Source organism: Platalea leucorodia, assembly GCF_965183815.1.
Source record: "Platalea leucorodia genome assembly, chromosome: W".
NCBI lineage: Eukaryota > Metazoa > Chordata > Aves > Pelecaniformes > Threskiornithidae > Platalea > Platalea leucorodia.
In genome coordinates this window covers 10886501-11169213 of record NC_138859.1, presented here as the reverse complement: position 1 = coordinate 11169213, position 282713 = coordinate 10886501, and the positions used below count along the sequence as shown (strand labels likewise).

The window sequence follows — 282713 nt, the reverse complement described above, 5'->3', positions numbered from 1 at the left end:
GATGTGCAGCTAAACCCACGCCGAGCAACCGCCACCGCGAGGAGGCTGCCGGAGGTGCACAGCGGCAGTACCCGCCGTATTTGGGCTCCCCGCACAGAAGGATCGAGGAAGCGGCCGCCGCCGTGCCCCACTCCTCGCCGAGAGGCCCAACCAGACGGGCAGCAAGGGGCCCCGCTGGCTCAGGCGGGCCCCCACAGGTCACGATCCACCCGCCACCCCACCCCCACCCCCCCGACGTCCACCTCCCGGTCCCGCGGCAGGCCCGGGCGCGGGGCCTCTCGCTCAGGCCCAGAGAGCAGGTCTGCCCCGCCGCCCGCGGGACCTCTCGGCACCGCGAGGACAGCGGTCGCGCCGCCCGGCCCCTCCCGCCGCCTCGGGCCCAGCGAGCACCCGGACGGGGCCCGATCTGCCCCGCCATCCCCGAGCTCCGGGGACGAGGGGCTCCGGGGAGAAGACGCGCAACCTCCCCACGCCCGCAGAGCGGGGCGAGGCTCCCTACAGAGACAGGACATCGCCCTTACCGTGCGAGATGCAACAAACCCCGCGACAAACACCGTCCCAGTCCCTGTCAGCGCCGCTGACAGAGAGGAGAGAAAAGGGGCGCGAGAGCGAGCGCGCGCGCCGCCACAGCAGGAGGAAGAAAGCGGGAGGGGGGAGGGCACGTGCAGTGGCTGCGCGTGCTCGCAGCGGGCACGCGCTCGATCGGTAGCAGCGGGAAGAGCGTGAGGAGGCGGATACGCGGGTCGGTGGGCTATGCCCACAGCAGCTGGAATGAATCTGCTCCTTTCTCCTCCGACCCCGCCTCCCTTCGCGTCGTCCTCCTTATGTTGGCCCTGTGCGCAGGTGCAGCTTGCAGGTAGGCGTAGAAGGGAAGGAGGTGCCTCATGGTTGGCCGCGGTGGGTGGTCTCTGGTGCGGGAGCTGTTTGTCTGGAAGGTGTGAGAGTCTTGAGCCGCCCGCGGCTGACAGGGAGATCTTAGTCCCTTAGGGAGATGGGTCTGGACTGTGGCCAGGTGTCCTGGCGCGGCGGTGGGGTCTGGTTGACCCTTGTGCGGCCGGGCTGAGGGGGGAGCTTTCGAACGGTTCTGAGGAAAGAAATGCCCGCTTGCCGGAGGGACAGGCCGGGCCGGGCGGTGGGCTGCAGGTGTGCGGGGAGTGCTCCGAGCGGCCAGGCAAACAATAGGGCAGGAAACTTTACATTTTGTGGGGTTTATTTCCTTAGCTCTTGGCATGTTTCCCGCAATACGCCTTCCCTGAAATAACCACCGTTATGTACAGCTTCCAGGTGGACAGTGCTGGTGAGGCGAGGTCTCTGCCTTACAATTCTTGCACCGAGTATCAGACGTACCGCAGGAGAAATGGGTGGGAAAGCAATAGAGTGAGGCTAAGGCTATAGCAGTGGGGCTTTTCAGCAAGGTATGCGTGAAGCAAGATGGGGCCATGTGTTTTTAATAGCCTTATAAAAAGATGTGTCACTATTTAACATTATATGAGGTGTGAGATGAGTACAAATATATTATTGGTTTTAAGGTGGTAATTGTTTTCTCTGTAATGAATACTAGGTCTAAATGGACCCAGAAAACCAGTGTGGAAGAAGGCTTGTAGGCAGCACTAGATGAACTAGACAAATGAGAACCTGAAATTAGCATCACTGGAGAAACTGAGAGGACAGAAGAACATAAGCAAAGGACCAGATTTAATAGAGAATATGGAAATAATTGAAAGGTCACAATGTAAATACATTGTGGTGATGAGAATGGAGCTGAATTTGAGTGTAAAATGAAGATGGATACCTCTTGTGGACTTTTGAGAAATTACAGTTTGTGGAGAACTGCTAGTGCAAAACAACAAGATGTCTCAAACAGCCTGGGTGCTTAAACCACAATGCAGAGCGACGGTCGCTAGGACCCAGGACCGGACAGTACCCTGGAGTGAGGGTGAGGGAGGGAGCCCTGTGGAGACAGGGCGGCCTTGCCTCGGCCCCATCCCCCGCGGTCTGTGAAGCGTCTTATTCCCCCCTCCCCACTCCTACTGCCTGGGGGACAGTCCTGGTATCACTCCTCTTGGTTTGACTGGTCGCTGATGTAATTTTCCAATTAGCAAAACTACTAACCACTTGTGCCTTGGGAAAGGAATTTGGGAGAGAGCTAAAAGACAACAAACTGTGGAAAACTAACGGCTCTAACCTTGAAGAAGAGCTAACAAGCCGATAAAAAAGTGAACATCTTGGCACCAAAGACTGGACGGTGGCCAGAGAAGATAAAACTGCAGAATCTAGGTGAAAGGTAAATGCGGTGAGGGGAGATCACGACCACCGACTCAATTCAGGACCGAAGAGACTTGCGCCCCCCCCCACCCAAGGAGCATGCGTGCTAATTTACATAGCAAGCGAGGCTAATTTTAATACAGTAAACCAGTAGTGTATGCAATGTTAATCACTAACCAATAAGTGTAGATTTAGGTGGGTTTATACTAATCATGTAGCCTGATAAATGTGCTGTAGTTTGTATGACGGTGCTCGTGCGTGCATGATTTGTGGAATTATTATCACTGAGCACCCTGCGCAGAATCAACATCTCTATAAGAACCTTCACTTCTCCTCACTCTTCTCCTTTTTTTCCTCACTAAATACCCCTGTTGGCAGGACCAACGCTGGATCCAGGACTGGTGATTCTCTTTTCCTTCCCTCTCTCTCTTTCACTTTTCCTAAGGTGATTAAGTTGTTAAAGTTGTTAAATTGTAGTCAAGTACTGTATGGCCTACCTTGACTTTCCATAAAACAGCATAGCTGGGGTGGATATAACCGTGAGAGGGTTGGTGGGTATCGAATATTTGTACTCAATATTTGTCTCTATAGAAGCTTTCTATTAAAGCTGGTGTTTGTGTACGGACCTTGAGTGTTGGCCCACCTTAATCCCCACTGAGAGGATTTGTGAATCTTAGTCACTCTTCCCCCTTCCTCCCCAGGTGGGATGTGACACAGTTATGTGCTTACTGCATAAAACATACTATTTTTGTCTCATTTCACAGTCTTTGTTCAGGTCGAATTAGGATTGAAGGGTACTAGCAGTTAGAAAATAAGATTCAGAATCTTTTCTTTTCGTAAAGCTTCTGCTGTTGTAAATGAACTGATCAATTTACTGTTGTCAAATAAAGTGCACAACTATTTTTTTTTCTTCCCAATATACATTTACATTCTTTTTCTATAGTAATTTTCACTGTTTTTCATGTTTTATGTTGACTGTCCTTGTTTGTCCTACAGATTTTTCAAACCAAAAAAGGAAAGGAAGTGTTTGAAGGATGGAAGGCTTTTTCTTTAGGGAAAAAAAAAAATTAAAAGGTCTATCTTTGTTTGCAATTTGCATTTGGAAACTAAAGATAACTCCTTCTTAAGTAATAATAAAGTATCGGGTATTGGTTTAAATATTTTATTTTTTCATAGCTTGTTTTAAGTACATCTGGAAATGATCACTGCAGTTTGTTAATTCTGATATTTTTTTTGTCAGTCATCATTTGAGTGTGCCCAAATAATTATTTCACAAAAGAAAGTGATCTTGAATGCCAAATAGTGACCTCTAACTTTAAAAAGTGCTATAGTGAGATCTGTCTGTGCCAAACGCAGTCCTGACACAGAGCCAAGTACTTTTCAAAGGAAAATGGCCCAAGAATTCAAGGCATGTATTCGCTGTTCCAGACACTGTCAAGAGCCAAACGGGTGAAAGGACTGAGAAGCGAAGTGTAACGAGGACTTCAAATGTGTTTGTCCAGCAGGAAAAAGTGATGACTTGTATTTTGGGGCTGTGGTCTCATTCCTTTAGCTCAATTGAAATAGCATTGCCCTGTGATTAACTTTGAACTATGTAACTATACTTTGTTCTGTTTTGGACCTCTCTCTCTCTCTCTTTTTTTTTTTTTTTTTTTTTTTTTTTTTTTTTGGAACTTATTCTTGGTTTTGTCTTGGGTTACTCAGTCCTCTGCTTACTTTGCATGATTTTTGTCCTTGCTTTACTACAAAATACACAATTACTTCTTGTCTGAAACTGTGAGTCAAAACTGAAACAATATGGAGATACATTTAAAATTCAAGCAAGAATTAAGGTTATCTAAATAGTACAAAGATTGTAGCCTATTAAATTTCTGTGTTAAAATCCATCCTGAGAACACAGACCCACTGCAGTATATCTTACGTTATATTAGATGCTGCTGAATACTCACTGTGGTTTGTTTCTGAAATGCTTTTTAACTTCTTCATTTAAAGAAAAAAAAAAATCTTATGTTCCACTGAATATGAGGCTTGGCTGTTACAAAGCTTTACTTAAACCATGCCTGCCTGCTATCATTTATACATGTTTGGTAGCATTTGAGTCTTACTTTCAGGGAAATGCCAACATATGGCATATTATTCAAGTGTTAGATAATTTGTCCTGAGGGAAACTGTCAATTTTTATATTGCCTTAATGGGAAGTGTCTTTTTTTTTTTTTTTTTAACAAGGCCGCTAGGTGGAGTCTAAGTGTTGAGGCCTTGTGAATGTTGATTGCAGTTACCTGATGAATATGGTCTTCACATACACAATGCTGGCTTCCAGCATGCAGCAGGTTCTCCTGCAGCCTGTAAGACTAGGAAGTGTTGTTTAACTAAGATCTACTATTTCAAAAGATAGACAAAAATTATCTTGCTGCTCTTATTTTTCAATTAGCAGCTTTTACAAAGCTTCATACAGGAAATTACTGCTTAAAAAAATAAGTTCATTGTGTTTGTGATTTGCAAATCTGCTCTTATTTATTTCCATAGGAATGCCCCCCAAAGTGTACATAAGGTGTAGCAAGAAAAGCATCTTTGTATTTATTTGCCCTTAGAGTATTTAAAAACTAGAAGATGACTAAGTCATCTGAATGTGGCTCTCTCTCCCTCCCTTTTAAAATCTTCTGTCTTGGCTCCCACTTTACCCCTGAAGCTGTTATCCCAGACCTCTTGTCAGCAGAGAATATAGTTTTCCATCCTACATGAAGCTGATATACTCTGAATTTTGTGTGGCTACGTGGAACTGTCAGATCTATGGGCAAGTACAATGAACCTATGTGTATATATATTTCCCAGAAATACATTTGTAAATACATTTTATTATTCTGTAAAATTGTACTTGTCATTGTAACTAATGCTGTTTAGGGGAAGGCTAATTTGAAAACTAAAAATACCATTAAAAAGTCTTGGATGGAATCATAGCTATCCATATGTAATCAGAATTAAATGAGATAGCAGACTTAAATCTTGACCGTATTAGAAAGTGATTATCATTATTGTAGGAGCTAATGTGGACAAGCTTGCAGGTTTTTGTGTTTGTATTTTTTAAAGTTGGTACTACCCTTTGCTGCTTCTGCTTCATAGATTGTGGCTTTTTTGTTTTATTTTAATAGTGTGCTATTACAAAGGGCTGCTTGGCATGTTCTAGTCATGGAAAATGTTTTTAAACAAAACCAGACTTACATAAATGTTTAATATGTTTAAAATATTTACTGCACAAGTTAAAAACCAGTCTATAAATTCAGTTGCTTTCTTTGTCTTTGCAGCAGTTATGTTGGCCACTGTATTGCTGTAAGAGTATTATAAAGGTCCTTCTCATTTGTAAAATCAAATTTATATTTTCCAGAAGCAGCAAGTAATCAAATTATAGATTTGTTGGTAAAATAAATTACCTGGCATTCTAGCAAAAATAGCAATGATTGCAGTCTATAACTTAAAGCTTTGATTTCTTCTTAAAAATCCTCTTGTAGAAGTAGCTACTAAGCTTTTAAATTATTATTCAACTTACACTGCTTTTGGTAGGAAATTAGCATTGTTACTGCTTTTGGGATTGGCAGATTAATACCATAATTTGTGAAAACAGCTGCTTCTGTAATAGTCTTTGTTGTAGCTGAAAGTCCAAACCTTCTGTGCCATTCCTTCTGAACTTCTCATAGATGGATGAAGCAGTACACAAATGCATAATATTCTACTGATGTTATTAGATGCCATAGGCCTCACCAAAAAAAAAGGCCAGTGCAAGTTGCTAGCAGAGGCCAGTTATTCACAGTAAAAATACAAGGTAAATAAAGGTGCTTTAATTTTGAAGGACCTCATAGGAACATAGGGACTGGAAGGGACAGTTGGGGTGGTCAAGTCTAGTCCTGTGCTACCTTAGGTAACCAAGTAATATGATCCATTTTGTAAACTGGTCAAGCTTCATGTTAAAAAATAAATTGAGGTGGTTTTACTTCCATAATCCTTATGGGGCAGCTGTTTCAGAATCTCACTACCCTGATAGTTACAAATGTCTCTTAAATTTCTAGCTTACATGTTTTCCTGACCAATTTATTCTAATTTGTTCTTATGTCAGTATTGCCTCTTAGCATCAATATCTATTTTCACTTTGGGGCATTTAACTGGTATGCTTAATGACAGCAATCATCTTGAGACTCTTTTGCTAGACTAAACCCATGCATTTAATATGTATTTTCTAGCAGTAGTGCAGGCTTAGGTGGCTATTGGCACTCTTTTGATCCTTCGTTTATGCCAGTACAACTGTTTTGAAGTCACATCAAATAGATGATGGAACTGATAAGCTGAAAAAAAAGTTGCCCCCCTCCTCCATTTTTTTTTTTGTCTGCTTCATTTTTTTCACCTGTATGCTGCCCTGACTCTTTTCAAAGTATGACCCTACCAGTAGTTATGCTGCTGTCATTGATGGAATGGTGTACAGGGACAGAAATGAGCAGCAGAGGGAGGAACAAGAAAGAAGAGGAATATCTTAAGGCAATACTGCTGCTGAACGTGGACCTTATCCTTAATCCAGGCTTGTTTAGATAAGTCTACCATTCTACACTGCCCTGCAGAAAATTGAGTGTAATATCTGAAACAGTTTGAACTAGTCAGTTCAGGCATTAGCAACAGCCTACCCATGGCCACATGCGATAATTGCAGTATATATGTAACCTTACTTACAGACTTACATTTGTTTATCCTTCTGTCTAATTTAAACTGAATCAACTTCTGATTGCTCAGTCCAAGCAATGATTGGCGCTTTTATAATGTTGCTGCCGTTTACCAAAAGCAAGCCTAAAATAATAATTGCATCATGTTGGTTCAGTTGCTCTTTGAAGAATGCTGTTTGCTATTGTATCTGGTTCCTACCATTATTAATAGAATTTATTTTCCAGTTTATATCTGGGAAGTTAAAGTTTCCCTCAGTGATATAATTCACTGTAATATTTTCTTTCTAATAACATGACATGTGTAGTTGCAGAGCATTTTTGAAATAGTCATACTATTTTAGCTATGCTCTCCTTTCTTGTTTCTTTATAGTCTATTTAATCTTTAATTTTACATTTGGCATTGTTGCCTTAATGAGCAAATAAAACAAAGTTAGTAAATTATCAATTTTATTGCAGTATGATACATGACATTTGGGGAATTTATTTGTTTACAGTTTTATGTAGACAAAGAATATGAAATACCAAGCCATGAAAGAAAAGGTCAAGATTTCATCTGTGCATATATTTTTACTTGCATGTTGTTTTTCATTAATCTACTTGATTTACATTGGCCCCAAGTACAATCTGATTGACTGGTAGTAAGGCAACAACAGTAAGGCAGAGCTCAAAGGGTTGTAGTGAATGGGGCTGCATCTGGCTGGTGACCAGTCACCAGCGGTGTTCCTCAGGGCTCAATTCTAGGGCCAGTTCTATTTAATGTTTTTTTATCAATGATCTGGATGCCGGAGATGAATGCACCGTTAGCAAGTTTGCTGATGATACCAAACTGGGAGGTTGACAGCAGGCTCAATATGAGTCAGCAGTGTGCCCTGGCAGCCAAGAGGGCAAACTGCATCCTGGGGTGCATCAAACACAGTATAACCAGCCAGTCAAGAGAGGTGATTATCCCACTGTATTCAGTGTTGGTGCAGCCTCACCTTGAGTACTGTGTGCAGTTCTGGGCCCCACAATTTAAGAAGGATGTGAAGGTCCTTGAATGCATCCAGAGGAGGGCAACAAAGCTGGTGAAAGGGCTGGAAGGCATGTCCTATGAGGAGTGGCTAAGGACTCTGGGCTTGTCTAGTTTGGAGAAAAGGAGGCTGAGGGGCAACCTCATTGCTCTCTGCAGCTTCCTGAGGAGGGGAAGTGGAGAGGGAGGTGCTGAGCTCTTCTGCCTGGTATCCAGTGATAGGACGCGTGGGAATGGTTCAAAGCTGCACCAGGGGAGGTTTAGACTGGACATGAGGAAGCATTTCTTTCCCGAGAGGGTGGTCAAACACTGGAACAGGCTTCCTCCTAGAGAGGTAGTCGATGCCCCAAGCCTGTCAGTGTTTGAGAGGCATTTGAACAATGCCCTTAACAACATGCTTTAACTTTTGGTCAGGCAGTTGGACTAGATGATCATTGTAGGTCCTTTCCAACTGAAATATTCTATTCTATTTATTAATCTACATAAATGCTTCCTTGTATCAGCAGGAGACAACAAGGTATCAGCATTTCAAAACTAGCCAGTTTCTGTTCTGTGTTTTCCTGTCTCTAACAGATACAGGCAACCACTTTTTGGCATTTATGGCAATCCTTTGTAAAGCTGTCAAATTTGTATGTGTATTCCTTAATGTAACTAGCCAACATACTAAGAAAATCAGGTGGCCTAATCTTTTTTTAGTATTTAAAAGTAGTGCTCTGTAGCAATCAGGGTCCCTGTATTCAAGTTCATTAAATCAGTCCAACTTTATTAAACTTGTTGGACAGGCTGAAATTAATATAATCTGCTGGTGCTGTGACTATTTTAGTGTTTGTTTCTGATAATATGTAGCTGGTCAGTGACAACTGTGTTTTCTACATGTCTAGGTGAAGGTAATGAATTGCAGAAAGCTGTAGGTTCCCATTAAAAAAGAATGTTTCATATCTTGCACTTTAGCATAGTTGACAGCTTTTATGTTTTTCAGGTTGTTTTCCTTTGATTCTATTTCATTTCTGTTTTGACCTTAATTTGGCACATTTCGTATTCTTTCTGATATTCTTGGGGGGGGGGGGGGGGGGGTAGAGTTCAGAGCCTTGAACCTGCTTTTGAGGAGGTTCCTCTTAAGCTCCCATGAGGTTGTAAGAGAACTGCACTAGCAATGTGTGAAAGATTAGACATAGCACAGTCCAGTGGGAAGCTGTTCGTGACTTAATGAAGTACTGTTCTTTAATGGATTTGTAGATTCAGGGTAGAATTCAGTAGGTCTTTGGGATGGGAAACTAATGCATTCTGAGAATGCTAATGCTTATCCTTTTGCTTTCATGACAGCAGCTTCATTTATCATGAACTTTTAAATGATATTCAAAGTTTCAGTAGTCCAGTGGAGTCCAGCTATTAATGTCAGATTTGAGTTAGTATCAGAGAAATAGAACAGAGGTGGAAGGAATATTCTTTATTCAGGCTTCATTTTCAGAGTTAAATTGTCAATAGGCTGGACACTGATGTTTCTGTATGCCAGTAGAAGGGAAAAGTAAACATCTTGTCTACACTGGTATGGGAGGATTTGAAGAAACTGTGGTAACAAGGAAAAGAATTCTCAAGATGAAGTGTAGATAGGAATGTTGTCCTTCAATTTTGTCTTTCATAAAAATAATTTTGACTAGGCTATTTCTAGAGGATTCCTCTTATAGACCAGTGAGACTTTTATTAGAAGTCTTGCCTTCAGACAGAAGCCCTGCATGTGTCTCTTCTCAGATTGTTGGCATTTCACTCTTCTGCTTTGTTTTTCCTTTAGGCTAAAATTGCTTATCCTTTTTTTGTTGCTCCCTGCATTGTATGCCAAAACCTATCTGAGCACTTATGCACATACCAGACTGGTTTTGCAAAAAAATTAATACAGGTACAGTGGCTAATGTTAACAGAAAAAGGTATTTAATATAAAATGCTGTTAAGTAAACATCCCTTTTAGAGTAGCGAGCTCTCTGTGCGTGTTCTTATATTTCTTTAGTTATGGTTGAAAATTGTAAGTTGTCATTATTACCATAACAATGTTGTGTTGTTTTTTTTTTTTTTAAAATTATGCGACTGAAATGGGGAGGCAGATAGTAAGTCTGCCAGCCAGAGATCCTCCTATGATACTAAACACTGCAGCAAGTTTTACTCCTTGAATGCAAGCTGTCTTTTAATTACTATCAAACTATCATCTCCCTCAGCAACTACTTCATATATAACTGAGCTATTACTGTATTCTCCATATGGACATTTTTTTGACTATGTGGGTTTCTATTAGCCCCACTTCAGTCAGTTGCCTGAGTCTGTATCCTCCTCCTTCATACAACCAAGTTGAGCGTTGGTTTGTTGGGGTGGGAGGGTAGAAGCCTGTATTTCTGAAACCAGTGTCGTATTAACTTGGAGCCATGAATCCAAATATAAGTTACTTTTTTTAATATTGTCAAAAAGATTAGTGAAAAGGCAGCTGTTGCTTGCACAGCACAACTAAGATCAGTTATATATGTGAACTTTTCTGCTAAATAAAGCTGAAATATAGTTGATTTATATAATCAGGATTAATAGTACATAAATTACAGTAAACTTATGTACCTCTTCTGGCAATAGAGTGAAACTGTCTATAAAATCTACAACAATTAAAAGGAGTAAATTTTCAAGTAACAACTAGAAGTTTTCCTCCCATAGCTGATTATGTGGCAGACATCCTGCATAAATATAAAATTGTTATAATGAACATGACCAAATGAATTTTTATGTGTGCATCTTTGCAGTTCTTGGTCTTCATAATCTACAAATCACTACGTGGGTTTTATTCCTTATTTAAAAAATGCAAATACTGTCTGTTTATGTAGCACTTCAGTAACTGTAATTCTGTTTTTCTTAGAAGATTGGTAACTTAATCTGTCTATTTTTGTCAGTACCAAAGGTTTTAGCTCTGTCCGCAAATATATTAGATGGCACCTGGCCATCCTCTAGATGGAAAAGGTAGAAGACTGACATCTGATTTATTTAAAATTAGACTTAATTGATAAGGGTAACAGCTGTGTATGGTCCTGCTGGACAAGCTATGGCTCTAAAAAGGACTTTGTTCTTGCTTCTAAAAATAGTCTGTAATTATTAGAGGTCTGACTTTTTTTTTAAATGTTAACTATAAACTACCTATTGAACTAGAATCTTGTTATGCAAAGATCATTTTTATATTTTCAGGTCCGTTGGGCCACTACTTGTGTTGAGAATGACATTAGGAGCAGAAATTGCTAGCCAGCTCAAGACTTCTTCATACATAGCATCAGGCCAAAACCTTTTGAGATGGGACCTGTCACCAGAGCAAATTAGAACAAGAATAGAAGAACTAATCAGGAAGACAAAGCATGTATATGACAGTGTTGGGATGCTTGATATTGGAGGAGTAACACATGAAAATACTGTATGGGCCTTGGCAGCTATAGAAGTGGAATATGCAGGTTAGTGTATGTTTTCTGTGATTCTTTCTATAGGGCATTCCATCTGCACATGAAGAAACACTGAGGAAAGATAGTTGTTGCTTACAGTTCTGATCCATGCTATTCTTGTATAGAATGTGTAGAGGTCCTCTGGTCATAGCAATTTTTCAGGATCTCTCAGCAATATGTAACGTCTGCTGCTTTATTCTAGAGACAAAAATCAGGATTAGCCAAACTGCTGTCAATCTTTTTGACACATGCAGAGAACTGCAGTGGTCACCTGTTTTCTTTTTGCATGTGATGCTCTACAGTTACATTTTCTTTTCCAACTGTGTACAACCACTAGGGGACAATGTGCAACAGTATAGACTACAGTGTCTGTGGTATGCATATTGCATTCAAGCCTGATAAGCAGCACCTTTCTTCAGACACTGTAGAATCTGACTGAGGCAAGCAAGTCAAATGGAACAATGGAGAGGTTGATATGCTCTTAGTAGAGAAAAGGTGATGGTTGAGAATGGGGGAGTTTTTGAATGCTTTTTTGAAAGAGGACTACTTGCTCAGTTTTATTATTATGGCCTGCAAGGCCTTGAAGAATCCAAGGAGAGGTGTTGGTCATGCAGTCACATCTAGATTGTTCTGAATGAATTATCAAGGTATGCCTATATATGGATGGAGTATAATGGTCAAACACGGGTCATTCGGTTAATTTGTTAATAATTATCAGTCAGAGGAGATGGGAACAATAAAAATGTGTCTGTAGTGGCTTTGTTTTGGAAAACCTATCACATGGTAGCTGTGTGACTCTCAAAGTAGTCGGTGTAATAAAATATCAGGTTCTCTTAAATCCTCTAAAAAAACCTGCAGTAGCATCAGAAGTGCTGAATACAGCCACCTTGGCTTGGAGCAAAATCTTCACCTAGCAAAAGAGAGCAGGCTGCAGCTCAAATGATTGTACTGTAATATTAGTCTCTTTCACATTACTTAAAATTACAGTTTGGGCACGTCCAATGAATTGACTGGAATTGATGCTGGCAGAAAGACTGAGTCATCTTCATCTGAACAGCTTCCTGTCAGATTCAGTTTTAATTGTACCAATGTATTTGGTACAATTATCGTAAGCTTTTTCACCAAGGCATAAACTCTCTGCTTTAAGTTAAATTAGAAGGAAAATCTAGGTTTGATTCAGAAAATAGCGGCCATTAGCTTCTCTCAGCATAGCCACCAAAACTTGCATCTTCCAAGATGTACTTTTTTCTCTACATGCCATTGCAATAGCAGGTCATATTTAATCTTTTAATGCTAATCTTCAAAGCTGTATGTGAAATTACCATGACTTACCTGTGGAAACAGCCCATGGCATATGATAAGGTTGTATTACCACAGCAAGACTTCCATTAGAACCTTGGATTTGTAAGTCCTGTGTGTCCCTTTTACGTGTATATGAAAGAGCTACCCCAGTAACTGGAATTCATTATCTGAAAAGACACAGATGACAACAAGCCTTACGTTTCACTTGGAAGCTGCCAAAACTCACTTCATCATTTTGAACTATCTTGGCATGAGGGGGGGAAAAAGTTTGCTATGGGCTTCAAGAAGAACCATATGCCCATGTTTGCATTCCAAAGATTTCTAAAGGGCTGAGAATACTTCAGGGTTTGATAAAACAACTTCAATTACATAAAATTACAAAGCTTTAAATCATCTGAAGATATTGTTACTCTAAAATGCCCTTTTGGGAAGGGGAGTAAAATTATAATTGGTTTTAAATTAATTCAGCTGGTCATAATGACTAATTTCTATTTTAGCACTTCTATTCAATGTCATTATAACAATGCAATATTCCTTTAAGAACTAAGGATTTACTTAATCTCAAAAATATATTCTAAAAAAGTAATATTACTCAGCTTCTGATCTCTAGAAGTTCAGAATACATAGACAGCATCTTTTGTGGTTGCCTTATTGTTTCTCCTTAAACACAGAAGAGAAGATGGGGGTTTGACACTGTTCTCTCATACCAATGTAGAAATAACTTCAGGACAGATGGGCCTGTTTGAAAGATTCAGAGCTTTTCAGTTTAAATACTAACATGGAAGCATCTGTGCCAGCTATGAAACAATGTCAGTCTTCACTTACAAATGGTTCATCTTTCAGAAATCATATATCATATTTATACACCTTTCAGTTGACTTTGTAGAAGTATGAAGGTGAGATAATTAGGCTTGGGTAATGGATATTTTTTGTAAAATGTCTATTTGTTATAATGGTATGCAGTTTTGTCCCTTCACCCATTCATTTTTACATTATCTGTAATCACTTTATTTGTTTCATGCCTGATCTGAAGTGTCAGGTTGCTTTGGGCACTTGTTTCTTATGTCTTCTATAAATATCAGAAGCGAGGGGGAAGGTTTCTTATCCTTAAAGTGTTTCTAGCCTTCTGTGTAAGTGTTCATTGCCTTTTATTTAAACAGTGGAAAGAAGCATGTTGGATTTTCCCCAGCATGTCTCACCTGACAAAGAATTACGCTTAGCAAGTACAGAAGCCAACAAAAAGCTTTCTAATTTTGATGTGGAGATGAGCATGAGAAAAGATGTGTTTCAGAAGATTGTTTATTTGCAGGCAAATCACAATATCTGCATAACTTGTGGAAATGTAGATAAAATTCCAGCAGCCAAAAACTTTTATCTAAAGAAGCTAGTATGCACAGTGCTTTTCAAGATCCCCATCACTGTGTTTTTCTCCTGTGTCTGTACCAGTCAAATCTTTCCAGTGACACACAGCTATACAAACTGAGACTATGGTTCCACAGAAACTTAAGCAATGTAACTTGGTGCTCCTACTCTTTGCCTCTTGTGTCTAGGTGTGTTTCCTTCTCTCTCCATTGCAATAGCTTTGACACTTGTCTAATTTTCCAATGAATTGGTACAAGGAAGCTAAACCAGCAGAAGGAAATCCATCAGGAAAAATAAAATTAATTGTTTTCTGCTGCCGAAGCTCCCTGAACTGGTTTGTCCAGAGCATCATCAAGTGGGGAGGAAGAAAAGAGGCAATATAACAATGTATTTAGGTTGGCTTATACTGCATTTGAATTTGTGTCCAAAGTTGTGCTTTATTGAAGTTGTTGAGAATTTTAAATTTTAAAGCTGAGTTTTAAGTTATAAAAGTTATTGAGAACATATAACTGGGAGTGACCTCCAAAATTATCTCTTGATCTGTCAATTATAGACAGCTACATTGTATGCTCCTCCTCATATGTTGCTTAAGCCTCAAAATAAAACTAAGTCAAAAGATACATTTGCTGTTGAACTAGTTTCTGTCCCTTTGTGTTTCTGTTTAGCTTCCCTTCTAATTGAGCACCTACAGGTATCTTGCATTCTTCATTTGTACTGTTTATTTTGTAGCTCAAACAGGAAGAACGTTTGTTTTTTCTTCAAATGCATCTAGTGACATTTAGTAATTTTCCAGAAGTATAATTGAAAGATAATACAAGGAAGCCATCTAATGTGAACAATTAAAATGTATACATTTGTCCATGCTCTGAATGTGAATCTTCCCTTTCAACCCTACTGATTTTTAACCTTCTTGTGATGCTGATAATACATTGGAGCCCTATTTCTTGGAGACATTGTGCTTTTTGCAGTGTTGGTCAGGAACCAGAATAATATTTGCAGCACCTTATTAAAGTGCCTTCCAATACCATTGTCTTCTATTGCTGTGTTTTCTAGGCACATTTTCAGGTGTTTTCCTCTAGCTGGGTATTGTTGTTTACATATTTGTGTAGCTATTTAATAGCCCCGTTTTGAGGACCTTCTGTTGTGTGTTGGCAGATAGTGTCTTATGTTGATTCCCCCCCCCCCCCGCTCTGTTGCTATTAATTAAATGGTTTGATGTGTATTTTTTATTTGCTGTGATTTTTCCCATCCCCCAGTATAATATACACAGATACACTTAGGGCTAATCTACCATATCTGTATATCTATCGATTTTTAATTTACAGGAATTTCTAATAGTAGCTAGTGAAAACTGATTGCTGTTATTTGCTAGTATCACTTTCTTTTAATCTTCTTAAAATCTTTTTCATTTGATGCTTTCCTACTTCATTTTCCTTTGCAGCAATATTTGGCTTTCATAACAGTTAAAATTGTTGCTTAAATCTCCATTTAATTTTAGAGATTTTTCTTGGCTTAACTGTACCATGCAAGCATGTTTTAGTATTAGTTTTCCACAGATGCGACCTGCGCCAAGATCTGAGCATATTTCAACTTCATGATAACTATGACAGTAGTGGCACTTTTTGCTGTAGAACAGATGTGAAATTGCCAATAGTGCCAGACTGATAGTCTTGCTATTTTCAGATCACAGAGTTCTTGTTAGAAATTTAGCAAAAAATAACACCTTTTCCTGTTAGAAACTTAGTTGAAAAGTTAGGTGCCAAGAGCACATAAAAAAAAAAAAAAATTTCCACAAACAAATGTTTTGCTGAAATCATTAGTTTAAACAAGCCAGTAAAACATTTTGATTAAATTGGGTTTTTCATGGCCTCACTGAGGATTTGATAGTCTAGATATATGAATTCAGTTTCATGATCCTATACAAGGGCCAGGTTAAAATGCAGTGAGGAGAATGAGGCCCCTCACACTCCCATGTTATTTATAATACAGTCAATCCAGTAAAAGATGACTGAATCTGCTTGATCTCAGTGACATCCTGAATGTTTTTGCTCCCTTTAATGAGGGCTAAACTTCTATAAATTAACAACTGTTTAGGATTCTTCCTAAATTATGCTTTATTTAAGAACTGTTGATGGTGAAAGATGTGTGAGGTTTCTGTATTAAATTTTTTTTTAAAAAATTGAAAATAATCGAGTCTCTTTTCCCCACACATTAGGGGAACAAGTTTCTGCATAGGTTTATGTTGTTGAATATGCTTCAGAAGAAAACTTCTTATTTTGGGGTCTGAAACTTGGAATAAAGGTGGATTTGATAGTGGAACTATAATTTTAAATTTTATTACTCCTAATATCTGCACATGTTGGCTAGCAGAGGCATGTTTAAGAATGTTGCCAATCTTCTCCACCCACATGCCCTCAGGAAACTCAGCCTGATGTAAACAGCTGCTGCAGTTTTTGTTCACGATATTCTAAGCAGGTTTTGTTTTTTATTCTGCCTGAAGATTTCTTCATGGAATAGGGTAGTCTGGTGGTCCAAAACAAGTATAGGTATATAAAATAATCAACCATGCCCATTCTAAAACTTCTGGAAAGTTCCAAAATTTCATGTGTATAGTATATTCAAAATTAGCACCCCTGTTGTGGAAGTTGTTTGTCAGAGAAACACAGGATGATATAGAGCATTCTGATGAGACCGAACTTCAGAGATGACCACAGAGCACCCTTGATGCCTGTGAGGGTTTATACAGTTGCTTATCCTTAAAGACCTGACAGGTCTTTTTGAATGTGGAGTGTCCTTGATATAATGTCCTGGTTTCAGCTTGGGATAGAGTTAATTTTCTTCCTAGTAGCTGGTATAGTGCTGTGTTTTGGGTTTAGGATGAGAATAACCTTGATAATACACTGATGTTTCGGTTGTTGCTAAGTAGTGCTTACACTAAGTCAAGGACTTTTCAGCTTCCCATGCTCTGCCAGGTGCACAAGAAGCTGGGAGGGGGCACAGCCAGGACAGCTGACCCAGACTGGCCAAAGGACTATTCCATACCATATGATATCATGCTCAGTATATAAGCTGGGGGAAGAAGAAGGAAAGGGGGGGACGTTCGGCATGATGGCATTTGTCTTCCCAAGTAACCGTTACGCGTGATGGAGCCCTGCTTTCCTGAGGATGGCTGAACACCTGCCTGCCGATGGGAAGTAGTGAATGAATTCTTTGCTTTGCTTGTGCGCGCGGCTTTTGCTTTACCTATTAAACTGTCTTTATCTCAACCCATGAGTTTTCTCACTTTTACTCTTCTGATTCTCTCCCCATCCCACCGTGGGGGGAGTGAGCGAGCGGCTGTGTGGTGCTTAGTTGCTGGCTGGGGTTAAACCACGACAAAAGGTAAAAGAGAGACTGAGGGAGAGTGAAGTATGACTCTACCTACAGTGTATTACTTGCTCAATGCTGATATTCACTGTAGGCTAGTAGAGAGCCTAGCTGGAAAAAGTGAAATACTATTCATGTGGAGGCTAGTAATTGACAAGTTTGATTTTTTTTTTTTTTTTTGTGTCTTTCTTTTAGTGAAGGGCCCAAAACTGAACACAGTATTTTAGGTGCAGCCTCACCAGTGCCAAGTACAGGGGCACTATCACCTCCCTGGTCCTGCTGGCTACACTATTCCTGATACAAGCCAGGATGCCATTGGCCCTCTTGGCTACCTGAGAAGACTGATTTTGCTAGGTTTAGTGGAACTAATGTGGAAACAGACTTTGTAGAGGTACCTTCACAAATGTTTACGAACTGGGTGTGGGAAAAAGAACCACTACAACAAATGTCAAGACATTATAAAGATGAGAGCCATGTTGCAGACACTCTTCTTGAGAAACTTGCTGCCTCTAGACTCACTAATACAGGTATCTCTCTCCCCTTCCCCCCCAGTATACATATACAAATATATCATTTAAAAAATTGGTGGGAAACATTAAAAACAGTATCCTCTGTAAAACATAACAAGCCCATTATAATTCTTCTGTATCACTATCAGTGCCATCAAGAATTAAGTGAGAGCTTAAAAAGGTTAAGTTCATTGGATTAATAATTCCTGGATTTATTTGCATGGGTACCGCCATTATTAAAGGCTAGGATGACAGATACCACTATTTGTAGGAGCAGTAGCAGCTCTGGTTTTCCAGGCTGCCAACAGGACTAAAATACCTTTACATTTCTTTCCATGTGACTTTTTTACCCATCAACTTTGCTCATTTAAGATTGGGGGGTGGGGGAAGGTCCTTGGTTTTCTGGTTTTTTGGTTGTTTGTGGTTTTTTTGTTGTTGTTGTTTTTTGTTTTTGTTTGTTTTTTTTTTTTTTTTTCTGGTAGCCCAAGGCAGGCACTGTGCATGAATACAGTATCGGATTTCCTGCATGTATTGTCTATATTTGATTTGCACATAACACTTTGACAGACGTGAAATCTGTTGGCAAATTTACTGAACATGCATAACATATCCCAGACAGAAGTGTTGTAGCCCTGCATTGCTCAAACAGTCTCTTAACTTCTTAATCCAGAACTCTCAGTCCATGTTCTCCACCTTCCCAGCAGATACACTGCCTTCCCAAATTAAGGTCCCGATTCTCTTCTGTTTCCACATCTTGTACCACCTTACATGCATCTCCAAAACAAGACTGTAATCTTATGTCATTCGCTATCATCTCATTGTTATTATGTTACTCTCACCCCTCTGTCCCTGTAATCAGGTCTCCCCCAACATCGTGCTCTTAACCATTTATGGTACGATTTGTCATTAATCCACTGCTGTTTATTTCATACTGCTTCCCTATCCTGAACAAGAAGTGCCTATCCTTCTGGCTTGTACAGGCACTGTAGCTGCATGAGCATTTTGTCTGAGTAAAGGTTCATATCTTGTAGCTTCTTCAAAAAAGCAGAGCCTAAAGCAGCAGCAGCAGCAATTCTTGCTGTTCTTTAAAGTGTCTTAGAGTTGATATACCTACCATCATCTGTGCAAGCCCTGAATGAACTGGTATACTGGAAGTGAAGATCTGTGAGGAAAATAACATTTGAAAAAGATGGAGCTTATGATGGCAATTCCTTTATTAAAAACATGCCTCAATTTTTTGGAACTGAAAATTCAGATGGAAATAACATAACTCCAAGTTTTTTCCATATTTAAAATTCTAATAATTTAGGATGCATCTTGAGATCTTTGAATGAAAAGTACTGAAGAAACTCTATCTACTTTGATGCTAGTTATTTGAATATTCTTATCCAATTAGGCCTTTTAACCCTCCATCAGATTGTTTTGAGCAAGGTTGACCAGGTACTCCATGCAAAGCCATCTGTTGACCCAGCAGATGAATATGCCAAATACTGTATGGAATTCTAGGAATTCCTGTGACCCCATGTATATCAGTATGAAACTTTTCTACAGCGTGTCCAAATGCTTTGGTTAAACATGCCTTTTTTCCCAATAATGCTTGGCAAAAAAAAAAGAGTTGTTGTTTGTAAAATAATCTACTTTATGAAGCTGAAATAATTACTTTGAAACTTAGGGTGATCTTAATGATCTCTTCTGAAGGAAGATTAAGGTAAATATAAAACTTAACCTTTTGGAGGTTATATTTTAGAGTGACTAGATGTGAATACCACATTAGATGTTCTGTCACATCGGTGTTGGATGTGCAACTAGCCTAAAATGGGAAATTGAGTTTCCTTTGTAGTCAACAGAATATGGCCGATACTTTGAGAGGCATACTCAGACCCTTTATGTTAGAAGTTTCAAAGTAGTTGATACAAATTCCTTATTAATTTCTTCTTAAAGTTGAAGTACTGTATACATCAAAGAAATAACTGCATTTGATTTAAATAAATTAATGTAAATCTACTTTAAGGAACAAACATGCCAGCTACTTTTGGACATCTGGCAGTTGGTTATGATGGTCAGTACTATGGATACCTGTGGAGTGAAAGTGTTTTCCATGGACATTTTTTTTATAGCTGCTTTAAGCAAGAAAGAATAATGAATCCAAAGGTAGGTGATGAATACTTCTTACTAAAGACTTTTGTTGCACTTTGTCACTGAAACCATTATAGTCATGATCCATAGGTGTAACATCTCAAGTACTTTTACTGTACCTGTCAAGTTCAGATCAACAACAACAAAAAAAAAGGTGTATAAATAACTTAATTACTTCAGAAAATCATCTTAAAATTGCCAAGAGCACTTGGATTTTAATACAGTTCTTACATAGGGTCATATATAGTTGGCGAGGCACGCGGCAGCAGCAACGGTAAGTCCTGCGACTGGGCGCTAGATTGGGGTGGAAAAGGGGGTTTCCTGTGCCAGGGAACCCGATAAAGAGCCTGGTGGGGCCCTCGTGCCAAAGAAAAACTGGCTGCTCTTGCGAGCGAGGCAGACGGGGCTTGGGCGTTGCTGGGGCAACCGCGGGAGATTTAAACAGGCCCCTAGGGAGTGCGAGTAACCAGGAGTGCGGCGAACAGGGCGTGGCGCAGCACATGGAGCAGGCAGCTGGTGCAGGCAGCTGGCGAGCTCTCCTTGTGGTCTACGCCCTCCCGGAAGAGACTTAGCCATGGTTTCCACTCGGACAAGAACCATCGCCAGAAGGGATGTGGTGATGCAGGTGGAGCTCCCACTCAAACATGCAGCCACCCAGGTCTCTGGCTGCAGGGAGTGCCAGGGCCTTGCTCTGGTGACGGAGGGCTCCTGAGACAACACCTGCATGAGGTGCGAACAGATGGAGGATCTGCTCAGCATGGTGGCAGAGCTGAAAGAAGAAGTAGCAAGACTGAGGAGTATCAGGGAGTGTGAGAGGGAGATAGACTGGTGGAGCCACTCCCTACCATCCCTGAGACAAGCATGCCAGATGGAAACATCAAGAGGAGGAGAGGCTCCCCTACCTTCTCACCACCAGGCAGAAGGAGGGGACCTAAGAGACAGAGGGGGATGGAAACAGATCCCTGCTCGTCGCAGCAGGCAAATCCTCTCCCAGCCGACCTCGCCCCCCCAGGTGCCCTTACACAATAGGTATGAGGCTCTGGAACTTGAGGGCCAGGAGGATGATGATGCAGACAGTGATCCATCCAGGGGGTTGACTAGGGGGAGCCAGTCAGCCCCACGCATTACAACAGCCACTGGTAAGAAAAAAAGAAGGGTATTTGTCATAGGCGACTCCCTTCTGAGGGGAACAGAGGGCCCAATACGCCGACTGGACCCATCCCATAGGGAAGTCTGCTGCCTCCCTGGGGCCAGGGTCAGAGACATTACTAGGAAGCTCCCTAGGCTGGTACAACCGTCTGATTATTACCCGCTATTGGTTGTTCAGGTTGGCAGCGATGAGGTAGCCGAGAGAAGTACAAAGACGATCAAAAGGGACTTTAGAGAACTGGGGTGAACTTGAAGGATCAGGAGCGCAGGTAGTGTTTTCCTCCATCCCTTCAGTAGCTGGGAGGAATATGGGAAGGAACAGGAAGACCCACGTCATTAACACGTGGCTCAGAGGCTGGTGCCAGTGGTGGAATTTTGGTATTTTTGATCATGGGGCAGTTTACATGGCACCAGGCCTGCTGGAGACAGATGGGGTTCACCTGTCGCAAAGGGGGAAAAGGATTATGGCTCAGGAGCTAGCAGGCCTCATTGAGAGAGCTTTAAACTAGATGCGAAGGGGGAAGGGGATAAAACCAGGCTTGCTAGGGACGAGCCTAGGGGTGGCATGCCTGTGTTGGAGACGAGATCAATAGCCCAACTGAAGTGCATTTACACCAATGCACGCAGCATGGGCAATAAACAGGAGGAGCTGGAAGCCATTGCGCAGCAGGAAAACTATGACATGGTCGCCATCATGGAAACATGGTGGGATGACTTGCACAACTGGAGTGCTGCAATGGGTGGCTACAAGCTCTTCAGAAGGGATAGGCAAGGAAGGAGAGGTGGTAGGGTAGCCTTGTACATTAGAGGGTGTTTTGACTGTCTAGAGCTCAACGACGGTAATGATAAGGTCGAGTGCTTATGGGTAAAGGTCAGGGGGAAGGCCAACAAGGCAGATATCCTGGTGGGAGTCTGTTATAGACCACCCAACCAGGATGAGGAAACAGATGAAGTATTCTACAAGTGATTGGCTGAAGTCTCACAATCTCTAGCCCTTGTTCTTGTGGGAGACTTCAACTTACCAGATCTCTGCTGGAAATACAATACAGCAGAGAGAAAGCAGTCTCAGAGGTTCCTGGAGTGTGTGGGAGATAATTTCCTGACGCAGCTGGTAAGCGAGCCAACCAGGGGAGGTGCCCCGCTGTACCTGCTGTTTACGAACAGAGAAGGCCTGGTGGGCGATGTGGTGGTTGGAGGCTGTCTTGGGCTCAGCGACCATGAAATGACAGAGTTTTCGATTTTTGGAGAAGTAAGGAGGGGGGTCAGCAAGACCGCTACCCTGAACTTTAGAAGTGAAGACTTTGGCTTGTTTAGGAGCCTGGTTAACAGAGTCCCTTAGGAGGCAGTCCTGAAGAGCAAAGGAGTCCAGGAAGGCTGGATGTTATTCAAGAGAGAAGTCTTAAAGGCGCAGGAGCAGGCCGTCCCCATGTGTCGTAAGTCGAGCAGGCGGGGGAGAAGACTGGCCTGGCTGAACAGAGAGCTTTGGCTGGGACTCAGGAAAAAAAGGAGAGTTTATGACCTTTGGAAGAAGGGGCAGGTGACTCAGGAGGACTACAAGGATGACGTGAGGTTATGCAGGGAGAAGATTAGAAAGGCGAAGGCCCAGCTGGAACTTAAACTGGCCACCGCCGTTAAAGATAACAAAAAATGTTTTTACAAATATATCAGTGACAAAAGGGGGGCCAGGGAGAATCTCCCTCCTTTGTTGGATGCAGAGGGAAACATCGCCACAAAGGATGAGGAGAAGGCTGAGGTACTTAATGCCTTCTTTGCCTCAGTCTTTAACAGTCAGACTGGTCATCCTCAGGGTTTTCAGGCCCCTGAGCTGGGAGATGGAGATAGGATGCAGAGTGAAGCCCCAGTTGTCGAAGAGGTAACAGTCAGCGACCTGTTCCTCTACCTGAATGCCCACAAGTCCATGGGGCCAGATGGGATCCACCCGAGGATACTGAGGGAGCTGGCAGAGGAGCTTGCCAAGCCACTCTCCATCATTTATCAGCAGTCCTGGTCAACCAGGGAGGTCCCAGATGACTGGAAGTTAGCAAATGTGATGCCCCTCTACAAGAAGGGTTGGAAGGAGGATCTGGGGAACTACAGGCCTGTCAGCCTGACCTCGGTGCCGGGGAAGGTCATGGAGCAGATCATCTTGACTGCCATTACGCGGCATGTGCAGGACAATCGGGGGATCAGGCTCAGCCAGCATGGGTTTATGAAAGGCAGGTCCTGCTTGGCTAACCTGGTCTCCTTCTATGACAAGGTGACCCGCTTAGTGGATGAGGAGAAGGCTGTGGATGTTGTCTACCTGGACTTTAGTAAAGCCTTTGACACCGTCTCCCACAGCATTCTCCTGGAGAAGCTGGCTGCTCACAGCTTGGATAAGTGCACTCTCCGCTGGGTAAAACACTGGCTAAATGGCCAAGCCCAGAGAGTGGTGGTGAATGGAGTCAAGTCCAGTTGGCGGCCGGTCACGAGTGGTGTTCCCCAGGGCTCAGTGTTGGGGCGGGTGCTGTTCAATATATTTATTGATGATCTGGATGAGGGGATCGAGTGCACCCTCAGTAAGTTTGCAGATGACACCAAGTTGGGCGGGAGTGTTGATCTGCTGGAGGGTAGGAAGGCCCTACAGAGGGATCTGGACAGGCTGGATTGTTGGGCCGGGGCCAACTGTATGAGATTCAACAAGGCTAAGGGCCAGGTCCTGCACTTGGGTCACAACAACCCCATGCAACGCTACAGGCTGGGGGAGGAGTGGCTGGAGAGCTGCCTGGCGGAAAAGGACCTGGGGGTGTTGGTTGACAGCCACCTGAATGTGAGCCAGCAGCATGCTCAGGTGCCCCAGAGGGCCAATGGCATCCTGGCCTGTATCAAGAATAGTGTGGCCAGCAGGACGAGGGAAGTGATGGTCCCCTTGTACTCAGCACTGGTGAGGCCGTACCTCGAGTACTGTGTTTAGTTTTGGGCCCCTCACTACAAGAAAGACATTGAGGTGCTGGAGCGTGTCCAAAGAAGGGCAATGATGAAGCTGGTGAAGGGTCTAGAGAACAGGTCCTATGAGGAGCAGCTGAGGGAACTGGGGTTGTTTAGTCTGGAGAAGAGGAGGCTGAGGGGAGACCTTATTGCTCTCTACAACTACCTGAAAGGAGGTTGTAGCGAGGTGGGGGTCAGTCTCTTCTCCCTAGTAACAAGCGATAGGATGAGAGGAAACGGCCTCAAGCTGCGCCAGGGGAAGTTTAGGTTGGATATTAGGAAAAACTTCTTCACCGAAAGGGTAGTCAGGCATTGGAACAGGCTGCCCAGGGAAGTGGTTGAGTCCCCATCCCTGGAGGTATTTAAAAGAAAGGTAGACATGGTGCTCGAGGACATGGTTTAGTGGTGGACGTGGCAGTGATAGGTTAACGGTTGGACTCGATGATCTTAAGGGTCTTTTCCAACCTTAACGATTCTATGGTTCTATATTTAATATTATTTTATGACACTTAAGACATTGTGTCACATTGACTAATTTTAGACTGAAAAACCATACTCCTCCATTGTAAGAGCAGATGCATATTCTTCTGCTGTGAAAGCTGTATGATAATAGTGCGCTGTTTCCATTAATAGTACCTCAAGTGTGTGGTATTTTTATGTAGTTGTTATTTAGAAAACTGAATTTATTTTGAGCTTCCTCTTTTACAGCACAGCATAACTCACAATTTTTTTTCCTATTTAGTTTTTTTCCCAAGTGCCTTTTGAAGTTCAAATCATTAACAGGTTCTAGATTTCCTGGGCTTTTTTCTCTTGTGTAATTCTTCGGCCTCTTCTGCATCCAGCAAAATTTGTGTATGAGAGGCTTTGAGAATTATTTAATTATGCTAGGAGCAAGTAGATATTTGCTGGTTTTTGGCTAAAAGGCAACTAGTGCCTCTTTTAATGTGAACCTTGCTATCCAAGCTAAGAAGTGAGGAAGAGAAGTGATTATTCATGTGTGTGTCTCACTCGCACTCTTGCACATGTGTGCGGATACACACTTTGCTTGCATGCTGATATAACTCCAGGGGTAACTCTGTGGAGATTTGCCCTTCCTCCTCAGAGCAATGCTATCTTCTCAAATGGGTTCTCTTTCAACTTGTTTTTCTTATTTGCATTCCATGTAAGTGTAATGGAATTCCACAAGATGGGACAAACAGTCTTTTATAAACAAATACTAGACACCAGTATGAATTTTGTAGTTACTCATATTTCATTATATCTAGATTTAGACTAGTGTTCAGAACAGCAGGAAAGGAAAATGGTTATGCTATCATGACTAGGGCTTTTAGAAATTTGGCTTACCTCTTCCTGTTAGAATAAAACCTTTCTTCCTGTTTTGGGCAACAGTTATAGAAACTAGTTTCAGAGACTGTATCTAGAAAAATTCTTCATTAAACACTTTAACTCTGTTAGTTGTCACGCTCCTCAATTCTTGCCCGTTATCTGAAATTATCTCTGGTCTCCCTAGAACTGATCAATGTACTGACTCTGAACAGACATTAGCAAAGACTCAAGTCTACTGAAATAACACTTTTAAACTAAAAGGAACAATATTTTCATTTGCTGCTAATATTCAGGAAACTGACACAAATAGAGAAATATAAGCAATGCTTCAGTGATTTTTTTTTTTTCTTTTTCCTTTTTAGTTTTTTCCAGCTGTTAATTCAGACAATGCAATTGGTAATGCAATTAAGTCATGGAAGTCCATCAGCTAAAAAGACCTTTGCTTGTTTTTGCAGTACAGCTATCAGGAAGTGATGTAGTTCTGTAATCTCATAGCTTTGACGTGTGGGGGAAGTATATATGTGTATATACAGTGACTAAAAGGAAGAACATCATTGTTTTCTTCAATATCAAAAGTGCATGCAAAATAGTCATGATAGTCATGTCTCAGTGGCCCAAAATTCTCCAGATATGTTCTTTAAAATATGACCTCTTGTTAAGAAAGTCCTTATTACTTACTATTGTCTCAGAAGTTTGGTTCATTCTTTTTAAAGGAATCCATTTCTTCTAAAGTAATAATGTTTCTTCCTGAAAACAAAGCCTGAATTAAGTCTCCATTACCTTAAGATACTTTAACAGGGGAGTTACATGTGTTTGTATATATTATATATACACTACTATGCATATTTATATGTGCCATGTTATTCCTCAGTGCTATATCTATCTCTGAACTATCATCTCTGTTTGGAGAACAGAGATTAAAGAAAGAGAAATCATCAATTAAGAGCGAATGGATGTTAGGTTCCCTTTTCCTGCCAGTTAGTCGTGGGGGTAATCCATCACTGAAGACTGTGTGGAGATTGTGTGTTTGTTATGCCTTATAGAATGTCTTCCAGACAAGTTGTGATCGTAACTTCCAAAACAGTGTAAAACCACAAGAAAAAGGATTTCTTAGAAAATAGGTTAAACTTTTGCTGTCTTGAGTTCTTCCAGCAGATCTAAATTATACTTGTGGTATATTCTGATTTGGTATTAAGAAAATCTGGAAGGAGAGATGATGTTTAATCATGTGTAGATTTTTTAAATACACATCAAATACAGAAAAGAGGCAGTTTGCAAGATAAGAAATACTAACATTCTGCTTTATCTTTTATCAGGCTGGGGTGGACTACAGAAATCTCATTTTGAAACCTGGAGGATCTTTGGATGGGATGGATATGCTTCAGAATTTCTTGGAGCATAAACCAAGCCAGAGAGCATTCCTATTGAGTAAGGGATTATGTGTTCAGTAAGATTATAGTTCCTTTGTAATGACATATAAGTATGGAATGAGCTGGAAATGTCAGTGTATTTCGCATCTTAACTATGTATCATTCTAGGGAAATTGGGTCAATTTTTGATGATTTTTTTTAAATTGCATAAGTAAAAATGTGATTTTTTTTTTTTTAAATTGCATAGGACTACAACATTGAACACAAGAAAAAAAACTATGAGGGGTGCAGAAGCTGAGAAATTTGTATGGTAATTTCTTTGAAGTTTTATGAAATAATGCTAATCAGTATGGGGAGTTGATGCCTTGTTTCTCTTTTAATAGATGCACTTAAACTATGTCTTGTGAACGAATTTTAAAACTGGAGGGGAAAAAAAGGACAGTACCAGCAATAAAAGAAACAGATTTTTTTTTTTTTATTATTATTATTATTCTGTATTCTTCTATTGTACTGATGGCTCACAAATGTTTTTGACGGAGAGGAAGCGTGTTTGATTTAATCATGGTTTGGGTCCAGTCTAGCTTCCTGACAAATTTCAAGACTGAGAATCTGCCCCAGACTGCTTTACAGCAGAGATACTTGTGTGATACTTTTAGATTTCATTCCGATGCATGTTAAATTCTTGTATCATTTAGAAACTTATATAGTATAACTAAAAAGAAAAAAACCCTACCATTTGAGCTACCATTTTCTTCCTTTCATTGAGGAGAAACAGCCAAAATCTATGACCTTGGCAGTTCTCCCACCACTTTTTTTTTGTTGATGTTCACAAGTCAGGTCTTTGTTTTTTTCAAATTATATCAACACTGGCACTAAAAAGTTATACTTGAGCAATTATAATGGTTTCAGTTGGTTTTTGAAGTATTTTGAGATACATATAAGGAAGGAAGGGAAGATGTCCCCGGTGGGAATGGTAAAAGTCAATACAAGATTTTCCTGTTCCTTTCCAGTGTGGCATGCAGAATTGCTACAAAAAAGCTTCATAGATTTAATGATTTCAGCTGTGGGAGTGTGAAAGTAATCAAGGAATTATTTTGCAGTTTTTCTGCAAAATCAGGAAAAATTAGTCTCACAAGCCAATTCTACACCACCCAAATAAAACTGCTAATCCAAGTGCACTTTTCATGTCTTCAGATATCATACCTTACTTTGGTTTTGGCATTACAACATGTATATGAAAAAATTTAATTTTGGTTACTAGCTAATATATTTTAGACATTTGAACCATAGCTGTAAACATGGTTGGTATTTTTGTTTGTTCAACTGCAAAGTAAGAAAATGTTCCTGGTCAACTCAGAAGACTTATTCCTCTTTTTCTAGCAAAAGAAAACTGAAATCATTCACTTTGGTTCAAATCTATGTGTTTCAGAGGAAAAAAAAAACCAAACAATTGTGAATGTTCAGTTGAAACTACATGATTTTTCTTTTAAAGCATTTAAACTGGAGGAAAAAAAAAAAGGAACTTGATTGATTTCTCAAATGGAAAATTTGACGGGACTTATTTTTGAACCATGCTAGTTATGGATGTGAGGAAACATAAAAGTTTGTAGCCAAAACATATTAACTGTGTAGTCTTACCAGAGCACATAATTAAGTAAATCCTAATTCTCATAGTCAGTTACAATTTTAGACCCCAGTTCTGCTGGGACATGAGAATGTGATACATGAAAATTGCATATAAGAGAACCTCTTGAATGGTATTCAAAATAGCTATAAAGGAAAGCTAAGGAAACTGATGGATGCAAGATTATCATAAAACCTGTGAGTTTTGTTTAGATGAATTTCCATTACATTCTGACTGGATTTGGATATATTTTGCTTTCTTTTTAAATGTGTTTAAATTTTTGTGATCCTATCTTATCAAAGGTTTTTCCCTTTCACACTTTAATGAGAGCTCTGATGAACTAAAATGTTGTGTGTGAAAAAAAAAAAAAATATGTACTAAGTGATACTTTCCAAAAATGAATCTGCAAATCTAAGCAATGGAAGCCTTATTAAGAAGCAAAATGCAGTATTTCTTTTTACAGCTGCTAGGCAGATTTCCACATGAGGATGGCCTTTCTCTGCATAAACCAGCAGTCTCAGATCAAGGTAGATAATTGCAAATGCAATAATTATAAACAAAAATATATGGTGATAACATTTAAAAGTTAGATTTAGGACAGTACTGATGCTAATGATGATAATTTAATTGTTTATTTTCCTGTTCTTTAGAGAGCGTGTGTTATACAGTATATAGTAACTAAGATACTGACGTATTTAGGATTAATTTTTTTCCTCTGTCAGAAATTCAAATTGGACTTTGGGTGTCTTCACAACAAAAGCTTCAAATAAAAGGGAAAGGGTAAAGTAGGAGACTCAGGAGAGGGTGGTTGTTCTGGTTTCGACTGGGATAGAGTTAATTTTCTTCCTAGTAGCTGGTAGAGTGCTGTGTTTTGGGTTTAGGATGAGAATAATGTCGATAACACACTGATGGTTTAGTTGTTGCTAAGTAGGGCTTACACTAAGTCAAGGACTTTTCAGCTTCCCATGCTCTGCCAGGTGCACAAGAAGCTGGGAGGGGGCACAGCCAGGACAGCTGACCCAGACTGGCCAAAGGGCTATGCCATACCATATGACGTCATGCTCAGTATATAAACTGGGGGAAGAAGAAGGAAAGGGGGGGGACGTTCGGAGTCATGGCGTTTGTCTTTCCAAGTAACCGTTATGCATAATGGAGCCCTGCTTTCCTGGGGATGGCTGAACACCTGCCTGCCAATGGGAAGTAGTGAATGAATTCCTTGCTTTGCTTTGCTTGTGCGCGCGGCTTTTGCTTTACCTATTAAACTGTCTTTATCTCAACCCATGAGTTTTCTCACTTTTACTCTTCTGATTCTCTCCCCCATCCCATTGGGAGGGAGGGAGCGAGCGAGCGGCTGTGTGGTGCTTAGTTGCTGGCTGGGGTTAAACCACGACAGGAAGTGGTTAACAGGTAATGGTTTCCTTATTCTGCTGCTTCACTGCAAAAGATAGAATGGGTTGGCCATGCAACTGGGTCACAAGATGGCTAGGTAATGGCCTCAGCAGCCCCTGCTGCTAGTTGTCTGATATAGGTCCAGCATGTAGGTTGTCTCTGGATTGCTTGCAAACCATGTGGTCAAACCTGAATGGTAAAAGCAGTCTGAAGAAAAAATTTAAATTCTCTCTGAGCTGTGGTGGCTATCAGTTATTATGCTGACTTAATAAAGAGAGAATTAAGACTTAGGGAGTCCATGTTTGTAGAGATCAGGTGAGTGGAGTATTGACTCTGTCACTTGAGCTTCTAATACTACTACAGTTGGTTTTCCTATACAAATAGCTCTCTATTGTATGTTATTAATATAACAACATTGCAGAAAAAAAACTTCATCATTTTAATCAGTAATCAGGTTCAGTCAACTGCTGATCTTGTTTAACAATTTTGTTAAACCCTGTTTTAACAGATGATCAGGCAGCAACTAATTCTAATGGCTGTAGTTATTTGGTATGGGAGAAGTAAAATTACTGCAACAAGAAGTGAATTGCAAGGTCAAGATCTCAGCTTCCCCTCTGAAAAATGAAACAATTTACAAATACCTTCAGTACCTTCCAGGTAGTGGGGGGTAGTTGAGTTAAATGGAGACTCCTGAAGGGGTTTTCCAGAAGCATAGAGCTGGTTGCATAGCGAGTGGTAAGGACAGAGCTGGCAGCTGGGGATGTGCTGAGTGGGAGTTACATGTCTGGGGGTATTGAGGACTGAAACAGTTACTGGGAGGGATTAGAGAGGCTAGACATCAGGAGGTTATGTGGTAGCACATGCCAAAGGGAAAGGAAGAAAAGCAGTAGGTGGAAGGATGAAGTTGGAGCAGGGCGTTTTGACAATAGTTGTAGAAGGGCTGGGATGAATGTCAGAGGAAGATAGCAGGAAAAAGACAGTAGCTTAATGCATACTGAATTATGAAAGGCTACTGTGAATGCTTTTCATTGTTTTATGAATTAGAAACAAGACATGTTTGTCTCTGAATAGATTACTTATCTTTTTATCTGCATGCCAAAGAACATGAGATTATGCACCAGCTTGTTGCTTGAATACTTGTGCTTCTTCCTGACATCTGGAGATTTTTTGTTTCACTGTTATTTTCTTCATGAATATATTTTAAATAATAGTTTCCCATGGTGGAAGGAAAAAGTAAGATGTTATGGGGGAAGTTCAGTTTGTGGGGCCTATGCTGGAAATCCTGTATAGCTAAGTTGATGATACAAATCAGATTGGTGATATACAAATAATGGTGATATACAAATCAGATTGATTTCATGGCCCTTTTTCCCTTTAAAACTATGATTCCATAAATCTTATCTTAGCAAAAAAGTTTGTTGCATGTTTATGCAGGGCAGAGGTGTAAAACTACCCAATGTAACTCACTGCTGAGGAGTTCTAGCCTTCGAAGTCACTTATAGAAAGCAAAAGCAAATAGACAGCGTACTTTTAAATTAAGAAAAAAAATTTAACCTGAAATGGTTTCATTTAAATGAATAATTGTGAGATTTACAAGCTTTTATAATAAAACTGAGCAGACAAATGTTGTTCCCCATGACAGAGGATAACGTTACCCTTTGATTTCTGGATGAAAGCAGCAGTATTTTATTCTGTAGAAAGTAGAAACTGAGTAATATTCCCAAGTTATTGTTACAAACAGGTTTTTTAACTAGCCAAAGTTAGTTGCTTCATTGAGTTGTCCCCTTGGATTTCCATATTTCAGTTAGGCTTTAACAGGTTATTTCTTTTTGCGGAGCTAATACTTTCTGATTGGGCTCACTATCAGGCCAAAAACTAATCCTTTCCCCCTCCCTCTCCTCTCCGTTAAAGTGTTGCTCTCTTCAGAAATTTAGGCAACACATTGTATTGGGTCTGGCTGGGATGGAGTTAACTTTCCCCGTAGCAGCCCTCATAGTGCTGTGCTTTGTATTGGTAGCTAGAAAGGTGCTGATAACACACCAGTGTTTTGGCTACTGCTGAGCAGTGCTCCCACAGCATCAAGGCTGCCTCTCCAACATTCCCCCCCCCCCCCTCACCCCCGAAGGCCAGTAGGCTGGGGGTGGGCAAGATCTTGGGAGGGGACATAGCCAGGACAGCTGACCCAAACTTAAGCTTATCACATGGGCCAAAGACATCTGGGCCAAAGAGCATGACATTGAGTGGGTATATCACATCCCCTATCATGCACCAGCCTCCGGGAAAATCAAACGATACAACGGACTGTTAAAGACTACGCTGAAAGCAATGGGTGGTGGGACATTCAAACACTGGGATACACATTTAGCAAAGGCCACCTGGTTAGTCAACACTAGGGGATCTGCCAATCGAGCTGGCCCTGCCCAATCAAGACTTTTACGTACTGTAGAGGGGGATAAAGTCCCCATAGCGCACATAAAAAAATATGCTGGGGAAGACAGTCTGGGTTACTCCCACCTCGGGCAAAGCAAACCCATTCATGGGATTGCTTTTGGTCAAGGACCTGGGTGCACTTGGTGGGTGATGTGGGAGGATGGGGAAGCCTGATGTGTACCTCAAGGGGATTTGATTTTGGGTTAGTATAGCCGATGATTTGAATTGTATGATGTTAATGGCTGTACAGTCACTTTTATGGTGGCTGTATGCCATATCAACAGTATTACAGTAAGAATCACCCAAATTAATGAAGAATGAACTTTGATGAAACCAAGCAAAGTGCAGAGGTGATGGAACCAGAACTGGCTTCAGCATGCAACAGTCCAACACCACACACCATCTCTCCTGCCCTGGAGGACTGTTATGACAGATGGAGGCCAAAGTGATGGACTAAATGAACTCAATGTACATTTTAGAGGGATGGTCTGTGGACTAAGGGCATGATATCTGTGTGTGTATATCAAAAGACAGGGAAAGTGATGGTGATTAACTGGAATGTATTGGAAAGGGTAGGACCTGGACACAATGTAGATGGTATGGAATAAGGGGTGGGTATTGTCCTGGTTTCGGCTGGGATAGAGTTAATTTTCTTCCTAGCAGCTGGTAGAGTGCTGTGTTTTGGATTTAGGATGAGAATAATGTTGATAACACACTGATGTTTTAGTTGTTGCTAAGCAGTGCTTACACTAAATCAAGGACTTTTCAGCTTCCCCTGCTCTGCCAGGTGCACAAGAAGCTGGGAGGGGGCACAGCCAAGACAGCTGATCCAAACTGGCCAAAGGGCTATTCCATACCATATGATGTCATGCTCAGTATATAAACTGGGGGGAGTTGGCCGGGGGGCAGCAATTGCTGCTCGGGGACGGGCTGGGCATCGATCGGCAGGTGGTGAGCAATTGCATTGTGCATCACTTGTTTTGTATATTCTCTTCTTCCTCTTCTTCTTTTCTTCTTCCTCTTCTCCTCTTCTCCTCCTTCTTTTCTTCTTCTTTTCTTGTTGTTGTTGTTGTTTTACTTTATTTTATTTCAATTATTAAATTGTTCTTATCTCAACCCATGAGTTTTCTCACTTTTACTCTTCTGATTCTTTCCCCCTTTCCACCAGGTGAGTGAGCGGCTGTGTGGTGCTTAGTTGCTGCCTATGGTTAAACCACGACAATATGTACACTTTAACACCGTTCTGTAAATACTCTCTGATTCATTATGAGAAAAACACTTAACTGAGTAATTTTGGTTGTTATTTTTTTAAATTTGACATGGAGGCCCCAGGTAGAAAAATCTGAGAATGAACAAACAAAAAGAAATGTTACAGACAACAGTATTTACAATGGGAATTGTTGGCTGCTAGTGATCAAGGTGCCACCAGGTACTTCATAACATAAAACCATTTTCTGTTTGACAGATTGTGAACGTTTTCCATTGTGTTTTCTAGGGTCATTTAAGTTGAACTGGTGTTACAATTCGTTTTAAACAGCTTCTTTTTCAACCTTATATGTGCTTTAATATTGATCAATAGTGCCTTTTTGTTCAGAGCTTTCTCTGAGTAATTAACACTATTATGTTTATATGGAGAAGGAATGATTCTTTCTAGGGTTTGGTTGTTGTTTGTTTTGGATTTTTTTTTGTGAACCTCGCAATAATTATTTGATTTTTACTGGAATGCCACTTGAAATTTCCTGGAATGAACAGAAAGACTTTGTTTATCAGAAGGAGATAGAAAACATCGGAATTTAGGGAAATGCATAAGAAGTTCACTGAAGCAAAATATCTGGGGAGGACACACACACCAACAAACACCTACATTAAAATTTTGACTTTTTTGCCTGACTAGAGAGAGAGAGAGTTATGATTATTTGTAAGATTTTAACATTATGGCTGTTATGCAAAAATCTCTATGAAGAATACTTTTTAACCTTGAATTCTTCAGGGCTAAAAACTTTGTTCACAACTTGGAACTTTAGGGGTCTCTCAAGATGCTGTACATTTATATGTAAACAAAAGAAAATTTTCCTTGTGTAAAGGAAAATAAATGTCTTCAGCAAGATAATTTAAATTTGTTTCCTTACAAGTATAATAGAAGATTATTTCTGAGTTATATCAATGTATATCCATTTCATATTTGAATGTGTTACCTGTAGGGGCTTTATGCACAAAATTCAAGCACTTAAAAACCAACATTTCATTATCACCTTTTACATCATCAAATTGTTCTCTCCTGCTGATTTAATCTTATGTGATTAAAATGTTGGGGGTTTTGTGTGCGGTATGGTTTTTGGGGGGTTGTTTGTTGTTGTTTGTTTGGGTTTTTTTTAAATTTCTTGTAGCAGTTGCATTTTCAAGAAGGAAGTGAGGGCTAGTAGTAGTTTGTTGCTTAAGCTAATCAGATGAATAGTTCTCTATTATTTCATTTATTTTTAGAGAAGCCCTCAGCAGCTTTTGTTTGCTGCAAAACACTGAAGGACTTGTAAATATTACATGCTTCTTGCTCCCTCTTGAAAGCAAGGGCAGACCACTTCAGGATACAAGATGGATGTAATATTATTTTAAAGACCTAGATCTACTCAGTGCACTGGATTTGTCTGGTTTCGTAAGAGGCCAGTGCTTAGGTGGAAAAGTATTTGTTATCAGTCTGAGAAAACTGCTCAGTAGCAAAGCAGTAAAGTGTGCAAATAAGAAGCAGCTAGCATATACCATGAATTGTGAGGTTTTAGCTGAGTTGATTCTATCATATATTCCATTATGCATCTGTTCTGCTTAAGATGAAAAAGAAAAATAATAATTTAGTAAAGATCCTAGCACTTAGGAACAGTTTATGCTGAAGTTGTCTGAGAAACCAATTGTCAATCTCTCTTTTTTTTTCATTTTATTCAGGTTCTTAAACCACTTGATGTGAAAAACAAATTCTGCAATGCTGAGGTGAGAGCTATGTGTATTTGGGTTTGTTTTGGTGTGCTGGGTTTTTATTACTTCACATTAGGTGGTTAGATTAAATTCAAAGAGCTTCTTAAGTACACAGTTTCTTAGAAAGATGATCTGTTCCAAAGGGAAAAATTAGGTGTGGATTTATATCAGTTAGTTTAAAAATATATCTATTTTTGATGAAGGGGAAAAGAGATGGTATCTAAGGCGGACACATCAGGACCTTAATGTAATTGACTGAAAATTTTGCATATTTTCCACTCAAATACTTGCAGTTATTGCTTGTATATTTAGGCTGATAAAGTACTTACTGTAAGGGAGATTAATTGTTTGGAAAGCAGATAATAATTTACCAGACTGGGGAAAATTAAATTTATTTTTCTCCAGTGTAAATATGACCCCTCTGTTAAATTTTTAGGTTTGTGGCAGTTATACACAGTACTTCAATACTAAATGACCTTATATATGCATTAAATATTTTTTTTGGCGTACTCAGGCATCTGTCTTCAGCTATTTACAGGAAGAATTTTAATTGAAGGTGACTCAGATAGTGGAAACTCTTACAAATTACATAGAGCATTCTTTTTATTTGTAGACATTCCCTGCGGATATATGTATTGTATGGGTCTGTTGTAGGGTATAAACTTCCACAATATCTCATTAGGAGTAGTTCATAACATAGGAAGTTAGGACATTTGTTTCCATCATTATCACTTACTTGCTTTGTGATAGTGAGCATGTTCTGTATTGGTTGTACGAAGTTCAGAATGATACTTGCAAAGTACTTTGAGAGCTTCCATTATGAGTATTAAACTTGTTCCATAACCCCTGAAATATGAGCAACTATTACACTGCTATTCATTTGGTTGAAAACCTTCATTAGTATTCTGAAATAGTTTTACTGAAATAGTTTAAAAGATAGAGTGAAGTTGCAGGTGCTTTATGCTGCAGTGAATAGTAGACAGGAGAAAAAAGACCAAAGTGTCAGGGAGAGAGGAGAAGAAAATATTTGGAATTTTGGCAATTTGAAAAATAACTTGTGTTAAGCTAGGTAGAAAATATTTTGCTATCCTCTTCATTTTTAACTAAGCAGATACATGTTCTATGAATCTGCATGTAGAAAAGCAGAGAGTCTCCAAATCTGTTGTTCTAACTATTTATCTCCATCATAGTCACACCTATGGTTCATCATGCAAGCTTATGGCTATAGAGGTACAAAAGGTATATTTCTTTCCCTTCCTGACAGTATCAACAGAGAAAACAGAAGGGAGAAATAATGGATAATAACTTCTGGTCTACAAATGAGGATTCCAGATGCAAAGATCTGTCTTGTTCAGAGTTGTACAGAGAATTTTCCATAAAGATTTTTTTTTCTCTGCTGTGAATGAATGGCATGTAAATTATGAGACATATAATATATATCATAGAATCATAGAATACCAGGTTGGAAGGGACCTCAAGGATCATCTGGTCCAACCTTTTTAGGCAAGAGCACAGTCTAGACAAGATGGCCCAGCACCCTGTCCAGCTGAGTCTTAAAAGTGTCCGGTGTAGTGGAGTCAACCACTTCCCTGGGGAGATTATTCCAATGATTGACTGTTCTCATTGTGAAAAATTTACCTCTCGTGTCCAATCGGAATCTCCCTGGGAGTAACTTGTACCCGTTACCCCTTGTCCTCACCATGTGACTCCTTGTAAAAAGGGAGTCTCCATCTTCTTTGTAGCTCCCCTTTAAGTACTGGTACATGGTGATGAGATCACCTCTAAGCCTCCTTTTCTCAAGGCTGAACAAGCCCAGCTCTCTCAGCCTATCCTCATATGGCAGGCTTCCCAGACCCTTGATCATCTTGGTGGCCCTTCTCTGGACCCCCTCCAGCCTGTCCACATCTTTTTTGTATAGTGGGGACCAGAATTGTGCACAGTATTCCAGGTGTGGCCTGACAAGCACCAAGTAGAGAGGGATAATGACTTCTTTATCTCTGCTGGTGATGCCCTTTTTGATGCAACCCAGCATCCTATTGGCCTTCTTGGCCGCAGCAGCACACTGTTCACTCATGTTGAGCTTCCTGTCTACCAGGACCCCCAGGTCCCTCTCCACAGAGCTACTCTCCAGCCAGGTGGATCCCAGTCTGAGCTGCACTCCTGGATTATGTTTTCCCAGGTGCAAGACCTTACACTTGTCCTTGTTAAACTCCATAAGGTTCTTGTTAGCCCACTCTTCCAGCCTATCCAGATCTTCCTGCAGGGTGGCTCTCCCTTCCAGAGTGTCTACTTCCCCACTCAGTTTGGCATCATCAGCAAACTTCATCAGGCTACACTTGATCTCGTTATCCAGATCACTTATGAAGATATTGAATAACGTTGGGCCCAATATTGATCCCTGGTGGACCCCACTTGTGATGGGTTGCCAGTTTGAAAAAGAGCTATTTACCACCACCCTTTGGGTGCGGCCTGCCAGCCAATTCCTCACCCACCGCACAGACCACTTGTCTAGGCCATAACGCATCAGTTTCTCCAGGAGGAGGCCATGGGGAACCATATCGAAAGCCTTGGAGAAGTCCAGGTAGGCAACGTCGACTGCTCGCCCCATGTCAACCGAGCAGGTCACTTTATCATAGAAGGCCACCAGATTTGTCAGGCACGATCTGCCCTTAGTGAAGCCATGTTGGCTTTTCCCAATCACGTGCTTCATTTGACTCGTGGTGGCCCCCAGGAGGATCTGTTCCATAACTTTCCCAGGGATTGAAGTAAGACTGATGGGCCTATAATTACCCGGATCCTCCCTTGAGCCCTTCTTGTAGATAGGGGTAACATTTGCCTTCCTCCAGTCCTCTGGGACATCCCCCGATCTCCACGACTTCTCGAAGATTATGGAGAGTGGCCCTGCAATGACATCAGCCAGCTCTCTCAACACCCTTGGGTGGATGGCGTCAGGGCCCATCGATTTGTAGGGGTCAAGCTCCTGTAATAATTCACGTACTAACTCCTCCTTCACTGATGGTGGGTCTATGTTTGGATTAACCTGGATTTTCGTTCCCAGCGCCTGGGACCCAACTGTGTTGGTAGAGGTGAAGAAAGTGTTGAGAACCTCTGCCTTTTCAGCATTGTTGGTGACTGAGTCACCTCTCCTGTTTAACAGTGGGCCTACCTTTTCCTTCTGTTTCCGCTTGCAATTTACATACCTGAAGAACCCTTTCTTGTTATTTTTGACATCTCTGGCCAGTTCCAATTCAAGCTGAGCTTTTGCTTTTCTAACTGCATCTCTGCACACTCTGGCAATGCCCTTGTAGTTCTCAATGGATAATCTTCCACTTCTCCATCTCTGGTATGCATCTCTCTTGGTTTTAAGCAGACCCAGGAGCTCGTGGTTGAGCCAAGGGGGCCTCTTGCTCCGCTTCCTTCCCTTTCTTTTATAGGGGATGAACTGGTTTTGTGCTTCCAAGAGAGCATTCTTGAAGAACTCCCAGCACTCGCTGGCTCCTTTATCCTCCATGGAAGCTTCCCATGGAATCCCTCCCAACTGAGCTCTGAGTGAGCTGAAGTTTGCTCTTCTAAAATCTAGAACCCTTGTCTTGGTGCTAATCTTCAGCATGCTCAGCCGGATCCCAAACTCCACAATATTGTGGAGTAATATAGTGTGTAATTTATTTAGAAGGAGGATAAATCAAGGCATAGGCCATAAGGGATTTAAATATCATAGTACAGAGGAAAAAAGAGAAAAAACATTTTCCTAAAAATATCTTGGTACATGTATCTAGGCCACAGGCTTCAATCCTTAGGTTGACTAGGCATGAGATACCCGAGTAGGGTCAAAATGTTAGCACATACCACTAGTCGAGTGCTTTATAGAACTGGTGTTATCTGTAAATAGGATTGTCTGGAAATGTCTTCTGCTGTGACTTAAGAACAAAAATAATCCTAAGAGACTAGGTAATTCCTCTGGGAACAAAATAAACCTCCATTTTGTACATGGATTATATTATTGTTTCAGATAGATAGAAAATATGTGGTAAAGAGGAACAGATATCTTAAAGTAAATGTTGCTGTCCCTATACTTTAGGTATAAGTTTTGTTTTGTGCTGAAACACTTCATAACAAATGGAAATAAAAACCTTTTAAGGTAAATTTTGGGCAAAATTTGACATAGGTCAAAAGTATTCTTTTCTTACAAAATTGTTTTACTGACTGGCCTTGATAAAGGACTGAATAAAATATCTTCATTCCTCAATTAGCCACCAATTCCTCATGATAAAGATCTATGAGAAGTTTTGGTGTCTGAGCTAGTATTTGTGGGGTTTTCTTTTTTTTTGCTTTTTTTTCCCACCCCATAAAGGTTTTAAAAGGCTGCTTTGATGCCTTTTGTTCTTTCCGTCCAGGAATTTATGTGACTTCCATTACCATAGTATTCATATGATTGAAATTTTTTTTTTTTTTAAAAGATTGTGGATGATATTAACCAAGGGATTTTCATTTGCCTAGCAAACTGGTATAGTACCATTCAGATTTCATTTCTGAAAGTATATAAAGTGTTGCTATGTGTTGTGACCACAGAAGTCAAATAAAATTAAAAAAACAAAACCAAAACTAGAAATAAGTCTTTGGTTAGATGTTGTATGTGATACTACTTGCTCAAAAACTAACTCTTCTTTTCGGTCAATTTGTTCTACCATACCTTATCTGTGACATGTGTGCTTTAGGCTCTACTTTGGATTGGTTCTGAAGCAAAGCTAGTAAACCATGTAAGAATACTAGCTATAACTTATTAGAAATGTAGTGGTAATCTTTGTTTGCATCCAGTTTTATTTACATTTCTGTCTTACTAATGTTATCTTGTTTAGATGGTGCAAAAAAATGTTAAACCACAACAGTTTGAAAGTTAGCCTGTTTTCTTTAACATTTAACCCTAATTTCTCTAATGTGCTCTTTTTTTTTTTTAATTTTCCCATTAGAGTGACCTCAGTTTTGTGGTAATTTTTATTTATTGTTTTATAAATATGTATGCTTTTTTAATTGCCTATCTGTCTCTGTGCTTGTTGTTGACATTGTGATACAAAAATTCACGGATGCTTCTCCTCACAGTCTGAATCTCCCCAAGGGATGAAAAGGGGCTTTAGAGCATAACTACGCTTATCTAACTATTGTGCAAGATGATTAAAGCGAGGAGCCTGGTAGTCTCACAACAGAGGACAGTCCCTGATAAGAACAGAAACTTGTCTCAAGAACCAGCTGAAACCGACCCTGCGATTTGGACAAGAGCCAAGGAGCAACTGAGTCTGCGCAAGAACAAGGGGTTACTAGCGGTGACGAAGAGGAGTCATCAGCCTTCATCCCCACCACCCCCGCGACCCCCACCAGGAAGCACTGCGCAAGCGCAGTTGGGAGGAGTTTATGGAAACGACCTCTTGGGGCTAATTTTAATACGAAGCGGGGACAGGTCATGCGTATGTATAGGCGTATTGGGAAACCTTATGTATGTGTAACACTTTGTCGTATAAATCCAGGACGAGCTACCACGTGGGCGCGCACGACTTTGGCGGGATGACCCTCCCGTGCTGCCCAGCGCTGAATAAACATACCTACTTTACAACCTTACGGGTTGTGCAGTCTGTTTCCGCACGTCAGTTTTGGCGAGCCAGCCAGGAGTCTCTGCTCGACCGCGGGATCGACTGCGGAGCGGACGCTCCTAGGCGCGCCCGGAGCACCTTCCTCGGAGGAGCCTCCGCTGCCAGCCGCTCCCCGCGGGAGCAGACAACAACCTCCTGAAGCCGCGGATTAAACGGTATGTTTAACAAGAAGGGCCAGTAAGTCGTACGCTTGGCCGGGGCTGCTGGTAAACCGCACAGAGACGTCTGGCGTGCAGCATAGTCCCCGTAGGGGAGGAGGGTACCCTGGCCGATAGAGCGGCCAAAGAGGTTTGCTGGCCGATAGAGCGGCCGCTAGCGATCTTGGGGGTAGATCGAGCAAATCTGAGGTCACCGCTGCATCCCGGTGTCGGGAGCCAGGACGGACCTGCTAATGACTGTATAAGAAGCAGGAGAAGGGTAAGCGGACCTCTCACAAGAATTATTTAAATCTTTGCAGCTGCTGAAGGGATATCAACTGGAGTGATAATTATCTGTTTCATTTACCCGGGTATTGTATGTATTGTATGTTGAAAACTTGTGTGTATGTGTGTTTGAGACACAGCATCGCTGTGAAGTGAGTGGGAGTCCTGATTTGCGGTTCCGTGACTCCGCGAGAAGCACGGCCAGAGACGGACAAAGCGCCTGGAACGTTTATAAAATTGGAAAATCTTTTGGTGTGTAAATTGGGCTGCCGAGGTGCTTAGCCAAAAATTTGTAAATTTTTTGGTGTGTAAATTGGGCTGCCGTGGTGCTTAGCCATTCTCCTAAGTATCGGGGAACTGGCTAATCACCAAAGTGGCAGAACGAAGAGAGTCACTCCTTCGGTGGTTTGGGCTTGAACCTTGGGAATATTTAAACGAGGGAGGAGATTGGATAAGACAGGGAAACGAACGCTTTTACTTGAAGGGGGCATATTTAACTCCCGTGGGACAGAAAGTGGCTCTGGATTGGGAACAGCCTATTCCGGACGCTTTCTCAAATCCCCACATCGGCGGGCAAGTAGGGTTAATTCCTTGCTTTGCGTGTGGACTTACCACTAGACTGCATGGCAATTGGCATCCGACTTGGGTACTGCTAAAATGTAAATCTTGTGGGAAAAGGTGGTATTGTTTATCGAGCAGGCGGAGGGCAGAGTGCCTCAAGTGCCTTCCCCAAACCCCACGGTTTTATGATTGGGAAAGAGCCCATCAAAATTCTGAAATAGTGAAGTTTGTGTGTGGAAAGAAACATCTAATCCCGGAAATTTGGGACGTGTGGGAGGGAGACTGGGAGAAAACTATAGAGATCTGCAAGAAAAGACTTGCGTGGAAGCTGAAACAAAGAACTAGGGTTAACAAGAAGTAATATAAAAGACAGGTAGAAAAAGTTAGAGAAATGGGTAACGCTCAGGGCGGCATTTTAAAGAAGAGTCCCCTGGGTTGTATATTGGCTCATTGGAAGAACATTGTTGGAACCGGAGGTACAGAGAGCAAGAAAACTCTCATTAAATATTGCAATCAATGGTGGCCGATCTATAAATTGGAAGATGGGGCTAAGTGGCCACTTAATGGGTCAATTGATTATAATACCCTCCTACAATTAATGTTGTTTTTAAGGAGAGAAGGAAAGTGGGATGAAGTATCATATGCAGATATGTTTTTCACCCTCCGAGACCATCCGGAGTGGCAAAGGGACTGTGGAATGGTGTTGCCACAGGACCCTTTGGTACTCGCCCTTGAGCGGGAAAATAACAAAGAACTTAAAGGTAAACTGAGATGGTGTTGCTCGGCGTGTAGTATTGGACAAAGGTGTACGAGAATGAATAAAGTCCATCAAGCACCAGAACAAGATCTAGCTGATTTACTTAAGCCTCCCCCTCGATCACAGGAGCAGAATGCGGACTCGGACGGGACCTCCGCTCCCTCGGATAGTCCTGTATCCTCCCGTACCAGAAAGAAATCTACCCTAACAGCTTTACAAGCACGTCTTCGAGAGGCGGTAGGGCCTGATGGCGGGACGATGCTAATTAAGGTACCTTTTTTCCACTACTGATTTAGAAGCATGGAAAAGGGTTGCAAAGGATTACAGGAATGATCCGGTAAGTGTAACTAAACATTTTCAGTTTATTATAAAACAACACAACCCCGATTGGAATGATATACAATTATTATTAGAATTCATGACCGAGACAGAGAAGCAATTGATTTTAAAAACGGCAGGAAATTTGGCTGAAGATCATTATAAGACTACAGGAGGGGATGTAAAGGAGTATTTCCCTCTCCAAGATCCAAAGTGGGATGCGAATAGAACTGTGCATATGGAAAGATTGCAGGCGTATCAGGAGTGGATTTCGAAGGGGATGGAGAGGGCCATCCCCAAAACCATAAATTGGTCAGCATTATATGCAATTAAACAAGGTCCTTCCGAGTCCCCATCTGAATTCCTGGATCGACTGAGGGATGTAATGCGCCGCAGCACACCGCTGGATCCTGGGTCAGAGGTAGGGATGCAACAACTAGTTTCCCTGGTTTTGGGCCAGTCCACAGGGGATATTAGGCGCAAACCCCAGAAACTGTGCCCCACAGAAAGCAGAAACTTGGAAGTGTTACTGGATGAAGCATGGAGAGTGTTTAGTAATAGAGCGGAAAGATACAAGAATGGAGAAGAACGGTGGCTGTTGTTAGGGAAGAGGAAGGAAGGAGACCTAAGCGAGAACCGCCCCGATTAGGCAGGGATCAATGTGCGCTGTGCAAGAAACTTGGTCATTGGAAAAAGGAATGTCCAAGGAACAAGGAGCAGGGACGAACCCACCAGACAGGAAGAGTAGTGGCCCATATGAAGGAAAATTGACGGGGACCTGGGGAATCCACCCTAGTGGATCCACTGGTTATAATGAAGCTAGGGAAGGAACAACAACAGGAAGTAGAATTTCTGGTTGACACAGGGGCGACGTACTTGGTTTTGAATCAAGCCTTGATGCCCCTGGGGGATGATTATGTCATGGTAAAAGGAGCGACTGGCCAAAGTGAAAAGGCATATTTTTGTAAGCCTCTGAGATATAAATTAGGAAAACAATGGGGCATCCACAAATTTTTGTATATGCCCAATTCCCCAAAGGCACTTTTGGGAAGAGATTTGTTGGAACAATTGGGTGCAAAAATCACATTTGAAAAGGGAGAAATTACTCTGGAGGTAAAAGACCAACAGTACATCCAAATACTGAGTCTATCCTTAACTAGTCTTCCTGCAGAAGGAAAAATTAACAAGGAGATTCTAAACCAGGTATATCCTGGAGTATGGGCCACCGATGTACCCGGAAGGGCGAAGAATGCTTCACCTGTTGAAGTTAAACTTAGAGGGCCGACAACTGGTAAGAATTAAACAGTATCCCCTGAAGAAGGAGGATAGGGAAGGAATCCGGCCAGTGATAGAAAAATTTTTACAATTAGGATTATTAAAAGAATGTGAATCTGATTTTAACACCCCTATATTGCCTGTCCGCAAACCTGACAGATCGTACCGGGTGGTTCAGGATCTACGAGCTATAAATAAGATAACTGAAGACCTTTATCCGGTAGTGGTGAATCCATATACCTTGTTGACTGTATTGACACCTGAACTAACCTGGTTCACTGTTCTAGACCTGAAGGATGCCTTCTTTTGCCTCCCTCTCCATGAAGCCAGCCAGAAAATATTTGCATTCGAATGGGAAAATCCTAAAAGTGGACGTAAGACTCGGCTCACTTGGATGGTGTTGCCACAAGGATTTAAGAACAGCCCTACTATTTTTGGCAGTCAACTTGCAAAAGACTTGGAATCTTGGGAAGCCCCGTCTAAGGAAGGAAAACTGTTACAATATGTGGATGATATCCTGATTGCCACTAAAACAGAGGACGATTGTATGGCCTGGACGGTGAGTCTACTAAATTTCTTGGGGCTCCAAGGGTACCGGGTATCTGAGAAGAAGGCCCAAGTAATACAGCGCCAGGTGATTTATCTGGGCTATGAAGTCAGTGCTGGACAAAGGACTTTGGGACAAGCCCGCAAAGAGGCAATATGCCAAACTCGGAGACCGCAAACAGTGAAAGAATTACGGACCTTTCTGGGAATGACTGGGTGGTGCCGACTGTGGATCTATAATTATGGACTGCTCGTTAAACCACTATACGCGCTAGCAACCACTGAACAGAAACGCCTTGAATGGAACAGAGAGACCACACAGGCCTTTGAACTCTTAAAAAAGGCCTTAATGTCGGCCCCAGCCTTAGGACTCCCAGATGTGAGTAAGCCGTTTCTTCTTTTCTCCCACGAGAAGCAGGGGATTGCCCTAGGAATATTAGCACAAGATCTGGGCCCATATCGATGAGCAGTTGCCTATTTTTCCAAGCAATTGGATGCAACTGCAAAGGGTTGGCCTGGATGCTTGCGAGCGGTCGCGGCCGTAGTACTAAACATACAGGAAGCCCGAAAATTCACCCTGGGCCAGAAAATGACTGTATTGGTGTCCCATACAATATCAGCAGTATTGGAAGCGAAGGGTGGACACTGGCTCTCTCCACAAAGATTCCTGAGATATCGGGCTATACTGGTAGAACAAGATGATGTGGAGATCATAGTTACTAACATTGTCAACCCAGCCTCTTTCCTCAGTGGAAACACAGGAGAACCAGTGCACCATGACTGTCTGGAGACTATCGAAGCAACATATGCAAGCCGTCTGGACTTGAGAGACAGTCCTATGGAAAACGGGGAAAACTGGTTCACGGATGGAAGTAGCTATGTCTTAAGTGGTAAGAGACATGCGGGATATGCCATTACCACCAGTCAAGAAGTAATAGAGTCAGGACCTCTACCCATGAATACCTCTGCACAGAAGGCAGAAATAATTGCTCTGACCCGCGCCTTGGAATTGGCCCAAGGCAAAACTGTGAATATCTATACAGACTCGAAATACGCCTTTGGGGTCGTACACGCGCATGGAGCAATCTGGAAGGAGAGAGGACTACTGAATTCTCAGGGCAAAAATATCAAGCATGCAGAGGAAATCTTGAAACTGCTGGAGGCAGTCCAACTCCCTGAAAAAGTGGCGATTATGCACATTAAGGCACACCAGAAGGTGAGCTCAGAATTGGAAAGAGGAAATGAGCTGGCGGACAGAGAGGCAAAACAGGTAGCCAAAGCGAAGGCAAAAATAGAAGGGGCTTTGGTCCCGGACGGGCGAATTTCTCTAGAAGGTAAGCCAGAATATACCATGGAAGATCAGAAGCTTATCGCAGATCTAGAAGGGTCATATAACAAAGAAGGGTGGGCTTCCACCCTACAAGGGAAACTAATCATTCCCTCTTGTCTAACATGGCATCTGGTAAGAGAAGAACATAGGAAAAGGCATTGGGGAACAGAGGCTCTATATAAACATTTAATTAGAGAAATTGTGGCTAGAAATCTATATACCACTGTGAGACAGGTGACGCAACAATGCGATCTTTGCCTCCAGACTAATCCCAAAAATACCCCCAGACCCGAAATGGGTCAATCTGGGAAAGGCAATGGGCCTGGGCAACAATGGCAGATTGATTTTACAGAACTCCCGAGAAAAGGGGGGTATCGATATTTATTGGTACTAACTGACACCTTTTCAGGTTGGCCAGAAGCATTCCCTACCAGAACAGCCACGGCTCAGGAGGTAACTAGAATATTAATGCAAGAGATAATACCATGTTTTGGGGTTCCAGCAACCATATCCTCTGACAGAGGACCACATTTTATCTCAAAGGTAGTACAACAAATTAGCCACCATTTGGGTATAGATTGGCAGCTTCACACCCCATATCGCCCTCAGTCGAGTGGCCAAGTAGAAAAAATGAACCGCTTAATCAAAGAGCAGATTGTGAAATTGGGACAGGAGACTAACTTGGCCTGGCCTCAGTCTCTCCCTTTGGCTCTCTTGCGCATATGAACTAGGCCAAGAGCAAAAGAAGGACTGAGCCCTTTTGAAATCTTATATGGACAACCCTATGGAATACAGAAAGGGATGTCCACACAGTCTGGGGATGAAATTATAACCTCTTACGTGGTAGCATTAAGCAAACAACTCAACAAAATTGAGAAACATGTGGTCGGGACTCGAAGTAGAGGTTTAGATGGACCCGTACATAACATCCAACCTGGAGATTATGTCTATATAAGGTCTCTTGCAGAAAGAACCCTGGAGCCACAGTGGGAAGGACCTTTCCAGGTACTCCTTACCTCCTTCACTGCAATCAAGATCAAGGAACAGACACCCTGGATCCACCACTCTAGAGTAAAGAAAGCACCAAGAAAAGTCTGGACTTCAGAAGCCCAGGGACCTTTGAAACTTAAACTGCAGAGGCAGAATGGGGACTAAGTCCTTTGTATAGCAGCCCGGTGTGCCTTATGGTGTTTCCAGAGTACGGGGGATTCCTACAGCGAATGGAAGAAGAACCAACTTCAACGAAAACTTGAATCTAACAAATATTTGGAGATGATGTTAGACAGAGAAACATTATATTAGAATAGGGTGTGGTAAAAGAACTTACTAACTTTGTAGAAAAGGGGGGACTGAAAAGAGGCTTTAGAGTGTAAATATGCTTATCTAACTATTGAGCATATCTAACTATATGTAGGATTTTACAGTATATAATCTCTGAAAGTCTACCAAATCGGTGGAGCACTTATGGTGGAGAATCCCCAGTGCTGCCCAGCGCTGCAATAAAGGATACCTGCTTAATAGTAACTTTGTTGCTATTGGGTTTCATTTCAGGGACTCTCTGAATACTCCGTTTCTCCCTTGGGGGGGATTCAGACTGTGAGGAGAAGCATCCGTGAATTTTTGTATCAGTGTGCATTGTATTAAAATAAACTGTATTCTTGTGAAGTACTAAAGGATTTTTTTTTTTTTTAAACCATGTGATATTAAAACAATTTAGGAATAACACACACATTTATTTTAATTTTTTTATACAGCTTGATTCACTAGTATTCTGGCATGGCATGGCATTAATGTGCACTGCAATTCCTTACCATTTATTCTATTTTTTTAATTTTTTTAATAATTTGGATTAAAAATTGAGTTGCAGTTGAGTTGATGAAAGTCTTGGGACGTGGTGATCTCAAGTGTTATGAATAAGCAATAGCTAGAACATAGCAAAATTATTCCCCATCCACTGTGTGGCAAGATATCTGTTGACTAACACTTTTGCTCCTATTGTTACTGGGATTAAGGGTTTTTTCTTGCATTAATTAATTTGATTTGCAGGCATGAACTAAACACGTGACTTTTTTTTTTTTAACAATAGGACTGTCTGCTCTTTTTAATAACACTAATCACATTTTCATGAACTTGCAATTTTGTTTTTCCAGATAGATGAAGTGTTTCTGGAAGCTCAGATTCAGAATATCACTACCTCTCCAATGTTTATTGAGAAGGTTTCTTTAGAGCCATCTATTATGTACAACATTGCAGAACTGAACACAGTTGACGTAGCAAGGGAAAGGTATGTTCAGATTCAGGATATTTGACTTTGAAACTCTTTGTATTATGATTTAATGAGATATAAGCATTGCAGTTAGTGAGTTGTCTGTAACTGTAGGATTGTACTTCTCTGCTTGATTAAAAAGATCAAATTCCTGTTATGCATTCAGCTGGAGAAGTTGTTACAGTTTTCTTTTTATAGAAACTCTTCTTAAAACTTCAGAAATCTACCTAGTAGAGAAATCCCCAACTTAATCCTCAAATAATTGATAACATGGATTTATTGAAAACATACTACTCTCTCAGTATTTCCTATATAAAATTTAGCCCACTCTTCTGACTTGATCTGTTTATACATATTTAGCCTTACAGGACCCATCTAACTTGTCCTTGCTTTCTTCTAGTAGACTGGTACCCATTTTCAACTGTTCTAATTAAGATCTAGCAAGCCAGCAGTCAAGGTAAATCAGTGGAATGCCCTTACAGGATATTAGAATGTAAAAATTTGTCATGCTGTTGTGGTTTAACCCCAGCCAGCAACTAAGCACCACACAGCCGCTCGCTCACTCCCCCCCGGTGGGATGGGGGAGAGAATTGAAAGAGTAAAAGTGAGAAAACTCGTGGGTTGAGATAAAGACAGTTTAATAGGTAAAGCAAAAGCCGCATGCACAAGCAAAGCAAGGAATTCATTCACTACTTCCCATTGGCAGGCAGGTGTTCAGCCATCCCCAGGAAAGCAGGGCTCCATCACGCATAACGGTTACTTGGGAAGACAAACGCCATCACGCCCAATGTCCCTCCCCTTCCTTCTTCTTCCCCCAGCTTATATACTGAGCATGATGTCATATGGTATGGCATAGCCCTTTGGCCAGTCTGGGTCAGCTGTCCTGGCTGTGCCCCCTCCCAGCTTCTTGTGCCCCCGGCAGAGCAGGAGAAGCTGAGAAGTCCTTGACTGGTGTAAACTCTGCTGGCAAGAACAAAAACATCAGTGTATTGTCAAGGTTATTCTCATCCTAAATCCAAAACACAGCACTCTACCAGCTACTAAGAAGAAAATTAACTCTATCCCACCTGAAACCAGGACACATGCTGAAATAAATGAAATGTCATTTAGTGTCAATTAGTAAAATGCCAAATAACAGAATTGTCTACTGTGTTCAGTAAACTGTTGTGGATACAAAAGCTTGTGATATCTGGGTAGAGGTTAACTTTGGCTGTTTGTGCTTTGCAGTTGCTTGGGTTTTTGGAGGAGGTGTAGTTTGGGTGCTTCTGTAATGGGGGCTGAAGTGAAAATTCTGTCTTTTCCTTGTCTGTTGAAGGGTTCAGCTGCAGCGATGTGGAGCATTGTTCTTACAAAGTGTTTGCATCTGCTGTAATGGTTCTTGTCCTGAATGGGAATCGTGGGCTAGTGAGACAGAGAGAGAGAGAGAGAGAGAGAGAGTCAGTCTCAGAGACTTACTGGGAGGGAACCAAATAGCAGTTTGCATAGCAGAAGTATTTAGAAAGATTTAGAATTAATTGGTTTTGCATATTGAGACTTAATGAATGCACTGTATGAGATGTGGTTCTGCACCTGTGCATCAAATTCCACTTGGTAATCACTGCCACAGTATGGCATCTAAGCAATTAAGAAAACTTTATCAAGACTAGCAAGAATGGTGTAGACGAGGTTGAAGAACAGTTTGGGGTGAGGCAAAACAAAGGGTTGCTAAAGATACAGAGACTGTAAGTCTTGAAGGCAAAAACTTAAAGGTCTGTTGGAAAAACTATAGTGATTACAGAAAATTGTATTGTGGTAAGTTCTTGTCAGAAGTAGTTTGAGATAGTTGGGCATTAAAGTCCAATTTAAGTTCTATAGCTCCTGGCAGTCATAATGATGTAGTTCTTCACTTCTCAGCATGAGAAGTATTGGGTCTGGCTGGGATGGAGTTAACTTTCCCCGTAGCAGCCCTCATAGTGCTGTGCTTTGTATTGGTAGCTAGAAAGGTGCTGATAACACACCAGTGTTTTGGCTACTGCTGAGCAGTGCTCCCACAGCATCAAGGCTGCCTCTCCAACATTTCCCCCCCCTCACCCCCGAAGGCCAGTAGGCTGGGGGTGGGCAAGATCTTGGGAGGGGACATAGCCAGGACAGCTGACCCAAACTGACCAAAGGGATATTCCATACTATACGACAGCAATAAAAGCTAAGAGAAAGGAGGAGGAAGAGGGGGCATTTGTTATCACGACATTTGTCTTCTGGAGCAACTGCTATGTGTACTGAAGCCCTACTTCCCAGAAAGTGGCTGGACATCGCCTGCTGATGGGAAGCAGAGAATAATTTCTTTTTGTTTTCCTTTGCTTCCGCATGCGGCCTTTGCTTTTCTTTATTAAACTGCCTTCATCTCAGCCCATGAGTTTTTCATCTTATTTTCTCCCCCCTTTCCTGCCAAGGAGGGGGAGTGATCGAGTGGCTTGGTTGGGTACCTGGCATTCAGCCAAGGTCAACCCACCACACACCTTAGCTGAGATTTATGCTTTAAACCTAGGAGAAGCACTTGACAAAGAATTGATCAGGTTTTTTTTCCTTATTCTTGTATTAAACTCTTTATTTGTTAAGAACCAGTCATGGTTCAACATCCAAAATAAGTTGCAACCAAAATCTGTTAGATTTATACAACCATATACTGTATAAAATGCTATGAATATAGTCAATAATAGAAGGTTTTTACAAGGGCTAATTGATTCTATACTCTAAACATGAAAGAGTTTTGGCCTGAAATATTAATGAGAAATGTCGCAAAGCACACATATATGGCACGTTGTGCTTTGAGAGGAAGTACTGAGAGGAATGTAGTTTAGTCACCTTGATAATTTTTAAAAATTATATTTTTATATTTAAAGACTAGTCAAGAAGTAAGAGAATTTTATCCTGTTGAAAATTCAGAATCAAGACCCATAAGATTACAGGGTTTAAATCAGCTATGTGTAAAGTATTTATGAATATAATGCAATTAAACTTAATAACATTAATAGCATTTGCCCCTTAGAATAAATTTTTATTTTTATACAAATAAGTTCACATTCTCTACAGGAAAGGAAAATCATCAGAAGTTGAAAGGTGTTGTAGATATGTTGTCTGTATACATATTCACATTATGAATGTGCTTATGCCCAAGTATGCTTATGCCTTATCTCTTCCTACAGGGACATGCTTATTCTCTTTCCTGTCAGGCATGGTAAGCCCAGCCATAGGCCCCTCCACCATTTCTTATGGAACTTAGTGAGCAAGGGAAAGATTGAGCAAGCGTGAATCTGCATATAGACAAAAAACACACCTGAAGGTCTTCTGATTTACTGGTAAATCGCCATCTTCTTTTTCTTCAGGTTGTCGTATGCACTTTTTGCACTGTATGCACGTTTACTCTGCTGGAGACTTCAGGCAGTACCCCTTAACCTGAAGGAGTTACCCTTAACCTGAAGGAGAACCACGTTTTTTCAGTGGCATAGTACTTGGTAGAAGCATGGATGAAGCTTAAGGTGGCTGATTTTCATCTCTCTCATTCCCTAGAGTTGACACTGGGTTTGCTTGAGTTCTGATAGAAATTGCGTAATTCACAAATTGGTTTAATTTTAGCACTCGTGTTGTACCACCTGCTATCCAGTGTGTTAAGTTTTCAGTAGAGCTGTACCTAGGAACTTGTCTGCCATGAAGACAAAAAGGGAAGAGGTCTTCCTAAATGGTCTGTTCAGTCTGAATAGAAAGATAACATGATGTCCGGGTTGCAATGCAGTGGGTCAGTTGTTTTTTTAGGGGAAAACTTAAGGGAGATGATACTCTTGCTTAGGTAAAACATAAATTTGGTGTACAAGGGTAAGCTTGTTAAGTGAGCTGTCTAGTCAGCTTGCATTAACAGAATAAATGAACTGTGAGGATCATCAAATATTTAAATATCTGCTAAGGTAACTTTGTGGTTAACTTTTTAAAGAGAAAATACTGTGTTTTGTGTAAGGGCTAGATTTACTTTAGCCATCATATTATTTAATTGATATATATTAGTGCTACCTCTAGGCTCTCAATTAGACCTGAAATCTCGCACTGTGGAAAGAGCTGTAAAACAAAAGCCTGAAAGACACATAGATACTCTTTCTCAGCTAAGGAAACTATCAAGGCAGTTATTTCAGACAACTGTATGCTCAAAGATTGAATGAAGAAGTTAGAACTATCTCCCAGAAGAGAACCCACAACACATCAAAGCCAGGGTTGACAGTTATTGGTGAGAACAACTATTGACAAGGCTGCTGCAGCAGGAAAAATGTGCTAGATATCCATGTGACTTCTCCTCTATGTGTAACACTTGCAGATGTGAATAAAAGGATGTCAGGCTGACAGATGCAAATGTAGATGTCGCATGCTAAGAAAGGAGCATTGTATTTAATGCCAAGGGCAGGAAAGCAACTTGCCAAATGACAACAATGTGTACTTCACTGCAAGACATGTTGAAACTAAAAGCAGGATGACACTTTAGTGAGGTAGTAATTATAGGAGTAAACAGGAAGATGACTGTAATCTTCAACTTCAGAGTTAATCCTTCCTTGATAGTGAAATCTGACACCACCATGTTTAATTTTTAAAAGTGGAAACATGAAAAGATATCACCAGGAATATGGACTAGAGTAAATGAGATATTAGTAAGAAAATTTAAGGTTGTGCATGTTTATAAATAGGATATAAATAAGAGATTGAAGTTAAAAATATTTATTGCTGTGGGAGGGTAGAGGAAGGGAATACAACTTTATTTGAAACACTTGGTTTTTTTCCAGATATATAATAAGATCTTTAATCTTATTTATCCTGGTGTAATGTAATATATCAGATAACCTTCTCCAGTTGTTCCAGGGGCACTGAGTCATAACAGATCTGGGTTGTCCAGTGTGAAGATAGAAATAGTTCTGTTCCTGCTGCCAAAACTCTTGCTAAGTTTTTATTCATGGAATTTGTGGTGCTGAACAAGAATGCCATGCCAAGTGGTCTGCTGCAGGAAGGTAAGTACATTCAGTGAATTATTTTATAGAATGGTGTAGAGTGCGAGAAGACCTTGTCACGGTAACCCAGGATAGTTCGCTTCCCCCCCCCATCTGCACATACCCTTGCATGGGTGCCAATGTGGTGGCCAGCTGCAGATCTCGGAATTCGGACAACAGCACCTGCATTACATCAGCGAGTTCGCTAATGAGCAAAACAAGACATTGCATATATATGATATGTTAATCAGTGCAAGTTTTATTATCCACCCCTGCGGTACTTTCCCTTAAGCTTCACCCCTGAGCAGGGCTCTGCTGCGTCAGGTCCCCATTTTGACTAGCGTCAGCATCCCGGGGCTCCCACTGTGGTAACGCTATGCTTTCAATAAAGCCAAAGCTTTCATTTGCTGAGTGTTGTGCCTCATCCCTGAGGGATCCACACCTGCTTTTTGCCCGTAACAAATGGGTTTCCCAAGTTTGTCACAGCAAATTAAAAATAAATTAATTCTGAAACCTGTGGTCTCTTATTGTTTGGACTCCCTTAGTAAGTCTGTACCCCTTTTGCGCATACAGCATATTTGTCTGATAGATGCATATTTCTAATTTCTTTTTCAATTCTTCCTATTTCTGAAGTTAGATAGTTATACTGCTAAGTAAACCAAAGTAAGGTCTTTACATGCATTGGGTGAAGCATACGATCTTTTCGAATTTTAAAGTACACATATTATAGACCAAGCTCCATGATTTAGTTGTCTAGTTTTACATGATAAAGAGATATATAGTTTAATGGTATCTTTTTAAAAATCAGATTTAGGTTAGCCTGTCATTTGGGACTGTGTTTTAGTACCACCAATGTAATTGCTATATAGATTATTTAGCTATTCATAATCTTAGGCTGTCTGTCTGAAATGAATGTAATTTTCTGTATTGTCATTGTGTTAGTTATTTCAAAAGTATCACTGAAACTACGATTCTACCATGCTTCAAAAATATAGAGGTGTTAATAAGCAGCAATTATGAAAGATTGCTACTAGCTGCTCACAATGTAAATATTTCTTCATGATGCTGACATGTGAGTGTCTGTAAAAGATGAGTGCTCCGTTCTGCTCTTCAGCTTGCATGCAAAGATTTGCCAGGTATATCTGAAAAACCAGCTCACTTTTTCAGTGTAAGCAATAGTAATAGTCTTTCAGTCTATCATGCTATGTGCATACATTTGTGCTATGAATTGAGAAATGACTCTTGCAGAGAGAATATTTTTGTTTGTTTGTTTTCCTTTGCTTCTGCGTGTGGCCTTTGCCTTTGCTTTATTAAACTGCCTTTATTGTGACCCACGAGTTCTTTTTCATCTTATTTTCTCCCCCCTGCCCCCATCCTGCTGAGGAGGGGAGTGATCGAGTGGCTTGGCGGGCACCTGGCGGCCAGTCAAGGTCAACCCACCACAGTCCTTTTTGGCGCCCAACGTGGGACAGGAGACAATGGCAGTTTTGTATTAAGCGTGCTATAGCTATAGTAGTTATTAAGCGGCAAGCTCCTGTGTGGGTCATGGAGTTTGCTGGCTGCCCTGCTTATCTCTTTATTCTCCTGAGCTTGGGAACATGTTAGTACAAACAATGGCTGCGTGCTTTGCCCTGGCATTGATGCCCTCACCGTGCTGGGGGAGCTACCTTGTGGATAGGATGAGGGAACACATCTCCCTCTTCCTACCCAGGATTGACGTGGGTGGTTTTATTATGCAGGCTCCCGAGGTCCTTGTTCACCGTTACGTGAGCTGTTTAATATTACTAATTAACACAGTTGGCATACTGTGGGGTTTGTGGAATCTGGTCTCGTCCTGGTGTAAGAGGAGACAACTTTGGGGTGAGGCGATACTGAAACGTGCCCTGAGGCAGCTGGTCTCTGGGTGGCAAGGTGTGTGGAAGGATTTGGGCAGATTCCTAGGATGGTTATCACCTCCCATAGCCTGGGTTTTTACACCTGAACAGGCAAGTAACCCTGGCAAACCACCTGGCGATACCTGATAGAAGGGTACCTTGCCTACCCCAAGGAAAACCAGCAGCTTCTAGCACAGTACTGGGGCTTGGCCTGTGCCTACCGAGCCACAGTTCAGTACTATCAGAGGACTGTGGTTAAGGCAGGGACCCAAACCACCTCTGAGAATGCCATGACCGAGACCGGGGTGCAAACTACATCTGAGGATGTGATAGTAGAGATAGGGACCCAAAGTACATCTAAGAACATGATCGTTGAGATGGGGACCCAAACTGCATCTGAGGACACCACGGTTGAAATAGGGACCCAGACAACCACTACAGTAATTGCCCCAGTAGTGAAAAAGAAACAGTGGACAAGGAGGTCAAGGGGTCCCTATCATCAATTAGTAAGGGAGGGGGGAAAAAGAGGAAGGGTTTGATCAAGAAGCCAGTCCTTCAGCAGAGAAACGGGAGGAAGGAGTGAGAGAAATCAGACAAGAGGCAGAAACTACCCAGTCCCTGACCTTGTCAGAACTTCAAGACATGCAGAAAGATTACAGCCGCCAGCCAGGCGAGCAGATTGCTGCCTGGCCGATCTGATGCTGGCATAGCGGGGCCGACAGTCGGCAATTGGAAGGTAAGGAAGCCCGACAGCTGGGATCCCTTGCTAGAAACCGGGGAATTGAGAGAGGAATTGGAAAAGAGGCAGCAATTTGCAGTCTCTGGAGACGGCTCCTCTCAAGCGTGAGGGCAAGAAATCCGTTCAAGGAAGATCTTGTGAACTCCCCAGGAAAGTGGACTACCGCAGATGAAGGCATCCAGTACCTGAGAGAATTAGCAGTGCTGGAAGTCATCTACAGTGATCTAGACAATGATGAGGTCTCCAAAGATCCAGAGGATGTCCTGTGCACACGGGCCATGTGGAGGAAGGGGGGTCCAAAACGCCCCAGCGTCGCATTCTAACAGCTTGGCAACAATGTATTGCCCAGATATGGATACACCAACTGTGGAGAGAGTGTCTTCTTGGCTCCAAAACTTTGAAGAAAATCTCTGTCCCTCCTCATCCCTACGGGCCAGCGCCTTGGCTGTCAGGGGCACCCCACAGAGTCAGTCCCCTCCTGCCCCGGTCAGAGGGAAAGGGAGCCCCAGGCACACGCTGCGTGGCGCACTCTGGTTCTTCCTGCGTGACCAGGGGGAGGACATGAGGAAGTGGGATGGTGAACCCACCTTTAAGCTGGAAGCCCGTGTACGCGAAATGAGAGGGAGGAGAGCTGTTAAGAAGGGGCCACCCAAGAAGGCTGTCAGCTTAGTTGCTGTAGAGACACAAGGCGGCAATCAGCGATCTCCCAGACACAGAAGGACTGAGATCACCTCCCTTGATCCTGGTGAGGGGACTTCTGGTCTGAAACTGCAAGGGTCAGACAGTCAGACACTCCGACCAGGAACAGGAATAGAGGGCCCCTGCCTCCAGCCAGGTGGAGGAAAGGGACAACCAGGTTTACTGGACTGTGTGGATTCGATGGCCTGGCACATCAGACCCACAGAAGTATAAGGCTTTGGTAGACACTGGTGCACAGTGTACGCTGATGCCATCGGGGTATAGGGGCACAGAACCCATCTGGATCTCGGGAGTGACAGGGGGATGCCAAGAATTGTCTGTACTGGAGGCTGAGGTGAGCTTAACAGGGGACGAGTGGCAAAAGCACCCCATTGTGACCGGCCCAGAGGCCCCTTGTATCCTTGGCGTAGACTACCTCAGGGGAGGGTACTTCAAGGACCCAAAGGGGTACCGATGGGCTTTTGGTGTAGCCACTGTGAACACAGAGAAGATCAAACAGCTATCTATCTGTTTGATATAGCTATATATTTGTGCTATGAATTGATAAATGACTCTTGCAGAGTTTTTTTTGTTGGTTTGGATTAACTGAACAATGCTTTGTTGGGAGAAAGGGGGATAGCAGGTACCAGATGCATGATCCTGCTCCCATTTTAGTCAATAAGAATTTTACCACAGGAATAGAGGTTGGATAAGGCCTTTTGTGTGGAAGAAGTTCAGTCCTGATAAGTAGCTTCTTATCCTATAGTTAAGAAATCATCTCATAAAGATGTTGCATATCAGCAGAGATTTATAAATACAGGCTTTAATAATATGCAAACCAGACATGCAGATCTGTAAATTTTTGCAAATCTGCATGAGAACATTTTAAGTTGTGAGTTCAGACTTCTCATGCCTCAGACATTTCTGTCTTGAGCCTAACTTCATGTGACGGCTGATTGTCCTGGACACAGTGTAATGCAGATGCTACTGCACTTCCCAGTGTCCTAAACAGTGTGTTTAATGGCAACTTGGGCAATTCTGCAGCACTGTGCCATGGAGATGGTCCTGACACAGCTGAAGATCCCATAGGGAAAAGAAGAAAGGAGGTGGTCATGTAATTGAAGACTATATCATAAAACACAGTCACCAGTGGGTGTAATTATGGTTGAATGTAATTATGCACCTCCTAACCTTATGTACCTTAATTATAGCACCTCCTAACTCTTTGAGTGCTTGCCCTGGAATTCAGTCTGGTGTAGCTTTGGTGGCCTACAAAACACACCATGGCTGTATCAGCTGTGACCCTCTTATTGCTAAACACGGTTACTTGGTTAATGCAAACATCAGTGGGTTTTCTGTATGTGTTTAACTTTTTTAAGCTAGTTAGTGAAGAAATTTGGCATTAGGCTTTGAAGAAAGTAAAGCTGTTACCAAGAGCTTTGGCTGTCTTGTTTTTCTGGGGAATGAGAGCTATTCAGGAGGGCTCAGGGTAGCAGCTAGGGAGCCCAGGAATCTTGGAAGCTTCTCAGAGCATTTGGAGCAGATAACGTCATTGTCCAAACTGAGTGTTGGAGCAAAACACAGTCCCTGGCAGCCACAGTACTTCCTGCCGCAGTCACGTGACATGACAGTTCCTTCCAGCACTCTCTGCCTGGATGATCTTCACCACTCTTGCCCCTACCTACCTTTCTTTGTGGGGAAAAAAACTCGGTCTTCTTTGAAATGAGCCATGATAAAATGTGCGTCTCGTGTGCATATATCTCAAGGGCTCTCTATTGGAAGGAAGCTGTCCAGCCAGTTAGGTCTATGTCATCATGGTGAAAGCAGAGAAGTATTCCACTCACAGCGATGTTTTGCCCTTAATGGAAGAACTTAGCCTAATCCTCACATTCACTTGAAAACACTTAACAGTGGTAGGCAGGGAGACAGACTATGACAAATGCATCTGAATGATATAATCTTTTGTCTCAACAGTATTTCTATGAAGAATAACAACAACTTTGATTTCAGTGTCTTTAAGAAAAATTCCTGCACTGAATAAGTAAGAGAAAAGTACTTGTCATCTTAAAGGATCCTGAAAATCCAGATGTATGAGAAACAGCTGTACAACAATACATAGCTTAACGCAAAAACCAGTATTTAGCTAACAAAGTGAAAGACCACCTAGTGCTGTTGAATCTTGCTACCTTTTGTTGGAGGCAGGAGGTACAAAGAATCTTTATTTGCTCTGCTGTGCAGTGACTAGGCTGTATGACAACACTTAAGTAACAAGACACTCCAAAGGGAACAGGTGAGGGGAGATGGATGCACTAGCAAGTAGGACTTGCACAAAAGACATCCCTAGGGACACAGCATCATTTTGGATGGCTCTGCCTGGAGCTCGGCTCTGTTGCCCAGCCCTGCCCATAGGCAGCCCACAGTCTCATGAGACTGAAAGAATAGTATGAAATGAACAAAGGAAATTAGTATCAATTTTTTTTAAATTACACTATGTGTTTAGAGATTGTAAAAATCCACTAGTAAAGCAAGAAGTCTGCTACAAAAGTATGCCTAATATCTTGCCCTAACTTTCTTCAGAACATTAATCAGTTTCTTCTGAAAGCACATCTTCTTTCTGCTAAATAACCATAGCAAAAACATTTCAGGCTGTATCCAGCCAAATGTTAATGTTGTTAGAAGCAGTAATAATTATGCAAACAGTCACTTCACTGGTCACTGAAGGTAACTGCTGCATCCAACCTAAATACAAGCAGGCTATTGTGTTTTTAGCGAAGCAGCATGAAATGTCAAAGGCCTTTAGTAAGGCCTTTGACACTGTCTCCCACAGCATTCTCCTGGAGAAGCTGGCTGCATATGGCTTGGATGGGTGCATTCTACGCTGGGTTAAAAACTGGCTGGACGGCTGAGCCCAGAGAGTGGTGGTGAATGGAGTCAAATCCAGTTGGCGGCCGGTCACGAGTGGTGTTCCCCAGGGCTCAGTATTGGGGCCGGTCCTGTTTAATATCTTTATCAATGATCTGGACGAGGGGATCAAGTGCACCCTCAGTAAGTTTGCAGATGATACCAAGTTGGGTGGAAGTGTTGATGTGCTGGAGGGTAGGAAGGCCCTACAGAGGGACCTGGACAGGCTGGACCGATGGGCCGGGGCCAACTGCATGAGATTCAACAAGGCTAAGTGCCAGGTCCTGCACTTGGGTCACAACAACCCCATGCAGCACTACAGGCTTGGGGAGGAGTGGCTGGAGAGCTGCCTGGCGGAAAAGGACCTGGGGGTGTTGGTTGACAGCTGCCTGAACATGAGCCAGCAGTGTGCTCAGGTGGCCAAGAGGGCCAATGGCATCCTGGCCTGTATCAGGAATAGTGTGGCCAGCAGGACCAGGGAGGTGATGGTCCCTTTGTACTCGGCACTGGTGAGGCTGCACCTCGAGTGCTGTGTTTAGTTTTGGGCCCCTCACTACAGGAAGGACATCGAGGTGCTGGAGCATGTCCAAAGAAGGGCAACGAAGCTGGTGAAGGCTCTGGAGCACGAGTCTTATGAGGAGCAGCTGAGGGAACTGGGGGTGTTTAGCCTGGAGAAGAGGAGGCTGAGGGGAGACCTTATTGCTCTCTACAACTACCTGAAAGGAGGTTGTAGGGAGGTGGGGGTCGGTCTCTTCTCCCTAGTAACGAGTGATAGGACGAGAGGAAACGGCCTCAAGCTGCGCCAGGGGAAGTTTAGGTTGGATATTAGGAAAAACTTCACCGAGAGGGTGGTCAAGCATTGGAACAGGCTGCCCAGGGAAGTGGTTGAGTCTCCATCCCTGGAGGTATTTAAAGAACGGATAGATACGGTGCTTGAAGACATGGTATAGATGGACTTGGCAGTGATAGGTTGACGGTTGGACTCGATGATCTTAAGGGTCTTTTCCAACCTTGACGATTCTATGATTCTATGAAATTATATATCAGAAACTAAAATTCCCTTCTGACTTCTCTGTAGGTAAAAGGGATGTTGCTGGGAAGGGCAAGAGACCTTTGATGGCTTTTGAAATGTTGTAGAAACTGATGTAGATCACAATGTACTAACAACTGATGCACTTCCTGCCTGGATGAAAGATTGGTGGTGTGTGTAATGGCTGGGTAGTGCTGCTCTGATGAGCATTTCATTGTCTGATACGTTTCATTCAGACAATTGCAGTGTAATAAGAAAACCACCGGTACTTAGATGTCCCAGTATGGCTGCTGTACAGCATGTCTGTTGAGGTTTCTTCCTCTCTATTATCTCAAGATTTGTTGCTATAATGAATTCTTTCCCCTCCCCCTCTTCAGTTCCCTCTGCAAACTTTATTGAGCCATCATCTGGGAGCTTCTCTTCACGTTAGTGCCCTTTCTCTTGACTCTGAATTAATTAAGGGTGAAACTGGAACAGTGACTCATAGCAAAGGAGAACAGTGTCTTATTAGTAATAAGCAAAAGTCGTCACAGGAATCTACTGTTTCCCAGCTCCAACAATGCCTTCCTTTCTTGTGTCATTCCCACACTGATCATGTTAACTGATGCCTCTTTAGACACTAATTGCTGTATTGATGAGTCTGAATTGGACGGTTTCACTATTTGGGGGTTTTGGGGGGAGCCAATCTCCAAAAAGGTGAAAGTGCTGATTATATTGGTAATTACTTTAAAGCTCTTATCCTATTTTTGCCAATGTCCATTTCCATGGTAACAGGAACAGGTACAGCAGCATTCAGCCAAGCGGCTCAGAGTTCTTGGCTACGTCAGCGGTGGCTGAGTTTGGAAAGATATTATACAAATTGCGCATACAGATTTTCCAAGACTCCAGAGATTTCTTTGCCACAGATCTAACTTAAAATATCAAAAAGATATCCTAATAATGAGATTCCTTCTTTGCAAGCTGTATAGGCTTTTTTAAAGCTTTGATTTTACCCTTAGGTGAACTGGCAGGTCTTCTAAAGGCTGGGCTGCAGCCAGAGTCCTCAGGGGAAATTCTGTCTGACTCAGCAACTATTTTTTTTCTGCAGCCTCCTGGGCTGAGAACAGCAGCTCTGCCACTTCCTGACTCTTGGGCCTTGTCTGCTAGGCAAATTTTGAAAAAGAAATTCCCACCAGTGCTTCAAGTGTGTCTGAAATTGTAAACAGACTATATTTGGCGTGGTTTATGTCATTGACCTACAGTCAGTGTTAAACTTACTTAGGCTGCCATCAGCTGCAGCAACTTCTTAGATATTTAAGCTTTTAGCACATAACTGTTTTTTCCCCATGTGTTGTAAACATGAATTGTTCACGTTTTCTTTATGAAGCAGAAAAGATTCCAGACTGTTGTGGCTGGTTATTCACATGCTCAGCAAAGCCAAGTGTGACATTGCCATGCTCTGGAGTGAAAGTTCTGAAGTAAGTGATCTTAGTGGAGTCGTGAGCAAGAGAAAATCATAAGGTATCCTATTTTCTGCCTGGGTGAGCTTCAGAGCTCAAAACAAGCTCCAACAAAAGCACTCCAACGGGGAGAGCAAAATGTTTGGCTTTACAGACAGGTCCCTCTATAGGGCATATTAAAAATATGAAATCATAATGAAATAAGGATCATAAGGATTATGTAGCATTGATTCCTTTCCTATGCTTCTAGAAATATTAACATCTAGAAATATTAATTTTTTTCTGTGATTAGCACTGATATATTTTAAAAAGAAAATTTTTTGCTAATACATTTCTTTTTGTTTAATTAAAGTTTATTCAATTCTGCAATTGATATTAAATTTCACTCTTGAGCAAGTCTGGTATCTACAGTGAGATTATACCTATCCTGTTTATTTAAAAGAAATAAATAAGAACAATAGATAAATCATAGCTAAATAATATATGATGTCTTAGAATTTAAGGAGGAACTGGATAATCATCAATTTTGAAGATCAGGGCACTTACTTTAATTACTTATGTCAGTATGTAGGACCTTAAATATTTGCATTTGTTTTATTTATTTCCTTTTAATCCTGGCATTGCTTTTATGACACAGGATCAGTTTTCTAATTCTACATATCTGAAATAAGTGACAGTTAATACTTGGGCATGCTTTATCTTCCCTAATTTCAAGCAAAGAAAGATCAGTTTAAGTTCATAGGGCTTTTCCATACTAAGAGATACCTCACAACTAAGCTATACTGTCCTCTACCCAGCAAAACCCTTAATATACTAGCAAGGGATAAAACTCAAAGTGATGGGCCTACCTTTTCTAGAAAAGAAAGCAAAAAGAGGTTTTGGTGGCTAGCAAACTTGGGGGCAGGGGAAGGAGAAAGAATTGTTGATAATAACCTTCATACAGTGCTCCTGTTATTTTACTGACAAGTTACATGGTTAACCACAACTAGTCCCTGTATTGGAAAAGGGAAAGATGTACTCTGTTCTTGGGATGTTTATGCTGTAGAGCCTGCCTGCTTTCCTTGGATCCTTCCACTTACTGAAACAAACCATGTTATTGAGCATCAAACTTTGATAGTGTGTGTACATGGAGACAATGGTATGAGGCTAAGACATCTTGTGCCATCCTCGTGTCCTCATTCAGTTTCTTATTATTTTACTAATGTCCTTATACCTGGGATTAAAGGGCCATCGTGTTACTCCTGTTTCTGTGTGGTTGCACATTAGCTACAGATTGCTTTGTCAGGTGGGACACGTCTGTCTGACAAATGTTCTAAAGCAGAGGAGGTGTCTCGCTTGTCTTGGTCATAATGCTTTAAAGAAGTCTTCTGGGAAGAGAAACATGGGAAAACTGATTATTTATAAATCTTCACAGCTGCAAAGACAAAAAGGCTCCTCTGCATCCGAGCAGACCAGCTATAGAGCCTGATGTCCCATCTCCTGAAAACTCAGAGAGTTCTCTGCAGTTGGAAAACAAGTAGGCTAAATGAGAGCATATGATGTTATTTACATCCTGGCAGAGAGATGGCTGTTATCCAATTTTCCCTCACAGAGAAATTCAGCAGAACTTTTGGACCCAGTGTCTAGGGTAAACCAGGGATAGTGTACTTACAAATGTCTATGTAAAGAAATAGCAGAGTTAAGGATGTTTACCCTAATTGGGTTACACAGAGAAAATTATGATCTGAAACTGCAAAACTGAAAAGAAAAGCTGTTCTGAATATACAATAATATACTGTGCTAATCTTCAGTTGTATCCTGCAAAGTGGGCAAACAACTACCATCTGGAGATGGGGAATCTAACAAAACAAGCGTGCAGACTGTTGGGTCAGAGAAATGGATGGTTGATCTGGTTCACCTGACACTTAAATTTATGTGCAGAATATTTAATAATTTGACTGACTTAATTCTAAGTCTCTGTATTTGAAAGCAGAAGTAGAGGAGACTGAAGGTTGATAGTGGTAAAGCAGGAGGGAGTGGAGAGAGAATCATGTGAAAACCAAATATGGATCTGCTTTAGTGAAGAGGAAAAGCTTACAGGGCACGGGGATGGGAGAAGGTAGGACCTATTCTTAGCACGATGCAAATGCCTCAGATTGGCACTTCAGAGAACCATTTCCTTATATTGGCACTCATGTTTAAGTCCACTTTGCAGAAACAAACCAATAAATGCTATTAAGACTGATCACAAATGAAAGAGATCTCACTCTGCCCACGCTGCAGCTTGCATCCCACTGAAATGTGGTTCCCATGTTTGGATTTGCCTTCATTTGTACGTTCAGTAATGAGGCCCTGGAGCTGTATTGTGCTGATGACAAAACCATTCACCTGAGCTGCTTCTGTCCTTGAGTTTGTCCCCGCAGAATTTTATTTATTCCCTTCTTGCCCCCTTGGCTGTGTGGCTTTTTGTACCTTTTAGAGGAAGCTGTGCAACCACCTGTTCTTATTGGCAGGCTAAATTGGCAAAATATTTGTTTCTCATAGGCCTGAGACTGGCTTACAGGGAAGAAAACAGCAAAACACAACCATATTGTGCCCTTCACCACCCCTGAGCAATGAAGTGCAGCATTACAAGCTTTTGTAAGGCAGGTGGCATGCCAAAGTCCACAAAAGGGCTGTGCCAGCCCTGAGAGTTCTGAATGGCTAAAGAAAACATATGATAATTTTTTTACTGTTCTGCCAGTAAGCTATTATCATCATGGTTAGATGCCATGAGCCTGCAAGTGTGGAAACTTATCCAGTTTATCAAGCTGAACTGCCTTTTTGTTTGATTTATCTCTTCTTGTTTCCCTGCTAGGTGTAAGCAGTTTGTGGTTTGCCTGCAGCCTTCAGCAGCAAGGAGGGGAGCAGCACAGCAGCTCTGGTGTCGGCTAGCAGTTCTGGAGGACTCGTTCATCAGATCCAAGAAGCTGAAGGTATGGCTATTTCTGTCCCCCGAGGCCAGTCACACTCTGCTAGTCACATGACAGCGGCCACCAGACAGCCCCACTGACAAGCAGTGGCTGGACTTGGCTTGCTGCTGCGGCCTAACCCCATGCTAGGTAACCAAGCTGCTTCTGTCAGTCACGTTTCCTGCAGTGTTTCAGCAGATATTGGCACATGACCAAGAAGAGTTCAACAACTTTGATAGGTTCCTCTCATACTACAGTATCTATTATTTGTATTACAGTGGTGTACCAAGTGCTGCCATGCTGCAAATACTAAATAAGGGAGGTTCCCTGTCCCAGATTGCATATGATCCAAAGCTAGAGGGATTACGGTGTTCCTGCTACGAATGGTCTGTGGCAGACTGGGATGCAGAGTTCAGAGCTTCAAAATCCTAGATCAGCGAATTAACAAGATTATCCTTTCTCTCTGAAAACAAGATTGAGAGAGATTTTGATAACAGCAGGCCACCCAAAAACTAAGTTACATTAAATTGCCTAGAACTGTAAAACATTTAGATGTTATACTGTATGTATACTTAATATAAAAACCACAACTCTAATGGTAAAGTGTAAAAGTGCCTCTGTTTGGAAATGCTACCTTGATCATACAGATACAGTCACATGTCAGTTGTGAGGCTGTTTGAAAGTTATACTACTGACATGTCTTTTATTTTTAATGGCTCCCATGACATTATGAATACTTTCCTAATTAAAATAACTTGTTCCATGAAAGAGCAGATGTCCCGGTGCTTAAATACACAGTGCTGCCACGCTGAAGTCTTCTGCTTAATGGCATTAGAAGCAGTAGTTTGTCCTGATCAACAGCTCTGCTGACGTCCTAGATGCCACTGAGAGCCAGAACAGGCGGATCTTCCATAAACAAGAGTTTTAATGGGCCAGGTTTCTTAAAAAGGGCTGGGTGCACACAGCGCCGCAGAGCATTTCCTGGCATTGGGCACTTAGATTGGTCTCAGAATTTCTATTATAAACTCTTTCCTGATGTTTATGACCTGTCTATATGAAGGATTGCTTTACGCACAAGCAGTACTAGATGAAAGTGGGCCAAAATAATGAATTGTCTCAGGGAAATAAAAAGTCACAGACAAACCTTATGTTTAAAATATATCTTTGGCAAAGAAATCCAGAACCCAATGGAGACTTTAGCTGATCTCCCACAAAAATCCAGCCACAAACTTTCCCTAGCTTCTCTTGCAGCAGAGGTATTCCTCCCCTATTCCTTCTCCTTCACCACCTTTCCCAACAGACCCATTTCTTTCTTCCTTACAATATTGCCACCTGCAGTCTCTGTATTTTTTAGGGTCTGCTGAGGATGGAGCAACAGAGTGGCCCCTCAGAGATCAGGTTCTTGCTGGTGTAATGAAGTAAGTCGCAGCACGTGCATGTGTTTGAGTGGTGTGGGGATGTCTGTAGGATCTGGCCTTCGTCCAGCTCTTTCCCATACACTTTGCTCAAACCACAGCAGCACTTCAGTGCGGTGATATAGTTGTCAGGGTGAGCAAGTGCTTAGACTGCTCCCCTCCTCGCCCCAGAACATGGTGGATGGGTATCTGTTAACATGATACGACAGTGTAACCTCCTGGTTGCCTGGCATGCGTGTGTGGGGAGATATATCCTGCCATGTGACTACTTTGTGTACCCTTTGTGGGTCCAAAAGCAACTGTCCCCTGTCATGTGGCTGGATGTGCACTCAGCATGTGGTGGAGACTATGAAAGGTTCAGTCACATCAGATTTAAATTCAGTATGTTCCATGGAAGGAGTTTTGTCTGTGTGTCCCTCCAGTGTCTCCTTAAAAGGCTCTGTTGGCCTGACCTGGGCTCAGAGTGCTTCATCTCAGCTCTAGCCACTGATTCCTGAGTATAAGGGTGGCTGTGCCCAGGAGCTGCCAGGACTACATAGCACGGCCTTGAGGAGGGAGGTGAGGAAAAAATGACCTAATTGTAGATGGATTTGCTTGAAACTTATATGTTAAGAATATGAGCTGTGGAAAAACTATCTTGAATATGTTTGTAGGACTGCATCTGTACTCCCATCACCATTTATCATAGAATTATAGAATCATTTACATTGAAAAAGACTCTTAAGATCATCAAGTCCAACCATTAACCTAACACTGCCAAGTCCACCACTAAACCATGTCCCTAAGCACCACATCTACCCGTCTTTTAAATACCTCCAGGGATGGGGACTCAACCACTTCCCTGGGAAGCCTGTTCCAGTGCCTGACTACCCTTTCAGTCAAGAAATTTTTCCTAATATCCAATTTAAACCTCCCCTGGTGCAACTTGAGGCCATTTCCTCTTGTCCTATCACTTGGTACTTGGGAAAAGAGACTGATACCCATCTCCCTACAACCTCCTTTCAGGTAGTTGTAGAGAGCAATAAGGTCTCCCCTCAGCCTCCTCTTCTCCAGGCTAAACACCCCCAGTTCCCTCAGCTGCTCCTCATAAGACTTGTGCTCTAGACCCTTCACCAACTTCGTTGCCCTTCTTTGGACATGCTCCAGCACCTCGATGTCCTTCTTGTAGTGAGGGGCCCAAAACTAAACACAGTACTCGAGGTGCAGCCTCACCAGTGCTGAGTACAGGGGGACGATCACTTCCTTAGTCCTGCTGGCCACACTATTCCTGATGCAAGCCAGGATGCCATTGGCCCTCTTGGCCACCTGAGCACACTGCCAGCTCATATTCAGCCGGCTGTCAACCAACACCCCCAGGTCCTTTTCCACCAGGCAGCTCTCCAGCCACTCCTCCCCAAGCCTGTAGTGCTGCATGGGGTTGTTGTGACCCAAGTGCGGGACCCGGCACTTAGCCTTGTTGAACCTCATACAACTGGCCTTGGCCCATCAATCCAGCCTGTCCAGGTCCCTCTGTAGGGCCTTCCTACCCTCCAGCAGATCAACACTCTCACCCAACTTGGTGTCATCTGCAAACTTACTGAGGGTGCACTCAATCCCCTCATCCAGATCATCAATGAAGATACTGAACAGGACTGGCCCCAATACTGAGCCCTGGGGAACACCACTTGTGACCAGCTGCCAACTGGATTTGACTCCATTCACCACCACACTTTGGGCCCAGCCATCCAGCCAGTTTTTTACCCAGTATGTCTGTCCAAGCCATGAGCAGCCACTTTCTCCAGGAGAATGCTGTGGGAGACGGTGTCAAAGGCTTTACTAAAGTCCAGGTAGACAACATCCACAGCCTTTTCCTCATCCACTAAGCGGGTCACCTTGTCATAGAAGGAGATCAGGTTAGTCAAGCAGGACCTCCCTTTCATAAACCCATGCAGACTGGGCCTGATCACCTGGTTGTCCTGCACATGTCATGTGATGGCACTCAAGATGCTCTGCTCCATGACCTTCCCTGGCACCGAGGTCAGGCTGACAGGCCTGTCTTCCAGCTCAGGGGGCTGGGTACCCCAACAATAACTGGTCTGACTGTTAAAGACCGAGGCAAAGAAAGTATTAAGTACCTCAGCCTTTTCCTCATCCTCTGTCACTATGTTTTTCCATGCATCCAATAAAGGATGGAGATTCTCCTTAGCTCTCCTTTTGTTGCTAATGTATTTGTAGAAACAGTTTTTGTTGTCTTTTACAGCAGTAGACAGATTAAGTTCCATTTGGGCTTTGGCCCTTCTAATTTTCTCCCTGCATAACCTCACGACATCCTTGTAGTCCTCCTGAGTTGCCTGCCCCTTCTTCCAGAGGTCATAAACTCTCTTTTTTCTTGTGAGTTCCAGCCAAAGCTCTCTGTTCAGCCAGGCCAGTCTTCTCCCCTGCCAGCTCATCTTTCGGCACACAGGGACGGCCTGCTCCTGCACCTTTAAGATTTCCTTCTTGAAGAATGTCCAGCCTTCCTGGACTCCTTTGCCCTTCAGGACTGCCTCCCAAGGGACTCTGTCAACTAGGCTCCTGAACAGGCCCAAGTCTGCCCTCCGGAAGTCCAAGGTAGCAGTTCTGCTGACCCCCCCTCCTTACTTCTCCAAGAATCGAAAACTCTATCATTTCATGATCACTATGCCCAAGACAGCCTCCAACCATCACATCACCCACCAGGCCTTCTCTGTTCACAAACAAGAGATCCAGCGGGGCACCTCCCCTAGTTGGCTCCCTCACCAGCTGTGTCAGGAAGTTATCATCTTCCACACCCTCCAGGAACCTCCTAGACTGTTTCCTCTCTGCTGTATTGTATTTCCAGCAGACATCTGGTAAGTTGAAGTCTCCCATGAGAACAAGGGCTAGCGATCGTGAGACTTCTCCCAGCTGCTAATAGAATACTTCATCTGCCTCTTCATCCTGGTTGGGTGGTCTATAACAGACTCCCACCAGGATATCTGCCTTATTGGCCTTTCCCCTGATTCTTACCCATAAACCCTATCATCACCATCATCAAGCTCTAGACAGTGAAAACACTCCCTAACATACAGGGCTACCCCATTGCAGCACTCCAGTTGTGTGAGTCATCCCACCAGTCCCATAAATAGGAGACAGAATGCAGCACTGCACTCCAGGTGATTTCCTTCTTCATGCAATCATTATAGGAAGAAAGAATTCATAGGAAAAGAATGGTTTGCATGTTGGCAGTGGGGGGCGTTGTGGCAGAAAGGGTGGTAAGAAGACTTAGACGAAAGAAAAGGAGAAGGAAGGATGATGAAAGAAAAGGTGATGAAGTTAAGAGCATTTCATGTAAAAAGTGAGAAAAATAAAAATCATGGAGCAGTGCACAAAATAAAACCTCAGTCTTTGTTTCAGGTTAATCTCTTCATTCTTACTGTCCATATACTGTCCACATTCCTGTACATTTGGTAATTGTTTAGCAGGCCTAATCAATTGCTTTCTGAAACTAGTATGTCTAACAGTCTTCCATCCTTAAAATACCTCAACTGTCTTTTTACTAATTTTTTATAGCATCATGTTGATGATTGTAATCCATCAAAGGTAAAATGCTTTCCATATTGAATAGTGAGTGACAATGAGGATGTTTCCTGTACATGGTGGAACAGAAGCAGTCTAATCTCCTCTGGAAATGTAATCACATATGGCTGGGAAGGCATAGCTTTCCATGTTGGGATGAGGGACAAGACAGCTTTAAAATAATAGTTTTGGCATTTTAAATTAAATTTTTATTCCCTAAACAAATGCTCCAGTTTTCCAGTGAAGCTTGGTTATTCAAAATTTGAGTAGCTAACAGTGGTTCGTGCCTCTTTTATTATTGCTGACAGGTGATGGCACGCAGCTTTGACTTGTTTGCTGCAAATACTGAGATTTTCAGGAGTTCTCCCTTCTAAGCTCAAGCAGTTGAGGGGGAGGTGAGAAAAGAGAAAATGCATGTGGTGGGGGGGGAGAGCAAGGGAAAGAAAGGAGTATTTTCCACTGGACATCTGAGAGTGAGTATACTATTTGCTGAGATATCATTTTTAACTAGCTCTTGAAATTTCTGGCATGGTCACTGCCTGGAATGTACAAATGGAGGCAACTGAAATGAGCAGTTAGGGAAATAAGAGAGATTTGCAGGGGTGCAGCTGGTTGTTAGGAGCAGAGAAATTTAAAATGCCTACAGCAACATTGCAAATCATACTCCTTCACCTGAGAACCAGAAGAAAGCTACATCTTGTGCAACTTTTCACATTAAGGGCATATTAACCAGGCAAAACAAGGAGATTTACTGGCTGATGGTCCTTTTTCAAGCTTGCCAGCCTGAGTAGTCCATAAGATGGGCAAATTGAATACCTGTCCTGGTACCCTTGGATGTATGCAGCCAACGCTCAGGCTCTTGATTAGGCACTCAGGCAAAGTGGTCCTGGCTTTCATATGAGCCTTCTCCACAACAGTGTGTGTCAGCTTCAGTCCTCACTGTGTACACTAGCGTCAACACTGTCTACAGCAAACTGACTTTGATATGTCTTTCCATGACAAAATCCAGTCAAGCTTTTCCTAACATATACAGGTGAAAGGAGAATTGCTGGATATCTACTTTTTTTGTTTTCCTGCAGTGGATTATGGCATTTTATTTGGCATGGCAATAGAGCAGCAGGACAAGTATGTCGAATTGTCTATGGCAGCCAGAGATAGATGTGTTCCTCATTTCAACAAGGTCTGAGCTCCTTCCACGTTGCACTGTATGAGGGGAGTGTTTGTCACGAGGGTGCAGATGGTTCATAAGTGCTCTCTGAAGCTCTGTATCTGATTTCTGTGGGACAAGGAGATGAAAAGAGCTTGCAGTGCTGTGCCATGAGTCTCCAATGTTGTAATGAGGAAGCAGAATTCAGCAGCAAATAGGGGCTTTCTTACCTTCCTAACCCCTCCAGGATATTCTCAGCTGGGAAGGGCAGGAAGGCAGTAGCTTAGTAAAACATTACATGTATCTCATTTCATAATCTTCAAATAGTTATATAGGCTTTACATTATCTCAACAGCTAGTACATACTAAAACTGTATCACATGAAATTAAGTTGTTTCAATGTATGTAGATTTAGTGTACTTTTCTGATGCCATGTAAAGAAGCCCTTAGGTCACAGATCTAGTCAGGTGTACAACTCTTTCTATTAACAATCCCAGTGAAGGTAACAAGCTTACTCATGTGAAAAATAATACCTCTGCATTTGAAAAAGCAGATCCTTATATTTTAAATCTCTGTGGCAGCAGCATGCATGTTCAATTACCTAACTTTCTGGGACATCATTCATTTTTTTCCAAAGTTACATGTGATTCACATAGCTTTCATGTCCATACATTTTTATTGACAATTATTTGCCTTAAATTTAAAGAGTAATTAAACTTATGCTATAGGGGTTTTACACTATAAAGATGAATGCTCATCACTTAAATATTTGTGCATATATATATGCCACATTGTCATATATGATTTATATACATATATGTATCATGTATCATATATCATATTTCAGATTTAGGCTTTAGCAGATTGATGTTTGTATATATATCCAGAACTCTATTTATTAATAGTTGTATTGAAACATAAATACACAGTTGAACTGCAGGCAAATTAGCTCATATAGTAAATATAGATATGCCATGGAAAAGAATGCAACCATACCCTGGCAATTTCCTGTTTCTTCAGAGTTAGCATGAGAAAATGTCTATGCAGATTTAAAATGCTGAACAGCCTGACAAGGACAGTGTCATTCAACATGTGAATTCATGTATATTCGCATCTTTGAAGATTTCTCTCCCAAAGGCCTCTTGGTTGTACAGTGGATTAATTCAAGATGGTTTTTGTTGAAGGTAGAGAAAGAAGTGAAAAAGAGTACAATTGTTTCTCTCCTTTAGTAAAATGCTGATACACCTAAATCAGTGGTTTTCAGATGGAGGTGGCTGCTACTCATAAAGAATTGTGCAAATCAGTAGGATGGGGCAACCAATGTCTGAAAATGTTTTAAAATTTCTCCCTCATACCAGTATGCCAGCCTGTTCATGAACTACTCATTAGAAGGTGTTTGAGAGAACTGTGCCACCAAACCTACTCTGTATCTAAAAGATGTGTATCTTTATCACCTGAACTTCTCCACTGATTTCCATTGCTAATTCAATATTTACTGCCTTTCCCATACTAGAATATGAACATCATCTTTCTAGATAACATGGCTGACAAAAAGTGACAATACAAATTACCCTGTATAGGAAACCACAAATCAACACACTCTTCACAAAATCAGCCACCATGCAAAACACGCTAGAAAAAAGTGTCTTTGGAACTGCCCTGCAAGAATCAGGCTGTGTATTTGAATTAGATACCTGAATACCATGTATGAATCTGACAACGCAGAAAGGAAACCCTCACTGACAGTATGTTCATGTCTATTACATACTAGTCAATGCTGGTATGTAGACAGAAAATTGTTAAATAATTACAGCATCTACTAAAACACATCCTTGAAGAGTTCTTCCCTGAGCTCTTTTCAAACAACGCTTCCAGTATTAAACTCACAATCCAAAAGCAAATTTCCCCTGTACTAACAAACACCCATCAGAAACAAACCTTGCTGGCACAGAAAATGCAAAATTAATGAATACCAATGTATTTGACATAATTGATGTCAGTGCCCCAAAGAACTATTAATTTCCATGGGTCTTCTTAATACACTTTTTAAAATGCGATACATTGTACTAAACACATCACATACATACCCCCATGAGAACTGTGTGCATGAAACTAATCAACCATTATTCATGAACTCATGCAGGTTATTCTCCCCCTCTACTCTGCCCTGGTGAGGCCACATCTGGAGTACTGTGTCCAGTTCTGGGTTCCCCAGTTCAAGAAAGACAAGGAACTACTGGAGAGAGTCCAGCGGAGGGCTACGAAGATGATTAGGGGACTGGAGCATCTCTCTTATGAGGAAAGGCTGAGAGAGCTGGGTCTGTTTAGCCTGGAGAAGAGGAGACTGAGAGGGAATCTTATCAACGCTTACAGGAGGATGAGGGCCAGACTCTTTTCAGTGGTGCCCAGTGACAGGATAAGGAGCAACGGGCACAAACTGAAACACAGAAAGTTCCATCTGAATATGAGGAAAAACTTTACTTTGAGGGTGACAGAGCACTGGAACAGGCTGCCCAGAGAGGTTGTAGAGTCTCCTTCTCTGGAGATATTCACAACCTGCCTGGACACGATCCTATGCAACCTGCTCTAGGTGAACCTGCTTTAGCAGGGGGGTTGGACTAGATGATCTCCAGAGGTCCCTTCCAACCCCAACCATTCTATGATTCTGTGATAACTGATCAAGGACAAAACACAGAAAAGGATAGGAGAATATTTTTGTCATAAAGAAAATATTCTCTCTTGCACAGTCCAGATCCTCACAGGGGACCTACGATTCATATTTAAAAAATAATCCTGGGAACTAAATTCTTAACGGTGGATAAACAAATTGTGGACTCATTAGCAACATTGTTTTTAAAGCTTACAGTTTTCTTGCTGATTCATCCCTGTACATTCATGTTAGCAACTGTTTTCTCTCCAGTGGTTTAATTGATTAAAATAATTTTATTATACTAAGAATAATCACGTCCCACTTGTATTTAGTTTGGATTTTGCTACTTGTCAGATCTGATTAATGGCTGTCAGTCAAGTCCAAAAGTTTGTTTTTTCCAGTTCTATCAGTTGGTCTAATTAAAGATAGCACCTCTTCTACAAACCTTGTCGCACTTGTATCACACAGTATAATAGCCACAGCATCATAACTGCACTCTCAAAATGCACAGAAGTGAGATAAACTTTTAATTGAAACACACCTCTCCTACTTTTACAGCAAATGAAATGGGTATAGGAGAAAGAAGGGAAATAATACAATAAATTTTAACTTAAGATAAAGACAGACCACTATACAAAGGTTGGAAAGCAGTGCCCTAAGGGCTTCATAACAGCAACTGTATTTTACACTGAACATTCTTCCATTATGTCCTGGTTTCAGGTGGGATAGAGTTAATTTTCTTCTTAGTAGCTGGTATAGTGCTGTTTTGGATTTAGGATGAGAATAATGTTGAGAACACACTGATGGTTTAGTTGTTGCTAAGTAGTGCTCACACCAGTCAAGGACTTTTCAGCTTCCCATGCTCTGCCAGGTGCACAAGAAGCTGGGAGGGGGCACAGCCAGGACAGCTGACCCAGACTGGCCAAAGGGCTATTCCATACCATATGATGTCATGCTCAGTATATAAACTGGGGAGAGCTGGCCGGGGGGGAAGGCGATCGCTGCTCGGGAACGGGCTGGGCATCGTCGGTGGGTGGTGAGCAATTGTGTCGTGTATCACTTGCTTTATATTATTATTATTGTATTATATTATTATTATTACTACTACTATTCTATTTCATTTTACTTCAATTATTAAACTGTTCTTATCTCAACCCATGAGTTTTTCTGACTTTCACCCTACCAATTTTCTCCCCTACCCCACCGGGGGGGGGAGTGAGCGAGCGGCTGTGTGGTGCATAGTTGCTGGCTGGGGTTAAACCACGACACATTAATTGATAGGTTTCTGTACCACCTGCATTTAGATTTAAGTGGATTTGTCTCACCAACAGTAAAGAACAAGGCTATTTTTTTTCTTGCTTAAATCTTTTCTGTGCAAATTCAAAGGGTGGCTTTTTCGCCAAAGTTGTGTGTCTGTTTAATCTGAATGTACACTGTCTAATCACAACAAATCATTTTGAAATATGTTCATGAAAAATGTGTTGAGTTGATGCTGTCATGATGCTCAGTTGTAAACTCTGCTATGTTGCTAATAGCATGCTTAATCAGAATCTATGCATTTTCTCAACCTTAGTTTAACAAAGTAAATTATTTAAAATAGTTTATTTATAAAAATAATAATAAAGAGTAATTACAGCTCTAGACTAAAGCACTCTTCTCAGAAGCACTTGGTAAAGCCACTTTCTCTGTTGAGAGCTTTTGCTTGTGTGCAGGCATGGAAATAAGTTAATACATATCCTTTTCACCTTTGTAGCCTGGAAAGTCAATATTTCCTTACTGATTTAGCATATTACTCATATCTGCCATGTAAGGCTTGTATTAAAATATCCTTTTGATGGAGGAAACTAGTAGATGAAACCTGTGAATTAAAACATTAAAAATATACTTTAGTTTCATTGTTTGCAACTCTCATGTCTTAGGACAGATATAACTGAAAATGTCTATTTTAGATTTTAAAAAGCCACTCTGAAACCATTCTTCCCACAGGAAAATGAAAAATGTCTATAATGGTTTTCAGTTCCACTAGTCATACAAGGGCAATCTTTTATATTTTGTTTGTTCAAAGGAGAAGGGATAAAATACTAAAAAAAGGAGAACATTTCTTAACACTTAGAACTATGTCATTTATATTTCTCAGGTGGGGAGAAGAAAGGGAAAACATAACTGAAGAAAGTGAACTGAAGACTTCATAAAGAGGAGAAACAGGGAAGACAAACTGATTCTCCTTTAATTACACTTAAAATTAAAAATCTTATATGATGAAAAAAATCTACAACTGTTTTAACAGATTCCGAAAAAAAGTCATTATTTTCCCCAAACTAAAGTTATCTTTTATCGTGAATCCTATTGTACAGATGGAGGACAATCAAAAGGATTGTTTTTTGAACTCTCCTAAAAATGTTTCATGGCAGCTTTTCTACAAATCAAAAACTCTTTACTTAAAGTACAATCTATTAGTCTAACGGGCCCAGAGACAGGATAGTTCATCTCACTGGACTGTCTGGATCTCCTTGCTTCAAAGGGATTTAACCTGTGGTTCCAAACATGGCAGTCCATAAGAAATTAAACCTTAAATATCGAGTCAACACTGAAGCCAGGAATTCGCATATTGTTAGTCCTTTTTTTTACATGACTGAGATTATTCACAGAAAATAAGATGACAAGGAAAAAGTAAGGAATTTGTTAAGTTTGCACATATATACAACAGTGTTGCTAAAAACTACTGAGAGATTTGGATTGTCGGCATTAGCCCCTTGTAAGAAAAATTAATGGTCGGAATAGAGATGAGGAAGCCATAAAATGTAAAATAAATGCAATTCATCCTACAGTTAGAGAAATCTGGATTTATGTAATGGTTAGCATGATGGGTATCATTATCATAAATGTGCCTATATAGAATAATTCTGGAATGATATTTGTGATAACTTTTACAGTGTCTATTTATGCATTCACCAACTTGTTACTCCAGAACTCATTCTCATGGGTTTTCATCAGCTTAAAAAAATCCACCATAATTAATTTTAAACAAACTTGCCACAGAAATTCTTCTTTCCTACTAGTGGAGAGAGAGTTTTCCTACAGGATGCAGCACTAATTACTGACCTTGTGTTGCAGGAGAATTATTGAGATGAGTCCTCGTCGTGGGGTTAACCAAAAGGTTTTATTAAACAATGATTAAATGGCGGTCAAGCACTCTACTACTTACTACACATTTAATAATTAAGCTATAGTTTGATGCGTAAAAAACGTCTCTTACCTCATTGTAGAAATCAGATGCTGGGTAAGGGATCCCTCAACCTTGAGGAGTAACCTTGAGAGAGCGTCCCTATTCAAGGGGAGATCACCACCATGCAGCCTGCTGCTGTGCAGAACTCAACAGACCCTGGTGGCTGCAGATATTTATAAAGTGGTTGGCTCGTAGTACAAGTTTTCTGCTGTGTTCATGCAGTTTCTGACGCTTATCAGCCCAGTCTCCAGCCCAAACTGTTTTTGTGGTTTGGTGCTGGGTTCTTGCTGATGTGGCATAGCCTTGCACAACAGGGTTAACTTCAGCTAGGCCTACTCTTTGAGCAACTGCCTGAACCAGAGTATAGTTAGTTCAAACAGGAGGAGTGCACCTGTCACACCTTGGAAGAGCAATATAACCAGTATAGAGCTACTATAGAGCTAGTGTAACTGATTTCCTATAGAAAAGCTATTCCAGGTCTGATTAGAAGTTGGTACAGTATTTTATAGGATTGCTTTTTGGACACAAATATTCTTAGCAGCATTAATTGTTACCCTTTTTAGATCCAAGAACCTTACCAAAGGCAGTTCAAAACCATCATGAGTGCATAGGCAAAATACTGAACAAATAGCTTATTTTAGGCAACTTCATAGTTGGCTTTTTCTGACAACTTCACATTTAACTCTTTGTCTGTAGTGTGGCCAGAAGCAGCTCTGCAGGAGCTTGTGAGCAAAGGACTGATGGTTATGAGCCGCAGATGTCCATGTCCTCACACGGTATGGCTGCAGTTTTCATTCCTTTCCATTTGTTTTGACCAGTGCAAGATTTATGTGGGGGCATCGGCTGTCAAAACAGACTCTTAGGCTAAGAGGCTGCAGCATAGCTTAAAGTCAGTGTTAAGAAGACTGTCCAGGAGCAAAGCAGTCCAAATCAGGGAAGAGTAAAGGTGCCTTAACATCACCTTTTTGTCTTTTCTCCTCCATGTGAAACACTGTGCCAAATGTTCCTCCGTCAGAATTCAGGAGCTCACCCATGGTAACCAAGTTAGAGAAATACAAACAAAAAGTCACAATAAAATGTTTAAAAATAGCTCTAAAACATTCCTAACCATTTCTGGAACACAGCATATACAAAATAGGTTGTGGTGTTACGAAGGTTTTCTATTAGTATTTGCATAATACTCCAAAACTTAGTCACACAATACATTTATGTTTATTGCTCTATTTGATTTCACTATTTGAAAAATAATGCAACCAAATATAGAGAAAACCTCTTTGTATGGCGTAATGCAATATTTAATCAGGGTAAATTTGGGATTGTATCAAAGTTAAATTGAACAGAGGTTATTTACTTAGCTTCTCTTTAAATATAGTAGATAGGGATTATGCATTTAGGAAGTCATAACAATATACTTCTAGGCCTTAATTGCCACTAAATTATACCATTTTTTTGTTGATTTCACCATCATAAATGTGGTTTAATCCAGTTATGAGTCAGATCAATTCAGAAAATGTTACAATAAGACATTTTGAATGGACCATGGGCAAATTTAAATTCTGGAGTATCCAAAATAAACAAACAAACTTCAATATATACTTGTTAGAGAAAAGATTACTTATTGTCTCATTATGTCTTTCAGGTAGTTATTACTTCCAGAAATTATTATTTAATATTTATATTGCAATGATGTCCAGAAGTCCCAATTCAAATCATCTTAAAATCCACTGTTCAAGTCACTACCTGAGCACTTAATGAGAAGAAGCCTGGAGGCCTTTCAGTCTAGCTCTTGGAAAAGTGGAAACACATGAACATAACGAACAATGGTAGTAAGAATAGGGAAAAGCAGCAATAAAACCTTGTTACTCTGAAAAACTATGTATACGTTGTTCAGACCATTGAACTCTTGAAAGGGACAAACATAGAGGTGGCTGTCTCACCAATTGTTCTTTCAGTTTAAGCTGCATGTTATTGCAGTATTTACTAATGTTGCTGTTCAAATGTAAAAATAGAGATTTGAATGAGAGAAGTTTGGGCTTGGTTTCTATTTTGAAATCGTTCGTAAAGAATTTGTTTAAACTTTCAGTGGGATCACTTGCATAGTCTCACTTGAAAGACTCATTATGTAACTATATTTTGTACTTTGTGCACTTAATCTGTAATTATATGGTAACTGGGATACCAACTCTGGGAATTAATGTTGCTGGGGACTCTGTTGAAGCTGTAATCTAAATACTGTCTTTATATTTATAGCACTTTTAAATCCCTGGGATAACTCCTGGTACTTTCTTAATTTGCATAGATATTTGTATCTTGTCTATGTAAAATGTCTTCAGGAGCTGTGGTCTAGCTAGCTATAGTTTCAGCAGACTTTGGATAGGCTTTTATTTTTGATGGCTAAAACCGTAAGTGAAATAGTATCTTACACTGAAACTAATGTTACAACTATGGTAGATTCACCATGGGAGCAACAGTTGCTATAAATTTCCCACACCCATCTATTTCCCCGCTGCATTAATAAATCTATTGAGCTATTTGCAGTAAACATTTTTACATTAAAAAATTTATGATAATTCATGCATAAAACAGGTGCCTTGAAGAGTTCATGATGGAGGACATCAGTTACAGAGAGGCATTCATATTAATTATGATAAAGATACATTGTTGGGTATTAGACAGGAATGATCAATTGTTCTCATGAGATAAAATATTAGTAATTTTATTATAGCACTGGTGTAGTGCACTATAGTGAGAAATTCTAAATTTGTTGTCAGTGCTTTTAACTTGAGGGGCTGAAGTTCTTATACTTGGCCTTAGTCCAAAGATGAGTCATTTGAAGAAAATGGCTTATCTGAACAAGAAAAAATGGAGGTGATTTAATGTTTTGGGAAATATATATATATACATATATATAAAATTTTATTTTTTACAAACTCTGATGGTTATATTTAATTTAGTTTAATTATTTAAATTTAGGCATAGATGTAGTCCCCAAAGAGGACTGTATGCTCTGTAAAGATGGAGAGAGGATTCGTAGAAAAGTAAAGAAACAATAAGCGATTATTATTACCCTAGTAGAAATGCATGCTTATTTTCTATATCTGGATACAAATTGGATACTCGAACATACAATGCCCATACACAGACAAGAAGTTTTAAATAAATAACAGTATTGTTAAACATAGTGGACTTTTATAAATGTGATGAACTGTATATTTTCTTGTTAAAGATTAAACCATCTTCATCCAAAGCCTCTTAAGAAACTGAACAAAGCAAGTAATGATCCTGAACAGGAAATATCAATTGGAGTTACTTTCAGGGACTGGTGAGGGCTTAAAGGACTTTTCACTTCTAGTTGTATGCTAAAATCAGGGGCAGGTCGATACTAACCTGACATACCATTTTCTGTTGCTGTTCAGTGGCTCATGTAAAATGGCATTTTTTAGCATTTTGTCCATTTCTCAGTAAACAGATTATCATAATAAAACACGATCCCAGCTTAGTTGGTGGCAGTCCCAGTAGAGAAGCCAGGGATTAAATGGGTGTGAAAACAAAACTACCTCTGTCCTTAGACGTGGTCTCTGCAGAACACAATTAAGGAGCATAAGGTGAGCAGCATGTGCAAATCCACCCTGCTGTCAGCTTTGTGCGCTGTTTTGTGGCTGAGCAGAACTTCAGGCTCCAGGACTGTTAAAATGGCATATTGCATACACAATAGGTTATCAAATACTTATTTCAAACAAACAAGGAAATTAAACAGAAAAACATTTCCATCAACGTACTGTTGAGATCTAACACATAAATATTGAAGTCATGTGACCTACAATAAACCCATTGGCTGCTTTTCAAACATATTTGTACATTACTATGTTACAGTTAACAGCATTTTCAATAACATAATGTTGTACTGAGGGGTTGAAATATTTGAAAAAAAATACAACTGTATTCTGGGGTTTATGTGAAACAGTGTGAGTATATATGTGGTATTACTTTAATTGTTGTTTGCATCAAAGTTTACTATACCATATTCAAACATTGTGTTTGGGTGGAGGTTGTTAGTCTTTTTCCCCAGATGTCTTTGTTCTCCTAATTCCTGGTAACTGAAAGTTAGGGAGCGTAAGGCACAATGGAGTGGCAGCTGCTGGGACAGCCATGAAAGTAAGACATCAAATGCCTGATACGTGATCAATTATTTCAGCGATTTGGATATAATATATGCAGTTATTAAAATAGGAAGCTGAGCTGCTTATGCCCGAGGAAACATTTATCATTTGGGATTGAATTTGTCTGGGCAACTGACGTGCCCCTGCAGAAGACAAACTATGCCAAAAACGCGGGGGGAAACCAACGACACCTGTACCCTAGAGCAGGAGTCCCTCAGTCCCGTGTGGTTACCGGGCCAGGAAGGGCTCCCGCAGGCACTCGCCGCGGCCTGGCCCGGCCCGCGGACAGGCCCCATCCCAGTCCCCGGCCCGACTCGGGCCGCACGTCGGGCAGAGGCGGGAGGGCCCGTTACGCGGCCCCGGGACACGTCCCCTCCGCAGCGCACCACTCCCACTTCTCCCTGTCAGCTCTCCCGGGCCCCCCCCCGCCCTCACAACCGCGCCCCCGCCCCGTTCCCACCCTTTGCCCCCCGGCCCCTGACCCCTGCGCCAACGCCCCCAACCCCCACCTCGCCCCATTCCTCCACAGCGCGCTCCCGCCCCCCGCTGAGCGCCATTGGCTGCGGCGGCCCGTCCCTCACGACGCCTCTGGCTCGGGATTGCCTACGCTGCGGCTCAGCTCCACACCAGTGCGGGGGGAGGGGAGGCCAGTGGGGCCTGGTGGTGGCAGCATCCGCTCGTCCCCTCTCTCCTTCCATCGCGATCAGTGGGGGCGCGAGCGCTGCGCCTGCTCGCTCCCGCGGCTCCCGCTCCGCCCCCCCCCCCCCGGCCGCTGCGGTACCTCCCCTAGCCTGGGCGGCGGTGCGCGGCGTCTTCTTACTGTCCCCATTCCTTACCCCCCTAGGGCATTCTTCTACTCCATAGCTCTGCTGCCTCCCCGGGTTCCCGCTGAGGCCGGGAGGCTGAATCGGAGGGAGAAGGGGGAAGTGTGCGAAAGGAGGCGGGGAGAGAGGGCGGCAGCAGGCAGGCAGGCGAGGCAGGCGGCTGTCCCGCTCCCCTCGTGCCCGCGGCGGCAGTGCGGAGGCCGTTGATCTCGGGTAGTGCGGCTCGGGGTGAGGAGTTGGGGGCGGAGTGGCGGCGCTGAGCGCGCCAGGGAGGCAGGTGGGCGAGGGGTGGTGGCGGGGGGCACTGCGGTCTCGCCGCTGGGCAACGTTTCTGTCGGGCGGTCGCGGGGCAGACCCCGGCATCGCCGCCGGGAGGAGCCCGGCTCCGCTGACGTCCTCCCCCCAGTGCACACGTAAGTTGCACGCTCCGCTCCGCAGACGCCTCCGTCTTCGTCGAAAGCTGTTGCATTCCCCCTTCTCCTCTCCCCCCTTCCCCCTTAACGAGAAGAAAACTCGATTGGATTTAATAGATTTCCTTGGAGTCGGAAGAAACTCCTGCCTGCTGGATCTGGTTTAGGCGCCCGACAGACAAGGTAAATTAAATGGTAAAGGCTTGGGGAGCAGCAGCAGTAACACAAAAATCCTTCCTCTGCTGAAGGGGATGGGGGAAAAAGGAAGGAGTTCACGCTTCATTTTGATATCCTGTTTTGGGCCTTTATTTTTCTGTGTTTTCTGCCTTGCGTAGTTTAGCTGTCCTTTGTGTTTCTCCCCCTCTTGCCGAAATGCTGTTTGTATGGACGTAATCATGGAGGTTGAAGAAAGAATCTGGGGAGATCGAAAGTTTTTAAGCTCCTCAGACACAGAAGTCTCTTTGTTTGTATTGAACTGAAACTGCTCGACTCCGTGACTGTGCTTTTTCAGCTCCTTTCCTTCCAAAACGATTGCTAACCCTGCAAGTATAATTAAGTTCTCAGGAAATAAGAAAGTTCTAAAGGAGGTAATCTCTTTTATTTAATCAAAAGATCTTGAGACTTGGCGCTCCCTGTATCTGTCGTTTCTTGTTTGTCTTTCACCTTGTTTTCTGGAATATCGGTCAGTATCTAGCCGGTCGTCTTCAAGATAGCCGTTAAATTTCTTTATAAAAATGTGCCCTTGTAGTCCTCTGTAAATGTTGCAGTTTTTCCCCTCGACTGCTGCCACCACCTCTCTTCCTCCCCTCTGCCCCCTCTCTGTCCTCAAGACGACGAGTTGGACTGCATATTTTTCAGCTTGTATAGGAGAGGTCTGTATTGCATTTTGATCCTTGCACAAGTTTATCTTAAGAATCTCAATTTAAAAAAAAAAAAGCAGCTAGCTAGTGGTCTGACTTATTAAAAGTAGGTGTAGTTGAACCTTTGAGTTAACGTAGCCTTGTTTGGTTTTGGTGACCACTTTCTCCTTTATCATTTATTAAAGGAGTTCTGTTTGAAGCCATTGGAGGGGAAACTGAATGTGAAGTTTTGGTGTAAGGTTTTGTACTGCTGGTGCTTGTTATGTTACACCAACTAACTAGTTGCATGTAGTGAAAGCAGTATTGCTCGCTACAGATTCATTTCACATGCCTTTAAGAGGCAATTATTGGTTAGTTCTTTCGTGAAGGCAAGGAATTTCTCATACTGTGAACATTGAAAATGAGCCAGAAGCCATAGTTCTGTGCTAGCTTATTTAAATTTTTGTTCTTGTTTGACAAACTCAAAAGCAGCATGTTGGTCAGATAGGATGTGCGTGCTTCAGCCTCTCAAGTGTCTGAGATGTGTTGGTATTTATGAGACTTGGACAAAGTCATTTCTATGCGAAAAATTTTAACACTCCTACATATGTAGTTCTTTAACAGCATCAAGTAATGCAGTGTATGAGGAAAAAGTTATTAATCTAGCTCCACCTGTTTGATATAGTGTGAGGAAAAATGTTAACATTTAACTGACCTAAAGTGGCTTCTGTGGCTGATAACAAGTAAATGATTTAGCTTGCAATTTATAGACTTACCTTTCCAGGCAGCAATAAAGGTTATTCTTAGTAGGCATCTGAAAGGGCTGAACAAAATAAATGGCAGTGAACTTCAGTTTCCTTATATGGCTGATGCTTGGCAGAAAAGCAATGAAGTCTAAATAGAGTGATCCTTTTACAAAGAACGATCACTTTCCAAAACAGTGTTTCAGTCCCAACAATGACTTGAGATTCTTAGGGGGGGGAATTGTAGCAATGCATGACAAATTTAGTTGTAAACCACTATGTTCTTAATGGATGCAATTTTGTTTCTTTTCAGTTCTTCGGTGTTTCTCATGATGCACTTGATATTTTTCAATGTCATGTAGAAGAATAGATCCTTGTAGTGGAGCCACAACTTTTTACATCAGTGTTTTGTCACCATGGTAGCTATGGATAGGACCATTTTTAATGATGAAAGTGTAATTCAGTACTGCTTTTACAGCTAATAGTTATATCGTAGAATGCCATTCATGTCATTAACATAGTTTAGGAGTTATGAAGGAGTATATTCTTTCTCGAGATCAACTATCTCAACTAAAAATCAGGCTGACATTGATATTCATATTATGAATAAAATGATTTAAGTATACACAAGGTAGCTCATGTTTGAAACAACACTTTCATAGGTACATGTCGATTGCTTGGGGAAACATTCTTTTGACCTGGCTGTTCCTTGCTCATGAATTAAATTAAACTCATTTAAACATCGGTAATTTTAAGCAGGTGTGCTTGCAATCAAAGAGCTAGAAGTTACAGCATATGGCATACTATGGAATATGATTATCATATTAGTAAAAATATGAATAGATCTGTCTTATGAATAAGCTGCTCAGTAGATAATGTTTGGTATAAATGTAGTGCTCAATAGGGTATCTGTTTGCACATCATATTCATATAGAATTGATTGGGGACTCCATGGAGAAAGCATTGATTGAAAGTTGCCTGGTGTATTAAGCTGGTTGTGTAAGAAAACAGTGTTATGATTTGTCCTCAGTGGAATTCGTTTAGAGCCTGTAGTCCTAGGCATAGAGCGCCATGCTTGGAACATTAAAGCTAAGGGAAGGCTTGCGCATATGTAACATACGTTAAAGGTAGCATGTTAGTGTAGGTTCTAGAAATAGAAGGGGATAGAAGCATATTCCTCAACTCGGCTTTCCTGCAGGAGTGTAATGAATCATTGGCTGTCTGCTTTGTTTTCTTGTTTTGTTTTTGTCCTTCTTTCTCCCAAGCAAAAAGGAAAATCTTCTAGGGAAAATGTTATGTAAAGATCAAATGTTTGATGTGTCATCTTTTCAGTAGATTCTCCCTATGGAATAACCTGATCTGCTAAAGGAGGGTCTGACATTTACTCCACACAGAGGAATTACAAATCTAAGCTTTTCCGAATGAGTAACTAGTTGAGTTGACAGAAAAGCTACTCTTATGGATATGAAAGTAGTAGGTTGTATCCCTATGTGAGCATGCAGATGTTGATGGTGACAGTTGATATAGGTAGTTAAATGTGAATTATCTGGAAATTGAAGATTTATAAACATCACTATTTTACCTTTGACAACTTTTACGTTAAACAATATCAGACAACACTTTTCACATCAGAATGAAAACATTAAAGGTAACATATTTATCAGTTTATGTAGTAAATAGTCCATAAATAACTTATTTTTTATTTTTTTTCACATTTAAAAAGTGCAATATTTGTGGTAACCTATTAAATTGTTAGCTTAGTGTCTTTGGAACTTAGTGTTAGGAACTTTAGTGTTGTGGGTAACTTGTGAACAGTTCTGTGGCTACTCACATGGCAGACTCTGGTCCAGTTCTGGACAAGAAATACTTTTTTTGACAGGGTGGGAGCTTGTCAAAGCTTCAAACATGGATTTCCTGTAATCCTTATAGTTCTTTTCATCTCTTGGGGAGCAGCTGCAGTGTGCCACTGCAGCTTCCAACTGTGAAGGTGGCATGCAGAGCCTGCTGTGTCAGCACAGCTGGCACACTATCTCCTGCTGAGTAAATATCAGTAAAAATTAGTGGGCCTAAATAACACTGCCTAGGATACTTCAATAATAATTAATTGTTAAGTAATTCTACTGAGTTTAAGATTATAAGGGGATAGGTGATACAGAGAGAAACTTGACTGCTCTAATGACAAGATGGGTGTGGGGTTTTTTGAAGGACTTTTTGTTGTAAAAAAGATTACTTTATTGAAATACAGCTTTCATTTCTAATTAAGAATACAGTGTTCGTGTATTGTGAGTAAAACCTTATAAATGTTAAGTTTTGAGAGCGAGGATGCTGATTTAGGAGAGATTTATAAATCTCATCTTCTGCCTGTGTAAGAAAAATGGAAAAAGTGAATATTGTTATACTGGAATTGGTAGTATTTTTATTATATAGTAATTGGGATAATTTTGCTTTTTCTGCTGCTCTTCCTCATTAGTTACCAGTTCTTTTTAAGATACTTGTTTCTATGATGCTTTAATTTCAATATGGCCATTTGGCTTATTACTCTTTGTTTAGTTTCACCTGTACTTCCCCGAAGGTGTTACAGGAGCATGATGTTTCAACTCTAAATTGCACCTTCCACCTTTAAAAATACATTGTGACTTTGCATGATTGAGAAATAATGCTAAACAAACCTCTTCATTTGGTCTAAATGAAACCAAACTGAAGTGTTGGAGAAGATCAGCATTATGACTAGCTTCCCTAGGGTAGTTTAAGTTGAAAAGTAGATTAGTTCTTTCTGTATCCGGAACTAATTTGTAGATACTTGATATTAAGCAATCCTTATACATAGGAACAAGGAGTGGTGATTAAGCAGAGTCTAAGGACAGTATGAACTGTCTTGGCTGCTGTGGCTGTCCTGGAAGTTGTAATAATGTCAGAAGGTAACCAAGCCTCTGGAGCTTCTTGCGTTCGAAGGCTGAATCTTGTTAGATAAGATAGTGTGTACTCTCCTCCCCTCTTTATCCACTTCAGTAGATAATGAATGGGATGGCCGTATTCTTCTGTCCTACACAAATACTAGAAAAGCAAGGTAGACTTAAAATAGATTTTAATAGACTTGGAAGAGTAAATTATTCTCATCTATTTGTATTTATCTGGGTGAGGTCCTCTATTTTTCAAGGAGCATTTATTTTAATTTGTCTTGCTTTACTGAAGCAAAGCAGAAGTGCTGAGGATCATGGCATTCTTGTGTGCTTTTTGCAATGCTGCTCTTGCTAGAGAAAAGCAGTGGAGCAGGCAAACTTTTCTGTGGGATTTTCCTGTGAGAAATCTGTGGGAGAGGTATTGTCAAGATTTCAAATGTCCTGTAGTCTTTCATGACATTAATGTTACTGAATTGGTTTTGCAGCAGTCTGTGATGCCTCAAGGGAAAGATTATGGCCCTGCTGATGGAGCAGGTTAAAATAAAGCATTATGGGATGGGAGAGAAATAAGTCTTTAATCACTCCTTTTTTTTCTCATCCTCTTTTTTACTACTTTCCTCCCTCTACATAAAACAACTGGTCAAGAATCAACAAGTTGTTCCTTAAACTTTTAAAAATGGTGCTCTCCTCCTTTTGTCTGTCCCAGATGGAGTGAGTCCCTGCCTGTTTCCATTGAATTCAAGTATGTATTTGCTCATTTTAGATTCATAGATCACCCATCATTCCATTTGTGTTAAATCTCGACAAAGTTTTAAATTTCAGCTTCAGAGTATGAAATATCTATAGAGGAATAACTTTCACTCAAAATCAGAATGTTACTCATTTTCCTCAATCATGTATTAACTTGTTTTTAATCTTTTAAAAGTCTGAAGGAAGTACCCACTGGACAATTAAAATTATTTGAAATCACAGTTATGAAATTTTCTGAAATTCCTACATTGTGCTATTCAGTTCACTTTTCCTATTCTGAGAAAGAGGCTGACGTGTTAATAGCAAATCAGTAGGGCGCTGTCCCACATTTTACTTCAATAGTGTCAAAGTAGTATTGTAAGTCTTTTTGTTTTTCTCCTTCTCCCTCCTGCTAAAAAGCACAGGATGTCAGAAGTTAAGTAACACTTTAAGTTATTAAATCAACTCTGAATTCAGTTTTGAGGTTATAATTTGCACTGCGATGGGAAGGAAGAATATTAGTTCTACTTAAACATCCTGTCAGCTGAAAAACTTGTTTTTGACTTTAGACAGTGAATTATAATCTATGTTGATAACAGTGCTTTAAGAGAAACTGTGCTTCAATATAACTGTCTAAATTCCAAGTAATTTTTTTTTTTTAATTGTAAGTAGTAAGCTATTGCTCTTCCCTATCTAAAGAGGAAAAAATACTTTGGAAACCATTCAAGAATATCCTTCTGTTAATTTTGTTGTAATAGTTACTTATCTGATCTCCAAAATGCCTATGTTGGCATAGAGAAACACAACACTAAGTGAAGAGAAAAATAATTTAGTGCAAAAAATATTAGTTTAAATGCTTCATTACTGTGTTGAGAGTGAAAGGAGATATAAGTTGGCAAAAATCAAATGTGCATTGTGAGAGCAAAGCTGAGTAAATAGAGGACAAGAATAATGGTGCTTAGCCACATGAGAGATGTGAATAGTCTTGTAGTTAGAACCACAGTTCAGGTGAAGAAGACTAATTCTTGTGCATCACAATTGTGAACTACTAATTGGGATGGATCTGGAATTATGTATCAGTTGTAAAATGAATGTAGAAGGTAAAACAGACAAAGGTACAGTTCAGGGATTCCTTTATTTGGCCAGGATAGTGACTTAAAACTGCCAAGAAAAATATTGAGCTAATATGTGTCATAATTATTGTATAAAGTAGAGGGAGAAGATGCTTAGAATCTGGAAAATACTGTTTTGTTTTTTTTTTTGAACTTTTGCTCTTTACAAAAATAGTGGCTACTCCTTATTGTAGCAGTGAAAAAGGTGTATTAAAGGAAAACTCTCTTTAAAGCTGCATTGTAAATAAAAGCTTACTGTTTGTAGTACTGCATTTTATACTAAACAAATGCAAAAGCAAAAAACAAACTAGCTTGTCAAGATGGGTAACACTTATAAGACAGAGACAGAAGTGTTCTTTAAGGGGGAAGTATTCTAAAGTAAAATGGAAGTCCAGTTGTGTATGCTGTTTCTGTAAGTAGTAACTTTCATTAGGACTGTACGTACTATTTTAAGTGTCAGGATGCATTTTTACTTGTGTTTTTTTGGTAGGAGATTTTTTTTTTTTTTTTTTTTAATCTAACAATCCCCAAATGGGGAATGAATACACACATCCATGTGCACTCCTCTTTTTTTTTTAAGCTCTGGTCTATGAATGTGTTTCCACTTGTGTTCCTCTCACCACAGACTGAATTGTGTAACCCGTTTGGATTTGGTGCAGCAGTTTTTCTGGGCAGCTTATCCGTTTTGTTATTAGCTAGAAGGTTTTGAGTGTGGTTCCTCCTTTTCTTCCCATGTATCCAATCTCTGCTTGCTTTGTTTCTCAGTTTCATATTGTTTTGGGCCCCCTATATTCTTCTGACCTCTGTTGTTTGATGATCCTAGTTTTAACTAGGAATTCTGGCAATTACTTTTTTGGGGGAGTGCATGTAAAGCAGGGCATCAGGGGCTGTTTTGTTTTAATATATGGACCATGCAATTTAGAAAACAAAATAATTAAGTATCCAGGAATCTTCTGATAAGAAATAGTTTCTTTTTTTTCCCCTTTCTGCTTTAGTTTGTGCTGAACTGTTATGCGTTGCAAATTGCCTGAATTTATCTGCAGGCAATTAGATGGAAAGTCTAGTTAATAGATGATAGCACTCTTCTTGTGTATTGAAATGCTGCATATTTACAGCAGTGCAGCTTGCTTGTTTAAAAACCTTTCGTATCTGCTGCAGATGGCTGCATAGTCTAAGGAGTGGTTTCCTGGCTGCATTGTACATGACACTTTGAGAGCAGTTTTGCTCTGGAATGCCAAAATACATTAAATCCATTCAGAAAACAACATATGTCAAATGAATAAAAATATCACACTCCTACAAAACAGAATGTGGTAGTTATGTTTTTCAAATGTTTTCTTTCCTGAATTAAGGGGTTAAAAAGGACTTCTTATATTCATTATTGAGGATAGTTTTAAATACCAATTGCTGATTTATACTTTCAGCATTTTCACTACTGTTTTTCCCCATACCCTTTTTTTTTTTCTTTTGATTAACATACTAGCCACTATGATGAAAATTAACTCTATCCCAGCCAAAACCAGCACAATGCCATAGACTGAAATTGAAACAAGGAGGCTATCAGTAGGGGTACTGTATAGGAAAAAGAGTATTATGTTTTCCTCCTTGGATATCTAGGCCTGTGCACAGCATACAGGTTTTTAGTGTGGGGGTTGGTTTTGGTTTTTTTTTTGGGGAGGTGGGGGGGTGGTGGTGGTGTGTGGTGTTTTTTTTTTTTTTTTGTTTGGTTGGGGTTTTTTTGGATTTTTTTGGGGTGTGTTGTTTGGTGTGTGTGTTTGTTTGGGTTTGTGGTGTGGGTTTTTTTGTTTGGTTTTTTTTGTTTTTTTTTTTTTTTTTTTCTTTCTTCAGGATTTTATTATGATAAAGAAACAAGCCCGGGGCAGAGCGTGTTTTGTTGCATATGGACCCAAGGGAATGGCAGGAAGATATGCCAGGGGAGGTTTAGGTTGGACATTAGGAAAGGGTTCTTCACCCAGAGGGTGGTGGAGCACTGGAACAGGCTCCCCGGGGAGGTAGTCACGGCGCCAAGCCTGACAACATTCAAGAAGCATTTGGACAACGCCTTCAGACACATGGTGTGAATTGTGGGGCTGTCCTATGCAGGGACAGGAGTTGGACTCGATGATCCTTGTGGGTCCCTTCCAACTCAGGACATTCTATGATTCTATGATATTATTTCCTTGTTTGCAAAGAAGGTGGTAGTCACTTTGATTCCTCCTAGTTGGAAGGCAAAGATATTAAAAATTGCATTGACAGAAGAATACATGTTTCTCTAGAAGCTGTAATTATATCAGATCAGTTTCTAACTAATATTTTGCATAGATTTTTCTTATCTTAAATAATTTGAAAGCCTTGATTTTATAGCTCTCTTAAACCCAGAGGAATGAAGTGTATATGTTTAAAGCAATTTTTCTTGACCTTTCTGATTCTTTTGTTCCTCGTTTGATTTTTTTTTTTTTTAACTGTATGTCTAATCATAGCAATGGAAGAGAAAAAGCAAATTCAGTGAATTATCTTACATAAGGTCCTTAGTGTTGTTCTGTCTCGTGTAAGAAGTGATAGGTCCCTGAAAGAGGAGGGAATGAGGGCAAGTTCTTTTCCTAGCTGTGGAAGACATAGATCTATTTAAACTAACCATTTAATAATAAAGTAGTTTCATCTGAAGCCTGGCTGTAGTAGAGGCCATAACTATCATCATTTCTGCCTTGCAGTAAAAGGACCTGGGGGTGTTGGTTGACAGCTGCCTGAACATGAGCCAGCAGTGTGCTCAGGTGGCCAAGAGGGCCAATGGCATCCTGGCTTGTATCAGGAATAGTGTGGCCAGCAGGACCAGGGAGGTGATGGTCCCTTTGTACTCGGCACTGGTGAGGCTGCACCTCGAGTACTGTGTTCAGTTTTGGGCCCCTCACTACAAGAAGGACATCGAGGTGCTGGAGCATGTCCAAAGAAGGGCAATGAAGTTGGTGAAGGGTCTAGAGAACAAATCCTATGAGGAGTGGCTGAGGGAACTGGGGTTGTTTAGCCTGGAGAAGAGGAGGCTGAGGGGAGACCTTATTGCTCTCTACAACTACCTGAAAGGAGGTTGTAGCAAGGTGGGGGTCGGTCTCTTCTCCCTAGTAACAAGCAATAGGATGAGAGGACACGGCCTCAAGCTGCGCCAGGGGAGGTTTAGGTTAGACATTAGGAAAAACTTCTTCACCGAAAGGGTAGTCAGGCATTGGAACAGGCTGCCCAGGGAAGTGGTTGAGTCTCCATCCCTGGAGGTATTTAAAAGACGGGTAGACGTAGTGCTCGAGGACATGGTTTAGTGGTGGACTTGGCAGTGCTAGGTTAACGGTTGGACTTGATGTTCTTAAGGGTATTTTCCAACCTTAACAATTCTATGATTCTATGCTTTTTTTTTTTTTTTGGTGATATTAAGAGCTCAGATGTGAAGCAGAGTGGAAGCTTGATGTATTCCTGTCTCCTGGATTGAAAGAGGAGATGCTGGTGTTTCTTTTTCTGTTTTAAATTCTATCCTTCCTGCTCCCTGAAATTTTTAGCTGTTCCATGGTAATGATACCGCCAACTAAGGATGTGCTCATCTACTGAGAGATGAGGCATATGGTCCAAAACAACTTCTGGAGTTGCTTGTTTGTGTCTAGGTCTACATCAGTTGGGTTTGCATGTGCTTTCATATTTGTTTTGGCAGTCCACCTGTCTTCCCTAATTGTGGTGTATGTTAGTTTGTCTGGTCTCAGCCTTCTTTGGAATAGTTATGGGAGAATCTATAGAAAACATGTTCAGGAATAAAGGAGCTGTCCTCCTTCTCAGCCTTAATTTTTCTGTGAAGTGTGGCATGTGTCTTCATTCTAGTCACCAAATTTTGTGTTTCGTGAACAAGTAGCAGTCCTGCTAGCTGAACGGAGGCCTGACCTGCTCAAGCATGATTCATTCCAGTGTTTCTACTCATCTCCCAGGTATCAGTGGCTACAGCTCTGTTCTGTAGATATTCAATTGTAGGAAATACCAGAAATAGAATATTTCTTCATGCTACTATCAGATCTATGTTTTCCTTCTGTCCTTTTGTGTTTCTAAAATGTACTTCCATTGCACTGTAGCAAGTATCTATGGGTGTCCTCCTCCTCTTCCCCCCACGTTAGAGGTATCTGTTATTTCTCTAGAGTCTATCCTGGTTTTCTGATACTTTCGGTGTGAAATATCAAAAAACTTATTCCTAGCTCAATCTTTGTCCTCATTAGTGACAGGAATTCACTTTCAAATGAACTTGGAAAGTAGTTCACAGATCCATGTTCAGATTGGACTTGCTACTATCATAGTGTTAATGCAGTTCCACAAAACCTAATCTTAATACAAGGTTGGCTTTTGCTGTTCAGAACCTGTAAAAGGAGGCAAACTGCAGTTTATTTGCAGCACTTACGTTGTCTTTCCTCGCTGTTTGACCAACTTACGCTCTCATCAAAGCCCTTGCCATTTCTGGTTTTAATAGACAAGTAAGGCTGTGGAGTCTACTGAGGGTTTTTTGTGGTTTGGTTTTTTTTTTTTTTTTTTTTTCCCTCCCCCCCCTTTAGAGTTCATACCAGATTTTCTGCTAACATCTTTCTGTGCTGTTGATAGCATTGTAGAACCAACTTCTTGGATTTACTCAGTATCTCTTTTGCTACCTCTCCATTAAACAGTTGTCTTGATACTTTTTTTTTTTTTAAGGTACTTTGTAACTTAATTCTACTCCGTGTGATTTAATTAACTATGACATATAATTGATGTGACTTTTAAAAGCATATTGGCTGTTACGCTTTGTTTCATCCTTTCTTGTGGTTTCTTCCTGAATGTGTCCCTTCTCCTTAGGCTCTCCAAGACATTAATAATGTTGACTTGGGAGCAGGCCAGAAGACAGCATCATAGAAGCCCCCCCCTTTTTTTAAAAAAATAAAAAAAAAAAAGCTGTTTCCATTTCTTCCTATCAGGATTTATTGTTAGGTATGTTTTTTCAGGTGCATGATGTGGGTGGCTCTTAATTAATCAATTAGTAGGAGGGACAGTAGAAGAGGAATTTGGATTAGAAGCTTGTGTGCACTGCAGAGAGATTGGTTTCATCCATACCAATTATTAGACTTGCTTTATGTCCAAACACCTAAAGGTTAACAGGAACTGTTTTATTACATGGACTTCATATGGGCTAAATCATCTTTCTTTTTAAGATTGAAAATAGGGTGCATCCTGCTCTAAGTAATGGGCATTATGTGCTATAAAATGGCAGCTTCTGATGCTGTAAAAAGTTTGAGGTGCATCTTGCGAATCTTCAGTTACTTTTTAAGAACTCTGGGACAGATGAAAGATGCATCTAGATCGGTGTCCTGTCTCAGCAGTGGCTTTGTTTTGTATTTCAGGTCTCAAATTTATTCAGTATTCAGGGTTTCAATTACAGGTTGATATTCACTGAATATTTTTCTACAAAATATTTTAAACCTTAATATTACAATTAGGCCCCACTGAACAATTAAAACTCTTTGCCATGAACACTTCTTGACAAGACACCTTGTATTGGTCAGTCTGGAATTTAAGAGGGGTTTTTTTGGTTAAAAGAAAATGTAAAAAAATATTTAAACTCACCATGTTGGGGATGTTGGTCTGTTTTGTATACTGTAGTCCCATTCCCTCAAGCCTTTTATAAATGTAAAGCATTGCTTTGTAGGCAAGTAATTGACTTATCGTCGCAAAAATATGCGCAGCACTTGCTGAGCAAGGGTGTCTTCCCGTTAAGAAGACCACATCCTGTAAATATTTCTTTCAGTTCTGAACTCAATGTAGAACATGAACTGCTGACATAATCACTGTCTGGACCATAACTATTTACTGACCTGACTTAGTGTCTTGCTGCTTCTTGGTTGCCTGGAGTACCTGTAGGACTGAGATACTTGGTATGACCAGAAGGTGGTTAATGGTCACGGGAAATACATTGCAATTGCCAGTGGAGTTAAACTGAGGTCTTTCTTTTGAACTTGTATAACAACATCTTATTTGTCAGTAAGGGAAGAGAACGGAGGATGGAGGAGTGTTCCAGTCCTCTTTTCCAGTCCTTGGATAATAATTTTTCATGTAATGATCTGTGCAATCTGTTCATATAACCCTACAGTTACTCTATTCTTTTTCTTGCTACCTGGGATATAGTGGAAGGGTCAGTGATTGAAGCACTAATGGAGGGTACTGCAGAATTCAAGACTTGCTAGAGGTAGTCACAAACTTGGACACATAATCTGGAGGAGTCGGCATGTTTAGCAGTCCACTCTATCTATAAGGATGCCACTTAAATCTCAAATTGATTTGAAAGTTTAACATTCTGTGGAAGACTGCAAGACAAGGGAGAGGGAAGTTATTCAGCTCTTAGTTAAGAGCTAAGAAAGCTGTTTCAGTCTTTACATCATAGAGCAGCAGTTCCTAAATGGGGTGTGTATGAAGGGAGTTGCTGGCCAGATATAAACTTGATTTAATATGATGCTTATGTTAATATTTTTAGTCATACAAAAATTTTGGCTGTAGGTGGGAAAGCAGTAGGAAAATTCCAGAAGGAAAGTTTCAGAGCCACCACCATAAGGGACAGCAACCCAGTTTTTTTATTCCCAAGCAAGCCAGGAAAGTAGCAGTACAGTCATCAACCCTGGCATCCTTCAGTTTCTAGCTGTGCTGGCCATGGCACAATGGGAAGCTGATGCCAGCAGTGTTTCAGAAAAGATAGCTGAGATCTGTTAAACAATCCTATTAGCAAACTCTAAAACCCCCTTACTAAATCTCACAGTGTATTATGGAAGTAGCAGAAACAGTTATTTTAATGGTGATTCTCTTGCTGTTCTTTGTCTTAGAAGTTTTAGGAATCACGAAACTCAGTTTTGTATCTGTATATCAAATGCTTTCTGAAAAAGAGTATGCTAAATAGAATCTGGTTCCTGAGGAATCTCTTTCTTTTTCAAGAAAGATTCCAGTTATTGACCTATCTAGATTTATTAGACACAATTTTCTTTTTTGTTGTGTGATGTTTGCTGCTTTAAAAGCAGATGACAAAACCATCCTTCTCTAATTTATTGTCTTTTTTCTTCTGTATTTTGGCACCTTATTTGAACTGGCCCCAAAAAATGATGTCAAGATGAGGCTATGGATGTGTTCCATATACATTTTAGACTTACTGCATTATTCCAGCCTACTAGCCAGGACCACATAATAAAACTTTGTATCCTCGATATATAGAGTATATGGTAGTACTCCACAAAAGCTCACTAAGCAGAGTAAGCTTCTCAGAAATAGGTCCAACTACTTGTAAGCAACTGTCTCCACTCTTGCCAATGGCTGTGACTTTCAATAAAACCTCATGTTAAGTTAAATGAAAGGCAGCTGGTGGGTCCAATTAAAATAATTGCAGCTTTTTTTTAAAGCCTCATCTTTAGTAAGGAGCTGTATTTCCCCATGAGGGCTGTGGGAGTATTTGTGACAGTGTGGGTGGTATAGATTCTCTTTCAGAGAACGTGCTTTAGACTCACCAGAACAGCAGTGCTTTAAGAGGAAGTCATCTAGTTGAGGTCCTGCACATAACTTCTCATTGGTTCTAGTTACATATTGTTAACCTGATAATTACATTAAAACTCCATTCATACCAGTAACAGGAAGGGAGCTGTTTTGAACTCAAGTTTGCTAGCAATGTGTATGTTTTATTTTTGGCTGGTGTAGAAGGATGAGATGATAATCAGTTCTACCTTTTTTGTGTTTTGGTACACTGCTTTCTCTGCATTACTTTGAGATTTGGCAGAGGACAAAAATGAGTAATTGTAGAATGGTGGTAAGTTACATATTACCACTTCTGTGTCTCCTGTGTTTAATTCTAATGTAAAACAAAGTTAATGTGTGGATTTGAAACTGTCTTAGTTTTTGCGCAAGACCTCTTATACCCGTCATCTTGAAAACACTTCTTAATTCTCTTTCAGAGATCAATGTGGATGGTTTCATAAACTCCATTTTGTGTCCTGGTGATTCTGTGGTCCAAGTTCAGAAACTAATTGAGACTCCTATGGTGTGAATTGGCAGTGGTGGAGTGATTCGGGTGGGTGACTGTCCAGATGTGTTGAAGGAGATAAGGGAAAAGAAATGTTTTGAGTGCACTTATTATTTCAGTTACTCTACAATGTACTAATACCTTCTCTCGCCCTCACATGTAAGAATGACAAACTTCTGTTTTAATTGCTGAATTTGTATTACAATAGCTTGTAGGGAAGATGTGTGAGAACTGTGGCTGTTCTCTGGCAAGAAGCAAGCACTAGGGTTATTCACTGTAGTGGAACGGGTCTGTTACACAGACCATGTTCTGTGACCCAAATGTATCTGTGGCTTTAACGTGTTCATATGGCTCTGTGTGAGCATTTGTGTATAGGCTATCTGGCTTCCGTTGCTTCTGGTATAATTTTCTGCATTACTTTTTTTACTTTGAATGCTATACAATGTGTGCAAGGCAATAACTCATTTTATGGTAATGTATTCAGGTATCTCTGCAAAAAATAAAAGCAGTTTCAAACAAATACTTCTGCCCTTGGTAAGCTAACTTAAATGCTCTTATCCTATCCAGTGAAAGGTTAATATGATTGGGATTTTTTTTTTTTTTTTTTGCAGTTGAAAGCATGTACTGTTTAGGTTTTGTATGCTTGTTACATTTGCATAAATTTAGTTGTTAGTGGTATGTTTCTGAGGGATGCTGAGAGTGAAGGGTTTTTTATTTAAACTTCTTTTTAATCCCCTAATTCAACAGCAGACACACATAGCTCCTTGTAAAAAAATTATAGGGACAATATAACAAGAATGATTTGGAGTTTTTTTTAGTAAGTGTATGCCTAATTGAAGCGTTGCAAAAATCTTTAATAGATCACAGTATGTTTTGATCTTAATATACTGGAGTAGTATCTCCAATAGGATAAGTTTGATCTTAATATACTCTCTTAGTCCTAGTTAGGACCATTGAGCAAATGCATTTTTCACCTTCCTCTTTCCATCTCTTGCTCTGATTCAAGAATGTAGGTAGAATATGCTCACAAATATTTGTAAATGTCCACATAAAATGCTTGACTTTTGAGAGGGGAAATATTTTAATAGCAAGAATACTGTTTTAAATGCTTAATAGTATTGTAGAAATGATGTGCTTGGAAATACAGGTGCCTTATGAGATTTTTAAATTAGGAACTGTTATGAAAAGATAATACAAGTGTTGCAACTTTTGCTTGAAAATGGGTTTGTGCAGTGTGGTGGGTTGACCTTGGCTGGATGCCAGGTGTCCACCAAGCTGCTTTATTACTCCCCCTTCTCAGCTGGACAGGGGAGAGGAAAATATAATGAAAGGCTTGTGGGTTGAGATAAGGACAGGGAGATCACTCGCCAATTAACGTCACGGGCAAAACAGACTCAATTCGGAGAAATTAATTTAATTTATTGCCAATCAAATCAGAGAAGGGTAATGAGAAATAAAGCCAAATCTTAGAACACCTTCCCCCCACCCCTCCCTTCTTCCCAGGCTCAACTTCACTACGGGATTTCCTACCTTTTTCCTCTGAGCTGCGTAGGGGGATGGAGAATGGAGGTTGCAGTCAGTTCATCACACATTGTCTCTGCCGCACCTTCCTTCTCAGGGGAAGGACTCCTCACACTCTTCCCCTGCTCCAGTGTGGAGTCTCTCCCTCAGGAGACAGTCCCCCATGAATCATAGAATCGTCAAGGTTGGAAAAGACCCTTAAGATCATCGAGTCCAACCGTCAACCTATCACTGCCAAGTCCATCTATACCATGTCTTCAAGCACCGTATCTATCCGTTCTTTAAATACCTCCAGGGATGGAGACTCAACCACTTCCCTGGGCAGCCTGTTCCAATGCTTGACCACCCTCTCGGTGAAAAAGTTTTTCCTAATATCCAACCTAAACCTCCCCTGGCGCAGCTTGAGGCCGTTTCCTCTTGTTCTATCACTCGTTACTAGGGAGAAGAGACCGACCCCCACCTCCCTACAACCTCCTTTCAGGTAGTTGTAGAGAGCAATAAGGTCTCCCCTCAGCCTCCTCTTCTCCAGGCTAAACAACCCCCAGTTCCCTCAGCTGCTCCTCATAAGACTTGTGCTCTAGACCCTTCACCAGCTTCATTGCCCTTCTTTGGACACGCTCCAGCACCTCGATGTCCTTCTTGTAGTGAGGGGCCCAAAACTGAACACAGTACTCGAGGTGCGGCCTCACCAGTGCCGAGTACAGGGGCACTATCACCTCCCTGGTCCTGCTGGCCACACTATTCTTGATACAGGCCAGGATGCCATTGGCCCTCTTGGCCACCTGAGCACACTGCTGGCTCATGTTCAGGAGGCTGTCAACCAACACCCCCAGGTCCTTTTCCGCTAGGCAGCTCTCCAGCCACTCCTCCCCCAGCCTGTAGAGTTGCATGGGGTTGTTGTGACCCAAGTGCAGGACCCGGCACTTAGCCTTGTTGAATCTCATGCAGTTGGCCCCAGCCCATCGGTCCAGCCTGTCCAGATCCCTCTGTAAGGCCTTCCTACCCTCCAGCAGATTGACACTTCCACCCAACTTGGTGTCATCTGCAAACTTACTGAGGGTGCACTTGATCCCCTCATCCAGATCATCAATGAAGATACTGAACAGGACTGGCCCCAACACTGAGCCCTGAGGAACACCGCTTGTGACCAGCTGCCAACTGGATTTGACTCCATTCACCACCACTCTCTGGGCCCAGCCATCCAGCCAGTTTTTAACCCAGCGGAGAGTGCACTTATCCAAGCCGTATGCAGCCAGCTTCTCCAGGAGAATGCTGTGGGAGACAGTGTCAAAGGCCTTACTAAAGTCCAAGTAGACAACATCCACAGCCTTCCCCTCATCCACTAAGCGGGTCACCCTGTCATAGAAGGAGACCAGGTTAGTGAAGCAGGACCTGCCTTTCATAAACCCATGCTGGCTGGGCCTGATCCCTCGGTTGTCCTGCACTTGCTGCATAATGGCACTCAAGATGCTCTGCTCCATGACCTTCCCCGGCACCGAGGTCAGGCTGACAGGCCTGTAGTTCCCCGGATCCTCCTTCCGACCGTTCTTGTAGAGGGGCGTCACGTTTGCTAGCTTCCAGTCATTTGGGACCTCCCCGGTTGACCAGGACTGCTGATAAATAATGGAGAGTGGCTTGGCCAGCTCCTCTGCCAGCTCCCTCAGTATCCTCGGGTGGATCCCATCTGGGTCCATGGACTTGTGCGCATCCAGGTGGAGGAGCAGGTCAGTGACTGCCACCTCTTCGACAACTGGGACTTCACTCTGCGTCCTATCTCCATCTTCCAGCTCAGGGGCCTGAAAAACCCAAGGATGACTAGCTTGACTATTAAAGACTGAGGCAAAGAAGGCATTAAGTACCTCTGCCTTCTCCTCGTCCTTCGTGGCAAGGTTACCTTCTGTATCCAACAAGTTCTCCATTGTGAGTCCTTCCCATGGGCTGCAGTCCTTCAGGAACAGACTACTCCAGCGTGGGTCCCCCATGGGGTCACAAGTCCTGCCAGCAAACCTGCTCCAGCATGGGCTCCTCTCTCCACAGGGTCACAGGTCCTGCCAGGAGCCTGCTCCAGCACGGGCTCTCCATGGGGTAACAGCCTCCTTTGGGGTGCATCCGTCTGCTCCACTGTGGACCTCCATGGGCTGCAGGGGGACAGCCTGCCTCACCATGGTCTTCACCAGGGGCTGCAGGGGGATCTCTGCTCTGGTGCCTGGAGCACCTCCTCCCCCTCCTTCTTCACTGACCTTGGTGTCTGCAGAGTTGTTGCTCTCACATATTCTCACTCCACTCTCACAGCTGCTGTTGTGCAGCAGTTTTTCCCCCTTCTTAAATATGTTATCACAGAGGCACTACCACCGTTGCTGATTGGCTTGGCCTTGGCCAGTGGTGGGTCCGTCTTGGAGCTGGCTGGCACTGGCTCTATCGGACATGAGGGAAGCTTCTAATAACTTCTCACAGAAGCCACCCCTGTAGCCCCCCCTGCTACCAAAACCTTGCCATGCAGACCTGGTATATGGGGAAAGTTTGTTTTTTTAATAAAACAGGTTAGTGAAGATGAAAGACAAGAATATATTGAGCAGCAGAATTTTTTTTTTTTTTTGAGATACTGTGTGAGAAGTTCAGAATTATTTTTTCTGTTGATCCTTGATTACAGAGAATTGGATGAAGTGCTATTTTTCTCTATTAAACTTCTGAGATTTCTTTCACAGTTCTCTGGCTAGTGAGTAGTACCATGAAGTAATTGTCACAAAAGATTTTTATCATGTGTATAGGCTGAGACTTTTAATAAGTTATTACTGTCCTATTTACTGTTAAGGTAACAATAACAAAGCAGGGAGTTCAAGCAACAGTGCACAGCTTTGATTTAGAGAGGGTCCTTTCCTTTGTTATGCTATTCATGTTGTTCAATAACATTCCCTAATATGCATAAGAAAATAGGCTGATACACCTATTTGTTGAGAATAATTTTATGTTGAGTTAGCATCTTGTTTTATAATCCTAGTTTCATTGTGGATCTGCTTGTTTTGGCATTGAAATGCTTGTGTCAAGTCTTATTAAGATAACTCAAATAGAATGATTAATCTATAGTTTATTTTTTGTTGCTTTGCAGTAGTTTGCTCTTATTTTAGTCTAGTCCCTTGTTCACTCCTAACTGTTGGTTCATTAGCAGATGATTAATGAGCCTTTATTGGGGGAAGAAAATCTCTACCAGCTAAAAAGAACAGGATTAGGAAGCAAATGATGGCTTTGCAGTATGCTTGTGGCTGCAAGCAGATCTTGAATAGTTGAATTGTAAAGCATGTTATGATGAAGTATTTACTGTAGGTATCATAAGAGACCTAGTAAGCATTTCTAATGTTTTGTGATTCTCTTAGATAGAGGCTGCTTAATACCAATTGTGTGTGTGTGTGTGTGTGTGTTCTCCAGCTTCTTGAAAGTGTTATAATGAATAGATTTCTGGAAAAGGTGCCATAATTTGTCATGCTGCTAAAACCACAATTAGTGCACTGCTAAATGCTTAGGTCCTGCATGAAGGTAATGGATCAGTGTGTATTTACAGGTACTGAAATACATGGTGAACATACAGATCATAAATGAGTTCCTACTTGTGTATAGCTGAAATATATGAAAGGAACTTTAAGACTAAATGTTAAATGCTAAAATTTGTCAGATTTCTTTTTTTTTTTTTTTTTTACTTTTTGTAATCCATACTCTGCTTAATAGATGAATTTGACAAGTCCCTGAAATCTTTACCTTGTACAGAGTATTACAGCTTCTTTTTCAATGGAGTGATATTGTATATTTGGTCTTCTGACTATGCTTTATTTAAGGATGCAGTTTTGAAGCTGTGTGTAATTAGAGTCAGTCAAGGAAAATCCTATTTCATTGTCTTGCCTTCAAAGCTTCCACCTGAATAAAGAAAACAACATGGGCTAAAGAGGGGCCCCTGTATCCCATCCCTTCAGTATTCTTGTGGCTCCTTTATTTTAATAATTTTGGACACATTCCAAGCTGCTTATGTAAGCTCTGGTTTGCATTTTATTCTGTGAGCCTTCTTGACTTGCTGATTCATTTCTCCTTGTAGCAATAAACGTTAGCCTAAATCTCCCCCTTCCTAGTTCTATTGACAAGTTCTGGCATGAAGTGTCAGCTCAAACCTATCTCAGGTGGTTCAGCTATGAAGGTTAATCTAGTCGGCACAAGATGTGTTTTATCTTGGCAATGCGCATTGGGAGCCTGTTGTTCCATCAGCCTGGTGTTCCCTGTAGCACAGAAGAGGTATGGACAAGCTATCTTGATAGGTGAAATGATTCTCAGGCTCATGGGCATTCAACAGTAAAATATTTTAGACTGCTTTGCTGAATGTTATTTTAATATGAGGATTTATGGAGGACAGTGGTTAGTTTGTCACTTAAAATGTGTGCACTGCCAACAGAGTCTGTCTAAAACAAGATTAGGTTATCAGAGGGTTGGCTTGCATGATAAGCTTCCTGGTTGTCACATGGCCAGAATTGGATAGTCTAAGGAAAACAATGTTCATCCTGAATGCATCTAGGCAAATTTGTTTGATTCTATGCAAATGCTAGGTATTAGGAAACTCCCACTTGCATTGCATAAGTGGTTCTTGGATCCTATTTGTCAATTTAGCAACTAGCAAATAAACACTTCTTATACAGTGCCATAAACATGTGTGGTGGTTTCAGAGGAAAAGTATGCAGAGAATGCTTCTAACTTATTTAAATAGCATGGTGCATTCTGGCTTCGTCTTCCTCTTTCTTCTTTCTTCTTTTCCAGCTGCCTTGTTCAGTGGAGGCAGAATTAAGTGCTAACTAATTTATGCAAGCAAACTTCCTTTTGACATTTGTCTTTGAAGGTCTTGGCCAATGCAGTTTGCTGATTCAAGAATGTCTGTGCCTATTTCTTCAGTTAAGGTATAGTTCCTATGTCACTCACAGACCTAATTGACTATTTCCTCCTTTTATTTACTTTTTTCATTGATTTTTTTTTTTCTTAATGATATAATTGTATCCATTATAATATTAAAGTATATTTTCCTGCTAATGGGAAGAAATGATGATGAGGCAGAAATGCCTACCTAGTAAAATGCTTTACTTCCAATGATGTCATAAGCAACTGTGGGGAGCTGTAATGGATGTGCCACAGTTTTTCTGCCAAATATATTTTCTTTTATATAAGGTACAAATTGTACAAGTTTACAAATTTAATTGTACAAATTTATAGGAAGTACAGATTTCTTCCAGTACTGTTACTATGTCTGGAGGATCATACAACAAGGGTGTGGAGAGCTGCGCAGACTGATGTATTATAAAACTCCCTATCAGTATGAGAACTATTGGCTATCACCGAACAAGAGTGGAAAATGCAGCTGTCTAGTTTGCAGCTAGTTCAGGCCAAAGAAGCTTTGTACCCAGAAAGCAGGAAGAATGAATTGCCTTTGATTTCTAGGGAAGGGGTAGTATGGGAAGTGTGCTATGTATTTAGGAACATCCAATTACCATCAAGTTGTCATCCTGCAGATTTCACATCCATAAAAGATCTTTAGCCGTCCAAGACAGACAAACTCTCCTTCTGAGTGATTTTACACCAAGACAATTGGAAGACTGTAATGTATAAATGGGCAAAAGAGGCACACTGTCTTTCCAGAGGTCGAGGTGATATTCTGACATTCCTTCTGCTAGTGAGCCAATGAGGACAAAGGCAGATGATGATAAAAGTGAGCTAGCTGGCTAGGTAAGTGGTGCGGAAGAGGTGGGTTTTCCTATTATGAAAGAGTAGCTTGGCTTTAGGGCAAAAAGAGATGATTGATTCCCCGCCCCCCCCCCCCCCCCCCCCCCCCCAAGAGAGCAACTTGAAGTGAACATCAATTACAGAGGAGAGGCAAATAGAATAGTAAATAAAGCACGTGAAGAAAGACAAAAACTTTATTCTAATACAAAAACAAGATATTAAAAATACAGGTCATAAAGGACTGATGGCCCAGGGAAGTGGTTGAGTCCCCATCCCTGGAGGTATTTAAGAGACATGTAGATGTATCGCTTAGGGATATGGTTTAGTGGTGGACTTGGCAGTGTCTTAAGGGTCTTTTCCAACCTTAACGATTCTATGATTCTATAATTCTAAGGATCTTTTTTTAAAGAAAGAAGTGTTAGGTACTCTTGTTTGAGGGGGGAGAAATAAAAAGCTTATGCTTGGTCTGTTTAATATCACTGGCCCTCGGTAGGAAGTGTGATGTGTTTGTTAAAATAGCTGCCTATATTTTAGGAAGGACAAAGTGAGGGAAAAGGATAGTGCTATTTTGATGAAAATAACTTTACCTGTTTTTGACTGTTAATCAGTATTCTCTCTCGTAAGCCACAGCATAAATAGCTTGCTATGGACCATCAAATTGCAGTCACATACAGGAAACTTAATTTTTATGTGCAGGTGGTCTCATACTGCTAATGTTCACTAAAAAAGATGATGGATGTAATATTCTTGGAAATCACTGTAGAAGAATTGTAGTGGATGAGGGAAAGGCTGTGGATGTTGTCTACCTGGACTTTAGTAAAGCCTTTGACACCGTTTCCCACAGCATTCTTCTGGAGAAACTGGCTGCTCATGGCTTGGACGGACATACTCTTCGCTGGGTAAAAAACTACTAAATGGCCGAGCCCAGAGAGTGGTGGTGAATGGAGTCAAATCCAGTTGGTGACCGGTCACAAGTGGTGTTCCCCAGGGCTCAGTATTGGGGCCGGTTCTGTTTAATATCTTTATCAATGATCTGGATGAGGGGATGGAGTGCACCCTCAGTAAGTTTGCAGATGACACCAAGTTGGGTGGGAGTGGGATCTGGACAGGCTGGATTGATGGGCCCAGGCCAATTGTATGAGGTTCAACAAGGCTAAGTGCTGGGTCCCGCACTTGGGTCACAACAACCCCATGCAATGCTACAGGCTGGGGGAGGAGTGGCTGGAGAGCTGCCTAGCGGAAAAGGACCTGGGGGTGTTGGTTGACAGCCGGCTGAATATGAGCTGGCAGTGTGCTCAGGTGGCCAAGAAGGCCAATGGCATCCTGGCTTGCATCAGGAATAGTGTGGCCAGCAGGACTAAGGAAGTGATTGTCCCCCTGTACTCAGCACTGGTGAGGCTGCACCTCGAGTACTGTGTTTAGTTTTGGGCCCCTCACTACAAGAAGGACATTGAGGTGCTGGAGCGTGTCCAAAGAAGGGCAATGAAGCTGGTGAAGGGTCTAGAGCACAAGTCTTATGAGGAGTGGCTGAGGGAACTGGGGTTGTTTAGCCTGGAGAAGAGGAGGCTGAGGGGAGACCTTATTGCTCTCTACAACTACCTGAAAGGAGGTTGTAGGGAGATGGGGGTCAGTCTTTTTTCCCAAGTACCAAGTGATAGGACAAGAGTAAATGGCCTCAAGTTGCTCCAGGGGAGGTTTAGATGGGATATTTGGAAAAATTTCTTGACCGAAAGGGTAGTCAGGCACTGGAACAGGCTTCCCAGGGAAGTGGTTGAGTCTCCATCCCTGGAGGTATTTAAAAGCCGTGTAGATGTGGTGCTTAGGGACATGGTTTAGTGGCGGACTTGGCAGTGCTAGGTTAACGGTTGGACTCGATGATCTTAAGGGTCTTTTCCAACCTAAATGATTCTGTGATTTGGAGTAGTACCTGACATTGAAAGTTGCAAAGTGACCAATTGTATATTTAAAACCTCTTTGTGTTTGATAAAGTATAAATGACTATGAATTGATTTTGATTGTACATAATAAAAAGTTTAATCATCAGCATTTATTTGTTCCTTTTAAACAAAAAATAAAAGCACTTGGAAGCCATTCAGCCAAATCATCTCTATAGAAATTTCTTATCTATTCCAGTTTTAAAGGGAAATCAGTTAAGGATGTTTTACTAGATGCTTAGAAAACATCAAATCTAAAATACAATAGTATAGTAGTAGTGAAAAGTGTCCATCTGTTAGTTAAATGAAGGAAAAAAGCTACAGCAATGAGTTATGGCTTAGAAGCTAAAGACTGTAGAAAGTGATGGATACAGGAAGTCCACCCAAAATATATTGGAAACTAATGTTAGGTCCACTAAGGTGCTTGAGAATGAGATAAAAATATACCAGCCCTTTGTTTTTGATATGCTTAACAGATATGTTTCAGTTACTTGACAAAATAAGAGACTTTCATAATTGGGAAAATCCAGGAGTTGATGATCAAACTTAATCTGACTCCTTTGTAGGCTTGTTCAACAGACAAGTGGCTTACTTTTTAAATTTCTTGATCACTCACTATAATCCTATAATTAATTTGTTTCCATCTGGTTTTAGGTTAGAGGATTCATTTTTTCCCTGGTATATAACATGAAATGTTTTCTTCTTATGCTCCCCTTCTCTCTCCCTTGAACTAGTTGCATATACGTGAAAGGAGCACTGCTCATCTCTTGCATGTTACTGTTGCTATTTGAGGATATGAAACTGCTTGATCCCCCTCTCATCTTTGGCTAGATGAAGAAGCCTCTTGTGGTCTTTTTGCTACTACCAGGCTTATTTAGAACTGAAGCCATTCTCTTGCCCAGTCTAGATGCTTATATGGCTGCTGATGGTCCTTCATTCCTTCCCTACCTTTTTTGCTGAAATATAGACTTCAAATAAAAAGTATTCCAGACTTATTCTGTATCTTTATTCAGTTATAAATGTGTTTACATTTATTTAGGAGCTGAAACACCTCCCCTCTAATCCAGAGGAAGAACTCTCTGAAAGCACAAAGGTAGTTTCTACAGCTGTGATTTGAGGTAATCGGAACATGAGGGAGGGGGAAAACAATCTTTCAGATGTCAAAGAAATTGCTTGACTACTGCCTTTGCTCGCAGCACATATCAAGGTAGAATTGAGGGCTGATTCCCACAGTTTGTCCATTTCCCTGTTACATGGGAAGACAGTCAGGACATAGTGTATTTCTTCTCTTGAATTCTATGTTCTTATTAAACTTTATTTGTATTTTTACTTGCTACTACTTGGGACAGTAAAGAAACAGACCAGATAAATCTCTCCTTTAAATGTTCTAGTTAGAAAGCCTAAATGCTTCTACTAGAATAACTGTGCTGATTTTATTATGCATATGTTGGTATAAATGTAATGTGTGTAATGCATTTTAATGTGTTTTAAAGCAGGATGGGTAAAAACAATTTTTTCCCAAACAGTATGATCATACTTTGTGATGATGTAACCCAAAGGAGTTTTAGTAAACAAACAGGAATTACCAATCATGATTCAACACAAGTGTGGGATAGACAACAGATTGTATGTCCTCCAGGACAGGTTAAAATGACCTAGATGGATAGAGGAGCACATGATGTTGGGGGTGGTGGTGGTAAGTATTGGTTAGCTTGATGAGCAATGATATTTGCACATCAGCAGCCTGGTAATTGTCAGGATTTTATTTTTAAGTGTTGTTGTGAAGGCAAGCGATAAGAAGATGAAGGAATTCATAGTGAATTCATTTCATATATCTGTGTGGGGATGCTTTCAAATGTTGTTTTGGAAAAAATGATGATGGTGATAGAAGCTAACTTTGATTAGGAGTCTTCCTCTTGATTTTTTTTTTTTTTGAATGAGAAAATAGTTTTGGGGCGGGGAAGTGAAACTAAGCTGCTTATCTCCCTAATAGAAAAGGGGGAAAATAGGGGTATTTAAAACAATAACACAGTCAAGCAGTGTCCTAGAAATTATTTTTATAGTAAGTGGAGCAATTTTGTGTGGTTAAGGTTTTGGTTTGGGTGTTTGGGGCAGAGGGGAAGTGTGAATACAGGAACTCAAGGGAGAAACAACTGAGGAGAGTTGTGGGTCAGAGTAATGGGCAGGATGCTAGTGATTTCCACAGAAGTAATCAAAGCATGCGATAAGAACAGTTGGTGGTGGTTGAGATCAAGTTCTGGTTTTATATGCACTGAATTTAAGTAGGCAATCCCTAGAGGTGCTCATCATCCAGAGCTTTCCTGTGAGATGGAAGGGATACTGTAGTGTTAGAAAGGCAAGGGAAGCAACTTGGGGTGGGAAAGAACATACTGAAAAAGAGGAACAAGCAGAAGTGGAGAAGAATGGGTTAACCACCAGTGCAAGAAATTGCAATGGAATGGATGAGGACACAAGAGATTACTCTTTCAGGGCTCTCATCTTTATTGAGGTCACTATCATTGGAAGGATCACCTGTAGAATAGCATTAGTTGTCCGAGAAACCTTGGACTGATAGAAGGCATGTTAGCAAACCAACCAAGTTTTTATTTTACCTTTTTTATATGGCTTTCCTTACTTTCCTTTTTATTCCCATATCTCTCTAAGAGAGAAAACTTTGAGAGTAAAGGCTCCTCTTAAATTTCCCTCCTTTTGAAGTATGTCAGTTGTAGTTTTCTTTAAATGTGCATTTAAAGCAAACAATAACCGATTGAGTGGAGATAGAGATGTGGTTTCTGTAGGGAGTGATTACCCAGGTATTTTTACATCTAGCAAGATTTAAGTTTAAGACTCATTAGTCTTAAACTAGTGGGTGTTAGATAAATTGGTTAAGCTCTGTCTTAGTGTTTGCTATTTTTGGTTTAGATACTAGCCTGCCAGGTCTAGTTGAAGATGTTGAGAATGTTTCTTTTCAACTGGAGTGACAATAGCACTATTGATATCTAACTGCTAGTGCTTATTCTGGTCTCTATTTTTATAGATTGTGCTGTTAGCATTTATTCTCAGCCCAGTCTCTCATTGGTGTGAACATCAGACTACTGTTAACTTCAAATACGTTCTTTTCTAAATCTTTATAGTTTTATGGGAAAACTGGACTATGTGCTTAGTCTTGGAGCACATGAATTAAAGCTGTATTGAATGATTTTATCCATGATGTTATCAGTCTGTCTCAGTTCTGATCCCTTAATGGTATCAAAATGAAAGCTGGTATCTAGATTGGATTAGTTCATTAATCTCACTACTGATCTTTGCTACTGAGATTTTTCCCTACTAGAAAAATTTTAGTGCCTTTTTTTTCCCCAACTTGTTGGAAAAGGTTTTTTTTAGTTGCAGTGTCTTATTGCTAGACAGAATATTGCATAGAGATGTCATCTAATGCAGTCTAATAAATATCCATTTTTCTCTCTAAGTTAAAATTCAGTAATCAGGGAAACAGGTGATTTGCTTTATTGCTATGAAAGCTTTAAATACAGACTTAATTTTTTTTGGCCAGATCTTATATTGGCTTGTTAGAAAAGATCTGGAAGATCCAGAAGAATTGATTTGAGATTAAACAGGTATCAGGTTGTTTTTAGAGCTCACATCCTGATTCCTTCTTCACTCCGAAGTGAGAATGGAGCTGTATGTATAAAACAAACAAACAAACAAAACCAACAACAACAAAAAAACCCCCATTGTTTGTCTATCAGATCTAATAATCCATTTCATGTATTACTGGAAGATACTATGAACTGGAGTGGGCAACTGCTGTAAAAAGGGTTTTGGAAGATGCATGAATATAATATTCAAAATGCATTTCAGGGCATGCAGTTTGGTAGCACTTCTGTCAATATGTGAAGGGCATGTTCCTCCAGGCAGTGTATTTCTCCAAGATGACCCTTCAAAGAATGAGAAATTGGCAATGAGGAGAAACCTACTGGTGATTTGCAGACTATGCACAAACAGCAGTTTCTGCATGTTACACTTATGCTGTGTTAGTTTAGATAAAGTTTAAAAAGCCATTAAGAATTGAGGCAAAACAACCCTCACTAGAATCTCATTATCAGAGGGAACACAGCAAACCTGTATCCTGTTCTTTTCCAGACATTGTCATCTTCTATCCAGGGTTTTAAATAACAATTGGGTTCATGTTGTTGTTCAGATTCAAAAGCAATCTCTGCATTGGTTACATCCAAGTTCAATCTGCAGAATGGTTTAGTGTTTTTTGGGGGTTAGTTTGGTTTTTTGTTTGCTTTTGTTTGTTTGGTTTTGGTTTGTTTGGGTTTGTGTTTCTTTTCTCAGAAAAAACTAGGACCATTTTCTAGTCAGTTGAATTCAGCATATTAATTTCCTTAAACTTTCTTGTGAGCTGGGGATTAATTACCTTGCAGCTTTGTGATTTCAAATGATAGGAATCTTTATTATTTTAATGAACTGTTTGCCTTTTTAGTTCAGGTGGCTCGTGGTCCTGGATTGTTTTTGTGTGTTAGAAGAGGATTGTAATCCTGTTACGTAGTAAAAATCCAAGGGGATTGTATAGCTCCGTTCCACCCATAAAACAAATCACTTCTAGAACAGTATTTGCAGAATGTAAATTAGCTTTGTAATAGGGGTTTGGGTAGCTTTAAATTATATGGTAAAAAGTGACAATCTGCTCTCTTAATCATCATTGATTCTTAGGCAGGTAGTGAAGAGACCTGACAGCAAGCCAAGGCTTAGTGTTTATAAATTGGCTCAAACCATGAGATTAAGCAGCAGCATTAGTCTTTTCAAGAGTAATGTGATAATGTCATGGAGAAATGGAGCATACTTCAGTGGCAGATGGCACATGCCTGTGTGAAGTACAATAGAGTAAAAATACATTTTGCTATGATGTTGTATATGGTTAGTCACAATCAGTAGCTGTTGCTGTTATGAATTTAATATCAGTTCAAACAGGAAATGTCAACTTCCAGTAAGACACCTGTTCAATTGTTCACAGTTTACTAAAAAGTTTTAATACAGGACACTTGCCTTGAGAGTATATCCCTACTTCAAATCAGTGCATTTATACAAATTCATCTCTCTCTGTTCCTGCTCTACTATCTAATTCCTGTTTGGAATATAGAAGTTTATTATTCCTCCTGGTTTCTTCCTTTGTTGCTGTTTATAGAGAACACTGACATTCAAGAATTGATCTTCATAATGGGCATATGGGGTGAGTTAATAATATACTGTTATGACAGTGAATTGATGTGCACAATAATTGACAGTTGAAGCTATAAAAAAAAGTATCTGATGACTTTTTTTCTTTAAACCCACCCAAACAAGCAATAACACCCTAATATTATTGTATCATTTTGTATGTTCAGAGCACAGCAGAGGTTATTTTCATTTGTAGCTATGAATGTTTAGCAATTTTGCAAGTAAGTTCTTGGATTGCTAATTGTATCTGTAATCAAACTGGTTAGTGATGTCTCCTCATTCAACTTTGTAAAGCAGTGAGGAACAAAATAAATGCAGAAGGAAGTAAAAGGTTCGTAATAGCAATTGTTAATTGGAAAGTTATGCCTGTACATGTGTCACGGATGAGTGGTTAGGCTGCTCAAAGAATCACCGTCACTCATCTGTAACAACATGTGTGTGGGGGGAAAATGACATTTAAAAATAGATTTCAGTGTTGCTCAACTAGCACTGCTGGCTGGTAGAGTGAGATCTATAAGTATACAATTATAGCAGAAACTAACAGCAAACAGTTGCTATTTTTTAAAAATTTTAATTTGAAATCTCTATTATGCTATGAAATTGTGTTTCTGAAATATGGGAAATGTGAAAGATTCATCAAGTTCCTAATACCTGTTTTCTAACCTAATTTCAGACAACTACTAGGTGGTTATTGGTTCTAACAATTGAATACAGTATATTTTGTGCTTAATTTGATAAATTCAAATATAAAGCCTCAGATGGATAGCAGATCAAACTGTGGTGCAGAATCTCCTGGACTAGCCAGTAGCAATAAAAGGCCACAGGCACAAGACATTCATGCATTTAGAGTGCCACAAGCATTCACAGAGTATCTGTCTATGCCTAGGTTTTTGCTGTAGCTTGTATCCACAGCCTTCTGTATTTTAATAAGCTGAAACAGCTGTAGGATCCAATTTTGTGCGTAAGCTGTGGCATAAATGACAAAGTGCCTGCCTGATACAGGAGGTATATTCAGAGTATACCTGAGTAGGTTTTAAATGGAGGGAAATACACCACCTTTATAGTTCTAATTAATGGAGTATAAGTAATAGGTTATCCATCTGGGATGTTGGAAACCTACACTTAGATTCAAGTCCTCTTGGACAACATTTCAGGTCATTTGTATTTTAGGACAGGAGTGCACACTCTGAAAATCTCTGGGTCATTCAGATGAATGACATCCTGGGATTTGTTTGATTAAGTTTCACAAGTTTCTATTGGAAAATTCAGTATGCAGTTAAATATTGTGCCCAAAATCTTTGCCAAAGGTTCTTATTCCCTGTGCTTCTTTCTCATGCTTGATAGTCACATTCACTTTAGTATCTAGATGATGTCTATCTTCCTCATACTAAGTTAACAGGCTATCTGTTAGTGAGTCAGCATTTGCTTAATGCAATATTTAGTCAATCACTTCTTGCTTACAGAAGTGTGAGTGTTGGGTGTCACTAGCATATTATACACTCCCATGGTCCCTATAAGACACGGTGCCGTATTTCTTAAGTACTGTGCAAATAAAATTAGATATGTCCCTCCCAAAGTATTTCAATGTCTAATAAAAGATGATACACATGTGAGTGTGGTGAAGTTTTTAAAAAAAAAAAAAACAACAAAAAAAAACCAAAAAAAAAAACAAAACAAAAAACAAACAAAAAAACCCCAACCACCCAAAACTCTGAAAGCAAGAATAAACTGATATTTTATTGTATTGGATATTTATTTTATCTAGTAGGGATAGGGTTGAATAAAGTTTTTGTACCTTTGTCTTAAACAGAATGTTGGCTTTGAAGGCTTGGGGAAGAAGCAGCAGGGAGAAAAAAGTAACACAGTGGTAAGTATGTTATTTTTATTTCCTCTGAACCGGACGCACAATATATTAAAATATATATCCTTTTCTTTACTCATATGTTGTAATAATTACCTCCAAACCACTTGAATTTTACTCTACATCATCCCTCATGTTCTTCTAAAGGCAACTTTTTTAGTTATAAATGTCTGTTGAAGAGCCGAGTGAATGATATGTATTTACATGTAATTATGTGCATATATCAAAAGGGAAATATATGGGAAACTAAGTTGCAGGAAAATAAGTGTCTTTTTTTAAAGCTTAATATCTGTTATTAAATGTTTTGACTTGTGGAGCTTTAGCATTTTATCTTCCCTAAGAACTAAAAATAATTATTTTAAAAAGCAATAATTATTTTAAAAGCATAAGCATGTTTTCGAAAAACTTGGATAAAAGATGCTTGGAAAAAATGCTTTGAATGCTTGTTGGGCCTCTTACTGTTTTTCTTTCTGGTTTGCTGATCTAAAGCCCAGGCAAACATTGTATCATGTCATTTCTCTCTTATTGGTTTATTAACATTATTTAGCTAGAGAGCATATTTAAGAATATCAAAAGTATTAAGAAGCCAAATAAAGTTCAGTTTTCTGTTCAAAGCTGTGTGGAAAAGCAACACATGTTCAGAATCAGCCTTTTTCTTTATTAAATGATGCCAGCGCAGATGGCACTAAGTTGCTTTCACCTCATATTGTAAGGATTTCTAGAGGCAAGTATTTCTCATTAATAAAAAGAATGCACAATAGAATATTTTTGTCTTCAGAACTTCTGTATGAATTTCTGTGGAGGAGGGGTATGTGTGTGTCCTGTCGTGTGTGTCCCGCCCCCCCCGCCCCTGCAAAAAAACCCCCAACAACATATGACAGCTGCTTCCATCTGCTCCGATTTTATTATAGTACTGCTCAGACTGTGGAAATGCTAATAAATATTGACACTTCAGTGACCATAATTTTGAGACTTACTATAAAATACTAGTTTAAAACATACAAAATCTTCTGTATATTTTATCTGGCATTGCTACAAACAGTGTGTAACTTAAGGAGATAGAAGCACATGCTTGCTTTTTTCCAGCCTTTTGTGTAGTCTGCAAGGCTGTAGGCTTTGTATGCTTTGGCATTCTCTGCTGAGCTAAGAAACTGTGCTGTTGCCACACTGCCTCAGCTGTGCTTACTGCTCCATAAGGTTTGTGGCTTCCTATGGACAAATTACTAGCATTGCCTCTTCCCTTCCCCTATGCTGGTTCATCTATTTTGACTATGTTGTTATAACTGAAGGAATTAAGACAGTATCTCTTCCTTTCTGTTTGAATAGATGTTGACAGTTTGTGATACACAGCACTTACTTGTACAGTAGATCCAGATATAATCCCTCAAGGGACTAAGCCAGAAGTATAAGCAGTTTAATATGGTTTTATACCTCTTCTAGAGGCTTACCATCTCTTAGTTTGGTTGCTCTGTGTATTTAATTTTCATTGTTTTCTTTGTCTAGAAAGTCAGGAACTTGTCCTGTTTGTTTCTGTGGATCTTTTTCACAGCAACAATGAAAGAAAATGGAGTTATTTAATGTAGAAACTAGTGAATTCTGAAAGCAAAGCAGTTCTGAAGTAGCTTAGTACAGCTAGCTGTACCAAATAGCTGTGATTACTAGCTGTACAGTAGCCATGATTATTTGTACTGCATGTTAAAAAAAGAAAAAGATGTGGTGGCTAGTGGGGGATGGAGTTCACTTCAGTATCCTATTGGGATAAATATCTCATATTCCTGGCTACCTATTAATTCAAAAGTGACAAACACAAAAACCCAAACGTGTCAGTTCCATAATGTAAAGGAATTCTGTAGCCATTTGAAAACATCAGTGTTGAAATACTGAAACATCAATGTCTTGGTTTTATAAAAAACTCAGTTTTTTGGATATTCCATGAAGATTTGAGGGGCTCCTATGGTTTCCTTCAAACTTCAGATTGCCATAGTAGATATCCTTGAACTTGTATAGCTTTTTTGATTTGAGGAGGAGAAACAAGTGATACAGTGGTTTTAAAAATCAATTTATTCCTCCTAATGTTTTCTTAGTAACACTACAAATACTTACCCAAAGAATATGCAGTCAAGTCAAACATCAGAAATGAAGCTCAGATCTAATACTAATCTCAGCAGCATTGTTAATGATATACAACTAGAGATCGTTCTTCAGATGAAATGTTATAGTGGCACTTACTTGAATAGTTTGGCTGTCCAGATGGAAGTTAGTTTCTAGAGCTGCCTTAAAAACAGAGCAAAAGGAAATGTGAGGGAACTAAACTGCAACTACCTGGGCTGCGGTTGTGTAGTGATGATGGGGGGGGGAGGTGGTTTATTATGTAGTGTTAATATAAAAAGTCAATATATATATATAAAAAAGCCAAAATTACAATTATTTCGGTATCTGAATGTATTTCATTTATTTTACTGTGAACTTAATCTATAATTTTTCTTGTTTTCTTTTTTTGTTAAAGGTGTTTCTGTAATGGATCTTGCCTTAAATTACAGATTTGTACTTCTGTATACCTGTGCTTTACTGATGCCTTAGTCTAGGAATATAACAGACTATTGAATATTACTGCATTTCAGTTAAAGACTGTGTAGGATATCTTATTGTGCAGGTATGTGCCAAGAGGTTTTTTGCTTTTTTTCTCGATTTAAAAAGAATACTTCTGTTTTGTTTTAACAAAGTCAATCTGTTTCAGTCATTGTTAAGCTTTTGGCATGATAAGGCCAAGTACTGACTGCTTTGTTGTATTGCTGCTTTTTTACGGTTACGGAAATGAATAGAAATAAATATTCCAAAGATTTCTCTTAATATAATTATGGTGGGGTTTACTTGTCATAATAACTCTTCAGGTTTGTTTTAGCATAGTCAGTTTAGATAAGTTTTTAAGCTGGAAAATAACTGTTGCAACAATTATCTGGTTAGATAGTCTCTAGTTTCGATAAAGCAGGAGAATGCTGTTGTTGAACCAAGAAAATGTTATTGATACCATCAACACCATTCTAAATAAGAGGTTTTATAAAATAGTTTGATCAAGAACTTCAGATCTTAATTGTATGAAGGATTTCTGAATATTTCAAACCAAACCAAATAGAAATAGTAAATATAAATCAGATTAGAATTTACTTCATAGAATATAAGTAGATGACTTCAGCCAATGTCTCCAGAATTCACACCTGGCATTAATTTCAGGTAACTCCCAGAAGATCATCTTGCTGCCCTGGCCCTTGGAGGTGGGTGGGTGTTTTTTGTTTGTTTGTGTGTGTGTGTGTGTGTGTGTGTGTGTGTGTTTAGGTTTTTTTAAATTTATATAGACATTGAGAACTTGGAAAGAAATTAACTCCAAGAGAAGCTTTGAGTTTTGTTAGCAGCTTTTGTATTTCAGTGAGCTAAGAGTAGAGTATCACTGGTTTTGCTTGTATCTTAGTGGCTGTTGAATCAGTAAAAGCAAAACTGATCTCTGCCCTCTCTGTTCCCTTTATTTTCTCAAAAAAATGTAGTAAGCATCATTCATATTTTTACATTTAATAATTGGTTATTTACTGTATTTACTAACATATTCCTCCTGTTGTTGTTACCATTCCCCATTGTTGTTTCATGAGTAATGCCTTTTATTTCATTTGCTCTGAATACTGTATGTGAGCAAGTACATTGTAATTTTTGGTGTTCCCTGCCTGCGTGAGGACATGCAGGCATGGATGCAGTTGAGCGTTGTTTTCATATCAGGAGTGGGGAGACTCAGACTATAGCTTCACATTAAAATGGTGAAATAGTTTAAAAAAAAAAAACACTTTTATTTCCTACTGATTGTTCTCTCCCCCAGAGTGCAGCACTGTGGTTCATTGTTTTGTACTGACCTGAGTGTTTGCCAGTCTCATTCAGTGAAATGAATGACATAACCAATCCAATTTTGCAAAATATTTTGGTTTTTTTTCCTAGAAGAGACAAAGAAATAGCTTGGATGGGAGGGAGGAGGAGGTGAAAATACCTTAACTTGGCATTGCCACCAAATGAGGTTTTGATGCCACAACCAGAGAATGCTATTTACAAAGAGGCAGTCTCTTCACAGTACACACTCTCTTCACATTTCAGCTCCTTGTCAGGGGCCATCAGGTTTAAGTCATACTTTCCTCTCCTAAAGAGAACAAGATATTTGTGAAGAATTTATAAGAACTGTGTTCTTTCTTTCCTGTAAGAGCTGAGGATGTTTTGTGTTCCTTAAAGTATCAAGATGCTTACAGTTTCCCCAAATTCACAAGGACTAGTGCTGCTGTTAGCTGGAAGAGATTCATTTATGTTGTGCTGGGAGTTTTCACAATATAGCCTGTATCTGGATACCTTCTATGGTGCGTGTTGCTGCTTTAGGAAGAGGAAAAACCTTTAACATCTCTAAAGACAGACCGGTTCTTTTTTTTTTTTTTTTTTTTATATTTTCAGTACAGGAAGCTTCATTTCTTAGTAATTTTTTAATGTAGTAATCAATTATTTGGGGTTTTTTTTTTAGTGGATTAAATAAGATTCTTAATAAACAACAAATTTTTTTCTTCATAATTCTGTTTCAACAGGAATATGTTTGCACTTCTGTGAGTTGGCCAAATAAACCTCTCTGTGATTGTTAGGTTGCATGTTAGGTTACATGTGCGCCCCCCCCCCCCCCCCCATCTTTGCCTTTCCTGTGTTTACACATACTCAGCTCCATAATTCTGAACTTGTTTGTAGATAGTGGAGTGGGCTAAAAAGAACCTGACCAGATATTTTTGTGCCTAATTGTTCTTTTCTTTCTGTATAAACATTTGATAGCTGGTTTCATTTTCAGCTCTACTGCTGATATAACTGGTAAACGCCCTTTTGAAAGTACTTTCACCAGCTTAGAGCATGAGCAGTCCCATCCTGTTAGCATCAGACAGGAAACTTAAGGGACTAATGGTACTGTGAAACTATTACATTTAGAGCAAATTAACAAAGATTAGGAACAAAATTACTGTGGATTTAGATTCTATTTGTAACAAGTGTGAGTTCAGAATTTTCAAAGAAATGTGATACTTGGTGGGGTGTGGGGGGATTTTGTTTTGGTTTGGCTTTTTTATGCTTATCAGAACATAGCTAGACATGTGGTTAAACAAAAATGTCCTGTGGGGTTCAAGCAGATCTGTGGGTGCTGTTGGGCTGCCAGGTACTTGGATGATGGGAGTGCACAGGGAATCATCAAAGAGTTCCAGGAAAGAGTGGTGTTTCACTGGATGATGTGCTCTCTTCTGGATTAATATTTAGTGCGTATCCAAGCTTGCTGACCTTGCTTTCTTTCATTGATCATGGTCTTTCAAATTGATGCTTTGCTTTTCTGCTTCCAGTAATTTTTTTTTTTATTATTTTATTCAGTGGAGATGTTTCAACACTTACAGATACAGTCCACTGTTGTTAAAGTGTAGATCTGATAGAATTATAGTACTTGCTTTGCCCTAGGTTCTCCAATAATTTTGTCTGAATATTGTATTAATTACATGGTATTCTCCAGTTGTTACTTCACTTTTTTCTTTTTTTTTTTTAGCAAGTGTCAACCACTGCTTGTAACAGAGGAGGGCTGATAGCTATAATTAAATCAGAGGCTGGTAGTAGATGCTTCGTCTGCTGTTTGATCAGTTGAGGAGGAGGAAACATGTCTCTGGAAGTAGAGAACCCTCAATTTCAAAATCAGAGTTGATTTTTTTTTTTTTTTTTAATGTGATGTTTTGGCCTTCTTGAACAAGGAGGATTACAGAGCCCTGGGAGCAGTGGTAAGGGACTCTGGAACACAGGTAGGTGTTTCTTCCTTCCCCCCCCAAAGGGAAGGGATTTGAAACAGCCAGTCAAATCTGGCAAATCAACAAATGGTTACAGGACTGGTGCCACAGCCAGGGGTTTGGCTACTTAGACCATGGGACTCTCTGAGAAACCTGGTCTACTGGGGGCTGATGGGGTCCATCTGTCAGAGAAGGGGAAGAGTGTCTTCGATCATAGGCTTGCCAAGCTGGTGAAGAGGGCTTTAAACTAAAGTTGCTGGGGGAGGGGAGCCTCAATCCATTCTACTCCTATCAGTTGGATGCCAGTGCCAGCAATAGATGCCCAGAGCCTGGAGAAGGATCACAGGTCAGCAGGAATGCACCTGAAGAGCAGCACAAAGGAATTCCAAACAGTAAGTCAGCTTCATCAGGGGCCCAACTTAAATGCCTCTATGCAAAAGCACGCAGCATGGGGAATAAACAAGAGGAGTTAGATGTGCACACGCCTGCAGGGATATGATCTTGTCGGCATCACGGAGACATGGTGGGATGGCTCCTATGACTGGAGTGTTGGAATGGAAGGATACGGGCTCTTTAGGAAGGACAAGCAGGGGAGACGAGGAGGGGGTGTCACCCTCTATGTCAATGACCAGCTGGAGTGCATGGAGCTCCGCCTGGGGATGGATGAGGAGCTGACCAAGAGCTTATGGGTCAGGATTAAAGGAAGGGCAGGGGCAGGTGACATTATAGCAAGGGTCTGTTACAGGCCACCTGACCAGGAAGACCATGCGGATGAGGCCCTCTATAGACAGATAGGAGCAGCCTCGCATTCACAAGCCCTGGTCCTCATGGGGGATTTGAACCACCCCAACATCTGTTGGAGGGACAATACAGCAGAGCATAAGCAATCCAGGATGTTCCTGGAATGCATTGATGATAACTTCCTTCTCCAAGCAATAGATGAGCCAACAAGGAGAGGTGCTATGCTGGACCTTGTTCTCACCAACAAGGAGGGGCTGGTGGGGAATGTGAAGCTCAAGGGCAGCCTTGGCTGCAGTGACCATGAAATGGTGGAGTTCAAGACCCTTAGGGCACCAAGGAGGGTGCACAGCAAGCTCGTTACCCTGGACTTCAGGAGAGCAGACTTTGACCTCTTCAGGAATCTGCTCGGTAGAGTACCATGGGATAAAGCCCTGGAGGGAAGAGGGGCCCAAGAAAGCTGGTTAATATTCAAAGATCACCTCCAAGTTCAGGAGCGATGCATCCCAACAAAGAGGAAGTCAGGCAAAAACACCAGGAGGCCTGCATGGATGAACAAGGAGCTCCTGGACAAACTCGAACTCACAAAGGAAGCCTACAGAGGGTGGAAGCAAGGACAGGTAGCCTGGGAGGAATACAAAGAAATTGTCCAAGCAGCCAGGGATCAGGTTAGGAAAGCTAAAGCCCTGATAGAATTAAATTTGGCCAGGGACGTCAAGGGCAACAAGAAAAAGCTTCTATAGGTACATCGGTGATGAAAGGAAGACTAGGGAAAATGTGGGCCCTCTCCAGAAGGAAATGGGGGACCTGGTTACCCAGGATATGGAGAAGGCTGAGGTACTCAATGACTTTTTTGCCTCAGTCTTCACCGGCAAGTGCTCTAGCCACACCGCCCAAGTCGCAGAATGTAAAGGCAGGGACTGGGAGAATGAAGAACCGCCCACTGTAGAAGAAGATCAGGTTCGAGACCATCTAAGGAACCTGAATGTGCACAAGTCCATGGGACCTGATGAGATGCATCCGCAGGTCCTGAGGGAACTGGCGGATGAAGTTGCTAAGCCACTATCCATCATATTTGAGAAGTCGTGGCAGTTCGGTGAAGTTTCCACTGACTGGAAAAGGGGAAACATAACCCCCATTTTTAAAAAGGGAAAAAAGGAAGACCTGGGGAACTACAGGCCAGTCAGCCTCACCTCTGTGCCCAGCAAGATCATGGAGCAGATTCTCCTGGAAACTATGCTAAGGCACATGGAAAATAAGGAGGTGATTGGTGACAGCCAACACGGCTTCACTAAGGGCAAATTGTGCCTGACAGATTTGGTGGCCTTCTACGATGGGGTTACAGCGTTGGTGGATAAGGGAAGAGCAACAGATGTCATCTACCTGGACTTGTGCAAAGCATTTGACACTGTCCCACACAACATCCTTGTCTCTAAATTGGAGAGACGTGGATTTCATGGGTGGACCACTCGGTGGATAAAGAATTGGCTGGATGGTTGCGCTCAAAGAGTTGTGGTCAACAGCTTGATGTCCAAGTGGAGATCAGTGATGAGTGGCGTTCCTCAGGGGCTGGTATTGGGACCAGCGCTGTTTAACATCTTTGTCAGCGACATGGACAGTGGGATTGAGTGCGCCCTCAGCAAGTTTGCCGACGACACTAAGCTGGTGTGGTGCAGTCAACATGCTGGAGGGTAGGGATGCCATCCAGAGGGACCTTGACAGGATGGAGAGATGGGCCCATGCGAAACCTCATGAGGTTCAACAAGGCCAAGTGCAAGGTCCTGCACATGGGTCGGGGCAATCCCAAGCACAAATACAGGCTGGGCGGAGAATGGATTGAGAGCGGCCCTGCGGAGAAGGACTTGGGGGTACTGACAGATGAAAAACTCAATGTGACCCATCAATGTGTGCTTGCAGCCCAGAAAGCCAACTGTATCCTGGGCCGCATCAAAAGAAGCGTGGCCAGCAGGTCGAGGGAGGTGATTCTGTCCCTCTACTCTGCTCTGGTGAGACCCCACATGGAGTACTGCGTCCAGCTCTGGAGTTCTCAGCACAGGAAGGACATGGACCTGTTGGAGCAGGTCCAGAGGAGGGCCACAAAAATGATCAGAGGGATAGAATACCTCTCCTATGAGGACAGGCTGAGAGAGTTGGGGTTGTTTAGCCTGGAGAAGAGAAGGCTACGGGGAGCAGCCTTCCAGTACTTAAAGGGGGCCTACAGGAAAGATGGGGAGGAACTCTTTATCAGGGAGTGTAGTGATAGGATGAGGGGTAACGGTTTTAAACTGAAAGAGGGTAGATTCAGATTAGATATAAGGAAGAAGTTCTTCACCATGAGGGTGGTGAGGCACTGGAACAGGTTGCCCAGAGAAGTTGTGGATGCCCCCTCCCTGGAAGTGTTCAAGTGATACAAAACTTCACGGACACTTCTCCTCACAGTCTGAATCTCCCCAAGGGAGAAACGGAGTATTCAGAGAGTCCCTGAAATGAGACTCAATAGCAACGAAGTTACTGTTAAGCAGGTATCCTTTATTGTACTGCTGGGCAGCACTGGGGATTCTCCACCATAAGTGCTCCAACGAGTTGATGAATTTTTAGAAAATATATACTATACAATCATACATAGGATTTCTGGGCATTTGTTTACATAAACATGAGATTTCCAGGAACTTATTAGCATATGTAAATATCCGATTCGCATGTGCAGTCATCTCCCGTGGTGGTCTTCAAGTAGTCTTTGGGGGTCTTCAGATGAAGGCTCGTAGTCGTCTTCACTGTGCTCACAAACTCAGTCCTAGGATCACGTAGACGTTGTCCTTCAAGGCTATTGTTGCCATTCTTCTGTGTCTTCCTGTCTTCATGGTTCCGTGCATCTGTTCTCCCAAGGCCGAGTTGTCTGTAACGAGATTATCCCGGAGCCCCCCCTTATCTTATAACTATTCTTCTAGCTACTCCCTAAATCACATCAGACCACCCTCATGTCTAATAAGGTATTCACAACATCCTTAAATCACACCAGGGTGTCTTCTGATCTAATTAAGTGACTAAGGTATTTACATCTTTCTTGCTCTTGTGGTTTTTTTAACCCTTTCACAAGGCCAGGTTGGATGGGGCTTTGAGCAACCTGGTCTAGTGGAAGGTGTATCTGCCCATGGCAGGGAATTGGAACTAGATGATCTTTAAGGTCCCTTCCAACCCAAACCATTCTATCAATCTATGATAGTACCCCTTGATTAGTTTGGTCTTCCTTATCACTTCTGAAACTTGTCTTTGGTAGTTATAACAGTGGACTCTCTTCTGTAGTATATCCTTCCTTTCCTCCATTACAGTTTTTCTGCTTGGGCAACTGATCACAAGATAGGTAGACAGTGTGTGTGTGTGTGTGTGTATATTTATTTATTTTGCAGAAGAGTGGTGGTGTAGAATACTTGTGCCTATCCTGCTGCACCTCTTTCCTAGTATTGTCAGTCATCTCTGTTGTAGAACACCAATGCTAAACAACTCTTCATATATGTTTAGAAGTAAAATACGAACAAACATAAGACAAATTTGAACCAAATCATATTGCGTAGTTTCCTACATTTACTTTAATGCAGCTCTCTTGGTTCATTCTGTCTTTTGAAGTGTTATAATTAGATGTATGCTCAAGTTGGTCAAATCAATGGTTTTGGGCGGGTAGGCTTTTTGGAGAGGGTTGTTTATTTGATACTTAAATATGAGTTTGACTATTTTGGCTTGGGACATGAGCTGTGAGTTTAGATACTTTAACTGATGTGATAACTGACTGGAGATACAACCTTGCATTGTGATGTTGTACAGGCATTTGTTTATTGAGCCATGTTTCCAGTGCTGTGGATGCATGTGATCTTTTTAAAAGCCCTTCCTCCCTAACCCCCCCAAAATCTCAAGATCTCTTACAGAATAAAGAAATAAGTTAGGAGAACTAAATATGTGTGGTTTGCGTTGTTAGGCCTTGAGTTTTGTTGCTTCAGAAACTTTTGAGACCTGAGCAAGTAAGAGTAGGTATGAAAACAGCAGCCACTGAAAAAGAAGGGGCAAATGGTTTTACCAATGTAATGTATGCTCTTTTTGAGAGATTTTAGTGAAAAAGAGTATCTTATTTTTATATTCATATGAACCATCTAGTTAACTTTTTCATATTCTGGAAACAAAAACATAATTCTCAGAAGTTGAAACAACTCAACAAAGCAAACTTATTGATGGCTGCAGTTGGTATGATATAGGTGTGTCTTCCCCTGCCAGACCTCTGGTAATCAACTGTTGTGGTTTAATCCCAGCTGGCAACTAAGCGCCACCCAGTTACTTGCTCACTCCCTCCTGATGGGATGGGGGGAGAATCGGAAGTGTAAAAGTGAGAAAAGACAGTTTTAATAAGCAAAAGCTGCGCACACAAGGAGAGCAAAACAAGGAATTCATTAACTACTTCCCATTGGCAGGCAGGTGTTCAGCCATCCCCAGGAAAGCAGGGCTCCATCACGCATAACAGTTACTTGGGAAGACAAACGCCATCACTCCGAACATTCCCTCCTCCTTCCTTCTTCCCCCAGCTTTTTATTGCTGAGCATGACATCATATGGTATGGAATATCCCTTTGGTCAGTTGGGGTCAGCTGTCTCGGCTGTGTCCCCTCCCAACTTCTTCTGCACCCCCAGCCTACTCACTGGTGGGGTGGTGTGAGAAGCAGAAAAGGCCTTGACTCTGTGTAAGCAGTGCTCAGCGATAATGAAAACATCCCTGAAAACTAACTTTATCCCAGCCAAAACCAGCACATCAACTCACACGTACTGTCTCTGCTTCCAGTCCTTGTTGTTTCCAAGGCATATGTTGTTCTGTTTATACTCCTGTTTGAAGATACTGCTGTTGGTGCTTCTTTTTGAAGTGGTGTGTTTTTTTCCATGGCTCTGCAGATCACTGAAATGATATAACAAAATGAGACAATATTTCTTTTTAATAAATGCTTTTTTGTTTGTAAATGTTGGCAGTGGAATTTCTCTTGTGTCTTCATGTGCAGCCTCTGAGGCTTGGAGAAAGCGTGGGTAGCTCTGACTCAGTGAGTACGTCAGCTTCAGTAGCATCTTTGGCATCTGGCTGTGGGTGGCTGGAGGATGCTATGCTGGAGCCTGTTCCTGTGGAAGAAGCAGGAGGAGGTTATGCTGTTTCTTTTGTTGACTTTCCCATTCTGTGGAAATCCCCAGCATGGAATTTGCAGTCTCTAAATGCTTTGCCTTGCAATACATTTAAATATTCTTATTTTTAGATCACTTTTTATTTAAATAACAAAGATGGAGTTTTATGGAAAGCGTTAAGTGTGTTGATACATAATCAACACTGTAATAAAATCCTAGCAACATTAATACGCTGTTAAAAAGTCTTGACATCCTATCATCTAATGAAGAGTTTTATTCCATCCTTTTAATGGTTGGATGTAGAATCTGACTGTATCCAGCCTTCTGTTTAGTGAAAACACTGAAGTACAGCAGCCCCTCAACCTGTTTTCGTATAAATTAAACATACTGTGAAGTACTTGAAAAGTTAGCTGCTCATAGATGAAAATTCAAGTGTATGACCTTTTTTCATGTCTTAGTAAGAAGAGTGGTCTTGCAGCCTGTGACTTCGTATAGCGCAGTGGCCACGGTATTTTATTTTCTCCCCGTATTCTTAACATACTCTGTATGTTGAAGTGGAGTCTGCTAAATGTGTCTGAAAGACTTCTTTTGCACTTGGAGAAGAAAGTTTCCTGTCACTAATCCAGAAGTTGAAATAGAATTTCTGCAATTCAAAAAAAAAAAATTGGGTTTAAAAAAAAAAAAAAAGTATATTTTAATTTAGAGTGTTGGTAGTTTGACTAAGAAAATAAATATTCAGTGCTGTTTGGAAAAGTATGTATTTTTAGACCAGTTTCCTGAGGAAATGAAGCTTATGTGATCGTGTTGTCTGTCTGCGTGTGTTGGTCTCTTCCTGAAAAATTGAGCCTATCATTTGATTTCAGAGAAACTTGAGGTAACGTTTTGAAGATAATTGTTTCTGAATTTTGTGAAAATTGATTGCTAATTAGAGGAAAGAGACCTAAACTTGTGCTCTTGCTGAGGAGAAAGGAGGCAGAACGTGGCTGGTGTATGTGGTCAGTAATCGGCTAGCCAGTTTGCACCATTTAGATTTGCTCTCTCCTGCTGAGGAGGAATATTATAGAAGCCATGGAGAGTAGAGGGGACTGTTGTAGCAATGACTGAGTTTAGAGGAAGATACATTTCCATAGCAAGGTGAAGCTTCATTAGTTCCAGTGTGCACAGCAAGATGTGTTGAAGTTTTCCAAACTGAACGGAATTGCAAAAATTGAAGAAACTTCTTTATCTGTGCACTTGGAAACCTTTCCTTTTAAACTGTAGACAGAAGAGTTGGTAGAAACCATGCTGGTTCTTTGTATTTGTATTCTGTCTTCAAATGAGGGATTTGAAATTAAGGTACATGAATTTAATCTTAGTCATCACAAAAAAAATTTACTTTTCCTAAAGCTAAGTTTTAATGCTCTGTAGAGGGTGGATTTTGTTATATTAAGCAAAAATATCATCCCAATAACCTTTGTAAAGGTAAGGATAAGCTATGTTGTAAAAACACAATTGATGCTTCAGAACTGCTGCTTCAAAATTTTCTGTTTCTCTGCAATGTAGGGATGTGTTGGGTGACCAGTTTACAGGCTAAATTTTTACTTCATCCTCTGGGGTCTGTAGGTGTTTTTTTACCACACTTAATACCACTACAGATCTGTTGTGTTTAAAAGAAAATAAATTCTCTCTCTTCCCCCCCCCCCCCCCCATATGTGTATACACACATGCACATACATGCAGGTACAGTACTTTATTTAGCAGCCAGGGGAAGTTTGAGAAGCTGCCCACATAAGTATTTCTGAAGTTGTCTTGTTGGTTTTTAAATGGACCAATTTGTGTTTTACAGTGCCTGAAAATGACAACAAAGCGGAATTTGTTTATGCGGCTGGTGCCATGCCGCTGTCTGCGTGGAGAGGAGGAAACAGTCACTACACTTGATTATTCTCACTGCAGCCTGGAACAGGTGCCTAAGGAGATTTTTACTTTTGAAAAGACCTTGGAAGAGCTCTATTTAGATGCTAATCAAATCGAAGAGCTTCCAAAGGTATGTTGGGTAGTTTTCCTTTTAGTTATACTTATTAATTCTGTTACTTCATCAGCATTGTAGAAGCTGATAGTGTCTAGTTTCCTGGTTCAGCTTTTAGGCTGCAGTTTGCCAAATACTTTTAAGTAAGTGTTGGTCCCAGAAGAAGCAACCCTGGTAGAAGTAATGTTTATGCATTCTAGCTTGACTAGTTTGCTGTACTGAAATGGGATGAAACTGCTTAAACAACTGATCCAGCCCAAGAGAGGTACCTAACAGAAGAGGCAGGCTAATTTATTTCTGTGGCAGTTTCTGCTCAAATTGACTAACTGTATTCAACAAATTGTTGCATTATTTTGAATCTCTGATAACACATGAAGATTATTAGAAGAAGCAAGATTAATGGCTTGTTCAGATCTCTGTGCCCACTAAAGACAACTACAGTCCAAAGTATCTATTCACTTGAAGTCCTAATTCTTCTTTGGTATGTACTGAAGAGACTTTCTGAAGTATTTCAAATTACTTAAGTTCAAAAACTAGAGAGCTGGAATGTCACTTTGACATCTTTATTATAGAAATAAATATTTGTTGTTGGCTCTGAAATCGGAGGACAAACTGCACACTGAATTAGAATCATAGAATTGTTTAGGTTGGAAAAGACCCTTAAGATCATCGAGTCCAACCGTTAACCCAGCACTGCCAAGTCCACCACTAAACCATGTCCTCGAGCACCACATCTACCCATCTTTTAAATACCTCCAGGGATGGGGACTCAACCACTTCCCTGGGCAGCCTGTTCCAGTGCCTGACAACCCTTTCAGTGAAGAAGTTTTTCCTAATATCCAACCTAAACCTCCCCTGGCACAACTTGAGGCCATTTCCTCTCGTCCTATCGCTTGTTACTTGGGAAAAGAGACCAACCCCCACCTCGCTACAACCACCTTTCAGGTAGTTGTAGAGAGCAAAAAGGTCTCCCCTCAGCCTCCTCTTCTCCAGGCTAAACAACCCCAGTTCCCTCAGCTGCTCCTCGTACGACTTGTTCTCCAGACCCTTTACCAGCTTTGTTGCCCTTCTTTGGACACGCTCCAGCGTGAGGTGCGGCCTCACCAGTGCTGAGTACAGGGGGACAATCACTTCCCTAGTCCTGCTGGCCACACTGTTTCTGATACAAGCCAGGATGCCATTGGCCTTCTTGGCCACCTGGGCACACTGCCAGCTCATGTTCAGGCGGCTGTCAACCAACACCCCCAGGTCCTTTTCCGCTAGGCAGCTCTCCAGCCCATCCTCCCCAAGCCTGTGGCGTTGCATGGGGTTGTTGTGACCCAAGTGCGGGACCCAGCACTTAGCCTTGTTGAACCTCATACAATTGGCCTGGGCCCATCAATCCAGCCTGTCCAGATCCCACTCCCACCCAACTTGGTGTCATCTGCAAACTTACTGAGGGTGCACTCGATCCCCTCATCCAGATCATTGATAAAGATATTAAACAGAACCGGCCCCAGTACTGAGCCCTGGGGAACACCACTTGTGACCGGTCACCAACTGGATTTGACTCCATTCACCACCACTCTCTGGGCTCGGCCATTTAGTAGTTTTTTACCCAGCGAAGAGTATGTCCGTCCAAGCCATGAGCAGCCAGTTTCTCCAGGAGAATGCTGTGGGAGACGGTGTCAAAGGCCTTACTAAAGTCCAGGTAGACAACATCCACAGCTTTTTCCTCATCCACTAAGCGGGTCACCTTGTCATAGAAGGAGATCAGGTTAGTCAAGCAGGACCTGCCTTTCATAAACCCATGCTGACTGGGCCTGATCACCTGGTTGTCCTGCACATGCCGTGTGATGGCACTCAAGATGCTCTGCTCCATGACCTTCCCTGGCACCGAGGTCAGGCTGACAGGCCTGTAGTTCCCTGGATCCTCCTTCTGGCCCTTCTTGTAGAGGGGCATCACATTTGCTGACCTCCAGTCAGCTGGGACCTCCCCGGTTAGCCAGGACTGCTGATAGATGATGGAAAGTGACTTGGTGAGCATTTCTGCCAGCTCCCTCAGTACCCTTGGATGGATCCCATCTGGCCTCATAGACTTGTGTGTGTCTATGCAGTGTAGCAGGTTGCTAACCATTTCCCCTTGGATTATGGGGGCTTTATTCTGCTCCCCATCCCTGTCTTCCAGCTCAGGGGGCTGGGTACCCTGAGATCAACTGGTCTAACTATTAAAGACTGAGGCAAAGAAGGCATTAAGTACCTCAGCCTTTTCCTCATTCCTTTGTCACTATGTTTCCCCCCGCATCCAATAAAGGATGGAGATTCTCCTTAGCTCTCCTTTTGTTGCTAATGTATTTGTAGAAACAGTTTTTGTTGTCTTTTACAGCAGTAGACAGATTAAGTTCCATTTGGGCTTTGGCCCTTCTAATTTTCTCCCTGCATAACCTCACGACATCCTTGTAGTCCTCCTGAGTTGCCTGCCCCTTCTTCCAAAGGTCATAAACTCTCTTTTTTTCTTGTGAGTTCTAGCCAAAGCTCTCTGTTCAGCCAGGCTGGTTGTCTTCCCCATTGGCTTGTCTTTCAGCACACAGGGACGGCCTGCTCCTGCACCTTTAAGATTTCCTTCTTGAAGAATGTCCAGCCTTCCTGGACTCCTTTGCCCTTCAGGACTGCCTCCCAAGGGACTCTGTCAACTAGGCTCCTGAACAGGCCCAAGTCTGCCCTCCGGAAGTCCAAGGTAGCAGTTCTGCTGCCCCCCCTCCTTACTTCTCCAAGAATCAAAAACTCTTATCATTTTGTTATCACTATGCCCAAGATGGCCTCCAACCATCACATCACCCACCAGGCCTTCTCTGTTCGTAAACAGCAGGTCCAGTGGGGCCCCTTCCCTAGTTGGCTCCCTCACCAGCTGTGTCAGGAAGTTATCTTCCACACCCTCCAGGAACCTCCTAGACTGTTTCCTCTCTGCTGTATTGTATTTCCAGCAGACATCTGGTAAGTTGAAGTCCCCCACGAGAACAAGGGCTAGCGATCGTGAGACTTCTCCCAGCTGCTTATAGAATACTTCATCCACCTCTTGACAGTACATTAGAGAAAAGAATGAGACTTTGTGCCAGTGAGGCGTTTGGGAAGTACAAAATGATCATTACTATAGACTTGTTTCCACTGCTGGGTCCTGCCTTGATGGAATTAAAGACTTAATAGATTAAAGACTTAATATTTAAAATTCTTTTGTCACAGTTATGTGCAAATCTTTGCTGTCGGGGAGGACAACTGTAGAATGCTTTGTTAGATTTTTTGGAAAGTTTCCTATAACTGCTTCAGGTTTTGCTGGCTTGGATTTTTTGAAAGATAAATGAAACTAATAAGGAAATAACTGTCAAGTTACTATCCTGAAACTGCTTTATCAGAAGCCCTGGATTCCAGTGAAGCTGACTTAAACCAGCTGAGTGCTTTTGAAACTCCACCCTTAAATGCTCCTGAGAAGCCATCAATGAAAATTCGTATTTGTACGTTGAATAGAGCTAATAACATGTTAGTTAAAACTAGACATTTTGTCTGTCTGTCTGCAGTTTAGAACTTCAACTGTTTTATTTTTCTCTTCTTTACTCTAGACTTAGACACTTTAGGTTTTAGTAGCTTGCTTCTAAAGACTTTGTATCAGTGTTTGAGATTTTTTCAGATAATTCCAGAACTTCATTCCTGTCTCTTATTCTTTATTAAAGAAGACTAAAATTGAATGCTTAAACAGACTAGAATACTTTTCTTAGCTAAAAAATTAAATCTTCTGAACTTTTCTTGCGTTAAATTTCTAATTTTATTTCCCAAATCATAAGAACTAAGCAGTTATCTTCCAAACTGATAGTTCTCTTAAAAAATTCCTTTTAGTAATCTTAAAAGAGGAAGAAAGACTGTACTGTAGTGATCAAATGAATGCATGTTGGTGTTCTAGACCAGAAAAGGCTATTAGTCTGTTTTGTCTTCCTTTTCTGTTACATGCCATTTGATTTCATTAATCAGTTCCTATATGAAATCCAGTTTTGATATGTGAGTAAACTGAAAGGTGGGCAGTCTACCACTTGCCTTGATCTAGTCTAAGATTAAATTATCCACACAATTAGAAAGACTGCTTGAACATCTGTATTTTATTCCTTTTTGGTTTTTTTGTGTTGGGGGGGTTTTGGTTTTTGGGGGGGTTGTGTGTTTGGTTTGTTTTTTGGTTTGGTTTTTTTTTTTTTTTTTTTTTTTTTTTTTTGCTGGACCGCAGGGACCTGTAATACCTTACACTTTGTGTTAATGTATTTGTACACTGTAATAAGTCATCTTTATAGGTTTATTTTTGAGAAGCTAAGCATTCTTTTCAGCTTTTAAGTCATTTTGGTCATTATTTTTTAGTACCTTTTCAACTTTCATGAGGGAAAAAACCCCACATGTCAATTCAAATACTATAAAGGAAACAGGAAGAGAGATTAGGGAGTAGTAAAGACATAGTAAAAATGTTTTATTTAATCATTTGATAGAAACTGTAATCTTAAAACTATCCATAGAAGGGTCCATAAAGGAAGGCCTGTAACATTTTTGTCCTGGTTTTGGCTGGGATAGAGTGAATTTTCTTCTTAGTAGCTGGTCTAGTGCTGTGTTTTGGATTTAGGATGAGAATAATGTTGATAACACACTGATGTTTTGGTTCTTGCTGAGTAGTGCTTACACCAGTCAAGGACTTCTCAGCTTCCCATGCTCTGCCAGGTGCACAAGAAGCTGGGAGGGGGCACAGCCAGGACAGCTGACCCAGACTGGCCAAAGGGCTATTCCATACCATATGACATCATGCTCAGTATATAAGCTGGGGGAAGAAGAAGGAAGGGGAGGGACATTGGGCGTGATGGCGTTTGTCTTCCCAAGTAACCGTTATGCGTGATGGAGCCCTGCTTTCCTGAGGATGGCTGAACACCTGCCTGCCGATGGGAAGTAGTGAATGAATTCCTTGCTTTGCTTTGCTTGTGTGCACGGTTTTTGCCTTACCTATTAAACTGTCTCTATCTCAACCTACTTTTACTCTTCCGATTTTCTTCCCATCCTGCTGGGGGGAGGGAGTGAGCAGCTGCGTGGTGCTTAGTTGCTGGCTGGGGTTAAACCATGACACATTTGAAATGATCCTAGCTGATTTGGAGCCAGAGTTTCAAGCTGTGTATTCCTTTTCCCTAACCCAAGCTTACTTAGTCTTTCAACTCTGAAAAAGGCTTCTAATTAAGACATCCTCTCAGATGAAGGGTGTGGTGCTTATTAGGCTGTCTCCAGCTTTCTGAGGCCTGATTAAGAAAGTCTCACCCTTCCCTTTTGCTCTTTGCCCCAGTGGTGTGTTCTTATTCCTCTTTTGCAATTTGCCCTCTGTATGCCACAACACAACTGTTTTTGGACGGTCTTGGCAACCTGATCACTGAAATGGCCTGTTAGTGTATGTGTCTGGCTTTGGTTTTTTTTGTGGGTTTTTTTAATTGCCCCCAATCTTTTCAGAACCCCAACATACTTCAAAAATTGTTCTTGCAGTATAGCTCCTTAATTAAGTTGACTGGCCGAGGGTGCAGCATGAGCAAATTGTGATGGGGAAGAAAGATGGTGGTAGAGAAGGACTTCACTTTACCTGAAATGCTGGTGTCGTAGTCTCAGTTTTAGAAGTGACTGAGCATTTAAAATGCTTTCATCTTGTGTTCTAAATCACATCTGAAAAGGTACCCTGTTTATCCCAAGTGCCACAGTGTGCATTTGAGCTGAGAAGCTCAAAATGCAGCAGTTCGTTTTCCCACTCACTTTGCTGTTTGGAAGAAATTGGAATTCTGTAGTAAAATAGAGCTTGATTATATGACTTTTCGTGTTTACTACCAGTAATGATGATCTACTTAATCACTGAATATGCAAACATTAAAAAACAATAATAACAAAAGGAACAGCTACAAAGTCAACACCCTACAAAACTCCCCTTCACCTTCCTCTTTTCCTTTAGGGATCTTGCAATTCCTTGTGCTGCATTTGTTTTCACCTGACTAATTAGGGAAATTTCTAATGATTCCAGGAGTCCAGATCACTGTTTTCAGGGATGAGTTTTAAGTATATATTCTTGCTCATCAAAGTTCTCATTCCCATGTAATATCCTAAGGTAACTTTAACTCTTCAAAGCCTTAATGATATCAACTAGTTCTAACAGGTGCACATTTTTGAGGATTTGAAAACATCAGTAGGCAAGTTAAAGCTCATTCCTTGAGCTATCCATCTTGCTAATTTGTCTGCTTTTGTTCTGGGGTGGTATATGCAAACATTAAATGAATGAGGCTTGTTCAGTGGTTTGTGGTTGAAATAATGGCCTCGTAATTGAGAAAGACCCAAGAAATTTCAGTTGAACTGAACCTGTTGCTAGGACATTGATTTGGATAATTTTTTTTTAGTCATAGACTACTTCCTGGTTTTGTCTGATCTTTTCTCAGAATTCTGTAAGAAAAGAACACTAAGCTCAGGTATTTATGAATGATCTTATCCAAAATTGTTGGGAAAAGACTATTTCATCACAAATTGTTCAGTTAAACCTTTTCATCCACTTTCTTACAGATGTTTATTTTATACTGTCTATAAGCTTTGAGGATCATTTGAGCATTTTTTTCTTCTGTTCCAGTAATATTACTTGCCCTATTTTGTCAATTTGTGAAGCTTTGGGTAAGAATCTCAAGGTACCTTGCATATAGGAAGAGATCTGGCTCTGAGTTAATATTTGATACAAATTTATAACACATATGCATACAGAAGAGATTATAGAGTTTGCTATATCCTTAGATCAAACTTTCACTAGTTTTCATCATAATTTTGTTGGATTTTGGTGTACTTGAGCTAGGAAGCATGGAAGGGGAAAACACCCAAAGCTTCTTGTAAGATATAATGGAATAAAATTTAAACCTTTAGAGAAGATCAAATTCTGTGTTCTGGAACTATTTGACTTTTAAAAATGTATCTTTTTTCTTTTTTGAAGAAACTAATTACTTCTGGGGTATCACATGGCATATTTATTATGGAAAATATTTTGCAATGTTTGCAGAACTGTGTGTAACTACAGGTCACAATTTCTGAGATACTGGATGGAATTTGTAGGAAGTGTTAAGCATAACTGCTGGCTTGTTGTGACCATTTGCAGCTTTTTGTTTTCCTGAGCATTGTAAACTTAGTCAATTTTGAATAAAACTAGTTAAATAAATAAAGTTTTTGTAGCCAAAGACTTTAAATAGTCTGGCCTTCAAGCTGTAAGGTCAGAAGTTTAAAGAGATTAAAAATAAAAGCTATATAGAAGAAACTAAGAGAAAGTCGCGTTCACTTTTTTTTTTGTTTCAACAGCAACTTTTTAACTGTCAGTCTCTGCACAAGCTGAGTTTGCCAGACAATGATCTAACCACATTGCCAGCATCCATTGCAAATCTCGTTAATCTCAGGGAACTGGATGTCAGCAAGAACGGTAAGTCACTTCACTTTATTATATTGGGGTAGCTAAAAGGCAAATCACCATTGACTGTACAAAGATACTAGCGAAAGTATAATTTCTAGAAGCTACGTAGCTAGTAAATTTTAAATTACTACTCTAAATTACTGCTTAACATAAAAGATGCTCTTTTATGATCTATTTGTGATATTTTTTCTAATTACCTCTATCAAATTGGCTTGTACTTTGAGGTGAAAATATTTCTATATTTGTTCAAAAAAATGCATATACTCAAATTTATTACTTCTAGTGGCTTTCCTCATGTTTCACTATACCGAAGAGAGTTTGCACAATAATTTGTAAAATTTTGCTGGATTCTCTGTTAAATTTGGTTTCATTAAAAAATTGTTTTCAGTTTATTTTAATGAGCTGTCTGAAAATTGTAGTAGGGCTTGGCTGCTATGCTGTCAGATGGTAACCTCTGTCGCATGGGGAGAAGTAGCGACTATGGACAATGACTGGTTCACTTGTCTCACTTGTAAAAAATCTATTGTTCTGTGTAAGTCAGCCTTTTATAAATTATGAAATGTCAGCCAAGTATTGTATGCATGAGGTCTTATTAATGGTGATGTTTTGGCAAGTTGGCAGATGCATGCAGCTGTGAGGAAATTGAATTAACTTATATTGTCATCAGACTTGTTTGTGTGGCTTATTGGGGGGGAATTCAATCATGCTAATTGATGAGGATATAGTCTTGTCTTACTAATTCAAAGTGAAGTTAGATGACCTCTCCTTGAAATGTTATTTGAAAATAAGGATTTATAAATATGCCAAAGATTTTATCGTATCAAATCCATTGTTTTATTTGGACAGCTAGCTAATCATGACTCCAAGAAACTAAGTTCTGCTTTATTAAGAAAGTATTCTAGTTGTTGAGGTGTTGGCATTCTCCTTTATTGTCCATTGTAGCCCAATCTATACTTAAACTGTTACTTTATTTCTGCCTAATGAACACAGCATTTAGTGTGATAAATTGACCTGATTGTCACTGCTCTGTTCCTGGTACAAGTGGATTAATAGTCTGTCTTAAAGAACATTGGCCTTAAACTTTCATAGTGACACACAACAGAGAAAGAATCATCTTTTTGTCCTAGACCGAACTGTTAAAAGGATTAATTGTTTCCAACACAAGTTCACAATGCAGAAGACTTGAAAGCAGCAGAAGGGGTTTTGAGTTTTAGTGCTGGCAAATTCCTTAGCTTATATACATAAATAGGCAGCTGGTCGTTTACCAGCTAGAGAGTTAGTTGTCTGTCCAAAATAGCATAACCTTTAGCTAAGCCTTCAGAGAGCTGCCAAAAGAGCACTTGTTCCTCTGAGGCATATAAAGAATTTAAGGAGGCAATAGCTGGATATTACGCTATCTCAGTAAACTTTGAAGCTCTGTTTTCTAGGGGTTGTTTTGTTTTGTGTTTAACATCTTTTAGAGAAACGATAGGACACAAACTTATTTAAACTATTATCATGTGCCTCTTTTCAGTCTTATTGTGATTTGGATAGCTTTTCTGCCTAGTGCTGCACATTAAAAATAGTCCTGAGATCACACACTTATTTACTTGGGACATCTTGTCTCCCACCATTCCTGAAAGCTCTGTAAAACTAAAAACAAACACCCACACCCACACACCCACACCCCCACCCACAAACACACAAACACCCACAACCAAAAAACCAAAAACAAACAGCCAAAAAAACAAAAACACACACACACAAACACACACACACAAACAAAAAATCCCACTGCACCACCAAATCAGGGTCCCTGTTGGGCAAGGTAAGAAATAGTGTTGTTTATTCTGGCTTTTAATATATTTGGTAATATTTGAGACTTGAGGTTTTTTTTTTGGCTTAAGTGCCTTTTCCGTTTAGCTATCCACTGTTGCAACCACAGAACATTTTATTTTCTTGATAACTGAAAGCCTATTCTTTTCCCTTGTGTCTCCCTTTTCTCTTGGTAAGAATTTACAGCTCAGTTTCTTACTGTTCATGATTGTTGTGATGTTCCTCTATAATAGAGCCAAATGCAAATTTTTTTTGCTAGTTTTCCAAGACTAGCAAAACTGATTAAACATCTCTGATTCTTCCTTTTTCTTTGTTAGATATTGAAATAATACAGTGTGGAAGCAGTGGACTTTGTGGGAAGCACAGGGGTTGCTTTCTCTTTAATTAAAAAAAAAAAAAAAAAAAAAAAAAAAAAGAAAAATTACAGGGGATTAATCACTAATCTTAGTGAAGGATGATGAGAGATGCCAAATTCTAAGAGTGTGTTTTTCAGATTCCTGCAGTTGTGGCAAATTAAGGTGATAGTTCTTGTATTTTTCTTGTAGTATTAATATACCATAAGTGTGATGTTCTGATGTAGATGGAACTAAAGCATGGAGTACAGATGCTTTTAGATCAAATATGCATTTAGTTATAAAGGTTGCATTTTAGGAGGATAGTTAGTTAGACTTGAATTTTCAAATACCAATACACGTGAAATATGATAGGGTTTTCATATAAGATAGTTGAGCTGTTTATGCCACAGGCATAATGGAATGTATTGACCAAAGAGAAGCATTTAATTTTTCTAAAGAGCTGATAGAAAAATTAATGAAGCTTCAATTTTAAAATGTGGTCAGGTTACCTCATTAATTGTGGAGTCTGGCTCTGCAGCTAGCTCACATAGGACGGGGGAGACCTGTTGCACAGGAGAGCATCCAGCTTTCCAAGTATAACTACACACACATGCATAATATTTGTTTTAACATTTAGATGAAAAATCAAAATTGCAGAAATGCTTCAAGATAGCAGGTGCCTTACATAAAAGGTATTAGTCTAAGAAAGCAATCTTTATGATGTTTTAATAGCTCATAAAATGTCTTAGCTTTTTCATTTCAGATTTAAATGTCTAATTTAACATATACAATATATAAAACTGTATAATAGAGGCATGGCAGATGTGCAAATGTGGATAATTAATAGTATTTAATAGTATTTAATCAGAACAAAGATTCACCTAGTCTACTGTCCTGTCTCCAACAGTGGTCAAAAGCAGAATCCTAGGGAAGATTTAGTAAAGTACAGAAAAGCCAAGAGACGTGCATGTTTCCCTGTATGCTCCCAGTGTCCAGCACCTTTTGTGACTGGGCCTTCTTGAGCCAAACAGGGTGGAGTTTTTATTCAGTAGTCTTCATTTGACTCCTCTGTCAATATATCTAGTCTTTGCATGCAGTGATGGATATTTTGAGGCATGTGCTGAATTACAGAGTACAAGCCTGTAACGGTTGTATATTCTGGAACATACAGAAGTCTTTGTACAGCTGTTTGGGAATATATTATTCGTGGCTGCTGAAGAGGTCATGGCATAGATGTAGCCTAAAATATCAAACTGCCGCTATGTGTGCAGCAAGAATGGAATAGAGTTAGTTTTAACTCTGCCTCTTGTCAAGACTAAAGGCAATAAATTCTGTAGTTTTTTTGGAAGTAGAGAGTTGTCCTTTTATGGCATTTTAACTTAATTCCCAAGGCTATTGTGAGCCCTTAATATCAATGGTGTTCCATTACTTCTTTCCAGGTACGCTTCAGCTTTGGAGCTTTTACCTGAAGCTTGATGCTGTCCTAGTCACAAAGATGAAATGATTCTTGAACAAATGGTACAATAAATAAACTGCATTCCTATACCAGAAATTACATCCTGCGTTGTATAAAGCATGAAGAGATGCCCTTTTCTCCCAGTCCTACTGGGTTACATCCTAAAGAGAAGTTGCAACATAATTTAAGGCCTATGTAGAGAAACAAGTGTTTTATTTATGAAGCTAAAGGAAAATTTCAATATTTTTTTTTTAATCCTCTATGGCTAAGTTATTTATATATCAGCAGTTGTACAGGGGGAAAAAAAAAAAAAAACACAACACCAAAAAAAAAAAACCCCACCAAAAAACCCCACAACAACTCTCTTCATCACTAAATTTGTCTCTTTCTGGGTTTATTAACCTTTAGGGGACAGTCATTTCCTTGTGGCTCTGGGATGCCAGCCTTAGTCTGTATCTAGGACAATGTGGAGTACTGACATGGAAATATTTTTACCTCCCCTTTGAAGAAGGGGAAAGCATGCATGTACAGTGTATGATGACGTTTATAAATGGACAGAAGAGTTAGCTTTACAGGTTACTAGAACAGAGTGATTCGAAAGGCTGAAGCATATAATGAGGTGACTGCCAGGGAAATCAGGCTTCCCTGGAAGCCTGAGAAATGGGCTTGAAACCCCTTTTGCCTGTGGAGCTAGCATAGTGGGAAGCGGTGAGATGGTCCGTTTTTACCTGCTCACAGGTGGTGAAAGAAAAAGATTGAATTTATAAGTTCTATATTATTCAGGCCTTTGGAGGATTAAATAGCAAGATTAGAAAATAACTAGTTAAGACCAAAAGAAACATGGTGTTTTGGAAATAAAGATATCTTTAATAGTCTCTTAGATATTAGAGTGGTTCTCTTTCACTGCGATGTTACAGCAAATTTAAACATGTCAATTTGTCAGTCTGTATTGCAGGGAATTTTAATGGAATACACAAACTAAAACCAAGAAAACAAACACACACTCCCCTGCCCCAAGCATATCTGCCTATAAAATTTAAGTAATTTTTAAAAATTTTGTTAACAGATGCAAATTTAGATCAAATATGTTTTCTTCAGTGTTTTAAAATCATCTGCTGATTTGGCAAACTAGCCTTAGTACACTGTGTGCCAGAAATTGGGGAGTTGGAGAATGAGAATTCAGGAGAATATCTAGTCTTATGTTGCCCATCTGGTGCATTTAGGAGTATGGTTTTTCAATTAATTGAGAATTATTCATAATTAATAGGGAGACAGATCCAAGTTTTATTTTCCACAGGAAGAAGAAAGAGAGGAAGATCCTGAATACAAAAATAACTTGCTGTAAATTTGCTATTTCTCTCTTTATGCAGGGGGCAGGCAGGTAGACAGTGGACACTTTGTTTTGTGTCATCCATGATAACTGATCTGCTGCTAACTCCTGAGTCTGTAGCTTTACTATAACGCATCATCATATAGAGGTCATAAATTTATCCTAAATGTAGGCAACTATTCTATTAAAGTTCTTTATTCAAGTGTTTATAGTAAGTGTTTAATAGTATTTTTTTTTTCTTAAATGTATTGCCTGTTTTACGAAAGATACTGAATAGGATCCATCTCTACAGAATAAAATTATCTCTGTGTATGAGAGGATGTGAACAGAATGGAATTTCAATGCAGTTAAGGTCTTGAATGTGGAATTTGAGTGTACGTATTTGAAATTCTGAAATAAGTTTAATACAGATCTATTCTTGGACTCAGAAATTTTTGTAACACAAAAAAGACATTGTAGAAGTAATTATGGGTTTTTTAGATGTGCATTTGCATATAAAGGCAGAATGTACCTTTATTTTTTGTAAAGGGATGTGCTCTGAGTGACAGTCATCATGTATCAACCAAAAGTGACTGGACAGACAACACTGAATTTGCATCCCAGGGTGGTAGGGGATGGGGGGAAAAAAGCAAGGTAGCTTTACATGTTTGTTACACTTCAGTTTCAGGTTACTCTGGGGACTTCACAACACTCCAGCATGAATTAGACATAGTTGAGAACCACCTGAATCTTGGCAATTGTCCAAGACAGCATTATAAAAAAACCTGCTGCCCACAACCTTCCTAGTGTTCTGCATTTTACAATTTTACCCTGCCCTTGCATGTTTAGGTTTATGGAAATTAATGTCAGGCATGTCTTCAAGAAGCAGCATTATTGGCTATCCTTTCCCCCTCGCTGCATAAAAGGCATTTATGAACTTGTCTTGCTACTCAAACTCTTTTACATCGTGTAAGGAACGTAGCTAGAGTAGACCTAGAGATACCTTACTCTTAAAAACTGAAACTCTTCCACGTGTTCATTCTCAAACTGTTTGGAAGACTCTTGTGGGCTTGCTGGAGTATCCTGGTTGTGCTAGTACATGAGTGTACAAGGAATAAAAAAACCAAACCAAAACCCCACAAAGCCAACACTAAACCCCTGTGACTGTCCTCTTGCTTTCTCTGCCCTGCATCAGCTCTGATAACTTAGCAGTGCAAGTTATTGTTGTTGGAGAAAGTGATGAGGAGGCATTACCCATTTAAAGAGATCAGGAGGCTAACATACAACATAAAATAGGATTCATTACTGTCTGGACTTCACAGAATTGGCATGGATTTTTAGCTTTCAGATTAAAAATTTAAAATTTTGAATTTCACAAGTGCTCTCAAAACAAAAATTTTAGAAATACTAAACTTGACTCAGACTTCTAATGGGTTCAAAGCAGCATGAAGATGAAAAGCTTGTTTTTGAGAGCCAACTTTGTAAATATGGCATACATGTGAGCATAGAATCTTTATTTTTAAAAAGATGAGGAAATGCTATAAAAAAGCGGTTTGCATCTTAATGCTGCATGTGGATGCTTATTTTGCAAAAGAGCCTTTTGTCTTAATTGTGAGTAAACATGTTTTATTACTTTCTTTAAAACACATTAGAAACGCTTAAAAATCTCCCTATGGAAGTATTTCCCTTTTTTCTTTTTATTTTTTTTTTTAAATGAGAATGCTGTTTAACTTGCTCCTGTCAGATTTGTAGCTCAACTGACATTTTTGAATTAATCATTACATGGGCTGTACAAGTGCTATCTCTTTTCCCTTCCAAAAAAAATCCAAAGAACCCTCCAAATAAAGATTCAACTTCCATTTTTCATTGTATAAACTTAAAGCAGCCTCCAGTGTAGTTGTAGCTTAAAAACCTGCAAGTGACCATCATTAAAGGGAAGACAAATGGGAAAGGAAACTTTAAAACTTTCAGAACATGTAGAATTGGAGAAAAGGACTTTGTAAAGTGAAGGAGAGGTGAATCTGCTTACTAAGCTGTAAGTAGATACTTATCAAACAAAGTCGCTTCAAATAAAACTCAGGAAATCCAATGGAGTTTGTTTTCAGAATTTTGTAAACATTTTGTAAGATTTTTTTTTTTTAGATTATTGATTTCCTTGATAAAAGCAAATGTTTTTTTTTAATAAGGGAACTTTTCTGTGTAAACAAAGTGGAGAGAGTAGAGAATGAAAAGCTATATAAATGTATTAAAATCTGTGTTTTATTAAATCTATAAGTTTATTAAATCTGTAAGTTTAATAATGATAGATTAAACCTATGACAGATTTGTTATTTGAGTTGTACTTCTTGAGAAAGGTAAGTTTCTTGCACGTGTCTCTAAGCTTATATATTTTTGCCTTTAGTAAGAGACAGAAAACCATGGCTTCTGTGACGCTCATATACAAGGAAAACCAAGTTGCGAGGGATTTTACTAGTTTTAGTACTCTAGCAGTTGTCACAATCTTCCTTATGAGAGTGCAAGAGGAGCAACTGATGTGACATATAGCAGGTTTCAAAAAGCTTTGGGATATCTGTTTGCAGAACTAGACAGAAGTATATATGCAATAGTTGCTCCTTTCTCTTGAAATGATTGATTTAGGATAGGTTTTCACTAAATAAGCCAGAGGCTCCTAAGCTGTTTGGAGACTACTAGTGTACTGAGTACCACCTTGTACACAGAGGCCAACCTTGTGCCGAGCTGTGACTCCAGCTCTGAGCAGGAAGGTGTTACTGCTGCCCTACAGCCTGGTCAGGTATCTTCTGGAAATCTGAGATACTGGTTGATCTGAAACTAGCTGTGGCAGGGGATCCTTTAAGAATTTTGGAAAGAGTAATGAACGTTCAAAAGGAAGGATGGATGAGTTGGCATTGTGCAGTGAATTGATTGGGCTCGAACACACTGCTTACTTTCAATAATGAAAAATGCTGCTTTTAATTCAGAAGGTATGCAGAAATCCTAAATTAAAGCAAATTTATATAAATGTATAATACAGACTGTGACTGATACTTTAGTTTAAGTTTTCAGTTTAAACTTTCAACTTCCAGAAACACTTTTACGTAATCTTTGGGAGAGTTGTGGTGTGTATTCTTGAGCTCTGAAAATATTTTGATTGCCGTGTTTGATCCATATATGCTGGAAGGACAGTTGTAGCAGAGGCCCAAGTGGAAGAACAGACAAAAGCTGCTCTTTTTATGGTGGTGCTGCTTTCAGGCAGGTCCTAATAGCTGCTTGCCCAGAAGTTGAGACCAGGATGAATAGATTAGCTGAGGGAGGAATGTATGTAATCAAGGTTGCTTTTGTATTCATGCAAACTGAGCCTGTATGTTTGCTTCTGTGTCCTCTACACTTGTAAGGGTACAGAGTGGGAAGGGTGCACAGTGTGCTGTAGTTTCATTTGTCTTGCAGCGAGAGGACTCTGGTGAGGTGCTTTCTGCCTGTTGTTTGGAGAGAATTTTTTTTTTTTTTTCCCCCCCTCACATTCCCCACAAACTGAGAGATCTATTTGTAAACCCTTTCCTCTAGGGACATCACCCATAAGGCTTCTGCAGGTCTCATTTGTTAGTGATTTTCTTTCTCTGTGCTTTTTAGGAATTGAGCTAATACTTTTTTGGCAAGATGGTTTGAAACGTTTCTGTGTGAGAAGAGGTGGAACTTGATTTGGAGGCACTGTCGCTGCTGTCTAGCACTAATGGTTTGAATAACTGAAGTTTGGGCATGCTACTTATAGCATTTGATTGTGAAGAAAAATATGACTACGTTGAAAGGGTTAAAAACCACAAGAGCAAGAAAGATGTAAATACCTTAGTCACTTAATTAGATCAGAAGACACCCTGGTGTGATTTAAGGATGTTGTGAATACCTTATTAGACATGAGGGTGGTCTGATGTGATTTAGGGAGTAGCTAGAAGAATAGTTATAAGATAAGGGGGGGCTCCGGGATAATCTCGTTACAGACAACTCGGCCTTGGGAGAACAGATGCACGGAACCATGAAGACAGGAAGACACAGAAGAATGGCAACAATAGCCTTGAAGGACAACGTCTACGTGATCCTAGGACTGAGTTTGCGCAGAAGCAAGGGTCAATCAGTCGAACACAGTGAAGGCGACTATGAGCCTTCATCTGAAGACCCCCAAAGACTACTTGAAGACCACCACGGGAGATGACTGCGCATGCGAATCGGATATTTACATATGCTAATAAGTTCCTGGAAATCTCATGTTTATGTAAATGAATTGCTGGAAATCCTATGAATATGTATGATTGTATAGTATATATTCTCTAAAAATTCGTTAACTCGGAGCGCTTATGGTGGAGAATCCCCAGTGCTGCCCAGCGCTGCAATAAAGGATACCTACCTGCTTAATAGTAACTTTGCTGCTATTGAGTTTCATTTCAGGGACTCTCTGAATATTCCGTTTCCCCCTCAGGGAGATTCGGACTATGAGGAAAAGCATCCGTGAATTTTTGTATTAACATGACTAGAGTATGAACAGCAGAACAAGCCCCCATCTGCAGTAGGACTGAAACAGTAGTGTACTGGGGTGTCAGCTCTGGGATCCATTGCAGTGAAGGCTTCTATCAGCAGCGGATGCAACTTGCACAATTTTCTGTAAATCTGGAATTGCCAGTATTTCTAAATGAAAAATCTGGGGGAGTTAGAGATGAGGTGAAATTCCTTACTTCAGCTGTGCTACATGATCCAGAACTGAGGTTGTTTACCTTCAGACTTATGGCCATTGACCTGAAATCCTTATATGACCTTTTTGGTATCCCCTTTGGGCTTGTGCTGCAGCTGGTCTGGGATCCTGATTAAATACCACTCTGTAGGTTAGGCTGGTTAGCTGGTGAGTTTTTGCCAAGTAGAGTTCTGAATGATGAATGATTTCTGCTTTTGGCTCAGTCCAGACAAGAATTTTAGATTCCTCTTCCTTACCTTACTGCCAAATTTTGCTTAACAGTCTTCCAGCTTTTGTGTCTCCATTCCCCACCCCCCCCCCTTTTTTTTTTTTTTTTTTCTTCCCCCCCAAGTATTGGTTTTGGTAGAAACTGGCCAGTGAGTTTAAAAGTGCCTGAAATTTGGGAAAATGAGGAGGAAGAAACAGACAAGTAAATCCTAAATGCTATTTCACAAGTCTTATTTCTGTGGGAAACTACAAGAACTTTGCTCTCAATTCATTTTGTGGATCTGGTGGTTAGAATTAAAGATTACCAGCAAATAGCATTTTCTCCTGCTGTGCTCTGCAAATGGTCATAGTCCACAAGTGTGGTGGTTTGTTGTTTTGGGTTTTTTTGGTTTGGTTTTTTTTTTGTTTGTTTTGTTTTTTTGTTTTTGTTTTTGGTTTTTTTTGTGTGTGGTGGGGTGTGTGGGTGTGTGTTTGTTTTTGTAAAACAGTAAGTGTGATCTGTAAATCAGCTACAACACTGAAATGGGTTGGGGGTGATGGTTGTTATCATGTAAAGTAGGAAGCAGCAGGATGAAGAACCTGACCACATGATGCTTCTCAAGGAAAGTGGGATAAGGCTACAACAGACTAGATAACTCCCAAGTAATCTCTAGCACTGTCTTCCTCTTCTGTAGTCCTTGAGTATCAGTGTATAAAGGAAGCAGTAAAAGACCTTAAAGGAAAATGGGGTTTAGAAAGGAATGTGGATCTGTTTACAGTGTTCATTTGATCTGATGCTGATGGAGGGTGGGGGGGTGGCTATCAAATGGATTAATTAGCACAGTCTTACAAAAGGAGTGTGGAAAGATGTGGTCACAGAGATCCTTGAGATTTGCTGAGCTTTCTTAACAGGGGAAGAAGATTTGTAACACTAAGGATTGATGGAAAGCAGAGAAAGAACAACAGCTCTCTTATAAAGTGTTCTTTACAGCCCTTTGTCCTCCTCTCATCTCTTTCTCCAGTGTCTCTCTGCCTTCTCTCTTTCTTACTTGCTTTTTGAATTTGCTTTCTTGGTGAGAGAACTGAAAGAATACTAATCCAACAGTATCTGCATGTTTCTAGCATGCAGGAGGTATATAGCTGAGGAAAAGTGAGTGTCTGAAGGTTGTTGTATAGCCAGTTAGTAAATGCAACTTCCTGTCATCTGGTAGAGAGGAGTGGTCTCCTTTTTTTTTTTTTTTTTTTTGTCTTCTGAATCTGTACTACAAACATTAGGTGTATTTCATGCTGTCATTCCCAATTTTGAATGATGGCTGCCACTTATCTGTACTGAAGTGTTGAGTGAGGTTGGTAAAGACTGTGTATACTGTAACAATCCTGGCTCTAAGACCAAGCAAAATTAAATTAATGGGCTCCTTCATTGTTAGCTTTCTCATCAGTTGCATTTCTGTTGTTAATTTGTTGTTAAAACTGTTGCTGCCTCTTGCCCAAGGCATAGTCAAAGAGACTACTGTAGAGTCCTCTGATTACATACAAAAGCATGCTGATTTAACATGTCTGTATTTGGATAGCTAATATTTTATTTGGCTGCTCTTTTGAGAGTAAGTTTACATTTGTATTCTCTCTAGCAGATGTGCTGTGTGTTTTGTTTTCTAGGTAGTTATCACAGACTTAAGTCTTCTGTGTTTCAATAAATTCTTGACACAGGCAGTGGAAACTAATATTAGTATTAAAAACATAAGTTTTAACATGTTGGACCAGAGCAATCTTTCATCCAAGGACCAAGCCAAGGCCTGGTAGTATGACCATCTTTCAGAACAACTAAGCTTAGAGAATATCTCTCTGATTCAAACAGCAAAACTAATGGCACAGAGTGAATCTGAAACACAACTCTGACACCAAGGAAGAGCTTAGCAGCAGTTTACTCTGATTATTGTAGACACTTATTTTAAGAAGGCAAAGTTATATCAGCAATAAAGGGGTCTTGATGTACTTTTTAGACAATGGAAGACCACTTCATACAAATTGTCCATAGCTTCATCTATACAGGCCTCTTAAGTGCTAGATTTTTCTGCATCTCCCGTGGTTCAGGATTCTGTGTCATGTTAGATGCTTTCCATCTGCATGTTTGGATATTCTTGTTTGGTGAAAGAGGCTTCTTGCTACAATCAGAAATTGTGTAATTTCTTATGTAAGTAAAAACTTTACTTAGCAGTTGATGTTTCGCCACATTTTTTTCCTGCTTCCGTATTCTCAGAACACACACACAAGGAGAGACGAAACCAAGTTCCACCTGCTAATCTGAATTAGAAAACACACTGCCTTTGTCTTTCTCTCTGCAGCTGGATTGTAAGAGAGTTAATGTTGCTTGGAGCAGCATGAAATTTCATACTCTCACTAGACTAAAAGAGAGCATACACAGAGTATAGTTCCTTCTTAGTGGTCTTGTTCCCTGGGTTCAGGCTGCCCTCTCCACACACCTGATAAAGCACTCTAGAAGCAGACACAATTGCATGCAGTAATTGAAAGACAAATAGCTAAGATTTGTTACCTGAAAAAAGTTGTTTTAAACTAACTTTGTTTTATTAGCATATGGGTTTTTCTTGGAAAAAAATAGTGTTTTCTTAATCCAAGTGGAAAGATTGCAGTATGAATGTTTGTTATATTTAAGATGAGTTTGTTTAAAACAAAAATGCCTGTCCCAAGGTATAAGAACAATGTAGTGATACACTGCAAAAGCAAATGCAGATGTGATAACCATGGTTTTATTTGGTTTTATCGTATAGTAAAGATTGAGGTGAAAGTCTTAGGCAGCAGAATGGTTTCTTACTGACATGGTGGATACCTGTCTTCTGTTTTCAAGGTCTGTTTTGTCAGCTTCTGACAAATACAAATTTTGGCAGATATGTGGGTTGCAAATTCACTCTGGCATTTTTGGAGATAATCTTAGAAGATGAGGAGGTTCCTTACTGTTTTAATTTTCAGACATAAATGTGTCTGCAGCATTTTTTTCCTTATCTACAAATAATTTGAAGCTAACACCAAGCATATGTCACGTTTTGGGAGATCTGTTCAGAACCATGAATGCTGTAAATCTGCTTTAGGACTTGGAGCCTTACCATTTAACCTGGATGTCATACAAGCCATGCATTTGACAAACAAATCCTGTTGGAAACTTTGTTCTACCATGTATACGAATGACTTTAAAAAAATTAAAACAAAAAAATTGAGACTGAGGGCCTGATCTTAAGTACATTACAAAAATACAAGTACTTTGGTAATGAGCAGTGGGAATTGTTAGTGCACTGTGTGTCTATAATGCCGTTTGAGCTGCCTGCTAAGTGGCAGTATGAAATGCTTTAGGAATAGAATAGTAAAAGAATTGATATTGCATAAGGGTGTTTTTTTAAATGAAAACTGTATCTAAAATGAAATATCAGAGAACCAGTCTACTGGTTGCTAAATGAATGTTTCCCTACATCTCCCTGTATCTTGCAGGCATACAGGAGTTTCCAGAAAATATAAAAAACTGTAAAGTCTTGGCAGTTGTTGATGCCAGTGTAAATCCAATTTCAAAGTAAGTTTGTCATTTTTGTCATGTTCTGTATTTTATGCAAACACTGCTGAGTCTCAAACATGCCCCAGAAAACTTTTCTTGAGCCAACCTTTGGAGGCAAGGAGCAGAGTTACCCGAGAAGTATCTTTATTAACCTCATTGCACTGTGATACAGTATAGCTATGTCAGTAAAATATTTTGCCCATTAATAGGCTATGTGAGCAATCCTATATTATACCATGTGGCTTTCTCAGCTTTAAGTCCATCACTTCTCTGTGAAGTTAAAGAAATATGCGGAGTGTTTTGTTTCTTAATAACAATAATTAATTTTACTCTAAAGCCTGTAACGCTGTTTTTTCAAACTCAGATTATATGAGTAGGTTTCCCTGTCACCTTCTATAGTGACAAAATTAATTTGTCGGAAGTAGCGCTGCCAGAGATATAAACTTCATGCAAGGTAACTCTTCTGGGGGGAAAAGGTGTTGCATGGGTTTTAATCACAAAGATCACAAATACATATCAAGACTACATTTGTTGTTTGTAGTTTTTATTGCCTGTAGATATTGTCCTCAGTACTTAAAAATAATTTTGAAACTAATCTTAGAGTGAACAGGTATCTAGTGCAATTTTATAGAAATTCTGGTACCACCTTAATTTTAATGTTATCAATATGTAGGACTTCAATACTATACTGTTTAAGAAAATATGACTTAATGCCCTGAATATAATTGAAACAAAGGCACTACATTATTTTATTTCTATATAGGCTTCCAGATGGATTTTCCCAACTTTTAAACCTAACGCAGCTGTACCTGAATGATGCTTTCCTTGAGTTTTTGCCAGCCAACTTTGGCAGGTAAGTTGAATTTGAAACTTAGTATCTATATTTAGTTTTAAATTTATGCAGAGCAGTTTCTGCTGCTTCTTAAGCAAACTGTGAACTGGAGGAGGGGAAGAAGTGTACACTACCAATCCCATTTATGCCACATATCAGTTACAAAAAAAAAAAACCCAAATCTTTATCACCTTTTTTTTAATCTGGACTTTTAAGGGACAGACAGAATGCTTATAAAGACCCAAGAAATAACTCACTCACATACTTGCTGCTTCTACAACACAAGTCTGATAAGTATGGGAGACTAGTATTTCTGAAATATGGCTTGGTTATCATTTAGTAATTGGAGTGGAGGAAATAATGACATCTGTAATTTCACTTGTCCTCTCCTGGATGCACAGATTCCTTCATGCACATCTATAATTGAGTGCCTTGTTGTCAGGAATCTTTGACAGACAGTATATTTATGGTGTGCTGACTAAGCAAAATTTTTCCATGTAGTAGCTTAAATAAGAGAAAAATACTAAATCCCTACCTCTTTAAAATGGATTAAATCTTTGGAGTAAAAGTGAAAGGATAATATTGCTAAAAGGAAGAACCCAGCCACTGCCCTCAATTCCAGGGAGACTACTCGTGGCTCACTTGATTGTGGCACATGTTTCACGTTAATGAATGACCTGTGTGATGTCCTCCGTGGTCAGGTCCACCCCTCGATCACGAGCCCACCTGTATGTTGCATCTCTCCCTAGATGTCCCGATGTTTCGTGGGCCCATCGAGCTACAAATAACTCACCCTGACACTCCCAGTCCAGGTCCACCTGAGCTACTTCAATTTTGACAGCTTTGTCTACCTGTTCATTGTTTCGATGTTCTTCAGTGGCACGGCTTTTGGGCATGTGAGCATCTCCATGACGTACCTTTAGAGCCATGTTTTCTACCTGGGCAGCAATGTCCTGCCACAACACAGCAGCCCAGATGGGTTTACCTCTGCGCTGCCAATTGGTCTTCTTCCACTGCTGTAGCCACCCCCACAGGGCATTAGCCACCATCCAGGAGTCAGTATAGAGACAGAATACTGGCCACTTTTCTCGTTCAGCAATCTCTAGGGCTAGTTGGATGGCTTTCACTTCTGCAAACTGACTTGACTCACCTTCTTCAGTGACTTGTCGTGTGGGACTCCACACAGCAGCTTTCTACTTTCGATGGTTTCCTACCACACGACAGGATCCATCAATAAACAAAGCATAATGCCTTTCATCTTCTGGTAACTCATTATATGGTGGTGCCTCTTGGGCACAAGCCATCTCCTCAGACAGTGCTCCAAAATCGCTGCCTTCTGGCCAGTCCGTGATCTCTTCCAGGACTCCTGGGCGGTTGGGTTTCCCCAGTCGAGCTCGTTGTGTGATTAACGCTACCCACTTACTCCATGTAGCGCTGGTTGCATGATGTGTAGAGGGAATGTTTCCTTTGAACATCCAGCGTAGCACAGGCAATCGCAGTGCCGAGAGGAGATATGCTTCTGTACCAACAACTTCTGAAGCGTCTCAAACCCCCTCAGATGCTGCTAGTATCTCTTTTTCAGTTGGGGTGTAGTGGGCTTCTAATCCTCGATATCCCCGGCTCCAAAACCCTAGAGGTCAACCTTGGGTTTCTCTTGATGTTTTCTACCAGAGGCTCCAGCTGAGTCCATGCTCCCCAACTGTAGTGTAGAGCACATTTTGCACAGCTGGTCCTGTCTGGACAAGCCCAAGAGCTACCACACGAGCTATCTCCTGTGTGATCTGCTCAAAGGCTTGTTGTTGCTCAAGGCCCCACTCAAAATAGTTCTTCTTTCAGGTCACTCGACAGAGAGGGTTCACAAGCTGACTATAACCTGAAATATGCATTTTCCAGAATCCCACAAGGCCTAGGAAAGCTTGTGTTTCTTGTTAGCTGGTGGAGACGTAGTTACTATCTTGTTGACCACATCCATAGGGACATGACGGCATCAATCCTGCCATTTTATTCCCAAGAATTGGATCTCCTGTGCAGGTCCCTCAACCTTGCTTTTTTTTATGGCAAAACCAGCTTTCAGAAGAATCTGAATTACTCTTTTTCCCTTCTCAAACACTTCTTTTGCCTTGTTGTCCCACATGACGATGTCATCGATGTATTGCCGATGTTCAGGGGCAACACCCTTTTCCAGTGCAGTCTGGATCAGTCCATGACAAATGGTGGGGCTGTGCTTCCACCCCTGGGGCAGTTGATTCCAGGTGTGTTGGACACAAAGCAAACTGTGGCCTGCATTCTGCTGCCAAAGGACTTGGAAAAAAACGCATGGGCCATGTCAATTGTAGCATACCACTTGGCTGCCTTTGACTCCAGTTCATATTGGAGCTCTAGCACATCTGGTACAGCAGCACTCGGTGGTGGCATGACTTCATTCAGGCCACGATAGTCTACTGTTAACCTCCACCCTCTGTCAGACTTTTGCACTGGCCATATGGGACTACTAAAGGGTGAGTGAGTCTTGCCTTGCCGATCACTCTCCTTGGCTCTCCAACTGACGAATCAGCTCATGGATGGGAGCCAGGGTTCGTGCGATGTTGCCACCGGTGCACCGTCCTGGTAGCAATTGGCACCTGCTGTTCTTCAACTCGCAGCAATCCCACAACGAAGGGATCTTCTGAGAGGCCAGGCAGGGCAGGTGACAGCTGTTTGATCTTCTCTGTGTTCACAGTGGCTACACCAAAAGCCCATCGGTACCCCTTTGGGTCCTTGAAGTACCCTCCCCTGAGGTAGTCTACACCAAGGATACAAGGGGCCTCTGGGCCGGTCACAATGGGGTGCTTTTGCCACTTGTCCCCTGTTAAGCTCACCTCAGCCTCCAGTACAGACAATTCTTGGCATCCCCCTGTCACTCTCGAGATCCAGATGGGTTCTGTGCCCCTATACCCCGATGGCACCAGCGTACACTGTGCACCAGTGTCTACCAAAGCCTTATACTTCTGTGGGTCTGATGTGCCAGGCCATCGAATCCACACAGTCCAGTAAACCTGGTTGTCCCTTTCCTCCACCTGGCTGGAGGCAGGGGCCCTCTATTCCTGTTCCTGGTCGGAGTGTCTGACTGTCTGACCCTTGCAGTTTCAGACCAGAAGTCCCCTCACCAGGATCAAGGGAGGTGATCTCAGTCCTTCTGTGTCTGGGAGATCGCTGATTGCCGCCTTGTGTCTCTACAGCAACTAAGCTGACAGCCTTCTTGGGTGGCCCCTTCTTAACAGCTCTCTTCCCTCTCATTTCGCGTACACGGGCTTCCAGCTTAAAGGTGGGTTCACCATCCCACTTCCTCATGTCCTCCCCCTGGTCACGCAGGAAGAACCAGAGTGCGCCACGCAGCGTGTGCCTGGGGCTCCCTTTCCCTCTGACCGGGGCAGGAGGGGACTGACTCTGTGGGGTGCCCCTGACAGCCAAGGCGCTGGCCCGTAGGGATGAGGAGGGACAGAGATTTTCTTCAAAGTTTTGGAGCCAAGAAGACACTCTCTCCACAGTTGGTGTATCCATATCTGGGCAATACATTGTTGCCAAGCTGTTAGAATGCGACGCTGGGGCGTTTTGGACCCCCCTTCCTCCACATGGCCCGTGTGCACAGGACATCCTCTGGATCTTTGGAGACCTCATCATTGTCTAGATCACTGTAGATGACTTCCAGCACTGCTAATTCTCTCAGGTACTGGATGCCTTCATCTGCGGTAGTCCACTTTCCTGGGGAGTTCACAAGATCTTCCTTGAACGGATTTCTTGCCCTCACGCTTGAGAGGAGCCGTCTCCAGAGACTGCAAATTGCTGCCTCTTTTCCAATTCCTCTCTCAATTCCCCGGTTTCTAGCAAGGGATCCCAGCTGTTGGGCTTCCTTACCTTCCAATTGCCGACTGTCGGCCCCGCTACGCCAGCATCAGATCGGCCAGGCAGCAATCTGCTCACCTGGCTGGCGGCTGTAATCTTTCTGCATGTCTTGAAGTTCTGACAAGGTCAACAAGGCCAACCTGAACAACCACTAGCGGATAATAATCGGATGATTGTACCGGCCTAGGGAGCTTCCTGGGAATCTCTTATACTTGCCCCAGGGAGGCAGCAGACTTCCCTATGGGATGGGTCCAGTCGGCATATCGGGCCCTCTGTTCCCCTCGGAAGGGAGTCACCTACGACAATTACCCTTCTATTTTTCTTACCAGTGGCTGTTGTAATGCGTGGGGCTGACTGGCTCCCCCTAGTCAACCCCTTGGATAGATCACTGTCTGCATCATCATCCTCCTGGCCCTCAAGTTCCAGAGCCTCGTACCTAGCCAGGACCTGGGGGTGTTGGTTGACAGCCACCTGAACATGAGCCAGCAGTGTGCTCAGGTGGCCAAGAGGGCCAATGGCATCCTGGCCTGTATCAGGAATAATGTGGCCAGCAGGACCAGGGAGGTGATAGTGCCCCTGTACTCGGCACTGGTGAGGCCGCACCTCGAGTACTGTGTTCAGTTTTGGGCAACTCACTACAAGAAGGACATTGAGGTGCTGGAGCGTGTCCAAAGAAGGGCAACGAAGCTGGTGAAGGGTCTAGAGCACAAGTCTTATGAGGAGCGGCTGAGGGAACTGGGGTTGTTTAGCCTGGAGAAGAGGAGGCTGAGGGGAGACCTTATTGCTCTCTACAACTACCTGAAAGGAGGTTGTAGCGAGGTGGGGGTCGGTCTCTTCTCCCTAGTAACGAGTGATAGAACAAGAGGAAACGGCCTCAAGCTGCGCCAGGGGAGGTTTAGGTTGGATATTAGGAAAAACTTTTTCACCGAGAGGGTGGTCAAGCATTGGAACAGGCTGCCCAGGGAAGTGGTTGAGTCTCCATCCCTGGAGGTATTTAAAGAACGGATAGATACGGTGCTCGAGGACATGGTATAGATGGACTTGGCAGTGTTGGGTTAACGGTTGGACTCAATGATCTTAAGGGTCTTTTCCAACCTTGATGATTCTATGATTCTATTGTGTAAGGACACCTAGGGGGGCGAGGTCGGCTGGGAGAGGATTCGCCTGCTGCGCCGAGCAGGGGTCTGCATTCATCCTCCTCCGTCTCTTGGATCCCCTCCCTCCGCCTGGTGGCACGAGGGTAGGGGAGCCTCTGCTTCTCTTGATGTTTCCATCTGGCATGCTTGTCTCAGGGATGGTAGGGAGTGGCTCCACCAGTCTATCTCCCTCTCACACTCCCTGATACTCCTCAGTCTTGCTACTTCTTCTTTCAGCTCTGCCACCATGCTGAGCAGATCCTCCATCTGTTCGCACCTCATGCAGGTGTTGTCTCAGGAGCCCTCCGTCACCAGAGCAAGGCCCTGGCACTCCCTGCAGCCAGAGACCTGGGTGGCTGCATGTTTGAGTGGGAGCTCCACCTGCATCACCACATCCCTTCTGGCGATGGTGATGGTTCTTGTCCGAGTGGAAACCATGGCTAAGTCTCTTCCGGGAGGGCGTAGACCACAAGGAGAGCTTGCCAGCTGCCTGCTCGCTCTGCCTGCGCGAACTGCCGCGCCATGCCCTGTTTGCCCATCCTGTTCGCCGCACTCCTGGTTACTCGCACTCCCTAGGGGCCTGTTTAAATCTCCCGCAGTTGCCCCAGCAACGCCCAAGCCCCGTCTGCCTCGCTCGCAAGAGCAGCCAGTTTTTCTTTGGCACGAGGGCCCCATCAGGCTCTTTATCGGGTTCCCCGGAACAGGAAACCCCCTTTTTCACCCCAGTCTAGCGCCCAGTCACAGGACTTACCGTTGCTGCCGCCGCGTGCCTTGCTGACTCTCACTCCTTCCTCCCGTTTCTCTGCTGAAGGACTGGCTTCTTGATCAAACCCTTCCTCTTTTTCCCCCCTCCCTTACTAATTGATGATAGGGACCCCTTGACCTCCTTGTCCACTGTTTCTTTTTCACTACTGGGGCAATTACTGTAGTGGTTGTCTGGGTCCCTATTTCAACCGTGGTGTCCTCAGATGCAGTTTGGGTCCCCATCTCAACGATCATGTTCTTAGATGTACTTTGGGTCCCTATCTCTACTATCACATCCTCAGATGTAGTTTGCACCCCGGTCTCAGTCATGGCATTCTCAGAGGTGGTTTGGGTCCCTGCCTTAACCACAGTCCTCTGATAGTACTGAACTGTGGCTCGGTAGGCACAGGCCAAGCCCCAGTACTGTGCTAGAAGCTGCTGGTTTTCCTTGGGGTAGGCAAGGTACCCTTCTATCAGGTATCGCCAGGTGGTTTGCCAGGGTTACTTGCCTGTTCAGGTGTAAAAACCCAGGCTATGGGAGGTGATAACCATCCTAGGAATCTGCCCAAATCCTTCCACACACCTTGCCACCCAGAGACCAGCTGCCTCAGGGCACGTTTCAGTATCGCCTCACCCCAAAGTTGTCTCCTCTTACACCAGGACGAGACCAGATTCCACAAACCCCACAGTATGCCAACTGTGTTAATTATTAATATTAAACAGCTCACGTAACGGTGAACAAGGACCTCGGGAGCCTGCATAATAAAACCACCCACGTCAATCCTGGGTAGGAAGAGGGAGATGTGTTCCCTCATCCTATCCACAAGGTAGCTCCCCCAGCACGGTGAGGGCATCAATGCCAGGGCAAAGCACGCAGCCATTGTTTGTACTAACATGTTCCCAAGCTCAGGAGAATAAAGAGATAAGCAGGGCAGCCAGCAAACTCCATGACCCACACAGGAGCTTGCCGCTTAATAACTACTATAGCTATAGCACGCTTAATACAAAACTGCCATTGTCTCCTGCCCCACGTTGGGCGCCAAAAAGGACTGTGGTGGGTTGACCTTGACTGGCCGCCAGGTGCCCGCCAAGCCACTCGATCACTCCCCTCCTCAGCAGGATGGGGGCAGGGGGGAGAAAATAAGATGAAAAAGAACTCGTGGGTTGTGATAAAGGCAGTCGATTAAAGAAAAAGCAAAGGGAAACAAAAAGAAATTATTTTCTACTTCCCATCAGCGGGCAATGTCCAGCCACTTCCTGGGAAGTAGGGCCTCAGTACATGTAGCAGTTGCTCCGGAAGACAAATGCCCCCCCTTCCTTCTCCTTCCTCTTATCTTTTATTGCTGAGCATGAGGTCATATGGTATGTAATATCCCCTTGGTCAGTTTGGGTCAGCTGTCCTGGCTATGTCCCCTCCCAAGATCTTGCCCACCCCCAGCCTACTGGCCTTCGGGGGTGAGGGGGGGGAAATGTTGGAGAGGCAGCCTTGATGCTGTGGGAGCACTGCTCAGCAGTAGCCAAAACACTGGTGTGTTATCAGCACCTTTCTAGCTACCAATACAAAGCACAGCACTATGAGGGCTGCTATGGGGAAAGTTAACTCCATCTCAGCCAGACCCAATACACAATGGTTGGTCTTCTAAGTAGTAAATCTTACATGTAGTTTTAAAAAGCCTCATTAATTATTTTTTCTTTTTCACTGTCCTCTTCTATAATGCTTAATGGCCAGGTAAATGGGAAGTCATTAATTACTAACTGTTTAAGAATTAAACTGTTACTGAAGGCAACTTGAGAGCCAATTCTCCAGTATAGTGCTTTTCTTTAATAGCTATGAAGAATTCAGCCTTGGTTTTTAAAATATAAATAGTGACTTGTAGCATCCTAGCTTGTAGCCAGAATGAAACTAAGACTTTTCTCATCAGTTGTTTTTAAATTAATTCAAAGTATTTATATAAGTTTATCTGCTTAATTGTACAGTATTGCACAGAATAAATACTATTCTATAGGAAGATAATGTTTAGATCACTTAAATTAGAAAGCAATTAATTTGATAACATGTAATTTCCAAGTAAGGTTCAGATTGCTTTGACATTGGTTACTTCTGTTTTGTAAGTGATCAGGCTGCTCTGCCACGCAGCAGCTTTACAACTAGGTATAAACACTTGCTAATACAAATGGTCTGATATACAACTTGTACTTTGGAATACGAAGAAAAGCTCTGGTAGAAGCTTTTGAGATATTTAGAGCAGTGTTAGTTATTCCTATCTAGGACAAGCCTTCAACTTCTTCCAGTTTGGTGCATCAGTTATTTTGTATATGGCTTTATAGCTATTACTCTTCATTAAATGGGAACACATGAAGTAACTGAGTTCTGTTGCCTGCTCTTACTGGCAACTATAGGCAATAATGCCTCTTAAACTAAGCCAATACTATATTAAAGGTAGGTAGGTTTTTCTGTTCCATGTGTCAATGTTCCACCAGTTCAGGTTAGAAACCTGGTTTCCCACATCAGTTTCTCTGACTGTTTATATTAATTTTGTTTCACAGTTTAATTGCTGTCCTGATAAGTGTTGTCCCCCATTCTCTCACCTACTGTTTTTATAGTGTTCCCATATTCCTCTTTTAATTTGTTAGACTAAACAAAATTGTTTCCCTCTGGTATGGCAGGTTTTCCTTTATGCCTGATTGTATTAATAGATCTTGGAACTAGTTTCAGTTTGAATTAAATTTTTTTTTGACAGGGGATGACTGCATGTAGCTATATTTAGAATTCAAACTGAGATCTCTTCGTGACTTGTACAATGTCATGTTTATCTCGTTGTTTCTCTTGGAAATGTCTGCAGTTACAGTCTAGTGTTCTACTAGCCCTTTTTGCAGCTGCCTAGTGTCATTTCCCACATGATTGACTAATGCATTGCACAGCTCAGTTAGAAATGACTGATGACTCTACAAGGAAATCATAAGTACTTGACTTAGTACTGTGGCATGTTGTCCCTTTTCTATTTTTTTCAGTCCTTAAGGTTGTACAGTTTTCCCCTACAGTGTCCTTAATAATTCATTGTATTGTCTGTGACTGTCTTTTGTGGCATCAGCCACAAAACTTAAATCCTTTAAGATTGCTGTTAAAAATATTGAATAGGATAGTCCCAAAATGGGTCTTTGAGCACCTCTGTCAGTAATATTCAGCCTGATCCTTAGGAAACAAAACTTTATGTAATGCAAACTACTTTTAGTATATCCTTGTAGCATTTTATTATGTTTTAACTCCATGTTTTATTCTCTCCTTCAAAAATTGTGTTAAAGCTTTGCATAATATTGAGGTCAAGGTTATCCAATCTTTTTTTCCCTTCTTTGAGCATTACATACTTGCTGTCCTTCAGTGATGATGTACCAGTCCAACCTGTTAGACTTATTAAAAATCATCAGACTTTTGATTAAATGTGCCATTCCTTTGGAATTCTGAGGTGATAAAGTGTGGGTTTTTTTCCTTCACTCCCAAATTCTAATTTGAATGCATTAATATTGTCCTGGATCCTAAAATTAGCCTTTATGCCAGTGCACAGAAGTCTGAGAATTGCTTGTGCTTACCTAAGAAAACTATATCTGTTGTATCTAAATACATCATGTATATTTGCATTTAAATATACAAATATATAAGCAGAGCATTCTAAACTTGAAGCTTGCTGCATGCTAATGTTGAGACAGGGCTTTAAAAGGGAAACATTATTTACTGATGGGTGTTTGAGATAAGCAAGGAGTTTATCTTCAGTGTAATTTTAAAAACTTTGAGAATGTTGTCTATAGTGAGGTATTGCTTCCAGAGACTTTTTACTGTGATGTTGCAATGAATTTACTTTTAATCTTGTTTCTCAGCAGTTTGCCAGTAGTATTTGCAGTAGTAGATATTTTTAGTAATATCTCCTTTAGGATATCTTTTTACATAAATGTACAATGATCAAATTTGGGACTTAATTTAGTTAAATATATGCAATTTTGCTGAAACTTTTTGCAAAATGCAACCTGGTATAGGGTGCATGTATTTCAGTCCTCTTGCCTTTATATTTTAGTTATGATTTTTTTTAAAAAATATTTCTGCATTAGCAAAACTGCAAGGGAGGTGAAAAATAAAGAACATCTCTGAAATATTTTTAGCTTTCTAAGGAATGACTGCTGTTGAACAGTGAGTTTCTAAGTATACCTGCTACATATTTCTTCTACAATTTTACAGATTGTATAGTTAAATCAGATTTAGGAAGAATATTGATCTTATCCTGGTAAAGTATTCATGTAGAGATTTTGTTTTAAATAAAAGTTGAGCTACATTTTAAAAGCAAGCTAATTTGGTTGCATAAAATAAGTCCTGCAACAATAATTTTGTTGAGACCATTACATCAGGTATACTTACAGTTGAATAATACTCCCTTATAGCTTTGTGTTTAGGCGATGTGTAAATATTTCTGTGGTTATGAGTTTTTACAGTTGAGAAATAAAATGTTTCTGTATAACATCTTTGTAATAGAATGGCAGAGGAAATATACGTTCTGTCACTATGACTTTTATTTTTCCTTTAGTATAGGTGGACTAGTTTTCTGTATTTCTTTTCTGAATTAAACCCTAGTTTTTCAGTTCCATTATAGCAATTCAGATGCTTAGCACCAGCAATTTAAAGAGCAGCTAGGCTGAGTATTTGATGTGTACTACTATATTAAACTTGAATTAACTCTCCCAGTGATAATGGAAGAAGTAACAACTGCTTCAGGCCAATATTACTCATCAATTACTGCATTAAAATTACTAGTTTAGATGCAGCCTGTATCTTCAGCCAGGAGAGGTTGAAAATGTTTCCCTAGTAGCCTCTGTGTAGCTCTACACATAAGAACTTAGATATTTCTATCTCTAATCTCTTAGGGTTAGCTGGAGAGAGTAGAACATGAAATAAGGTCACAAAGCTATGAACCTTTCTATTACCAAAGACAGTCTTTAAGTTTACAGATTTAGCTTATTGGAAGTATAGTACAGTGAGTTCTGGCTAAAGTCAATGAAATGTGGGCATGCATATATATATATATATATATATAGTTTAGCATATGAATGGAGGTTTGCTTCTACTGCTTTCAACTGAGAAATTTGACTGCATACACGTTGTGAAGAAAAACTGCAAACTGTCTAGCTGTTTTCCCTGTCATCAAAGCAAAATACCAACTGGAGCCTAATGCAGTGTTTGAATGTTGAAGCCTTCTCAAAATAAAGGGGTTTGGAGTTGATTGAATGTGCTACTTTATTTTTAGACCAGTGTTTAAAAAGAGCCCTGCTACAAAACTGTAAGAAGCTGAGCAGGTATCTGGAGTTGTGGGATGCATCAGAAAGGTGGTGGTGGGGAATAATTTCTTCTTAATGTGAACAATTGGTATCTTATTAGGCAGATCTTCCTTTTTCTCCAGAGTTCTTGAACTGTTTACCTTTTCAGAGGCTGCCCCTAATCTGAGCTGGTAATGGGGATGATCTAATACCAAAAGTGGCCAAGAGCTACAGTTCTTCTGTTGATGTTTTAAGTTCATCATTAAGACTATAAAGAGCAACACCTGCAGTCTCCAAAGAGAAAGGACTACTCTTCCTCCCTTCTAGAGAAGATTGTCCATTCTGTTTGTCATATTTTGAGAATCCCTGATACTAAAGATGGATAGTATGCAACAGCAGGAGGTTTACTGTTACAAGTCTGCAATGAATCTGGGAGGGAGAAGATTTACAGTGGGTAACATGAATATTTAAAGCTTTGGGTAACAGAAGTCAATGTTATAAGACAATGTTACTAAAATGTGGGATAAAAGTCTGTAGAACTTGGTTTAATATTTCTGATGTTTTGCTGTTATCATGGGATCCCAGTTTCTGCCCATGTATTGGTGCATAGGAAAATGTGGTATCTTCTGAATATGAAAAAATAATTACCTTGATGTTAAAATAGAGGTGCTGTAAGGCAAGACTCCTGCCTGGTTGCAGAAAATGCAGGGAATTGAGGAAGTCCTGCAGCGGACTAGGATAGTAAATAATTATGGGAAAACGCTTCCTATATGTCCGGTGTACCCTTGGGTATAATCTAGGTGCCATGCAAGCCACAAGATGCTACAGAAATATCTTCTAGTGAAGGCAGTTATTCACTTGAAGTGTGAGACTTGCCCCTTTGTAATCCAGTTCTTGGGTTCAGAAGTCCAAGCACAAAATGACCATTCAAATCTGAGGGTGCTTCAACAAACAAATTTTTTTTTGTCACAGATTCATATCTTAGGATGCAGGTAGGGTAAGAAGGCTAGGAGGTTCTTTCCAGTTATGTCCTAGATTGACAGCAGTGATATTACCATGAACTGGGTTTTTATTAGGGTATTCTTTCAGCATTGTTACAGGGTTGTTTTTCCTTTGGGCAGTTGGGGGGAGGAGGTTTCCCTCCAGCAGTTGCTACCAGATGGCAAGTACTGCTTGCAATGCTGGGCTAGGTTTACCTCTGCTCCATTTCAAGGTGAGTGTTATATTCTTAGGTTATTCATAGGTGTGGCAGATTGCTACTTTCAAATGCATCCAAAAATGACCGAATGTCTTGAGGAAAAAAATAAATACTGTTTTCAGGCTTTCTATTTTAACTTTAAGTATAGTTCTTACTACTTAATCAGATTTAAGGTTTTTGTCTGTGTCCTTACTATGTACTCATATGAGCATCTTCAGGAAAGAGTGATCTGTTCACTAAACTCCTTTTTGAGTCAGGGATTGTAATGACCTATTTTGTGTTGTATTAGGGCTGTTGTGGGTCACACGTAGAACTCTTCTTTTTACAACCCTGTCTGTATTTAAACCAAACTGTTTCTGCATTTCATTTAACAAAGCGATAGTCTTGTTGTTTCTGTCCTAATGCAAAAAAGTCCACTGTGGACAGTACATTGCTTGAATGTCAAGAATGCTATCTTGGCCAAGCAGTTGAGTTTGGGATCTAGAGGTTATTTATCTTGCAACCAAGGATTTACTGAAAAAAGGTCAAACTGCCTTCTAACAGAAATATCAAAATGGATTAAGAAGCTGACTAGAAAGAGAATATGGAAGGAAATACAAGATGAATTTAAAGGTAGTTTTTACCATGTGGAAGACCACAGGTATTCCCATGATGAGGCTTTTTATGTGAAATGGTTTGATACATTGTCTGTATTAGAAATTCAGCATCTTAACTTGTGCGGACTGATCATGTCTGTCTTTTTTTACTTCCTGTGTACTTCTGTATATGATGATAACACATACCCGTAATGAATCCAATGAAGTGCTTTAAAAATCTATGGGACGAAGGAAAACAACTGTGTTCAAGCAGATGCAGAAAAGCAAGCAGGATCCAGTTTGTTTGCTGCTTTACCAAACCCCAATGAATAAATGAATTTAAAATAACATTCAGATTTCTGCACAAAACATGCTTGTATTATTACACAAAAAATATTTCAAACTTGTAGATCTTTTTTTGAAATTTAGCAATGAAAATAAGTTCTGAGATTGCTTTTGTCATAAAATACAGTATATTGTGATAATTTTTTATGCCTTTCTGTTACAGATTAACTAAACTCCAGATATTGGAACTTAGAGAAAACCAGTTAAAAATATTGCCGAAGTAAGTATGTATTAAATTTATTTAAAATACTTTGGAGGGTTTTTTCTGTAGTTATACTAATAATGTAGTGCATATCAAAAAGTAGATCACAGCTTAAAACGTGTAGCTAAGTAACTGGACTAAGTTCTCGCAAGGAACTTTCCCTTCATACTGCTGAAATTCTCTCTCTCTTCAGACTCGCTGGTCTTCCTATTCAGAGATTTGCCTATTCAAAGATTGGGTTTTTTTGTTTGTTTGTTTGTTTTGGTGTGGGTTTTTTTTTGTTTTTTTTTTTTTTTTTTTTAATTCTTTCTGTCCTTCTCCAGTTCTAGATTTCTGATCCACCTGTCAAGCTTTTAAGTCAGCATGTGGACACTTCAGGATGATTGTTCTGAGGTGTCTGATGCTTTTTGCACACAGCATTGTATTGGTGCCCAGATGCCTGTCTGGCTACTGTTCTGATGGCTGAGTGCCTGAAACTTAGGCATTATCTCTAAATCAAATGTGGAGTTTGAGATGCTTGCTCAAAATGACTGAGGGAATGTGATTCACATGATGTGAACAAATTTTTTTCCATTTAATATACTTCACTGCTGAAGAAAGTAAAAACTCCTTACTGTGTTGCACAGTCTGTTATGCAACATGTATTCTATAATGCAACAGGCTTGTTTAACATAATGGAAGCATATTAGTCAGCCGTGTTTTCTGTAATTGTAAAATAGTTATGGAAATTGTTATAGTATTTGTTTTAAATGCAATTGTACTTAACTCTTAAAATCTAGCACCTTTCTAAGCCCTGCTTTGCAACTCTCACTCATTTCATCAAACCCAGGTTGATGGTGTTGCAGTTCCTGCTGTTTCTATGAGCTAGAGCAGTGCTCTGAATTTTCTGACTTGGACCCTGGAGTTCTAAGTGGGTTAACAGAGGTATAAAAGGTCAATGAAGAGAGAAACAGATCCCAAAGATGGGATGTGAATAGCTGTAGAGTCCTGGATATGTTGTGGTGTGCAATGAAAGGGGTCCTCCTCTGGCAACAGACACTGATAGAGAGAGAGGTACTGGTTTCAGATGTTTTGGTGGAGAAGAGGGAGGTGCTAACAATTGAATATTCATTCTGTCTAGCTTATATGCTAGCAGAGACTTGCATGCAGTAGGCTGAAGTGTGAGTTACCAGCCCTTTTAAGTACACCAGCCAGCTTTTCTAGTGACTCTAGCTAACTATGTGCCCAAGACATGAACAAGGGGTATGTTCCATTGGAATTCCCTTTTTGTGTGCCTAGATACCGTACTGTGGTGTCTGCTGTATAAAAATGACAAAACTTGCATCTGGAATGAAATGTATAGCATCAGAAAGTGTGAATTTAAATCTTCCGAGTGTGAAACATTCTACTTATTCATGTGATATAAATACTCTCTGTCCTTCTTTGCTCTTTCTGCTATTGCTAATTTTCAGTAGAAAAAAAAATAGAGGACATATAATTTGGGGTAGTAGCTCTGTAAGTTACTCTCAACTGAGGAACAGTAGCTATAATTAAAATTTATAGCTAATACAGATTTTGTTTATAAAATTACTCTGACCTTAATTGCCATAATTAACACCAATAGTATGAATTACATGCGATTTTTTTTAAAGAGTAGTTTACAGAGGTCTCTTGTGATAAGAGACGCTTAAATAAATGCTGTAATATATTTAAGCCAAACACTTCTGTTGAAGTTGCTGGGAATTTTTTTGTTGACTTCAGTGTTTTCAGGGTTTCATCCTTGCTGAAAAACTAAACAGCAGCTGTCATGATGATGTCATCTGCAGCACCTCCATAACGATCTACATACAGTACATGCTGAGCTGCCACCTTTATTATTCTCTTCTGGTACTCTTGTGGTTCAATTAAGGGAGATTAAAGCTTTTGAAACTACTTTTTTATTTACTAAATACATTAATATGCGTTTTGCTACAGTGAGGCACTGGAAAAATATATTGTATATGTATGATGTACACTGGGGAGAAAAAATTATTGTGGTGTCCATAGTATGCAAGAGAAGAATCTGCCTTTCAGGATAATACAACCGTGCAGCAGTTGACCTGGCCAACAAAGGTGTCTGTGGCCTGCCTTTTAACTATTATGTCAGAACAGAAGCCAATGGGGAAATTCGAACTTACGCAGTTTCCCAAACCCGAGTATGTGTTCTAAAAGGAACATGATTTACAGCTTTAAACAGTGTAGAAAATCCAAAGGTGGTTGGTTTTGTGTGTTTTTTTGGTTTTGTTTTTGTTTTTTTTTGAAGCTAGTAAGATGTAGCAGTATGCGCTAATATTTTTGCTATAGAATACAAATATTTTCCCTGTCATTCTCTCCTTTTTAATATTTTCATGTTTATAGCTTTTTGTATTTGTAATGAGAGATGTATTTGGATAAACTTCTACAAAATCAGCTAGTCCTCTTGCTGAATTAAACATGCACATAACTTTCAACACTAAAGAATAAAGCACTTGAAAGACTGTTAATCAAAATGGCTAATTAATGCCAACACACTAAAACAACTTTGCTTTGTGCCACATGCATCATTTTGCTTAGAGCTTATCCGTGGCCAGAGACTGCAAAACTGGCAGTATTATAATGCAAACCAGCTCAATAAAAATATTTCTACTGAAAGGAAAGCAAAAATATGCAGAGACTGTTTTAGAGGCATTTATCTGATAGGTAGCTGAAAGTTGGGAAAATGGTTTAATGCAAATATAAAAAGTTTTCTTTTTGATTTTTTTTTTTTTTTTAAAGCTTCTATCTGTTGTCCAGTTGTCAATAGAATAACCTTTTTAGAAAGGAGCAAGTTATTTGAAGGTATAATTACGATGATTCAGGGCCCTATCTTGCCTATCCCTCACACCTCTCGAATTATATGCTACTTGAAGTAAGCAGTATTGTTACCCTTAGTGAAGTTGACTCTTTACAACATCAGAATCTGAGGCATAATTTAGATTACCTGTTCTGTTAGTGTTGGATTGATTTGACAGCAAGTTCATTAATATGAATTATGAAACAGATTTTTCAGTTTATGAAAGGGATTACATAATGCTGTGGCAGAGATAGAAATAGGTGTAACTCAGTGATCTAGTAAATTTTTGTTTCCAGTCCTGTATTCCTCTTTATAGAGCATTTAATTTTCCTGTTACTTCAACATTTTCAGTGTATGAGAAGCTTTGTTTGCATTTTGTCTGAAGGTATAGTTGCTCTACAAACAATACGGAAAAGCAAAGATATATTAGTTTTAGGAAACATTGTCATAATATAGCCGAAAGTGCTATAAATTAGGCAGGCAGTGGGGAAGGGGAGGAAAATAACTGAGGCTCTGTTCTTGTAAACACATTTTGTGTGTGTGTGTGTGTGTGTGTTACAGTTGAGTGGCTATGTTTGCTAGATTAGAGACATTTGGGGGGGGAAGAAGGCATAAAATCAGTAAAGTTGCTTTGTTATACTGTCAAAGTTACGTAACATTAATTTTGCAGATATTTATTCTGGTTCCAAATGGTAAGGCCAGGGCCCTTGGTGGAAAAACTTTAACAGTTTTTTTTTGTGGGGGGTTGTTTTTGTTGGATTTTGGAGTTGTTTATAATAATAATAATTTCATAATTTATCTGTATTGAAACTAATCTGTCAAATTCAGTCCCACATAGCTGTGATCTCCCTTGATCTGCTTTTTGAGGCTGAAACAGATTGTCAGTGGAGTTTTGGACTGCTGTCTCTAGTAGTCCACAGTCTAGCTAGCATAGCTTGAAAACAGAAGAAATGGAAAACCTTTTTAAATTGAAGCCATCAGTAAAAACAGATTATGGTATTGCCCACAAAGTTTTGAAAGCTACAGAATGATACGCTAGATCCTTTAAGTGAGTATTCAGCTGTGCTTCAGAGACGTATTGGGGCAAATTTATTCACAGCATATGGCACTAAAATTGGTATTGGCATGGTCTCATAAAGCTTTGAGAAATTCAACTTATGCAGTATTTCAGAGGGACTTAAAGAATCTGTTAGAATTTGGAAAATTAATTTTAGCAGTTGGCTTATTGTTCATCCTATTTATGAGCTTCGAGAAATGAGGGAAAATGTTTCTTGGATTCTTCTGGAGGTAGCATTCTCATGGGGTGTTTTTTTTTGTTTTGTTTTGTTTTTTTTCTTCTTTGAAACTATGGGAATGTAAATTAAAGGCTTTCCCCTAAAGCCTGCGTATACTGTGTGTGCAGTGCAATAAAAATGGCTTCTGCTTTTGTCTTGATCACGTCTTTACTTATGCGAAATTCCTAGTTTGTCTCTAGCATGATTACTATAAGATAATGAAAATCAAGTCTATAGATAGATGTTGAGTGTAATCCTTTTTGGAGATTATTTCATGGAAAATATTAATAATCACTTAAACTTACTTTCAATAAATAAGGCATTTTTCAGTAGAATGTAATTTTTGAACTGTATATTTAGAATAACTGTAATACTTAGTGTAAGGTCTTTGAGAACAACTGGAACTTTGAATATCTGCATAGAGCATCTTGTGCTCATGCAGGTGTTTTTTAAAGATATTAGTGTTCATACTTATATTCTGATAATACAAAAGACACTCCCAGTTAGAAGCTCTTATTTAGTTTTTCCAGAATTTTATAGTATGTACACACTTATGGTTTATATTTGAAAGTTTTTAATGTATTAATTGTTTTACTGAAAGCTAGTATTAAATAAATACAGAACATAATGTCATATGAGGGATTCACAGCCCCTTTGAAAATATTTTTAGGTAGTACTGCTGTTGACCAATTGTGTAGACAACCATGTGCAGTGGTACATATTCTCTATGGGGTCCCCAAAGTAAACTTAAATGGAGGAAAAATTTTGCCAAAACACAGCTTGAAAGAATGGATTTTACTTTGTCATTGATTTAATCTTTGCCCTAAGTTGGCTTGAAGAGTATTGATGTGCCATGAAATCCAATTTAGTAATCTGCTTTGTTGTAGGACTAGAGGAATAATTAGGATTCCAGACCATATCATATGGAAGCAACTTTGTCAGCAGCCTGGAGGAGGGAGAAAGGTGTTGGTGGTTACTGTGATTCAACAGTGGTCTTTTCTGGTTTATCTAATCATTAGGCAGTGGTCTTTCTTTGGGAGGGAAAACATGTAGTTAACCAGCCTGTGGCTGCTGAGAATGCTGATTATGACTGGAGGTGAAAAGCATTCAAAGGACTGTAGGTAAAAGGCACTCAAAAGAAGAGTAACTTCAGAGTTACTCTTTATCATAAGGATGACTCTAGTGGTCTTTAGTTTTTGTAAACTAATCTGTAGATGAGTTGCAGTGTACTCTTTGTATGACAGTCACAGTCAGCATTATCATTAATGTGTGCCTAGTTGAACAGTGTGTGAAAATTTGACCTTATTTAGATATCAGTCTAGTAATGGAACATCATCACTACTTAATACTGATTAAAATAATATATTTTTATGAATACAGGAAGATTGGATGTAGCTGGTATTTTCTTAAATTAATTCCTTATTAATCCCCTTCCTGTGCAGAACCATGTCCAGACTGACTCAGCTGGAGAGACTAGACTTAGGAAGTAATGAATTCACAGAAGTGGTGAGTTTTGACAAAGTAACAGGGCTTTGTATCTTTTATAAATCTCTTTATCCTTTAATGTATTTTTAATCAATATGAAAATGTAAAAATCAGCTATAAGAGTTTTGCTACTGAGCAAATATTATGTATACCTTATACTACTTTATAGAGCCTGTTATTAAAAATTATGTGCATATTCTTATGAATATAAGTGTTCTTCCTCAATTTGAAAATAAGTATGGTATAGTGTGGCTACGTTACTGGTAAAAAGTTAATGGTAATGTGTTTGAATTATAAACATAATCATTTGACTTGTAATAAATTCTAAACACTTATTGGTCATCATGTATTTAATGTTGCAAGTTCTGTATAAGCTGTGCATAACCTACTTTTACTAGTTTGTACAAACTATTTAGATCCAAAGGAAACTATATTAATTATAAGTTTGAATATTGTTGTTGTTGTTGCTTAGTAGTAGTAGTAGTATTTACAGCTGGGGTGCTCAGATTTTTCCTTCAACATGGATCAGCTTGTTTCCTGTTTGTGATGTCAGACAAATACGTCTTCCATTTACAATCACTTAACATCCTTCTGCTTCTACAAGTACTTTCCTGTATAAGGGAATTGAAATAGAAGTATAGCGGAACATACTGACCTGCTGTATAACGAAGTCAAGCCTCTGTGTGCCACCAGTAGGGTACTTCATTAGCCACAGATCATGCAGAGCTGAACACTTGCCTAGCTGTATGGTTTGGCAGATAGGGAAGTGTATTTAAGGAATTGTTCTTTAGTATTACGCTTCTAGCCGTTACCGGTACTGCCATATTCTCATTACACTGTAGATATTCATGTGGGAGCCTTAAACTAACATGCTCAGGCCTACATTAAGCCATAACAGCCAGGAGCTAAGTATAGGCTGTAAAATTACCTGTTTGGGTATATTTTTGGCAGATTGCTTCATCTCTACCAGCCTTTGATCTAGAAGAGTCAACTACTGGTAACTTATTTCATTAAGATCTTTTGGTAAAAGTACAGAAAGGTTTGAAACTGCTTTTTGGGTAAAGATATGTCTGAAAGGTAGTATTCAGTTAGGATTTTTCTCTTGGAAAATTAATTATTGGGAGCCAAGACTGCAATTTATGCAGGAATACTGTATACTTACAATATAACAAAATTGAGTTCTGTGTTTAACTGAATTTGGTTGTAGTTGTTAAGGCGCGGTAGCACCTGTTTTGTATTACTTTCTCAGGAGGGAAGTGTAACTAGGAAAGCGTATGCAACATAGATGTTTACCAAGATGTGGTCTTTCCCTGATACACAAGATACTTCTAACATTAAGTTGTAGTGAGAGCATATCCTGCACTTTATGGATAGAGTAGTTTGCTTGTATCGGGCAGATGCACCTTTTGTTTGCTGCTAGAAAATTAAAATTTGTTTCCCATTTCCCAAAAACCACAAAAACTTTGTGGTTTTTGAAAAACAGCTCCGAGTTGATGGAATTTAAGGGTTTTTAGACCTCCGTGATAGGGAGAATTATACACATAAGATTTATTTATTGTGTGCTCCAGTTGAAAAATAATACTTTCTGTATAAAAAAAATTAACGCTTTCTGTAAGGATTATTTAGTGCTGTGATCAAGCTCAAAAGATTTTTGTATATCTAGTATGTATTTACATTTTTAAAAAGTGAATTATCTGGGTTTTATTTGACCCAATGAAACAGTGTATATAACAGCTATAAGACATTAAAGTTGCAATAGATGAATCACTGAAGTTGTTTTTGCCTTTTGCTATTTTTGTATGAAGTTTTTAAAAAACTGTTTCCTTTACAGCCTGAAGTACTTGAACAACTGAGTGAGTTAAAGGAATTTTGGATGGATGGTAATAGACTAACACTTATTCCAGGGGTAAATCCTTTTACTGTGTTAAACATTTAGTATTTTAATTTACAGTGGTATTTGTTTTGTCAGCTATCATATATGTTAAAGTTTCTGTATAATTTTAACATTACTTAAAGCCAAAAGGCAAAATGCCACTTAAATGCTTGACTAGTCTACTTAGAAATTGTCACTGATCATGAGAGTTGGGTACACAGCTTTTCTTTCATTGAAAGTTTTAATCCTCTCATCTAAAAATTATGTTCCAATTTAGGAAAGGGGTAAAAATCCTGCATCAAATGCTGGATGAAATATTTAGGGTTGACTGGTCCTTCCAAAAGGGAATTATTTTGTGTTAGACAGCAAGCAGGAATTTACGGGATAAGTATGTAGTGTGAATTTTTACTGGTCACAGCTGTAAAACAAGCAATGACCATTCAGAGTTTTTTTGCTGTGTATACACGGAGTATAGCCAGTTCCTGAGAAAATGTTCTGTTGACTAAAACCAGGTTTTCCTGACATCTTGGAACTATATGAGGTCCAGGATGATCTATTATTGCAGCACTTGTGAACCTGTGTTTGTGTAACTAGTAAACTAGTATTTGAAATTTGGGAAGCAGCTGGTCTATTTTCAGACTTAAAATCACTAGCAATCTTCTGATGTGAGGGTTTCTTGTCTTCTCTACTGTCTTTACTCCAGCTAATTCTTTTTTGAAGAAGAGTTGAGTGGATATATTAAACCGTTCTACTCTACAGTAAAAGTAAAACTGTATTTGTGAAAGTGACTGCATCTTCTCTGTGAAGATTTTAGTAGTGTACACAAATCTTTAAGCTTATTTTTGGTTCATATGGAAACGTAATACAAGCTTATATTTTGGCTTGTTTTTTTCAGTTTAGTACAATTAGGGATTTGTTGTTGGTTTTGAGGTTAAGTAGGATGCAGTTTTACACAAAAGACAAAAATAAGCATTAAAAGACTTTACTGGAGCCTTAATTATGTCCTTATGTTACACTGTGTACATCTCTCTGAAGTCTGTTCTAAAGCTTCAGCCATTTGATTCACGATAACTGACCAAACAGTTGAATTTACAGCAGGCTGACTTTAGAGACACCTGCAGAGTAACTGTGGTGTCTCTGTGTGGAAAAACATCAACTGTGTGTATCTGCACAAAATATTTCATTATAAAGTTTGAATGTTTTGCATAAAATTGTATTTCAACACTATAAATGGGTTTTCTCTTTTACCGTGGCTTTACACTTGAGAGAATTTGTTGACAAATCTGCTGGCTTTTTTTGTTTTGAACTTCCACTTCCTAGAATGCATTATTTTCTCTTGCTTTTAGTTCATAGGAACTTTGAAACAACTGACCTACTTGGATGTTTCTAAAAACAACATTGAAGTAGTTGAAGAAGGTATTTCAGGTTGTGAAAGCCTACAAGACCTACTGTTATCCAGTAATTCACTTCAGCAACTGCCAGAGTCTATTGGTTTGTATTTTTTAGTTAATTCATGTTTTTAAAAGCACATAGTTTAGACATAGAACACTTGAAAATAGACAAATGGCATTTTAGATCTAAGTTTCAATTGATTTAAAGTTCCTGTTTTGGATAAAGCTGTAATGTGTAGATGAATAATAACATTTATATTTGTTTTGGAGCATTCTTGACTTTACAGTAGTTTATAAATGGATGAGAAACTGTTGACTGTAACAGAGTAAAAAGATTCCCCCCCCCCCATGGCTGGCCAATGGTAAGCTGGCAAACAAGTTCTGTAAGCTTATCTGCTTATTTCCTTAGTAGATATATAGCACCATAGGCATGCCAAGGGAATACAGAAGATGTGGTTGCTTGCCCATGGGGTTTTTTTTTCCCTTAATTTAAAATTAAAACTAAATTTAATGAACTCAAATGTCCTTTTTGATTTACTTGTTCATTTTACTTACAGGTTCCCTGAAGAAGGTAACAACACTTAAAATTGATGAAAACCAATTAATTTATTTGCCAGACTCCATAGGAGGGTAGGTATTTCACCTGAATAAAAGGTTGCATTGCCTTTCTGCACACTTTTCTGTAACAGTGGCTCCTCTTTTGAATGCTTTTACACCTACTTGATTTAATTTTTTCTATGTATTAATGTCTTAAAATTGAAAGTAAGTGCTTTCATATCTTACTTCTAGTTCACAGCATATATGTTCTTTATGTATTGTTTAATATCAAAAGACCTATGTTCCTCACTCATTAATGCAGCCACCAATTTATAAAAGAAAAATTGAATGTGAAAGAAAACAAGATGTTTAAAAAGGCAGTCAGCTGCCTGAAAGTGTTTTTTTGGCAGTAACATAGCTGTGGTAAATACTGCAAATGATTGAACCAGTATCAAAAAGCTTGTAAAAAGTGAATCTGAACACATACACATGCACACATTTATCTTTTTTATATTATAAGGAGAATTTTCACCTGTTAATCAGCAGGACTTTTTAATGTATAATTTGGTGTTCAGAAATTTAATTAAAAACTCGTGAATGACAGCAAAAATAATTGGTTTGGAATTAAGTGCTATACAAATGAAGGGTATTTGTTCCAATTTCTGTTCTCCTATTATAATTAATGTAGGTTATGTTTTGTTGTCAGAATTTACAAAATGCTACTTTGCTGCCAAAGTCTTCAGTTCACTGTCTCTAACTCTTTAAATGCTTTTCTTGTTCAGAAACTACACTCAACTCCTATGGCTATGATCTGTCCCACTCTGAATGTTTTAAGTGCCTTGCAATAGCACGTTTTCACATAGTACACAAACATTTGATGTTGTTGACCCCCCCTGTTTTTACTGAAAGCTCTCTTATGAGGACAGTGTAAAGGAGATTTTAAAAAAACAAAAAGCAATCCATCTACCAACAAACAAAAAAAAAAACCCAAACACAATTTAGGCAATTAGTAAAGGATTTCTCTTGGATTTTAATTCCCTTGGCTTTCAGAATTTTATTTTTAATTGAATTTGAGATTTGTAATTGATAGTGGTATTAACTTCATTTAAACAAAGTATTCAATTACTGTTGGATGAATTAACCTGTATAGAGGAGTAATTCTTTTTTCTTTTTCAGGTTACTATCAGTAGAAGAACTGGACTGTAGTTTCAATGAGATTGAAACGTTGCCTTCGTCTGTTGGGCAACTCTCTAACATAAGGACATTTGCTGCAGATCATAACTTTTTAACACAGCTGCCATCAGAGGTATGTATTTAGTTACAAAACTAAAATTTTTATGTATCTTAAACTATATAGTCTGTACAACTTTTGGATAAGTTAATAATTCTTGAGTAGATTTTCTGTGTTTATGTTTTTAAAGGCAGGTGTATACAAATATGCAAACTTTAAAATAATGAAATTTTGAATTTTTTAAGCAAGAAGTAGAAATTTGTTGCTAGTATATTGAAACTAAAAGAAGGTTTAATATGTAAGAATAAATCTAATTGTACTTTACAAGCCAAAATAGCTGTAATACTAATTGTTTTGAAACAGTAAAAATTTGTGTATTTAGAGTTGTGAAGATGAATTAATTCTTTGGGTTTTTTTCAGATTGGAAACTGGAAGCATTTAACAGTGTTGTTTCTGCATTCTAATAAGCTTGAATTTCTCCCTGAAGAAATGGGCGATATGCAGAAATTAAAAGTCATCAATCTGAGTGACAATAGGTTTGTGAATATATTAATTCAAATAGAAGCTGTTTAAAATGCAATAGCATTGTATATATTGTATTGTAACTGATGTATGTCCCTCAAATGTAAGTAGAGGTATTGTTATGAATATATTATGCTATCTTTCCTTATCTCACCCAGAGCTTAGAAGCTGACTGAGATGCATGTATTTAATGTATTATTGTTGTATTCTGGATCTTGCAGTTCCATTGTATTAAGCTGTACTTATTTTAATGACTTAAGCACATGCATTGAAGCACAGCTTCAAAACATTGATGATTGTTGGCATGTATTTTTCTAGGGAATTAGTTTGGTTATTTTCATAAAAATTTAATTCTTACTTAAAAATTAATAGCTTCCTGTATTGCATATGGAGGACACAAAACAGTATCATGGTATATTGTAAAACACTTGAGTGTGCTGGAGAAGGGGGAGAGAGAGTTGTGGGGTTTTTTTAGAGCTGGTCATTAAAAACTGACAAAATATTTCTCTTTTGGGAATTGCCAGTTTGTAGAATTTCAGTCTATTGGGAGAGAGAAGTCTGAGCTCTCCATCCTGTTCTGCCAATCCAGTTTCTCTGTACTCCATCTATAGCCTGATTTATCTATTAATGCCACAGTTTTCATTTACCAGGGAAGCCCTGTTCCCATACATGTTTCTTGGGGAAAAACAGCACTTTTTTTCAGGTGTAGCACTTTTTTTTCTTAATTAGAGTGCATGTGTATTGAAAGATAAAATTGCTGAGGATTCAGATTAAAGTATGAAAATAGCCTTGATTTTAAGTTGGACTGTTGATTTACACACAATGCCAATGATTGTCTTCAAGTCACTGAACTGAGTTAAATTCAAGTTGCATTGTCTCTTTTTTTTTTTTTTTTTTTTTTTAATCTGCTTGCTAAACTGGGCTGAAATGTGTTTTGCTTTGTTTTTTAAATTCTGGGTATAGCTTTGAATTTAAAATAAAAGCTGTTGCCTTTCAACTGTCAATAGTTTATTTATTTATATCTGTAAATGTCTTTTAAGCATTTTACAGGCTAATGCAGCAGTGTTTCTTAACAGTATTGATAAGTGTATGATAAGTGTACTTACATAAACTCTTCTTGTTATGATTTACAGACTGAAGAATTTGCCATTTACCTTTACAAAACTGCAACAGCTCACTGCTATGTGGTTATCAGACAATCAGGTTAAGTTTTTAAAAATTAAAAATAATGATGTTGACTTTATTCCTAATGGAATTGACAAGTATAGAGCCATCTGTTAATGAGATGTGGTACTGTGTGTATATACATCAGTACTTCCTTGACATTATTACTGTGTTGGTTTTCCTAAAACAAACAACACTGAGCCTACCTGACTTTGGAGACTTTCATATTTCTGGCAAAGTTCTGTGCCGTTAGGAAATGCAATTTAACAGATGATGGTTTTTTTGGTTTTTGTTTTTTCTTAATTCGGGCTTGTTTACACAGGAAAGGTAGTGCTTGATAAGCTAGTACTTGAATGTGTAGCATGCTGTTTCTTCCACAGATATACCATTGGGGAAACTTAGCATGCCTTTTTTGTGCTGAGTTTCTTGTCCCACCTTTGAACTCTGTGACTATCCAACTTTCAAGCTATTGAGAAGTAACTCATGGGCTTGTGGCTTGTATTTTTCCTGTGTATTGAAGCCCTCTGTACTATGCCAATTTCCTGAATGGCATTAAGGTGTACAGGGCTGCCAGAAATCCACTAGCCTCAGGTGTAGTATAATGAAAACACCTTTACCAATACAGTAATTTCAAGAATCCCCTGCCCTTTCTTGTAAGGGGTGGGGGATATTTCAATCTGGTGTCAATATAAAAAAATTGAGTACAAAATTTTTCTCTATATATGATTGTCCACTGCTTTAAATGGTTAAATATATCTGTGTATTCCAGATCAGCCTCCTTTGGGACAGTAATAAGTCCTAGCAAGAAACTGGGTTACTTCTAGAATATCCAGTGTGTGCTCTTCTCTTAAAGCTGTTACTGAGTTTCAGTTCTCAGTCAAAGCCAGTTGTCACAGACAGACATGTTAATAACTTCTTTTTGTGAAAATTATTCAGAGGAGAAATGGTTTAATACAAGGCAGAGTAATCTGCAAAGTAATGGGACAGGCATGCTCTGTGATATGTTAATCATATTTACTTTTTACACATATATATTCTCATAACATACCCTTATTTCATTTGCTTCTTAGTCTAAACCACTTATCCCTCTTCAAAAAGAAGCTGACCCTGACACACAGAAAACAGTGCTTACTAATTACATGTTCCCCCAGCAACCAAGGACTGAGGATGGTAAGAATTTCTGAAATACCCTGTCGGAATGCTCACTTTTGAAAATAATAATGGGAAGACAGTCCAGCTAATGTGATTTTCACTAGATGATACTTAGATACAAGTTTGAAGTAAACTTGTAAGTGACGAAGAGTTACATCTGAAGAATGAGAACAGTAGCTTAATGTGATCCATATATTAGTAAATTCTAGGTGAAACTGTTCCAGTTGGAAGTGTGCATGTATGGGGAGTGAGGTGAGGAATGGACTGGTGGGATCACAGTCTTTGGTTGCCACTTCCCAGTGTGACACCCTGTTTCCAGCAGAGCTTAATGGTTTGGGTTTAAATTCTCCTTCCCAGGTGTCTGCTTCAGACTGACTATTTTTAACAAAATGATAGACAAAATGTTTCATCCATTACTGAGTACGTATTTTTTGAAAAGTACATAGCATTCTGTATTTTATTTTAAAAGAAGACAAAAAAAAAAAAGTCCAGAAAAAACGCATTTTGCTCACATTTAGTTCAAACTGTTTTATAAAAAGTTAGGCCCAGAACATTAAGGCCTTGCCAGAAAGCTATTTCTGCACACTTGTGAAATATTTAGGAAAATGAGTAACATTCCATGAGTAACCCCATCAGGAGTTAGGAAAAGAGAGTAAAGTCTCTATATTCCCACTTTCCTTCCTCCGTGTGCAAAAGGAAAAAGCTTGTGCTTCTTTAACAGAAATGGGAGGTATTAATGGAAATAATTGAAAATTGACAAGTGGCAACATTTTCTGTTATATGGCACAAGTGTCTAATACACTTGAGTAATCAAAAATATCTGCAAAAACAGTAAATTTTACATCACTTTTAGTACCTTCTAATGCAGATAATACATGTGCAATACCTCTGATAGAATGTGAGAATCATAAAATCATTTGGAGATTGTCAGTGAAGCTGAAGATAGTTCCTGAAAGTATACTCTCCATTTGAACTTTATTTTACCCTAGTAGTGAGGTCTCTTTCTGTAGATGAGGAAAGGGCTGCTTGTTTGGCTTAAGTTGACAAGAATACTTCCCTCTGAGGCAGTCATTCCAAACAGAAGGTTTAAAGTTTAATAAATAACCTTTTTAAAATTTAAAATTCCTAAAATTCTTTAGAAAGTTCTTTTTTTGTGCCAGGAACTGTTTCAGCAATAGCAAAGTCTATTAGAATATTTTTCAGATGTGTTAAAATTGTAAGTTTACCCAATAAATGCAGTGTAACAAATATTCCAAATCACTTGGTGAGCCCTATAATTAAGCATTTTTCTATTTCAGATATAGTTAAGATGAACAGTCTTGGCATTGCTAGTGAAGTACATAGGTTTGCTGGGGTGGTGGTGACATTTATTAGACTATTTGGCAAGCTAAAGTAGAACCTGGCTAATGTAATGCAAGGCATGGAGACATGCTAGAATAAGAGACAGTGGGTAACCAACATTTTTTTTTTTTTCCTCTCGTAAAATTACACAAGTAATACTTTGTAAAGCTCCTGTCATTTATATAACTTCTGCAAAATCATGTGTTTACCTTAAGTTTTAGGTGCTTTTGTTTTTTTCAGGATTAGTAATAATGCAGGTTTTTCTCAGTAAGTCATTTTTATTCTTCCTTTTTTTAAATTTTCATTAGGTGAAATCAGGTGAATGCTCTTATATGTACTTAATGAGACCACCTCACTGAAGTCAGGCTATGTAAATCTATATAAGTATCATTTACTTTTATATATAAAAATATTTTCATATTTATGCATATATATAAATAAAATACTTTGCAGCAGAGTTCTGCTGAAAATTTGCAACTGTGTGTGTTCAGACTAGTGTACAGCTGTGTGTATGAATTTTTTTTTTTTACTTTACAGATAGGGATTTTACTATTATGAAAATACAGCCAAGTTCATAAAGCAGTAGCAGCGCAGCTAGTCGTCAATTTATGGTGCTGCTAGTCTTTATCTTTTAAGAATACATACAAAAAACCACCAATAATATCATCCAAGAAAAAGAGGATTTTTATTTTGCATAATGTATCCTATACTTACGAGAGTCTTTTTTTATTATTATTTAGTTATGTTCATATCTGATAATGAAAGTTTCAATCCATCTTTGTGGGAGGAACAGAGGAAACAGCGTGCTCAGGTGGCATTTGAATGTGATGAAGACAAAGATGAGAGAGAGGCACCGCCTCGGGTTAGTATTGAATTTACTTTTTAATACTTGTGGCTTTGCTCTTTCTTCTCCTCCCCCTATCCCCAAATCCCATCCTTTTCCTTACTCTGGCTGTGGATTTAGCTCTGCTGAAGAAATCAAGTTGTCAGTTATTAGTTTAAGAGTATCTAACAGGATAAAACACAACACAAAACAACACAACACTCTCACTCACTCACCCCCCCCGATCATTTAAAGTGGAGCACAAGGGGAAAATTCTCACCTGATGTAAAGCAATGTAGGCCATAACTGGGAGACTACTGGACTGATGGTGCTGTGGGGAAGAATAGTGGGGAAACAATGATTAATCCTGATTTTTCTTTAAGTAAATTACACTTGTAATCAATGCTTGCATTCAATGGACAAATTTTAAAAAGTTATTTGTAATCTTGCTGGGTTTTATAAACTTAAGTCTGAGTTAATCCAGTGTATTAGGTTTGTGTGGCAAGGTTTTGGTAGCAGGGGTGGCTTCTGTGACAAGATGCCAGAAGCTTCCCCCATGTCCAATGGAGCCAATGCCAGCCAGCTCCAAGACGGATCCGCCGCTGGCAAAGGCTGAGACAATCAATGATGGTGGTAGTGCCTCTGTGATAACATATTTAAGAAGGGGGAAAAACTGCTGCACAACAGCAGCTGGAAGAGAGGAGTGAGAATATGTGAGAGAAACAACTCTGCAGACACCAAGGTCAGTGAAGAAGGAGGGGGGAGGAGGTGCTCCAGGCACCAGAGCAGAGATTCCCCTGCAGCCCATGGTGAAGACCATGGCGAGGCAGGCTGTCCCCCTGCAGCCCATGGAGGTCCACAGTGGAGCAGATATCCACCTGCAGCCCGTAGAGGACCCCACACTGGAGCAGGTGGACGTGCCCAAAGGAGGCTGTGACCCTGTGGAGACCCTGTGCTGGAGCAGGTTTGCTGGCAGGACTTGTGACCCCATGGGTGACCCACGCTGGAGCAGTCTGTTCCTGAAGGACTGCACCCAGTGGAAAGGACCCCCACTGGAGCAGTTTGTGAAGAACTGCAGCCTGTGGGAGGGACTCACATTGGAGAAGTTCATGGAGGACTATCTCCTGTGGGAGGGACCCCACGCTGGAGCAGGGGAGGAGTGTGAGGATTCCTCCCCCTGAGGAGGAAGGAGCGGCAGAAACGTGTAATGAACTGACCGTAACCCCCATTCCCTGTCCCCCTGTGCCACTTGGGGGGAGGAGGTAGAGAAATCGGGAGTGAAGTTGAGCCTGAGAAGAAGGGGAGGGGTGGGGGGGGAAGGTGTTTTAAGATTCAGTTTTTATTTCTCGTTATCCTGCTCTGATTGGCAATAAATTAAATTAATCTTCCGCAAGTCATGTCTGTTTTGCCCGTGATGGTAACTGCTGAATGATTACCTCCCTGTCCTTATCTCGACTCACGAGCCTTTCATTATATTTTCTCTCCCCTGTCCAGCTGAGGAGTGGGGAGTGATAGAGTGGCTTTGGTGGGCACCTGGCATTCAGCCAGGGTCAACCCACCACATCCAGGTAGACTCGAACAGCAAAGTGGAGATCCTGGATTGCTCTGCTGAGTATTTTGTCCTAATTCATTGTCTGTTTTAAAACTGATGTTTTAATTGTAGCATTTAATTAAATTCAGAACATTATTGGGTTTTGTTACACAGGAAGGCAACCTGAAGAGATATCCAACTCCGTATCCTGATGAACTGAAGAATATGGTTAAAACAGTCCAGACAATTGTACATAGGCTAAAGGATGAAGAATCTACTGAAGATATTGCAAAGGAGCCAAAACAAGAAGGCCAGACAGTTTCTGTAAAAGATGTGGGGGTAAAGGTTAGATATAATATTCTCTTCTGACTTTGCAAGAACTTCCAAAGATCTAGAGTGGCATTGATTCCTTTTAATTATCTTGTTTCTCAACATTAGTGCTTTAGCAGGAAAAAATGTCAAAGAACAGAACTTACCTCTTTACAGTCTAAAGAAGTCTGTAATAAATGTCTGTTTTGCAGTAGCAATTTTCCTCCGACACTAAGAACAAGGAAAATGACTTGATTCTCAGGCAAATACAAGCTATGGATGTGTTAAGAAGCTGGCTGCTTTGCTTTCTGGAGGATGGCACCTTTGTCATCCTCTTATCCTCCTTTATCCACCAGACTTCACAATGAAAATCAGGATAATCTCTAAGGATCTTGCCGCTGCCCTCGTGACTGAAGGTTTTGCACAATAAGTTGGGAAGACAGTTGTAGCAAGTTGGCACAGGAGTCACTAACAGGTTGATGTAGCGTGATAGGACTACTGTTTGGTGCTGACGTGTCTCATTGTAGATGTTCTTGGCCTTTTTTTATTTAACTGGAAATTTAATGGTACAAATTAACCCCAATAAGGACGAGAGTCAAACTGATTGGCAAAGGTTAGGGACTGTACCTCAGTAATCTGCAGAGATTTATCTCGACCTGGTGCATTTCATACTTTATCATTTCAAAGCTCAGATTTTCCATTCCATAGTTTCCCAAAATATATAATGTTAACTATCATATGTTACTGAAAACCTTTCAGGATGTTTTTTTCTGCTAATGTTCTTAATCCTTTAGACTTCAGAAATTGCTTCAATAAAGAACAAAGCAGATGAGATGAGCAGTATTCAGCAGGAAGCTCTGTGCAGAAGCTCCCTGCAGAAGCCTACTGAACCAGAAGCTGAGCACAGCACTGCAAATTCACAGATGACTGCGCTTGTTAAAACCTTGCAGAACACAAAAACAATTGTCAACCATGAAGACGTGCTCGAGGTATAGCATTGCAATGAACATCATAGCAGTCAAAGAATTGTGCTGGTGTTGTATTGAATTTGTTACTGAGAGATGAAAATTTATGTTGACAATAGAAAATTGCCATCCATAAGTGCTGTAAGAACAGATGGTTTGTAATGCAATATTTTTCTCACTTCAGACTATATTAAGTAAAAGTTGAAATAGCTAATAAAAAGTTCATAATGAAAGATGTATACATTTAAAGAAAAATAAAGCAAACTCAATTAAAAGTTGACCTAAGTATCAAATTGTGAAAAGACTCGTACTTAGATAGGATTTTCCAGTTTTTTGCTTGATTGTCAGTTGTTCAGTAAATAATTGATTATAATTGTCACTGAAATGTTAGTATATCTGATTTGTGGGAGCAATCAGAAACTTGTATATCTAAGTGACTGTGCCCATTCATTTGGAATGAAAAGTGAAAGGTGGGTTTAAAAAAAAGTATTCCTCTGTATTTATTAGTGAACTGTCATGAACATGACTGAAATTGTATCTGCTCCTTATAAAGAGTGAGATTTTTAACTTCTGAACTCTTTGTACATCTCTGACAAACACCATGTATTCATTTTTTATTTAGAATGTGTTTCAGACTTATGACAAATTTTGGAACTTGTCACTTCATCAGTTGCCAATCACAACCTATAAAATGCTTTTTTTCATAATTTCACAAGTAGATTATTTTTGCCTGTGGTGTGTAAGCAGTAGAACATGTGTATTATCATGCTTTTGCTGAAGAGGCTTTGTGACAAGCAGTTGTGGCTGTTGCTGGCTCTTTCTCCACTAGCATGTTCCTGCTTCTACATCCTTTCTGAAAATATTGGGTTTGACATTTTTCTTTAAATATATAATTTCAGAAAATCATATTAGTTGTCTAACGATAGTGACAGCAATTCTTTGAAGCTGGCTGTATGCCAGTAAGTAAATGAGGCAGCAGTGCGTAGTCGATCAGGGATACTGAATTACTTACTTCCATGCAGTTGAATCTAGATATCTAAACTTTGCATGCATATAAGTTTGTGGGTTGGTTTGGTGGTGGTTTTTTTTTTATTTCAACATTGATTACACTTGTATGTTACATCCAAGGCAAAAGGCAATGTTGTAGATGCAGTGAAGAGGTGGTTTGTTCTGTTTGCAGAGAAACAGGTGGACTTTTCTAATGAAGACTATCATACATTGTTTGCTACATCTCAGTCAAGTTTGTCCTTCCTTCAGTCCAAAGAACTGGCCAGGTAGTTAGTATCATGGGAAAGATGGTGCTCCAGTAGGTTCTACACATTAAATGTTCTGAAACTTGTAAGGAAAAGTGAACACTGCCAGATTATTTTTGCAATCTGTGACATAGATTTTTTGTAGCATTTAAAAGAGGAAGCATGCTTACTAGAAAGAAGTTTCTACTTTAGGGAAAGAAGGCTTTTTCCCTTCAAAATATTACTGAAAACAGTTTTGTTTTGGTTTTTTTTTTGTTTTGTTTTGGTTTTTTTGGGGTTGGTTTTTTTTTTTTTTTAAGATAATAGGGATATAGGCCTGGCAGTAGCATACTGAATCAGTCGCATGGCTGCTCTTGCAGCAGCTTTGTCAGTTAATCTCTTTCATAAGTGCACTGAGCTCCATCTTATAGTTAGGAACTAGTGATTTCTAGCTGAAATGTATTCAGCATTGCTTTATTCCTCTGCCATTGTTGTTCCTGAAGATAAATAACTTCTGTTCCTTTTGAAATTTTTTTTTTTTTTTTTTTTTTTTGCTAGACTAGGCAAGTCAAGGTCATTTAGTCTTTTCTCACAGCATAGCTCTCCATTCCTAAGATTGTCTTGGTAATGCTACTCTGTAGCTGTTTCAGTTTGAGCTCTTTTCTGCAAAATCAATACCCAGTTAGTCAGTCTGGGGTATTTGCTGGTTCAGTGATAACTTTCTGACTTGAACTCAACTGGAGGTTCTCTCCAGTGGCGGAACAGCTGCATCTGCTTGCTCTGAGTAGGTTCTTGCAGCTGAAGTTAGTACCGGTTTGACTGTTCATAAGTGACAATGCAAGTCTGCCTATGCTGCTTCTTAAAGATAATTCAGTGGCAAATATTACTAAATTCAGTTGACTTGCACTACAAATGCACTACATAGTTGCTATGTTATGCCTATGTTATGTTGCTTGTTTATCTTTTTCCCTTTTATTGTTCAGTGGGTGACAATTTAGATAACATTTACTTAACCTTTTAAGCACTTCTTTAAAATGCACAGCATAATGAAGCTGGTTTTCCTTTAGCAGGAATCAGAAGAACTCTCCTCTGATGAAGAGATGAAAATGGCAGAAATGCAACCACCACTGATAGAAACCTCCATAAATCAACCAAAAGTGGTAGCTCTTAGCAATAACAAAAAAGGTTAGATAACATTAAAAAAAAAAAAAAAAGAATAGAAGTGGTGTGCGATTCTGATAACTTCATGACTCAAAATGGCTAGTTTTTCCAATTGAATTATGTAAAAGTAGATTTTTGTGTTTTAAGATAGATGATCAATTCTCTAGTTAAGTAATGAAAGCAGAAAAAAAAATCTGTATTATCTTATACTTGAGTGTGTGGTAGAGAAAGCTGTATTCACATCCTAATTTTCTTGATTCTTGTCATTAGTTTAAAAGCAGAGGGGGGGAAAGGAGATGCTTGTGTTTTGGGGGACCATTAGCTTGAACACACTATTGATATGTTTAAGAAAAGGATTGTAGAAAGTGGTGGTTACCTTGGAAATATTCCATATTCTTCCTACCCACCCCACCCCCAGATTTTGTGGACTATTGCTGCTTTTGGCAGCAATATCACTTGTTTAAATTTCTCAGAGAAGCTGTGCTCTCTTCCTAAGATTTAAGAATAAACTTCTCTTGTGGAAACTCCTTCTCCAGAGTCACTTTACTCTTATTTTTTCTTCTTTCCTCTCACAGGAAACTTCAGAACATTGTTTTTGTTAACTAAGTTTTATATTCTCTGAAAGATAATTTCAGTCTGGGTAACCATTTCCTTAAGTGTAAGGAATGACTTAGGATTCAGAGAAAACAAAATTTAACAGTTGAAGAGCAAATTGTATTTTGCTTCATATGATATCCTAGTCCAGTACTTTCCAGGACAAAAGGCTTTCCTGGCCATTACATGTAAAAGGGTAAGATTTAGTGAGGATGAAGGAAAACCACATGGAGGTAGCAAGAAGAGTCTGCTGAGGATCACATGCAGGTGAAAAGACTGATGTTTATCAATTACATATTTGGGTTTTTATGCCTGGCTAAAGTACTAAGTCAAAACTTCTTTCTTGTCTCTGGAGATAGAAATTGTTTTCACAAAATTTATGCTTTTGGCACCTGTAACTGTGTCTTGAAGTAAAATTTTAAATGTAGTTGTTTGTATACTTATGTTTGCTGGTGTCAAAATCATGGCTGGCTAAAATGATAAATGATTTTTATATGGATGTAGGATGTAAGTATGCATGCATTATGTAAGAATCAATGTGCACAGGTGTAAATGACTGAAAATGTTGTCCTAAGTGATCTGCAAAGCATGGGAATGCATTGGTTCCAACTCTGCAGAAGAATATTTTTCTTTCCTGTTTTTTACATTTATAAAACTATATAGAGCTCATCCAGTGATCTAGGTCTTTCCAGACTGTTTGGTTTAATAAATAGCTATTTAACAATGATAGAATGTTCAAAAGCAGGAACTGTATACACTTTCAAAATCCTGCATGTGAACCAGTGTACTTTGTATTCATAAGGGCCAATAGACTTGTATAATTCAAAACTTTGGAATCATTGCAAAAACAGAAATATGATTTGATAGATAGTTTTGGCAAATATTACATAATGTAGTGCACTAGCTTATGCCAAGGAAACTTGGAATAAAGCAACAAGTTAAATTTCATTAACAGGTAAGGGCTGTTTACATTGAGACAAATATTTTAAAAAATAGGAACTATTGCCAACAGTCTTTTGTAAGACTATACAAAGTTTGAAAAGGTGTTAGTTTATATGTTAGTTTCCAGTAATAAGTATTACTGAAGAACAAAATGCAATTTCTAAACACTAACATATGTGTTACAGACATCTGTTTAATAGCCATTTAACTAAATTGGCAAATTTTTATTTCAGATGATTCAAAAGATGCTGATTCCTTATCAGATGAAGCTACCCACAATAGCAATCAAAATAACGGCAACTGTTCCTCTCCTTCTCGAATGTCAGATTCTGTTTCCTTAAATACTGATAGTAGCCAAGATATTTCTCTCTGTTCTCCAGACAAAGAAACACATGCTGATGTTTTATCCAAGATCAGGTTTGTAAAATACTGTATACCACTGAGCAAATATAATAGAAAAATGTTACTTAATCTTTCATATTACATGTCTATTCCTTTAATTCATTAATGATTCCTTTATCATTCATGAAATAATTTAAATTTTAATGTTTTAAAATAATGTTAAATAATGGAATAGTTATATTAAAAAAAAAAAAAAACAACAAACAAAAAAAAACCCAAAACCAACAAAAATCCAGGAGGAAAATAAAATTCAGAGGCTAATTTTAGTATATAAGACATGGTTCCCATCTGTTCTATTAATATGGTATAATAATTTCATCCTTAATTTGTTTTCCCTGCAAAATACTTTCAATACACCATTTTAATATCTGTGTTTTCATTTGCATAATGTTGAAGATCAATTTGATTACTAACTTAATTATAAAAAGCATTTAGAAACTTATAAAGAATGGACTTAGAGATTGTTTCTCTCTTTGTGGTTCTAGTTAAAAGGTGCCTTTTTTTTTTTTAATTTGCCAATAGAAACAAGACATTTGTCCAAAATTGTCATGGAACTTGCAAGTATTTGATTAAAAAAATTGAGTTATTGTTGCTTTGTACTTTTTGACACTTTTAAAATGTCTTTAATAATTCCTGTTGAATTTAATTAAACTTCTGAAATCAGAACACGATCACGTAATTGATGACACAAACAAGAGTTGCCAAAATGACCCCTCTGTATAATATATTTTTGTAGTGGTAAAATAGCAAATAATAAATTTGGTTGTATATTGGTCTTTGTCCTGTATTGTGTGTACAGTATGGCTGTGTTGCATGTTAATGATTAATTTTTCTAAAACAGTTCTTCAAGGAATATGTTGGTTCCTTTTGGAATTTCTTTTAAGAGCCATTTCTTTTTCCAGGCGAGAAGATGAAAATTTGAATAATCTTTTGCAAAATGGAGGTGAATTGAGCATTATAGTAGAAGAAAAAATAAATGTGCAAGAGAAGGTTACAAATTTGTCTGAATATGAATTAAGCACTGAAGAAAGATTAGGCCTGATAAGAAAAGGGGTTGATCTAAGCACTACTATGCAGGAGTCTCACAAATCAGACCAAATAAACATGAATATCAATAAACTGGTTAGTGAAGAGGCAATGCCAGTTCCTGTAGAAAGGTTACAAACAAAGGAAATAGTTTCAGTAAAGGGCTTTTTGAATAACAAGATGAAAGAAGAAAGTGAGTACTTGGAAAATGGAAATAAATATCCTATAAATAAAGTAAATGGACATACTGAGGAAGCAGTACAGTCTCCCAGTAAAGACGAACTAATGAGAAGCATTACAGTTGATGGTGATTCTTCTGCTGAGCTGTCTGTTTCAAGAAGCACTGAAGATTTGTCCCCACAGAGAAGTGGTCCTGTGATGAAATCTCACAGCATCACCAGTATGGACACTGGTCTGAAAATCTACGATATTGTCAATGAGAATGGATCTCAACAGCCAAACTCAGTGGTAAAATCAGCATCTGGTAGTGCAGATGGAAAAAACATAGTCCGAAGTAAATCTGCTACTCTTCTGTATGATCAGCCTTTGCAGGTTTTTCCTGGGCTGTCGTCATCTGATTTAGTATCTTCTACAAAAACTGTGTTCAAGTTTGACTCAAATCACAACCCTGAAGGTGCTAATTCAGTGAGAGGATCAGTGACAAGTGGTGCACAGGTGTTCTGCACTCCCCAGTATAATATTCAGTACAGCAGCAGTGCAACAACGAAAGACACCTTGTGGCCCCAGAAACAAAACACCCAAGTAGAACAAGGCAGCTTACCTCCTTCATGTCTGCTTAGGTCTGACAGCACAGAAATCCCCAGCTATGTAAAGCATTCTGCCACTATGAATTTATCTAATCATAACAATGTCCGAGCCAGCACTGTGTATAACACTCATCAACAGATGGCTGGGAGACACATAGATGTGTGGGCTATTCCACCAACTGGTAGACTGCTTCTGGGAGCAACCAGACACACTCTTCAAAGGCAGAGTGGTGTATCCTCTACAGCTTCTATAAACGTTGGGGATACTGGACCTTCAAGGCGGGCCTGCATTCCTGAAGGGGACTATTTAATGTACAGAGACTTGCATTCAGTGGGAAGAGCCCCACCGGTAATGACTGGGAAACAGAGACCTCTTTCTGCCAGGACATATAGCATTGATGGTCCAAATGTGTCCCAACCACAGATTGCTCAGCCATTGGTGAATGAAATACCAGAAAGAACTATGTCAATTAGTGACTTTAATTACTCATGGACTAGCCCTTCAAAGAGATCAAACCCAAGGGTTAACTCTGACCACTCTTTATTAGATCCTTCAGGAAAAAGTCAAGTCCCTCATGACTGGAGGGAGCAGGTGCTGCGACATATTGAGGCTAAAAAGCTAGAAAAGGTAAAAATAATTTTTAAACTTTTCTACCTTTCTGTTATCTGGATGTGGAATAACTTAAATATTCTGTGTTTTTAACTGCTTTTGATTACCAGTGAAAATCTACTTCTGATACTGCCTTAAAAAGGATAAACATGTTTGTGCTGAATATGTGAAACAGTCAAATGGTAGACTGTAAATGAACTTTTCTCCCAAAGAAAAAAAAACGTCCCTGTTGTTTTTACATCATACTTGCCAGCTTAGTCCAATTACTTTAGAATACATTAAATAATGTCATTTTGACCTGCTGGACTGCAAGGCCAGCTCTTTTAGGCCAGGTAATTTTTATTATTGTAGCATTGTATTCATGTTATACTAAAATATTCCCTTACACTTCTTGATCTTTCTGTTTTGCCTTTTTTCCCCTATTTCTTCACTTTAAGAACAAGGAAAAGAAAATCGGTAAAATCTATTTGGAAGTATAGGCCTACAGCTTCAGTTGCTGAAGAATTCAAAAGCCACAGTTAACATATATTTGCCTCCAAGCCAGTTATCTTTTGAAGTTGGATATTTGACAGATTGTTGAATCAATATTTATTGCTGTGAGATGAGAATGCTTAATCTTGTTCATTTCAGGAAATCACAGGAGGTTTTGATATAACTAGAGATGATGAAAAGTATTCTTTATGTACTGTAAATGCTATCAAGAATTTGAGCTGATACGTAGAGCTGAACAATTATATATCTTAAAAGAATTTGAGACTGGAAGAGTGTAATCTATGCTGTCCAGCTAAACCAATTTAAAATATCATCACTAAATGCTGGGCAGAACGTGAACCTGATTCTATTTCCTTGGAGGGGAAGTAAAGCAGCCAAAATATGTTTTGATTACGCCAGCTAGATGGATTTTCTTTTTCTTTTGAAAGAACATAGTTTGGTTTGTGATTATTATGCAAAATACTTCGATATACTTGATAGCTAAAGAAATTTAATTGGACATGGTTGAAAAAATTACTTTTAACTATGACTTTTCTTTGGAAATCCAAGTATTTGGAGGGATGGGTTTGGTTTTGTTTAAGTTGCATAACTTCTGTTGATAGAAAGGGATGGGTTTTCTTTGTTTATAAAGAGGCCTGTGCAACAGCCATACCTATTCTTCTGATCCATTTTGTTAGGTACAACATAAAATATTTTAAGACTTTCACAGTACTGTGCCGTAGTGTAGGGACCCTTTGTCCCATGAAGGGATCACAAACCTCACCATGTTCCAACCCTAATAGTGCATTCTTTGATCTTCTGTTCTCCTGGATGCACATATCAAATCTTACATGAAACAATAGAGAAGTAAAAATCCCAGCAATGCTTGAATGGAGAGGGAAACAAAACTTCTGCATACTGCTAATGCAATTTGTTTATAGCTCCTTCCTATATCATCTACATTTGACATGTTAGGAATGATGTTTAATATGTCAGTGAGATCTGTTCAGGTACTGTAGCAGTGTAGTCACCTTGGCTGAAGTGAAATTGATTGCCTGACTTGATTCCTTTTATATCTGTCCATACTTTCTATCACGCTTTATATGTAAACTTTAATTTTTGTTTCCTAGTAGAATGATATGGAATAGCTGTTATTGAGTTCTTTTAGCTGTGCATGTAATTTAACAGATCTTTAGAAGTCTGTTTTGTATGTGTGTTTCTTTTGTTCTGACCTTGAAGAGTTTTAAAGTAGCTTTTACTTAGCAATCTGAGACTTATTTATGGGTTTAAAAGTGAATGTGTATATAATTGTCTACTTGATATTCTCCGGGATACGACTGACTTTTAAAAAAAAATCTGAACTGTGAAAAATGTAGATATGATCCTATATGGCAGCTGGCAAATATGATAATGTGGAAAATCTAGGGATTCACTGGATATTTCTTTGTTCTTTTAAAATAATGGTTTCAGATATTTCTGTTTGTAATTAAAAATTAGCTTTTGGGGGGGGCTTAATCTATAAACCAGACTTCTGAAATGTTTTGAAGTCTGAAAAAAAATTCACTAATTACGGAACTTATTTAAGGAACAAGCATTTATTGGAAATTGCTTTGACAAAGCTTTCATGGATTTAAAATGGCGTTTCTTTTTTTTAAAGCATGATACAACACTGACAAAAACAGGTATAAAAAATTAAGCCTTATGAGGAATATTTAATTCATATCTTCTTGCCTGTCATTATACACAACAGTATAGGTTAATAGTATTGCTTTTGCTGTGACTCTTCAGTCTGTTATTGAATTTAATCATGTTTATTATTTCTATGCTGTGCTTCTTAGGAAAGAGTGTGTAGTGGGTTTTTTGTGGTTGGTTTTGTTGGTTTGGGGGGGGGGGGGGTTGTTTGGTTTGTGTTTTGGTTTTGGGGTTTTTTTGTGAAACTCCTGAAGTACTTGTTTGTTTTTATAAAATTTAGTAACTGGAGGGGGGTAGGGTGGGTGAACCCACTTAAATAAACAATGTCTGCTTATTGGCCAAAATTGGAGAAGCTAGTTCTTGGGGTTTTTATTAGCCCTTTTTACCTGATACAGGTGGAAAAAAACCTTTCAGGAGTTTAATTTGCATGAGGAGAAATATGGGATAGTTTTAAGTCCAGCAAAAATTATTAACAATGGATTCCAGCCAAGTAACCAGTATTTGTAACCTTTGACAAGATATAAGGGGGCATACTCTGATCAACTACAATTATCCATCTGGTTGAAGGAAGGTGAAAACAGTTCATGTGAATATTTGTAAATAGAAATTTTGCATATATTCAGGAGAAACTATTTGCTTACCTGATACAAAGCATATTTTATTGTGGGATAGAGAAAAAGGCTTCTTTAAATGTCAAGCTGCTCTCTAGTGGTTATATATGTAAGCTGTTGGAAAGTATGCAATCAATTCTGCCCCACCCCTCAACCTTATAAATTTAGTGTACAGGTGAGTTTTTAAGAACAGCAATATTTTTCAACATATTTTCTTTTGGAGTGTGACTTGCCAATTTTACTACCCAATATGTCACAGTAGTGTTTTATAGTAGTCTTGTTGAAATTTTTCATTTAGGAATTTAAACTAATACTGCCTGTATAAAATACTAGTCACACACATTTTATTGTGTGATAGAGGAATTTCTTATCTGTAAACTGCAATAATAAATATCTGCAATTGTTATCTGCAAATATCTGTTATATTTCTATGTGCTGAGTAGGCAGAAACAGTTGCTGGGCCTGATTCTATCATTTCCTTACATATGTATATTTTTTTGTTGTTGTTGTGGATCTCTTGGGAGTTCATGAGGTACGTGTTTGCTTTCAATTCTAATTTCATCTGGAATTAAGTGCTCTATTTATCTACTTTATCTACTATTTATCTAGAATGGCAGAGCTTTCAGAGAAGAGGACATCAAGTTAGATTCCTACTTTCTATTTCAGAAATTAAAATAGGTGGTTTTATTCTCAAAGTTGCCAGTGCCTTATTTAAAAAAAAAAAGTCCAAGTATTTCAGTATTGATATAGAATTGCAGTTTTAATCAAAGTTTGATTTTTTTTTTTTGAGTTATTTTTTTTTTCTCTACAAACCTAATTTAAAAAAATATTTTAATTGGTATGGCCTCAGATTCTTTCCAAGTTAAGCTTGTTTAAATATGTCAAGGGAAATAACTTCAGTGGGTCTGTGCACACATAAAATTAAGTGCTTAAGTGTTTGTAAGATCATAGCCTGAAAAATATTTTGACACTGTTAAATTACAGAAATGCTATCCATTCATTAGCTGTCAGTTTTAAATTTTTATTTGTTTTATTTTGTTTCTCCATTTTTAATGGACTACTGAACCATCAATGTGTTATAATGATATTTTGTGGAGTTCAGAAATCAATATATCACACTTCAAAAGGAATAAAATTCTTGTGTATTTTGAATGTAAACAACAAAAGTTCTGACCCTGCAAACATTTATGACAGTAGAATTTAAATTAAATTAAATTTAAAAAAGGCTTTAAGCATCAATTTTAAGCATTTCAAGTGTTCCAGAATACTTTGAGCAAACTTTTTCCAATCAAATTTAACTAAAGAATTTTAGTCAAGGTGGGAATGAAAAGTGAAGGGATTTCTAGACGTTTAATATAGCCTCAAAGGATTATTTATGTCCACCTTTAGCTGGCAATTAATTCTAAGTACTGTAAAAATAAATACATTTTTTAAAAGGCTAATACTTAAGCTTAGTTACCAGTTAAGGCTCTTCTAAGATAAGTAGAATGTAGAGTCTTCGTCCCTGCAGATATTTGAATTTTATTAGTTCCTTTCTTTACCAAAATTTAATGGATTGCCATGAAAGACCCCAGCCAGTCTTAAAATCATGACAGTATTATCCAATAGAAATTCTTCTAGGTAAATTCCACTATTGTCTTGCACCTAAGTAAATGCGTTAAGGCACTTCAGTTCCCAAAAGACACCCTTTTGAAATCTGAAATTGTTAATTCTCTTGTAAGCTGCAAAATAGAGAATATGTTCTGATTCTTAGCATTCAAAAAGAATGTAAATAAATCCCAATACTATGCTACTAGCTGCTTGCATCTAAACTGGTTCCTTTAGAGGCTGTTTTTTACTACAAATCCTGATTTATATGCCAAATACTTTTTTACTTTATACATAGCCATTTTTTCTTGATATATTGTAGCTTTTAATATGTGTTCTTCACAGTTGAATAACTGATTTCTAGTAAACTTAGCTTTCATAAAAATATAACGGAACATGGCATGTATATTGGTTAGTGTATATTAGTTTAGATTGAGTTGATTTAGTTTAGATTGAGTTGAGATTTTTCAAGCCTCGATTATTTGAATTATTATTTTGTAGGCCATTATGCCCTAAGACACTGTAGCAAATCAGGCAGAGAATGCAGTTGGTACTTGGAATTAACATTAATATTTAATCTGAAGTTTGGACTGTACATTTATTCCATATTTAATTTATTTTTAATAAATTGGAATTAAAATAAGGGTTTTTTTGTGGCATCTGCATATTTATATTTCTGAAAGTGTCTTCTCTGGTGCAGCAATCTTCAGAAATCTTCCTAGGAAATGTACAACCTTCATCGTGCTTGTGTTGAGAAGCAAAATTAAGAGGGATATCATTCACTCTCTAAATGCCTCAGTTTCTCTCTTCCCAGCTAAAAATAGGTAGAGGAAGAATACTTCCTAGATTTGTCACTGGGAATATCTTCTTGTATTAAACTAAAGCTTTCTTACAACTCTATGTAATTTAAAATAGTATTTGTTCTGTACAGTTTGTACTTGTGGGTTCCTTCTAATTTCGTGTTGAGACACTGTGCCCAATGTAGAGAAGGAGAAAAATGGTGTTTGTAGTACTTCTCATGTTTTCCCTACATCAATTGCACAATCGGTTTTTGTACTTTGGAAAAAGTCTCTACCACGAAAGGAGATTTTATAAACCCTTGAATAAAACTACTCTCAGGCTATGTAATCACCTTGAAGCTCACTAAACTGAGTTAACTGAAATCTTAATTCCTGATGGACAAGTTCATGTCTCTGCAAATTGTAGGAAAGTTCTACCTCCTATTGCAGATCTACCTTAGATTGTCACTATTTATTGACCATCTCTTTGGTTCCTTCTAAGAGAAGAGTAAATCTAATGGATCTAGAGATCTTTATAGTAAGATGGTCTGCTAGAGATACTTTCAGAAGATAACTTTCTAGTCTCACCATGCATTCCTTCTATTTTTATTTGTTTTTTTGCCATTTGTAGAAGATGTGGAGATATAGGAGCCTTTGAGAGGAGCTTCCTGTATGGAGACTTCAGGGAGTTGCCTGTACAAGTGGGGAAAAGGCCACCTGGCTAATTATGTAGAATATTTTGAGAAGAGTTGTAGGAAGATGCTTTGAGACACTAAGGAGATAAGGAAAACTGGCTTTAGCAGTTTCATCTGGGTGTTTGGGCTGTAAGCAGTAAGCTCAGATAGAATGTTTAGTAAAGAGACTTGAATGCCGAGTACAATTTTCCCCTCCCAAGAGGGGAAAAGCTTCTGGAGAGTTGTCTGGAAGCTTGAAAAATACATTGACTAGAGAACAAGATAGGAGTGGAAGAGGAGCATGAAGAAAGCTCACTGTGCCATTGAGTGAGAGGTTATCCAAGAGCCTTGGCCAAGAAAAGCCAAGTATTGTCAGTAAATACTATTTTCCAAGGAGGTTTCAAATGATTGTGCTACCAGAGCATCTGGGGAGTATGAATATGCAGAGGCATATGACTTTGATTATTAAACTAGTTTTACAAGATAAAGCTAGTATGAAAGAGCAAATGTCTGCCTGAGGACTAGTGACTATTTTCAAAATCAGTTTAGTATGTGTAGTCAACAAACACCAAAATGTATTTATTCATGTAAGAGTTGTTGCAGTATCTTAGTCAAATGATATATATTTTGAACTTTTTTTTTTACTTGGAAAAATTAAAAACTTTAAAAAAAAAACAACAACTTTATTTGCTGAGTTTTGATGCTTTGTGGTATATATTTTACTATGATCATATTTTTTCATGGGTCTTTGTCACTGTTTTAAGATAGGTTTGTTTCATTTCTCAGGTGGCACGTGGGGGATTTTCCTTTTCTTCTTTTGTGCAGTCTATTTATTTTGTTTTGTTCTTATAACTACAAAAGTCCATGGTGGCAAGACGGTAATGTCTACTGCTTTCTTTCTGTTACCCTTGCCAATATTGCAGAGGTCAGGTTTGCAGGGTAATGAAGCTCAAAACCAAACCACTATCACTTCTGTCCTTGAGCTCACATTACCTGTTTGATTGCCTAGTGGCACAGGGATGGACTTCAAGGTTTCTTACCAGCCTCTTTTTCTTTAAATGAGGCTCATTCACATTCTTGAATGAAGTGTTATTGGAATGCATTGTGGATGTTGACAGCATTGCAATAACAAGAAAACCCAGTCAAACAGTCAAATCTCTGTAAATTTTTATTTGTACTGTACCAGTAATAGGGGGAAAAAATGAGACAAAATAATAACTGGTAATTAGATGGTTTTCCACAGATGTGTATCTTGACTGCCAGCTCCACTTCCTACAACGTATTTTATATATTGCAAATTTAATGAAAACCTAGAAATTTTGATAAGCTGTGCACCTTTGTTTTTCCAGATACATGAACATTTGAATTACTTTATTTACATGTAATTCTGCATGTAAACTGCTGATTGCATGCTGATTTACAGTAAATAAAGGTAAATAGGGGTCACTGAGTTGTTTTATACATCACAGTGGCACTGTTCTTGCATGTTTTTTATCTTGCATGACAATGGAATATGTTTGTATTAGTCTATGTATAGCATGTCTTGTGGTTTATGCATGCTGCACTAATCTGTGTTAAATCTGTCCCCTCTTTATTCAGAGCATGCTGTCTAGGTCCTTTAATTCCAATTATGCTGCAGTTAGCAGCTTTCACTATGGCAGCTCTAGGGATCTGCATGGCAGCCAGGGTAGTGTTGCCTTGAGTGTTGCAGACAGAAGAGGTTCTGGTGTGCACATTGTTCGAGTGAGTACCTACAGGAGGCTATTGCAATATATAGAAGGGGAAAGAATAAACTGAGAGAGGTGTCCTTAAATTGATAGAGTTATCCTTTTATATATGGACAATGCTTTCAATAAAAAGAATATAATTTATGTGCTGGGGTTTTTTTTATAGTCATTAAATCAATTTTTTGACTTTGCCTTCATTTCATATGCTTTAACCTTATTGCAATACTTTTCAGTTTGTCATGAAGTTGAGTTTTCTAATTGGCTTTTATAGATGGTTGAACATATGTAAAACTGTCTGGTTTTGTTGTACATATGTGAACAAGAGATTACCATTCTGAATTTAACCTAAGTTGATAAAGATTTGAACAAAATTTTGTTATGCTTTTTCCTCCCCCAAATAAATTCTGATGATGTAAACTGTACTGTAAGACACGTTAGGCATTCAAGAAAATTTTGTAGTTTGTAAGAAAATGTGAGGAAATGACTCCTTAAATCTGAGCATCCTGAGTGATGTTATGGTATCCATAGTGAGCAGGATAAAGTCAACAGAAGACTTTTTAACCATGTGACTCCTTGAATAGGCAGTCTTTAGCATTTGTTGACTTCTCTTATCAATGTGTTGGTGAACAAAGAAACCTCTGCAGTTGCTAGTTTTTGTAAATATCCAGCAATATTTTATGGGTGTGGTGTCTTGGCTAGTAAGATTTTTCTACATAAACAACGTACTAGTTAATCAAAGAAGATAAAGAACGATAAAGCCCTTAAAATGTTTTATTCTGGGCTGCTTATGAGAATTTTTTAATTTGAATAATATGAAGATGATGTTCTTTACTGCTCCATTCTGTTTAAAGCATCCCCAGGCTTCTACTCCAGGAGACCAATGCCAGGATGAGGTATTCATTTCAGGACAGCAGAATTACTCATCTGCCACGCTTAGTCTCAAAGATATTCCTCTGGACAGCATGAAGAAAATAGCTGTGCAGGTAATTATCTACATGACACCATGGATAGGATATATTATTATTTGTAGAAACATATGCTAGGATACCAGTTGGAACTGGGGCTTCTTTAAAATGTAAAGCAGGATTTGACTTTCACCCAGGTATTGAAGGTGGCGTAACTGAAATAGCATCCTCTTTTTGGAAGACAAAATAGTTAACTTATATGAAGAGGGATAGTTTTCATTTTTCTTCAGCAGGGGCTTTGAAAGAAGAAATTTGCAGCAAAAGACATAATCGCAAGTGGAAATTGGAATATGGCAGATGATTTCAGGAAATCAAATTGAAGCTGATTAAACCTTTTAAAGATCAAACTTGAAATCCGTTGTGATGAAATTCTGATGATAAACTAGAATTTGTAGGAGACATTCTGTATTCATCTCTAAGGACTGTCTATACAGGCAGGACTTACTACAATGAAACTAAATGGATGCTTGTAAGTTATTATGATGCAGCTATCTATTTTCTTTTTATAACTTCAGTAATTTCAGTTGCATTTCTACAGACAGTGGATATTGGGAATTTGCATAGTTGTTGATACGTGTTGCCTATGTAAACTCTACCTCTGGCAACGCAACAAAAAATAGTTTTCCTGTCATGCTTTAGATTTTCAGAAAAGGCTGTAGAAAATCATGTAAATCTAATACATCTGATCTGTAAATAAGCTAAAAAAATTACGCGCACACATTACCATTTCTCAGAATCGTTTTGGCATATAAATCTCAACATAATAGGTTCTGATACGTGTCCATTCACATAGCATGGTTAAAGGTTGAAATTTGCACACTTCATTTATTTATAATATTGAGAAATAGAGTATTTTAATATTCTTGTATCCTATAACTAGTGGGATAATGGTGGTAGGCAGAAAAACCTGTAACTCAAGACTGTAGCATTTTTTGAATATGGGAATCATACAGATGGATGAGTGACTACTTAGGCTGGGTAAGAGCGTGAGGCATACGGGTGAGGAGGGAAAAGGCTGCCCATCTCAACGCAGAGCTGAACAGTAACCCTGAGGCTTGAAACGTTGTCATCTCCAGCATCATTCTTAGTGAAATGGTTTGAATGCGTTGTATGTCTTTACAGTTGTGTACCTTACTGCTGTTTGTCATCATTATACCTATCAAATCAGTGACATGTTTTAACAAAATAACATTTATTGGAAATATCATTACAGTTTTCATATTAAAATCTTGAGCTTGTATGTGAATTTGCTCAGGTTTTCTTGTGAAGTAGTCACCAAAAGCTGCTCAGAGAGCATATAATTTCTGTCTGCTAGCTGCGTGGGATTCTTATTTTGTGTATGATCTACTGGGAACTGTTACAAAAAATCTCTGAATTTTATGCAATAAAAGTTCAAGCTATAATGATATCAGCCAAGTGTCAATACTGTCAGTTGCACTGCCAGAAAATAATGATTGAGATAACTCAGTGAAGCAAGTGCTAAAAGCAAAGACCTTGTCTAGTCTGTTCTAGTAGATTAGCACTCAAGGTAAGTTTTTGTTTTTCAGATTTTTTTCCTCAGGAGGTCAAAGCTGATGAATATAATGAAAATTGAGTGCAATTGTACATGATCCAGAAGAGTAGTTTTAGTAATGTTCCTAGAATTAAAAGCAGTCAAGCATGACAAATATTGAAATAATAAAGGAGGAATTGAGGATTGCTGCTTATAAAATGTATGACATTGAGTATTCATGTTTTATTCCGATACCTTTGACAAATGGACAAATGTGCCAGCCTCAAAGACCTCAGGCAAACTACAGCCAAATCCATCATCTCCCTCCTCAATCATCAGTAGCAAGACATCAGTCTAGAGAACAATTAATTGATTATCTGATGTTGAAAGTTGCCCACCAACCTCCCTATACCCAGTCTCAGTGTTCCCCCAGACAAAGCCACGAATTGGCAAAGCAAGAGGTAAGGATAAAATCTAACTTGAATATATGACATCTGTCTGTCAGTGACAGTGGATTGTTATATTGTTTTCATTTATTACTGTTTCTCTGTAGATGGTGACAGAAATCATATAGGAATTTATCTCCAGCAGAAGACAATGTTATCTCAGTGCGGTTCTACTACTGAAATCACATGTTCCTTCTAGTTTTGAGCTCTTTTTTCCTTTTAATGTGAACATTTTTAGAGAAATGCAGTAGTTTCTTAACAGAATGTACCAGAAAGTTATGCTTGCATCTTTATACTGAGATAGAAATTTATTTCTTGACTGCATTTATTGATCACCAACTAATTATTGATGTAGTAACTGAAAAAAATACGAAGTAGCAGTACAACTTAGAGTACTTTGCATCTATTCATTGCTATCCAGAATGGTTCAAAAACCTGCAAATGTAGAAGTGTGCAGCCCTAAACAAAAAAACAGGATTAAAAAAAAGTGTAAGCATCTGATGCACGCCTGATAATTATCAGTTTTATTTATGATAAACAGATGTGGGTAAGAAATTCTTATACAATTTAATGGCTCTTTCATTGTGGGCAACTTTCTGTTCTTGGACACAGGATGTTTCCTCTGTATAGTTTTGTTTTTTGAGAAAATACTGAGAGCTATGTTTTCATTCTATGCTAGAATGAGAACATACACTTTTTGTGTAAAATACGTTTTCTAGTCAACTCTTCTGGCAAGAGAAAGGGGAGACAGTGTTGGCTATGTAGAACTTAAAGTGAAACTAGGAACTAGGTTTGATTTTTAAAATTCAGCTAAAAGTAGCAAAGAAATAAGAACAACAAATTCTTTCATATGAACATGTATATTTGCTGGGGGCATTAAATTCATTTACACAGTATCTAAATATCTCTGAATTTAAAGCCCACATGGAATACTATGATTATAATCATAGTGATATTGGAGTAAAACTTGTGTACACCGATACAAGATGCTGTTGTATTGGAATCTTGATCTGAATTAATATTATGAGATATACTCTCTTGAATTGTGATAAATGGGTTTTCTTGATTTTGTTGTTGTTGTTTTGTTTTGTTTTGTTTTAAAAGCTTTTGTTCAGCTGAATTCCTTAATAATAATTTCATTATGGTAGCTTTGGATGCAAATTTTCAGCCAGTTCTTCTAACTTTGGTTGTAACTATTTAGATTCGAGTGAGAATTGACAAGGATCCAGAACTTGGATTCAGTATATCGGGAGGAGTTGGTGGTAGAGGGAATCCATTCAGACCTGAAGATGATGTGAGTATTTTATACTAATGCATCTTAAAATCATTCTGATCAATTTTTTTTTCTAGTCTTTACTAAATTAAAAAATATGTATATCCCCCAAACCCAAGCCACTAAATTCCAGGGCTTGATGGGAGAAAATTGAGGACAAATTCTTATGGAAAATCAAGGTGGTACGTGACCACTGTGGTCACATGAAAACACAGAGGATTATTCTGGCTGAGTTTCTTGCACCGTTCTAGATATCAGTCAAGAGATTTGAGATAGTGAATTATGGAGTTTACAATTAGGAAGCCTCTTAGAACATGATTTAGCCTACAGCCTTATTTCTGGTGGTTGATAATTCATCTTGACATGTACATCTGCCAGATTAAACAAAGGCAGATCAGAATTTGCCCTTCAATATTCTTTTAAAGGCAATTCTCCTGCATTTAACATCAGAAAAGGGAAGGTAGTCACAAAAGCCAGTAGATCTGTAGAATAATATCACATTCTCTTCTACTTAGGATGGAAAATTGAGATGTTTTGAATTGCATCTGTTTCATACTACCACAATATTTATTAAATAAGTTGTTAAAAATGTTTTCCACCTCTTTTTCAAGGGTATATTTGTAACCAGAGTGCAACCAGAAGGACCAGCATCTAAGTTTTTGCAGCCTGGAGATAAAATAATTCAGGTACTGTAGTCATCTATTTAACTAACCTGTGTAATATAACAGTTCATTTTTAGTTTGTACCTTTTCTAAGAGCAGAATATTTAATTTTTATATAGATTGCCAGTATCTTTTCCAGAAGCATTCTTATATTCTGGGATGATGCCTTTAGTTTTCTTCCATCTAACATTAGGATAAGTGATACAGGCAGAAGCATTAATCAGTTAGATTATTTTTCAAATTCTGGACATTTTTCACACTTTTAAAGATAAAAAACAGGCCTAATGTTGTCATTCAAGATGGAACGTGAGTGTTTTCATTAGGCTTTACTATCATTCAGTTATTTAACTTGTGGTTATTCACATGCAGTTTTCTGAATAATGCGTTGTCTGAACACCAGCAGTTGCCCCTCACAACCCCTCTCCCCAGCTGCAACTCTTACATCCCCCTCCATCCTGCAGTTCTTGCCAGTCTTTTCTGCCTCTTCCCCAGCTGACAGGCTGGACATGTGCAAGTGCTGGCAGAAGCTACCTCTTGGCTGGCTGATATCTGTCTGGTCACAGCACGTACCTCCTGGCTGCCCCATCTGCTGCAGGCAAGCCAAGTAGATTGCTTCAGGAGCCATGGCTTCTGGGCTGCAGCTGTGCAGTTCTTTTCTGTAGGAAGTCAATACCTTTCAGACCTCTATTGTATCAGATTTGTTTGAAATTTTTCTGATGGGCTCATAAGTTATTTGGGAAGGGGTCAAGGAAATGGACAAAGGGATTATATAAGCCTTACTTTCTTAGGGAAACAGGCTCACAGGACATTTGAACAGTGCTGTAGCCACCCTTAAAGTTGCAGAGCTTGTTAAAAATTATTAATTATTCACCACATTACTAGTTTGAGAATGCTTATAGAGTTAACTCTGCTGCATTTCTGTTTTCCCAAAAAAAAAAAGGGGGGGGAAAAAGAAAAAACCCCACTATTATCTCAATTAAACCACAGCCTCATGTGAACTTTCTAAAACAAAGCCAAACTGAACACACATCATAATTCTTCCAATGAAAGAAAAAGTCAACAAGCACACAAGAAAAGGGGGGGGGGGATAAGATCAAGTTGTTCCAACTAAAAGATAGCTTGTTTTTGAGCGTGGCAAATAGTTCTGTACTTGTTCTTCCTCATTGGGGCAAGAGAAAGCTGGTTTTAAGTCCTAGTTCTCTTACTGATGTAGACAACTTTAAGGAAGGAGGGGAACCCTCCAACACTCCATACAGGAACAAGCAGCATGTTAAACCTTTGAAAATACTGGCAGCATGTTTGTTACATATTTATAGAGTGGAACGTGTGTGAAAGGGTGACTTCAGTTTTAATGGTTTATTCCTGTATTTATGGAATTTCATTTGTCTGTGTGACATAATTTGATAGATTTGTCTGTCCTTTTGTCATGCTGGTGTTCTGCTTGGGTTTTGCTTTTTGTTTAATGAGGAATTCATAGTTTGAAAAAGAGATGAAGAACTTGCATTTGCATGCTTATACAATTACAGGCTGTTTGATTTCTCATAACTAAATATTTTTTTTGTATAACAGCTCATTCTTTATACTCATGATCCCAGTGACAATATAATGACAGTCCTACTGTCTTGTTGCCACTTAGACATCTGCAGTTTTTGACTGAATATCATCTCTCCCAAAATGACTTTGCTGTGCTTGATTTTGCAATGTTCTCTGTAAAACATGCATTAGACACACATATTAAAATGCATATTAAAATGCATTAGACACGCATATTAAAATGCGTGTCTAATACATATGTCTAATAAAAATATTCTACGTGACTAGTGACTCGATAATTGCATGTAAGTCTTAAGATATTGTTGCATATTAGGTTAGGACTAGGACATTCTGTACAGATGATGATTTGGAAGGGTTATTGCCGCTTTTGCTCTCTGAACAGTCTATACGTAAAACTTTCTCTGCAATCCTAGACAGATTTAAAAATCACTGCCTTTACAACAAAGGATTCAGCTGGTAGCAACAGCAAGTGTTTGGTGATAGGATAAGCAGCTGCAACTCCAAAATGGCACAGCTAAGGCGCAGAGCACACGACCGGTTCTCTCTGTTGCTATATAAGGGGCAGTAGCTCATGGAGAAAGGTGGGATGCACAACTGGAAGCAGTAGCAGTTTAAACTGGACAAATCTGTTATTCCGCAAGATTTTACCACCCAGACAGAATGTGAATTTGCAGTAATACATCCTGAGAAGATGAACTGTAACCATGTTTTCCCTGTCTTTTGTAGGCCACTTAGGCTTGCTTGTGTTTGCCAAGCCAAACCTGTCCCAAGAATGATGTTGTTGCTTAGAGTCATAGGAAAATTCAAGCTGGGGGTGACCTCAGGAGGTCTCATGCCCAACCTCCTCCTCAAAGCAGGGTCAACTAGTAGGTCAGAACAGGTTACTCTGGGATTTATCCAAGAAGGTCTTGGAAAACTTCCAAGGACAAAGACTGCATAACCTCTCAGAGCAGCCTGGTCCACTGCTAGACATGGCAGGGGGATGGGAATTTTCATTACATCCAGTCTGAACTGTGTTCCACAAAGGGGTAGGCTGTTGGGGGTGTGGAATTAGCGTGTTACGATATAATGGTTTTAGTGTTAGTAACAAGTATTCTAAGCTCTTTTCTACTTCCTATTACTACTGTCTCAACTCCCAAGCTATAGTAGCAGGCCTTGTGGTAAGTTGGATCAGTTCCTACCAGATTGCCTGTTTAAATTGTCTGGATTTAATTGCTGAATGATAACATGCTCTCCTTCTTGTGAAATCAGCCCCTCACATGAAAGGTGAGAGTTCCCCTAGATACATACTTCATAAGGAATTAAAGGTACTAGATTTTTGAGGATACAGAGGAACATAGAGGAGAACACCCAAAGCATGGGAAGAAATTGGAGTGCTAGAAAGGGGAGTAAAGGCCTACTAAAATGGCTCCCAATGCTATGAATGTTTTTTGTTGAAGGCTTCAATAGTTTTAATTTATCACAAATGCCATTTCTAGTATTTAAACTGGGATGTATCATTTGTACTGCATTTTCTTTTTTTGGTGTGGCTGTATTAAGGCTGATGAATTTGATGTCTGATGTTAATGACTTAAAGTTCAGCTTTTTCTTTTGGTTATTTGCAAATATATTCAGTACCTTCAGGGCAGAATTCTTCCAAGGCTAACACAATAGTTTAATTTTTTGTAGCATATAGGTACATGTTCAACTCACATCAACAATGTAATCTGCAAATCTGCAGTGTTTTATTGTCTGCATTCATATAAAATTTGATTATTTTAAACTTATTTCAAGCTTAAACTAACATGAAATATGAGACAGTCATTTTCCATTTTTAAATTTTATTTTTTAGGCTAATGGATACAGCTTCATCAATATTGATCATGGACAAGCAGTATCTTTGCTAAAGACCTTTCAGAATGCAGTGGAACTCATCATTGTACGAGAAGTTTCTTCATAAATACTGTGGATTGAGGGGAAAAGCCAACAGGATTCATTGAAAGACTTATGGGAAACTGAATATTTTGCCTAATTTTATACACAAAAGGAACTTGAAAAGAATTATTATTAGAATTTGTCCAGGAAATAAAATCCTGAACTTGTGGTTAAAGGGGGAAAAAACCACTGTATAGAACGTTCAAGAAATAATTTTGGAAATTCATATGGTGAATAAACTTGGTTTTAAGCATTATAGCAATCTAAGGTAAGGACCACTCCTCCAAGAACAAACCTGTGTTTGTTTTTTGTACAGATGGTAGGTTTATTTTTTGATAATTCATACAAGTTACTAAACTTTGTGCAAGGCTTTGCAAAGCCTTGGTTGTAGCCAATGGACAGATGGCAGGACTGTCTGTCCTGTAGTTGATTATTGCCTTTATTTTTATTCACCAGATATTAATGTGTTATGCTGAAACCACTTCTGTAGATGTGGACAGGAGATATGAAACGTTGGCTTTGCTATGTGCACATTGTATAGATGAATGGGTAGATGGAAGGTGGTGCTGGTTGGACAGAATAAAGGTCAGGTGAAACAACTATCTGCTATCTAAATCTAGAATCAAGAAAGAAGAAAAAGTGTTTGGTTCTGGAGTGTATGTCTACCAATAGAAAATGCAATAAAAGCTTACGGTATTTTTTTAGGAAGACTGTAACTACAAATTTGTGACATTCTACAGGATTTGTTCTTAATGTAGTCATTGAATATTCATTTGCCACATGTGATTCATGTTTCATTGGGTTTTCTTGCATACAGAATTTTTTCAACTGTACTGTGGAAATGTGCGCAGAGGTTTTTCTCTGCCATGGAAATCCCCAATTTTGTGCAAATGGTGATACTTATCTTTTTATAAAGTACTCCATTTTAACCTTATAGATTTTAAAAATGAAACTGAAATGGCCAGTTTTTAAGGTTGTTGCCTGTAATATATATTTAAACACAAACAAAGTAAATGATGCAGGAAAGGTTATGAAAGTCATCTCGATTTGTTTGGCCTTTGCATTGCTTTGTTAACCAAAAAGGAGACCATACGTATGGAGCTAGGTAACCAAAGCAGGTTTGTGAAACTTTGAACAGTGATGGAGAATTGCTGTGGTGAGATGAAGAGCACTGGGAGGGTGTACTTACAACCCACCAGTTCATAATGATGTTTCTTAAAGGGCTGTTCCTACAGGTAACATTAAATGTGAACTAGACACTTCAGAGTCATTAAAGGGTTTCTAACTATATTAATGTAATAGTGATTTACCACAGGCTGCCTTTGTTCCTTATTACTGTATAAAATATTCAATTATGCTTTTATTAATTTTGTTTACCAGAAACATTAATTTTATTTTTCTCTTTCTCCTTTGTAATTGAATAGAGACTGCATAATCTGCAGTAATAATTAATACGCAGTTGTTATGGACCAGGGAAAAGTGCCATAGAAGACCAATAACTGTTATTAATCGGGGCTAATGATTAGCCTGTCATTGGAGCAATATTCAGTTATTGCAGTTCATTTTTAATTACATATAAGTTGGTAGTTTGAAATGGGTATAAGTTGCTTTTTTTCAACCCCTGTGTACAAAAGTAAATGCTTTTAATAAAGCTAGCAAAAACACCAGCCTCCTGTAGTTTTGGGACAATAAGCTGGAAGAGAGAGGAATTATACATAGCCAGTGGTAATAAACAGGCAGTACTTAAATAAGTGAACTCCAATATTATTGCACTTCTTTCAAAGATGTTAATTATTGCTTATTGTACTATGTATAGTTCTAATAATTTTAATTGAAACCCTTTAGCAACTCTTTGTATATTTTAATTCTTTTTAGCTGATTTTCGGTAATATTTACATAGGAAATGATTTTTTGATATATTAGCAGGAATGTGCTGTATTTTGATAAAATTCACTTATTTTCTGTGTGCTGTTAGTCTTCAAAGAAAAGAATGAGAAACATAGCTATATAATGGCAGGATTCAGCGTTCCCCTTCTAAGCTGTGTTTTGTTGTTTTTTAGTTTCAAATTTTTTTAAGTGAAAATGCAAAATGTTCACACTGCCTTTTAAAGGGAATGCATACAGACAAGTCCTAAATTAACTTGGTCTTCTACATAACCTGTATCTTTGGGAAGGGGAAAAGTCCAAAAAGCAGAACTGATTCTTTACTGATCTTGGACTGACTTTGTATACATTTTGCATTACATTTAAATATATCACTGAGGAATTATACTGTATTGTATTTTGCTTTAACGGTAACAGAAGTTTTAAACTTAATTTTCAGATTTACATATCAGGAAAATTCTACCAAAAACTGGCTCTGGTAGAATTGTAGGAGTAGAGATTTATAGCAATAAGTTTAGTACTTCTTGTGGAAATAGAATAGTTGGAAGGGACCGACAACGATCATCTAGTCCAACTGCCTGATCAATTCAGGGCTGACCAAAAGTTAAAGCATGTTGTTAAGGGCATTGTCCAAATGCTTCTTAAACACTGACAGGCATGGGGCATCGACCACCTCTCTAGGAAGCCTGTTCCAGTGTTTGACCACCCTCTCGGGAAAGAAATGCTTCCTCATGTCCAGTCTAAACCTCCCCTGGTGCAGCTTTGAACCATTCCCACGCGTCCTATCACTGGATACCAGGGAGAAGAGCTCAGCACCTCCCTCTCCACTTCCCCTCCTCAGGAAGCTGCAGAGAGCAATGAGGTTGCCCCTCAGCCTCCTTTTCTCCAAACTAGACAAGCCCAGAGTCCTTAGCCACTCCTCATAGGACATGCCTTCCAGCCCTTTCACCAGCTTTGTTGCCCTCCTCTGGACGCATTCAAGGACCTGAACATCCTTCTTAAATTGTGGGGCCCAGAACTGCACACAGTACTCAAGGTGAGGCTGCACCAACACTGAATACAGCAGGATAATCACCTCTCTTGACTGGCTGGTTATACTGTGTTTGATGCACCCCAGGATGCGGTTTGCCCTCTTGGCTGCCAGGGCACACTGCTGACTCATATTGAGCCTGCTGTCAACCAGCACCCCCAGATCCCTTTCGGCAGGGCTGCTCCCCAGCCACTCCTCTCCCAATTTATACTTGTGCCTGGCATTACTCTGTCCCAGGTGCAGAATCCGGCATTTTGACTTGTTAACTTTCATCCCATTAATCATAGCCCAATGCTCCAATCTATCTCGATCCCTCTGCAAGGCCTCTTGTCCCTCAAGAGAGTCAACAGCACCTCCCAGTTGGGTATCATCAGCAAACTTGCTAACGGTGCATTCAACTCCTGCATCCAGATCGTTGATAAAAAATATTAAACAGAACTGGCCCTAGAATTGAGCCCTGAGGAACCCTGCTGGTGACCAGTCACCAGCCAGATGTAGCCCCATTCACTACAACCCTTTGAGCTCTGCCCTTGAGTCAGTTCTTCACCCAGTGCTCTGTGAATCTGCTCATCCCACAGTTGGAGAACTTGTCCAGAAGGATTCTGTGAGGGACAGTATCAAAAGCCTTACTAAAATTCAAAAAAAACTACATCTACTGCCTTCCCTTCACCCACTAGGTGACCTTGTCATAGAAGGTAACCTTGTCATAGAAGGATATCAAATTAGTTAAACAGGACTTTCCCTTTGTGAACCCATGTTGACTGTGCCTGATGATTGCATTGTTCTTTAAATGCCTTTCAATAGCACCTGGTATGATCTGCTTCATAATTTTTCCAGGAACTGAGGTTAGACTAACAGGTCTGTAGTTCCCTGGGTCTTCCCTCACGCCCTTCTTGTAAATTAGAATAACATTGGCTAGCTTCCAGTCAGCAGGGGCCTCCCCAGACTCCCAAGACCTTTGGTAGATGATCGAGAGGGGTCCTGCTGTAACGTGCACTAGCTCCTTCAGTACTCTGGGATGAATCCCGTCAGGCCCCATGGACTTGTGACCATTCAGCTGATACAGCTGGTCCCTTACAATTTCAGTGTCCACAAATGGAAAGTCACTGTTCCCACACTTGTGGTCCTCTGACTCAGGGAACTGGGCAGCCCAAGGTCTATCAGTAGTATTAAAGACTAGGGGGGAAAGAAAAAAAAAAAAAAAAAAAAAAATTGAATGCCTCCACTTTTTCTTCATCCCTATTTGTCAAGTGACCATCTTCAACAAGTATTGGTCCAATGTTTTCTTTAAGACCTCCTCTTGTTATTAACATACTTAAAAAATATAAATACTTGGCCAAAGCTTGTCTTCAGTAAATTAGCAAATTAACTATCTAATAAAACATGGATTATTCAGTAAACATTGGAGTTTTCAGTGGATTGAAATGTGTTTGTTCCTTCAGTGTCTGTGTGTAAAGGTAAACGCATGTCAAACTAGATGATTTTGCAGAGTGGGAGAAAGATGTCTCCTGAACTAGTCCAGCCAGGATTCAGCAGGAGGAGAGACAATATTGTTACTTTTCATTTTGAATGCATCTTAAACTACATTTTGAATAGAATAAAATCCATCAGCAGCCTAAGTTACTCAGCATGGCAACGAGTTGATGCAAACTCTGTTAATTCTTTCTATTCTTAACAGGTCATTAAAGAATCAGTTCAACTGATATAATGAAAAGATGAAGTCTCCTGCATATTTATTATGTAAATATTTTTGAGTTTATTTTTTGGACTGGAGTTAAAAAATGTGTATATACTTGAAAGCATTCTATGAACACAAACATAGCAATAAGCAACACACAGAATCAAACCTTTATGATTATTTTGGTTTTGTTTAGAAATATTACCTTGTCAACAGCTATGAAATGTTTTTATTGATCAGCATTTATTCAACATTCCATATTTTTGTATATAATTAGACTGTTTCTGAGGTAACACATGGAGAATAGATAATAAACTAATGCTCTTTAAAGCTCTGTGTAATTGATTTCTTTAACTTATAGGAAATTCTCCATAACGTGATTTTATTCTTCTATAGTTTCTGTAGACCTTAGTCCTCTATCAATATCCATTAGGAAAGGTTTATTTGTGTTTCTGGCTCCATGCATCTTGGTGCCCAGGGGTCTGCTCTAGCTGATTTCATTGCAAGACCAGGTTATTCAGAAAAAATACCTTTGTGAATAACCCGATCTTGCAATGAAATCAGCTAGAGCAGCCAGTGGCTGCTCTCCTGAAGAGATGAGTAGTCTTTGTCTGATGCAAATTAAGAAGTTTCAATAGCAGAGAGGGGTGGTTAAGTCAAGGAGCAGGGTTAAAATTAAGAGCATCTTGGGAGTGCTTTAATGAGATATATAAGGGTTATGTATTAAAGAAAGTAGAGAGCTACTCGAATGATTGGCTAATGCCAAATGAATGTCAAGTTCTGCTTTACAACTTGGGTTTGAAAGTAAACAACCAAAAAGAAAACCTTATCTCGTGCCACAGGAGGTTATTTTGGAAAAAAACTGGGTTTGTCTTTACTTGTTCCACAGAATTGTATATTAAGTGACATCTTGTATATTCTCACTCCAGTTGAGAAAGTTTAAGAGTACGTTCACATTTGTCAAGAGTGAATGGACCTAATGTGCTGTTCCACTGAAGCATCGATGCATACTTATCACAGCAGAGGTCGTTTAGGTAGTTCTTCCTTTGCCTATATAACAGTGAAGGTTCTTTAAGAATTTATAATTTTATACTTGAACTGACAGTTTTCCTGAAATGCTAAATGTTACTGTTTCACTAAGTAGAATGATCTCCAATGTACAGAAGTATTACTGCAACAAGCTGATAAAAGCATTATATATCTACGAGGCAGTTGCTTCTAGGCTTAGGAACCCACTGTTTTTAATTTACATTCTTATTCATTCTCAACAAGTAAGCAATAAAATATGTGATTTAATTTTCTGTGACATGACTCCATCTGATTCTTCTTACAACTATGAAGACTAAAGAAAACTAATGATGACTGTTGGCAAGGAGAGGAAGCTTTTGTAATGATGAGCTAAGAAAAAAAAGCCACTGGAAACTGATAAAAACCAATTTTATATCACATTTCACATCATATTGCTGTCTTTGTAGTTTATTTTTGTTTAAGAAATTAAGCTTTCTACAGCTATCCATGTTGTTTGTTCAGTAGTCAGGGCTTTCAGGTTATTGTATGTTCCAATAGTGAAAAGATTTAAAATTTCTAGACTTGTCACGTTTTTGAAAGTGATGGCTAGAGTGTGACAGATGCACCCACTCTGACTGAGTGAACAGTACTTTGGTTCAGGCATCACCAACAAGTAGGCCTAACTGAAATCAGCCTTGCTGTGCAAACCTTGAGAATTGTGCTAGGCCATATCTTCTTAGGAGCCAAGGCCACATCTTATCAGGAGTTAACAGTACCAGCCTGAGCTGGGACTAGACAAAACTAAAACTGCTACAGCTGCACACCTGCAGGTACACCAAAGGGGGAGTTGACTATGAGTCAATCACTTTATGCTATAAATATCTGTAGCACACCCCCCCCCGAGTCCATTGAGCTCTCCTGTACAGCAGCAGGATGCACAGTGGTGATCTCCCCCTTGAGCAGGGACGTCTCTCAAGGTTACTCCTCGAGGTTGAGACCCCTTACCTGGCATCTGATATCTATAATAAGGTAAGCGACATTTTATATTAGGCCTAGAAGTATATTGTATGCTAGCAACATTTATATATCTAGCTATAGCTTAATTATTAGAAGTGTAATAAGTAGTAGGGTGTTTGACTGTTGTCTAAATCATCATTTAAATCATCATCATTTAAATCAATCACCATTTGATTTTCATTGTCATTGATTAATTACCATTTGATCATCATTTAATCATTAATAAAACCCTTTTAGTTAACCCCACAATGATGACTTGACTTAATAATTCACCTGTGACATAGAGATGATATGATTGATTACTTAATTATGTGAATATTAAGAGTTGCTACATCCCCACCAGTGCTTAGTGAGGTGGATCCCATTTCTCCAAGCAGACATTGATCCTCAAAGAGAGTCCCATGGTGATAGAAATCAAAACCATGTTGCTGACCAATTGTTGATGCTCAGTGTCAGTCCCCTCCTCCTCATGCCCTCTTCCCCTCTCTAGCAGGATTGAGGAGAAGAGCACCTAGGACCCCATGCCCCTGACCATTCCCCCCCAGAGACTGGGAGGGGTTAGATCCTCTCCTGGTTGCCCTGGAGGTATTGCTGGTGCCCACATGGAAGAACAGCAAGGGGTCATAGTCAGAGGGCTGGACAAACTTTGGCAGTCTCTCCACAACATCCTGGATCCAGGCCCCTGGCAAACATCAAGCTTCTCTAGACAGCAGGTCAGGTTGGCAGGTGGGTACCTCTGTGCCCCACAGCTGGGAGTTGCCCACTTACATCACTCACTGCTTTCTCCAGGTGTCTGTCATGGCTCAGGTCAGCCTGTCCAAATGCTTTTCTTGAAAGCACCCCAGGTCTTCCTCAGCTTTGAGGGCAATGAATGAACCACAGGTGGAGCAGGAGCATTATATGTGGTGCCGGAAGACACCAGCTTCCAGCAGTCACCTTCCACAGATTTTCCACTTGCGGTTCTGCTAGTGACAGGCTCTGCCCAGGTCTGTACTGTGGTGGAGGTTCAGGGCTCTTGAAGCTGTAGGGTCTCTGAGGAGATCCTGTCTCTGATGCTGTGCACCCTGCTGACTTCCATAACTTCTCCACTTGGTGGCACAGCTCTCCAACAGCAGTGCACCTTGTTGTATTAGGGGTATGAGTCTGACATGTGGCTGGGGGAAAGCCCTTCCATTGAGTCATGAGGTTTAGAAAGGACCCCCTTGCTTTCTAAACTCCTTCTCAGAGAGGAGCCTAGGTGTGGCTAGGTCCAATCTTAGTCTCAGACTTGGTCAACAGTTTATGTCTAAAGGAGAGTGTGTGTAGCCACTTATCAGAGTCAATGTTTGCCTGTCAGAGTCCTCTCAAGGACTTTCACTGAAACAGCTTCACAAAGTTGAACAGATAGAAGAATTATTAAGGCGATGGTTCAGCACAGAATGAGGAATTCGGAACAAATGGGGGGGGGGGAGGTGTGGGTGTGTGTGTGTGTGTCTTTCTGCCTTTACTGAAGCAACATCAGGCTGCAAGGCCTTCACCTCACCCCAGGTGTCACTGAGTCGCGAGACCACCTCACCCCAGGCATTACTCAGTCGCTTTGAGCACTAGACCATAACTCATCACGTTTGTTTTACAAGATAAGCATGTCGCTCAAGTCAAACCCTGCTACTCCCTGCTGAACTCACAGTGACCTCTGCATATGGCACCAACAAGTCCAGACAAGTCCAGTGTCCCACATTATCCACCCCGTGACCTTAGTCACAACTCACTAAGAGGAACATCGTATAATTTGGATTTAGGTGGGTCAACGGATTCATCTTTCTCTCCCACATTTTCGTCCTCCCTTGTTGCTTGGTAATTTTCAATAGGGGATGTTATTAAAGGGATGTAGTCAGGATCCCAGATCTGAAGCGTCTTAACATGCATACTTATGGCTCTAGTTATTACAGTTTTTACATATGACAATCCCATAGCAATTATAATGATTACAATAATTAACATAATTATATATTGTAGCAAATTTCTGATCCATCCTGGGATGTCCCATTGGAAGAACGCAAGCAATTTATCAATCCATCCAGTCCGCATCCAGTCTCATGGTTTCATCTTTTCATGAAGTTCTCTGGTTTCATCAGCAACCTTTCTCATTCCTTCCATAGCTTGATGTAAAAATGAAGAAACATTAGGGATTGATACACAACAAATTTCATCTGGGTAGGTTCGGTTTAACCATCCACAAACGCCATTTTCTTTCAGTAGTATCCTATCCAATGCTAATCTATTTTGGAGGGCTATTTTTGAGGTTGCTTGTAGCTGTCGGTTTATATCTCCAACTGCCTGAAGTGTCCAGTTGGCTAAGGATTCTACTTGGTAGGTTAAGTTTTCTATATAGAATCTATTTTCCACAGAGACTATACCGAAACCCCAAAAAGCTCAAAGTTATAAATTTAGTTTCATGCCAAAGGTATAATAGTCAGGGAATTCGATAGGGGGTAACTCCTCATTTAGCTCGTCACACCCTTGTTGAGAACAGAAACTGTATAGTGGCATAACAGGGACATAAACTTGGGAGACCTATAGTACATTCATAACTATCCCAATATGGCTGTATGTGGGTATACATATTTCCATCAGAACAAACCAAGACAGTGTTTTTTGGTGCGGGGAGTAATATGGAGGAACAAGTACTACAATTGTCATAAGGTGTTCCTTCTCATGGCTTTGAGTCTTTAAGATTAAAATTATGACTTAATGGAATTTGACATTTAGTGGCATCCCACAAAGTTTTGCTTTTATCTGTGGGCTTGTGTCCTAATTCATAATTACAGTTGGACACCAGTGTCATGGTTTAAAACCCCAGCTAGCAACTAAGCATCACGCAGCTGCTCGCTCACTCCCCCCACCCCAGTGGGATGGGGGAGAGAATCGGAAGGGCAAAAGGGGAAAACTCGTGGGTTGAGATAAGAACAGTTTAATAACTAAAGTAAAATAAAAATAGAACAGTAGTAATAGTAATATTAACAATAATAATAAAACCAAGTAATAATAGTATAATAATAATACAAAGCAAGCGATACATTGTATAGTTGCTTACCACCCGCCGACCAATGCCCAGCCCGTCCCCCCAAGCAGCGATCGTTGCCCCTCCCCTGGCCAACTCCCCCCTGCTCATATACTGAGCATGACGTCATACGGTATGGCATAGCCCTTTGGCCAGTCTGGGTCAGCTGTCCTGGCTGTGCCCCCTCCCAGCTTCTTGTGCACCCAGCAGAGCATGGGAAGCTGAAAAGTCCTTGACCAGTGTGAGTGCCACTTAGCAACTACTTAGCACTACTTAGCAAGAACCCAAACATCAGTGTATCATCATCGACATTGTTCTCATCCTAAACCCAAAACACAGCCCCATACCGGCTACCAAGGAGAAAATTAACTCTATCCCAGCTGAAACCAGGACAACCGGTGATGGAATCAGGGTGCTATAATTATGACACAAACCCCAAAAAGGTTTCCAGGATGGAGTACTCATCCAGGGGACATTTTTACAAGATATATTGGTGAGGAACAGAGTGAGGTTCAAATATAATGAACAATTATGTGCCCATACTGTACTAAAATTAAGACAAGGCGGCCACTTGAATATCAGGCTCCTCACCTGGGGAACTGAGTTAGGAAGTTCTTGAATTAAGGTGTTTTCCAACTTCCATAATTCAAGGAAAGATTGGTTAATATCAATAGGAAAGGCCATAAAGGCCAGGCCCTCCTCTGCCTTAGGTGGAAGGTCAATACAGGTGAGTCCAGAGCTCCAGTTCATAAACTTGAGGAACCCTTGTATTAACTCATAGGCAGTATTATCAACTTCGACATCTCTTTTTACTCTTTGTAACCTTATGTCCTTTTGCTTATTATAGCTTATATGGGTTACATATACAATTACTATACTTAACACACATATACATGTTAAACTTATACACACCTTCCTAAAACTATTCACATATAATAATAGACTCATATTGATTCACTTAACAATCAATAGTACAAACAGAACAACAGTAATGATAAATACAGTTAAGCTTGAAATAATACATTCTAAATTAACATCTTAATAAACACACACAAAGTTATTTCAACTATGGCCCCAAACAATATCACAGTTTTGTTAGCCATGGCTGTGATAAATTTGTAAATGTTCGTTCATTGCTTAAATTGGGGGAGATTGCCGAGGGGGGCAAGGTTTCACAATAACCAGAGTGGAGACACAGGGATAGGCAAACAAACCATGTTAACTTCCTGATAAGCTCGTGTAATCCTTTGAGGGACTCGGCCCACCGCAAACATCCTGCTTCACAGCTCATGCTGTGTCTTAAGCCAGATAAGAAGGTATGCAGAAGTCAAAAGACCGAGGAAGATTACAGCCCTCCTCTTCGCGACCACCAGGAGACTCGAGACGACCCCCTAGCAACAGCCCATGCATGCGCAAGACGGACCAGGATGTGCCAATGTGTCCCGGAACCCGCGGTCTATAAAAACAGGACTCGTTGTGAGAAGAGCGCGCGCCTAGGCGGAGTTGTGACTCCCCGGCCGCCCAGCGCTGTTTTGCTTGTGGCTGCTTACTTAATTCAATAAACTGCTTCTATTGTTTAATCAACTCTCTATTCCAATTAATTTAAGCGAGAGTAACTTATAACAAATTTGGTGCCGTGACTCGGATGAAGGCAATTGAATTGAAAAGCTCTCCGGGGGAGGCGCCCCGCCGAGTTCAGCGGCCCTTGTTGGGAGTTATTTTCTCTCAAGCCCTTCACCGACGAACCCTAAATTAGTCACAAGCAAATAAAGCCGGCAACCCCGTAATTTTTGTGCACGAAGACCGAATGAAGACTCAGGATTGAGTAAGTATAGGCCGGTGTTCCATTCGGTTGGGGTTGGGTATCCCGGAGCATAATGTGTGAGACGTCTGCTAGGACGAAGCAAGTGCGGACCCCTCGGTAGTGCGGTTCCCACATCCCGCGAGGGACTGGGCCACGAAAAGGGGGAAGCGTGTGTGTGAGTGTGTGAAGGTGCTCCGGAAGATGGGACAGAAGAAAAGTAAGCCTTCTGGTTCCATGGGTGGGGGAGTTAGTGGTGGGGGCCTACCCCCCATTCCCCTGGATAGTCCATTAGGATTGATGATTAAATATTGGGATGATTCCCCTTCTAGGCGGGGAAAGAGTAAAGTTAAAATGATTCACTACTGCATTGAGGTTTGGGGTAATAAACCTATAAAGGGAGATAGTGTTTTATGGCCCCCGTTTGGTTCATTTGAAGATTGGATCTGTCAGGCTTTAAACATCTATGTAAACTCGAAGGAGCCTTTCAGTTTAGAAGAAAGCGAGTACGCACATCTTTGGATAAAATCGGAAACAAGGACTCGCTTGTACCCGCTAAAAGAAAAAGGAGGGCGAGGGAGGAAGAAACGAGATCTAGAGGTCCCAACATCACCACCTCCCTATATGCCTCCCCCCATACCTACCGCCCCCGCCGAACCTCCGTCTTCGGAGGATTCGGATGATGAAACAAGCATAAGGAGGCTGGTGACTAGGAGTCAGACCAGAGCGCAGGGATTAAATCCTGAGGGAGGATTATATCCTCTGCGGGAAATAGCTATGGGGGGACCCCAACCAGGGATGGGATATGTAGCCGTCCCTATTAATTCTGGGGACGTAAGAGATTTTAAGAAGGAAATGGGGAGTTTATTAGAAGATCCATTGGGAGTAGCAGAGCGGGTGGACCAGTTTCTAGGTCCTAATATTTATACTTGGGAGGAGTTGCAGTCCATCTTAGGGATCCTGTTTACATCAGAGAAGAGAGGGATGATTAGACGGGCTGGCATGCGTATCTGGGACCAACAGCACCAACAGGGTCCAGTAGCAGATGTTAAGTGGCCAATGCAGCCGCCCAATTGGAATAACCAAGATCCTATTCATCTCGGCCACATGCAAGACCTAAGAACTATTATCATTCAGGGAATTAGGGAGTCGGTCCCCAGAGGGCGGAATATCAATAAGGCCTTTAATGAGCAACAAAGACGGGAGGAGACTCCGATGGAGTGGTTAGAGAGGCTGCGAAAGAGCCTGCAGCTGTATAGCGGTCTAGATCCAGGGACCCCGGTGGGGGAAGCCCTACTTAAGACCCAGTTTGTGGCCAAATCCTGGACCGATATTAGAAAGAAATTGGAAAAAATAGAAGATTGGCAAGATAAAGGTTTAGATGAACTCCTGAGGGAGGCGCAGAAGGTGTATGTATGTTAGGAGAGAAGACGAAAAAGAAAGGAAACAAGTACGGATGATGGTGGCAGCTGTACGGGAAGGACAGAGAAGCAATGAACAAAGGAGGAAGCCTAGGAGGTTTGAGAGAGGAGAAGGAAGAGATGGACAGGGAAGAAGGGATGTGACCTGTTTTTATTGTAACAAAAAGGGTCACATGAAGAGAGAGTGCCGACAGAGAAAGGAGGATGAAAAGATGTTTAAAAATGAATAGGGGTGTCAGGGGCTCTATTTGCTGGGGACCCGAGGGAAAAATGAGCCCTTGATAAAATTAAAAGTGGGTCCTCAGCGTGAGGAATTGGAGTTCCTCATAGATACAGGGGCTGAAAGATCTACAGTCCAAACCTTGCCTTTAGGGTGCAAAGCCTCGACAGAAAAAGTACAAGTGATTGGGGCAAAAGGAGAACCATTTGGGGTCTCCGTTATAAAAGGAGTGTTTATAGAATCAGACTCTAAAGTGGGCGTCGGGTCTTTACTTTTGGTGCCCGAGGCCGAGTATAATTTGTTAGGTAGAGATTTGATAATAGAATTAGGCATAAGTTTAGAAGTGATAGACAAAAGGTTACAAATCAAATTATGTCCTCTCAGAATGGAGGACGAACAAAGTATAAATCCAGAAGTGTGGTACACCCCAGAAAGTGTGGGAAAATTGGATATCAAACCCTTTAAGGTAACTATAAACAACCCGGGTGTACCTACAAGAATTAAACAGTATCCCCTGTCCGAAGAGGGCAGAAGGGGATTGAAACCTGAAATTCAGAGGTTACTACAACAGGGGCTGTTAGAACCTTGCATGTCCCCTTTTAACACCCCGATATTACCAGTAAAGAAAAAGGATGGTAAATATCGATTAGTGCATGATCTAAGGGAGATCAATAAAAGAACTGTGACCCGATTCCCAGTAGTGGCAAATCCACATACTCTACTAAGTCAGTTGCGCCCGGATGACCAGTGGTATAGTGTGATAGACTTAAAGGACGCATTTTGGGCATGTCCTTTAGATGAAAACAGTAGAGATGATTATTTTGCCTTTGAATGGGAGGACCCTGATACCCATCAAAAACAGCAATTACGATGGTCTGTCCTACCTCAAGGATTTACAGAATCCCCAAATTTATTTGGACAGGCCCTGGAACAGATCCTGCAAAATTATGATAAAATACCGGGAGTGACGCTGGTACAGTATGTGGATGACCTGTTAATAGCTGGAAAAGATGAAAACACTGTAAGGCAGGCTAGCATCCAGCTGTTAAACTTTCTTAGTTTACAAGGATTAAAAGTATCAAAATCAAAATTGCAATTTGTAGAAAATGAGGTAAAATATTTGGGCCACCGATTAAGTAGGGGAACTAAGAGATTGGATCCGGAAAGGATTAGTGGTATACTAGCCCTAAGAGCCCCAACAACAAAAAGGCAGGTACGGCAATTATTAGGACTAACCGGGTATTGTAGACAGTGGATAGAAGATTACAGTGGAAAGGTTAAATTCCTCTATAATAAATTAAACAGAGAAGGATTACTTAAGTGGACAAAGGAAGACGAGGAGCAATTAGAGAAACTAAAAGAGGAGTTAATGCATCCTCCAGTATTAAGCTTCCCGGATTTGAAAAAGCCATTCTTTTTGTTTGTAAATAGTACAGAGGGTGCTGCTTATGGAGTGCTTGCTCAAGAATGGGCAGGAAGCAAGAAGCCAGTTGCTTATTTATCCAAGCTACTTGATCCAGTTAGCAGGGGTTGGCCGAATTGTTTGCAAGTAGTAGTGGCAGCCGCTTTGCTAGTAGAAGCAGCACAGAAAATTACCTTTGGGGGAGAGATTAAAGTGATATCCCAACATAATATACGGGGAGTCCTACAACAGAAAGCAGAAAAATGGATTACTGATGCTAGATTATTGAAATATGAAGGAATTTTAATCTCCTCCCCAAAATTGTCATTAGAAACAACTTCTCTGCAGAATCCTGCTCAGTTTCTCTACGGGGAACCAGATGAGCCTTTAACACATGATTGCCTCCGGAATATAGAGGAGCAAACAAAGTTAAGACCTGACTTAGAGGAAGTGGAGTTACCAACAGGGGAACAGATATATGTGGACAGTTCCTCACGAGTAGTGGAAGGGAAGCGAAAGTCAGGTTATGCCTTAGTAAATGGAAAGACCCTGGAAGTAATCGAGTCCGGACCTTTGAGTCCTAATTGGTCTGCTCAGGCTTGTGAGTTATACGCAATACTGCAGGCCTTAAAATTATTGAAAAATAAGAGTGGCACAATATATACAGATTCAAAATATGCTTTTGGGGTAGTACATACATTTGGTAAAATACGGGAAGAACGAGGACTTATTAATTCGCAAGGAAAGGGATTAATACACCAACAGCTAATTACTCAAGTATTACAGGCCATAAGGGGGCCAAAAGAAATTGCTGTAGTACATGTAAAAGGACACCAGCGAGGCCTAACTCCTCAGATTAGGGGAAACAATTTGGCAGATCAAGAAGCAAAAAGGGCAGCACTAATGTGTATAAGGATCATAGAAAAACGAGAAGACTGCCCAGACTGCGGGAAGGACTTAAGGGAATTTCCATGCTATGACTGCTACAAGGACTTTGGTTGGGATGCAATCCAGTGTCAATGCCCAACCTACGGGGAGGAAGAGAAGAAGTATACACACTGCTACCTTCATGGGCGAATATATGCTTTGTATAGCTTCACAGTACAAGAAAAAGATAAAATGGTACAAATGGGTATAAAAGAAACTGATAAAGGGAAATGGATACTACCTGATGGGCGGGAAATACTCCCGAAGGCTGTAGCTCTGGGGGTGCTACGGAGGTTTCATGAGAACACGCACTGGGGAACTCAGGCATTGGTAGATCAATTTGCCACAAAATACATGTGTGTTGGAATTTATAATATAGCCAAGAGAATTGTGAATGACTGTATAACTTGCCGAAAGGTAAATGCTCAGCATATTAGGAAAAGGGTATTGGGAGGTCGAGAATTGGCCCACCGACCTTTTGCTAAGATCCAATTGGATTTCACAGAACTCCCAAAAACAGGCCGGTACAAATACATTCTTGTAATTGTAGACCACCTTACACATTTTGTTGAAGCATTTCCTACGGCAAGGGCCACAGCTCAGACCGTGGTAAAGATATTACTTGAAAATATAATCCCTAGGTATGGAATCATAGAAGCAATTGACTCAGATCGAGGCCCCCATTTTGTGTCCAAAGTATCTCGGGAAACCATGAAGGCTCTGGGAGTGAGTTGGGAATACCATACTCCGTGGCATCCCCAAAGCTCAGGGAAAGTAGAACGAATGAATGGTGAAATTAAAAAACAATTAACAAAACTCATGCTGGAAACTAAAGCTTCCTGGGTGAAATGCTTGCCGCTTGCGTTACTAAATATACGAACGCAGCCACGCACCGATGTGGGGCTCTCCTCTTTTGAGATGCTTTATGGAATGCCATACGACTTAGAGATGCCTCTTGAGCACCCTCAGCTACAAGATACACAATTACAGCCCTACCTGACACAACTAATGAACCGTCGTAGAGAGTTACAAAAAAGGGGTTTAGTTGTTCAGCGTCCCCCATTAGATATAGCTATACACCAGGTACGGCCTGGGGATAAAGTGCTAATTAAAACATGGAAGGAAACCTCACTAACACCTCGGTGGGAAGGTCCCTATGTTGTTTTGCTTACCACAGAAACCGCTGTTCGGACTGCAGAGAGGGGGTGGACTCATGCCAGTCGTGTGAAAGGACCGATTCTGGGGAAGGAGTGGAAAGCAGTCCCGGGCCCTGACGACCTGAAGCTGACGCTTAAAAGGACTTGATAAGTATCACCCTCCCCGACCCGTGTATTGTAGTCAAAGAAAGGGACGGAGACCATAAAGGCCCCGAATAAGCCTCCCCTGAAGAATGCTGCTGCTGCCGAGAAGAATCGATACCTCGTAGTCTGCTGCAACCGGAATGACGAGTGAGGCAGAGGAGCACTAACGGTGGGGAGAAGATAAGGGGGCCAAGTAAAATGAGCTCCGGCCCTCTCCTACGATATGTGGGAATTAGTATCATTATCAATCATGGTCAGCTATGGTGTCATTCACGAACATCACCCCCATCAACCCTTTAGATGGAGCTTAATTAGATGGGAAGACCAACAAACTGTACAGCAAGTAATAACTGCAGGGGCCCCCAGTTTCCGCACTACCCCATGTAACCTTACAACTTGGTCCACGACATGGTGTCCGAATAACCAAACAGGATTATATTTTTGCCCGAGTTCTAACCCTGGGAAGGGGTATTGCAATTACCCAAACGAGTACTACTGTGCATATTGGGGTTGTGAGACTATTGCTACAGACTGGGAGCTTGGGGCGGGTCGCGATAAGTACCTGCAAGTAGGGTACGGGCCAAAGGGGTGCCAACGGTTAGGTAGCACTATACAACTAAGTTATAGGTCATCACCAAATTATGCAGGGACCTGTAAGGTATTATATCTAAATGTAACTAAGCCAGAAGATATCAGCTGGTTAATAGGAAAAACGTGGGGCGTGAGATTCTACTCAGAGGGAACTGATAAGGGAGGGCTTATACTAATAAAGAAGGAGGAACTGAAAACTCCTCAATCAGTGGGACCAAATGGAGCACTGTCAGAGGGGGTTCGGGAAGTCCCCAAGGTGACACAACCTACAAAGAATCCTGGGGCAATATCTCCTAACAATTCAACAGAAGCAATTCCTACCGAAGCATTGCCTACCACGGCAAAGGAAGAAATGACCATTCCTGAAAATGGCATATGGAAGGTCATAAGTGCCAGTTATCAGGTATTAAATCAAACAAATCCTAACATTACTGAACGCTGCTGGCTGTGCGTTAGCGTAAGACCCCCGTATTACGAGGCTATCGGGGACCTGGGAGACCCCGTCTACTCCAACGAAAGTAACCCCCAACAGTGTAATTGGGGACAGCCAATTGGGATAACACTGACCCAAGTGTCCGGGAGTGGCAGATGTGTGGGCACAGTTCCAAAAAGAAAGAGCAATTTATGTAACATTACAGAGAATAAAAGCCAGTCGGCCCAATGGTTAATACCTGCTAATAATACTAGATGGGTTTGTCATTGCTAGGGGTTACACCATGTTTGTCATTAAGGCTTTTTAATGCCATGCATGATTTCTGTGTACAGGTAATAATTATGCCAAGGATTCTGTATCACACTGAGGAATATGTATATACACAACACACTGTAGCCGATTATCACCTAGAAAAGAGGGAGCCGATCACTGCAGTAACCCTAGCCACATTAATGCTCCTAGGGGTAGCAGGGGCAGGAACGGGAGTGGCTGCCTTGGTGAAACAGAGTCAGGAGTTCACCTCTCTACGTATCGCAGTGGATGAAGACCTGGCCAGAATTGAACAGTCTATTTCAGCTTTGGAAAAATCGATTAGATCTCTTTCGGAGGTAGTACTGCAAAATCGTAGGGGATTGGATTTAGTCTTCTTGCAGCAAGGGGGGCTTTGTGCAGCCCTTCGAGAAGAGTGTTGTGTATATGCTGACCACACTGGGGTAATAAGAGACACCATGACCAAGCTCCGGGAAGGTCTTGAAAAACGAAAAAGGGAAAATAAAGCCCGGCAGAATTGGTACGAATCCTGGTTTAATTATTCACCTTGGCTAACTACTCTACTGTCAACTATAGCAGGACCTCTATTGTTGTTAATAATAGCATTGACTTTCGGACCATGTATTTTTAATAGAATAATTGCAATTGTAAAAGGTCGTCTAGAAGCTGCACACCTGATGTTTGTACATGCTAAATACGAATCATTAGAGCAGGATGAAGACGTGGATGCACTGGTGCTAAGCCGACAGGCCCTCCAAGAATTCAATGAACAAAATAAGTAACCAAAAAGAAAAAGGAGGGATTGTGATAAATTTGTAAATGTTCGTTCATTGCTTAAATTGGGGGAGATTGCCGAGGGGGGCAAGGTTTCACAATAACCAGAGTGGAGACACAGGGATAGGCAAACAAACCATGTTAACTTCCTGATAAGCTCGTGTAATCCTTTGAGGGACTCGGCCCACCGCAAACATCCTGCTTCACAGCTCATGCTGTGTCTTAAGCCAGATAAGAAGGTATGCAGAAGTCAAAAGACCGAGGAAGATTACAGCCCTCCTCTTCGCGACCACCAGGAGACTCGAGACGACCCCCTAGCAACAGCCCATGCATGCGCAAGACGGACCAGGATGTGCCAATGTGTCCCGGAACCCGCGGTCTATAAAAACAGGACTCGTTGTGAGAAGAGCGCGCGCCTAGGCGGAGTTGTGACTCCCCGGCCGCCCAGCGCTGTTTTGCTTGTGGCTGCTTACTTAATTCAATAAACTGCTTCTATTGTTTAATCAACTCTCTATTCCAATTAATTTAAGCGAGAGTAACTTATAACAATGGCCATGTTAAAATTTTAGTTTCCAGATAAGTATGAGGATCAGAAAAAGAAATACCCAACAAATAAAAATTAGCAGTCCTTGAAGGCACTCTAGATTGGTATAGGGGAGTCCTTGATCCCAGGTGCAATTTCCTGGCATTTGGAGTACCTGTGGACACAAAAGAAGAGGTGTTATTTAACCAGCAGATGTTAGGTTAAAAGGTGGGTATTATCCATCTAGCACTGATTCAACGGAGTTTTCCGGAGCTATCTTTTTCTTCCCAAGCATAAAGGTTCTTTGGGGGCATTAGTACCATTGCGACTGTCCTAATCTGAGGCATTTTAACCAGCACATGCTGGCCCACATAAAAGCCAGTAGGGTATTCCCCTGATTTTACGTTTGCCTTTGGCACTAAAGTTGTGGCAGAAGCACAAAAAGCTTTCATCTTCGGACAACCGTCTCTGCTCCATCTATTGTTTAATTGATAGATAGTGTTGGACAGTTGCAGATGTCACCCAGATTCATGGGTTTTAGCAAATTGCTTGACCAATCCATTTGTTCGCTCAACAATACTGTTGGCTTGAGGGCAGTACGGAGTATGGAATACCCACCAGATCCCTTCTTCCTTTGCCCAGTCTTGTACTACTGTAGCTGAAAAATGCAACCCGTTATCGCTTTGAATCTCCTCAGGAAGGGGAAGTGTACTAAACCATTCCTTCAGACTATGGACTGTATTTTCCCCAGTGGCAGCTGTAATGGCTGTAACCATGGTAACTCCTGAAATGACTTCCACTGCCATCAGTGTGTATTTTCTGTCCCTGAGGGTCATAGTGGGCCTATGTAGTTGATCTGCCAGGTATGCCACAGTGTTTTCCTATCCTGGATATGCAGGGGAGGCGCCTTACTCGGATGGTCTTTGTTAAGTCACAAACGACATTGTGAACACATGGTTACCACTTGTTCACACAGCTTTACCAATATGGGCCATCCTCGGGCTATACCTTCCCGATACAAATCAACTCATCCAGTATGGCCTCGTTTCACATGCAACTATTCAAGTAACCGTTCCCATTCCTGGCCATCATCCACAACATCAATTTTTCATAGTTGTGTAAGGCTATCCACTTGTTGATTAAATTGGGCAGCAATAGAAGCCGACTGGTTGTGCCCTTTTACCCAAAAAATACGCAGCACCCTTTGTTCTCCTATTTTTAGTAATTGTTTCCAGCTCTCGGTTTGCCAGACTGAGACTCTATTTACCTGCCAGCTGTTGGCTGCCCAGTGGCCTACCCACTCTGTGGCTCCCTTAAAAACAGCATATGAGTCAGTATAGATATGGCTGGCACCATGTCATGCGGCTAGTAGGACTGCTCTAAGTTGCCCTACTTGGAATCATAGAATCATTGAATCATTTAGGTTGGAAAAGACCTTTAAGATCATCAAGTCCAACTGTTAACACTGCCAAGTCCACCACTAAACCATGTGACTACAAGCACCACGTCTACCCGTCTTTTAAATACCTCCAGGGATGGGGACTCAACCACTTCCCTGGGCAGCCTCTTCCAATGCTTGATAACCCTCTCAGTGAAGAAATTTTTCCTAATATCCAACCTAAACTTCCCCTGGCACAACTTGAGGCCATTTCCTCTTGTCCTATCACTTATTACTAGGGAGAAGAGACCGACCCCCACCTCGCTACAACCTCCTTTCAGGTAGTTGTAGAGAGCAATAAGGTCTCCCCTCAGCCTCCTCTTCTCCAGGCTAAACAACCCCCAGTTCCCTCAGCTGCTCCTCATAAGACTTGTGCTCCAGACCCTTCACCAGCTTCGTTGCCCTTCTTTGGACACACTCCAGCACCTCGATGTCTTTCTTGTAGTGAGGGGCCCAAAACTGAACACAGTACTCGAGGTGCGGCCTCACCAGTGCAGAGTACAGGGGCACTATCACCTCCCTGGTCCTGCTGGCCACACTACTCGATACAGGCCAGGATGCCATTGGCCTTCTTGGCCACCTGGGCACACTGCTGGCTCATGTTCAGGCAGCTGTCAACCAACATCCCCAGGTCCTTTTCCTCTGGGCAGCTCTCCAGCCACTCCTCCCCAAGCCTGTAGCATTGCATGGGGTGGTTGTGACCCAAGTGCAGAACCCGGCACTTAGCCTTGTTGAACCTCATACAGTTGGCCCCAGCCCATCGATCCAGCCTTTCCAGATCCCTCTGTAGGGCCTTCCTACCCTCAAGCAGATCAACACTCCTGCCCAACTTGGTGTCGTCTGCAAACTTACTGAGGGTGCACTCGATCCCTTCATCCAGATCATTGATAAAGATATTAAACAGAACTGGCCCCAATACTGAGCCCTGGGGAACACCACTTGTGACCAGCTGCCAACTGGATTTGACTCCATTCACCACCACTCTTTGGGCCCAGCCATCCAGCCAGTTTTTTACCCAGCAAAGAGTATGTCCATCCAAGCCATGAGCAGCCAGTTTCTCCAGGAGAATGCTGTGGGAGACGGTGTCAAAGGCTTTACTAAAGTCCAGGTAGACAACATCCACAGCCTTTTCCTCATCCACTAAGCGGGTCACCCTGTCATAGAAGGAGATCAGGTTAGTCAAGCAGGACCTCCTGTCGTGGTTTAACCCCAGCCAGCAACTAAGCACCACGCAGCCGCTCGCTCACTCCCCACCAGGGGGATGGGGGAGAGAATCAGAAGGGTAAAAGGGAGAAAACTCGTGGGTTGAGATAAGAACAGTTTAATAATTGAAGTAAAATAAATTAGAACAGTTAAATAGGCAAAGCAAAAACCGTGCACGCAAACAAAACAAAACAAGGAATCCATTCACTACTTCCCATCGTCAGACAGGTGTTCAGCCATCCCCAGGAAAGCAGGGCTCCATCACGCGTAATGGTTACTTGGGAAGACAAACACCATCATACCCAATGTCCCAGTCCGTCCCCCCCCCTTCCTTCTTCTTCCCCCAGCTTATATACTGAGCATGATGTCATACGGTATGGCATAGCCCTTTGGCCAGTCTGGGTCAGCTGTCCTGGCTGTGCCCCCTCCCAGCTTCTTGTGCACCTGGCAGAGCATGGGAAGCTGAAAAGTCCTTGACCAGTGTGAGTGCCACTTAGCACCTATTTAGCAACAGCTTAGCACTACTTAGCAAGAACCCAAACATCAGTGTATCATCAACATTGTTCTCATCCTAAACCCAAAACACAGCCCCATACCGGCTACCAAGATGAAAATTAACTCTATCTCAGCTGAAACCAGGACACCTCCCTTTCATATACCCATGCAGACTGGGCCTGATCACCTGGTTGTCCTGCACATGCCATGTGATGGCACTCAAGATGATCTGCTCCATAACCTTCCCTGGCACCGAGGTCAGGCTGACAGGCCTGTCTTCCAGCTCAGGGGGCTGGGTACCCCTACAATAACTGGTCTGACTGTTAAAGACTGAGGCAAAGAAAGTATTAAGTACCTCAGCCTTTTCCTCATCCTCTGTCACTATGTTTCCCCCCCGCATCCAATAAAGGATGGAGATTCTCCTTAGCTCTCCTTTTGTTGCTAATGTATTTGTAGAAACAGTTTTTGTTGTCTTTTACAGCAGTAGACAGATTAAGTTCCATTTGGGCTTTGGCCCTTCTAATTTTCTCCCTGCATAACCTCACGACATCCTTGTAGTCCTCCTGAGTTGCCTGCCCCTTCTTCCAAAGGTCATAAACTCTCTTTTTTCTTGTGAGTTCTAGCCAAAGCTCTCTGTTCAGCCAGGCTGGTTGTCTTCCCCATTGGCTTGTCTTTCAGCACACAGGGACGGCCTGCTCCTGCACCTTTAAGATTTCCTTCTTGAAGAATGTCCAGCCTTCCTGGACTCCTTTGCCCTTCAGGACTGCCTCCCAAGGGACTCTGTCAACCAGGCTCCTGAACAGGCCAAACTCTGCCCTCTGGAAGTCCAAGGTAGCAGTTCTGCTGCCCCCCCTCCTTACTTCTCCAAGAATCAAAAAACCTTATTGGCCTTTCCCCTGATTCTTACCCATAAACACTGAACCCTATCATCACCATCATCAAGCTCTAGACAATCCAAACACTCCCTAACATACAAGACTACCCCACCGCCTCTCCTTCCTTGCCTATCCCTTCTGAAGAGTTTATAGCCATCCATTGCAGCACTCCAGTTGTGTGAGTCCTCCCACCACGTTTCTGTGATTGCAACCATATCATAGTTTTCCAGCTGCACAATGGCTTCCAGCTCCTCCTGTTTGTTGCCCATGCTGCATGCTTTGGTGTAGATGCACTTCAGCTGGGCCATTGCTCCTGCCACCTTTTTTAGGGGAGAAGCCCTAATTCCTATGTGACCACTCTCAGGTGCTTCCATGGTTTCTAACACATCCATAGCCCTTGCATCTTTGCTGCTGTATGGCTCTCCATCCCCTACCTCCACTGAGACAGCAGACTGAAGGGCCTTGCTAGCACACTGTCCCTCAAATATTGGTGTGCAGCCCCCAGGCTTCTCTCTATCAAGCCTGGTTTTACCCCTTTCCCTCTTCAAATCTAGTTTAAGCTCTTTCAATGAGCCCTGCTAACTCCTGTGCTAGGATCCTTTTCCCCCTTTGAGACAGGTGTTCCCCATCTGTCACCAGCAGGCCTGATGTCATGTAAACTGACCCGTGATCAAAAACCCCAAAACCTTGCCAGAGACACCAGTCTCAGAGCCAGGTATTGATCTGCTGGCTCTTCCTGTTTCTTCCCTCATCATTCCCTGCAACTGGAAGGCTAGGGGAGAACACAACTTGTGCTCCTGATCCCTTAACTAGTCATCCCAAGGCCCTGAACTCTTTCTTGATTGCTTTCAGACTTCTAGTTGCAACTTCCTCACTGCCTACCTCCTCCTGGAGCTCTGTCACTAAGTGGAGGAGCTCCTCTACCTTAGCACAACTCCTACAGGTGTGCTCACTGCTGCCATCCAGTACTGACATAAGAGTAAGGCATACCCTGCAGCCTGACACTTGGGTAGCAGTGTGTTCACACCCGGAGCTCTGTCTGGGCAGCTGCATCAGTCGTGGTGGATGCAGAGCTTAGCGAGGCCATGGCTTTTTGCCGGGTGGAGACCATTGCTTCCTGGTCGATCTTCAACGCCCTTCCTCGCGAACTGCCGCGCCACACCCTGATCGCTAGTGCTCCCTAAGGGCTTCCTTTATACGTGGGCGGGGGGGGGGCTTGGCCGCCGTTGCTCCTGGCCTCGCCCAGGTCTCATCAGCCGCTGTCGCGCGAGCTACGGTCTCCTGGCGGCTCTCTCGGCTTCCCTGAGGCTCCCCGGGATCGGAAACCCCCCCCGTGCACCGTGCTAGAGCTGTTCGCTGCCGATCCTGCCGGCTCTGGAGCTGCTCACCTCGGCGACTGAGGCGCACTTCCCTTAACCGTTTCGTACAACCTTTCCCCTGTGGCTACTTCCAGTGCCACGGCCTTATAATTCCACTCATGGTTTTGCCTATAAGATGATGCATCGGTGAACCATACCCCCTTAAGGTCACTACCTTTCCTCAGAGGAGGTGCCTCCTGAACCGGAGACGGTTTGCTTGGCTGGGTTTGGAATAACAATGTGCTGTCTATATCTTTCTGCAATTTAGATACTTTAATATTGCCTTCCGTAATAGGCATAAATTCATTGATACCTTCCATTTACGGACTGTAGGTTTCTGGGCAATGCCTGCAGGTGGCGCCGTACCCTTGCAAACTATATCTAGGAGACGGAAAGGCCCCCGAATGATCATACTCTGTCCTTTTCTTATCTGTTCCACTCGTTTCACTGGTCGCACTGAGGACAGTAAGCCTTTTTCAAGATCTGACTATCTCATTTCGGTGTCATTGAAAGAGTGGGAGCTAAACTCTAGCGGTTTCTCCGGCCCTTCTGGTCCCTTTTGCCATAGATTACAATGGGAACCGTGTTCACTGAATCCCCATTCCACATGGATAGGGTTGGTCGGGTGTAAGGGGCCTAGCTGTTGGAATAGCTTCAGTTCTTTTATTAATAATTCTAACACGTTCTTGTGCTGTTTAGTCCATTCCCATAGTGATTTACCTTTTCTGAGCAAATTGTATAATGGACAGGCAATAATAGAAAACCTGAAAACTGAGAAATGCTATTCCATCTTTGATTTAAACAATTTTATGGGGAGAAGAGGAACTTCATTATAAAACACACTCATATAGCTGCTAACGTGACTCTCATAACTGATACTGCTATACTAAATACAACAGTCCTAACTTTTTTCATGTGTTTGCCATAAACCAGATAAAAAGCAGATGCAGAAATCTCACAGCTGTTTCAGTTTACCATGCCGGTTTATATAGTTGAATGCCATCCAGAGGCAGGAAGTTTGAAAATGTTTCAGTTACCATCACTGATTATGCAGTGCTCATCTGTTAATCTCAATGTAGGTAGGATTTTAAGATTTCAAACTCAAGTTTCATCTGGGGAAAAAAAACAAACACTACACTACTAGAGAAATTTTATGCTGGAAAAATCTTTCTAGAATTTTGCTGGGTAGGGATATGAAATTGGTTTCATACTTTGTGAAAAATAGGTTGTTAAATGCTTTTTATTTCATTTTTGAGATTACAGATGTGGTGGATTAGGGATTACTTCACAGAATTAGGAGTTTGTGTTCTGTAAGATGTTTTCCTCTACTACACAACAGTCTCATTAGAAAAAAAAAAATATAGTAAGGCATATACTAAAAAGAGAGCAGCTACCTGATAACTCTGAAAGGTATAATGATGGAAAGGGTATGAAAGCAATTTCTAGCATTTGGGAAGAACTGTGGATTTATAAGAGTTTAGAATGAAGTCTATTGTCTGTGAAACACTATAAAGTTAACATTTTCTGGTTTGTCTATATTTGAAAGTTAGTTCAAGTTAAACTGAGGTGTGAATCTGAATTGCATTAGCTATTTCAAAAGTCCTACTTCCATGTGCAGTTTTAATAAAAAAAAATGTGCTAAAACAACTGTAGATGTAGGGAAAACATATACTGTTGTTTTTCAGATTTCATGTTAATTCACCTACTTTGACGAGAAACAGTTCATACTATCAGAACTGAGGTTTTGGCCACATGCAGACCTTGGCAAGCATCTCTGCGTGAATTTATACATTGATTAAAATTCCTGACTGATTATGAGAGGCAGGAAAATATCCTGACCTGGGGCAAGCGTCTAGGCAAAAACTGATAAAACAAGAGTATTATCAGAAGTTGGCTTGAACACGCAGTCTACTGTGACTAGGAGACTGGCATTTGAATATTATGCCTCTTGATTAATTCACAAGAGAAGGAATATTTGTGTTGGAAAAGACACATTTGTTTCCTGTGTTCTGCATCCCCCACCTATGCAAAACATTGGAATTCTGTTGTATGATAAGGCAAATGGTGTAAAGTTATTGTGTATGGAAACAAGCTTATGTAGCAAAAGCTATACAAATACACTGGCTTTTTGTGGCATTCTAGTATTGCTTGTGAAAGAACATTCAGAAGAAAAAGGCTTTATTTTTATTTGGATCTCTTCACTAGATTGATACATGTCTATTTTAATCACTCTGATATACTGAAAGATTAAGTTAAACACATAAATTCACCATCTTAAATAAATAAAAAGTAGTATACTTAACACAACTCGAATGCTTTAATGAGACCCAAAGGTGCTAGCTATGGTTAAATGATGGCAGTATTTTTAATGTTTGTACCATTCACTCAAACTTTTCTTGAAATCTCAATAAGATGTCAAAAGTTCCCTAAATTCAAACTGGGTTATACAATGGTTATTTTAATGTTTGGACATTTTTTTCCCCTAAAGACTGCTAGCTTTTTTTGAGTTCAGTGCATAATTGCAGAATTATGAAAGCCTGACTGAAAAACAGAACAAAGAGAGTGTCGTTTAGCATCCTGCAAATATATTTATGTGAGTTGATACTTAAATAGCCTACACTGAAACATCTAGTCATTTGACAACCAAAATCAGCTAAGAAACGTCCACTGAAAGGAATATCAGTCATATGGCCATCCTATCACCATGTGTGCAGTTCTTCCCTGAACAACATACCTATTGGTCTTTTTTCTTTGTTTAATAGAGCATTACAGTAAGTCAGGTGAGTAACAGGTGCTACAACACCACACAAAGAATAACTGGTGATTGAGAAAAATATTATGACAAGTGGGAAAAGCAGTTTGACATACAGGCAAATACTTTGACAGATACAAATCTCTGAGATTAGCTGTTTTTGCTGTGATGCAAATTCATTGAGATTTTCATGTACCCACAGAAGGTTTCTTAGACAAAGCTCTTTGTAGACTATCTTACAGTTGTACTTATGTTGACAATAATATGCTTGATATATGCTGCTTGGCCAATACAAAGTATTACTTCATATGATTTACTGAGCAATTCCAAACATTGTTTGCTACAACATTAACCAGGCAATTGGCAGCTAGGCTTTCCTTGCAGAAATGCTGTTTGTTCTTAATTGCATCTTGGTGGAAGTCAAGCATTATTCCTTTCTATTATAGGAGAACAGAAAAACAAAGAAATTGTTCATGCTTGTTCTCCTATTTGAATTAGTAACACTAGTCTCACTTGTTGATCACATTCCTTCAAATCCCGTTCAATGTAGTTGTAATTGAGCAAAGCATCGCTGGTTCTCTCTAATCAGTGGTTTTGGCAATAACAGTAAGAATTAAAGTCTGTTAGATTCTCTCTCCTTGATGAATCATATAATATCTCGAGTTGGAAGGGACCCATAAGGATCATTGAGTCCAACTCCCTGCTCCTTGCAGGACTACCTAACACTAAACCTTATGATGAAGAGCATCGTCCAGATACTCCTTGAACGCTGACAGACTTGGTGCCGTGACCACTTCCCTGGGGAGCCTGTTCCAGTGACCGCCTACCCTCTCAGTGAAGCACCTTTTCCTAATGTCCAATCTGAACTTCCCCTGATGCAGCTTCATTCCATTTCCACGTGTCCTATCACTGTTCACCAAAGAGAGGAGATCAGCACCTCCCCCTCTGCTGCCCGCCTTGAGGAAGTTGTAGACTGCGATGAGGTCACCCCTCAGCCTTCTCCAAGCTGAACAAACCAAGTGACCTCAGCCACTCCTCATAAGTCTTACCCTCAAGACCTTTCACCATCTTGGTCACCCTCCTCTGGACACACTAATAGTTTGATGTCCTTCTTATATTGAAGCGCCCACAACTGCACACAGTACTTGAGGTGGGGTCGCACCAGTGCAGTGTAGAGGGGGACAATCACCTCCCTCAACTGGCTAGCTATGCTGTGCTTGATGCACCCCAGGACCCGGTTGGCCCTTTTGGCTGCCAGGGCACACTGTTGACTCATATTCAACTTGCCATCAACCCAACTCCCCAGATCTCTTTCCGCGGGGCTGCTCTCCAGCTTCGTCCCCCAATTTGTATGTATAACCAGGATTACCCAGTCCCAGGTGCAGAATCTGGCACTTGCTCTTGTTAAATTTCATACAGTTGGTGATTGCCCAGTGAATAAGTGAACCCCGTTCAGGAAAGCACCTTCTATTCTCACAGAATCACAGAATTCCTGAGGCTGGAAGGGACCTCTGGAGATCACCCAGTCCAACCTCACCCTGCTCAAAACGAGGTCAACTAGAGCAGGTTACTCAGGGCCACAACCAGTCAGGTTTTGAATATCTAATATCTAATATTCCTGTATTTCAGCTTGTGCCCATTGCCTCTTGTCCTGTCATTGGACACCACTGAGAAGATCCTAGCTGTCTTGTTTATACTCTTCCATCTGGTACTTATTCACATTGATAAGAAGCCTCCTGAGCTGGGGAGCTCAGCACTGGACACAGCATTCCAGATGTGGCCTCACCAGTGCTGAGTAGAGGGCAAGGATCACCTTCCTCAACCTGCTGATGATGCTCTTGCTAATGCAGCCAGGGGGCTGTTGGCCTTCTTTGCAACAAGGGTGCATTGCTTGCTCATGTTAAACTTGTTCAACAGGATTCCCAGGTCCTTTTCTGCCAGATGACTTTCCAGCCAGTTGGCCTCCAGCATGTATTGGTGCATGGGGTTATTCCTGCCCAGATACGGGACTTTGCATTTCCCTTTGCTCAATAAGATGAGATGCCTGTCAGCCCATTTCTCCAGTCTTTTGAGGTCCCTCTGAATGGCAGCACATACACTCTGATGTATCAGCCGCTTCTCTGAATTCTGTATCATCTGCAAACCTGCTGAGGTCACACTCTGCCCCACTGTCCAGATCATTAATGAAGATACAATAGTATTGGACCCAATATTGACCCTGGGGTACACCACTATTGACTCATCGCCAGCTGGATTTTGTGCCACTGATCCCAACCCTTTGAGCAGGGCAGTTCAGCCAGCTTCCATTTCACCTGATTGCCCACTCACCTAGTCTGCGCTTCATCAATTTGTCTATGAAGATGTTATGGGATTCAGTCACAAAAGCCTTGCTAAAGTCAAGATAAACACTATCAGCTGTTCTCCCCTCATTCATGGAGCCAGTCATTTCATTGTAGAAGTCTATCAGGTTGGTCAGGCATGATTTTCTCTTCATAAATCCATGCTCATAACTCCCAGTCACCTTCTTGTCCTTAATATGTTTGAAAATGGCTTCCAGGAGGATTTGCTCCATCACTTTCCCAGGGATTGAGGTGAGGCTGACTGGCCTGTAGTTTTCCAGATGCTCCTTCTTGCCCATCTGGAATCTAGGGGTGACATTCACCTCCCCCAAACACCACAAACTTTCAAAGATAATTAATGGTGGTCTCGCAGTGACATTGGCTAGATTCCTCAACACTCATAGGAACATCCCATCAGGTCCCATGGACTTGTGTATGTCCAATTTGTTTCAATATTCCCTAACCTGATTCTCCTCTGTCAAAGGTACGTCTTCCGTGCTCCAGACTTTCCCACTGGTCTCAGGGGCTTGCAGTTTCCAGAAGCAAGTCTTACCAGTAAAGACTGAGATGAAGAAGGCATTTAAGTACTCTAGCCTTTTCCATACACTTTGTCACCAGGATCCCTGCCCCATTCAGCAATGGGCCTATGCTTTCCCTTGTCTTCCTGCTGCTGCTGCTATGTTTGTAGAAGGCTGTCTTGTTGCTATTCACCTCCTTCACTTGATTCAACTCTAGATGGGCTTTGGCTTTCCTAACCTTGTCTTTGTACACTCAGATAATGTCTCTGTATTCCTTCTGGGTGATCTGACCCTGCTTCTACCTCATATATGTTTCTTTATTATGTTTTACTTCTGTCAGGAGCTCCTTGTTACATCTACAAGCCTCCTACCACCTAGGCTTGACTTCCTGCACATCAGGAAGGATTGTTCCTGAGCTTGGAGGAGGTGATTCTTAAAAAAAACCCTGCTCTCTTGGGCCCTTCTTTTTAGAACCATCTCCCATGGGATTCTTCCAAGCCAGTCCATGAGCAGGAAAAGGTCTGCTCTCCTGAAGTCCAGGGTTGTGATCTTGCTATTTGCTTTGTTCCCTCCTCTCAGGACCCAAACTCCACCATTTAATGGTCATTGTATTTAGGCTGCGCAGCCTTAAGTGCTCCAGGAGTAGTTGAATCTGAAGTTAAATTTTACCTTTTGTAAATTGCTCAAGATTTAGAACTATTTGATTTTATATCAAATATATGCGCTCTGTGGATAACATTCTTTTGGAAGTCTTTAAGGCTCCATTTAAAGAAGGCTTTCTAATGTTTCTGTCTTTATCTTACCTCATTTGATTTCCATTCCCTAAGCATGGAAGTGCAGTAAATGCCATACTGATGTCCACCTCTAACAGACTACCCACTGTCTACTTTAAAGGTGATGTCTTGTAAGGAAAAAGACTTTTCCTCCTGATCATTTAAAACAGGTTTTACTGTAACCTCCTTCTGAATTGCAAATATTTTGCTACTGCTACTTGCAATTAACATTTTCCAGTAAATGCTTTTAAACCTTGTGGAAAGACCAGGAAATACAATCTTAGACAAAAGGTTAATAGTTGCTTTTGTTTAAAGACTTTACCTTTTTACACATAAGTAACGTGGAATTTAAGTTTCATGATCTCTGTAAGGGTAATGTATTGCTGTTGGTTTTTCAGAAACTAAAAGGAAGAGGGAATGATGCAGTTTTAGGGGAAGATTATTTTCTATACACAGGAAAAACTCAGCTGATTAATGAAACAAAAAAGTATGTTATTGTAAGGGCAAGCAAATACTCCATATTCTGAGATTTGCCCTGTACCTCTAAAAAAAACCCACTTTTTTGTTTTCAGAAAGGATTGCTTATTTGTCCTCATGAACACTCATATTGTTGATGCATGGATGATTTATCATTTATCATTTGCCTTCACAGTATCTGAAAACCATGCTCACCAGGGGAACCCTATGAATTGCAAAGTCCCACTCAGTCTAATTTCTGGAGGAACTTTGAAGGGAAAGAAGAAAGGGAATGTACGTGTTTTGACTACGCAATGGTTGCTGATAAATCAGTTCTCTTCGAAGCATAGTTTGCACCTGTTTTTACACATTAAGAATAGGAATTATTAAGTTTATTATTTCCTCCTCCAGGAAAGGTGTTAATGCATATTTTTGAGAATTTAATGCAATGACTTTAAAGCTGTTCTCTCGAGCACCCCATCAACTCTGGATAACTCTGCAATTGCAAAGGGCTTTCTGAAATCATGGTTAGAGTTCCAGGATTGGAGCTCAGTCAAAATCTATTGTTTGGATTGTCAGGAGACTGATGTTGGAATCCCCAGCTGGGAGAAGTTTAAGGATTTCTGCACTGCAGGCATGGAATACCTTGGTCTTTGCTAGTTAACCTGACATTATTGCTCATATGAGTAAGGTGAAGATAAAATGAAAGAATTTATTTACTGAATCTAAGTGCAACAATCCAGTTACTGAAAGTATAAAAACAGGTAAGCAAAACTGAAAAGAAGCCCCTACGTGTATTAATCCAGCACTTGGATCACAGCTAAAGTTTTCTCTTGGCCTACAGCATCCTGTAAGATGTTAAGGCAGGTCTGTTAACCATTGATTAGAGAGATGATGATGTTAGGGCACTGCTTGTACATTGATTCCCCTCCTGCATGTCTACCCATTTTATTTAACTTTTTTTCCTCAATAGCTGTGTTTTATTATAGGAGAGGGAGTGGCTCTTAAATACTTTTAAATTTTGAACAGTTTGGCTAAAATAGATTCATTGTTTGCTTCTGGCATTTTAATGGCAGCCTGTGTGAACCAAGGCTTTCGGCACTGTTTCTTTTTTTTCTTGCTATTCTTCTGAAATCCAAATTAATTTTTTTCATATTATTTTCCAAGCCAATTTTGTCCTGTGGCAGAGACTGGCAAATATAAAATTTAAACAGTGTTTTGCTTCTGTTTTGTTTTTGGGAAGGAGACCAGTAGCTCAGAATTTCATATTTACTATTAAAGGCTTTACCTGAGGGGGGGTATCCCAGTCAGTTCTGACAGCACAGAATTTTTCTATTTGCGAATTTTAGAGCTCATTTTTCTGGTACCCTCCACTGAGGGATGCAAGGAGAAGGGACACATGTTCAAAGCAGTAATAGCTTCTACACCTCTGCTAACTGTCTTCGGATGAAATGTACTAGTCAAAACACAGGAAATCTTTATGTACTGTTCCTATAGATAGAATAATCATACCAGAGTTTAATTTTGCATAATATATAACAAAAGATCTTGAATTCTCCAGTTAAACTTCTCTAAGCTTAAGCTAATTAAGAAGCTATCAGGATGGCTGAAAGAAAGGATTTAACTTGGATCTTAAATCTTCTATTTTTGGAATCTGGATTTCATTTAGAAAAAGAATATGAGTGCACTGATTAGCATTTTGAAATAAGTACTACCTGAAACATATGCATAGGAATTTTTAAATAAAATAAATCTCTGACAATTGCTTGGAATGACTTAAAATCCTGTAACATATTAAGTATCAATAAAGGAAGCACTACCCAGGCTTATCTATGGAGATTCCATAACAACTGACCTACTTGCTCAGGGAAGTATCACAAATTTGCAATCTTTTTCAGCCCAGATGATAGCTTAAAAAATACTTCAGTCCCTTCTCAGTTCAGGTTTGGAGCATGGAAGGTCTTAAAAGATAAAATATTCATGTCTGAAACTTTAAGTCTTTCAGTGCCAAGATACACAGTTCTTTATCACCTAAGAAAGACTGCAGTTAGATCCTTAATACTGATCACTGTCACGTCCCACCTGGGGAGGAAGGGGGAGGAGTGACTAAGATTCACAAATCCTCTCAGTGGGGATTAAGGTGGGCCAACACTCAAGGTCCGTACACAAACACCAGCTTTAATAGAAAGCTTCTATAGAGATAAATATTGAGTACAAATATTCGATACCCACCAACCCTCTCACGGTTATATCCACCCCAGCTATGCTGTTTTATGGAAAGTCAAGGTAGGCCATACAGTACTTGACTACAATTTAACAACTTTAACAACTTAATCACCTTAGGAAAAGTGAAAGAGAGAGAGGGAAGGAAAAGAGAATCACCAGTCCTGGATCCAGCGTTGGTCCTGCCAACAGGGGTATTTAGTGAGGAAAAAAAGGAGAAGAGTGAGGAGAAGTGAAGGTTCTTATAGAGATGTTGATTCTGCGCAGGGTGCTCAGTGATAATAATTCCACAAATCATGCACGCACGAGCACCGTCATACAAACTACAGCACATTTATCAGGCTACATGATTAGTATAAACCCACCTAAATCTACACTTATTGGTTAGTGATTAACATTGCATACACTACTGGTTTACTGTATTAAAATTAGCCTCGCTTGCTATGTAAATTAGCACGCATGCTCCTTGGGGGGGGGGGGGGCGCAAGTCTCTTCGGTCCTGAATTGAGTCGGTGGTCGTGATCTCCCCTCACCGCATTTACCTTTCACCTAGATTCTGCAGTTTTATCTTCTCTGGCCACCGTCCAGTCTTTGGTGCCAAGATGTTCACTTTTTTATCGGCTTGTTAGCTCTTCTTCAAGGTTAGAGCCGTTAGTTTTCCACAGTTTGTTGTCTTTTAGCTCTCTCCCAAATTCCTTTCCCAAGGCACAAGTGGTTAGTAGTTTTGCTAATTGGAAAATTACATCAGCGACCAGTCAAACCAAGAGGAGTGATACCAGGACTGTCCCCCAGGCAGTAGGAGTGGGGAGGGGGGAATAAGAGGCTTCACAGACCGCGGGGGATGGGGCCGAGGCAAGGCCGCCCTGTCTCCACAGGGCTCCCTCCCTCACCCTCACTCCAGGGTACTGTCCGGTCCTGGGTCCTAGCGACCGTCGCTCTGCATTGTGGTTTAAGCACCCAGGCTGTTTGAGACATCTCATTTTGCACTAGCAGTTCTCTACAATCACCCATATGCATAGTGCTGTCTCATTTTCTCCAGTCAATTTAACTTTTAAAGAGAACTTGAACTGTAACTCCAGGTAAAATCAATTTAATTGGTATAGATTACCAGTCAAGTTATAACAAAACCATTAACAACCTATTCCATTACAACCCTTCTTGTTTAAACATAGTTAGGGTAAGTTTTCAAGGGTTTATTCCCTAGGGTAATTAAACTGCCTCTTATTGAACTTGGCTACCAAAAGAGCATTTAAATGGGAAATCTAATTTTCCTTCCATTTCTTGTGGGCATATTTTAATTTTTTGGCAGAGCATTCAGTGGATTTCATGCCAAATCGATTAATAAAGCTAAACCTGACCTATTAAAGGTGGGGTTTTGTACCTAAACTCTTTGGTATTCCGGTTTTAAAGAAGCCTTTCGCTTTACTAAAGGACAAGGAAACCAGTTAACAAGGTACTCAGGCCTCGTTTATGCGGGGGTTAGTCAGACGCGCTCACAGCTGCACCTTTCCCACGTGTGATGGAGCTATCTAACCGCCTCAGTCACCCCAGCAGGGCACTGCGTGCGGCGTCTGGGTCGTCGTGCTCTCTTCCTCCGCTATGCAGGCGCCGGGGCTGCTCCTTCCCGCGCCCCCCTCCCCCGCAGGATCTGCGGTCCGGTCCCCTAGCAGCCCGGGGCGGGTAGCGTGTGCGTGAAGGGAGGCCGGGGGGGGGGGGGTGGGGGACGTGGCCTCGCGCTGGCAACGGCGGCCTGGCTGGCTCCTTGGGAAACCGGAGGGAAGAGAGGGTTTTTTTTCCCCTCCCCTCTTGCACGCGAGCCCTCGCGGCCAAATTCGGAGTCTGCGCGGAGCGACGGTGCCCGCTCCCCCGTGAGCCTCAGCTAGCACGGGAAGAACGGTTGCCTGCCCAGAAACACTTCTAGGGAGTAGTCGAGTTCGCCGCTAGAGCGCCCGCATGTTAGGACGCTCTGGCAGGCGCCGCGCGCTCCTCTCTGTCGTAAGGCCCGCCTCTCTTGGCTGTGTGTGGCACCGCCGCGAGCGGAGCGGTCGTGCAGGCTCCGCCATGATGAATAGCGGAGGGATCGGAGTGCCGCTCGGCTTTCCCTTGGGCCCTACGTCTGTCATCCAGGTCACGAACCTGTCCTCGACAGTGACCAGTGAGCAGATGCGGACTCTCTTCGGCTTCCTGGGAGATATCGAGGAGTTGCGCCTCTATCCCCCGGAGTAAGTAGGGCCTGCGCCGGCCTCCGGAGCGATAGAGACTTGGGATGAGGAAGAGGCCTAGAGGGGTCGGGAGGATGGAGGGAAGGGAAGAGGCAGAAGGCCCTATGTGCCATATTGAGTGTGGGCACCAGAGTCTCCCGCACAGGGAGGGGGGTCACATGGTCCCACCCCTTTGTATGGGGCAGGAACGTTAGGGGAAAGGGGCTTCGCCCGGACCTAAGATGGCGGTCCTGGTCCGGAGGAGGGGAGCAGCTGCGGCATCTCCGGAGCAGCCTGTAGAAACACGGCGGGTTTTGTGTTCTCGTGGTGGCGGCCAGGGCCGCGGCCACCCAGTGGGGGCTGCCGGCACTGAGTCGCAGCCTGGCGAGAAGCGTACTCCCAGGCTGCCCTGAAGCGCTTCCCTGGCGCAGGTCTTGTTTCCCTCCCTTTTCCTGAAAACCTCTTTTCTGTGGCCCACCTTTCTCTTCGCTCGGACTTATCCCAAGTGGAGGGGGGTCGGGCGAGAGCGCCCCAGGCCGCCCCGCCCGGGCGATGCGTGCTGGCGGAACCAACTCTCTTTGTTCGAAGGGCTCTCTTCTCCTTCTAGAAAGGGCCGCTCGAACAGAAGCCACCATAGCTGTTAACAGAGGAACAGTACCTGCCCTGTGCTCAGAAATGTCCCCGAGACGTTTGCAGTAAATGAAAGTTAATAACGGACATTACACGTTTCTCTAAATTGTCCTCATTATGTCAGCTGCATGAGAGGGATCCGCTCAGATGGGAGATAATATTGTTATTTTGCAAACCTTAGTGTTTCTTCCAAGCAGATGGTGGCCAATAGAACAAGGGAGTAAAAGAAATTTTTTTTTCTTAACGCATTTGTTGTATTAGGAAGTGAATGACAGACGTGCCTTTTCAAACCATTTATCTTTTCTTTTTTCTTATGAAAATTAAATAGGAATAGCAGAAGGGGACAGGGGGAGTCATTCACATCCATACTTTTAATACAAAGAAGACAGAGGAATAAAATTTCAATTTTTTAAAAACTAAATAGCAAAAAAGTTGGTATTTGTCCATTTTTATCTGTTATTAGATTATACTTGGCTAGGTTTGAATGAGGGCCATTCAGAAAAATTAAATGTGATTTAACATGTATATAAAGTATATGTAATAGGCATCCATTCATGTAAAGATAAAACAGCCTTACCAAGTTTTAAACACTCTTTAATAGATTTATGGTGATTTTTGTACAGTTTTCTAGGTTTTTACTTTGGACTTGTTCCACAATATACTTAATACACTTGTTTTCTCCTGACTTAATATATTTTTTGTTATAGCTGTTGCTCTTATTTTTCACTAAGTCATATAGCAGATTTTAAGGAAAATAGATATTTTTCTTGACATGTGTATGCAAATAATGTTTGTGCCTATGTATAAAATTTTGCAAGTCTGTATATACACATAAAATATTAAAATCCTGTACCATAGCAGGGTTTGACTTGGAAATGTCAAGGTTATAATGCAGTAAACATCAGTTCTAAATGATTAATTTAGTTTTCAGAGATAGGATGTGGGATTGTGATTATTTATTTTACTCTTGGTTGTATTTACATTTTTTATGCATAACTTTTAGAAATATGCATTTCCTTGTCAAATAGTTCTGGATGTTTGACCTGACTTTCAAATTATTACCTTGGAAAAAAATTAAGTATTTAATCTAATGCCCTTCTTGTGAAACAGTAAAAACATGCTTCCTATTGACTCTCTGAAAATATATTTTAATAATATTATGATAAGTTCAGAAAATAGTATTTCATTGACAAATGCACAGGTAGCAAAGGTATCCCAAGCAAAAAGGTGCTACAATAGATGTCTGCCACTTGTTAAAATTATTTTCTGCTCCTATTTTTTCCTTAGGTATTTAATGATTTAAGGTTTAGATTTTTTAAAAATAAATTCTTTCTATTAGTTCAATTAAAAAGGAATTTTGCTTTTTACATTAGAGTCAACATCAGACAAAAATTCATGTCATCCCAGTCTTAGCTTTAAAAACATTTCTATAAGCAATCCAAACTTCTGATGTATTCTAGAGCATGAATTTTGTTACCTTCATGGAACAGCGGGAAACTCACTTTTCAGTCCAGTTTCTAGCTGAAAAACATAATTCAGTAAATTGAATTAGTGAATTACAGGTCTCATGGATATTGACTACTGAACAACAAATGTTAATATGTTCTTCTAAATTTATTTCATGCTGAGGAATAAGAGGAAGGTGACGTGGTAGCTTTCAGTCATTCCAGAATATTTGTGTTACCTAAGTTAAGTAAAAGTTTTCACTGAGATTGGGACCCCATTTGCTAGTCTTTGTACAGAAGCCCATAGTTGAAAAAATAAAGCCAACAGTTCTTGTTTCAAGAATAATATATAGTGTAATATTAAAAGAGTATTATCCTAACTTTTTTATAAAGCGATGTGGTGAAATAAAGTTGCATATATCATTGTGTGGAATTGTAACCTGTTTTCTCTCTAATTCTGTATTGCAAATGTTCACCATACACACAAAATATTTTTACTTAGTCAAGCATGAGTTTGCAGAGCAGAGTGAAGCTGTGTTCTCTTCTTTATGCATCATCTTGTATAAAAAAAAAAAAAGGGCATTCAAGTTAAGAGACTTACTGTAATATTTGTAATCCTATTGCCTTTGCTGGGCATGTTTATTTCTAATGGATATGAACTTCTAGTTCTTTTGATGATCAACAGTAAACAATATATAGGCGTATGTATGTGTACATGCATACACGCACTTTATAAAGCATATAAACTCCCCTTTTCTAATCCAGCATTATGGTCTTTCCAAATAAAAATATAAATTATCCTTCACCTTTTCCAAGTCAGTCATGTTTGTCAGCCTTCTACTTTTTCCCTTAATCTGCTGAAGTATAATCCATAAAATCTGATTGTATTAAATACTCAATTTTTTTAATAACAAAACTACTTTTCAATTAAAAAAAAGGAAATAAATCTCATTCTTGTATCTGTGAATTAACTTGGTCAAGGACATGGATGATTTTGGAGCATTGCTCTTGATAATTTAATTTCTTTTTGAAATATTTTTCCCCATTCTTGGAAGATGCAGCATTACATGTTAGCTTTGGATTTTTTTTTTTTTCCTTCATAATCCTCTTATATTTTGCTCTGTCAGCAATCAGAGGTTTGTAGAAGTGGTGAATTTGATCAGGTGATCATTTCAACCTTACAGGAAATTCCTTTGATAACACTGTTCCACTATAATTCATTGTGCAGCACCCTACTGCTGACTTGAATGAAAAAAAAAAAAAAAAAAAAAAAGAGAAGGTTTATGACTTACTGGGGAGTGAGGATGATGTATCTGGCACCTATAGGCTCTTTAATGATTATAGAATAAAGTATAGGGCTATGCTATGGTTGTCTAAACTAGTATTATAAGAGAGAAGAGTTCCTTTTTGTCCATTTTCTGCATTTCTGCAGTCTCCTGTCATTAACATGTCCCTTGGTTTTATAGGGTGCAACAGAGAATTTATTTAAAAAACTAACAGGAAGTCTCAATTGTTGAATATAATTACTTACAGATTACATTAAATAGAAAGCATATTAATAATGTTAGATAAGTTCACTTGTAAGCATGCAGAATGTGGAGGGGAAGAGAGAGAAACCACCTTAGCTTTTTAATGTATTAAATAAAATGTAGGTTCTTTAAGATGACTCTTCAGTATTCTTAGTGAGCTTCCTGAACCCAGTGACTTTTCCCAGCAATTAATATCTTAAGACTGTGGTTTTAAAGTAGTAGTTTCTTTTAGGGTCCTTTATTTTGTATACTGAATTGATTGGGAGGACTTTTATGAATGTTGAGTTAAATCACACTATGCTCTTTGGTAGTTTGTCACTTCATGTTTTATCTTCATTCATCAAAGCCCTTCAGTTTCTTCAGTCACTGTTAATCAGGCATCCCTTTAAGAAGGATGGATTTCATACCTGTCGTGTTCCTGAAAGCCTACTTCTCCGTGAGGAAGTGTCTATCTCGTGTATTAGGGGCTTTCACACTTTATGCAGATAGCAGTAAATGCTACTTTATTATTATTGTTATTTTCCAGAGAGGCCTGTGTGAACTGCGAGTAGTCCACTTTCAGATTCAGCATTGAGGGCATTGGAAACTCTTAGCACTGGAAGAAGTTGTTCCCATATGGTCATCATCCTGATTTTAGCTACTTATCAGTGAGGCTTCATTGGCACTGAAAGCAATATTTCTTTTTATTGAAAAACTATTAACATGAATCATCTTTCAGTGGGTCAGATATGCTTGTTACTGGTGGCTGTTTGTATTTACCTATTTTCTTACAAGAAAATTTTAAATTTCACTTGATTGTACAACTATATACTGTTCTGCTCTCTGGAAGGCTTTCCATTGAAACTTTAATCTAAAAATTGAAAGCACCTATTTGATGAATAACATCAGTAAACAAGTATAAGTTATGTGGAGGTGGGAAAAGAGGTGGGTTTTGTTTTTATCCACTCATTTTACTCTTAAATAATTTGTATTTGATTGTCAAATCTTAAAGAGACTAGCTGAGTTTATGTTTTATCATGCTGCAACTCTCTGCTGTATTGGTTTAAAATTGGTATCAAAAACTTGTCCAAGAAACTTTGACTTCATGAGATTTTTTTTTTAACCCTTTCCTTGTAAGACTTGTCTCTTAAAGACTGCTGTAGGTGGCTTTCAGTGCTCAAAGGCCCCTTTTATTCCATTTCATTACTATTGCCAAGCATTTTGTTCACCTCTTCTTCTCTGTCCCATAAACAGAGCTTTAGCCTTGAGAAGAAGGATATTCGGAGAATTTGCGCTTTTTTTTTTTTTTTAACCAACTGCTCAGAAATTAAAGTAAGGGATGATTGTAAATTCCTTTCAGAAAATAGGATTTCTACATTGTTGGGTTTTTTAATTTACTTGTATGTATGGTATTTTCCCTTTTGCTTACATCTTAAGGAAAATAGGATGACTGAATTGCAGGTTTCCAATTTTACCAAATGAGATCTGGTTTCTTCCTGAAGCTAAAGACTTAAATATTGTAAAGAAAAGTTAAAGGTATATATGAAAATGACTTGGAAAATTATGGTTGGATAGGGTGAAACAGTCAACAAGACCAGAAAATAATATTACAGTCGCAGCCTGTGTAAGAGAATTAGTTTATGTGCTAAGAGTTGTTACTACATCGGGGCCTTGGTGTGGATTTGCCAGTTCTGTGTAGAAGAGGGTGGCTTTAGTTGGGGCTTCGTTGTCAGCTTCAGTGATACTTTGTCATCAAAGTCTGAGGAAAAACTCCTGAAGTTTTGAATATCTGTGTATCGTCCTGATTTGGCTAGAGATCTGAATTTCCATGTTGAGAATGGAGAATTGCTGTCGTTGTTTAACAAGTGCTCCTCAGTTTGCCATTTGCAAAACTTTCAGTGCTTATCGAGTTTTCTCGAGGGACTACACAGAGGCCATTAAGGAGGTAGGAGGGAGGCATCCTGCAAGCCCGTGTGTGCAAAAGATCTCTGAGAAACCACACTTGCGTGGTGATGCCAGGAGCATGAGAGGGTATGCTGTGTTCCCTGCTTTGTAGAATATTCTCTGAAACTTTTGTCTCTTTGCTGTGTTTTTTTTTTTGTTTTGTTTTTGTTTTTTTTTTTTAATCAGCCTAAAGTTACTTACACTTAAACTTACAAAATGTGTTGTCCAAGAAAGTATTAATTTGGTACCTTTCTGTTGGCTGTTTAAATAGACTTTTATGTGAAGATGAAATATGGCTTCTTTTTCTCACAGTTCTGAACAAGACCAAGACCAGTCTTTATAGATTACTTTCAGATTGCAGTACAGTTGAAATCTGAAGCTGGTTTGCAGGGTGTGACAGGTCTTTTGCCTTGGGTATGTACTCCAGTATGCCAACTACTCATACAGCTTAGAATTGTTTTTCGGCACACTAGGAGACCAGTGACATCTGTAATCAGATTCTTAGTCCCAGTCATGCTTTTGCATTACGTTTGTCACCCAGTTGAAGTCTGTTTCAGAGAAGCCTTCAAAATTACATTTGTAACGATAAGCCTTCAAATATGGCTGTAAGAGGATTTTTGAACAGTTAAATATTGAAAAGCTTTATTGAGCAACAATTGAATTTTTGCAGAATGAATTGTTTGAAAGCAGGGAGGCACAAACTGTCTGCATTAAGTGTTGAAAGCTCTGCTATAATACTGTTTGCTTCTGGATGTTCTGGAGTGGTCTTGGAGGCTACTACAGACGAGTGTTTCTTAGATGTCGTTATATCCTGTAGTGACTGCAGTATAGATAAGGCCTTTGAGATAAAACACACAGAGCCTTATTTAAATGTGATCTGCACAATTATTCCAGAACATCTTATTTTGATAGGTTATTCATTTCTGTTGTTGTCTTCTCCACCGCCCTGAGAAAAGGGATGTTTTGTAGCCTTTTATTTGATTTTTTTCACTGTAGCTTTCTGAATAGGTCATTCTTATGTTTTTGGTTGGTGGTTGTTCTGTTGGGAGATGGATATTACTGTCTCCCTACAAAAGAAAACAAAAATGGCAGAAACATCTGAATACTATTCAGATCTTTTTCCTTTTTGAGTTTTCTTGCTTTCCTAAAGAAACTGGATTATAGTAACCTTAAATCAGAGATGTAGGACTTGCTTTTTTGCATCAGTGCTTTGTAACCCTAGGAAGAAGACTATGACTCTACCTCAATTCAGCCTCAGAAAAGGTTGGCAGAAAAAAATGGAACAAAAGGAATTAAAACAGAATAGGAGTTTTCTGTTTTAAGAAAGACTTCTTACAAAGCCTACTGGGGAAGTTTAGGAGGCCTGCTTTGTAAAAGGAGAGGACCCAATCACTGTGAAACCTTTTAAAATTTTAGATCTTTTGGATATTAATCATCTCCCCCAATGTAGATGCAGCATTGATATGTTTTCAGCAGAGGTGGTCTCCTTATAAGATAATTTCTCCTCTTCATCACTTCTCCAGTGAATTGCATGATTAGCTTAACCTTCAGAAAACACTTTGTACCAAGACTTCTTTTTAGAGCTTTGTTGCAGCAGTGTTCCAATGTTAATATTTTTTACCATACTTTCCAGATAGCTTTTGTGATTGAAATCCAGGAAATACGGGGGGGGGGATATATTATAAACAATACACTTGTTGTAGCTGGCTCTATAGATGTTGAAATTTATAAGGATTATTTATGGAGCCTGGAACTGCCTGGAACAGAATTATGTTTTTGAGTTAGCAATGAAAACAAAAAAGGAAAAAGCCAAGAGATGTTAGAAGTCTGGACCACAGAATCTTCAGTGGAGGCTTCAGCCATTTGGGTTGTAACACTGGCATGTGTATTTAAACAAACCCCAAACAACAACAAAAAACCCAAAACACCCTCCCCCCCAAACCCAGGCACACAGACCCCCTTCCACTCCCCCCCAACCAAAACAAACAAAAAAAACCCCAACCTGTGGCCATTAAAAAAAAAAAATCTTTGCAGTGAGCAAAGTCTGGCTCTTCAGAATATATAAGATTACAAGTCATATGCAAACATTTCTGCTGAGTACTGAGAAAGTCATAGCTCTTTGTCAGCTCTGATGGAAAGTGTTCTGAACCAAGACTTTACAGGTGGCTCAAAAGCCATTTTATACATTTATTTCCTTCCTGAACGTGAAAACTTGAAACTGTGAAAACATTGTCCGCTACAGACAAACTAAATGGACAGAAGAAATTGAGTCATCTTGCAATGTTTTTCTAAATTGTATAAGGTTGACTTTCATATTTATGTTTCTTCCACTCCCTGTTTGTTTTTGCTTCCTCAATGTCTCTGTTTTCACAGAATTTTCCATCATAAATGTTTCTGATTGCTGTTCTGAAGTTGGCCAGCTCTCCAGATATTTTACCTAGATGTTACCTTTCTGGTAACCAGAAACGTACCAATCTGCCTGCCTCAGACTAAGTTCTTGGTTCATTTATGCAATTAATATGATGAAATAATGTGTCTAAAACTTCTGCGTGGGTATTTAAATACTAAAGCCTAATTAATTCCTTACAACAACTTTGGGAGTACCTGCTTGGAATTTGAGGGACTACAGGATGGATTGGGCTAAATTTGAACTGCTTCTGGTACTTCCAGAAAGTTGACAAGTGTTTCTGTTTCAGTTGAGAGAGGGTCAGGATTAAACAGTTCATGCAGTGTATTTTCCATGATTTACTGCTTTGCTAGAAGACAGATGTTTTTTCCAAATGGAACTTGCTGATGTTCCAGCAATATCCTATTGTATTCTGTCTTTGAAGGCTTTACCTGTACTTACTTCATATGAAGAAATAAATTGCTTGTATAAAGAGTATGAACCTTGACTAAGGAATACGTTTTTTAAAGCAAACTTTGGTTTTGATCAAGATTACAAAGTTTACGTATTGTGCTTTCCGACATCTCTGTTGGTGTACTTTCTAATGGAAAAGGAAATTACCCAACATACATATTTTTAATTTTCTTCCTTATTCTAGCCTAATAGTGAATTCCTCCTACCTCCTCCAGTGTTATCCTGTACTGCACTATGCCAAACTAAGGCAGATGATAAAAAGGATTTTTGTTACATTAGTGAACTAAGACCTAACATTTGAAAGAACTCTCGAGAACTGCTTTTATCTCAATATGAATTAACAAAACTTCTTTCGTGAAGGCCTAAGAAAGAGTATCGGTTAATATGGGCTAATATCTGAAGGACCCACTAAAAAATGATTTGGCTTATTGTTTGACTTTCTTAAACAAGGATTATTTGAAGGATAAAAGATAAACTGTAAATTATTTCCTCGACAAATGTGTTGAGTAAATGTGCTACTTATAATAGTAATTTGGAATGTATTGGTGAATGTTGTTTAGCAAGATTTGTAAAGAAAATCAGCCTTGTTAATTTGGGATTTTGGCTTCTGTAAGTTTCCATTAAAAAGGAGGAGGGGCTATGCTATGCTTTTTTTAGTGACATAGTAAGTAGGCAAATTAGTAAATTTCTATATTCTTGTCTTTTGGGTAACTTTTCCAGGAAGTCTAAAACTTTTTTTTTTTTTAATTAAGAAATAATAGTTGAAAATACATGCATACAATTATTTAATATGGCTAATTGTTTTTTTTCCTTTTATCTTGCAGCAACGCACCTCTTGCTTTTTCCTCCAAAGTATGTTATATTAAGTTTCGTGAAGCATCAAGTGTTGGTGTGGCCCAGCATCTAACTAACACGGTTTTTATTGACAGAGCTTTGATAGTTGTGCCCTGCGCGGAAGGTTGGTATTTTAGACATTCTTCTGTAATGTTGGTCTTTGTCCTGTTTGTTAATTGTTTTAAGCTTTCTATGTAAGGAGATGGTGCTCTGTTGTTATTTTATTTTATTGTTTTTTAAAATAAAGTCTTGAAACAAAATTGAAAATTGAATGAAGAAACCCAATTATATAAATTTAATTGAAATTCAGCATTAGAAAAAATTAGTTGATTTAAATTAGGATAATTCAATTTTCCATGGTTATTACATATTTTTCGGGAAAAGAAGGTAAAATAATTCCCTTCAATATGGTTTGTGTTGGCAAGCTTATTCCCACATAAAGTTCTCACTGAAGTCAATGGAGCACTGAAAAGATTAGGCTATTTCCTGGCACTGATAACATTGCAGTTTGGATCTTAATGTATCGCCCTTGGTGTGGTGGGGTTTTTTTTGTTTGGGTTGTTTTTTTGTGTTTGTTTTTTTGTTTGTTTGTTTTTGGTTTTTGGTTTTTTTTTTTTAAAGATACTAATTATTTTTCCATTTTTTTTTAGACTGAATGCCAATTTTGTCTTGTAGACATGTGATATATGCATTTGACCATTTTAGATTCATCTAATCTAAAATATTTTGCATTTGTGGTGATAATTACTGTTTGAATATAAATTACCTACTAGTTTAATAAAAAAAAAAATATTCAGTTTTCCTTTCTTGTTCCTGTGGAAAATATTACTTTGTGTTCAATAAAAAGGCTTTCTTATGCATACTGGTACTCCTTTTTGATTTTAGATATCTCTTTAAAAATGCAATCAGCTGTATAGAATACTTCTAGTGTAAAATATTTTTATAACTCTTAATAAAATAAAATGCTTGGTGAATACTAAATTTACAAGTTTTCCTTTAACTAGCTTTGAGGTCATGCTTTTACAGATGTGTTGAATACAAGGTAGTTTTATTATTAGTATACTATCCCAGATCTGAATACAGTTCTATGAAGCATGGCTTTACTGTAGGCAGATCGCTGGAGTTAGGCAGAGCCCCATTGACTTCATAGGGATCATTGTGGGAATTGAGCATCTGCCTATTTGGATCTGGACTTTTTGCCTTTTTGGAGTGGAAGCATTCCAGTTGGTGGAGTGAAGCTAACTTCACTTTGAACATAGTAGCTGTTTTGCCATGAACAATGATATTTAGAATGATTGAGCCATAAATTGCAGCAAGTCCAGAAATATTTCCTATTAACAGGACTTTTCTAACTGCAAGAGTCAGGTTTTGGTTCAAAAAATACTGTTGACTTCTTGGAGTTTGTTAACAGTGGTTCCAGAGTACCATTTTTTGGCATGTTGGCCACATCATGATCTGGATAGTATGAGATTAGTGCTGCTGTAATAATGGTCTGGGGTGTTCCTAGCAAACTCTGACAAGTCTCCAAAATTTCATAGACTCTAAAATGACCTACAATATACTGTCTAGTCTCGTAGCCTTGTTAATATGGGCATATTAACAAGTCTTTGTGAAGCCTAGATTTTTAGTTGCTTTTATGCTTTGTTTCGGGGGCTTTTTGGTTTTATTTTTGGAACTTGTTCTTAAACCACAAAGAGTATCCACTTGAAGCTTTGTAGAGGCTTTGGGTGGGCAAAATGTATCAGACCAGAGTCCTTATTATTGAAAAATTGCCCTTAAATAATTGACTACAAATTCTTCAGGATCTTAGTTTTACGTTTCATTGAAAAGACCTTAACACTGGTTCAGTACTGCCAGAGAGGAAAGATTGCTGCCTAATGAATGAACAACACTTCCTGGTGTTTTTCTTGTGATGAGATCACTGCCTGACGTGATATGGCAACAGGCAGGTAAAGCTACATTTTCCCGTGTCTCTTGATGGTAGACAATGAGTGGAAGGAGAATAAAATCAAAATTCTGAGAAATCTTGTTCCAACCCTGTTTGTAGCTGACTTATTAGGCATTTCTGAGAAAATGTATTACAGAAAAATTGTCACTGTTCCAGATCATTCTGGATCCCACAGAGATTTATGCATAATTAGGTGAATAAGTGATTGGGTTGTGAGGTCAAATTTTTTTTAAGTCAGAATGCTGTTTCTGTGTAACTTTCTAACAGAATCACTAATTTTAATTTGTAAAGATGTGAATTCATATAGGTTTAACTTTCTGAGGAATTTATTCTGTGGAATAAGCATGGCTTTGGAGACCACAGTGCAACATTTTTGATTCACTATGTACCATTGTTAATGGAGTCAGTGGAGTATATCACAGGCTTTAAAAGTAGCAATTGCTGTATTCTGCTGGAAAGTTAAATTATATCCATGGCCAACAGTGCCAGTAGTAAAACGTTTCATGCGCTGAATTGAACATAGAGGAGAGGTAAAATGGAACCCTGAAAACTTGGTTTTAAAAACCAAAATAAAATCTGAAATTTGGAGTGTATTTAAACAGTAGTAAATCAAGGGAGTATGAGGAGGGGATCACTACACAATGAAAATAATGTTAATTTTGTGACATTTAATAAACAATTTAACAAAAATGTAAATGAAATAACATCGAGTTGTCAAAATATGACTTTCTTTTGTGTGTATCGGTAGGTTTTTCTTTAAACGTTATACTTTGAGAATGCAAAGGTTGAAAGATAAACAAAGATGCCACCCTAATCATTCTAAATTTTATGTCCACATTGTCTAGTAGATGGATTTTGACTATTAATTTGGTTTTGTATGTTTTCTCTGTGTGATATTTGTGCATTATTAGATGACTAGACTGGCCAAGGCAGACCTGTTACACTTGCCTGAGTTAGGCATTGTTTGCCATGCCACTAAACCTGCCGCCAAGTGAAACCTTCATGGGGGAAATGAGATCGAAGTCTGGCCTGCTGAAGATGGACGCCCTGTCTCTGTTTTTATTTTATTTTGCTTTCTTTCCTTTGTTTCTTTTATTTTATTTTTTCCCTTTTTTGTTTTGTTCTGTTAAATCTCTTTCCCTTGTACTTGTGAACTGGTAATTCAGTTCTGAAAAAATGTTTTGTAAAGGGTTCACAGTATTTCATTTTGAAGTTGACCTGAAGTTGCTTGTGGATGGTATACACAGAATTTAGAATATGATTAACTAAGTTTTATGCTGTGAATTATGGATAAATTTGGTTTGGAATACATTTAAGCATCTAAATTCAACAGATGAGCACGTTGTGTCAGGCTGGAATAGTGAAAAATATATCAGTTTTAAGATGCATTCTTTCATATGCTATGCTTCGTGAGCTTATCTTGGAAGAGGACAGTTGAAACTCTTACTTTCTTGAGAAATTAACTTTACAAAGTAAAATCATGATCTTTCTCTGCTATTTTTCCTCTTCTCAGCAGAGTAGTTTTATTTTAGGTTGCATGATCTGTTTAAAAGAAGGCTTTCTATTTATGTCTAATAGGAAGAGTTTAAAATAATTATTTCTGATATTGAACTTTCATGAATATTGAATGTCATGAAATATTTATTTGCTTCTGATGAAACCTTGCTCCAGTGAGGTCAGTGGCAGTAAGATTTCATCCTTTTGTTTTTGTAATTTTTGGAAAAAACTGTTTACCTCTCAAGTACAAATGCAGCCTGAGGTTTTGGTTGGAATGTGTTATGTGAGGCACATTGTCTTTTAACACTGTTATTTGTGGGAAGGTTGAAAAGTTCTGTGTGTATGTGTGTATTGCACTTTTACATGCTCCAGTGGTGATTATTTCAAGAAGAGTTAAAAAAAAAAAAAAAAGCGTCATCTCACAATCTCGGAAGCCCTGGCAGCTCATGCTGGATTGAGAAGGTTCTCATCCCTAAATGATGTTCGTTCGTTCTTTCTTGTGAAATGGAAGCCCTGAAACAGAAGTGCTGGACCAGGTGGTGTGTCTAGTGCTCAGGCATTGCTCTTCCCAGCCAGCTGCATTGGGACCAATTGGGTTCACTGGTAATGTACCAGGCTGTGAACTGCAGCTGAGAAGAGCTTTGCTTTGTGATCTCTGTTGGATTTAGCTGTGCCAGTTGAGGTAACTACCAGTAGTTGTAATCTCTTTAATCTCTGCTGCTAAATCCAATAAGAATCATGAATTGGATCACACAGAAATTATTTGTAAGTGTGTGTTTTCCATTGATTTAAAATAGTAGGAAAATAACAATTCCTTTAATTATGTTTCGAGTAGATGTGAACAGAAAGTATTTTTAAAACAAACGTTTGTACTTATTGCTGAAGCAGTTTTGGGGGGAGGGGAGGATTAACCATGTAGTTTCAGTACAAAGAGTAGGAAGTTAATTTCTTCTGAGCACATGGAGGGGGATAAAAATACTGTGATTAGTACCTGCTTAACACAGATACTTCTGTTCAGCATTTAGCAAAATGGATTCTGGTATGGACTAGGTTGGCTAGGGCTCTTAAGCACTTTGATGATAGAAAAAAGTAACAATCATAACTGATATTTAGGACAACTGTACATTTCTGAAGAAGCATAAGGTATCTCTAGGCAATGCAGAGCTAATCTATATTTGCTTCCAGATTCCTTTGCAAAGCGAAGAATAAATAAATAAAATGATCATAGAACCTGTAATTTACTAAATACTCATAAGCTTCGAAGAAATGTTTCTAAGGATGTGGTATAAATGTGGCATATTTATTTTTTCTGTTTCCCTTATTAGAAAATAAATATCTTTACCTTATTTCAATTCAGCTTTTAAATACTATGAGTTTAAAAACCGAAACAGTTATTCTTAAAGTGTCCTAATTTGTTATGTCATTACCCACATGTTTTGTTGTATCTTTGTGGGCTTGTATTCCTTTTCTAAATTAATGGGGATAACATTCCAAAACTTAAAGGCTGTAACTCATGAGGTTATTTGGCCTCATTTTTTGAGGCCAAATATTCATTTGTTTTTCAAAACTTTCTAAAGAACAGGGAAGTAAATTTGCAAGATATTTCAGGTTTCCCCCCCCACCCCCCCACCCCCACCCACAACAGTTTATTTTCTATAGAATTGTTAAAAAGTTTGACCTGATCTTAAAAACTAGAGGGGGATCTTTTGAAAAGACAGTATCTCTGAAAATACAGGCAAATTTTCAGGATTCTGTCTGTAGAGATACAGATTCCTCATTCTTGAATAAAATAAATGAGCAGATCTTTGTTTGTGGCATGGAACTGACCAACTAGATTTTGTATTTAAAATAAAACATTATGTTGTTGAGGGACCAAAGTATTCTGGAAATAATGTTGCTAACTTTATAATTTAGATATGCACATTATTCATTTTTTGAACTGCTATAATAGTTTACTTAACTGAAAGTGTTCAGTGGATTCCTTAAGCAACATTTGAGCAAATGAATAATTCCAATTATTTCAGTAAGATGACCCATATGCTTAAAGTTTAGAATTGTATTTAAATACCTTTCTGAACTTGTCTCCCTGTCTTTTTAGTTATGTGCATAACTCGGTTCCTATTTAAAAGGGCTAAATGCCTTAAGCATCTCTTAAGTTTATCTGGTTATGTGTATATTGAATTGGCTGTATGTAAGTGCATACTTAAATTAGGCATATGCTTATGTACATTACTGACCAAGGATCTAAATTAGAATGCAGATGCACCACTTTAGGAGCCATTTCTGCCGTTGGATTTACTTGACCCATGTCTGTTGATCCTGTAGAAACCTGTATGAGTATCCAGTTAATTGCAAGATGCTGGCTGTTCAGGATAAGGTCTGGTTCATCGATCATTTGAAAACACTTAAGTATTTTGATTTTCAGAAGAACTGGTATATAATTGTATGCCTAATTTGCATGCAGTTGCTGGAACTGTATATTTGGAAGCCTGTTAGTTAGCTACACGATAGGCAGGATGTGCAGCAAAGTACCTGATTCTCATGAGCAGTCAGGCAAATCAGGTACACCTCTCATTACATGCCTGACTTCAAAATGAGACCTGTAAAGAGTGCTGAACATTGTGACGATGACTCAGATTCATGCATGTTTTTAAAAAAGCCCTGGAAGACATAATTGCACAGTTAATTCTTAAGTTCTAATTTCCGATTTTTCTCCTTTAGATAGCAAAATCAAGTGGTTTGTTACATGTTAAGGAGCAAGGTGCCTCAAAACTTAACATAAATAAAATAAATCTAAATAGGAAGCATGAGAAAAAAAAGAGTACTATTATTTTATCTTTTCTATTCCACTCATGCTATATATAAATTAATTTTCATTTATATTTGTTTTGACCTTTGGTCATATCCAACTGTAACCCAGTCCTTGCTGCAGATCTGTAGAACAGGTTTGCAACACTTCTGTCGTCTTTTTATTTTTTTAAAGTAGCATGATTCCTGTGGGGTTTATTGGAACTCGTATAGCTAAAATTGCACAGTGTTTTGAAACTTATCTCGTATTTTGCTTTTTGATAACAATATTTATATATTAATTTTAAAATCCTGAAGTTAGGGGTTTTATAGTTAAAACATGTATAGTTTGAACCAAAGCAGTAAAAGCCACTGGCACAGTATTTGTATATACCTTGACTTTTAAAACAATGTTTAAATAAAAGCATTTACTTTATTAAAATGTATGGGGTAATACCAAAGGGCTCAGTTGGATAGCATATATACAGTTATGCCAGTAATTTTGAATAGATCATAGATAACTAGTATAATTAGAACTTCCTTTCTGTAGTTTTTCAGTTCAGTGTTTAATGTTTGTACCAGTTTAAATCCCTTTGTATTTCAAATTTAATACATACATTTAATTGTATTTGTAATTAACTATTACATCTTTTGATTTTTTGAAGATTTTTTTGGGGGTTCATTTAGCAGTCTAATGGTAACTAACTTTGAATGAAACCTGTGTTTAGTTCAGATCAGATATTACTTAAACTTTTAGCATGATGGGGAATATAATGTGGTTGAAATAGTAGGAAATACATATTTTAGGAAAATATAGCTTGCTTAGCAGATCAATTATGATTTTGTTTGATCTCAGTAAATTTAAAGCTAATTTATCAAAGTTTCAGATAAACTGAGGTGACCTAGAATGTAAGACAGTACAAATCTGAATTTTTCTGCCCTCCCCTCCTCCACTCCCAACTTCACTTGTAGTATGTCTTGTGTGGAGTCACAGTAGTTTTTATTTTATTTTTATTTATTTTTACATCAAAAGTAGGTAACACCAGAGGGGGAAGAAGCGCATTAATTTCAGTTAGAACATACTTTGTGGTTTTTTTTTTTTGTTGTTGTTTGTTTGTTCTTTTTTTTTCTGATTTGGTTATTTGCCATTTCTGGGGATTAAACTTTAAAAAATGTTCTTCTTTTCTGTATCTGATGTTCTGTGTGCTATTAGTGATGCAGCCAACACGAACGGTTGTCATGTGTAAAACAACTTTCGATCACCGTGAAAACACCGCCCTGGGAAAGCGTCCATGCTTGATATCGTTTGGTTCATGAACATTAAGTTTCCAGTACAGGTGACCCATAGCTCAAAGTGTTAAATAATTGTGTACATTATTCAGTTTTAAAAATAATAATCCATTAATGAGATTGCTAGTCTTTGAAGTTTTGCTAACTTTTGTTTTTCCTAGTAGAGCAGGGTAAAAGGAAATACTTAAGTTCATATTTGTTTCTTTGTAAGGATCTGGTAGATAGATTCATTCTTATTTATTACTTTTTTAAATGCAAGGGTAATTGTAAAATCATAGAAAGAGTAACATCTGTGTAGTGTTCCAACTCTGTGTAATGCTTTCATTTGCTTCTTCAGGTAAAATCCCAGATGAAGCTAAAGCCCTTTCTCTATTGGCGCCTGCTCCTACTATGACAAGCCTGATGCCTGGTGCAGGGTTGCTTCCTATACCTACACCAACCCCTTTGACTACAGTAAGTAAAATTCAGTCCCTGTTTGATTTCTGGTTTTCCTCTATACTCGGTAGCCTTTCTGTGTTCAGAGAACAAGAACTATTTGATCTGTGGATGTTGTCCTCTTATATGCTAAATCAGTGAGGATTTAGCTGTGGTGCCTCTTTTGAGGGTAGATCACAAGATGTCCATGCACTACCTTTCCTGGGTGTTTCTTTCAGATTCTTATTTTGCAAAATAGTGGGTAAATACTGCTTTTGGTTGTGCCCATTTTAATTGTTGTCCCTTCCCTAGACCAATTAATTTGATCCAATGGCAATGCTATCCACCTCCTAAAATTTGTTAAAACATAATAGTTAAATTGACACAATTCTTCAGAATATTAAAATGCTTCATTAGGGTGCTTTTACTTGATATCTCTATGACAGGGTTTTTGACTGTTAGCCTAACAATCTTTTCACTGCAAAAAGCATAGGAGCTAGCTAGCTGCTGCTGCTTCTGCTCAGTTCCCTTTTGCCTCTGTAAGCCTTTCTTGATACCAGCAGGCTGCTGTGCCCTATTCAGAGAGAATTCTGGAAATAGTAAATCCTACTTCAAAAAAATTGGGCTTAATGTCACTAACCCCATGTTATTTGAAGATGAAAGTCCTCAGTCTTCCAAACATATTGCAGCAGTGTGTGTATTTGTGTTGTTACTGGTACCATCCTGGATTTTTGACTCGTGTTAAGGGTGTTCTGCAGATTCCCAAACCTATCTGTCCTTAAATGATTCCTCATCTGTTTCCATTACCAGAAACATTATTCCCACTCTCATATTCTTAGCTGATACTGATCAGCATCCTAAAAGAAATGAATGTATTTGGTGTCTTTCTTCTTTCCTTCCTTACATAAAAAAATTGCTTTAACCAAGTTTGATTTCTTCTGCACTATTTCAAACATCTGCACAAAGGTCAGCATCCTTTTTGAAGCTTGTGCTCCAACAGTTGTTTTAGAGTATACAATTTATATAATGAAACAGTGGGATGAAAGTCACCAGTTAGAGGTTTAGGCTAATTCTGTTTATGATTCATAACTGTCATTGTATAAGAGACATTGCATGACTTTGAAAATAATTTTTAGTTCACAAGAATGTTGGCTTTTTTTGTCTTAAAATGGGTGATACTGCCCTCATTGTTATGTGAAGTAATAGTTTAGGCATTTCATAAAACAAAATGTGCTTACTCATGGTTCCACTGCATAATTGCCGCTAATGAAGCATAAATAATCATAGAATCATTTAGGTTGGAAAAGACCTTTAAGATCATCGAGTCCAACCGTAAACTTAACACTGCCAAGTCCACCACTAAACCATGTCCCTAAGCACCACGTCTACCCGTCTTTTAAATACCTCCAGGGATGGGGACTCAACCACTTCCCTGGGCAGCCTCTTCCAATGCTTGACAACCCTTTCAGTGAAGAAATTTTTCCTAATATCCAGTCTGAACCTCCCCTGGCACAACCTGAGGCCATTTCCTCTTGTCCTATCACTTGTTACTTGGGAGAAGAGACTGACACCCACCTCGCTTACAACCTCCTTTCAGGTAGTTGTAGAGAGCAATAAGGTCTACCCTCAGCCTCCTTTTTTCCAGGCTAAACAACCCCAGCCGCTCCTCATAGGACTTGTTCTTTAGACCCTTCACCGACTTTGTTGCCCTTCTTTGGACACACTCCAGCACCTCAATGTCTGTCTTGTAGTGAGGGGCTCAAAACTAAACACAGTACTCGAAATGCGGCCTCGCCAGTGCTGAGTACAGGGGGATGATCGCTTCCCTGGTCCTGCTGGCCACACTATTCCTGATGCAAGCCAGGATGCTATTGGCCTTCTTGGCCACCTGGGCACACTGCTGGCTCATGTTCAGCTGGCTATTAACCAACACCCCCAGGTCCTTTTCCGACGGGCAGCTCTCCAGCCACTCTTCCCCAAGCCTGTAGCATTGCATGGGGTTGTTGTGACCCAAGTGCGGGACCCAGCACTTAGCCTTGTTGAACCTCATACAGTTGGCCCCAGCCCATCGATCCAGCCTTTCTAGATCCCTCTGTAGAGCCTTTCTACCCTCAAGCAGATCAACACTCCCACCCAACTCGGTGTCATCTGCAAACTTACTGAGGGTGCACTCGATCCCCTCATCTAGATCATTGATAAAGATATTAAACAGAACTGGTGTAATAGCGGTGTTTTAGAGATATTTGTTTCTAAACTAACCTTCTAAGGTAAATTAACTTTGTTTTTATATACATCTTTAATCAATTATCAGTGAATTTTAGAATATCAAAGAGGAAGTCAAGCTGTATAACCCTCTGTTCAATAATAAAAGGCTGATTTCAAGTAAAGACAGAGTAGTTTTCTCTTGTTACATAAAAAATTACTGGTGGCTTGTTGAAAATTTCTAACACTTGTTAGAAACTTTGTTTGCTGGAAAGGCAGTTGCTTTTTTTGGTGGAGAAAATAAAATTCAAACCAGGAACTCAGCAGACCAATTTAGTAGTGATTTTTAAATGACTTTTTTTATAACATTCCCTAGGAGAGATTTCAATTCCCAGCTCTAAAAATGAGAGTTGTATTGTCCTCATTCTCTAGGAGGTGACTGTGTTTGTAGGGAAAGATCTTAGACTTAATATCCTTCACGTTTCAACTGTAATTAATCTTGACTTATGTGATATGTTTGTCCAAAAGGTACCTTATCTGTCCCTTTGATGGACTGATGTCTGTTATGGAACAAATTGGCCCTGGGCACTGCAAATTCCCTTCTTCCCTTGCTGGGCAAGGCCTCAGCAATTCCTCATCCACTTATAATACTTGTTGTGGCAAAAAAATAAGAATATTAGCAGTGTTTGAAGGCGTCTTACTCAATTGGATTGACCATAGGTATTAGAAATTCAAGCCTGCGTGTTTTCTTATTGATATACTGCATCCCTGGCCAGACATCTTTGATAAGATGGTATCTGATAGCACACAGAAAATCTTAACTATAGAAAGTTATTTATGGGTAGGTTTTTATTCTTAAAAAAAAAAAAAAAAAAAAAAAAAGTACTTGTAGTGGGTTGACATTGGCTGGCTGCCAGGTGCCCACCAAGCCACTCTGTCACTCCCCACACCTCAGCTGGACAGGGGAGAGAAAAATATGATGAAAGGCTTGTGGGTCGAGATAAGGACAGGGTGATCACCCACCAATTACCATCACGGGCAAAACAGACTCAACTCAGGGAAATTAATTTAATTTATTGCTAATTAACAATGGAGTAGGATAATGAGAAATAAAAACAAATCTAAAAACATCTTCCCCTCACCCCTCCCTTCTTCCCGGGCTCAACTTCACTCCCGATTTTTCTCTACCTCCTCCCCCTGAGCAGCACAAGGGAACAGGGAATGGGGGTTGTGGTCAGTTCATCACACGTTGTCTCTGCTACTCCTTCCTCCTCACTCTTCCCCTACTCCAGCACGGGGTCTGTCCCATGGGAGAGTCCTCCACAAACTTCTCCAATGTGGGTCCTTCCCATGGGTTGCATTTCTTCACGAACTGCTCCAGTGTGGGCCCTTTCCATGGGGTGCAGTTCTTCAGGAACAGACTGTACCAGCGTGGGTCCCCTGTGGGGTCACAGGTCCTGCCAGCAAACCTGCTCCAGCGTGGGCTCCTCTCATCATGGGGCTACAGGTCCTACCAGGAGCCTGCTCCAGCGTGGGCTCTCCATAAGGTCACAGCTTCCTTCAGGGCACATCTCCCTGCTCCGGCGTGGGGTCCTCCACGGGCTGCAGGTGGATATCTGCTTCACTGTTAACCTCCATGGGCTGCAGGGGGACAGCCTGCCTCACCATGGTCTTCACCAGGGGATGCAGGGGAATCTCTGCTCTGGTGCCTGGAGCACCTCCTCCCCCTCCTTCTTCACTGACCTTGGTGTCTGCAGAGTTGTTTCTCTCACATATTCTCACTCCTCTCTCCCGGCTGCTGTTGCGCAGCAGTTTTTTCCCTCTTCTTAAATATGTTATCCCAGAGGCACTACCACTGTTGCTGATTAGCTCGGCCTTGGCCAGTGGTGGGTCCATCTTGGAGCCAGCTGGCATTGGCTCTATCGGACATGGGGACAGCTTCTGGCAGCTTCTCGCAGAAGCCACCCCTGTAGCCCCCTCCTCTGCTATCAAAACTTTGCCACATAAACCCAATACGGTACTCAGCTGGGACCTTACAGTTTTAAGTCTTGCCTATATTCATTAGATTTATTTTTATAGAAATGCACAAGGAAGGCAAGTACTAACAAGTGAAATATCTCCCACCAATGCTTGGTTGCAAAGCATATTCTGTTTTTGTGTTTTCCAGCTCGGTGTTTCACTTGGCACTTTGGGGGCTATACCAGCAGCAGCATTGGACCCTAACATTACAGCACTGGGAGAAATACCACAGCCACCAATTATGGGGAATGTGGACCCATCCAAAATTGATGAAATTAGAAGAACAGTCTACGTTGGAAACTTGAATTCACAGGTTGCTTTTCTTTTTTGTTGTTGGCAATACTAATGGAAGATGCAGAATTGGAATTTATGAATTATAATCTTACACGTTAAGAGTTTTCATTATGCCAATAGGAATTTAAACAAACAAAAAAATACTCTTTTTGGTTACTAGTGATATTTCAAATTCTGCTCCTTTGCCAATCAGATCAGACCAGACTGTGGAATTCATTCTAGCAGGATACCAGAGAAATCATACTGTAGCTGAATTCAAGAAACACACTTATGATTGTGTGTGTTGATCAAATGGCCAGCTGGGTTGTGTTAGCTGAACAATGCCTCAGAAGTCATGAGATCATGGTAGCTGTCCCCCACAACACTGTGCAATTGCTTAAGTACAATAAGAAGGAATGATTTGTCTTAATGGAAGTTGCAAAATTAGCATAAACACCTTTGAGTTTCTCTGACAGGAAAGTTAGGTCTGTCAGAAATTTGGTTTTTTTCAGCAACTGATTGAATTAATTGAAAAACAGTTTGGTTTTGACTGATGGCAATGTAAGTATTTGATTTGGGGTTTTTTTGACTGCCAAAGTAGCTACTAGAGTGTAAAAGTACTATTGATCGCAATAAAATAAAACAAGCTGGAAGCTAGTAGAAAACCAGATAAAAGCAAAGTCTTGTAATACTGTTTGGATTTTTTTTAATCGATCAAAATTCACAATCAATAGCTTGGACATAGGTGTATAAGGAAATTCCTCATCAGTTATTTCAAATGAGTTGCTTGAAAAGTGTAAAATCCCGTGCAAGTGTTTTTTTTTAACCTAGATGTAGGACTTCAGGGCTTGTGGTTGCACTATTTTAAATTGTAGTATATTCTTTGGATTAATGGAAGAAAAAATACCTTTCTCTCTTAAAGTGTAACATTACCAAATTCATGTTGCCTGTGTAATAATGGTGAGATGTCTTTCCAGAATCTGTAGCTCTTCAATTACCTGATATGTTGGATAAGTGGTTTTCATTACATATTTTACTTCAGCTGAGCTCTTCGATTCTTTCTAGACTACAACAGCAGATCAGCTGCTTGAATTCTTTAAGCAAGTTGGAGAAGTCAAATTTGTGAGAATGGCAGGTGATGAGACACAACCAACACGATTTGCTTTTGTGGAATTTGCAGACCAAAATTCTGTACCTCGAGCTCTTGCCTTTAATGGAGTTATGTTTGGAGACAGGCCACTGAAGTAAGAAATTAATTATCCATATGAATATTGAATGAGAGATTTCTTAGTATCCTTATACGTTTATGACTCTGATGTGCAGGAAACTGCTGTGATGAATATTTTTTCAGTATAAGGACTTATTGTTAGTAAACTGGAACACTTTAACGAACTCCAATTTCAAGGTTGGGCATAACTTTCTCCAAGAAGAATATGGATGGCATTGAGTAAAATATTTCTGCATCTATTCTTGAGTTAGTGAAAGCCATTACAGTGAGAATCTGCAAAGTCCTTGGTTCTAATTAAGCTTTATATATGATGTGTATGTAATTAGTAGGCCTTAATGTAGAGATTTGATCTGAAATAGAGAAACAGATTTCTAGACTTCTACTAGAAAATATTTTTAACACAGAAATATTGTGCCACATTTATTTAAAAGTGGTAAGATTTGAAAGCAATAAAAGACATTTCAGATACTTAGAACAGATGAGTGTTAGGAAAAATTTGTGGTTTTGTTGAACTTTGAAGCTTTTAGTCATGCATGGAAGTTGAGGTGTTTTCTTATTTGTTTTTCATTTTCCCTTTTCAAGTGTTTGGGAGTTAAAGGTTTTATTTTTCCTTAATTTAGAATAAATCACTCCAATAATGCAATAGTGAAGCCTCCTGAAATGACACCGCAAGCTGCTGCCAAGGAACTGGAAGAAGTGATGAAGAGAGTAAGGGAAGCCCAGTCTTTCATATCTGCTGCTATTGAGCCAGGTAGGTATATTCTCTTCATTACCTAACAGGCATGTTCTGTGTATACCTTGGCACGTGCTTTTAGGAGCACTTTCAAACGCAGGAAAAGGGTACTCAAAGGTGAACAACATGTGTGTGGGAAAACAAAATAAACAAAATTGTCTTCATGCAACAAAGCAGTGGAATGAAGCTGACTTTTTATGTCATCATATCTTATTTTCAGATACATGCTCGCTGAATGTTTTAAAAAATACGAAGTCAATACTAAATTAATACTTAATGTTGGTGCTTTTAAAGTTCAAAGTACTTACAAACTTAAAGCTTTATATTTAGTTTTGTTCTCTAGCACCCATTAATGCCATAGTTTCATGATCGGAGGGAGCTAGCATGCTGCTGAAAGCAGCAATGTTATGCTTTCCTTCAGCAGGTTAATTTTGTCACTGTGCTATGCTCTTTTTCATGCTGGCTCAAGACTATGTGCATCCTCATAGCAAATGGGATCAGAGAATGAATCTGGGATAAAACTTAACATATTGCAATGGACTTTTTTTTCATCCAGATTGGTTCCCTGATCCCTGTTAACACTGAAATGCCAGGTCAAGGAGGAAGGTGTTGGTGGGTTGAGTGCTTAGACAGACATTTCAGTGCTGATTTATGCTGACTTAAACTGATTGCAAAACCACAGCATAAAAAATTCTCAACTTGTTAAACTTTCAGTTGAAATCCTCCTTTTTCTTTTCATCAGCAAGATTTTGTCATTCTTCTTACTAAGAAACCCAGACATTGACTTATGTAGCTTAGATAGTGGAAGGTCTTGAGGTTTTATTGGGGGAGTGGGGGGGTGGTATTTTCTGTTGTTTTTTAGGCTTGGGAGAAAAATAGTTCTAACATTTCCTCAGTGTTAAGAAGCAGAATAATAATCTTTTAGAGTCTGAACCAAAGTCTGCTGAGGTCACTGGTAAGCTTTCTGTTGACTTCCTGGCCTTTGGATCAAACTTTTCACCCCCTTCTCTCTATCCCTTCCTCCCTCAAAACAGTGTTTGAGGAATAGAACTTCAATATTTGTACAGTGGTTGGAATATCTAAAAGTATAGAAAGTGCTAATTATTATTTACATTTTATGCTTGTTTTCAAATTTATGCCTTCTAAATTTACTCTATTCTTCCGAGGTTATTAAAAAAAAAAAATAGTAGTTATATTACATAATATACCAGAGGAGAACGTGTTGTAATCTTGTGCATTGTGGCAGCAACATAAATCCCATTCCTAACAGAGCTAGCTGTTTATAATTATCTGGTTTATGTGTACTGCTGCAGGATGGCTGCACTCAACGAGTATATGCAATGACTTTCTGGGATGTTTCTGAAGGATATTTGCAAAGAAGGAAGATGTGCAAAGCATAGGCCCCTTGCACTATATGTGTGGTACATTCCACTTGTGCCAGATTGTTAACTGGGATCTTTAAATGTTCTGAGCTTACACTGCAAAGTGGTTTTTTCCTCTCAGAGTCTGGAAAGAGCAGTGAAAGAAAAGGCGGTCGATCTCGTTCCCATTCTCGTTCAGAATCCAGGTCTAGCTCAAAATCCCAATCTAGAAGGAAAAGATCACGCTCAAAACACAGGTAGGTATGTTTTTTATTTTGGACTAATAGATCATACTTTTTTTTTTGTTGTTGTTGTGGTGGTGGTTACTGAGATTTCTTACTGAGTTATGAGACAAGTATCCCTGTAGAGAAGATTAGTAACTTACACTGACCAGATCAGAGTAACTAGGAACTTTGTCTCTGAACAGATACTCCTTCCCTCTAAATGCTAAATGTTTTCAGGATTACTTTCAGGTAAAACACACTAGAAGGTACTTTTTGTGCCATGTAGCATAACCATTTCTATGGTTTCATGGTACATTTTGTGCTGTGTAGCATAATTTCATTTTGTGACCTCTGTATTTTAAAAAGAAATAGTTATCTGTGTTTTGTGGATGGAACATTTAGTTTACTGTTAACACTCTGAACAGATAGGCTGGCTGGTTTTGCTAGTAGAAAGTTCCTGCTATCCTGAACTTCTAAACATCTAGTTAACAAATGTAGTATTTTTATTTACTGTACTGTAAACGTAAAGCTATATTTTTTTAAAAGCCAGAAGAAAAAGGCTTTTAGGGGCAGTTTTTCATTCTTCAGAGTTTGTTTGCTTTGCTAATTTGTTCAGTTCTGAAACAGGCTTTGAAATATAGGAGGAAATAAAATTATTAGATCACCCTTAAAGTTTACCCATTAAGATTTTTTTCCAAGAATGAGACAGTCTTGCTATGTGAGACTTACAAATGCTTCCTGAAATGGTTCAATGTCAGGAATGTCTTCTGATCATTTAGATAATCAATCTAAAGATATTTAGCTACATTAAGTATCAAAAAAAAAAAAACAAACCTCAAAATATATTTGATAGCTTACACTTTAAAAAGGTGAGTGTTGTCAGTGTTGCAGCGACAGCACTGTTGCATTCTTTCATCCATTGTCTTTTAACAGGGCAACTAGAATTCTTTTACATACAGAAAAGCTGGCCAGAGGGACACACCGCATCAGTTATACTACCAAACAAATATGATCTAAGTGCAGGCTTCAGTTTTGTAATAGTGTTACACAGTACATATTATCTAATGACATCAAAACATTGGGTACCTTTTTAATGCAAGAAGAATCGTTTGTTCATTTCCTTATTGCTTGCTTCTCTTCTGTTTCTCTAACTCAGGACATAACTGAAAAACAGTCTTTGTTTTGTGTAACACTGCAGTAATCTCAGTGCTATTTTGTACTGACGCAAACCAAATTGATTTTTAGAAGATAAATTTGCATTTTTTTTACTTGCAGAAAACCTGTGCTTTAAACAATTGTTGATAGTTATATATTATTTTTTTAATGATTTTACCACTGTTACTGTCAGTTTTGAGAACATGCTGAAAAAAGGCCAGTCTGATCTGTTGAGGCAACTTCATCCCTAAGAATAAACTGTCCTTACCACTTTACAGTTTTACTGTTTTATAAAACCCCTAAATTGCTTTCATCTCTATGATATAAAATTTATTCAAGGTTTTACTTGGACTAAATTGTAATTAATTTTCCCTGTAATTAGTTTGTATTTCTACACTGATACATGGAGCAAAGCTGTAGGTAAAAAATGATTGCCTCTCCTCTTGGTATATCTTACTCTGTGTGTCTTGAGCTGCAGAAGACAGGTGGAGCTGGTATTTTTTGTATCTCCCTGTTCTTCAGGATTTATTGAGTAATATACATGAATTTCTGTCTTTGGTAAGTTTAACTTCATCGTACCTTAGCCTCTCAGGCAAAATATCCAATGATGTGTTCTTTTCAAAGTTAATGTTCAAATTCAGCTTTTCATTTTTGTTTTCCTAGGGAATATGATCTTCCAAATATAGGGAATATTTGGGGAAAAAAAGGAGTATAGTAATTTTTAAGTGTCTTGTTTTCTTCATCAGATCTGAGACTATACTATACATGTTTATCAGAAGACTTTAATTGGATTTCTATTGGAGTATCTGCACGTTATTTGCATTCCTTATTTATCGTGTAGTAAATACTCATTTCTTTTCTTGAGAACTCTTATAATTCAAATCCATGCTAACATATCCTTTCAACTGAAAAGGTAACTTGACTAAATGCTGAACCACAGATAGTGGTGGGTTTTTTTTGTTGGTGTTTTTTTGGCTTTGGTGTGGGGTGTTTTTTTTTTTTTTTTTTTTTTTTAAGTTAAATTAAATTGTAAGGCTGGAGAACAAAGAGGCCAGTTAAAGCCATCTTTCTTCATTGACCAAGACTGCAATAAGTGACTGGGCCTGGAAAAGAAGAAAAATGTAACTGATTATTTTTACAAGCTGCTAGAAATTGTCTATAGTAGATTTTATGCACTAGATTTACTAAGGACAGCTATCCTAATATGATATGAATTTATATTTTCCAGAATATTCATGGAAGTTATTATGAAACATGAGTATTACTTAAATGGTGCATTGTTTCAAAGGAGAGCACGTGCACCTGGTGTAAAGCTTAAAGTATCCATATTTACAAAAATGTTGGTAGGCAGTATATTACTGAGGTGTAACTCACTATATAATTTTATGTAGTGAGGCAAGATTTATATGGGTTTTTTTCCCTTCTTGGTTGACATAATTTTTATGAAGTTTCAATATTAAAGTATTTTTCTTCTGGCATTGTTCATATAGAAGTAGATCTGGCAACAGATCGCTCTCAAGACACAAGGACAGACGCAGATCCAGGAGTCCCCTGAAAAAACGGTCTAGATCTATGGAAAGGCAGAAATCAAGAAGTCGCTCTCATTCTCGGTGAGTTCCATTCCTAAGAAATGATACTGTTCTTCTTAGCACACAGTACAAAGTTTGTGAAAAAAATCTAACAAACCTTTTAGGTGATGGCAAAGGATGGAATCTCTAAATGCTTTAGCCTGTCCCTAGGCTTTGTTTGTGGGACAAAAGAATAGAAAGTAAATTTTTATGCAAGTGTACTGGTTTTGGCTGGGATATAGTTAATTTTCTTCATAGTAACTCATATGGTATCTACGGGGATTAAACCACAACACTGAGGTACCTAAACTTTGATACCAAAGTCTAGTCTACATTTATACCAACGTGCAAGCTGATCGAAAATAGGTAACTTCAATTGTCAGACTTTAACCAACGGATTAGGTATGTTCTGTGTCGCCTGTGCAACACACAAAAAATTGGATGATGCTTCTTCAGTCTATATCTGTTGAGAAGGTTGGATTCAGGCTGAACTTGATCCTGCATTCTGAGAACATGTATAAAGTTTTTGTGCACGAGCTTTTATTTTTGCCTTTGGCTATTTCATATTGGCCATACACTGCTGTAGGCACAAATGCATATGTCTGTTATGTGGCATATTTACATTTCAGGATCCAATACATCTATATTTTACCTAGTCTATTAATTTTTTAAGTGATTGTCTAATTATGGAACCTTGAAATTCCAACAAGATAATTCCTTTATCTCCTTGGATGATAATGTAATTTTCTGAGGGATGAAATCGGGAATATTCACAAACCAAAAGTGCCTATGAAAGTAGCTTCATGAATAGAAGCCTTGGTACTTTTCTTTCTGTTTCATCTCTGTAATTCCCCTGACTCATTTAAAGGCAGCTTCATACTTAGGTTGTGCAGTTGTCTCTTGTTTTCTGAGGGGAGAAGCTTTGTGTGAAGGAGAACTGCAGATCTGTGGACCTCGGTGAGAACAGTTAGGAGTGGGCTATATAGCTGGGCTTCGTTGATGGATCCTTTTGACTCTCTGTTGCTGTTGTCTGTAGCTTCTCGAGATATCTGCTCACTGGAAGGGGCGAGTCCAATGAAATCTCTGTGATAAATAACTGGGAGGCACTTCTTGGGTCATTGTGAGACCCCTTGCTATTGCAGGGATTGTGTGCTGTTTCATCTTTATGATCTTACATTCCTTCTGTGAGACATCTAAAGAGGTATTTGCCAAAACCTGATGGGAACCAAAGCCTTCAGGTCACAGACCATGAATCAAGCCTACTATTTATTAGTAGCCAAACACTTGTTCCAATGAAGAAAGGTGGGGGCTGTGTGTAGGACCTTTCATGTCTAAAGGAGTCTCTTTGAGAATCTTTAAAAATCCTAGAATAGGTACCAATACCAATAGACACAGCAACTTCTGTCACTCTGGTTCTCTTGGACATGAAAAGGCCTGCTGATCAACTTCTCTTGTGCTTTCTCCTGTTTCTCTCTCTGAACAATTGTTCGTTTTCATGTCCTAGAGGCAGATCTAGGAGTCATGTGTCTCTCTTCTCTTTGCTAGAAAGGAAAGATGGTTCAGAGTCTCACGCTTCCAAATAATCCTTTATCAAAATGTAATCTTCCAGTCAAAGCTGTGATTTAATAAATTTTTATTTGGCTTGACTACTAGAACATCAATTGGAATTTTCCTCACTGTTTTTATGAACATGTATCATTCTGCCTATCCCAAAGAAGCTGACTTGTTCTGTTACCTTGCTTCTGTTTTTACTGTCTTAACGATTTTTCAAAAATTTTCAAATTCCTAATGACATTACAGATGATTGAATTGTCTTGGTTGAGTTTTGACCTTACATTTGCCTTTTGAGGGAATTTGGTGAAATTTTATCCCTGTTTTTTTGTTTCTGTGTATTAATTGACATTGGACTTCCAAGCAGTTCCAGGATATTTATGTGAGAGAACACTGTAGAACAAAGACTTCTGTCCAGTCAGCTGTCATTATTCATGTGGGGGTCATTAATCTGCAGTCCATTTTATGTGGATACACTTTTAGTAAAGAATGGATTTACAAATTGTAGAGTTTTTTCGCTCCTGACAAAATGTAGAAAATTTATGTATGTATAGTACATAGCTGTATAGCTGTGAGGCGAAAAGACATATTGTTTCAAAGTGTAATAACATCACTTTGAAGATCACAGTTTGATTTGATTTTGGCCTCCCCTTCCCCAATTTGGTTTCCAAATTTTTCCTAGCTATATAGCCTCTCCCTCATGGTGAACAGGGGTGGAAAATTAAAATTTTTAATAATTACTGTTTTTCAACAGAAACACATATTTTCTCTTGAACAATTAACTTATGCTAAAGAGTTAGCTGTAATGTTTTTGGGAAAGTTCAAAGATGAATTAATGGATTTGTGTTTGGCTTTTCACAGGGACAAGAAAAGAGACAAAGAAAAGGTCAAGGAAAAAGAAAAGGCCAAAGAAAAGGAGAAAGAGAGAGACCGAGACAAAGAGAAGGAGAGAGACCGGGACAGAGACAAAGAAAGGGAAAGAGAGCGAGATAAAGAGAGAAACAGGGAGAAGAACGGGGGGGGGCGGAGAGAGCGAAACAAAGATCGAGAGATGGTCAGAGACAAGGATAGGGATAGAGACAGGGGCAAGGATAAGGACAAAGATAAGGAGAAGGAAAAAGACAGGGAAGAGGTAGACCAGAACAAGGAAAAAGATGATGTTGAGAAAGAAGGGGAGAAAGACAGAGAGAAGACTAAGGACAAGGAGGGAGATAAGGACAAAAGAGGGGACAAAGAAAAGGAAAAAGATGAGGATAAGGAGAAGAAGGAGCAAGAAAGAGAAAAAGAGAGAGATGATAAAAAGAAGAAAGAGAAGAGATCCAGAACACCCCCAAGAAGCTATAGCTCTTCAAGAAGATCTCGTAGCTCCAGCAGGTTTGTTTAGAATTTTTTCATGCTTTTTCAGATTTGTCAGTACAGTAACGTGCCATGAAAAATCCGCATCCTAATTTTTATGTATCAATATCACCATGTTACTTACTAATTCAATTTGTATTCTTTCTGTTTTGTAGATTTCCCTATTACAAAGAGCTCTGTATGATGCTTGATAGAAAATAGTTTCTTGTTGGGCAGCTGGTGCTTGCCTTTCACGTAACTGTATAGCATAGTCCTTGAGGACAGTAAGTAGATGGTTCTTATGCCATTTCTCTGTGTTGGAGCCATCCAAAAGTTATGATAGAGGGACATCAAACATCATCTTTGTCCTGATGAAAGTTTGAGTTACTGTTACATAGTTCCTTGGTTACTTACATACTGTACAGTGTCAGTCTGTAGAGCAATTTGTTGGGCTTACGAACAGTTGGGTATTTGCCACTTGGCCACCTTAGGGATGGTGGGCAATGAATTTTCTTGGCTGGATGGCTGAACAGCAGGAAGCAAGCATGTCACTTGGTTGGCTAGCTATTCAGAAAGTGAATGTATCTCAGTTGGAAGATAAGGATACCTTGTTTAGCTGGTTAGATGGCCAGATACAAGTAAAAATTAACATTCCTTAACCGTGCTGATAGTAAACAGGAAAGCAGTCAAGGTTAATTTAGCTGTTGTTTTTGCCTCTGAGGGAGGGTAAACTGGGTGGAAGTCTGGATAAATTCAGTACAGCAAAAGGAGGCTCTGAGATTGATTATAAGCTCTGTAAGTGGACTAACTCAGGCATATTCTAAAAGCATTGCAGCTAACTTAAGTTTAGAACCTTTGGTGGAAAAAGTCCTTTTGAATACCTCAGCAATTACGGAGTTCAATAATATCACATGTCAAATTTAGATACCAAATTTTATCTGTTACCTTGAGAGAATGAAATGCTGGATGAATTGGGAAAAGTTCCCTGGACAAAAGCAAAATTTCCATAGCCCTCAAAATTCAGGAGTTCATGGTTCATATAATGCAGAAAAGGCTGTAATGGTTTCTGAACATTCTGTTTGGGTTATATGAAATGTCCATGTTGTTTTGGAGGTTTATGGGCTGTGGCTTCTTTAAGCATATGCAGCTTCCTATTTTAATGCATTGTTAACATTATTTCATGGGTTGAATATCTGCACAGAGTAGAGAGAGTTCTGTCAGCTTTGAAAACATAAGATTTTTCTGCCTGTATGCCTCAGGAGTGTTGAATTACAGAAGTAATTGTGGTGGATTGCCTGGATTGCACCTGGATGCCAGGTGCTCACCAAGCTGCTCTATCACTCCCCCTTCTCAGCTGGACAGGGGAGAGAAAAATATGATGAAAGGCTTGAGATAAGGACAGGGAGAGATCACTCGCCAATTACCATCAGGGGCAAAACAGACTTGACTCGGGGAAATTAATTTAATTTATTGCCAATCAAATCAGAGTAGGGTAATGAGTGTTGTGGTTTAACCCCAGCCAGCAACTAAGCACCACGCAGCCGCTCGCTCACTCCCCACCAGGGGGATGGGGGAGAGAATCAGAAGAGTAAAAGGGAGAAAACTCGTGGGTTGAGATAAAGACAGTTTAATAACTGAAGTAAAATAAATTAGAACAGTTAAATAGGCAAAGCAAAAACCGTGCACGCAAACAAAGCAAAACAAGGAATTCATTCACTACTTCCCAGCGGCAGGCAGGTGTTCAGCCATCCCCAGGAAAGCAGGGCTCCATCACGCGTAATGGTTACTCGGGAAGACAAACGCCATCATACCCCATGTCCCCCCAGCACTACTTAACAAGAACCAAAGCATCAGTGTATCATCGACATTGTTCTCATCCTAAACCCAAAACACAGCCCCATACCGGCTACCAAGAAGAAAATTAACTCTATCCCAGCTGAAACCAGGACAATGAGAAATAAGAACAAATCTTAAAACACCTTCCCCCCACCCCTCCCTTCTTCCCAGGCTTAACTTTACTCCTGACTTCTCTACCTCCTCCCCCCAAGTGGCGCAGGGGGACAGGGAATGGGGGTTGCAGTCATCACACATTGTCTCTGCCGCTCCTTCCTCCTTATACTCTTCCCCTGCTCCAGCGTGGGGTCCCTCCCACAGGAGATAGTCCTCCATGAACTTCTCCAACGTGGGTCCTTCCCATGGGTTGCAATTCTTCACGAACTGCTCCAGTGGGGGTCTTTTCCACAGGGTGCAGTCCTTCAGGAACAGACTGCTCCAGCGTGGGTCCCCCATGGGGTCAGAAGTCCTGCCAGCAAACCTGCTCCAGTGTGGGCTCCTCTCTCCACGGGGTCACAGCCTCCTTTGGGCATCCACCTGCTCCGGTATGGGGTACTCCACGGGCTGCAGGTGGATATCTGCTTCACCGTTAACCTCCATGGGCTGCAGGGGGACAGCCTGCCTCACCATGGTCTTCACCAGGGGATGCAGGGGAATCTCTGCTCTGGTGCCTGGAGCACCTCCTCCCCCTCCTTCTTTACTGACCTTGGTGTCTGCAGAGTTGTTTCTCTCACATATTCTTACTCCTCTCTCCCGGCTGCTGTTGCCGCAGCAGTTTTTTCCCCTTTTTAAATATGTTATCACAGAGGCACTACCACCATCATTGATTGTCTCAGCCTTGGCCAGTAGTGGGTCCATCTTGGAGCTGGCTGGCATTGGCTCTGTCGGACATGGGGGAAGCTTCTGGCATCTTCTCACAGAAGCCACCCCTGTAGCCCCCTGCTACCAAAACCTTGCCACACAAACCCAATACAGTAATGTTTAACTTATATAGGAAGTGGGTCTTCCACCAAGGCTCTTAATGTTAAATAGCAAATGTAGTTAGCTGGATGTTACAAAAAATTCATACTCTAGTTTGGAACAGTTATGCTCCCCTTTAAGCACCCTGCTATTTAAGAAAGTATCACGGAAGACTCAAATGTCATGTACTCGGGCAGAGAATTCTAGTGAAATTTAGTGCATCTCTTCTAATGGACTTACAGTACAAAGCCCTACTTTGATATGAAATTAATTTTTTGTACAGATGCTATTAAACAGGGACAATGTTCTTTTTGAAGATGGAGGGTGAGAGAAATACACTGGTTTTTTATATGTATCCATCATACAAGGAGAGACTGAGAGGACTGGGATTGTTTAGCCTGGAGAAGAGAAGGCTGAGGGGCATCGTATCAGTGCATATTGAATGCCTGATGGGAGAGCGTAAAGAAGATGGAGTCTGACTCTTCTCAGTGATGGTCAGTGACAGGGCAAGAGGCAGTGGGCATATATTGAAATGTGGGAAATAAAAGGTTTTTCCTAATGTTTAAATTGTGTGTTTTCTAGGCAAACTGGAACCACTTGCCCAGAGTGATTATGGAGTCTCCATCCTTGGAGATATTAAAAACCTGACTGGACATGGCCCTGAGTAACCTGCTCTAGTTGATCCTGTTTTGGGAGGGTGGGGATCTGGACTAGGTGTTCTCCAGAGGGCTCTTCCAACCTCAGTAATTCTGTTATTCTGAAAAGTATTTGTCAATAGGTTGAGCTACCAAGTCCCGGTTAGCTTGTATTTAGGGGTGTCTGTTTACTTTGGTGGTTGACTTTGCCTAGTTGAAATGGTTACAAACCATTTGGGAGAAGATTATCCAACAACCTGGCATTTCAGCTGTCTGGTTTTATACTGCAGCATTGAGTTGGGACTGTTTTTGAAGATGCAGATCCTTTTTCTGAAGAGTGTAAAATATTGGACAAATAGTCTTCTAGTCTTTTTGGAGAAGAGGTGGAATAGAACATACAGGACCTTCTAAGAACTAGGCAGCAGCTTACCTTGCTTTACTGACAAACAGCATGCAAGTACTAGAAATCAGATGGTTATTTTTGATTCCTAGCTGAAGGAAGACAGACCGACCAGAGGAAGAGGATAATCAGGCTCCTTTTCCAAGAGATATCTACAGGCTAGCAAAGGGGATAGGTAGGGACTTTGTCCAAAGAGAAGACTTCTTGATGGCTGAAGTGGTATCTTCCTTTATAACCCAGTAATGGCCCAACCTGAAGGTGGTAATATCAAGTCCAGTCAGTCTCACCCATTAAATATTGTCTGTCTGGGATTTTTTTCTTAATCTTTTGCTTTTTTTTTTTTTTTTTTTACCTAAAGAAGGCAGAGGGACCCCATATATTCCACTGGCAATTTCTGCTGGCATTAGCAAGGCTCAGATTCCATCAGGGTCAAAAACAAAATTTGTGCGTTAATTAGGGGCAAACAGAATATGAAGAGGCTGAAAGCTACCTCTCTTTCTAGGAAGTTAGTTTACACTGCCACCATTCTTCCAAGTACTGCTAGTTGGAGACAGGTGTTGAGAAATCTCTCTGCCCCAAAGCTTCTGTCTGTCTCAGAATTAAAAGATCCTAGCAATGCTAGACCTGGTGTTGGTCGAAGGCAAAGCTTGGAGCTGTTCCTAGTTAACTTTATTTAAATCAATAGGAAGTTGCCTCCAGTCATGAGCATGTGGGATTTTTCCTTTCAGACAAGAATGTTAGTTCTGTGTATGATTTAGAGACATGGGATCACTATCAAAGTTTTCAAACTTCTTTTTCTTAAATTTTGCTGTATTAGTGTTGCTTAAGAGTGTTAATAAAAACAGGTGCACAAAAATCTTTGTATAGAAAAATGTAACAGAGATAGGAACGCTGTCAGACACAGCTGTAGTTCTTCAACTTGAAATATGAAAAGCAGAAACTGAAAATTAGATTTCATGAATAAACGGTTTCTAGTTTGAACACAATTACTAGGGTACTTACTTGGTTGCTTACAGATATGTATGCAGGAAAGCAAAATAAAGTGGGGATATACTCAATATAGATCAAGTGGGAGCACTGTCAGAATAATATATTCATTTTCAATATCCTCATTTGAAAAAAGGTGATGATAAATGTGAGGATGTTCAAAACGAGGTGCATGTTAACCAGTGAACAGCTGATTAATGATTGTGGGTTTCTTTTCCAATGATTGAGGCCACTTTATATTTTTGTTTACCAAAGATCGAATCAAACTTAAGAGCTTGCTGAACAAAATAGTTATGAACTTTTGTCCTGTACAGCTTCAGGTCGAGCTAGATGATATTGTCAGAGTATGAATCCAGATAGTGATACTAGGTATATCTTAATATATATTCTTTTATAATTTCTCTAATAACTGTTGTTTTCTTGGCCTTTCTAAATATTAAAGAAATTAGGTGTGAATTGCAAAAGCTGGTATGCATAAGCGTAGCTTTTGTGCTGTATCTTAAAGTGCCCTGTCAATTAGTTTAACTTCCCTGTTTTTCTTTGATGGTTCTTCCTGTCTGCTTTTCCTGCTCTATGAAGAGGTGATAGGAAAGAGTCACCTTACTTTGACAGAGATAAGTTCTACGTTTACGCTGAATGAAGCTTTACTTGCTGTTTTTACTTTAACATGTGCCTCAGTATGTTTGCAACAAGTTATTTAATGATCTGTTCTATTCGAAATCAGATTCCATAACAGCAACTTCAGCAAATTCCATACATCTGTGTAAAACAGCTGTTTTGTAAAATACTAAGAGCTCTTCAGTGAGTTATAGAAAGATACATAGGTTTGCTGAGCATGGGCTGCTAGGAAAACAATAGATATTAACTTATTTTGATTTTGACAGCAGCTTGAGCTTCATTTTGCACTGTTTGCTTCTAAACCAATAGGAATGCTAGCTCATGTATTCAGGAATTAAACGTCAGTTATGCTGAACTGAAATTCCAGTGATCTTAAGCTTGCAATGTTAAGTTTTGAAGTTTGTATTGCTCAAATTATGCCTTTTGTCTTAATGTGGCTTTTCATTCAATTGGATTCTTTTCCTGACTGAAGAAACTCTTACTTAATACAGGATTAGTGAGTTCAGTGTGTTTCCATTGTTATCCAGTATAAGTACAAGCATGTGAGGATAAGCATAAAACTAAAATCTGAAAGGGCACAACTGTTTTTTTCCTACTTCCCACTTCCATTCTCCCTTTTCCCATCAAACTGAAACATATGAAATTTTTTGCTTTGTACAATTCATGTATTATTGGTGATATATGTTAAATTCAGGGATATTTACTTAGTTGTGTCAGATCATTTTAAGAGCTTTCCGTTTTTATGCAGTTCCTGAGTTTATTATTTTTCTTCTTTGGTGATCTTGAATTTCTTGGTCCTCCAGAGAAAGGCGTAAAAGGAAGAGTAGAAGTCCCTCCAAGTCTCCTAAAACATCTAAAACAACAAAAAGAAATTCTTCACAAACTCCTTCTCCGAGAAGGTCAGTTTGATGTAAACATAAAAGTTAATGAGCAGTAAAGGAGGAAAAAGTTATAGTATTTTTGATAAATTGAAATGTGACATAGAGATCAGTGTTATGAAAGGAGCTAACTCAATTTGTGTTTTGTGTGGATTTTTTTGTTATGCCAGAAGCTCTTTAATAATCCTTTTCTAAGGAAAAGGTTTGTTTTTCAATAAACAAAACACTAAAAGGTGGATGCAGATACATATATTGAAAACAATTTGGGAAGTATCTTCATTGATTTTCACTAGTCATTTCGGATAATTTCAATTGGTCAGTATGATTTAGTTCCAATTTAAAACAAAAAAAACCTTCGTGGATTTGATCTTTGGTATGCTTTCAACTAGAGAGTTTTAAATCTGTTAGTGATGCAAATTTGCTTCAAATCAATAAAAGCCCTTCATCAGATACAGGTTAATTGGTTTTCTCTTTGCAAATACCATGTATACTGAACACATGCGTTCTTTAGCTCTCTTCAGTCAAAAAATCCCCTTGTCTTTATGAAGGGGGTTTTGTTGTGTTTTGGGGTTTTTTTTGTGGTGGTGGTTTGTTTTTTTTCTTTTTTTTTTTTTTTTTTTTTTTTTTTTTGACCCCCCTGCCCAGATGAGAGTTTAGTTTGCAGTTAAATGGTTTGAAGGTGACTGAACCTTTCTGAAGGGAAGCAAACCAGGATACCAACAATCTTAGTTACTGTACTGTGCAATTTACTGCACAATACACTCAATGTATGCATTGGTAGTACATTTGTTGCTGTTGGATCAAATTCTGATTTGAGTAAAAATTTTCTTAAACAGAAACAAGAAAGAAAAAAAAAGAGAAAAGGATACAAATAATGAAAGAGGAGAAAGGGAACGCTCCAACTCCAAGAAAAAAAGTAGTAAAGAAAAAGAGGGAAAGGAGAAGTCTGACAAAAGCACCACTACTTTGAAGGTAAGCTGTGTGACCAAGTGATAAGCAGAGTGGAGTGTTGAAAGTGGAACGATTATTGCAATTCCCTTCCTTCTTTTTCTTTCCTTTCCTCACCCTTCTTTTTCCCCTGTTTTCCTTACCAAATTATTGCCACTTGGGTTTAGGTTTTGCCAGTTGGAGACATGAAAGTCATTCTCCAGTTGATGTTAGTAGGCTAGTTTGAGAAGTCTGTGCGTTTGAACTTACTGGACCTATAGGAGCTTGTGTGAATAGGTTACAGAAACACTTTGTTTTGGTTTCACTCTCTTTTCTGTTCTGTGCCATATGTTAGGAGTTGGCTGGCTGCCTATCTGTATGAGCAGGCAGGAAAGCAGATTGTGTAACTAAGAAGCAGGGTTCAGGGTTAGTTTGGCTGTGTCGTGGTTTAACCCCAGCCAGCAACTAAGCACCACCCAGCCGCTCGCTCACTCCCCCCGATGGGATGGAGGAGAGAATCAGAAGAGTAAAAGTGAGAAAACTCGTGGGTTGAGATAAAGACAGTATAATAGGTAAAGCAAAAGCCGCACACACAAGCAAAGCAAAACAAGGAATTCATTCACTACTTCCCATCAGCAGGCAGATGTTCAGCCATCCCCAGGAAAGCAGGGCTCCATCACGCATAACAGTTACTTGGGAAGACAAATGCCATCACACCAAACATCCCCCCCCTTCCTCCTTCTTCTCCCAGCTTTTTATTGCTGAGCATGATGTCATATGGTATGGAATATCCCTTTGGTCATTTGGGGTCAGCTGTCCCGGCTGTGTCCCCTCCCAACTTCTTGTGCACCCCCAGCCTACTCGCTGGTGGGGTGGTGTGAGAAGCAGAAAAGGCCTTGACTCTGTGTAAGCACTGCTCAGCAGTAATGAAAACATCCCTGTACTATCGACAGTTTTCAGCACAAATCCAAAACATAGCCCCATACTAGCTACTATGAAGAAAATTAACTCTATCCCAGCCAAAACCAGCACAGGCTGTCAAGCTGAAAAGATTTTTAATAAACTTTCACTCTGCAGTTCAGCCTCTCCCTGATTGCTTTGGTCCTGGGATGGATATTGGACTCTGCAGGAGTAAAGTTGAAGATTTGGGGAAGAGTAGTATGGGATTTTTCCCTTGCGTAACAGAAGGTGGTGTGATTAAGAAAAGAAAATTCAAATTGTTTAATTTTAGAATTTGAAGAGCAGCATGCCTTTAAAGAGTAGTTTGTGGTACTGTTATAAAACAGCTGATTTAGGTGACTCTGTCCACATGCTTAAGTAATTGTCTTACCCAAGAACTCTCTTAAAATTTATCAGTTGCCTGACAAAAAATATGAAAGAAAAATTGAGTGCCTAATGTCAGCCAATTGAAAAGAAAGCTTTAAAAAAAAAAAAAAAAAAAGCTGGCACACCTGTTCTGAAAATTGCTGAGACAAGATAGGTGTGTAAAAATTGAGGCAATCAAAATACCAAGAGTTGGTTGGAAGTCATATCCTGTAATGCTAAGAGTATGATTTTTTTTTTTTTTTTTTTTTTTTTTAATTTGTAAAATAATTTTATCTTTGGTAGGACAAGGACCACACTAAAGAGGATCCGAATTCAGAAACTGTCAAGGAAGTAGGCAATAGAGATACACAAAGGACAGATGAAGTCAAACTACAAGAGAATGGGAACTGTCAACCAAATGACGAAAACCTCTCAATTAAAATGGAAGAGGTTTAAAGCGAAGAATGGACCTCTGACTCAACTAAGGAATGAAATCCAAAGCTTTTTATTTCCCAGAATGAGGAGGAAAATCTCAAAGCAATCAACCTGAACATGGTCATAGTACTAGTAGCTCTTCCAATTCTTGTGATAGCTTTGTTTTCTTGCTGTAAAGCAAGAGAGCATGGACAAGTAGTTATACCATGAAAAGGCAGATGCCATCAGAACTATTCATCTCTGAAAATCCATGCATTTCCATGATGGCTGTACTTATTTGTAAAATGATTTATGTTAACTTTTGCCATAAGCTGTTACAAATAAGTAGAAACTGAAAGATGTAAACCTGTACTATCCAAAAAAAGCTGAAGATATGCATTGAAGGTTGTTTAAAATACTGCTCATTGATGAATTTTGTATTGTTTTAATTTGTGGGTTAAAAAATCCACAAAAACTTCAATGTGTACTGTTTGATGTGCTTAGAAATGGTGCATAAATATACACAATTTCTTTTGTTGTAAATGAAAACTATAGAAAAAGGGTTTTTAAACGTAAACACAGTTTTACGGTTCTTATGTTAAATGCCCACTGACTAGTTTGTTTTTCATTTGCTCACTGCTTGAGATTCTTGGGTTTTATTTGAAACAATTTCTTACTAATATCCCTAAAATGAATATTTCTTTTAAAGTATTTGAACTATGCATGCTACTTTTCTGTTTCTAAAAGGAACATTGCCATGTTATAGATAATAGGTTAGCTTACTGGGTTATTTTGGGGTTGTTTTCTTTGTCCTTCCAGAAGTGAGCACATCTGTATGATATTATTAGAACTTACAGCTTTGTTTTGAGCCGTACTGCAGTGTGTCTGTTCAGCTGCAAATAGTACAGGTGCCATTATGAAAATAATTTTTTTCTTATTTGTTTAAAAAAATATGGGAGCACAAGCAGAAGCTTTAGTGCCTTCTTAAACCAATGTGGTATTTTCTAGAAATATTTATGTGCTATTACTCATTTTCAGCTAAATCTTATGTGATCTCTATTGCTATTTTGCCACCACCATACTGTAGACAAGAATGCAAGTGATTTGTCAGAACGATTGTTTGTTTCACTTGTTAAAATACTAAAGCTCCATTTTTACTTTTATTTTTTATTTTTAGAAGAGATTTATAGATGAAAGCAAAGATGCATTTTGGGGACCACTACTGTACAAAAGTAGTAGCTGAATACAAAGCATTTTCTGATCACCTGCATCAAAGACAGCCCTTTAGACATTTAATCTACATTTGGATGGCCTTAATTGTTACCTCTCCATCATCATCTCTCATACCTGTTGGGTGATATAAAAGGAATCATATGCAAAGCTGAGGGGATAAATAATTTGGGGAAAAAAAGTTCTAATTTACACAGGAGTTATATGGTAGAGATTCTTTTTTCATTCTTTAAAGAGAAAGCACGTAAGAAGAGAATGACAAAGCAAATATTTTTGTCAAGGTAAAACATGGCTTGTGCTCTCTGAACTAATTAAATCAGTTTCATCATTGTGAGATTTCTTAAGAGTCATACCCTTAAAATTTATACCTAAAATCAAGTAGATTATTTTTAATACAACTTAACACAATAAAATTACTTAATTGCCTTACCTCATGGGAAGAGTTATTTCTTTCAGTTAAAAAGAACTTAATAGCATATTAGCTGTTTGCTTTCAATTTGTTTTTCTTTTCCTTTGCATAGTTAATTCTTACAAAAAATAAAAAAAGAAAAGCATATTACAGGGAATGAAAAATTTGCCCAATTCCGAAGATAATGAAACCCAATTTGATTGTGAAGCTGCTTAATCACTCTTCTTTTTTTTTTTTTTATAGGATTTTATGTTCTTGCCACTGTGTACATTTAAGACTATAGAAAATGCTTTACCATGTAAAGTATAGACAGTCATTTTTGTGATGTTTAAGCCACATGCTGTTGGCTAGTAAACAGCTTATTCTGATAAAAGAATGACAAATCTGTATGCTTATAGAAAGACTGTGAAGGATTGTGTCTTGCAACAACAGCTGTTTTATTTATGATGTGTAAGTAGCATAGAGCAAAGAGATTCTTTGTATACTTGTTATCTTTGGTACCATTTCACTAATAAAATTAAGTATTTTAGAGGGAAGTTTGTGCTGACGCATACTTTTAGTTGATCTGGTCTTATTCAGGCACCTTCTTTGATTTGAAATGTGGATATAAATTAAAATATACATGTATTATTTCTAATATCTTTGAAAAGCTAAGTTTCTCCTTTGGGAGAAATTGGAATTCTTGCAGTGTATCACGTTTCAGCTGAGATTAGTTTGATTTCCTCAGGTTTTTTTATCCTGAAATTGCATAGCTCTGTTATATAGCAGTTACAGAATATGTAAAGGATTGTGTACAGTTAGCTAAGAAAAATGCCTTTGAAAACTAATAGTTAAGGATGGCAGCCTTACTAGCTAACTTATCACATGTCTAAGTCCATATGCAGCACATTGTTATATTGTATGTGAATTAATGGTTCCCTTACAAAATTTTTTTTTGTTTTTTTTTTTTAAAGGAAAACAAACAAACAAAAAATAGAAAATCCACCAAACACACAAATTTCCTTCCCACCCCAAGACATATTTTCTTACAAATGCTGTATTTTCTGGTTTTGCTTTGTAAATATTGTGCAGATCTGTGAAGTAGTTAAGTTATATCTATTCATATTAGGTGTTTTACAGTTCCCCTCTTCCTAATGAGCCACCACTAGAGAACTATTATTCTGTAAAATGCTTATCTCTGCAGAGGATAGCTCATTTTTAAACCAGTAGCATAGAACAATAATAAAGTTCCTGCTTGCTTTGCCAGGATTGTGTGCATCATCCATTAAATGTGTACATCTTCCACTGGAAGTTCATTGCCTTCATCATTAATAAGTTTGCATGCTGCGCTGCCACTTCAGGTTGTTTGGTTTTGCACTTTATAAATGAGATGAAATCGAGTGGAGGTTTTGAGAACAGTGTAGTTCGTGATAGCTGTATTGTTTTAAATGTAAGTTCATTTGAATCAGCCTTTATTTGAAAACGTTGTGACTCGTAATTGCTCAGAAAAGTGATGATATGGTGCCATTTTGCTAAGACCATGTAAAGCACTTATGTGGAAGCTTCCATTAGTGACCACAGTTATTTCACAACAGTGTTTCTGGAAAACAGATCGAAATTTTCTTTGGATTTTAAAAGAGGAAGGTAGCAGAAGACAACTGCTGGTGGATGCAGCAGGATTCCAAGCTCAAAATAGAGGTGGCTGTGACTTAGATAAATTCATTGAAGTAAATGGTAAACCCAGATGTGAGGGATGAAATTTTGTTTGCAAACACTGTTAGTAGTATGGTGTGTAAAAAATCTTGGTTTTCAGATTTCAGAATTAGAACTAAGAGGGGGGAAAAAAGCACTTAAGTTGGAAACTAGAAACATCTGAACAATGCCTGAGAAATCAGTGAGACATGGGTTCTGCCTACTCATTAGTCACCTGCTAGTTTCTTTGATTGCAATTTCAGATAGATACATATGAACTAGCTTTAAATTAGCTGGCTAACAGTGGCAACCTACATACAGCTTGGATTCTGAAATGAGCTGACCATTTGAGTGCATTTACTCTGCTGCTAAGAAGGTACATTCTGCAGTCTGAAGCATGCTTGTCATTGCTTGCTAGTGTTCTCCAGCCCAGTTATATCTAAGGCAATATCTGAAATTAATTTGAAACTCTGCAAATCTATTTGTTACATGGTAGCTTATATGTGTTGCCCTTAGCTTGAACTGGTATTTTGTAATAGTTTTTAGATTTAGGGATTTATGTGATTTTTCTTTTGGTCTAAGGAAGAGATAATAAGTAAAGGCTGCTTTGTATGATACAAATTCTTGTATACTGCATACTTGTCCTTATTACTGCGACCAGTTATTTTTTTCATTCATGTGTATGTTGCAAGCAGTAATGCCATAGTGATGTGTGTATCTTCTGCTTTTAGGTCTGAAGCATCTCTGCATCACTGTCTTTTTGTTAGTTTGTAATTAAATTTTTTTTGTTAGTTTGAAAATTGCATAATGGTAAACCAAATAATTTTACAGAC

General features: G+C 39.8%; 2 protein-coding genes across 8 annotated transcripts; both read left to right on the top strand.

The window, feature by feature from the left end:
- Nucleotides 1–82590: 82590 nt before the first annotated feature.
- LOC309601815 (erbin-like) lies at nucleotides 82591–205161 on the top strand. Of its 5 annotated transcripts, XM_082334967.1 has the most exons (30): nucleotides 82591–82604; nucleotides 107025–107103; nucleotides 111174–111218; nucleotides 113016–113072; nucleotides 115573–115719; nucleotides 116298–116338; nucleotides 126596–126793; nucleotides 134129–134246; nucleotides 147575–147653; nucleotides 148399–148488; nucleotides 161809–161865; nucleotides 167394–167457; nucleotides 169268–169342; nucleotides 170656–170800; nucleotides 171258–171330; nucleotides 172414–172543; nucleotides 172889–173004; nucleotides 174124–174193; nucleotides 175225–175324; nucleotides 177388–177509; nucleotides 179176–179346; nucleotides 180105–180299; nucleotides 182575–182692; nucleotides 184438–184621; nucleotides 185509–187027; nucleotides 194423–194566; nucleotides 195402–195533; nucleotides 198655–198747; nucleotides 199338–199412; nucleotides 202774–205161. In XM_082334967.1, the coding sequence occupies exons 7-30, from the start codon at nucleotides 126605–126607 to the stop codon at nucleotides 202879–202881; spliced, it is 4167 nt and encodes a 1388-aa protein (XP_082191093.1). In that variant the 5' UTR covers nucleotides 82591–82604; nucleotides 107025–107103; nucleotides 111174–111218; nucleotides 113016–113072; nucleotides 115573–115719; nucleotides 116298–116338; nucleotides 126596–126604; the 3' UTR covers nucleotides 202882–205161. The 5 variants fall into 5 exon arrangements, with proteins under 5 accessions (XP_082191093.1, XP_082191094.1, XP_082191092.1 ...); XM_082334968.1 differs by lacking the exons at nucleotides 82591–82604; nucleotides 107025–107103; nucleotides 111174–111218; ... (1 more) ...; nucleotides 115573–115719; nucleotides 116298–116338 and adding exons at nucleotides 119207–119277; nucleotides 197259–197468; XM_082334966.1 differs by lacking the exons at nucleotides 82591–82604; nucleotides 107025–107103; nucleotides 111174–111218; ... (1 more) ...; nucleotides 115573–115719; nucleotides 116298–116338 and adding an exon at nucleotides 119207–119277 and having other exon boundaries at nucleotides 179176–179340.
- A 33500-nt stretch (nucleotides 205162–238661) lies between these two features.
- LOC309601612 (uncharacterized protein) lies at nucleotides 238662–281774 on the top strand. Of its 3 annotated transcripts, XM_082334743.1 has the most exons (12): nucleotides 238662–238828; nucleotides 248019–248152; nucleotides 255888–256003; nucleotides 260334–260498; nucleotides 261524–261702; nucleotides 262307–262437; nucleotides 263923–264037; nucleotides 266650–266769; nucleotides 269140–269652; nucleotides 275850–275945; nucleotides 276761–276896; nucleotides 278460–281774. In XM_082334743.1, exons 1-12 carry the CDS (start codon nucleotides 238668–238670, stop codon nucleotides 278610–278612), a joined length of 2019 nt encoding a protein of 672 aa, XP_082190869.1. In that variant the 5' UTR covers nucleotides 238662–238667; the 3' UTR covers nucleotides 278613–281774. The 3 variants fall into 3 exon arrangements, with proteins under 3 accessions (XP_082190869.1, XP_082190870.1, XP_082190871.1); XM_082334744.1 differs by lacking the exon at nucleotides 275850–275945; XM_082334745.1 differs by lacking the exons at nucleotides 238662–238828; nucleotides 248019–248152 and adding an exon at nucleotides 255524–255597.
- Nucleotides 281775–282713: the final 939 nt, after the last annotated feature.

Coding starts and splice junctions, on each gene's coding strand:
- LOC309601815 (XM_082334968.1), top strand. CDS start 119,242: ATGCACCTGAAGAGCAGCACAAAGGAATTCCAAACA. Junction 148,489..161,808: donor TTGCCAGCCAACTTTGGCAG/GTAAGTTGAATT, acceptor TTTCTGTTACAG/ATTAACTAAACTCCAGATAT. Junction 179,347..180,104: donor TAAAAGATGTGGGGGTAAAG/GTTAGATATAAT, acceptor TTAATCCTTTAG/ACTTCAGAAATTGCTTCAAT.
- LOC309601612 (XM_082334743.1), top strand. CDS start 238,668: ATGATGAATAGCGGAGGGATCGGAGTGCCGCTCGGCTTTCCCTTGGGC. Junction 248,153..255,887: donor AGTTGTGCCCTGCGCGGAAG/GTTGGTATTTTA, acceptor TTGCTTCTTCAG/GTAAAATCCCAGATGAAGCT. Junction 275,946..276,760: donor CAAACTCCTTCTCCGAGAAG/GTCAGTTTGATG, acceptor TTTCTTAAACAG/AAACAAGAAAGAAAAAAAAA.